The sequence below is a fragment of the Eptesicus fuscus genome, chromosome 6 (assembly GCF_027574615.1).
Source record: "Eptesicus fuscus isolate TK198812 chromosome 6, DD_ASM_mEF_20220401, whole genome shotgun sequence".
In the NCBI taxonomy this organism is placed as follows: domain Eukaryota; kingdom Metazoa; phylum Chordata; class Mammalia; order Chiroptera; family Vespertilionidae; genus Eptesicus; species Eptesicus fuscus.
The window spans coordinates 55,587,439-55,866,739 of record NC_072478.1 but is presented as its reverse complement, the minus strand read 5'-3'; the positions used below and the strand labels follow the sequence as shown (position 1 = coordinate 55,866,739).

Genomic DNA, 279,301 nt, shown 5'->3' with positions numbered 1-279,301 from the left:
CAGTAGCTCCGTTGGTTAAGCAGTTGTTGGCGCCAATCCCATGCCAGCCACTATGCAAGGTGCTAAGAGTGAGGAATCCTCAGACCCGCCCTCAAGGAGCCTGCGCTCTAATGAGACTAGCCCAGTGATGGCGAACCTATGACACGCGTGTCAGCACTGACACGCGTAGCCATTTCTGATGACACGCGGCCGCATGCCGAGGATGAAACATTTGCTGCTCCTGAGGAGGAAACATTTGCGACCAGAGTCGTGGAGTTAGTTTTTTCCTCAAAGTGACACGCTACCCGAGTTATGCTCAGTTTTTTGGCGAAGTTTGACACACCAAGCTCAAAAGGTTGCCCATCACTGGACTAGACAGTGACACACTGCTGTGTCCGCAAGGGCACAGAAGGGACCACAAACTGGACCCGAAGAGGAAGGGGAGACTTTTCAGGGCTAAGTGTTAGTGTGCTAACTAGGAATCTTACAGGCAAGGGACGGGAAGGGGAAGGTGTGTGCCAGGCAGAATGTGGGAGAGCCTGGCACCTTTGGGAACAGTCACATCATCTACCTGGAGTGTTGGGCAACTAATGATAACGGTAAACGAAAGAACGGACAGGTGGGGCCAGGGCATTAAAGATCTTGTGTATGTTATTCTAAGGAATGGGTTTTCTTTTCCCCTCTAGGGTTTTGGGTCCTAAAGCTCTGAACCTAGAAATGGTTGAGGTCACCTGGGGATCAAACAGTGCAGGGTCCAGGAGAGAATAGACGGTGAGGCACACATCCTATATAATAAAAGGCTAATATGCAAATAGACCAAACAGCCCAACAACTGGTGGCTATGACGTGTGCTGACCACCAGGGGGCAACACCGAACACGGCAGGCGTCAGCAGCAGGCAGCAGAGTGCGGAACATGGCGGGTGTCAACCGTGGTGGGATGGTGGAGCAGGTGAGCAGGGGCACGAGACCAAGGCAGGGTGCCAGTTGCTGTCATGGGGCGGCGGCGGGGGGGGGGGGGGGGGGGGAGAGCCTCTGGTAGTTACTGAAAATTCTTTGCTCTCGCGTGCCATGGTCCTGCCCAGCGCTCGCAGCTGCTGCCGGTGCCGGTCCCGCTTGCACCCGCAGCTAGTGCTGGAGTTGCCGCTTGAACCTGCTGCCAGCGCCCAGCACCAGTCCCGATCACTCAGCGCTGTCAGCGGGTGTTAGCGGGGGCACGGAGGATGGGCTGAGACCCACACCTATGCCCACTGCAGCCTCGTGGCCCACAGTTCCTTTCAAGGTGCACAAATTGGTGCACTGGGCCCCTAGTATAATATAAGGAGCAAAGAGCAGCTAACATCGTAGGAAGGAATCATAGATGTTAAGGGGAGGGTTTCAACAAGGGTTAACGAACAAGATGAGCAGTATGGGATTAAAAAGGATGAGAATTTAGGAAAGGTTTACACTTGGTCATTAGAAAGTCTTGGTGAGGAAGAAATAGAGAGCATGGATTGTGGAGAGAGAAGTGGACGTGAAGGAAGGTGGTGTCAGAACAAAGATGAAGTGTGCTTCCGGGGTGAGGTCATCCACTAAAAGGGGACTGAGGCTGGGCTGGGACGATGGAAAAGTCAAAGCCATTGCTGGGAAGAAAAGAGCCAACTAGCAATAAGCTGGAGAATTGTGGAGAGCATCAATAACACGGCTAAGGTTGGGTGACATGGCCTCCAAATAGGCCCAAATCTATATGGTTTTGTAGTGGCTCTGGGGTCAGGATCAGAGAAAAAGAATGTAACATTTCTAGAGTTGAGGATTAACAACACTGTCCTGGGGAAATCCTAGGGGACTAATGACCATCATTGGAATGAAGGTCTATGTGGTTGAGACTAAGATGTGAACTAAGGACAAGAAGCCAAACAGGAGTTGCAGGGAAGCTGAGATGAGAGCAAAGAGCACATTCAGTGTGAATGACCCCAGCCTTCTTTCTTTACTTCACTCAGAGAAATTTCAAATTCTCAAAGACAATAAGTCCTGAGCAAAGACCCTCCATGAAGGGTGCTGATAGGGTGTAGAGGTGTGAAGGTCATTCATTGGAGGAGAGAAAAATCAAGGAACCAAGAAGTAGGCTAAGAGGAGTTGTGGTTTTGCTCATCATTACATCACCAGATAGTACTTAACCCATGGTAGGCACTCCATACATAATGAATGAATGAATGAATGAATGAATGAATGAATGGCATAGTGGCATGAACATTGAAGTCATTTAGGATGATGCAGAAGACACTGAAAAGTTACAGTGGAATTAGGGCAACAGAGAAGTAGAGGCACAGTGGGGAAAGGAACAAACCATCAAGAATCCAGAACTGAGCATGGCTCTGAAAAGGAAGACCCCCTGGAAAAGAAAGCCAGAGAGAAGCGGGAACATCTATCTATCCGTCTGGGAGTCAGGAAAGGAGCAATGTGAAAGGTGAAAAGCTTCCTTCTCCCAGCGCTTGGCAGAGGCTGGTATTGTACCAGAGCTCCGTACTTTTCAGATTTAATCTTATGTCATCTGTGTCTTGCAAAGATTCTCTATGGCCGGGGTTTTGGAAGGATTTCTGAAGACTTTCCAGCTCAGTACGTAGTCTTTGTGCTACAGTAAAATAGAGGAGGAAGCCAGGAAAGAGGACACGGGCGCGGGGAGAAGAGGAGGAGGCTGGTGAAGCGCACTGGACGGAAAGCCGAGGCTCCTGAGAGTTTTCTTTCTCGTATTTCAGGTTACGGATGAGTTGCTTTCCCAGATCCTGCCACGTCAGTAATAATGTCCATACTGACAATTACAAAATAGTCACAGGAATATAAAGTACAGCATAGAGAATATACTCAGAAATATTATGACTATGTATGGTACCAGGTGGGTAGTAGACTTAAAGGGGCATCAGTTTGTAAATTATATAAATGTCTAATTACTATGCTGTACACCTGAAACTGATATAATATTGAATGTCAACTGTAATTGAAAAATAAAATTTGGGGGAAAAAAAGTCTAAACTAAGGTCATACTCAGCAAGCAGAATGAGTGGCAGGCAGTGAGGCGGTCCCAGAGAGACTAGCAGGGCAAGAATATGACCATCCTCGCTGCGGTAGGATGTGGGGCAGGCTCCCCCTCTGCCAGAGCGCACGGGACCCCCAGAGCTGGAGAAGAGCATGTCTCTGCCAGCTCTAGGGACTTTTGGGGTATTTTCTGGGCTGATACAATACCAGCTGAGTCATTGAGAACAGTCGGCATTTCTTAACAGAAAATGTTTCATTTATTGCCTGCATTGGGTCTATAGCATTTTCTTACACGAGCAGGACTTACTAATAAGTAATTTGCCAAGTGCTTTGCAAATTATTGCACTAGACTCACTTTTTATTCCTATGAGGTTTCCCCCCAACGTAGAAGAAGGACTGTTGGCCACAATGTTAATTGGTTTCTTTGCTACAAATGCATTTCTTGTTTGGGGAGAATTGGGGATGGTACAAATTACAGGCAGTTTACTGAAAAGTCTATATTTATTGGGTCTGGTGACTGTGTAGCAGGTACAGTTTTAGAACTGTCACGTGGTTCTTAGGGCAGTTGTCCCCTCAGAGGGTGCTGCTGGGAAACCCCAGGCCTGCCGTTTCCAAGCACTGGAACCGAGAACCTTGGGTGGACCTAAAAGCTCAGTGCCAGCGACTGGGAGGCCCCAATCCATTTGGGTCTGAATGTAGCACGATAAGTAAAAGTCAGGGTCCTATTATAGTCAAAGGCTTGGGAGTGACTTCTCTAAGAAATCCTTTGTAAAAATCGGACAATTTGTAAATTCCTCCCCTTGATCCAAAAAGAAATAGAATAACACAGCTCCCATTATCCCTCAACTTAGAGTAAGTTTTAAAAGGGAAAAATAAAGAAAAGAAAAAATTGAGCCACTGTGACCCTTCACGTCTAGACACAGCTGTGGGAACAGGAGAGAGAATTTTCTTCTTTCCTTTGGCTGTGGGTCAGGTGGAGACCAGAATGGAGTCGCCTCCACTGCATTTTCATGCCATGCAGATGTGATAGTTAAGAGTCTGGGTACACGTTATCCAGACTTGTTTTTTATGTTGGCTCATCACTTTTTAGGTGTGTCATCTGAGGCAAGTGAATTAATGTGTGAGCTTTAGTCTCATTATCTGTAAAGTGAGAAAATACAATCACGCTCTCCTAGGTGTGTGATGGTGTGCTGCATACGAAATCCTTGCCACGGAGCCAAGCACTTAATAGTGGCTTGGTTGCAATGATGATTACTGAGAGGGCTTAAAAAATACAGGTCTAGTGACCTTTCAATGAATGGAGGTGGAAGGATCCTCAGTAACGTTGGATAGATATGGTAGATGATTCAAAACCCAGTAAGAATGTTTTAAATCCCCACAGCAATGATAGTCAATACAGTAAAGAAAAATGCAGTGAGTCTGGCAAAAACAAACACACACACACACACAACACACACACACACAAACAAACAAAAAACAAACAAGCAGTGCTCAGGGTGCAGCATAGCAAATGGTAATAAAGCATAAGCCTTGTCCGTTTCCCCAGATGCTTCCAACGAGAGTCCCATCTGCAGCTCCTAGACTGAAGAATCTTGGTTGGATTGTATTACAAGTTTTATCCTTGTACTTGTGCTTTTAGGGGAACTTACAAATATAGAATTTTTTTTTCCAGTTACTCCTTAAGCCACCTCTAATTTATAGACTAGCTGCTCTTACCCTTGTGATTTCCGGTATTAAAATAATTTATTCCTGGTTCCATCATGGGTTACTCTACCTTGGATCTCTGCCACACCTGGTCCCAGACCCGGACCAACTCCCAACACCAGTCTTAGAGTGCTATTAACCCCAAAGGATTCCAGCTATTTTTCAGTTCTTCCTTTCACACACATTTGACTTCATCTGGGGAAAGGACACCCCACTGGAAATTCTCACCCAGGGTATGCCTTCGCCACAATGTTAGCTGTTGTCTTTCTGTGTAAGTCCACATTCCAAATTCTTGGTTATCCCTTTGCAGGTGAGGATTCACTGGGGAGTGTAATTTTCTCTCCTCTGGTCAGGACACGGACATACTAGTATATGATGTCTAACTGGGTGACCTGGCAGCCACTCTGCCCTGGGCGTCTGCCTAAATACACAGCAGATTCTACCATCACAAGTCATCACATATCAATCACTCATTTGTATCTAGTAAAAGCCATTAACTCACATCCCTACCAATTTTCCTACTCCACCCCTGCATTTGCCTAAATATATTTAGGAACTTTAATTAGCATAGGTTCTTTTGAGAGGAAGGAGACAAGAAAAGCCCATTTAATCTTTATAGGATATGTAATTCTGCTTAAACATAAGGCATTAAATGTAACACCACTAAGAAATATTTCTGAGCTAATCCCCATAGGACAGTAAAATGCCTTAAAATTTGAACCATAGGGATGCCAATCCCTACACGGCCATAAAAGAAGGTGGACCTAGAGGGTATTATAGTAAGTGGGGGGAAAAAAAATCAGTCATAGAAAGACAAATACCACATGATTTCACTTATAGGAGGAATTTAAAGAACAATATAAATGGACAAACGAAACAGAAACATACTTATAGATACAGAGAACAGACTGATGGTTGCCAGATGGGAGGTAGGATTGGGAGACTGGGTGAGAAAGGTGAAGGGGTTGAGAAGTACAAATTGGTAGTTACAGAATAGTCACAGAGATGTAAAGTACAGCATGGGGAATACAGTCAATAATGCTGTAATAACTCTGTATGTTGCCAGGTGAGTACTGGAAACATCAGGGGGATCACTTTGTAAAGTATATGACTGTCTAACAAGTAAGCCTGACACCTGAAACTAATACAAAATAATATTGAATGTCAACTGTAATTGAAAAAAAAATAAAATTTAAAAACCCCAATCCCAATGGGTTGTGACATTGCTCTATCTTGAAAATGGGGGGAGGGTTTTTATATACATTCCAGACACTAGCTTCTGTCTTTCCGGAGACTGGGAGCCAGGTGAAGAAAGGAAGACAGGAAGGCTTGGAGTCAGAGACCTGCGTCCATATTCTAGTCCCTGAACTCCCTCCCAGGTGATCTCTGTGACGTTCTCCAGATCCCGTGAGGCCGGATTTTCTCACTGTAAAATGGGAGACATCGTCTTCAGGAATGATGTGAAGATGAGGAACCATTACGTAAAGTGCTAGCTGTCACCTGAGTTGATGCCCAATAAATAGTAGTTGCCATTATTATGTTTGGTTAAGCTGGCAGGGTGATTTATTTTTTAATTGACGTATGTTTATTTGAAAATTCATCATAACTGCCTTCAAATTGAAAAACATTAAAGGTGCATGGTGTGAAAGTTATATCTCAATAAAACTGAATTTTATTTTTAAGTTAGAAAATGGAATCTATCAAATTCCCTTAGAAATATATAAAAGTGATTTTTAAACTGAAAAGCCTCCGTGCCTATTCTGAAGGTGACCAATAAATACTGATTAATGGACTTCATCTGTGGTTTTTCATGAGAACACTATGTGGCCTGTCCTTAATCCAAACATTAATTACTACTCTTGTATCATTGTTATGATAATCATACGCCCTGGGAAATAGTTTGAAATCCATGAAGAAGTACATCCTCATGTTTTGACAAATGAGTACAATTTGTTCCAAAAATTGGGTTCATAAGCCAAAACCAATGCCATCATCAATCATTAAGTAGCCCCATTCAAATGGATGTGAAACGTCAGTGCTCCTCTGACTGGAGTAAGTACTGGCGCGCCTCAGCTACGGGTGTGGGGAGCCCCGGCTCTCCTGCTGCCCTTTCTCTTCCAGCCTCCCACCCCCCAAGGCGACCGCCTCCATTCTCCAATCCAGGGAAAGAAAGAATGAGTACGGTGAGGCCAGGCAAAGCATCTTGGTGCTAATATGTAAATGACATTCATAATTCGAGAACATGTAAAACTGTAAAGTGTTGCATTATGAAATCAAATGTTTGATATTTGAACCAATATGGGTGGCATGAGTGGCACCCATAAGTCACCATTTCAGAGACTGCAGATTAGTGCTGACCGAAAGTAACATTCACAATATTTGACAAGCTCTTCTTTTCCAATTAGGTGTGGTATTTCTTAGTTAGAATCTATTTGTTGGCATTTGGGGTGGCGGTTAACAGCTCAAATTGGGGTTAAAAAGAAACATCATAATGAAAGGTCAGATGACTCCCAGCAAACATTGGTTACTAAAAAACCAATTATCTCCATCAAAAATTGGCATATTAAACCCAGCCAGTGTGGCTCAATGGTTGAGCATTCACCCATGAACCAGGAGGTCAGAGTTCAATTCCCGGTCAGGGCACATGCCCAGGTTGCAGGCTTGATCCCCAGTAGGAGGCATGCAGGAGGCAGCCGATCAATGGTTTTCTCTTATCATTGACTAGAGGCTCAGTGCACAAAATTCATGCATGGTTAGGGTCCCTAGGCCTGGCAAGCGATCAGGGCCCATCAGGTTCCCCTCCCCCACCCCTGGCCTCCCCGCCTCCTCCTTCCCTCGCTCCCTCAGCACCCCGCAACCACTGCCTCTGGTAGCCCGCCATGTTCCGCACTGCCCTCTGGTGGCCAGCGCAGGTCATAGCGAGTGATCAAACTCCCGGTTGAACTCCTGAGGTGACACTTTGCATATTAGCCTTTTACATAAGTAGATGTTTCTATCTCTTTCTCCCTCTCCCTCTCTCTGAAGTCAATTAAAAAAAACTAAAAAAAAAAATGGCATATAAGCATAGAGCTTAGGTGAGTAAAACTTTTATCTAGAGAGTATATACAAAGAGAGATGTGTAAAGAGAGTTAATTAACCTGCCTCCCCCCTCCATCTCCTCTAATGCATCCTACACCCTCTTTCTAAAATACCATCCTATTTCTCAACCCTGATGAAAATCCCTTGGTAAGTCCTTATCAGCATATGTGACATGGGTGTCCGTCTCCTAGTGTGTCCCTGCACAGGCCCCAACCTCCAGTCACACTGGAAAACATGCCGTCCTTACCCACAGCAACCGCTCGCCCTCACACAGCCTTCTTCTGAGAGGCCCTTCCACTGCGGCCTAGAAAATTCTAACTCATCATAAAAAGTGTTTGCGGCATCACCTGTTCTGGGTAGCCTCCTGATGTCTGTCTCAGGTGGCTCTGGGTGTCCCCTTCATTCTGCTTCCACAGCACTCGCGACATATCCCCATGGTAAGCCATAACCACTTCTAGTCTAATTTTTCTCCTTCTTTGCCTCCACTCAAGCAGCAGCTGTTTCTTACAGGACTGAAACTCATTTATCTTAGGATCCGCAGTATACCCGCGGGCTTGCAATGGAATAGGCACTCAGTAAAATGCTGGTCTGAATGAAAGAAGGAATGACTCTAAAGCTTCATAACTCTTCTTGCTGGAGTAAACTGATATCCCAGAAACTGCAATTTTAAATATCATTTTTATTGTTTTAGAGCTGGACACAATTCACTTTTTCCATAGAGGAGGCTCACTCTGAGCCGGAATGTGAGATCTGGACTTTCTTTCCTTGGATTCGTAGGTTCCACCTCGTCAAAATATTGCTCAGTAAAAACACAGGTGATGCGTGATGGCAGGTGAATATTTACGTACGTTAAATTCAACAAGGTTTATCCAGGGCATTTGGGACCATAACGCTACAATGGGGTTTCCCAGAGGGGAGGATGTGGCGGAGCAGACAGCTGTGGAGGAGAGAGCTGGAGGGACCAGGGAGAGCACGTCGCCCACAGGTCCTCTGATGGTCCATGCATGGGCTTTAAGGGTGGGGGGCTGAGCCCCTGAAATTGCACATAACATGTTTTGTCTAAGCATTGAGGTGTGTTTTCCCTGGGGGTGGATGGGCCCATAGCTTTCATTAAAGCCTGAAAACCATCTGAGACCAATAAAAGGTTAAGATGTAGCCCAGGATCAACCCTTCCTTTTATGAAGGAAACTGAGGCCTGGGCAGTTGGGTGGCCTGTGTCTAGCACCCAATTCCCAGGGATCTTTCCCCGGCGTGGCCCAGTTGCCACCCCATCAGAGAAGCCTGATGCTTCTGGCAGTTTCCTCAGAAAGGCTTCTTAAACTGATGGCAGTGTTCCATATGTCCTAAATTAAATATCATATCAAAGGGTACCCCTTCAGAACCGGGGTAAGTAATACGCGTATTGCATTTGATCTCCGTTTTACACCAGATTACGTAACTGCTACGATTAAGTGCTATTTGATACTTTTCATTTTTTGCTCCACACACACTCCAAGACACCTTTGAATTTAGTTTAAATTTGTACTGCAGGTCAGAATGCACGTTTCATAATAAAATTACTGAGCTGTGATGGAGCTTTTAAAATTGCAGTTTTGTAGGTTCTTCATTTCTAAAATGGTCATCACTTGCTTTATTTATACATTAGAGGCCCAGTGCACGAAATTCATTCACGGGGGTGGGGGTTGTGGGGAGAGGTGTCCCTCTGCCCAGCCTGCACCCTCTCACAATCCAGGACCTCTGGTTCCTAACTATTTGCCTGCCTGCCTGCCTGCCTGATCAATTGCCCCTAACCACTCTGCCTGCCTGCCTGATTGCCCCTAACCACTCTGCCTGCCTGCCTGATGCCCCTAACTGCTCGCATGCCTGCCTGATTACCCCTAACTGCCTCTGCCTGCCTGCCTGATCGCCCCTAACCACTCTGCCTGCATGCCTGATGCCCCTAACTGCTCGCATGCCTGCCTGATCGCCCCTAACCCCTCTGCCTGCCTGCCTGATCACCCCTAACTGCTCACTTGCCTGCCTGATTACCCCTAACGGCCTCTGCCTGCCTGCCAGATCGCCCCTAACCACCTCTGCCTCGGCCCCTGCTGCTGCGGCTTTGTCCGGAAGGACATCTGGAATGACGTTTGGAAGGTTGTTCGGCTGTCTGGTCTAATTAGCATATTACACTTTTATTATTATACATCAGCCAAGTTATTGAACTCCTTTAAAGGGACTATGTAATTTGTAACTTTGTTTTCTCTGTTGGAAATGACTGAGTTCCTTGGAAAATTCTTGTTTCGACTCCATTTTTATGCTTCTCAGGCCATTTGGTTTGGAAGAGTGAGAAAGAGGGGCTGTTTCTGTTTCTGTTTCTTGTGGAACTCGTCCCTCTTCGGTTCATGCCTTCATGCAATTGCTGACAAACGGGACAGGAACGGTCTATCATCCAGGATTGTTTTCTTGGTTCTTAAATAATACTGAAGGAGAGCAGGAGGTTCTTCCCAGGCCGCACAACTGCCTATGGTGATGGTGATTCTACTTAGAGCTTGGGATTGTTGCTGAAAAAGTCTCATCTGGAGTGTTCAATGGTGGGGGTGAGGGAAGGAAGCTCCCAATTGCAAAAGAGCTCAATAACATGTATCACTATCATTATGAGACTGCTGAGTTGGAGGTGGGGGGGTGGGTAGTGGGTGGGGAGTTGAGACCTGTTCCTCTCTAGGATTTCTTAAAAAAGACTGGCTCGTACAGAGGAAGAAAGGCCAGAAGGAAAATGCTAGGCACATGGTGTGAATACGGAGAAATAAAGCACTGGCATTGTGTACAAGCAGGGACAAATGCATGTACATGGTCAATGCAGAATAGAACCCAGGGGAGCAGGAGAGGGCATGAAGGAGGCATGAAAGCCCAGATCAAGGGCAAAGCAACACAGGGCAGAGGAGGAGCAGGAGGGTTCAGAGCTGATGACAAAAGAGGACCAGGAAGAGTGGGAGGGGCAGCCAGCTTTCTGCTGTCTGCCCTCCACTCCCCACTCTCTCACTGGACACTCCTCAGCCCTTCCTGCACCTGCAAAGATACCCAAGCTACCCACTTGCTGCCCTGCCCCTCCAAGCTCCCCTTGGAAGTGTATTCCTCTAGCTTCCAATCATTCATTCATGTATGTGAGCATTTATTCAGCTAACATTTATTGAGAATGGCTTCTGGCAAGAGTCATGACTTCATCTATCTAGCCTTGGAGCAGGGCTGCCAGGAAATGGTGATGAGAAAGTGAAACCTGGGACCATTCCAAGAGCCTTAATCACCTGCAGTGTGCGGTTACATCCTAATAGAATTGGGGTCACTGGCCAAATGGCCCCCTTTCCCCAGGCTCCTTCACATGGTTGTCGAGTCGCTGTTTCATCTGAACAGACTAGACTGTATGTGTGAATGGACAATTGGATGCCAAGCAATTGGAGAAATGCCCTGTGATATTGATTAGGAGTTAGTTGTTAAGTTATTACATTATTCTTGACCCATTTTCCACTGTTTTTCCCCAATCTCCAAGCCAGCTTGTGTGCTACCACGCTGAAGTTGGCCCACAAACCCCAACCTTGGGGGCTTCATTGAGGACACAGGCAGAAGACTGGGTGGTAATCCTGCATTCTCACTGGAAATAACATGATTCTTACAGTGCTCTCTTTTGTCTAACTTTCATCTTTTACATATCTCACAGGGTCCTTAGTTTTTAAGATTTTTGCTTGCAAATACAATTGTTTAACTTTTTTACAAAGGCAACATGCACATGATTAATTAACAGTGAAAGAATAGAGAAAATCATAAAATTACAAAGCAAAAATCCTGGACTCTGCTCTTCCCTTTCTTAATTTTGCTGCCCTGAGGCAACCATTGTTCCATCTGTTGTTATTGGGTTTGTTTTGGTTGCCATCTCCACAGCTCTAAATAACAAGCTTCTACTTCTGTTTCTTGATTTATCTATTTTAGGCCTCATATTGTTGATTCCCTCCTGTGACATCCCCTTCACGCCTCTACCCAGGGATTCCTGCTTCCATCAGTTTGCCCTCAACTTCTCCCAACCTTGTGGCCTGAACCTCTGTTTGTATAATGTTGAAGTTTCTGGCATTTACACTGTATTTCATAGTCAAGTCTCCTGTGATGGGCCCACAGGTTGATTCTAAATAGTCTAAGTCAATATACACCATTTATATGATCATAAATATGCATTTACATTGATATCTATCTAGAGCCAGGTGGTGAGCTCGGATCATCGAGCCTCCTCTGTGGTTCACGATCACAGCTGTGTCCTTCAATGGAAGATGATTCGAGAGTAAAGTTTAAATGGATTCTCCTGTTGTGGGTTCTACCATGTCATCAAAATTACATTTAATTTTAGTTTCCTTTTTATTTGGACCCCAACGTCCTGGCAATGGGATTTTTTTTTTTTTCTTGTAGTTTCCGATTCCTCTTCTTTTGTCTGCATGCAGTGAGATTTTTGATATGTCAACTTGCTAGGAGAGAGTCCTGTTCCTAAACTCTAGTGTTGCTGTAAGGGGATTTTGAAGATTTAGTTCAAGTTCCTAATCAGCTGATTCTAAGTAAGGCTGATTAAACTGGGTGGGCTGAAGGTTTCCTCAAAGAAAAAGGAGAAATTCCTCCTGTATATTACAGCTTGAGCCTGTGCCTGGGGGGGTCTAGCGTGCCAACGCCTTCCCTTTCTGATAACCTCGCCTACGGATCTCGGACTTGCAGAGTCAGCCCCCATAGTCATGTGAGCAATTCCTTGTAACAAAGCAATCATCCTATCTATCTATCTATCTATCTATCTATCTATCTATCTATCTATCTATCATCTATCTACATACCTATCTTCTATCATCTCTAACTGGTCCTGATTTTCTCCTTCAACCCTTCTGTCCCTTTATTACATTTTCAACTTTTACCAATGTCTTCATCATACTATTTAGTCTACCAAATCCCCCCCCCCCTTTTTTTTTTTTCTGGAGCCCTCCCTCATGGAGCTGTTCCCCTTCCCCTCCAATCTACAGAAGTCACTCTCTAGGCCTGAACAGGCACTCTCCTAGGACTTTACCTTCACTGCTCTCATAGAGCGAACTTATGTTTCCTGGATTCTATATCATCCTCTTTGTTGGTTTAGGTCCTCATTTTGTCGGACTGCAGCTAAAAGTTACTTCCTTTAAAAAAAAAAAAAGGTTAGTCCTAGCTGGTTTGGCTCAGTAGATAGAGCATCGGCCCAAGGCTCCCAGGTTCGATTCTGGTCAAGGGAGTGTACCTTGGTTGCAGGCTTGATGCCCAGGGCTGTTTGGAGCACATGTGGGAGACAACTAATTGATGTGTCTCTCTCACATTGATGTTTCTCTCTCTCTGCTTCTCCCCCTCCCTTCCACTCTCTCTGAAAAACCAATGGAAAAATATCCTCAGATGAGAATTAACAAAAAATATATAAATAAATTAAAAAATGAAGGTTAGCCTGGCTGGTGTGGCTCAGTGGTTGAGCATCAACCTATGAACCAGGAAGTGGTGGTTCATTTCCAGTCAGGGCACATGCTGGGGTTGTGGGATCCCCAGTAGGGGGCATGAGGAGGCAACCAATCAATGATTCTCTCTCATCACTGATGTTTCTATCTCTCCCTCTCCCTTCCTCTCTGAAATCAATAAAAATATATTATAAAAAAACGAAGGTTAACTTTGAAAAAATGTTTTACATTTTGTTATCTCCCTTGAAGGATAGTTTGGGTACAGAATTCCAGGTTGAATATAATTTGTGTCAAAAACTTGGAAGGCACTGATAAGAGTTATATTTTGCTATGTAGGATTGCTGGTGAAAAACTGATGCCAACCTATTAGTTTTTTATGACCTGTTGTTGTTGTTTTTCCACAGAAAGCTTTTGGGATCTTTTCTTTGTCAGGAAGACCCATTTTGGACTTCTGACCTCCAGAACTGTTAAGACAATATTTGTGTTGCTTTAAGACACTAAATTTGTGATAACTTGTTACAGTGGCAATAGGAAACCAATACAGATTTTTTTTTTTTTGGTGAGATGTATTCATCTTTATCATCCATTCCTTTAGTTGAATGCTTTATTTTAGATAGCATGCTTCAATTTCCAAGAACTATTGTTTCTTGACTGTATCTCTTTATAGGATTCTATTCTTATTTTATGGCTATACTATCTTCTTTTAGCTAGTATATCTCAGACTGTATAGTTTATTTATTTTTAACAAAGCCCTCTTTTGGAAAAACACAAGGTCTGTTTTCTAAGTCCACATAAATATCCTTAGAAATGGCCTGGGTGATTTGACAAATTGAAAGGGGAACCATATACATGATCACTAAACCAACATAGGTGTAAGAATTTTGCCAGCTCTTTTTCTCAAAGTGTCTCATCTTCGGTCATTTGTTTTCCAGCTTGTGATTATTCTTGTACTTGATTAGAAATGGGTTTGGTTTGGAAACAGTCATACCTCTAAGTGAATCAATTGCCTATATATTTAAAAAAATAAAAATATACACATCCATCTTTTATTTTAGTTTAATTTCATAAGTATCCTTGATTATAGTCATACTTTTAATTCCTCCTTTGAAATAAACTCTCCAGCCTTCAGGAGCTTTGCACCAGTGACCCACTGGGTCCTCAAATTTAAGGGAGTTTGTTATTTCACTAGAGGAGCAGTCCCTCTCATCATGGACAGGGTGAGAACTCAGGTGTTGTGTAGCTAAACTCACAGGAAATGCTGCTCTACTTTGGATGAGACTGAGGCAGTAAGGAGACATGACCATTAGGCTGGTGGGGAGCCTCACTGGGGTGAGGGAGAAAGGCTCAAGGAGAAATGTCTCCCTTTCACCGACACGTTCTTTCCTCCCCGAGGAACAGTGGTTCTGCCAGCAGAATGCAGCCCTCAACCCCTTTTGATCTCCAAGGGCCTTTGATATAGGAACCTCATTACAAATAGGGTTGTGGGAGGCACATGGAAATACTTAGGTCGCATCATCTGTGGAAAAGAGTGGTGTTCTCTACAGATTTCAATTAAAAGCCAAATTCCTTTCTTGGAAGAAGTTGTGTGCCTTCCCCATTTTCTATATTGAACTTTGCATTTCAGTTGGCAACAACACCATTTATAGTCCAGAGCACACAATGAGATGACAGTCAATGAATAAATAAACACACGTGAGTGTCTACCAGGTGTCTAGAAATTATAGTAGTTTTTCAGGATTCGACTAGGAACTATATGTATTACAGGCAAATATGTTAACGACACACATAGCCTTGATCAGCTGTGGCTACATCTAAAGATTCAAAATGCAGCTGTGGAGGGATTAGGAAAGGCTGACCAAATCCTTTTTGAAAATTACATTAAAGTGCAACATAGAAGAGATAAAATGAATGAAGACATTGATGTATTTCCTGAACCTGCAAAGTCTATGCCAATAATTCAGGACTGCGTTTTAATATTATACATGCATATTTACAAATATGGAATTTTTAGCTATTAAAAATTACACTGTGAATGAATACTTATTGGCATGGGAAGAAGTTTGTGGTAGACAACTTAAAATTAGATTTAAAACAATGTGTACTGAATGGTCTCTTTGTAGTAAATAAATGTGTATAATTTATAATAAGAAAAGAGCAGCCCAGACGGCATGGCTCAGTGCTTGAGCGTTGACCTATGAACCTGGAGGTCATGGCTTGATTCCTGGTCAGGGCACATGCCCGGGTTGTGGTTTCGATCCCCAGTGTGGGGCGTGCAAGAGGCAGCTGATCAATGATTCTCTCTCATCATTGATGTTTCTCTCCCTCTCCCTTTCTAAAAATCAATAAAAATATATTTTTAAAAAAAGGGAGCTAAATTGATATCTAGAAGTTATTAACAGTGATTACCCTAGACAGTAGGATCATGGGTGTTTTGTTTTACTCTTTTAGCTGACTGTATTTTCTAATAAGAAAAATAATAAATGTTACTTTAATGTAACAAAAAGTGTTAAGGTCACTTGGCAGCAACTGAGCCACTGCTAACCTTCACTGATCACATAAAACATGAGTAAGAAGAAAAAAATAATAATATAAAGGGTTCCTTTCATTCTGATACCAGTTCCAATGTGTAGGGTTTCTCCCACCACTGAGCAATTCTCGGATACCAGCTGGCTGTCCTATAATTTAATTGCATTCTGATACTACCTGGAGAAGGAGTCAGATCCACAGGTTAAGAGCTCAGTCCCTCAAGACTGTACCCTACCCTCACCTCTCTGGTAAATTCTATTTTACTCTCTGTCTCTATGAAGTTGAATATTCTAGGTAATTCATATAAGTGGAATCATACAATATTTGTCCTTTTGTGTCAGGCTTATTTCACCTAGCATAATGTTTTCCAGGTTCATCCAAAACAAAATAGTTTTCAATTAATAATAATTATTAATATGTCATATCTGTGAAAGGGATGGTGCTGTTTGTAATCTTTCACCAAGGTTTCTATAACCCCAAGAGATAGACAGCTTGAGGCATGGGTTAGAGCCCATGTCACATCTGGTCAGTTTCTTCTCTTGATTTCTACTGAAACAGAAAGTCCCAATCATGATCATTGGTCATCAGGATTGGCAAAGTTGTTTAGGACTATGATTAATAATTCTAAATATATGGCTCAAACGTGTACCCAGTTCTCTCTCCACACTAAGTCAGGCACTAGGTTAAAAAATATGTACATATCACAATACGTGGAATGTTTCAACCTCAGAGATGATGTAAATGGGGTCCTACTCCATTTTGATTTAATTGGCTTTGGAAAGTGCTTCTCCAGTTTTGGGGACAGCATTTGTATTTATCTCTTCTATCTTTTGAGGCGGGGGGGGGGAGGGGGGGACATGACATAGAAGTATGTTCCATAATGTCTTGGGTTTCTACAATGAATGAAAAAAATCAAGTGTTAAAATCAAATTTGTTGATTAATATATTTAAACCATAGTTTGGTCTTAAGAAATCCTAATAGCCACAATATTTAAAATAATAAAATTTATACTTTGACGTGATAGACAGAGGCTACTAAAATATAGAATATATCATTGAAATATGCTATTTGAAAAAACAACTTTTTTTTACAAATTTGGCTTTGCTAGTGTCATGAAGAAATGCTTTTATCTCATCCCTAATTTTCAAAGCTTGTTAAACACTTTCACCTCGATAAACAGTTTACTTCTGTGTGGACTAGAAGGCTTGTTCTTACTGCCAGTTTCTTCACAAAGCATGCTTCAAAGATAAACACTCGATTGTTGACCACAGTTTGAACGTATAAACTACTTTTACCAACAATGTTCTGGGGATGATGAAACCATGGGAGAAGGGACAAAGATTTTTTCCAAATATGTAAATACTCCCTCATTGCATGCATTACTGCTGCTGTCAGTCTTTGCAGCCTATATCGTGGCTCAGAAAAGAATTGCTAACTACGGGGGAAATCTCCTTTAGCGTGGGGGTGGAGCCACAAACTAACCAATAAGTCACTGAGCATTTCCCTATTGTATATTCCTGCACATGTCTGCCAAGTGTGGACTGATACTGTGCACATCTGTGATTCTTTCCAAATGTAAGCCAAATATCTCCTAGCATGCACTCATGATAGACATTGCCCTTCTGTGCTATATGCCATTAATATTATATGATGAACAACAGTCCACATTGATTATGAAACTCCTAGTGGCTAAAGTTTCTTCCTGAGCATGGTAATTATTCATTAACCTTATAGCTGGATTTATAAACTTTTAGCAATAGTGTGACTTCTATTTTGTGTGTGCGTGTCTGTGTGTGTGTGTGTGTGTGTGTGCGCAACTTTGACTAGTGTTTCTTTAGTTTTGGTCTCTTCTCCACCTTTAAATGACAACATTTATCAATTTCACATTAGGAAGCATTATTTTTTGCTTGTTCAGGAAAAACTCAATTGGCTTATCAGAAAGGTCACGGTCCTTTGAAAGCAATGCAAAAGCTCCGGTGGCTTCCTGCCATTCTTTAACAAAGTTTTGTAAGAGACAATGCAATAGAAACTAGAAGCAAATTGATTGCTGGTCTGATAAAATCCAATTTTCACATATTCATCAGGATTCACTGGGTCTAGCACACAGCTTCACATTCAATATCTACACTGGACTCCTGTTCACGGTTTACATTTACAGTGTTGATCTATGATAGTCACATGACCATTTTACACTTTATTTAACTACCTGTAAGCACCTGATTTATTTCTCTGAGTTGGCTAGCCTAACACACAGTAAAAAATGTAATATTAACAGATGTAAATAGCATTTCTATATATAAAATTCAATAGTCAAGGCCAAGTGAACCATTAACTGAATGTTTGCTGAGATAAACAACTTCTAGGAACATAGTGATTATTAAATATGCAACTAGATTTCTATAAAATACAATGAATTAATCTTAACTTTCAAATTTAAAAATGAACATGAACTTAACCTGTTTTCTTGCTCCTTCCTGCTACAGATAGCCTGGGGAACACCGATGATCCCTGGTTTGCCTGTGAGCAGCAAGCCCCATTGGGTGTGATTTTGGGGTGTCGGGATGACAGTTGCCTGCTGTCCAATATAACTCATCATCCAACTAGCCTGATATCCAAAGTCCCCATATCATTAGTTATTCCTTCTATGACTTCAAGGTAGCTCTGGCTCATAAATTTCAAGGTGAATTTCATTAAATATCATAAAGCTCACAGCATACAGGTAGGCTGTAGGTATTGTCTGTATATAAAATAGACACAGCTGCCCCTTGGAGCTCAGAATTCAGACCTTAAATAAATAAACTGCAAATTACCAGCTGTGAAAATGCTGAAGGAAAACAAAGATGAGAGGAATAATAAAGTGGTGGGTGGGGGTGGGGACATCTAATTTAAATTGGTGGGTCAAAGGCCAGGGCTTTGTGAACAACTTCCTTTGATATCCACAAAAAGGGGAATAATTCATGGGTTCTTAGCATATGTTCTTTTTTCTAATAACATTTGTGTAGTGTAGGAAGACCTTGAGACAACATCCATTTTTTCTTTCATTCTATTATTGTTAGTGCTTACTATGTTACAGGCACCGTTCTAGGCTCTGGGTACCGTTGTGAATGAGACAGATAAGATTTCTGTTCTCAAGCAGCTATTGTTTAGCTGATGTTCCTCCAACTATGAGAAGAGAAAAATATAGATAAACCCTGGAGTAAACTATTTAAAAAGCTTATGCAGCATAATTTCATCAGTGATGCAAGAGCAACATGAGGATAAGAAATACATCCTTGCCCAACAATACTTGACTGTAATCTGATTGAATGTTTTATCCTATGTGAAAAAACAACTGGTATCAATCACAACTGGTAATCAGCAATGTAGAAGATATAAAAGCCTAAAATGGAGCTGGTGTATCAGGTATTATAGATTGATGACACCAGCCATTAGTATCATCTTCTCTTCTGATTGAAATTTGGCCTTAAGTGGAAATTTACCTACAGAGGAAATTATTGATAAGTATATGTTATATTTTTGTTTATAAAAATATAACATATACTTATCAATAATAAATTGGTATCTGGTCACACATATTAGTCTCCAAGAGTGTGTTTAACATGAGTCTTTACCTGAGAGGTTATAAATCAAGCCTGCGTAGCCGAAGGCTGGCTCTGGATGGAGCAATCAGCCCCCAGGTATTGCCCCCAACACCCCTGTCAGGGTGACAGCAGGCTTTCCCCTTAAAACTACCAGCTTTAGGGTAAATTCTCTTTCTAATCAGTAATTTGCATTAATTAATAATGATGAGGTATCTGGGAGGCACTTCATCAACTATTCCTAGAAATATGACAATTTAGAATGTGAGGTAGAAAATGGTTATTTCAAGGTTTATAATAAACCATTTTCAAAAAATTCACTGATATTCCAAAGAGCTGTCAAAATAGACTGGAAAATGTAGGAGCAATTGAACTCACAACTTCTGAATCTATCAGTGGGGACACAGGCTAACACAGTCAATGAAGTTCTTCCACTTAAATTAACAAACATTTCTCATTCATCCTAAGAAGTAGAAATAGTGTGTAAGATCAAAGAAGCATCATTCAACTGTTCGGTCTTGTCTCCCTTTCTTATGAAGCTGAAAAGAAACAAACATATTTGAATTTGATGTAAAAAGGACTAAGAATATTTATCATAAACAGTTGAATATTGGTCATCTGAGCCCAAAGCTACTTTTTCCAAATTCAGTAGAAATACAGAATTTGATGAATATTGAATTATGCTTCAAGGCAACTGCTCATACTTTAATATCTGCTTTTTCCCCTAAAATTTCTTTCTTTCTATCCTATATAATAAAGAGGTAATATGCAAATTGACCACCATGCCATTGCACAGGATGGCCACCCTCATGTGGTCACAAGATGGCCACCCCCATGTGGTCACAAGATGGCCGCACCCACGTTACCACAAGATGGCCGCCACAAGGTGGCCGGCAGGGGAGGGCAGTTGGGGGCAAAGAGGCCAGCAGGGGAGGGCAGTTAGGGGCGACCAGGCTGGCAGGGGAGGGCAGTTGGGGGCGACCAGGCTGGCAGGGGAGCAGTTAGGCATAAATCAGGCTGGCAGGGGAGTGGTTAGGGGGTGATCAGGCTGGCAGGCAGAAGTGGTTAGGGGCAATCAGGCAGGCAGGCAGGCAGGCGAGCGGTTGGGAGCCAGCAGTCCTAGATCGTGAGAGGGATGTCCGAAACCAGCAGTCAGACATCCCCCGAGGTGTCCCAGATTGAAGAGGGTGCAGGCTGGGTTGAGGGACACCCCCCTCCCCCATGCCGCAGTGCATGTATTTCGTGCACCGGGCCTCTAGTTTTGAAATAAAAGTCCATCACCAAATACAATCTAAGAAAATACGTTGCATTGCTTTTCATTTCAGTTTAGGAAACAGCTTTTGCTTGCTTTTATGCCATCATCCTTAGCAATTTTTCTCTTGAATGAGAGGAAAGAAAGCATAACATTTCTGAAGAAATATAGCAAAACACAGGGTACCTCTAAAATATGGTCATGTCAGATATATTGCACATATTACTGTCAAGGTAAGACAATGTGTTTAGAGACATCAAATTAGATTATGGTAATTATTTTGGAAATTAAATTTTTCATTTTATGGAGCTCTGTATAAACTGGAGAATATTTAAATACCTGAAAATATTGATTTTTTTTCCTCTAAACTTTAACCTCACATTTCAATCACTGGTTGGGACAGTGGTGGACAGTAGAGAGAATAGGGGAGGGTCAATTTAAAAAATATTGATGCCTTGCCCTAGCCGGTTTGGCTCAGTGGATGGAGCATCAGCCTGCGGACTGAAGGGTCCCAGGTTCGATTCCAGCCAAGGGCACATGCCTGGGTTGCGGGCTCAATCCCCAGTGGGGGGGCGTGCAGGAGACAGCCAATCAGTAATTCTCTCTCATCATTGATGTTTCTATCTCTCTCTCCTTCTCCCTACCTCTCTAAAATCAATAAAAATATATTTAAAAAAATATTGATGCCTGGTACCCACCTGAGATTCTAGCTCCCTAGTTGATTATAATCTGCCATCAAAGTTAAGAACTACTGCCCTAAAAACGAATTATGGTAATGTAACCATCAAAATCCTAGACATTCCAATGTAAATTGTTTGGTTAGGTTGGCAGACAAAACAGTGGCTACTTAAATTTGAGTTTCATATAAACAAATACATTTTTTTATAGGAGTAAAGTAGCTCCTCATGGAAAATTTGAAAACACATCTGCATTATAAAGAAACTAGAGGCCTGGTGCATGAAATTCATGCAGGGGGGGTGGCTGTTGCTCAGCCCAGCCTGCACCCTCTCCAATGTGGGACTCCTCGAGGGATGTCTGACTGCCTGTTTAGACCCGATCCCACACCGAGGACCTGCCTGATTGCCCCTAACCACTTTTGCCTGCCAGCCTGATCACCCCCTAACCACTCCCCTGCCAGCCTGATGCCTAACTGTTCCCCTGCTGGCCTGATTGCCCCTAACTGCCCTCCCCTGCTGGCCTGATTGCCCCCAACTGCCCTCCCCTGCAGGCCTGATCACCCACAACTGCCCTCCCCTGCCAGCCATCTTGTGGTGGCCATCTTGTGTCCACATGGGGGCGGCCATCTTTGACCACATGGGGCGGCCATCTTGTGTTGGAGTGATGGTCAATTTGCATATTACCTCTTTATTTTATAGGATAGGAAAAAAGGTTGCTCTAATTTCATCATTCCAAGGCAATTGCTGTTAACTAGTTTTGCTTGTTTCCTTCTATTTTTTTCTAGAATTTTGTTTCTGAAAAATGATGCTTCTTCCTTTTATAGTAATTTATGCCTTTGCTATTGCAGGGAAAAGAAACAGTAATGCTTGTCCTGGTTTGAAAGGAAGCAACGATGTCTACTAAAATGTTCTATACAATCTTTTAGTCACTGGCTTGTGCTAACCCATTTGTACTTACTGGGGAATCTTACTGAAATACTTACCCTGATATCCATTTGACCCTGGAACTACATCACTACACAGCTGGTCTCGCTTTCTCTCTCTTGCTCTTTTTTTTTGATACATCACCTGCTCTCATTTAATTCATTTCCTTTGGTGCTTTCCTTCCTGTGGGAAGTCTCTGACATCTGTCCCACATACTTCTTTATGAATACAAAGGCTCATCTTTTATCTTTTTATTTTTAACTTTTATTAGTCAATTAATCCTCCTCTTTTTGTAGTTGTGATCTTTTCATTCTATATGTTTTTAAAGAAAGACCCTCTAGATTGTAATTCTTTATGGCTGCTTTAAAATAATACACATTTTATTTTTTAACACTTCTAATTACATTCTGTTGACATTTATATTTAGGTTTGAGGCCAATGTCAAATACTAGAAGCACAGGGCTTCTCACCTCATTGGCACCATCATGTGGTGAAATTGTGTATCACATTGGAAAATGGCTGCATATTTAAGGCAGGCTGCCATGATATCACATTTTATACTATAGAGATTAAAAATGAAATTGGAGCAGTCATACAAAGTTGGGGAATCTGAAATAATCTGGTTACTTTAGTAACTGCACAGCGAAATGGGGGCTAGTAAACACCAGTGATTAAATATGTGGACACTGATATTTATTTACATGAATGAACTCAAACCATGGTTCTCCCACTTATTTATATAACTTGGGCACATTGGTTAATATCCTTGAGCCCAGTTTCCTCATAAATACAAGGATACCAGGAACATCTATCTCACAGGCATGTTGAGAGGGACGATTAATTGTATGATCATAGCACAATGGCTATCGAATAGTTCCATAATATCAGCTATGATTAACTGTTAACAAACCATCATATTTGGTTTTCCCTTTATGTTCAAACCCAGAGTAGAAAGACTATCAGAGCAGATATCCCATGTGGTTTTATAAAATTATACCAAAATGATAAATTATTTTCAGAATGATCAGAAGCAGCATGTAGCTAAAAAAAACACCCCAAAACCCAAAAAACAAAACAAACAAAAAACTGCCAACAGTAGACTTTGAAAAAACACTTAAAATGCTGCTTCTTCTTCTTTTTTTTTTAAAAAGGAAGGAAACTTCTGGAAAGAATGGTCTTCTAAACTACTTACAAAATGAAATTTGAAAATCTCTGGCTAAATTAACCACAATTGACAGTCAAATAAGTAATTATGGGAGATAGTAATTTATAATCCTTTTTGAGGGTGGAACAAATTTTTAATATTAAAAATGTTGATAGTGCCAAATCCTTTCACAGGTCTATTAAAGAGCAAAGTATACTTTTAGAAATCCTTGAAAGAGCTGTAGTTTGGACAAATCTGGATGTTAGAAATTTTTCTATTTGAAAATGAATTTTAATGATTTTCTTAAGAGAAATCGAATGAAAAGGTACTTAAAATCAGTGAGAATAAAGCATATGGGGTTATTTACCCCCTCTAAATTCATGCATCTTCATTAGATGGAATGGGTAATCTTGCCAGAACCAGAATCTTACAGTTTCCAAACTGTATTTCCTCAGACAGTTAGCATCGTTCAATGAATTTTTTGTTATGCCATTATGCAAATGTAGTCTATGCTCATTATCTTTCTACTTATTAAATTCATCAAAAGCTGTCCAGGAACAGATTTTCTGTTTTGTCAACTACACCCACAGTCTTGTTCCCAGATTTTTTCATCAGTATTTTCAGAATGTGATGGGGAAAAAGGAGCGGGGGCGGGGGGATGATTTAATGAATTTCAAATATGCTGTAACTGTTTCGGTTCAATACTCAACTACGTAACAGCCATCTGTGGTTGCTCGCAGCATACCCCAATCTTGGGCAATGCCAGGTTAGTGCAGTTGGTTAGAATGTGGCATTAACATGTCCATAATCAATTCCTATGTGATTCAACTGGCTCTGCAGAGAGAAAAATGTCTTTGGTGTCAACCTGAACTTCTCAGGCCAGGAGTCTAAACAATCTATGCCCTTAATTATTGATATTTGGGGATTTTCCAGACATCCCTTATGGATTTCTATTTTTATTCCATTGTGGTCAGAGAATATATTTTGTATAGAGACTTGTTTTCTAGCCCAGTGTGGTCTTTCTTGGTACATGTTCTATGTACATGAATGTGGTATATCTCTCCATTTACTTAATCTTTCATTTAAGCAATGCTTTGGAGTTTTCAATATAGCTCCTGCATCTCTTTCATTAAATTTATTCCTAAATATTTATAATACTATTATATATTTTAAAATTTCATTTCCTAATTGCTGCTTGCTAATACATAAAATATTGATTTTTATATACTGATCTTTCATCCTATGAGCTCACTAATTTCAAGGATTAATTCTAGTAGATTTTAAAAATTTTCTACACGGACAATCTATTCATCTAAAGGCAATTAAAACTTTTTAAAAAGACTTTGTATATAGACAACTGTGAACAGACAGCTTACTCTTCCTTTCCAATATTTACACCTTACTTTAATTTTTGTCTACTGCACTATCTACAACCCCTGATGCAAAGTTAAATAGAAGAATAGGCATTCTCACTTTCTTCCTAATCCTAGGATTGAATATTTCACCACAAAGTAGCTATAGGTCTTTTGTAGATGTTCTTTATAAAATGAAGTTTGTTTGTTTTTATTTCTAGTTTTGTGGTTATTTTAATTATGAACTGGCAATAAGTGTGTCAAATGCTTTTTCTGAATTTATTGAAATGTGACTTTTTATCCTTTAATAATGTGGTAAATTACATTGATTTATTAAATGTTGGACAAAACTTGCATTTTTGGGAAAAACCCCAATTGGCTACTGTATTTTATTCTTTTTCTATATTGCTGTGTTCAATTTGCTAGTATTTTGCATAGGATTTTTTCTTCTATATTCATAAGTGATATTCGTTTGTGATTTTTCCCCCCTAATGTCTTTGTCAGGTTTCCTAGTAGGGCTATCCTATATAATATCCTATATAATAAAGAGATAATATGCTAATTAGACCAGACATGGAAAGACCTTCCAGAACGACCAGAAGACTTCTAGAACGGTGGGGCTGCAGGGCCATGGGGCTGCAAGGCAGCAGGGGCTGTGACAGCCAAGGCACCCGGGGCTGTGAGGGCCGAATTTCGTGCATCGGGCCTCTAGTGCTGTTACAAAACTAGTTGTGTAATACTCTCTCCTCCTCTGTTTTCTCAGTTTCTATAAAATTGACATTATATGTTCTTTAAATGTTGATAGAAGTCACTAGTGAAGTCCTGGACTTTTCTTTGTAAAATGTTTTTTTAATTATAAATTCAAATTCTGTAATATATGTACAACAACTCAGATTTTCTATTTCTTCTTTAGTCAATTTTAGTAGGCTTTGTTTTTCAAAGAATTTGTTTATTTCTTCAAAGTTATCAAATCTTATTGACCTAAATTTAACATTTTCTTTTTATGGTTTTAATTAGAATCTTTCAACCTCAGAAAACTGCTGAGGGGGACTGTGTGCACTGTAGAATAGCAGCATCCTGGCCTCTTCCCACTAGATGCTGATAGCAGCCTCCCCAATCTTGACGACTAAATCTTTAGACATTGCCAAATGTTCCTTGGGGACATAACGCCTCTGGTTGAGAACCACTGTTTTAATGTCTGTGGAATCTTTAGTGATCTCTCATTCCAGATACTGGTACTTTGTCTCTTTATTTTTAAACTAGTTTTGTTAAGAGCTTTGCAGGGTAAACAAAAGCAGGCTATGCCCCAGATGTGGCCCGTGGATCATTTGCTGACTTTGACTGAGATCATTGATTAACTATTCTTTTCTTTAAAAAAAATATTTTTATTGATTTCAGAGAGGAAGGAAGAGGCAGAGAGAGATAGAAACATCAATGATGAGAGAGAATCATTGATTGGCTGCCTCCTGTACGCCCCACACTGGGGATTGAGCTCACAACCCAGGCATGTGCCCTGACCAGGAATTGAACCATGACCTCCAGGTTCTTAGGTCTATGCTCAACCACTGAGCCACACCAGCCTGGCAACTCTTCTTTTCTAATAAAGGAATGAAAAAGCTATAAATTCTCCTCTAAGAATACTTTATCTGTATCCCATAAATTTTGAAATGCTGTGTGTTAATGGATATTAACCAATGAATGGCTATAAAGAGTATTGTTTATCTATGGAGATAACAAATGAGCATTTTTTTCTTAACCAACAGAATTGCTTACAAATGGAGTTTTGGTTCTGTGAGAGGCAAGCAACGAAGAACAATATTAATAAAACTATGTAATAAAATTTAGTCACATAAATTAAATACACTCTCCCAACTAGTTGGTAAGTTGATATACTTTCCTACAATCTGGCAGCAGTATTCTTTTTGCTCTTCTAGCTAAGAAAAGTCACAATCTATAAGCTGCAGAACATTTACCAGGACACAAAAATTACAAGTTCACTGCACCTTATGGAGTATTCGTTTGCTGCCACCTGCTGGGAGGCAGAAATGGGTTTCTAGCCTCCTTAAAGGGCAAGAATGATGACCTTAGAAGTTGTAAAACTTTGCCCATCCCATGAAACAAAACATAATATAGGTACCTTTGGGCCTGGAAGAAATCAATATTAAATATGTGTTAACTGATTGTTTATGTTACCAGTGAGGCTTCTGCTCAACAGTGGGCTATTAGTAGTTAGGTTTTGCGGGAGTCAAAAGTTACACTGGGGTTTTTGACTGTGCAGGGGCCTTGTTCAAAAGTCAACTGTATTATTCACGCAGAACCACAATTAAAATAGCACCATATTTTCTCTCTACATACACACTTCTTTTTTGACTATCTGAAAGCAGTCTGCAAGTATCATGACTTCACCCCTGAACACTTGAGCATACATCTCCTAAGAACGAAAACATTCTTCTAATAACCACAATATCATTATCATATCTGAGAAATGTAAGTCATCAATATATCTATTATGCTTTTATGTTCAAATTTTCCCAATTGTCCACAGATTATCCTGCAAAATTCATAATCCTATACAGTTCACAGTTGCCTTAATGGAGATGAGTCCTATCTTTTTTTGTTGTCTTCCATGATATTGACATTATTGAAAAGTCCAAACAAATCACATTCTAAGTTTATCTGAGTGCCCTGGCCTCATTTGGTTGGGTGTGGTCCCCCACACCCAAAAGGTTGCTGGTTTGATTCCCAGTCAAGGCACATGACCAGGTTGCGGGCTTGATCCCCAGTGGGGGATGTGCAAGCTGATAAATGTTTTGCTCCACACTGTTTTTCTCTTTCCTTTCCTCTCTTTCTAAACTCAATTTTAAAAATCTTAAAAAAAATTTATCTGAGTGTTTCCTTACAGATTCAGACTCAATGTTTTTGGCAAGAATGCTAGCTACATAGGTGTACTTCCAATAAACTCACAGCAACAGGTTTGTGTTTTTCCCATTATTGATGCTAGAAAATTTTCCCATGAAACACTTATTAACATTTTTCAAAGGACTACTGTTCTGTGGAACATAGTTAAGGGAACACCTGTACAAGAAAAAAAAAAAGGTAAATGCACTGAAGTGTTTAAGAGTTTGTAGACTATAAAGCAACTAATGATTAAAAATCAAACTGAGCTTCTACAAAATTTAACTTAAACACACAGGCACAAACCAACAACAACCCAATTGTACAGATAAGCAATCCCAACTTAAGGAAATTAACTAACTTCTCCCAAATTCTATGCTTTTTATATTTCCTGTGTTCAGGAGCTGAGATTTGAAATCAGGTCTGATTGCTTCCATGTTCTTTCCACTAGACCCTCTGCTTCATTTGGACTTGTTTAATTTTTTACAATTGACTATTTTTTAAATGTTTTTATTGATTTTTAAAGAGAGGAAGGGAGAGGGATAGAGAGAGAAATATCAATGAGGCTGCCTCCTGCACGCCCCCACTGGGGAGGGGCCCACAACTGGGCATGTGGCCTGACGGGAATCCAACCAGTGACCTCTTAGCTCATGGGTCCACACCCAACCACTGAGCCACACCAGGGCACAATGGACTATTCTTGGCTCTACAGTTACTCTGGGGTAAAGGTGGTGGTCTTTTCATCTAAATAACAATGAAGACACTAAGAAATCGTCTTATTGTTCTATATTCAATAAGAATCAACCTGTATCAAGTAGTTAACGAAGGCCTAACTCCTCACAAATGTATGCAACTATGCAAATCATATGCGAAGACTGGGGTCTTGGTTCCCCCACTTATGACCTTTTCTATTGGCCATAACTTGATCCTTGCTATTGCCCATCGATGCTGTCATGGTTACATTACACCAAGCATTCTGGAGACATCAGTTTTTCTTAAAAATCCCAGAACTCAGATAAAACTCAGGTTTTACTACTTACTACGTAATCTAATAGGTTTTCAAAATATTAGTTACCATTCTGCCCTGCCGGGAGGTAGCAAATATTTAAGTATGGTCGTTTTCATCTCCATTTCAGGCGAGAGCCTTTCCCCTCAGATGACTATCCGAAGGAAGTGAGCGCGGGTCCTTGCTTTTGGTGTAAGTTAAGAAATTTAATCTATACGAATGGGTGACTTTTAAAAGAAAAAACGGAGGCTTTCAACCATTAAAGACCACGCCAGGGTTAAGAAAAATCTGAGTTATATTTCGGCGGCACGTTGAGTATTTTTTTCCAACAGGCTGGAAATTGCTTTGCGGAGTCTAAGTCTTCTTAAGCTCATCAGCTGGTCCAACGTCCCATGTCTCTCCCTCGACCCCAAACTTGAAGAGTCTCGGGAGCAAAAGGAGGAGGTCTGCGTATGCGGAGCCCGGGCTGGACTCCGGCTCGGTCTCCCCGGCACCGCGCAGCGCCAAGGCCGGGAGGGGATGACCGTGCCCCCGCAGCCCTGCAGGAGACAGATCCAATCTGCACTTGCAGAGAAGCAAAAGCCCCCGGAAAGGCCGTCAGCCGCCTCCCCCGCTCCACTTAGCGACAACTTCCCGGCGCCCCGCCACAGTCCCGCGGGCCGTCACGTTGCACGTCCCCGCCACACGCCGGAACCCCGCGGCCACGTCCGCCGGGACCCTGGCCACGCCCCGAGCTGCCACTTGGCTCCCCGGCGCCCGGCAGTGGGCGCTGCGCCTGCGCGCCGCGGAGAGCGCGGGGCGGGGCGGGGCGAACCCGGTCGGCGGAAGAGGCGGGGCCGGGGCGGGGCTGCACTTCCGCGGCCTTGGTGGGTGAGTATGGGGCGGGGGTTGTGCGCGGCCGGAGCCGGCCCGCCGGGGGTGCCCAGTCGACTTCGGGGGCGCCCCCTGGAGGATCTGGGGTGGGGGAAGGAAGAGAAGAATATTGGATGGGGTGATGTGGGTGTGCGGGATGGGTGGACGGGCAGGCGTCGGCAAAATGGGCTCAAAGGGAAGGTTCCCTGTTTGTTGCTCCTTAAGAAGGACACGCTCTGAAAACAGTGTGCAAGTTGTCATCACTTGGGGCGGGTTTGTGAGCTTACCGTGGTGCCACCGTGAGGCCGCTCGCCCCTTGCCGCTGCCAAACCCGGCGAGGGGTTAACCATAGCATGGGTCCAGGAAAAGCACGATAGTCCAGTGTAGCTACTGCCAGAGGTAAAATTAAAACTCATCTTGTATGAAGTGAAATCCAGGATATAACAGGGTTTAAACAGTGCCTGGGTCTGTCAGATACCGTGCCCGGGCACGGGCTAAGTCTCTTCCAGCAAGCATACTGTATTCAGATAATTTGCATTTCTCATTAGAAATTGAAAGACAACCTGTGCCAAATGGTATTTCTTTAAAAACTTAAGAGTTGTACCCTAGTACACATACTTTTAAGAAAACAAAATTACACATGCTTTTAGATTTCATCTTAAGAGTTGTACCCTAGTACACATACTTTTAAGAAAACAAAATTAAAGAAAGGCTATATCTTTTCCAAGTTGATAGAAAACCAAACGTTTCCTGAAGGTCTGTGCAGGTTCTAAATCATTTTGGGGTCGTCCAGGATGCCCAGAATATTCTTCTATGTGGTAAGCACGTCACATCATTTTTTTGTTTAACGCAGTAAGAATGAAAAAGAAAAACAGAAACAGTCCAGTTCTTTGAAGGCTTGTATTCTATTAGAGACAAAAATAAACATGTGAAAAGTTACATGACCATAAGAAAAGGGAGTCATGGTTTGAGATATTCAAAGTTGCCTAAAGAAAACCTGTGCTTGCCTTGGAAAGTGGAGGTGAGTGCTTGAAACATTTGCCTCTCAGCTGATTGTTGCCATGTGGGAACAATCCCAAACACAGGCTGAAAGTACATATTTCTATTTAATTAAAAATTTTTTTTAAATGTTATTGGCAATCAATTTACTCACACTCCCTCTATGAGTCAGGAACAGGCAATTTGTGACTTCTGTAGATTATCACCAGAGTATCCTATCTAATAATAGAGTAACATGTAAATTACCATCAATCCCCTACGCCCAATCGTGGGGGGCGGGACTCGGGGTGGCCTATCCTGCCATTGAGAGGCACAGATCTGCTGCCACTGAGGGGAGCTACCCTGCTGTTGAGAGTCCCGCCCCCTGTGCCTCTCAACGGCCAGAGCTGAGGCCGCTGAGGGGGCCTGCCGTGGTGGAGCTGGGTGCCTGTCTGCACCAGCGGACAGGCACCCAGCTCCACCACGAAAAGCGAAAGCGTGTAGGGGACCCTACACGTGCATGACTCAATCATGCACTGGGCCTCTAGTTCAGAAATAATTGGTATTGAACGAGGAAAAAATTCCTCGAAACGGATGATCAGGTAAGGATTTAAGAAAACAGTGGGATTTAAGCTGGGTCAGACAGGAGAGATGTCTTAGAGGGGAGAGGACATAAAAGGTGAGTAAAATCTCAGTTGGGAAAGTAAGTAGAGATAATGAGTAAACTTCCCTTGGAATAGGTCTGAGAAAGCAAGTACAGTAACTGGAAGAAAACTGGTTTGGGAAACTCTACAGTGCCAGACTGGACTTTATTCTAGGTCAGTGGTTCTCACATTTAAACATACATCAGAATCATCTGGAAGGCTTATGAAAAGAGATTGCTGGCCCCCACCTGGAGAATTTCTGATTGAGAAGGGCTAGGGTGGGGCCTGAGAATTTCCCTTTCTTATCAGTTCTCAGTTGATGCAGATGCCGCTGGTCTGGGACCACACTTGGAGAACCACTGTCCCAGGGTGTGGGGAACCGTTGGAGGAATTTGATGTGGATAATAAGATCGATCACATTCATGGTTCAATATGAATCTTACTGTGAAGTCCAACACAGGAGACTGGAGATTGAGAGAGAGAGAGAGAGAAGGTTCCTTACAGTTAATTAGCACCTGTTGGTGCCAGGCTCTCTCATGCACACTATTTCATGTGATACTCACTCTGACCTTGATGTGTTGATCTTGATATTTTCATATGGAGAGTGGTAGAGGTTGCCCAGGTTGCCTAGGCTAATCTAGGAGCTCCCTAAAACTAGTTCAGTTTTGGACTAAGGTAGTAGCAGCAGAAACGAAAACATTTAATGGTGATGGGATTTAGAAAAACGGAGACCTCCCAAGTAGATTGAAACCTAAAAGTAAAAATTGGGAAAAGTGATAAAGGTAAAATGGACAGGGAACTTGAGAATGTTCCCTGCATGAATTCAGTGTGTATTCTGTGTTACTCTTATTATATAACAATGACCTATTTAAAAGTTGCTTATTTAAAAAGGCATCCTGCTCTACCAAAATTTCCTGAAATTATATGAAAAGGAGAAAGTAAAGCCTTCTTTGAGCCTTCTTTGGAGGTGGTGGGAGATGCTGAATAGATTAATGGCATCTGGCAGCTTATCTTCAGATCAAAAGTGATTAGCATTGAGAAATGGAAACACATGGTATAACACTGCATTGACTGTATGAACTGTGCTGTGCCTCGGACACTGACCTAATGTATTGATTTTGGAAATCCTGTATGCTTTTACTTGCCAGAGTAGTTATTGAAATTGAAAATATTCATTGGATCAATTTCAAGACAAATATCCCAAGTCAGACTGGCTGCTGCTGAGCAAATTTTTAATGAAGGAAAATATCCATATATTGAAACCAGACTTTCAAAAGAAAGTTCTTAGAATAAATATATATTTACTTTAAAGTCTAGAAAAAAAAAATGTATGTATTCAAACATCGATTGACTGAATAATTAACGTAATGGAATTATTGACCCGTACAAAATTATAGCATACATTCATTCATTTATTCAGTGAGCAGCTAGGCAAGACTGATTTTAAAAAAATGATCACAAAACAGTGTGAGCATTGCTATAATAGAGGGATGTGACCGGTACGTGGTGACAGGAGACAGGAGTGACATCTGAAGGGGCGTAAAAAGGAGTCCAGGGAACTGTCGTAGATAAGTGCTAGTATGGAAGGTGAGTTAATAATGGCCGTAGAGATGGCTATAGTAGGTTGGGGTTTTTCATTAAGGTTGTGCCCATTGGTAGGTTGCAGTCTACATTTAAAAAGTAGAGTAGAAAAAAGACAAGGTGTGTCACATGTAATGGGGGTATGTGAAGTTTTGTGAAACTTGTTTCAGTTATATGACTCTGTTGACTGATGTGAGTGTATTTCTCGCTATGGACTGTGGTCAGAGTTTAAAAGCCATTGTAGAGAAATGTGGGAATGAGGTTGGAGAGAAGGGAATGGATATAAAACATATTTTAGGGGAGAACAAATGTGAATCTTAAAACGCTGCTGTCCATGAGAGCCCTCTTGTAGGGGAAGAGGATGCACTTACCAGCCCATTTCATTATTTTTGCCCACTTGACGCTTTCTATTGTGTATTAATACATTGACTTCTGGTTTATTAGGAATGGCAGAGCTTTGAGGTGTCTTACTGAATGTTGTAAATGCTACAAAATTTCTCTTGTATTTTGGTAGTGCTCAGCTTAAAATCATAGGTAGGATGAAACTATATTCCCAGGAATCCTGGAAATTCATTGAAACAGATTGATTTGATTATTGGCCAAATTCTTTGATTTGTTCCCATAAGGAAGTAGGAATAGATGCTTAGTTACACAAGCAAGTGGGAAGTCCTTCTCCCTACCTCTATGATTTTGCCACTCCAGTAGACTCTGTTGTGCCTGTGACGTATATATAAGGCTAGAAAATTGCTCATACAGGCTGAGCTATATTGGCTTTTAAAAAATTTATCGACTCCTTCAAAGTCTGATTGGTTAAGTCAATTGGTTCAAATATGTTATGCTCTTAGTTATCAGGTGGGAATTATTCTTCGTGGAACAAAAAACACTAAACATTTTTAAAAAAATATATATTTTATTGATTTTTTTCCAGAGAGGAAGAGAGAGGGATAGAGAGTTAGAAACATCAATGATAGAGAAACATCGATCAGCTGCCTCCTGCACACCCCCTACTGGGGATATGCCCGCAACCAAGGTACATGCCCTTGACCGGAATTGAACCTGGGACCTTTCAGTCCGCAGGCCGACGCTCTATCCACTGAGCCAAACCGGTTTCAGCACTAAACATTTTTTTATAAACTTGGTCTGTTCTGTCATCTAATGTATTATTGAGATCTCCTTCTGATAAGGTTTACACAGAAAACGTAAACAGCCTGCCATCATCATTCCATATTCAAAGGGAAAGGCTTATTTGGTGTTCCTTTGATGTGACGTGACACTACTCCTCTTTTTATACAATAATCTAGAGTTGAAACCCATAGTTTTTCCCAAGTTCTGCCACTAGTTGAGAGGCCTTGGTCAGTGAGTGTGACCTTCCTGAGCCTCCTGGGTAAAACAGAATCTCATCTGTGTAGTGAGGCTTAGCTGAGGAAATGCATGCACAATGTCTCACACATAATAAACATTCAATAAAAGGCATCAGCTGCTGCTCTGCCATTCAGATGGTCCACAGATTTTGGGGCACCAAAAAAATCAGTCCCCAGGGAGAGATTTGAAGGTATAAAAAACCTAGAACTATGTACATCTGGATAGCTTTTTGGTTTGGGCAAAAGAATGGAGTAAAATGGTATCATCCTCAGAAAAGATTAGCATAGCCACTGCGCATGACATGCAAATAGATGAAGCATTCCATATTTTTAGGACTGTAATATTAAACTTTTTTTTTTTTAAAATGGTATCATCCTTTTCCTGTCTCTTTTCACTTAAAGACCTTTTAAGATTTGTGTTGGCATCAAAGGGTAGAGAACTTTATAATCCCAACCTATGATAAACTCTTCAGTATAAACCATAAACTTGCCAGATGGCTGACATAGATTTTTCTGAGAAAGATTGCAATTAAATTGTAAGAAATCACTATTTTAAATGTTAGAACAACCTATATACTATTCATTAGATGATTTTTATTTGCCTCATTTACTTAGGGAATGTTACTAGCTTGCATTATCATAAGTGGGCATATTTTCACCTAGTAAAGCTTTTGTTGTTGGGCTTTATTCCTTATAAACTTGTCTTTCTGTTTTGGAAAATTAATGTAAAAGATACCTTGATTCAAAACAGGGAATTTAGACAGTAGAATATTTTTGGTTAAGATTCTCAGGTTAAGATTATTACTCAAATTTTTCTTTGTAGTACAGTAGATCAACATAAAGTAGATAGAGTATCCATTCACGAACCTTTAACAAAAATTATTAACCAGTTACCATGTGCCAAGCATTGTGCTAGATCCTGAGGAAATCAAGAAGAAGATCTTGTCCTTTCTCTGGGAAGGATTATCAGCTGGGATGAGGGATGAGATTTGGTGAGAGAGATCTATAAATAGATAAATTAGAACACAAGAAGACAGATACTCTACCTGAGATGTGAGTAAAGGCTTTGGAGCATTGATGGCCTAGGTAAGGTGGGGGAAGAGTATTTTAGGAGGTGATATTTGAACTAAGTAGGAATTTGGCAGGCAAGAAAGTAGAAGATATGCATTCCCAAACATCTATTTTTGTTGTAGCATATAGGTGGTTTTTTTTTTAAAAAAACTACCATGGTTTAAAATGGTTACTAGCCATTAAGATGATGATTCTGATAGGACCTCTGTGCACAGAAACATAGCTAAAACATGATTATCACTTTTTTCACTTTGCACGTAGTTCTTTTTACTAGGTGTTTGAGTATATAGGCTAATTTAGATCTAATTTAGAAAATGTTATATAAATATATATTGATTGTAATACTGATGGTCACAATAACTGGTTAAATTAGGGACTCATCAAGTTTGATTTTCGTATAATGAAGAAATCTAAATGCAGAATGAAGAAAGTTATAAGTGATGGCAAAGATAAAAATTGAGTCATGAATAGTTATTAAATATTTCTCATTAAAATTATAAAAATTCTAAATTTTATCTTAAAGAGAGTTTTATTAAACATAGCAACTGTATTTTGTTTTAAATGTCCTTTTGAGTGTTTGTGTCAAGGGTAGTAATGAATGTTTTAAAATTGTTTTTTAGAAACATTTTTACACATTTTTAATACATTATCCCTTTAGAGTAAGACTAATTTTGTACAAACAGACGACATTATTTTTTCTCCTACCCAAACAGAAAAATGATGAGTTTTTGTTCTAATAAACAAACGTAAAACATTTATTTCTTTTCCCAATAGAATGTTATTTAGCTAAAATTATTTTTGTGTTGATTGGCTTTGAAATACAATTTAGAGGTACTTTGGAGTAATAAAGTAATTTATTTCATTGTGCCATGAGGTACTTAAAAACCAAAATTTTCAAATAATCATAAACCCAAACTTGGTAGGCAATATGTAAGTTTTTGTTTGCCACTGCAAACTTGGTCTTTGGCCTAATTTTTTACTCAAGTTTTGTAAATTGGTATAATAATAATAAAAGCTAACATTTATTGAGCTCTTACCGTGTGCTAGGCACTGTTCCAAGCTTTTTACATGAACTCATTCCATCCTCACAGCCATCCTGTTCTCTTACCTCTTCTCTTACGAGAAAGTTGAGGCACAGAGTGGTTCATTAAGATGCCCAAGGTCATAATAGCGTAAGTGGCAGAGACTCAGAGTTACTGAGGTTCATAACTTCTGTGTTTTCCTGACTCTCAGCATGCTGAGCTTTCATTGTCTAATACAGTTTGAAGTGGAGAAGGTCAGTAAATTTAAGGATCCTCAACTAATCCCATAGTGGTTCAAACTTTAATGTGCTTTCGTAAAGAGATTCTGATTCGTGGGGCTGAGAACGTGCATTTTAAATAAGCACCGAGGAGGTTCTGACTGCACTTTGAGATACACTGATCTGGTTGGAATACAGCCCTCACAGCTCATTTCACATGAAGGCTTGTTATTTGTGTGTGTATGTTAGGCCATCCTTTGCAAATATCTGTGTTACAGAGTGAGTCTATTAAATACATACTCTATCGGAATTTATACCTCAAGTGCCTGCACTACTAGTCACATATATTGTGTTGAGACTAGCTCTCATCAGAGGGATTTTTTTAAAGAAAACATTTTGGCCCTGGCTGGTGTGGCTTGGCTCAGCATTGTCCCAAGCTTCAAAGTCACCACTTAGATTCCATGTCAGGACACATGCCCACGTTGCAAGTTCCATCCCACTCAGGGATGTTTCTTTCTCACATCGATGTTTCTCTCTTTCTTTCTCTAAAAAGAAAACCAAACAAAAAAATTAAAAATATATATATTTTAAATGAGCTTCAGAACAGGGTTTGATCTGAGGAAATTGTTAAGGTGAATATAAGATCTGTAGTCAGAAGAAAATAAGCATGATGTAAAATTTCTGTCCTAATGTTGTTTTTTTTGTGTGTGAATTTGTTTTCTGTTTAAAAGAAAATATGTATGTACATTGCCCTTCACCATATAGCAGTAGTTCCATGATTTGGGTTATTCAGAATATTCACTGTGGGCAAGGAGGGGTCTTCTTTCTCAAGATTGGTAAGAAACTTTCACCCATTGGTACTACCAAGAACCCTGACCTTGTGTGTTTTAGAATATAGCAAAAACACTAAACGTTATAATTTTACTACTTGAGCATCTTAATTGTATGTTGAACTGGCAGAAATATGTTGTTGTTGTTTTTAGGGTGTTACAAATCACATTGAGCCAAAAAAGTCCAGTGTTTTCTTCAGCTACAAGCAAAATGAATATCCCAGTGCTGCTACATCCTCACCAGTGCTTCCTGAAAGGCCTTTTGCGAACACCTTTCCGACGTTACCACTTCATCTTGCACTCAAGAACTCATCTCGGATTAGGAGGCCCATGTGCTCGGCCTTCTGATTCTCTTGGACTTCCTTGTACAAAGTGGATGCTGCTGTCAAATGGTTTAAAGAGACAGTTATGTGTACAGACAACCTTAAAGGAACACACAGAAGGACTTTCTGATAAAGAACAAAGACTTGTGGATAAACTTTATACAGGTCTAATCCAAGGGCAAAGGGCCTGCTTAGCAGAGGCCATAACTCTTATAGAATCAACTCACCACAGGAAAAAAGAGCTGGCCCAGGTGCTTCTTCAGAAAGTATTGGCCTACCACAAAGAACAAGAACAATTAAATAAAGGAAAACCACGGGCATTTCGAGTGGGTCAGTCTTTTCTTTTTCTTAATCTGTCCAGGAAATATTTTTCCAAGTTTTATATTTAAAAAAAAAAAGTCTAAATAATTTGCGTTCTAATGGGGATTTTTCTTTTCAGAATTTTGTTAGGAATTTTTTTTTTAAATTATTGTCTAAAGTTTTACATATGTCTCCTTTTCCCCCGCTTGACACCCCTCCTTCCCTTTACCCTCAGCCATTCCCACCCTGGGCAAGCCCCCACCACCCCATTGTCTGTGTCCATTGGTTATGCTAATATGCAAGCAACAACTTTGGTTGCTCTCTAACCCCCCCACCTCTCCTGCCATTTGTCTCTGCATCTATTATTGTTCATCAAATTATGTTGATCATTATATCCCACATATGAATGAGATCATGTGATATTTATCTTTCTCCGACTGGCTTATTTCACTTAGCATAATGCTCTCCAGGTTCATCCGTGCTGTTGCAAATGGTAAAAGTTCCTTGTTTTTTATAGCGGCGTAGTATTCCATTGTGTACATGTACCACAGTTTTTTAATCCACTCATCTGCTGATGGGAACTTAGGCTGTTTCCAAATCTTAGCTATTATAAATTGTGATGCTATGAACATAGGGGTGCATATTTCCTTTCTGATGGGTGTTTCTGGTTTCTTGGGATATAGTCCTAGAAGTGGGATTACTGGATTAAATGGGAGTTCCATTTTTAACTTTTTGAGGAAACTCCATACTGTTCTCCATAGTGGCTGCACCAGTCTGCATTCCCTCCAGCAGTGCACGAGGGTTCCTTTTTCTCTGCATCCTCACCAACACTTGTCATTTGTTGATTTGTTGATGATAGCCATTCTGACAGGTGTGAGATGGTATCTCATTGTTGTTTTGATGTTAGGAATTTTAAATGTTGTTTCACTGTAAATATTAGTCTTGGTATATTGAAAAAAGATTTCTGGCCATTTGAACCAGGCTCTGTATTTTAAAAGAATAACATAAGGCCCTGGCCAGGTGGCTCAGTTGTTTGGAGCATCATCCCATACACCGAAAGGTCGTGGGTTCGATTTCCAGTCAGGGCACATACCCAGGTTGCAGGTTTGATCCCCAGACAGGGTGAGTAGGGGAGGCAACCAATCAATGTCTCTCTCACATCGGTGTTTCTCTTTCTCTCTTAAAAAAAAAAGAATAATATAAATTTTCTATTAGCAAGAATTGTGTTATGTCTCCCAGACAGAAATATGAATAGGAAGAACTATTAACTAGTTTATTTCTTGTCTTGGTAGTCCTTCAGCTTACTGGTCTAGAGTGAATTCCCAATTTTTGTGGTTATATTAATTATAATCATCCTTGTCACATTTTAAAATTCTACTTCTTGGATGTTTCATTAGTCTTTCTATAGGAAAGTCTCACTTCTCTCAGGTACTTTTGTTAGAGTTTCTGGGAGTGATTTGGCTCCAAGCACAACCATCTCATTACCAAAATGTATTTTAAAGGGGAAACCATATTTATTTGCTGTCTAAAAATATTAAATGTTCACTTGATTTCTTGAATAGTTGACTTGTTTCTGTAATTGCACAATAAGCTTGTTGTATTTTTGAAATTATGCATTTTAAAAACAATTTAGATATGTTTAGCCATCAGGATTTAAGCAAGTCAGTTTTGGGTGGCATGAGAGCTGTTCATGATGGCAAACTAGGTGATTCCAACCAACCCTCTCACTAAAAATAATTTACAGTGGTGGGCAAAGTGCAGAGATTTTGTGAGGAATGAGTTAAGTATACTTAAAAATTGACTGATATTACATTACACTTTTATGTTTTAGTTTATTGGCGATATGGGGACTAAAACCTTTTAATTTTTAGGGTAACAGGGCATAAATGCTTTAAAGATAATTTTAAAAAGAGTGTTACTTTTCACACATCTTACATCTTATTCTTCTGCCCTCACTGAGGGAGCTCGCTCTTTGAGAATACTACACAGGGTGTTAATAATCTTTATGCAGACAAACTTGCAAACTCCCAAAGAAATTTTAGTGATGACAAAGTATTTATCTCTTAGGCTTTGAAGAGTCTTCGAAGAAAAACTGTCCCAGAAATATCTGGTGTTAACCAGTAACTCACACGTGACTGGCAGCCTGCCATTTCTCAGTGCCTTTTGGGTTCTTCCATTTTGCTCTTATGAGGCCGGATAAACCTGTGTCTTTGTTGCAGTTACTTTATTCCCATTATAAATAAAAGCAACAAATGTTTATTGAGCACCCATAGAGAGGTTTAAGACAGAGACCTGCCCTGAACCAAGCATGCTATATATGCCATACATACTTTTGAATATAGTTACAATTAAATGCTTATGTTTTATATACTTTATTGAACATCCACTTATATATCTTTTACTTTATGCCACGAGCTGTTTTAAACATATTGTCAATATTAACATCTAATCCTTATAACAACCTGAAGAGATAGGTGCTATTGTATCCATTTTATTGCAGCACATCCTTAGGTACAGAAGGGTTAAGTAACTTACCCAAGATTACATAGCTCATCAAAGGCAGAACCAGAAAGAGAACTGGCCCAGTGGCTCCTGAGTTTGTGCTCTTACCTGCCATGCTTTACTAACTCTGCAAGTAGGGGAATTTCCTCCCTCCCTCCCTCCCTCCTCCCTTTCCTCCCTCCCTTCCTCTCTCTCCCTCCCTCCTTCCCTCTCTTCCTTTTATTCAGTAAATATATATTTTTATTTAAGTGTAGTTGGTTTACAATCTTATAGTAGTTATAATAGTTTCAAGTAGTTATATTAGTTTCAATGTAGTGATTCAATAATTTTATACCTTACAGTGTGATCACCCCACTAATTCTAGTAATCATCTGTCATCGTGTAAACTTACCACAATATTAATGACTGTATTCCCCTTTCCCTTTTCACTCATTCCCCCATCCTCTCCCCTCTGACAACCAACCATCCCTTTGGTCTCTGTTTCTATGAGTCTGTTTTTTGTTTTTGTTTTTTTAGTTTTGTGTGTGTTTTTTGTTGTTGTACTTTTATTTTTAAAGATTCCACATATAAATGAAACCATATGGTGTTTGTCTTTTTCTGCCTGACTTATTTAACTTAGCATAATACCCTCTGCCTTTCTTAAGACAAATTATTATTTTCAGGATTCAGTTTATATTATGCTAGAGGCCTGGTGCACGAAATTTGTGCACTCAATGGGAGGTCCCTTAGTCCGGCCTGCACCCTCTCGCAGTCAGGGAGCCCTCAGGGGATGTCCGACTGATGGCTTAGGCCCGCTCCCCACTGGCAGTCAAACATCCATAGCACTGCTGCGGAGGCGGGAGAGCTCCCGCCACTGCCGCTGCACTTGCCAGCTGTGAGCCCAGCTTCTGGTACACTAACCACCAGGGGGCAGCTCCTGCACTGAGCGTCTGCCCCCTGGTGGTCAGTGCGCATCATAGTGACTGGTCGTTCCTCTGTTCGGTCGATTTGCATATTGGCCTTTTATATAGGATTCTTTGAATTATGGGTGAAATGGGAAAAATTGGTAAGTAGAAAATTATTTTCTCAATCACTAGCAATTCCTAGAGTAATGAGTTATTTTTTTCCAATAGGAAGATAAAGTGTACAGAATATGGGTAGGTGGAGTAACTACTGATCATGATGAGAGGTAGGCAGATGTTGTAGAAGTTCAGCACATGAATAACATAGGTGATGAAGTCTGTCCCAAAGATCTACATTATAGTAAAAAGGAGATCACATTTTGTAATTTTAAAAAGCGAATTTGGTGAACATAGGGAACTCAGAATGGTTTCCTTCCCATATCTCTATTACTTAGGAGCTAGATAGATAAATGGATTTTTGTTTACTGCTTTCAGAAATGTTAACATACAATAATGGTTTTAATAAATTAGGAGAAGCAGAAGGACGTTAACATTTCAATAGAAATCATCATTTATTTTATTAAATCAGAAGATCTCTTTCTCTGTAGGATTGTCTGGGCCCCCTGGTGCCGGAAAATCAACCTTTATAGAGTATTTTGGGAAGATGCTTACTGAGAGAGGGCACAGATTGTCTGTGCTGGCTGTGGATCCTTCTTCCTGTACCAGTGGTGGTGAGTATTGCCGACTCTTCTTCAATTGCAGCACAGGGGCCGGGGGGCGGGAGGGGGGGCTCCCTGTTACAAGTTAGTGGGAATTGGCACAGTCAGGTGACTTCTGCCCTCTAGCTGAGTTTGGCCTCACTGAAGGAAGGGGGTTCTGGGGGTGAGGTGGAGGCTGAAGGAGGTACTGGGCTCTACAGACCAGGTTAGGCCAGGAGTGGCCTGGGTACTTAGAGAACTAATAAAAGCAATTTTCATCCCTTTGTTGATCACGCCTGAGGCTAGGCCCCTCTTCCCTCCTGTTTTTCCTGGCTACATCAGTTTCTACACAATTCAGAAAATGGGTCCTTCCTCATTCGTTATTTTCCTCTTATTGTTGTAACATCTCTTAAGCTTAAAAAAAACAAAAACAAAAAACACACACACCTTATAGCTTTATAACTTGTCACCTGTTTACATGACATGTTCAGTTGAACAGAAAGCTCTTAGAGGGCCCATGTGCTATCCCGCTGTCCCGCTACACCACTTGGCATAGTACACTGCACGGGTGCTCGCTCAGCAGTTACTTACTGATTCGAGGTCATGCAGTCACTCAGTTTAATTTGCAGCACATCAGAGATAAATGAATAAAGGTAGTTCTGCAAAGGATCATTTAAGGAAAACATAAAGTGTTCCATACAAATAGGAAAGGTTTTTCTTCTCTTACTCCCTTGATGATTTAAGCTTCTCACATTACAGTTACCCACGGAACAAATATTTCAGTGCCTGCTATAGGTGAGGCATTGTGCAAGGAAGTACTGTATCGTCTAACAGTGAATAAGACACAGTCTTCCTGGCCTTATGGGGCTTTATTTCTTATGAGAGAAACACAGGCCATTACAAAGTAGTATGTGTTGTGAATGAGGAAGTACCATGTGCTTTGTGTGGAATTGTTTGCTTTGTATTCTGTGGGTTTAAGGCTAAAAAGTAAAGAGAATATAGTCATATTTCTGGGGCTTTTTATTAATAGAGAGGTTGACAACAATTCATGTTACCACCCATTGAGAAATTTGGCTGAGAACATTCACAGTTTTTTATTCACTATAATAAAAGGTTAATTATAAAATAAAATTTATGTTTACGAGGTTAAGATAAAATTCATATCAATGTAGTGTCTTCTTTACAGTCTAAGAACTGTGTTAAAGGTATATACCTGAATGAAGAATTTTTTAGAGTGGCCCTCATTTCCATATAGGTGAGAAGGCTACCCTCCCTTTCCCACCCCCCATAATACTCTAGAATACTTGCAATAGCAAAAGAAAATAATAGCTTGGGGCAATACTAGCAGAAATGGTGACATAAAATAGTCTGATCCAAGTTGCATAGCTCTGTGGCTTCTGACCTTTCTCAAACCCAAAATGAGGGTTCCTTTCCCAGGTAAAACAAAATATAGACGTTGAAAGAAAAAAAAAAAATAAACAGAGATACACAGCATACTATAAGTACAGATTTCTACCTCATTACTACAACAGTATATACATTTGAAAAATAGCATTACATTAAGGTTTGAGAAGCAAACCTTGTGCTTTGCATTCACGTACCTCCTGCAGTAGCTTTGAGACCTTCCTAAGGGCCTGCACCCAACAGTTTTGGATTCACTGGCAAAGACAATTACATGGGAGAGTAATTTCATAATGTGGAGTTCAGTGTGTTAGGATCTATAGGATAGAGATTTCAGGTATAGCTTTGGCAGATTGTTGACTTACAGAGAGGATTTCATGCAGAAAATTACTTTAGAAAGAAGTTTCATGTGCAGTAAATAAGGTAGTTGAGACATGTGGTGAGTCTATGCTCCAGAATTAGAACCTATGAGAACTCTACACTGGGACCATAAGGGAAAAGATCGTGTTTTTAAGCAAGTTCTCAATGTTTAGCATCAACTTTATGTGGGAAAGTTAGCTCTTAGGCAGAGTGAAAATTAAAATTCAGGTTAGAACAGCACTGCATTCTCAGATGTTAATATGTGGCTAAAAGAAAGATATTCAAGGTCATTTCCGTAGTTCCAGGGCTTTCCGTCCTGCAGAATTTACAAATATTGATGTTTGCCAAAATACTGCAGCAAATCACCGTAGGAATTAAATTAATTGCCTACTGCGAACAAGCATTCAGCATACAAAATGTGTAAGACACGCTCCTGTGGGCGGGGAGCTGACGCTACAGCCGGGCTGCTCCACCTTGGCACTGACATTCCTGGTGTCAGCAGCTGTCCTGCGTTGCAGGATGCTTAGCAATATCCTGGTCTCTACCCACCCGGTGCCACCAGCACCCTAACCCCCAGTTGTGACAAGTGAAAATATCTTTAGGTATTGCCAGATTTCCTCTGGGGCAAAATCACCCCCAGTTGAGAACCATAAACATAATGTTAAGATGACAGTAAAGAAACCACCCTGGCTGGAATGCAAGATTGGTTTGGGGCCTAGTGGAAGCTGAAATTGGACAGGCCGTGTCAGGCTGAAGAACCTGGATTTGAACCTCTAATCCAGGGGTAGGGAATGTCCGGCTTGCATACGGCCCACGAAATCATTTGGTCTGGTCCTGTCAAGGCATTAAGGGTGGGTTAATTAAATGTTTGATCAAATACAACTTAACTAATTTTTAAGTTGAGAATTTTGTATGGCCCTTGAATGATGTTATAAATATCCAAATGGCCCTGGGCAGAAAAAGGTTCCCCACCCCTGCTCTAGTCAGTGGGAAGTCATTATAGGTTTTGAGGGGCTAGAAATGCTAAAAAAGAAAGTTACTTGGGGAGCATTGTATACACTATGTGGGGGAAAAGCTCAATGATATGAAATACAATTTGAAGTTTTGGGAGAAATGTCATAAAACATTTGGCTCATTGATCACTGGCCCTTATAGGTGTTCCATGATTGTAACTGTGTTTTAGGATCACTCTTGGGGGATAAAACCCGAATGACTGAATTATCAAGAGATATGAATGCATACATCAGACCGTCTCCTACTAGAGGAACTTTGGGAGGTGTGACAAGGACTACTAATGAAGCTATTCTGTTGTGTGAAGGAGGGGGTTATGACATCATTCTTATTGAAACTGTAGGTGAGTGTGATTTTCTGCTTCCTAACAAAATTCTGTTCCAATGAACTCTGTATAAAGATGGGTGACAACTAAGTTCATTGGTTATTCAGCAGATATTTACTAAAAGCATAATTAAATTCAAGATATCTCAGACTGTATAGAGATATGAATATATAGGCTATAATCCTGCCCTTAGAGAGAAGAAAAATAAGCCATGTATCTGGATAACTGTTGCACAGGTGATGGGTTATGAGTGTCAGAGAAGACCTGTAAGTGCCAGGATGACCTACGGAAACAGTACTTTAACATGACACCTATTTTGTTTAAGCACACTTCAGATGTCTGCAATGTCCACTAACAAAATTATTATAGTAGGGTGCCTGTTGAATACAGGGCGATGGTTATTTCATTTTTATACCCCTATTGCATAATTTTATGTGATGAAAATACTGAAATAGAAACCCAAGGAATTAACATTCTTATGGAGAGACCATCTATTATGTTACTGTATGGTAAATGTTTGTGACACAACCTGATTCAGATTTGGGGTATCAAGGAAGACTTCCAAGAGGAGGTGACAGTTGAACTCAGTCTTGAAGGAAGGATTGGAGTTACATAAAATATGGGCTAAAGGGCATTTGCAAAGATAGAGGAGCCAGGGAATGTGGCCCATTCAGAGGACGGAAGTGTGCTCAGGATGCTTAGAGCAGCGTGCATGAAGACTGGATGTGAATAGAGATGGGGCTGTAGGCTAGGAACTCTACCATCTGAGGCTGGATGGAGGGAAAGTTGCCCTAGTGGTAACAGGAGAATCCAGAGAGAAGAGGACCCTAAAATGCCCGGTCGGTGTGGCTCAGTAGTTGAGTATCGGACCATGAACCAGGAGGTCACGGTTCAATTCCCAGTCAGGGCACATGCCTGGGTTGTAGGCTCGATCCCCCGTGGGGGGCATGCAGGGGTGGACCAATCATTATTTCTCTCACATCAATATCTCTATCTACCTCTCTCCCTTTCTCTCTCTAAAATAAATAAAAATATATTAAAAAAAACCCAAACCTCGAAGTTGCATTTGGCTGCTTGTCCTAGAGACTCAAAAAAACTGTGATTCAAATGAGAAAGAGGTGTGTTTCTTTTGCAAATAAAAGAAGCGTGGAGGCGGTGTCCTGAGCTGATGTGGGGGCTCTGCTGTGCCCTCAATGCCCCATTCTTAGCACTTCGTTCCCAAGGTTGCTCACGGTTCAGAGATGGCTGATGAAGCACTACCTGTCACATCCATGTTCCGAGTAGAAGGAAGGAGAAGGGGGAGAAGGGAGGGAGAAGGCAGGCAGAAGAGTGTACACCTTCCTGGAAACCCCATCTAATGACTTGCTTCCGTGCGTTCATCACCTGTAGCTGAAAGGGGGTCTGGAGAGGGAATATGGTCTCTCACCAGGTCCATGGTCTCCTAGTAACACTGGGGCCAGGAAGTAGGGAAGAATAAATGCTGAATGGGCAACTGCAAGTCTCTGCCACACTGAGGAAGGAGAGAGTTTTGAGAGGAGTTTAGTGGAGCAGGGGATGTGGAAGTCCCATATAATTGAGATTAATGTGAAGTAGTCAGATGAAGACAATGTATTGCTTTATTCATTTATTTATTTTTCTCCTAGAAATTTAGCTCGATAGAGAAGGTGGGAAATCTGGTGATGATTGGAGGAGAGAGATTTGGTCTGTTTTGTTTTGTTTTGTTTTGTTTTATTTGGTTTGGTTTTCAGATGAGAAAGACTTGAGTACAGTTTACATGATGTGCTGAGGGACAAGCGCCTGTAGACACAGGCAAGGTTAGAGACAAAGCAGAGTGGCCCCAGAGGAGGGCAGAAAAGAGGGTCATATCGGCCAGTGCTTGTAATGCTGGGAATGGAGAGGGAGCAGGAGGCAGAGCTTGTTTCGCATATGCTTATTTGTGGAGGGTGAGAGGGAGAAGCTGGAGGAGGGAGGAAAAAGCTGGAGGGGGAGAGGCAGAAGCTGGAGGGGAAGTTTGAGAAGCTGGAGGGAGAGAGGGAGAAGCTGGAGGGGGAGAGGCAGAAGCTGGAGGGGAAGTTTGAGAAGCTGGAGGGAGAGAGGGAGAAGCTGGAGGGGGAGAGGCAGAAGCTGGAGGGGAAGTTTGAGAAGCTGGAGGGGGGAGGGAGAAGCTGAGGAAGTTCTTGCTGTCATTTCACTGTGCATTAGGTGCCAGGGTTGTCATGTGGAGAGATTATGGGACACTGACTGTTTGTATGGCCACTGTGAGAAATGGGAAGGAGCTGAGTGTTTTTAGGAGCGTTGCTTTTACAGGGTCGTGAGGAATTTGCAGGAGACATTGGAACCCATGAACTTATAGTAGTGCTTTAGATCCTCACTTGAGCAGTTTCTCCAGTGTGCCTATAGAGGCCAGATAACCGCACTGACCCATGGGTGGAGGTTTGCAAGGGTGGTGTAGAAAGATGAGAAGGCAAGAAAACGTATTGGCAGGCATAGTGTAGGTTAGAATCACAGTGCTCAAGCTGCTCACTGATGAAGGGAAGCCAGGAGAGAGCCACAGGAGTGAGGAGGGAGTGGAGGCCTCGGGTTCCCCATTCTTTTAGAGACTGAGACTAATGGGAAGGACAGGAGAGACAGGAAGGACGACAGGTGTACTGTAGGGTGAGACATGTTATAAGTCCTGTAGAGGTGGGTGTTTAAGGGGGTTCGGGTTTAGAGGCTGATTGAATGAGTGAATGAAGTGGAATGGAAATGATGGTCAGTGTAGTTGAAAAAGTCAAATTACTGTGAACATTTTAGTGTATGGTTGTGATTTAAAATTTCAGGTGTGGGTCAATCGGAATTTGCCGTTGCTGATATGGTTGACATGTTTGTTTTACTGCTGCCACCAGCAGGAGGGGATGAATTGCAGGTAATTGTTTTGACTTTTTCCTCTCCAAAACACAAAGCATACCTCTCTGAAAGTGCAAGTTTCAAATGTGGATTTTGTTTTTGTTTTTGTTTTTTTTTTGTAAATTAAGTTGATACTAGTGTGGGGAAAGAAACAGCAGCATCCACATTGGCTGAAATACTTGTCAAAGGCAGATTCTGTATATTCTTCCCAACGGTAGTAATAGAATTTATGACCTTGAGCTAATGATACAACTTGGATGTTTTCACATGGAACGTGGGAGTGATGTAGTATATGGGCAGCCCCGACAGGAAGGGACCACTGACACATGGTGTTTGTAGTACAGTTGGCTCAGAAGTTCCTCATGAGACACCACTTTGATTTTATCGGGATCCCACTACCATGGTTTATGGATGTAAAATAGGATTCTTGCTTTCCTGCTGCAATGCAATCCGGCACTGACCACCTGGGGCTGGCAGCCTTCCCAGGTGGAGGGCACTGTCCTCCAGAAGATGCCCTCACACCAGACACCAGCAGCAGGCTTGGGGGTTCCCAGCCCACCCACGGCTCTGACCAACTGGCCACAAATGGGGGGGCGGGTTCCCCACAGGTTTGATGATTAACTAGCATGACTCAGAGAACTCAGGGAAGCACTGTATTACAGTCACAGTTTTATGATGATACAAATCAGGAGCAGCCAAACGAAGAGACACAGAGAGAGGTCTGGAAGGGTCCCAAACTTGAAGCTTCTGTCCTCAGGACACATTCCCTCCTGGCACATTGATGTGTATCTCCTTCCAGGGAGTTCACCTGTGCACCAGTGTCTGGAGTGCTTATCAGGGTTTCTTTATATAGTCGCATGCCACTCACCGAGTCGTTGTCCACATGACTGATCTCAGTCCCCAGGCCCTCCCCCACCCCCATCCTTCCCCAGAGGTCAGGCCCAAGAGCCCAACCCTCTCATCACAAGGTTGCCCTTTCCGGTGTGGGCAGCTCCCATTCTGAACTCAGGAATAGTCCAGGCACCCGTGGAATAACACAGACACGCCTGTCACTCAGGAAATTCCCAGGGTTTAGAGGTTACTTCCCAGGAACCTTGGACAAAGAACAGATAAATTCTTTATTATACAGTACCTCCTTCCCAATTGTATAATTTTAAAAAACAGTGACAGCAGACTATGGATGCTGCAATCTAGAAACATTAACTTAGATTTAATAATTAAAAATTACGTTTAAAAATATTTGAAAAGAAATACGGATCTTAGATAGAAAAATCTACATTTTCCAAATAAGGTTTGGCCTTAGATTTCCAGTGTTTTTATGCAATGTAATTTAAATCAAGAGATTGAGGCATTTTTAGCCATCAGGTTATTTTTCCTCAACAGCAAATTAGGAAAAACAACAACGCTGTGTACATTTAAGGAAAACTTCACAGACTTTGTTTCCAGAAACAGATGTGGTGACAGGTGTTTTCTGTTCAAGCACCTCAATGATGGGTGCTTTTGCATCTTGCATTGTTAGCACATGAGAAGAATCCTTCACGAGACAATGTGCCTGTCTCCTGCCATGTGTCTTGATGACATATCTACTCTAAGTCTGAATGCATTTCAGCAGGTTAGGCTCTAAACTGAAAAGAGGCATTACAGATGACTTTCATATCCCAAGAGGTGATGCTTTTGAGTAATTTCTGTCAGTAATTGTGATTCCTGGTACCCAGGGCTTGGGAAGATGCACAGAAGACATTAGTTAATGAAGTGTACGACTTTCAAAACCTTAGTACCCATAGGTGTCCCATTTGTTTGCTGCGAGTAAATTAAATATTTCTGATAAATCACTTTCTCCTCCTTTCCTCTTTAGGGTATCAAAAGAGGTATAATTGAGATGGCAGATCTGGTAGCTATCACCAAGTCTGACGGAGACTTGGTTGTGCCAGCTCGGAGGATACAAGCAGAGTATGTGAGTGCGCTGAAATTACTCCGCAAGCGTTCCGAAGTCTGGAGACCAAAGGTGAGCTTACGCTCCATTCTGCATTTTTCACGCTGAGTACACTGAGCATGTTAGAGGATGGGAGTCCCCAGCTAGACATATAATAAATCTTTGCTTGTATGTAAAATTATGAGTATGTAGTCATGATTTTAAATATAATTCTTTAACCACTAGATGCCAACAACTAGATGTGAGGTGATAGATTAGATTGCTTAATGCTTGACCTGAGCCATTTGGAAGTGATAACAGATCCATTCCGAAAGGAACCGTCCTTAAGATTATGGAGTAATTAATGATTTGATGATCTATAATAGAGTTTGAGTAAGACAGAAAAGGCTTTTGAAGTGATAACTTACCATTATGCTTGGTGGGTGCTGTTTTCAATAAGGGAAAAGAAAAAGGAAAATCCTGTAGTAAGTGATGCAATAATGTTACGTGGGCAGCTTTATCTGCAGGAGGACTCTGTTATTAAAGACTAAACTAGCCCTCGCCAAGTGGCTCAGTTGGTTGGAGCAAAGTCCAGCACACCAAAAGGTTTCGGGATTGATCTCCAGTCAGGGTACATAGGGGAGACAATCCATCAGTGTTTCTCTCTCTCTCCCTAAAAATCGATAAAAACATATCCTCAGGTGAGGATTGAAAAAAAGACTAAGCTGTAATCACTGTAGTGAGAACAGTGATGACATAGCTACCTTTAGCTCCCAGCCTCCCCCAGTCACGTGTGTGTTGGTCCAGAGCAGTCAGGTGCTGGATGTTCTGCTCTTAACATTTGCTGAATCAGGCAACTTGGACAGAGTTGCTCAACTGGGTTTCATTTTCTGGCACTCAGGCCTCAAAGAAACCTACCTAGCAAGGCCCTTCTCATCCTTGCGACCCTCTCACAGTTTCCCAGGATGCCTCTGAAGACCATCTGAACAATCCTAAATCCAAATAAATCTCTGGGCTAGAAAACTTGACCTTGAATCAGTAATTCATTTCTGCTGTGCACTTAGGAATCCTAGTAAGTTACCTCGGTGTATTTCCCAGTGTATTAACTTTGACACATCAATAAAATGTCTCCTCCTTGCCATTGCCTAGGTCCTTAGACTGTAAGAATGAATAGGCAAGTGTCGGAGTCCCATGAAAGTGTGGTCTATCATTTTAAGTAACACAGTTCCGGTTTTTCCCTTTTCAATAGGTAGTTCGTATTTCTTCCAGAACTGGAGAGGGGATCGCTGAGATGTGGGATAAAATGAGAGAATTCCAGGACCTGATGCTTGCCAGCGGTGAGCTGACATCCAGACGACAGAAGCAGCAGAAAATCTGGATGTGGAACCTCATTCAGGAGAGTGTGCTAGAACATTTCAGGACCCACCCCACCGTGCGGGGCCAGATTCCCCTCCTGGAAAGGAAGGTGCTCAGCGGGGCCCTCTCCCCAGGGCTAGCGGCAGACTTGTTGCTGAAAGCTTTTAAAGCAGAGACTAATGAGCTGTAGGCTACACGGTAATTGTACATACCGTTCCATAAAGTATTTTAATATTAAAAGTGATTCTTCTGTGGTGCCCTCGGCCTCCCTGTTTGTGAGCCGTGCTTGAAAACTGAAGAATGTTAGATGTGGATGGCCAAGGTCAGGTGGTCGGACAGTGTTCGTAAGGTGCCTGTTGTACGTTACTGATTTCCATTTTTTTCTGTTCCCTTCTATTCTTGTACCCGGCACGGTGGCCTGTAGAATAGTTTCTTCTCATCAGTCAGGAGCAGAGAGAGCTCCTGTGGTAGATCGTGTACCTTAAAGTACCTCCTTTGATTCTGTGTTCTCTGGGAATTTCAAGAGAACCTGGAAGCAAAGAGTCACCACATTTCTGAGGCCAGAATGATGCACAGAGGGTTTCTAAGAGCCGAAAATCATGAGTGACTGCTCCAAGAATTTCTGAAATGGCCATGTACATGCATGACAAAGCAGTCGGAATGTGCTGTGATGTGAGCACAACGTTCAGGTTTCCTTATCTGAAAATGAGGGTAAGAAAAGCTACTTTACAGGGTTGTTGGAATAACTAAAGGAGAAATTGTAAAATGGCTAGCACTCAATAACTGGTAGGTGTTGCTAGAAATATTACACTTGGACACCCCTGCCAGGTCTCTGTTCTATAATACAGACTGGCATCATTTAATTTTAGTTTGGGCAAACTGCTTAATTTCCCGGTGTCTCACTTCCCTCGTTAGTAAATGGGGTTGACCACAGTGTCCACCCACCCAGAGTTGTTGAAAAGACTATTTTATTTAACATACATAGTGCCTGGACATAGTAAGTGCTAAATAAATATTTACCAATAGTCCCTACCTCTTAGGGTGGTGGTGAGGATTAAATGAATTAGTCCCCCTCCAGCTTAGAAGGATAATTCTTTTCTAAAGAAAACCTCATAGGTTGACTTCGCCTTTGTCAAAAGCATAATTACCACTAATTTATGTAGGTAGGCAGAAATATGCTATGTTCCAAACTGAGCTCCAAAATTGGCAGGCATGTTGCTAAAACCATACCAAATTTCATTAAAGTGACTACTGTTCCTTGTACAGTTACAGCTGCAGGGAACATTAGCGATCACCATACAGCCTAGCAAGGAACTTTCTCTTCGTCATCGCTCTAGGCATGGCTGCTCACCTCCTCGCCTGAGCTCTGTAGCCATTGCCCGGGCTACACTGAAGACAAAAGCTGGGGAACGCGTGGTGGCTGGCTCTCACTCAGTGTTAGCATTGTCATGCAAGGAAAATGAAAAACGATGAACAACTTGAAATTTTTCTGAAAAAGGAACAATCTGAAAGAAATTTTAGCCTATTTGTCTTTCTTTGCTTCCACAATAGTATTTTGGTTAATTGGTTACTAAATTTATGAACTTTTTAAAAACCCATTTGACATAAATGCTTGGTGATAATCCTGTCCCATGAGGTATATATAAGTTTACTTTTTTGTCACTAGTGGTAAGTTTGACAAAATATTAGAGTCAGTACTAAATATTAGAGTCAGTTCTAAAATATTGGCTTTTTCTCCCCAGAAAAAAGTGAACTTTGTACTATAAAATGTAGATGATGCTGTTGTGAGTCAAAGTATGTTAATACGTACCTGAAACTTTGGTACATAAAGGTAATCTTGGGGTATTTTATTTTGCTTAGTGACCTCAGCATCTTGATGGAATGAGGTAAGCCAGTAAACTATTCTACTCTCAGCAAGTCTAAATTCTTAAATAATGTTACTTTTAACTAACACAGAGGACATCATGTGACTGCATTCTCAGAGCTCTGGCCCATCTTAGAATTCTATAGAGAGATAACTTATGATGGATGACAGGACAGCTATTTATTAGGCTCATACTCAGGTACCAAATCCTGTTACATATGGAACCCAATGATCAACACGTTTGCCTTAAGAATAAAGTCACATTAGCTTTTATACCCACATTTTGGGATTCCCTCACATTACAAAGGATCCCAGTCCCCTGGAAAGTCCTCTCCCAAGTATTTTTGGAAGTTCCAGAGGTTCTTCACTGATTCACAAGTAAGCTCACACTCTTGGGTGCAGCTCACTCCTGCCAGGCTCGTGCTGGGCCTCCACTGTTTCCGCTGCCACTGCCCCTGTAGGGCATGCGGCCCTGCTTAGGCGTTCCCAAACTGTTCCCAGGGCACAGGGTCCTCACGTCTCTTCGGGCTGGGGTAGCTCTCCTGCCTGTGCCCCCAGGACCTAATAAACACATAATCTCTGCAGAAGACTAGGTCCCCCAAAAGCCCCCTTTCAAAATGCCTTTCAACTCCAAAAGATGCCCGGATAGTTAGCATTCTCTCCTTTTCTGACATATCATCCGTAGGTGGAGTCGTGTTCTCCCAGCTTCACGTATGCCGGGGTGGGCCAAAGTGGGTTTACAGTGTAATACAAATAATACAATAACTGATAAATATTAATACAAGAACAAACTCTGTTTTGCGTACTTGCAACTGTAAACCTACTTTGCCCTGTATGTTACTGCTGATTCTGTGAGCCTCCCCTCAAGAGAGGCATTGCTACTCCCACTTTACACAAAGGGAAATTGAGCAAGAGGAAGACTGAGAAATTATTTAAATTCACCATTCCTAAATATGATGCATTTATACAATAGATTTAAAAAATATTATTTTCCACGTTGCTCAGATCACTTCATGACCTTCATCTCATGCTTTCTATGAGATAGTACAGTGACAGGCATTCCCTTCATTATAGATGCCTCTGTGGTGTAGTGTGGATAAGGGATTGTGCGTAATCCATAAGTTTCTGTGCAGTAGTTTATCTTTAGTGCCTTTCTCCGGTAACCACTATCTTAGATTTTGCTCTTTTGGAAAATGGTGCCTCAAGGTAGTTTTCCCAGTAGACTTTTCTGCTTAAGTTTGAAGATACTATTTTAGACATTAAAAAAAACAAAACGAAAGAAAACTTAATGTCAGCTTCTATAGTAGCCAGGACTCTTGGCTAGAAATGACAGAAACCCACTAGCTTAGGCAGAAAGGGAATTATTGGCTCATCTACTCATACAGGGAGAAGGGGAGGGGTGCAGCAAGCCTTAGGAACACACATGATGTGAGGATTCTCCGTGTCCTCATCTCTTCCTGTGTGTTGACTTCATGCTCCTGGCTTCCTCCACACATAGATGGAGGTGTGGCAGCCAGCAGCCCCTAGGTCCCGAGGAAGGACTTCCTGTCTCCACAGATTTCCTAGTAATCCTGAAAGTCCTGGGGAAGCACTCGATTGGCCTGCCTGAAAGGTCACAGGCCCGTCTCCATGGCCAGTGTGTGGGGTACTGTGATTGACAGGAAACACTTGGAGTTGGGGAAGGACCCGGTCTTCAAAATAAGTGGGGTGTCAGTCACAGAATAAAGTAGGATGCCAGGCAGGCAAAACAAACGTCTACTGCAACTTTAATCTCCAAATACTTGAAATCAGGTAAGGTAGAAATAAATAGGTGTTATTGATGTGTTATACCAGTGATTTTCAACCTTTTTCAGCTCATTGCACACGTAAACTAATTACCAAAATTCTGTGGCACACCAAAAAATACGTTTTTTGCTGATCTGACAAAGATAATAGGTATAAGTTTGATTTATTCACACCGGATGGCTATTGTTGTGTTGGCTGTTGTCATTTTTTTATTTGCCAACCTAAGGGAAAAGAGGTCAGTGCCCCTGACTAAGTAGTCAGGGATTGCATTCTTGCAGCACACCAGTTAAAAATCACTGTCATACTAAAAAACGTGAACTTCAGGGAAAGGGTTGGCTAATTATTAACCTAATTGTTGATAATATGCTACCAAAACACACAAGTCATGAGGGCCTTTCTAGCTCCAATTTTGTCTCATATTTTACAACTCTAGTTTCCACTTTAATACTTCATAGTTTCTTGGTTCCCAGTTTCAAATTCCTGACAGAAATAGGATGGGTCTGTTTATCTTTGGGAGGCAACAGAAGTCACTGAGGGAGATCTGTGGTGGGTCGTTTCAGGGAGTGAATAAAGTATAAATACAGTTCCTTCCTATTCTGCAGGAGCAGTTTGTAGGGCCCAGTTTCTTCAGGTTCCTGGGTGGGGCAGGCATGATGTATATTTCCACCACAGAACAAATTATTGGGTGGGTAAGTGGGTTTCAGAGGGGTGAAGTGATTTGCTTAAGCAGCCAGTGTGACTTGGACTCAAGCCTACTTCTCCTAACTCTTTGCTCAGTGATCTATTACATGGATTAGAAACCAGCTCTTAAAGAAAATGTATTGCCTGATGACCATAATCTTTTATATGATTCCTGCTCTTCCTTTGAAGGTTATCAGTCTGTTTAACTCTAGAAATGTCATTGTTTATTGGAGATGTGCTATACACACTGCATCTTTATTTAGGACTAGAGGCCCGGTGCACAGATTCGTGCACATTGTAAGTAAATTAATTAGAAGGTGGCTGGCAGGGTAAGACAGGCTGGACACGCCCTAGAGCCAACCTCTCATGTTCCCTCCCCTAGCCGGCCACACCTGGGGCAGCACTGGGGCTCGAAGGGCATCTGTGGAGTGAGTGGGGTCCCTCTGGCCTGTGGGGATGGAGTTGAAACCAGCAGTCTAACATCCCCTGAGGGGTCCCAGAGTGCAAGAGGGCACTCTGCAAAGTTGCTATTGCTCAGCAGCTCCTGAGCCGAGCGTCTGCCCCCTGGTGGTCAGTGCCTGTCATAGCTACCGGCCTGTTGTCCGGTTGTCCGGTTGGCCGGTTGTTTAGGCTTTTATATATATAGACTATAGGCCTGGTGCACAAATTCGTGCACAGGGGGGGTCTGGTAGGCCCACCCCAATGGGGGCCAATTGGGGTGGGGCTGATGAGGGGAAGGGGCCACAGGTGGTTGGCCAGCCAGCCCCACCCCAATCGAGGTGTGGGGGGCCGATTGGGGCTGATTGGGACCCCGATCAGGCCTGTTGGTCGCCACAGTGCTCGTCATAGCAACTGGTCATTCCGGTCGTTCTGTCATTCCTGTTGCTTGGCTTTTATATGTATAGATAAGAACTTGAGAAATCACACCACCTCTGGATAAAACCAGTGATGTTGCTGGTCCCAGCAACGTTCTTCTCACCAGCTCCAGTCACTTGGGGCTCTTGGAATAAGAGCTGACACAGACCATTTTACTCAGTGAATTGTAGAGCAGCAGCATCATTGTTACGGTCTGAATTAGATACACTGAGGTCCTAATCCCCAGTATCTCAGAATGGGACCTTACTTGGCAATAAGGTTGTTGCAGATATGATTAGCTAGGCTGAGGTCATGCTGGAGTCCGATGGGCCCCGATCCAATGTGACTGATGTCCTCATAAGAACACAGTCATGTGAAGACAAAAGACAGAGGGAGAACTCTGTGATGATGAAGACAGAGACTGGAGTGATGCAGCTTCAAGCCAAAGAGTGCCGAAGATGACTGGAAAACCACTGGCACCTGGGAAGAGGCGAGGACGGATTCTCGCACGTTCCAGAGGGGCCTGGGCCCTCCTGACACCTGGATTGCGGATGTCTAGACTCCAGAACGGCACCGCAGTCCATCTCTGTGTTTGAAGCCACCCAGTCTGTGGTACTTGGTTACAGAAGCCCTAGGACACTAGTGTCAACCTCCGTCTGAGTCGAACTCAAAGAGGGACATTCGACAAAGATTTAATATGCTCCTCCCCACCCCAAATAAGAATGCATTTTTGACCTCCCAATTCCGCCTTTCCCTCAGGACCTTGAAAACCCATGAAACCAAAAGGAACACAAAAGATTCCTCATGCTTCTTTGGACAAGGTACCCTGCTTCTGTTGATATTCAGTACTGGGCATTGACTATCCCAAAAGGCCTACATTTTATAAGTCTGGGAGGTTGGGTTTCTTTAGGGAGGGATTCAGGACATCACAGAGACAATGAAAGGCTATTAGGTATGAGCAACAGAGAAACCACCATGACCCATCTGGCCACTGCAGGCTTTTTTGCCCGAGGCGATAATGCCTGATACCCACTAGGGAGTGGGGAAAGGATGGAGCATATAAAACGTGTTCTGCCCTTATAAAACTAACTCTGGTTTATTAAACAAAATTGGGATAACAGTGTTTGAAATCAGTTTCAATTTTCAAATAGTAAAAATAACCAAACAATTTCTAAAAAGAAAAGAAAACTATCCTTCCTTGTAGGCATCTCCTCATTAATTTTATCAATTTCCTTTTCCTGTTCCTTTGCATGTTTACCCTCTTTTATTTTCTATCTAGTCCTTTTGCAACTGGTTCCTTGGTTCCTATATCCTTTAGACCATGGGCCACACAGTGTTCGATAAGTGACTAAAAATTTCCAAATGACACAGTTGGTAAGCATGAGGAAATTATTCCAAGATCAAGGACTGAGAATTAATATTATTATAATGGACAGACACAAACAGTTATGGACTGTAACACATTCTATATACTCATTCAGCTGTTGGCCACACTTACCCAAATATCAGAATTTGGCACCTTATGGAGGAGACAGATTCTTGCTGAGGTGGAAGCGTCAGCTTTATGTGGGATATTCTCAAGGGAGTTCTGCTTTTCCTGGCCTTTGTTTTCTTCCTAGGTTTTACCTTGGAATGGCATCGGGAAGTTTCTGCCTCCACAGCTTACAGCCTGAACTGTCCGGTCTGTGGTGATAGAAATTGAAATAGTGGTTGGGTGTGTGTGTGTGTGTGTGTGTGTGTACATGCTGTTTTGACTGGAAAAGAACCAGAATGATACATCTGGGTAGTAGTTACATGGATGTACACACATGTAATCAGTGTACTTGTGTACTTTACTGTTTGATGTTACATCTCAGTTAAAAAAAAAAAAAAAGAATACTGCTTGATCCAACCTCTTGCCAGGCTGTCAGTGGTTGGGGCTGGAGATCTGGTCAAGATCTAGTAAATTCCATAGACGACACACTAGCCCTTTCCTAGTGGTAGAAACCTCTAGCCTTTTCAGTTCATGGACTGTTCCATAGAACAGCGATACCCCAATATGCTCCCCACCCCACAAAAGGGGTGTGTGGTCCAGTAAGTTTAGGAAATGCTGCACTTTTTAGGCCCCTTCAAAAGACTGACCGTGAACATTGAAATAGTAAAGGCTGTAAGTCCTACAGCAAAGAAACATGTGTATCCCAACTGTCTGAAACGTAACCCTGACACTCTTTTAATTAGTATCTGTTAACACTTTATTAGAATAATTGCCTTGTGTTTTAGACAGAAGCCTGGTCAAGGCCCGCCCCTCCTCCCAATCAGGTGATATGTACGCCACCTGCTGGTTTTATTGGGTATGAGGTCACTCACTGAAAGCTTCTATTTTCACTAAATGTACTCAATACAGAGTTAGTTCATTGTCAAAGTGCTCTTTATTAGATTTTTTTCACATTTAACATACCAGGGACTGAGCAACATAACTTTCCATATTCAGTTACAAAAGGAAGTTTTTAGGGCAAACTCTCAACCTGGAAGTCAGACCATATGAATCAGCGCTGAATACCAGTGTCCAAGACAAGGAAGTGAAGCATTTGATCAAATGAGAGCCAAGAATGAGTGCAAAGGCCTTCAGAATTCTTGGATGTTCTAGAGTAAATATCTATAATATACTTACAAAGGCCTTTAGAATTCTAGGACATTCTGCAGTAAATACCTATGAAAATAAATTTAATTAGTCTGTTCTATTTATTCTCTAATTTGAAGCCTAAGTTATTTTAACAGACTTATTCAATATCTAATAGACTGACGAGCTAAGCTATAATTCCATCCACACCCAATATTAGACATTGTCACTTAAATTGTTACATTTTACTACTCTTGATTCTTGAGGTTATAATTGTAAAAAGGATATTGTAATTGATTTGGGGAGAAGAAATAAAAATAATATAAAGGACCAGAAATGTGGTAAGTTATGGTAAAGTACAATTATTTGTTTTGTAAAGAGCTTATTACACTACATATTCTTATAGACTACCTCACAATATAAGAAGAAAGTTTTAAAATATTTTCTACAAATAATCTTACATAATGTGTTCTATTTATTTTCCTGTCTCAAAACAATATATATCACTAGCAGAGATTTCTTTAAAACCACCATTTTTGCCCGAATGGCTAAAGGTTTAAGCACACAAGCAGTTGCTACCTAACACTGGGTTGGCCAAAAAGAGAGGTCAGCCCATTTTGCCCCTCTTTCACTCTTCATCTTCATCTTCTTCTCGTCACATCTAGATTCCTCCAAGAGATCTCTAAAGAAATCCCTGCCTTCAACTCCACGAGCAAACGCAGCTGGGTGTGCCAACACCTATCTAATCCTACTAGGGCAAAGGTGCCATGGTCCAAACTTTAAAGTTAAGGAAATAAATTCCTATTTTTAAAAAAATTTTTACATAAAGTGCACCCATTTTATTTTATTTTTTAAAATTATATTTTTATTGATTTCAGAGAGGAAGGGAGAGGGAGAGAGAGATAGAAACATCAATGATGAGAGAATCATTGGTCAGCTGCCTCCTGCAGGCCCCACACTGGGGATCAAGCCCACAACCCCAGTGTGCCCTTGACCGGAATCAAACCCCGGACCCTTCAGTCTGGAGGCTGATGCTCTATCCACTGAGCCAAACCGGCTAGTGCCCTAATTCCTAATTTTAAATACTAGCAATTATTTGCAAATAATGCTATTTGCCCTATGGTGTGTCAGCCTCGCTGTGAAAGGCTGTTTAGATTCAGCTCCTGGAGCAGTATTCCTAGTATTCAGAGATCAGTTGCATCAGAACGTGTAACAATATAAATACGCTGGTTTTGGGGCTTTTCCTCCGACCTGTGGTTTGTGAAAGTAGGGCTCGGTCCTCAAAATGTGTAACGTGCCCCATAGGTGCTGATCCAACCCCTGTGGAGATTCTTTGTTCTTAGTGCTGATGATGGATCCGCTCAGAGTGGCTGATCAAGGCGAGGCACAACATCTGTATTTATAAGAATTCCACAGGTTACGTGAATAAGTACAAGGGATGAGAACTGTTCCAAGGGATGGTTAAAGAAGGGAGGAACTATTTGCCAGTGGATTGTTTGTGAATGTGGAGAAAGATAGGCAAACAGATTAACCAAATTTAGAGTAATTATTCATGACGGATACAGGAAATCATGTGAATAAAAAAAGATTGAATGCCATGACCTATCAACCTAAGAAAGGTTCACAGTGACATTTCAATGACCTGAATTCTTAACCCTGGCTGCTCTTTAGAATCCTCCAGGAGTGAGCTTTTAAAAAATACCAATGCCTGGGTCCTACTCCAGACCAATTAGATCAGAATCTTCAGGGGTGGGAAGAGGTGAGGCCTGAGCTGCTGCTTAATAGCTCCTGGGTGGACCTTGTGTGCAGCCAGCCTAAGCACCATCGCTCTGTGACATGAACAGTTTGAGTCACCTGCTATTGTTACATCACAAGCAGCTCATGTTTGCTTCCAGACCCGTTCGAAGAAATGAATGCTTGGCACTGCCCTCTGATCTCTTGTTCCCACCTCTTAAACCACCATCTTTAAGATTTACTGTTCTATTTATAAAAGCGGCTGCCACCTGCTTTCTTGCCATACTTTGCAGCAATATATACTGCTTGGAAGAACAAAGGCCAGAAAGTTAAATAACTTACAAATTTGCTAGTTAAAATTGGGGGGCATGAGGGCAGGAGTGTCTGTGGAATCTGTTGCTTGGCAACTTTTGACGAGCCCAGTCAATTACTTCTTGCCACTAAAAGGAAATTAACTCCTCATTATGCAGAGGGCTTGAAAAGTCACCCAGAGCAGGCCGTCCATAGCCATGTCGCACTTTCTCTACTTGACTCCACAAATTCTCCTGCCCTTTAGCCCTCTTACTTCTCAGGAGTTTGATCTGATCAGACGCAAGGCTGGAGCATCTTGGCAGAATGAAAGGAGATGGTCAGATTCTTCTCTGACAACCTACAAGGGCAGTTACCGGAGGAAAGAACTGGATAAATCTACAAGCGGCCAATTTTGTTTGGAAGCAGGAAAGCAGAGGCCTGAGTGTCGCCAGTAAGATTTCTTTGTAATTTGCACCTGAATATGTCACTATAATAGACAAGAATGCTATTAGAGAAAGAGGGTTTTGTAAACCCGGGAGAAACTTCTGTGTATTTTCCTGCTGAAAATGTCAGTGGGAAGAAGAGCCTAAATGTCAGTTATCAGCTGAAATGATGATTGTCTTCAGCTTAGTGCTTGTAAAATTAGAACTGTGTACTCTTGAAAACATAAAAATATAAGTATTTTATTAAACTGTAGGTATTTGGTGCTCTCTGCTCAGCAAAGCGGTGCTTAGTTTTACCACTTTTAAGCTGAAAAATTCCCCCAGAGCAGGAAGAACGTTGACTAATCCTCCTTTGCTCTCCACTTGCTAATGTCTGCCAATAATTGCAGTGTTGAGGGCCCAAAACACTGTTTTCAAATGTTTGCTATAAGTCAAGCCCTATGTTAAGGCCCACCAAAAAAAAAAAAAAAAAAAAAGTATTTTCAGTTTAATATGGTAACTGAAACCACAGAGATAAGTAACCAGCACATGGGAGGGAGATGCTATCAGTGAGGGGCTGTTGGGAGAAAGATCTCAGTGAAGCAGGTTTCCGCTGAGCTGGTCTGGAAATTGGGGAAACCACCCTGCTGGAGGGAGGGTGCGCAGAGGAAAAGGAGTGTTTAATCCCCAGTGTAATCAGAGCTGCAGGAAACGTACATGGAGATGTGGGAAAACACGAGGACTCATGATGAAAGATGTCCCTCTGTGTGTTAATTGTCAACTATCTTGTCCAAATTCTGGAAATCTATTTGAAAAATCAGTTGGGTTATTGGCTCTGACTTGAGATGTGAGGACTCACTCAAATAATCCCCTAATAAATATTAGTTATATTGCCATCCAGGGCTCTTCAAATGATCAAAACAATGCTTAAAGCTCAGATGTCTCAGAAATGCTTTCTGATTGGGGTCCTTGTCTGGTTTATTCCACAATCTCTGCATCTCTAATAGCTCTCAAGTATGTTGATACTTCAATTAATTTGGGAAGCACCTTGACTAATTCTATGAATTTCAAGGCATCTCTTGGCCAGATCGGGGAATCTTTCTAGTACTGCTGGGGTCCTCTCTGAAAATAGTTTGAAAGCTGGTATCCACGTAGATGGTTTGAAAGCTGCTATCAGAGTAGGAAAGAAATAGTTAATAAATAGAAAAAATGCAGAAGTAGCTGGTGAAAATGTCCAGAACTTGGAACTTCTTTCTTATTGAGAGTGTGATCATTATGTGAATCATTCCAACCAAGGTGCCCTGTGACATTGCAAACCACAAAGGACACAAGCTCACGAGGTTTACTTGTTTTTTGGAACCTCAGAAATGTAAATATATCCTTTGCAGAATGGCTGCTTATTCTGTTACAGGCTAAGCCACGGCAAGGGTTATGAATGAAGATGGAGGGCAGATTCAGCTCATTTGGAAAGTGCTGGCTATAGTTTAAATTTGCGCTTTTTTTTTTTTTAAATCTTTCTCTTGGTTAATTTTAGACCCGAAGACAAATGTCTTAAGTTAGAAGCAAAAGCTGTTTGATTAAAATTTGGGAAGGCCGTGAAGAGACATTTTTACACTGCTATAAAATCAAATGGTCCGAGGGGGATTACTGAATAAAATATGAAGTGACTGATCACTTAAAATGTCAGGTCAGGAATATATTAAAGTATACAAAACATAATACTTTTTTTTTTTTTTCATCACATACATTGAATACCCATATTGTGCAAGAGGAGGAAAGGTGGTCATTTGGTTCTGAACCAGTTTTAACAGCAAATATGTAAAATTCATAACCATGCAGGAAAAAAAGCTCCTGCTTTTTGGGAGCGTGGAGGTGAGTGTGGTATAAAACTTACGCTACTATGGAATACTGGTATCAATTCCGAGGTTAAAATAAGGGAAAAGTTGCATTTTGGAATTCCTAAGACAAAAGTATGGCACAAGGATCAATTTTTAGGCCTTGATGCTCTGTTTATTTATTAAATTATTCATTTATTCATTCATTAATCAAATATTCTTTAAGATCCTACTTTTGTGTAAGGCCTTTTAGGCTAGATGCTGGGGCTGGGGCTGGGGCTGTGATGAAAACATCCATGGCCCTTGTCTTCATGGAGTTTACAGTCTGGTGAGGGAGCACCCACCAGGTTAACAAGCCGTGTGTGCTTTGAAGGAAAGGAATGGGGATGTTGGTTAAAAAAAGAAGAGGGGTGGCGATTTCTCACAAACTAAGCACAGTCGCACTATAAGATCTGGCAGTCATGCTCCTAAGTATTTACTTCACTGATTTGTAAATTTCTGTCTGCACAAAACCCTACACATGCATGTTTGTAGAACCTTAAGAACATGATGCTAACTGAAAGAACCAGACACAGAAGACAAATATCGTATGACTCTACTTGTAGGAGGCACCTAGAGGAGGCAAATGCATACAGACAGAAAGTAGAATACAGGTCACCGGGGGCTGCTGGGAAGGAGGGAACAGGAAATTATCATTCAAGGGGCACAGAGTTTCTGTTGAGGATGATGAAAAAGTTCTGGAGATGGTAGTAGTAATGGTTGCACAACACTGTGAATGTGCTTAATGCCACTAAATTGTACCTTTAAAGGTGGCTAAAATGGTAAATTTTATGTTATGTTCATTTTATAATAATAATAATAATAACTTGTGAAGGACAGGACTTCCAGAACGTAATCCTCCATAAAAGCAGAAAAAACTCTGGGGAAAAAAATTGTCAAAAATCATCTCTTTCAAAATTAACCAAAGGTGTGCAACAATCTGAGGAGTGTTTTCAAGGAAATCTGCAAAACTTTGGTAAAAACAGCAGGGTTTTTGGCATAGAAACTTGACCACTCTCATCCCCTTGATAGTTCTTGAGAATAATGGTTCCTACACATGTTTGATCGTGATAATGACCCATTTTGTTGAAAATGATGATTTTCAAGCCACTCCCTTTAGAAATTCTGATTATGAGGCACCAGTGAACCTGTGTAACAAAAGTCAGACTGGGGTTGACCTAAGGGGTGTGCAGGATTATGGTTGGGAGTGTGGAAAGGGGATGAGAGGAAGCAAAAGTTTCAGAAATTAAATGAAAAGATGAGTGGAAATCCCTCTTCAGTCCATAGGCTGTGACTTAAAAATCCATAGACTTACAACTTGTTTCTTCTATTTGCTTTCTTCAGGATGTCATCGCCAAAGGCCTCTGCCTACGGCCCCGCACTCTGCAGGGCTGATCCCCAAGACACTGCAGGTGGTAAAGGTAGGTGCAGCCCATCAGTCTGAGCAGACCCTTGGGCAGGGCTGCTGTCACTGTAACGTCTAGGTTCTTGATTTGAGTCCATGTGGTTTCCATTTGCCGACGACAGACAAGGTGTCTTCAGAAGGAAAACGAATGTATTCTACTCTGGGTCTGTCACTCTTAAAAATGACAGTTACTTTAGGGAAACCTTTTCCTCCTCCAATTAGTCCCCAAATGTAACTGTGCCAGAGCACGGAGCTCTAGGTAATGTAATCCAAGCTTTCCTGGGTGCATCCAAGAACGGAAAAGAGAAACCAAAGCTATAAACCACCAGCTAGTAAATGATATTTGTTCATCTATAACCACCTCCACCCTGTTTTAGTTAAATTAGGGTAACACTGGCTGCTATGATAAGGTAAACCTCCGAATTCCAGTGACTAAAACAAGAAAAGATATTCTTTTCTTTATTTAAAGGCAAATGTGGGGGTTTTGCAGGCAGATCTTCCACATGGTGATTTAAGGGTACAGACTTCATTCATCTTGGGGTTCCTCCATCCCCTGAGACCCCAGAGTCCTTTGTCTCTAGTTGGCAGGTGGAAGTGGCATGCATCTCTCACACTCACATTCCAATGGGAGAAGGAGTCTCCGGGCTCCACCTAGATGCCAAGGAGTTCAGAAATGGATTCCTCCCTGGGCAGCACCTCCTGGCACCAGCTACACACACCGCAAAGAACAGCTGGCCATCCTGCTACACACTGATTCTGAGGAAGAAACAATAGGCTTTTCTCATATAACTTCCATCTCTCAGGGTTAAATCTTTGAAGGTTTAATAAGACTAATGTCATTTCAAATGAGGACTGTGTAGCACTTTAGGAAATTTGCTGGAAATACTTTTTCGCTGTAGTATTTAAAGCTTGAAGAGGTATGTGTGTGTTGGGAGAGGTGTGAGAGTGAAAGAGCTACCCTGCAGCCCTATGGGGTTTTCTCAAGTAATGGAGATAAAGGTTTATAACGGCTGCCTGGGATGATCATTGTTCTGCTGGCTTTCCTAATGAAATTGGACTTTATGGGACTAGCATGTTTGAGATGGGTTTTATGCATTCCTCTGTGGTTTGTTGAGGCAAAAGAAAAAAAAAAAAAAGGACAGGACAGCTAACCATTTGTGCAGTTGTTAAAATCAGGAAAGACTTACTTTCTCCCCTTAGCAGTAATGAACATAAAATTGAAACACACTACATCGTTGAGAGACAAGACTGAGCTGGGGTCCAGGAAATTAAACAGCCCGGTCACATCATTCATTGTAAGCTGAGGTGACAGCGCATCTGATCTGAGTAGCGCCAAGTACAATCCTATTACATTTATATTCTATTTGTGCCCTTCAGAATTCTGATTAACCCGCTGATCACCTGAGCCCTGGGGGAACTGAGAGCCAGCAGTCCCACAGTCAGATGGGGGGAGGGGGGAGTATTTCAAGGGTAGTAACACGAGCAGCAAAAGCAATAATTTACCACTATATGACAGGTATGACTTTGTTTTCCTCTCCTCTCCCGTTTTTATGGTGAAGTGTTGGTAGGAGGAAATGACATAAGTGTATATATTCATAATGATGACTTCTTAATAGATTTCTCCCGTACCACTTTTTTCACTCTCTTCAAATGGTCATTTTAATTTAAATGATAGCTATAGCAGGTCCTGAAATAATGTTTCGGTCAATGTCGTTTCCTTATAACGTTGATGAGATGCTGTAGGAACTTACTCTTGCTTATATGAATCAGCCTTCAGCAAAATTGGTTTTGTGATACATCATTTCACTTAAAGGTTCAGAACCTATATCCACAGAGTTAAGTGATGACTTACTGTACTCATTTCATTAAGAGGTGACCGTGTATCAAGGCAGAATTATGTCATTTGGCCACAAGATAATTTCTTGTGCTTCTTTTGTTTGTTTTCTTTCTTTTTAAAAAAAACATTTTTATTGATTTCAGAGAAGAAGGGAAAGGGAGAGAGAGATAGAAACATCAATGATGAGAGAGAATCATTGATTGGTTGCCTCCTGCACGCCGACTACTGAGGGCTGAGCCTACAACCCAGGCATGTGCCCTGACCAGGAACCTAACCATGACCTCCTGGTTCATAGGTCAATGCTCAACCACTGAGCCACACTGGCTGGGCTCCTTGTCCTTCTTTTCAATTTTCATTGTTTAATGTTTGGGTGATCAACTTGAATCTAATGAAAGGAGTTAAAGCATGAAGCCAAGGGTCAAATTATCAATACAGGCCAACTTTATAAATCTGCTAACCACTGGTGGAAAGTGGTCTGTTGATGATCCCTTTGTAGAAATGTATCTATTCATATAGATATGCAAATCAGATGGGCAGGGCTTATGTTTGATTCTCGAGGTTATCATAGCAACAAGTTCTCAAATTCCTTCTCCCAACTGCCTTCCAGACAATTAGTAGTATTTGTTCTGCCTACATGAAGGTGGCTTTCCTTTTGCATTCCACCAATTTCTTTCCAATTCTTTAATTTGTTTGTGGCTTCCCCCTCCTATGGCCCCAGCATATGCTCATCTCTTATATTCAGAGAAGAATGAAGCAATAGCTAATAACTATAAAAGCCAAGTGTCGTAAAACTGTAGTACAACAAACAGAAATTGATAAACCATTCAACTTTCCATTTACACTCTGCAAAAATGGATTCTAGCAAGTTGTGTTCACTTCCAAAGCTTCTCTCCAGCAGAAGCAATTTATGAAGAGCGTGGCTCAATGCAGGCTGTGGCGGAGCTGGGGCAGCACTCACTGGCCGTCCCTGTCTCTTCTCTTGTTCTTAGCACTATCCCTGTGTCCCACGCCTGCACCCCTCTAAGACGAGCCCAGTTTTCCCTTGCAAAAGGCTACACAAGCCTCTTTTATTCTTGCTGGTCCAGGAGATGTATTATGTGCCAGGGAAGAGGTTTTAAATCGTATGACAATATGTGTAAGATCTCCTTGGGAGAGTCCCTGACTACAGGGAACACATTCCAAGGGTCTGAAGCAGCTCCCTGGAACTGTTTTCTTGGCATATACCCTTTTACAAGGATGACAGTGATAGGAGAATATGGACGAGAACCAAATAAGATTCTAGGAGGCAGCATCGATATGGTTTGTCATGTTACTTCAAGAGCGTTTGTGTCCATTTCTAACATCCCTTTTCTTCCCTCCCTTTATCCCCACTTATTTCTCTGTGGAGCCTTCTCCAAACCTCGAAAGACTTCTCAAAGCAAGAAGAGCTCACCTGACCACCCCAGAAATTATGCCTTCACACAGGGGAATCTTAAAGCCTGAACAAGTTGATGTGGCTTCTGTTTCCTGTTGCACTTGCCATCAACCCTTATTCCTCAGCAAGGCCTTTCAGACCTTTCAGGAATGTGACCTGCCTGTCTTCCCAGGCTCGTGTTGTGCCTTTCCTTCCTTTTGCTCACTCTGTTCCAGTTTCAGTGGCTTCTTTTAATAACTTGAAAATGAGGCCTAAAAGTGGGGCCACCAGGGAAGACTCACCTCCCCCACAGAGACCAGGGGAGACCCGGAATGGACGCTTCCCCCCAAACAGAAACCTAGCTGTCATCCATCTGTGTGTGTGTGTGTGTGTGTGTGTGTGTGTGTGTGTGTGTGAGAGAGAGAGAGAGAGAGAGAGAGAGAGAGAGAGAGAGAGACTCCACACAGTCCTGCCTCTGTCCGCTGAGTTGTTTCTCCCCTGAGGCTCCACACTTCCCACGCCCACCACATGCCCGGGGACAGGGACGTTCTTGCCCTTTCTCTGCCACCTCCCACACCTGTTGCCTGCTGGGCACTGACTGTACCACCTCCCTCTGGTCCAGGCCTTCCCAGTCCACTCTGGTGAGGGCAGAGAGAACTCTTCGGGCTTCGGCATGTGTGTCTTCACTGTCTGTTCCCAGGGCCACACTGGTTTGCCTTCCACGGCTCACCGAGGAAAGCTGCCCCTGTGGGATGGTTGTGGACGAGGAAGGCCCGATGGGCCGGTGCCCTCACCGGAACGTGTCCTCATCCCTCCCCCTCCCACCCCTCCCTCCTACTGACAAGCGTGGTGGCCGGCCAGGGCATGCAGCGAGGGAACAAGGTGACTTAGAACAAGCCCCACTCGCCCTGGGGTTCCCACACTCACTGCTGGTGTGGGGGCTGTCACAGCAGAGGGACCTGCGGGTGCTTTCTTTAGTTTGTTTTCTGACTAATTTGCCTGCCTTGCTGTGGGAAGTGCATATATTTCTTTTAAACTACAGAAAAAATAAAAGCTCCCATTGGCCACCAGTAAATCTAGAAAGCCTGATAAGCAGTTAGCCTGGGACTGAGGTCCTCACCCCGTTAAAATGACAGATATGCTGGGTGACTGCCAGCAGGCTCCAGAGAATTCCAGAATCGACCCCCCTCCCCACTCCCCTGACCCAGGAATAACAACCTCCCTCTCAGGGGTTGGGAACTTGGTTTTGCAATCTCTATTTTGAATTAGGAAACCATCTAATAAATGGTTAAATGTGTTTGCCAGAAAATATTCAAGTCTAAGGCAACCGTTTCCAAATCCCCTGCAGAGATTGGACACAAGGGGACACTGGCAGCCGCCTCTGTTGTTAAGAAGGTCACCAGATGCCATCTGTTACCGGGTGCGCTTTACTGTTCAAGCATCGCTTCCACTAGGAGGTGGCTGCGTGTGCTTTGCATGTGAACTTTCTCCTTTTTAAAAAATAATTTAGTTTTGCCATATCTTTTATAATCGAAGATGAGCATCTTTTAAAAAAAATTCTTATTGTAGAAAGTATTACATATGCCCCCTTGCCCGGGAACTTAGAGGGAGCGCTGCAGTGGACAGCACAGTGACTTCAGTGGGCTTGTGTGAACAAGCCCCGTGTCTGCCTACAGGGTGGGCTGGGGTTAGGTGGGGAGAAGAGGAAGAGAAGGCAAAGCATTGTTTTAGGTCTGTCCTTGGTTATGGCTCCCATGTAATTGGGATGTTGCTGGCCGGTCTTCCTAACCTTTTCCTGCCTTGCTTTAGCCATCTATAGAATATAATAGCACCCCTTCTTTACCTGTCATTGTGAAATTAAGGCCGATGAATGGATGTCTTACTCTTTTACTCACAACTTAAAATGTTTTTTTTAACCCATAGGGAAGTTGAAGGAGTCGTACAAACAGTATTCACCTACTCTCACCTAGATTTACCAGTTGTGAGCATTTTGCCACATTTGTTTATATGGAGTTTTATCTCAGTCTCTCTCTATTGATGCTTGTATAGACTTCTTTGCTGAACTATTGGGAGTAAATTACAGACATCAAAACAGTATGTCCTTCAATACTCCAGCGTGTGCCTCCTAAGAGTAAGAATGTTCTCTTACAGAACAATAATACTGTTATCACCCTTAAGAAACTCCACTCCATATTGACAGAAAACTTTTAAAAAACCCTAATACACAGATCATTAAATGCCTTATTCTTTGAAATCTATCCGAGAGGATTTTCTGTGTCATCTATCCCAGTGGTTAGCAGCTCTCTGTCTAAGGCACCTCCTGGTTTTAAGGCAGTTTAAAAAATTGGATCAAAGCTTTGGGCCCTTACCTTCAGAAAATACCTGTAAGGACACTGTGCAAGCCAACAAAGCACACACCTTGGATCCCTCTGGGTGACCATGGACTCTAGGTTAAGTGTTGTTAATCTTTGATCTAAAGTCTCCTCTTTTGTGTACGTACAATGTAAGACCACATACTCAGAAAGAAAAGAATAGTTTGTCTTCGCTTTCCAGCATTATGTTCTGTGTTCATGAGGCTCCATTTCAAGAAACTCAAAATTTCAAGGAACTCAGATATGGGTAGGTAGGAGGTCGTATTATCCCCAATCTGTGAAACAGAAACAGAATCTCAAATACAGCTAAGAGCTGTACTGTGACAGACACCCAGTAGGTGGACTGACTGGTTAGAAAATCTAGAAGAATACTTCCAGACTTGAGCTTCTGCGATTCTGGAAGAGCCATGGTCACCAAACCACACTTGCTTTCCTGATAACTTTCTTTAAAAAACCAAATACATGTAGCATCCCATCAGGGCCTAATGTATTGAAGGGCCTAGTACATAAAGGTGGACTATGTGGGCAGTTACTTAACACTCTTGTTTTTATCCACAAAATCGCCCAGTTTGGTTACAGTTTTAAGACGAGGAAGTGGAAGCAGGGAGGTGGATACACACTAGCAAACTGGGATAACATTAAATGTCCTTATTGAAAAGGTTAGCTGGAACTGCCAAGGTCAAGTTGCACTGTGGACTCTGTTTTGTCAACTGTGCACTCACAAGGGAAAAAAAAAATCATTAGCTAACCATACTTCAACATATGTGAGCTTGCTGGTGTTCCTTCCTCTTCATAAACAGACAGAGAAAATGAGAGACATTTCTAGCTCAGTTAGAAAAATGACTGTGTTTGGCCAAAAGATGGACATAAATGTGTAAATCCCACATGCAAAGGTTTAGCAAAAAATCTAATGCCTCTCTCTCCTCCATAATCTACCAAATGCCTCAATATTACTCTCTGTAAAGCTCTAATATTATATTGTAATTTCATTTACTAACTAATGATTATCTCACATAATTTTTTAACAGAAGGTGACAAAGTTAAAGCCTCTGGCAGGATGATAGGATTTATAAAGGTTAACAGAGCTTTGAAAGGCTAAGGATTCATGACCAATGGGATAATCAGAGCTAATTGTGCAATATAAACTTCTTGACCACCTGCTTTCACTATAGGTGGGTCTTTCTTGAATTTAGCTAAATAATTGTTGGGCTCTTTATTTGACTTTAGCTGAAGGTATCTTGTTTTAAAAAGCATCAGTGTAAAATAGCACAAATCACAATGAGTATTTGACAAGTGCTAGTCCGTTCCCTTGACCCAACCCTAATGACCAGGCCCCATCATATTATGCCAACAACCCCCCCCACACACACACTTTTTTTTATCAGTGTTTATTTGTTTTAATCAAATTAGAATTTTGAGAGAACTCAACATGATTAGTCATTAGGGAAATGCAAATTAAAACTGCAATGAGATACCTCTTCACATCCATAAGAATGATTCTTATCACAAAGACACTAACAAGTGTTGATGAGGCTATGGAGAAACTGGAACCTTCATTCATTAGGCTGTGGGGATGTAAAATAGTACAGCCATTTTGGGAAACACACTGACATTTTCTTTAAAAGTGAAACAAATTTACCATAGGATCCAACATTTCCACACCTAGGTATTTACTTTCTTTTATCCAAGAAAAAGGAAAAGATCTGTCTATACAAAGACTTACCACATGAATGTTCATTGCAGCATGATCCATAATAGTCCAAATTGGAAATAACCCTTATGTCCATCAACTTGATAAGTGGGTAACAAAATAGGGTGTATTCATACAATGGAATACCACTCATCAATAAAAAGGAATAACATGCTAAAAAGCTGCAATGTGGATGGGCCTCAAAAACATGATGAGTAAAAGAAGCCAGACATGAAAGACCACATGATGTATGATCCCATTGATATGAAGTGTCCAATAAAGGCAAATCTATACAGAAAGAAAGTAGGTGAGTGGTTTCCTGGGACTGGAGAGAGTAAAGGAGATTAGGCCATAAGGGGGTATGAGGGATCTTATTGGGATAATGAAAATGTTCTACTACTAGTTTATGGTATTATGGTGATAGTTGCATAACTTGACATATTTACTAAAAATCATTGAACCGTACACTTACAATGGGTGTATTTTATGGTATATAAGTCATATACACCAACTAGGAACTTAATCTGCCAGGGTTAAAATATACACCAGAGCTGCCTTAGACCTTGAGAAAAATTGATAGCCCTAGAATTTCAGCATGGTCTTGGTTCCCTCTGATTCTAAGAGTTTAAGCTGCATATCATAGAAGAATGTTCTGGGCAGAGAAATCTTTACCCCAACCTGTGGTCCTGCATGTAAGGAGCTTGGAAATCATCGCTCCATCCTGATAACAAGTACCAAGCTGAGCAGAGTGAAAAATTAGCAACTCTTCTCAGACCTTTAAGAGAAGGGTGGACCCTGGGCAAACCACTGTGTCCAAAATTGGAGAGACAGACAGGAGCCACAGGAGACTCACCAGCTACCAGCCAGGGCGGGAATGTCAGAACTGTAATTGACAAACTGCTGGAGGCTCAATGTGGACAAGCCTGGGAGTTAAAAACTCCAGGGGGACCCAGGCAGAGGGGAGTCCCTATAGTATTGTAAGATTTACTTCCAGGCACTTGACTGGGATCCTAGAGTAAACATCAGAGAAAAATTGCCTTTGTGTTTCCAGCAGAGGGAGGGGAAAAGAAGTCATTTTGAAATATTTCAGACACTGTTCTTAATGAGGTCTTCCCTTAGGAGAAACTAGGCAGCCAGAACTTAATCTGCAGGGTACTATCCCAGCATAACTGACCCAGGGAAGGGGAATACCCACCTCCAGCCCACTCTATCCGGTTCCACCTAAGAGGGGAGAGAAAAACAAACACTAGTTCTCAGTCCAGAGGCACAGATCACTTAAGACCGAGACCTAATCATAGGATCCCATCAGGAAAACATCATAGAGAAAGCCAAAGGGCATGTAAAACGGAATTATTCTGATAACATTTTTTATTATAATCTCATAATTTCAACGTCTCCTTAGCTGTTATCAGTATCACTTTCATCCCATCTAATAAAGAGGGGATATGCAAATTGACCATCACGCCATCATGCCATCACAAATATGGCGGCACCCATAGCCACAAGACTGGAGCGTCCAGTCCCCTCAGCCCCACTGGAATCCTCCAGTCCTTTCAGCCCTGCAGGGGGCGGAGAATGTGGCGGCAGGCACACAGTGTGGCCGGGCTTGCCCTCAGCCCCCCAGCCACCCAGGGCTGGTCCAAGGTGCAGGCAAGCCTCAGATGGCGGCTGCCTAGCCGCCCAGGGCCACCCGAGGCTCAGGTAACCAGGGCCGTCCAAGGCTTGCACTGCCGGCAGTGGCAGAAGCAGAGGTGTGATGGGGGCGTTGCCTTCCCCTGATCACCGGGTTGCCTCCTGCCCCTGTGGGCTCCTGGACTGTGAGAGAGGGCAGGCCAGGCTGAGAGACCCCCCCCTCCAGTGCATGAATTTTCATGCACCAGGCCTCTAGTTTTAAAATAAAACTGAAATGTGTACCATACCACCCTGGCTGAGTAGCTCAGTTGGTTGGAGCATTATCACAATAACATCAAGGTTGTGGGTTTGATCCAGGTCAGGGCACATATAAGAATCAACCAGTGGCCAAAACCGGTTTGGCTCAGTGGATAGAGCATCGGTCTGCGGACTGAAAGGTCCCAGGTTCGATTCCGGTCAAGGGCATGTACATTGGTTGCGGGCACATCCCCAGTGGGGGATGTGCAGGAGGCAGCTGGTCGATGTTTCTCTCTCATCGACGTTTCTAACTCTCTATCCCTCTCCCTTCCTCTCTGTAAAAAATCAATAAAAATATATTAAAAAAAAAAAAAAGAATCAACCAGTGAATGCATGAATAAGTGGAACAACAAATCTCTCTCTCTCTTGCTCTCTCTCTCTCTCTGTCACACAAATACAATAAATAAATTTAAAAATTAAAAGAAATGTGTATTATTCAAAAATGTTTTACACCCCTCCCACCAAAAGCTCCAGAATGTTTACTATGAATTAACTCTTAGTCACAATTTCATCTTACCCGACTCTTACTTTTCTGTTGGTCAGATTCTAAAAGGAAATAAGTGATGTGTGTACAACTTGTTGGTATAGCCCACTTGGGAGTGTAGGAAATTTTATGTTCGAACACTGGGTTTAAGCCTGGTTTTTCCTCTTTGTTTGCATGCAGGACTATTCCCTCATATAACCAGTTCCTTTAAAAATCCACCTGATGTCAAGCACAGAGTGGTAAGTCCAACATTCCTCAATGATGGTTTACTTGTAGAGAGCTTAACTGATGGCACACCATTGCTCCTAGGGGAAATGCAGGGTCAGGTTCCCATGAGCCTCTGCTCACAACATTTTCATTAACTGAGCAATACGTAAATTTGTTTTATGTGTGTTTCTGTGCAAAGACACCTTATTGAATATATATTGTTGATTCATTGACAAACTTACAGCCAACAGGACTATAATTCATGCCTAAGTGAAGATTATATAACACGTATTTTCTCTGTAAGGCACATCACAGCCGCCTTGTGCTGAGGACACTAGACAGCACTGAGTGGGGGGCAGTTTAAACAAATAAATCAAGAACAAAAAGCATAAAAATTTAGAAAATAGGGCACTAAATAGATCCCAACAAGAACACTTGCTCACAGCATGAGAGCTGCAGCAAGAGGGGAACTTGTGTCCTGTTGTCCGACCTTGACTGAGAAGGTGCGTGTCAAGTGACTCAAATTGTTTGCCCCTCTGTGCATGTCCTTGAAAGACCTCAAAAGTGCTGGAGTATTAACTTGGGGTTACAAATACATTTTAATGAGCAGGCAAACTCGCAAATATGAAATCCATGAATAGTAAGCATTGATGGTATTCATTTCCTTTGCCCATTTTCCTATTAGGATGTTTAGCTCTTCTTATATTGATTTGTATAAGCTATTTGCATATTGGGATAGGACTCCTCTGCCAATCCTATTTTATAAATAATTTCCCCAATTTTGTCTTTCCCTTTTACTGTTAGTGTCTGTTGTTATAATGGCTTTTGGCAATAGTACCAAAGGGCCTTTTGAATGGGGAGGACAATGGAAAAGGACTTTTGTTACATTTCTATGGTTGGGAAAGTGATTGCTAATTTATTTTCATCTCTCTTCTCCACAGGCACACCAGATTCTGTTTCGTGATCTTTCTCCAGTGCTTCCAAATTATGAAAAATCATGTAAGTCCTACCCTAAACCATCACATTATAGCCATGTCCCACCTTTATTTTATTATTTTTTAAATATACTTTCATGTACATTTTGCCAAGATTCACCAATTCTTTTTTTAAAATTCTTTATTTTTTTAAAAAAAATGTTTTTTATTGATTTCAGAGAGGAAAGAAGAGGGAGAGTTAGAAACATCAATGATGAGAGAGAATCATTGATCGGCTGCCTCCTGCACACCCCACACTGGGATCAAGCCCACAACTTGGGCAACGTATCCTGACCAGGAATCAAACTGTGACCTCCTGGTTCGTAGGTTGATGCTCAATCACTGAGCCATGCTGGCCAGGCTGCCTTTATTTTAATTATGATCTTCATCTGATATTTTTTCATCCCTTTCTGAGTCTGAGGCTGCTTAAGGTCTTTTGCATTTCTGCCTCCTCCCTCCTGTCACCACGTGTAACTGCATTGTCCCTCTCCTGTCAATAAGAGGATGCAGAAATGGAGGGAGAACTCCCAGAGACGTGCCAGCACAGCTCTGGAAAAGAGCAAACATGAGAAGGTGGTGGTGGTGGAAGAGGTGGGGGTGTGGTAGAATGTAGGGAAGGATTTGGAACAATTGATTTAAAAAGGTTCAGAAGGGGAGGGGAGAGCAAAAAAAAAAAAAAGGTTCAGAAAAGTCAGTAACCTTCATTTGTTCATACCCTTGGAGCTTCTGTTTGCCACAAGCACTTACCCCCTGGCTGTCTGTGTCTCCACGCTAGATGTGAGAACGAAAAAACCAGCACCCGAGAACCTGGTGAAGGCCAATCAACGAAGGACAGACTTCCTGCTGAGATGTGTAAGAATCTTTTTACCTCTCACCCAACAGTGGATCCCCAGGGGAGTGCCAGTGGGTGTGCCTGTTGGAGTGTCGGTGCAGGTGTTAGTGTGTGTGTGTGTTTAGCATTGGAGTGAAGGTAATCCCTAATTTACATTCAAATGACACAGGCATGAGACTGTTCTGAGAAGTGGTCTGCCTTAAAGCACTGTGAACATTTCTCGTCTCCAGCTCTCCAGTGGGAAGCAAGCTGCAAAGGGGATTGGAGTTTCTCTTGTACTGTCCATATTTCCACCTGTGATTGGCTGGGTCCTGCCTCTTGCGAACAAGGCATTAAGTTCTCAGACTGTCCTCCCCTCTGGGGACCCACCTGGGTGCCTAGCGTCCTGGGCACACTCTCTTCACGTGGCTGCTCTGGCTCCGGCATCTACTGTCCCCACGCCCCCTGACATGGCCCTCCAGAGCAGGGGCTGCTCCGTCTTGCCTGATCAGACTTCCTCAAAGCCCAGTAATTTTTTAAATTTAAATTTAATTTAAATACTTTATCGTTTAAAGTTTTACTTAAGTCTCCTTTTTCTCCCATTGACCTCTCCCCGGCCGCCCCCTCCCCCCAGCATGTGCCCTTACCGCTCCCCATCTGTGTCTATTGGTTATGCTCAATATTGGTATGCATGCATACAAGTCCTTTGGTTGATCTCTTTCCCCCTCAACCTCCGCCTTCCCTCATAGTTGGACAGTCTGTTCGATGCTTCTATGACTCTGGATCTGTTTTTGTTTCATCCATTTATGTTGTTCATTATATTCCACAAATGAGTGAGATCATGTGATATTTATCTTTCTTTGACTGGCTTATTTCACTTAGCATAATGCTCTCCAGGTCCATCCATGCTGTTGCAAATGGTAAGAGTTCCTTCTTTTTTACAGCAGCGTAATATTCCATTGTGTAGATGTACCACAATTTTCTAATCCACTCATCTGCTGATGGGCACTTAGGCTGTTTCCAAATCTTAGCTATTATAAATTGTGCTGCTATGAACATAGGGGTGTATATATCCTTTCTGATTGGTATTTCTGTTTCCTTGGGATATATTCCTAGAAGTGGGATCACTGGCTCAAATGGGAGTTCCATTTTTAGTTTTCTGAGGAAACACCATACTGTTTTCCACAGTGGCTTCACCAGTCTGCATTCCCACCAGCAGTGCAAGAGGATTCCTTTTTCTCCGCATCCTCGCCAGCACTTGTCAGTTGTTGATTTGTTGATGGTAGCCATTCTGACAGGTGTGAGATGGTATTGCATTGTCGTTTTGATTTGCACCTTTCGGATAATTAGTGACTTTGAGCATGTTTTCATATGTCTCTCGGCCTTCTGTATGTCTTCTTTCGAAAAGGGTCTATTTAGGTCTTTTGCCCATTTTTTGATTGGATTGCTTATCTTTCTTTTGTTAAGTTGTATGCATTCCCTATAAATTTTGGAGATTAAACCCTTATCGGAGATAACATTGGCAAATACTAGTATGTTCTCCAATGCAGTGGGCTTTCTTGTTTTGTTTATGACTTCTTTCGCTGTGCAAAAGCTTTTTATGTTGATGTAGTCCCATTTGTTTATTTTCTCCTTAGTTTCCATTGACCTAGGAGCTGTATCGGTAAAGACATTGCTACGACAAATGTCTGCTATTTTGCTGCCTATGGCTTCTTCTAGGATTTTTATCCAGTAATTTTTAACAGTATGTTAAAAATGGAACTCTTCTTATGTCTTAGAGTTCTGGCAGAACCTCTTAGAGAATGAGTTGAAAGAATAAAAACTGTTTTCTGCAAGTACCCTACTGACTTCACCTCATTTAATATAAACATTATAACTGCTTTTGCTATCCTATTGCTTTTGGCTATTAAGATTTCTCTAAATTAACTTAAAACAACAACAACTCATCCTTATTCTAAGTAATTATACAGGATGGGGCAAAAGTAGATTGATAGGTGTTCATATGGAAAATAATACAGTAATTCCTATCTAATAAAGAGGGAATATGCTAATTGACTGCCCCACCCTCAAAGATGGCAGTGCCCACAGCCAATAAGGAGGGAATATGCTAATTTACTGCCCCGCCCTCAAAAATGGCAGTGCCCACGCCCCAAGATGGCAGCGCCCAGTCCCCTTAGCCCCACCAGGGTGGCAGGTGTGCATTAAGGCCAGGCACGGCCCCAGGCGGGCTCTGTACACCTTCCTTCAGAATCCCCCAGTCCCCTTAGTCCCCCAGCCACCCAGGGCCAGCCCAAGGCGCAGGCAAGCCTCAGATGGCAGCTGCCCAGACGCCCAGGGCTGGCCCAAGGCGCAGGCAAGCCTCAGATGGCAGCTGCCCAGCTGCCCAGGGCCACCCAAGGCTCAGGTAACCAGGGCCAGCTGAGGCTTGTGCTGCTGGCAGTGGCAGCAGCAGAGGTGTGATGGGGCGCCGCCCTCCCCTGATCGCTGGGTCACCTCCCGCCCCTGAGGGCTCCTGCATTGTAAGAGGGGGCAGGCCAGGCTGAGGGACCACCCCCCCTCCAGTGCATGAATTTTGATGCACTGGGCCTCTAGTTAATAAATAATACTATAAGAATAAACTGTGTTTTGCATACTCATAACTGTAAACCTACTTTTGTTCCATCCTGTAGTCGCAATACTCTGGGTTTGGTATGCTAGTTATGTGAATTAGAAAAGAGAAAACCTAACCATTAAAATAAAAAGTGTTATTCAAGAACCACCAGTTCTTTTTTTAAAATATATTTTATTGATTTTTTACAGAGAGGAAGGAAGAGGGATAGAGAGCTAGAAACATCGATGAGAGAGAAACATCGACCAGCTGCCTCCTGTACACCCCCTACCAGGGATGTGCCCCCAACCAATGTGCATGCCCTTGACCGGAATCGAACCCGGGACCTTTCAGTCCGCAGACCGACGCTCTATTCACTGAGCCAAACCAGTTTTGGCAAGAACCACCAGTTCTATAGAGATATCACTTTGGAAAGTGCTATCTATGGGCACCAACTTGCTAATCTGATGAATTTAGATAATGGGACAGGGGGTGGATGGCCCTCCTCGGTTCCCAGGCTTATTAATGGTGGTCTTCCAGATATAATGCATTTTTCTTGATTTTTCTGCAGTTGGCCCTGGTAACTTTCCTCTGGAGCATTTCAAGCATGGGAAGGCAGCAAGGTGGCCAGCTGTGGAAGGAGTTATTTGGGGGCATTTAACGCTGGGCAGTCCACTGAACATTACAGTGTATGGCAGTCAGGGACCGCCCTTTGCTGTAGCGTTGGTACATGCCTCGAGGAAGGGTAGATGATTTCCTGAAAGTATAGTTACTGCTCGCTGGCCCCCTGGGAGTTGCTTGGGAGAATCATTAACTATTGTTAAATAAGTAAATCCCTCTTGCTGCATGGAGTTGTACCCGGGCCAAGCAATTCCACTGCCAGCGCCCGCAGCTGCTCTGGGCAACAGTTGCCTTCTCTTTGAGTTGCTTCCCCGACCCCCTCCCCTAAAGCGAATTCTCTATATCACAGTAGCCTCTTCAAAATCCACAATTCCTGACAAATTAGTGACATTACATCCTGCTCTTGTTTTTACGGTGCAACAGCAAACTAAAAGCACACACACACACACACACACACACACACACACACACACCACAATTCATATGAGGGACTTCTTCGGGAAACATTGGGCCTATAGTTTTTTTTCCAAATTTTATTGATTTTATTTTATTTTTTTTAAGAGAGAGAGGAAGGGAGAGGGAGAAAGAGAGAAACACTGATCAGCGGCTCCTGCACACCCTGCACTAGGGATCAGGGATGGAGCCCAAAACCCAGGACATGTGCCCCAACCAGGAATCCAACCAGCAACCCCTCAGTGCATGGGGTGACATCTAACCAACTGAGCCCCACTGGCCAGTGACTGCCTACAGTTCTGGCCAAAAAATAAATCAGGACTTCTTACTTACTAGATAAGGGAAAATTATGATTTTTAAATAGATGCTGTGTTTTGGGGGAGGAAAACAGCTTTGAGATATAAAATGTACATATTCTTGCATCAGCTACAAATAGGGACTGAATGAAATTTTCAACCATCTTTAACAGCATTCTCATTTTAAAAAGTATTTGCTTGGTGTCTAATGCCTTTGATAGGCAACTTCTAAATATTTCCATTTCTGGGCCCAATCTTCAAGAAGTTCATGATGTAAAAGTGAAAGCAGAGAAACTCATCCCACCCAGCAATGTCCAGACCAGAGGATGGAGGGAAGACGGGCAAGAATCTTGCCGCTGCAGGATGGTTAAGGGGCGGTAGGGAGCAGTGGGCGGTTGGGCTGAGTGGTTCCAGGACTTCTTGCCTGGTTTTCTTTCCTCTTTTCCTCTTATTGAACTGGCCTCACTGACAGAGACCAGAGACGGGACAGATGACCTGGGAAGGTTACAGGAGCTGGAAGAAAGAGCAGGAACAGCCCCAAACTCCCACTCCTGAAGGATGTCTGGCCATTTCACTCCCAATTCTGTGCAGAAAAGTAACCTTTGCGGTTGGGCGCGTGCTGACAACCGGGCCATTTTTCAACAGCCACGGCAACCGCGCACTTCGTCCAGCAAGCCCGAATCGTCTGAGGACTCGGATGCTGATCAATACTACGTTTACAGCCTGGGAGGACCGTTGTGGTAATTCCGCGGAGTCGGAAAACAAAGCCACAAAGCCACACGCCCGGGAGTTTGCCGAATTACAGGCTGGGAGGTAGGAGCGGGCCTTGCACCACCTGGACCTTGGCGGGCTGCCTGTCTTGCACCCTTCCCTGGGCTTCCAACGCCTTCATCCCTCATTTTTCCCCCTTCTCTTTATCGGAAGAGGGGACAAATGTTATCGTTACCGTTATTATTAAAGTTTCCTTTAATATAAATGCTGGCACCCCGCGTCTCTGCAAGCATCACAGAAATAGTGTTGGGGCCCCTACCCCGTAGACTCCGGCGTCCAAGAGCCCACCCTGCCATCGGGGCGCCCGGGCGGGCACAGGGGCGTGAGAAAGGCGCGTTTGTATTCAGAGCGGTGGCCCCACGCCCCGCAGCCTTCCGCGGGCGCATTGTCCTCTGAGCCAGGCGCCGCCAGAAGCAAATTGGCTCCGGCCGTCGCCGGGCAGGCGGGGGCGACCCGAGTCCAGGCGGGAGCGGGAGCTTCGGGTCCGGGAGAGTAGGGGGGGCCCTTTCACGCCCCGGCTCTCTCTGCAGGGGCCCTGCTCCCCTAAAGCCCAGCCCACGGCCCGCCCCATCCACGGCTCCGCCCCTCGCCTGGGTCTTCCTCTCCACCCTCCTCCCCTGGGTTCGCCTCTCCACTTCCCAGTAGGTCCTCCTCCTCCTCCTCCCTCCACGATTCTCCTCCTCCCCCTACAGCCCTTCTTCCCCTGGAAGCCCCCCAAGATCCGATCCGCGCTCAGTGCGCTGGAGGGGGGCGGGGGGGGGGGCTGGCTCGGAGACTCGGAGACCCTGTGCGCGCGCAGGGAGACCCCGCTGCTGTCCGGGCAGCACGGCCCCAGATGCTGCTGCCCTGGGAGGAGAGGCGGAACCACGCGTGATCAGGAAAGCAGCCCCCTCCGGCCCCTTCTGCCTCCCCGCCCCAGCCGCTCTCTGCTGCTGCTTCCCTTACTCCCGGTTACCAAGATGGTCCTGTCCTTCTCATTAGGACTGATGTTGAATTGAAACGACAATTAAGTCACACCATCACCCCCCCCCCCACACTACACACACACACACACACACACACACACACACAAAACAAAACAAAACAACAACAACAACAACAAAACCTGCTAGTGGTTACTTTTGTTCTTTAGGCCAGGTTAGGCAAAATACATTCCTGGCCAGCCATCTGGCCTCATTCCCGAGTCCCTTCGTATGGTTTCCATTAAGCTCGCCAAACCCTGCTTTGAAAATGCAGCCCTTGGAGCCACTCAGAACCTCCAGGATTTGTGCCCTGGCAGCGGGGTCAGAGGCTCTCAGGCCTCTGTTTCAGTCCTGTCCCTAGTGATCCCGGTCTTACCTGTAATTAATATGCTTTACTACTCCAAGAAAATTAGTTCTCCGTGTTCATGGTTATTATTCATTCATTCAGTATTTTTTAATTGTATGCAAGGCATCGCTTATTAGAATTCTGTGTAAATTCTAAAAATCCATGTTAACATCTTTGCAGATGATTTTACTAGATAACCTGGCCACAGAAATTCATTTTGAGCAGTAACATTTGTATGGCTGGGGCAACCCTGCTGTCCCCATTTACTTATACCCTCACCCCCCCAAAGATAAAAAACACACACCAATGTTAGCTTGTGGGAAAATATTCCTTTACACTTGATTTGGGTCTTGTGGTCCAAGAAAAAAAGGGAACAGGCAGGTTCATAGAACGATAGAGTGTTGTAACTGGAAAGTTCCTTAAAATTTACCAAAATGAGTCTGCTCATTTATTGAGGAGACTCTGAAATTGTGGGGCTTAGGGGAGGTCCCATAGCTTATGAGTGAAGTACTCACTCAGAACTGCAGCCTAATTTGGGAAGGCGACCTAGACATCAGTGTTTCATCAAATGCAGCCAAAAGGATTTTGATCACACTCAGTTCAACTGCAGCTCATCCTCTCTCTCTCTCTCTCTCTCTCTCTCTCTCTCTCTCTCTCCCTTCACCCTGTAGTTCCCTCCCTGTCCTGCTCTGGGTCTTGCCTGTTTGGGGAGTTACAGCCTTTTCTTCCTTCCCCTCCTCACCTGGGCTTTCCTCCCTTCTCGCCCTTTCTTTCCTTCCTATCCCCCCACCCCACTGGAGCCCTGACCATGAGATTTTATTTGGGATTTTAAAATGAAACCAGGTGCTGCATAAAACAAAAGCAGAGTAATAACAAGGGAAGACTATCCAACGCCTAAGGAATGTGCTGAGTTTTATGACTCAGGCTGCCCTGGCAAAGAACTCTGACTTACACGGAGAGGTGGGTGGCACGGAGCACAGACCATACATGGTAGCCTGGCCTCCCCAGATAGGTTGGTCGGGGCAGCCTGTGACTCATTTCGCAAAACCAGAGACTCTGTTCCTTGTGGAACAAGACTTCCCGGAGGCTAGAGCCAAAGGATCATCACCGTTTCCCGACGGGGCCAGTTCCGCCTGACATAGCAGGGGCCACCCTGAGGTTTGGAGGGGAAGGGAGCCTGGGCAGAAGGCCATCCCTGGGAAAGAAACAGGCCTGATGGACTTGGGCAAGGGTTTTTGGTGCATTTAAGAGATGATGAATCACATGTGAGCTGCAAAGGGACATGAAAGGCAGCCTGTATTGCTGTGGAGACAATGGCTTGCGAGCTCCAGGTGGCAGGATTGTCACAGTGCCTTGGAGGAGGGGAGTGTGGCGGTGCTGCTGAGGTCCCCGAGGTGTTTGCTCTTTGCAGGGGTGCGTGGTGAGGAGTGCAGGAAAAGTGGGTCGGGCTCTGGCGGGGATTCTGAAGGTGCCATCGCTAATGCAATCAGGAGGGGTAAGTAGGAACAGGAGTGGTGGACTTTACATAAACATCCAGGCACACTTCCTCACATTCTGAGAATTCTTTTCAAATGAGCAGAGTAATGGGGTGAGGTGCACATTTTTTTCTGTTACCAAGAGACGGGCTGAGAGAGCTGGGAGCGCTAAGGAGACCGTCTCTGCCCGGCAGAGGTGGTGGGAGGGGTCTGCACTTGGGGGACAAGGATCTGTTTGTGCCTCTTCATTACACAGGCCTGGGCTGACTGGGCCTCTGGCTTCTGCCACCCCAGAGAAGGCTGTCACTTTCTGAATGAGAATGAACCTTGACTGGTGCAAATGAGATCTCCAGCAGCAGCCTCACAGACACAAGGCCTTATTTCTTTTCTTCTTTCCCTCTTTTCCTTCCCCGGGACTTGCCCATTGAAAAGCTACAGTGACTATTCCGTAATTGCAGGAAGAGCTCTGCTCACTTTTTCATTAAAGTCTACTTACCTGGAAAAATAAAGTCTTTTAAGGACCATGACTTCATAAATATTTATAGTGCAAACAGGCGTCACTCCGGTTCTGCAGGAGAATGGGCTCATTCAGTTTTATTTATGCTGGGACACTCGGGTGAGTGACACCCGTCATCTGGGCTGGCCCTACACTCTGTCCCACTGAAGCATGTTTATGGAGTGATTATGCCTGCAAATAGTTGCTATATTTAGTCTTCTCCTTCCCTAACCCCCTCTTAGCCCTCTTAACTCCCCAAACCAGCAAAAAGCCAAGCTTACGGTCTGGGGAGGATTTGAACCCTAATGACAAGGCGCAGGAGCTTGAACAAGCACTGCCCGAGCGGTGGACGAGTTTGGAGGCAATTAGACTGGGAATGGTGGCTGTTATTATAGCATTTATACACTAAGGTGGTTTTGTTGGGCCTGTGTGTCGCAGGTGAGGCCACTCAGCTGGGCATGAGGGGTTTTGACAGGTGATGGGCACAGCCCCGAGTGACGAGTGCAGATGGGCATTTATGAAACTTTGCTTTTGGGGAGCTTTCTCTGGACAGGATCTCAGATCTGTCACCGTGCACCCCAGAGCTCTGGGGCAGAGGATGGTGGGAGCTCTGTTTTCTCCGCTGGGTCAAGGTTTCTGGTGTAACCAAAGGCTGTCCACCTCTCAGCCACACCTGGGCCCTGGCTGGGGGACAGCAGCTGCCTTCCACCAGCCGTGAGGCGGGAGGGCCACCTCTGGCCTTTTGCATTACAGCTGCACATGCCCTGGCCTGGGCACTCCAGGCTGGACTAGGCCTGCATCAGGGCTCAGGGCTCGCCTCTGATCAGCTTGGCCACCTATTGTTTATTCTGGGAAGGGCCAGGTCTTGGCACAGGGGCCTGAAGGGTTGCCAGCACTTTATTTTTAGAGACAGGAAAATGCTTGCTTTTTGGCAGCTGCTCCTTTTTTGACACATACTGGGATGGCGTCAAAAAGTTCAAGTGAAAGATTCCAAGCCCTAAGTCCATGGCGAATGTCATGGGCCATAGTACCATGAGCCTCTCACCAGAAGCCTTTGTGGCGCCTAAGAGCTTTCATGAGCAGGCCTGCGCAGAGCGGGTCCCTCCCGCTGCACACCTGGCAGCAAGGCCTCTAAGTCCACAGACCTCATGGCCGGGGCAGCTGAGTCCTTTTCCAGTGAGTCAGCTGGTCTGAAGTTCTATGGTTCTTACCTCCATTCATCTCCTTCTCTACCAGTTGGTAACCTAGTCCCACTGGGGAAGCAGAGTAAGAAAAAGTCATTCTGCTAAATCAGAAGTTCACCACCCCAACCACTGTCACTGTCATCGTGATGACTGGTGCAAGGCAGCCAGCTTCCATGGCAGGGGGCGCATTATTACACTTGGGAATGCATTTCCAAGTTTTATTGGGATGATTGTTGGTCCCCACTATGGTCCCTCTTAAAACATATGTTTGCAGGTCCAGTGATTTTGGCTACTGACAATTTATCTAGAAGCATTTTGTAAATTGTAATGACATTATGCTATGGAAATAAAAGTAAAGAATTAAATTGTTTCCTACTTTCCTTTCTCCCCAACCCTCTCAAAAATTACTATTTAATTATCAAAATAAAACACATATAAATTCTCCTTTGCCTTTTGATTACATTTTGGATTCCTTTTTCTTCTTGCTGGAGTACATCCTCTGGTAGGTTTTCTTTTCTCCCTCCTCTCTCCTCCAGAGAGTGTCTGTGGATCATACATTTTTCTGAGAGCTTCTGCGTCTGAGAATTTACTTAGATCTCTCTCTCTCTCTTTTTTAGATAAAGTAGACTTTATTTTTTCAAATTGTGTATTTAAAACATTTTTTTTACAACATACAAAATAAATCTATTACCAGATAGTAGATACAAAATAATTAGCAATTTACATGCAATAAACATTAATATTTCAAGAAAAACTTTTAAATATAATAATGTTACATGCAATAAACATTAATATTTCAAGAAAAAAGATTTTAAATATAATAATATTACCAAAACTGTACTAACATAGTATAGTATCACAAAAGTTGTAGGAAATATTAAAAATCTGCAAATAACAGGTTTACTTCTATTATATTCTAAACTATTTTTTCTCTGACTCTATTTTTGTTCATGAGTTTATGTTGTTCATTATATTCCCCAAATGAGTGAGATCATGTGATACTTATCTTTCTCTGACTGGCTTATTTCACTTAGCATAATGTTCTCCAGGTCCGTCCATGCTGTTGCAAATGGTAAGAGTTCCTTCTTTTTTACAGCAGCGTAGTATTCCATTGTGTAGATGTACCACAATTTTCTAATCCACTCATCTGCTGATGGGCACTTAGGCTGTTTCCAAATCTTAGCTATTGTAAATTGTGCTACTATGAACATAGGGGTGCATATTTCCTTTCTGATTGGTATTTCTGTTTTCTTGGGATATATTCTTACAAGTGGGATTACTGGGTCGAATAGGAGTTCCATTTTTAGTTTTTTGAGGAAACTCCATACTGTTTTTCATTGTGGCTTCACCAGTCTGCATTCCCACCAGCAGTGCAAGAGGGTTCCTTTTTCTCTGCATCCTCGCCAGCACTTGTCAGTTGTTGATTTGTTGATGATAGCCATTCTGACAGGTGTGAGATGGTACCTCATTATCATTTTGATTTGCACTTAGATCTCTCTCTTGAGTGTTTTTTTGGCTTGTTACAGAACCCTAAGTTTGAATTAATTTTTCCTAAGCATTTCTAAGCTACTGTTCCATTATTTTCTTGCAACTGCGGTGGTTGATGTGACTCTCACTCCTTTGTATGTCATCTCTCTGGGTCCTATTGGCCTTTCAGGACTGCCTTTTTTACCTTGGTGTTCTGGAGTGTTATTATGCTATCTCCACGTGTGATTTTATTTTTAAAGTTTGTCTTGCTGGGCACTGATAGGCTCCTTCACTCTGTGAGCCCAGGTCCCTCTTTAGTTCTAGAAAGTGGGGTGGCGAGTAAAAACCGAGAAAGATTAAATAGATCTATATAATAAAGTGCTAAGGAGAAGGGAAAGGGGCTGTGGCCTGAGTGTTGGGAAGAATTTTAAGGGGTTCTAGAGAGACGGAGAAGAGTGAGGTTGGGAGGACTTCATTGCCAGTAGGTAAGGAAAATGCCCTCAGAAGATTTCTAACATCCTTGGATGTACATCAAGAATGTACTCCCTGTTTGGTGTTTTATGGAGAGGCTCTGACTTGAGTGGCTGTTAATTACATTTTGTGATTGGGACTGTTTTTTTCTGTGATTTGATGCTGAGACAAACACAAGACTGCCTGGGGTTAATAGGAGTTATAGAAACAATTATTATTTAATTATTAAGCAAATATCTTTCTGTCTCTCTCTCCTCTTTTACTTTCCCCCACCCTTTCCAGGCCTTAGTTTCTTCTTTTTTCTTTTTTTTTTGTTAATCCTCACCCGAGGATATATTCCCATTGATTTTTAGAGAGAGTGGGAAGGAGGGGGAGAGACAGAGAGAAAGAGAGAGAAATATTGATGTGAGAGAGATACATCGATTGATTGTCTCCCACACACGCCCCGACCAGGGCCGGGGATCGAGCCTGCAACCGAGGTATGTGTCCTGGACCAGAATCAAACCCAGGACCCTTCAGTCCATGGGCCGACGCTCTATCCACTGAGCCAAACCAGCCAGGGCTGGTTTCTTCTTTTATGAGTAAATATAATTAGATGCTCTGAAGTCCTGCCATTTCTCTATACCTCTCATTCTCTCACTCTTACTCATCTTTCACTGCCTACCTAAATGTTCTTTTTTATGGCTAGTAGCTTACAAGAAGAATAGACAAATAGTTTGTCCACTCATTTCTGTAATTTGTCACCGTCTGAGCTGTCATGAATAGATTACAGATTTGGACAGAGAAGACAGCGCAGTGACCAAGCTTAGAGCAGGTCAGGACTCTTGGCTTCAGGGGTGGTGTATGAAGCTCTGCTGGCCTCCCCAGAAGCTCACTCCTCTATGCCGAGGAATCCTTCCAGAGATTCTCTCAGTCCACTCACTGGAGTTGACGTGTGGCCCAGGGCGGAGAGATTTGGGAAAGCTCAACCCACAGTAGTGTCTCTGAGCAAGTAAAGTCAGAAGATGCAAACAAAATGAAGTTATTCATCTTGAAACATAATCATTGAATTTGTTTTTATTTTATCATGTGCATGTGCTGCCTTTTAAAAAGAACAAAAATAGTTATTAAACTTTCAAAAGTATGAGGAATATACGAGTAGCCACTGAGGGTCCCAATTCTCCTAGGTCCTAGGAGATTTGGATCACACAAGAACTGGCTATTTCTTCCACTTGTAATATATACCTTAAAGTATTTGATATGAGAGACGGCAAACATGTGTAGCCTGTATAATTTAAATTACTCTCCTAACTAGACAGTAATTACGGCTTGAGCAGCTGCAGCCCCACCACCCCTGACAAGCACGGAGCTCCTAGTTGGTAGTTGCTGCTATTCTCACTAGAATTTGAGACATCCCAAGCAAGTAGTGTGTCCTACTAATGCCATTTTAATGTGTAACATGGCCCGTTATAGATGACTCATGCATAGTGACTGAACCTGGGCAGGTGGATGCCTGACGGTCTTGAAGGGAATGAACTGTCACATACTTGAAAGCTGTCAAGGTCAAGCTCTGCTGACCTCCCCTTGTCTAGACTGTGGAATTTGTTCCATAGATTCTCTACATCCACTCATTGGAGTTGACATGTGACATAAAGGAGAGAGATTTGGGATAGGGTCAAATGCAGAACCCATATTCAACCCACAGTTGCATCTTCAAGCAAACAGAGGGAGAGATACAAACAAACTTAAGTCCAGGAATCCTCTGAAAATGTAGGGTGGCCAGGTGAGCACAGTTTGCCTGGCTTCTCAAGGAAACTGGACATTTCTTCCAGCTGTGTCAGCATTTCTTCTCTTCTGGATGCAAGGTTTCCTCTACCTTGTGTGTCACTGGTGCTCGATCCATCCCTGGAGAGGGTGATGTGCTTTCCAAATGATATATTTACATCCCCTCCTTCTGCAAAAGATGTGACAGTGTGAGGTTTTTAAAACTGCATTTTTATATTAGAAAAACAACAACAAACCAACCATACATATACTCTATTTAAAAAATATTTTTATTGATTTCAGAGAGGAAGGGAGAGGGAGAGATAGATAGAAACATCAATGATGAGAATCATTGATCGGCTGCCTCCTGCACGCCCCCCCACTGGGGATCGAGCCTGCAACCCAGACATGTGCCCTTGACTGGAATTGAACCTGGGACCCTTCAGTCTTCAGGTTGACGCCATATCCACTGAGCCAAACCAGCCAGGGCCCATGCATATACTTTGAAGTTGCTGTTTTTTCAATTTTGGGTTAGTCTAGAATGGATGGTGGCTCCCAATTATTTAGATTTCCTACATTCTCCTTCCTCTTCCCTCCAATCCATACATTAAACAATGAATGCTCCAGAAGATTGTCCATAAACACCCTTCTGGAATTCGGTGCCCAAGCAAGAGGTTCTGAAATAATAACCACCCCTTGTTTTGAAGTTTTCGGTTTTTATATAACAGCATTTGTAAAAGCAGGCCCACCTCTAGAGAAACACGTAACAAGTATCTAGCAGATGTCATTACTGCAAAGTGCTCCCCTCAAAACCCTTACATTTTCACTGCGTCTGGATCTGCCGCGTCCATGGACGGGCCGGCGTGGTGACACATTCCCTCTGCTTCTCAAAGTGTGGTCTGCGCGGCTCTGCCAGATGGCCTCCTTCAGAACGAGTGCTTGCAATATGATAATATTTACATTTGTGCTTCTGGCATGAATTAATAACTTTCTCATGCTATTTAATAAAAAACAGATTATTTCATCTCTAACTCATAAAACCCAGTAGCTTTCTTTCTGTTCTGTCTGATGAGGGTCATTTTTCCCTGTCGATGAGGTGGCAGCGAGCGTGGCTTTTCCCCAGCGGCAGTGGTGTGCCCCTTAGAAGGGTTGGAAAGCCTTGCTTTCAGTGCAGCATGGGCCCAGCCCTCCAACAGAAGCCACTTCTTTTAAGCTTCCCGGTTTACCCCAGGTCTCATCTTCAGGAATTTTGGTGGCGAAGTCAGTGTTCTCTGGCCATGTCCATCATGTTTTTAAAAGAGACGTGTCATATTCCCTTCTAATCCTTTATCTTTCCACACTGCAATCTTAAATATATACACTGAATGGCCAGATTATTATGATCTCTGAATGCATAATAATCTGGCCACTCAGTGTATATCCTATATAATAAAAGGCTAATATGCAAATTGTCCCCTCAACCAGGAGTTCAACCAGCAAGCAGGCCAGCCAACCGCCCATGTCCCCTCCCCCTGGCCAGGCTGGCCATACTCCACCCATGCACGAATTCATGCACCAGGCCTCTAATATATGTATGTGTGTGTGTGTGTGTGTGTGTGTGTGTATTGAGTGGCCAGATTATTATGCGTTCATAGATCATAATAATCTGGCCACTCAGTGTATATATTGATTTCAGAGAGAAACGGAAAGGGAGAAAGAGATAGAAGCATCAATGATGAGAGAGAATCACTGATCAGCTGTCTCCTACATGCCCCACACTGGGGATCAAGCTTGCAACCCAGGCATGTGCCCTGACCAGGAATTGAACCATGACCTCCTGGTTCACAGGTTGAGGCTCAACCACTGAGTTGCTGGCCAGGCCACACTGCAACCTTTATTTTATAATTCTGGCCACAGTACAAGGATAGTGGGGTGACTCTATCCCTGGGCTTTTTTTTGCACGTCTCTAGACTCTTATATTTGGGAGAAGTGCTATTGAATCTTATCTCTGCAGCCCATTTCTTGCAGATTTCTTTGGCTGAAGAAACTGGACCAAGCAGATAGCAATAGCAAGGATGGTGTGAAGATAGACTGAGCCACTTCAAAGGATGAGTTATACGGAAGGGAATGTGAAAAATTGGTCAGAGTGTGGCTGGGGATTGTAACGTGGGCAGCTTTCGCTTCTCTGAAGGCATGTGAAGTAGGAATGGGAAGGGTTAGCTTTCCCTGAGAGGGAAGGATATATTTGGCATCTCTTGGCAAGCACTAGATCGGCATGATTGTTTTTTCTCGCAGTACCAAACTTAATACAAGAGCTGACTTTCTTCTTGTTCCCAGCTCCTCACCATCAATCCGTTCTTTAATCTATTGCAATTAGGTTTTTACCCCAACCTGTCACTGGAACTGGATCCTTAAAAATCACCAAGGACAATCAAATTGATAGAAAGTCTCTAGATTCAACCTCACCCACTCATCCTCTGTACAAGTTCATATCAAAACCTCTCTAGCCTTAGCTTCTCCTAACAATGTTGTGCTTGGCTACAGCTTCTCTGATTATTTCTTCTCAGTCTCTTGGGTTGCTTCCTCCTCTTCTCCATTAAAGTTGACATCTCCTATGGTGCTGTCTTTGGGGCTTTTGTTGTTGTTGTCATTGTTGCTATTGCTACCGTGGTGTTATCACCCTCTCTGCTGGCTCTGAATAACATCTCTGTGTCTACAGGTCCGATCATGAACACCCTTGTGAGCCTTGGAATTAATTTTTTCACAGTCTTTTCTACACAGGAATGTCCTATTCATACAGGAAACTATTGCTAGACACTGGCAAGGATGCTGAGGACCTGCACCAGGATGTTCTGAATCTATCTTGATTCATAAAGTACATTGTAGGTAAAATAAACAGGACTCCAATGGGTTAGCTGTCCAAGGGAAGGGGCAGGGGGTGAAGTGAAAGTAGGAGGAGAAATAGAAGGGGGCAAAGTTGACGCCCAGTTTTGTAGCTTGGGTAACTTTGAGGAAGGGTGTGCCTTTATTGGGCTAAGGAATACATGATTAAGAGGCAGATCAGAAGAAGAAGATGATGGTTTCAGTTTAGGACATGTTTGAACCTACCTCATCTCTGCTTTTCTTTTCTTTTCTTTTCTTTTCTTTTCTTTTCTTTTCTTTTCTTTTCTTTTCTTTTCTTTTCTTTTCTTTTCTTTTCTTTTGAGCCTTGCTTTTGTAGTGCTGCTAGAATTATCTTCTTAAAACACAGGTCACATGATGCCATTCTCCTCCACAAACTTTTTTCTTAGTTCTTATTAACTAGAGAGTAGTTTAGATGTTTGGTCCCTTTAACAAGGATTCTGAAGCCCTACACAAGATGGCTTTGTTTGGTTTCATTATGATCTTCTAGCTCAACAGAGCCTCATCATGCAATTTCTCACCGTCTTGTCTTTTCCCAAGCTGTTCTCGCAATCTGGAAAGCCTTCCCACTTTTCCTGCCCATGACAACCTCACCCACCCTTTAGATTGCTATTTGCATGCTACATTCCCCCTCCTCCCCAAAGTCTCCTCTCACCTTGTTGGAATTAGGAGCTCTTTATTCAATAGTTCCACAGCAATTTGTGTGTGTTTTTCCTGGTATTATAATGAATTTATTCAACATGTTTCTTCTATTGGTTGGTAAACTTCTTAAACCTAGGAAATGTGTCTTGTTTATCTCCATTTCTTATCAGCTACTAGCATATGACTTTCCACATACTTGTTGCTCATTAAATAATGAATGAAGAGCAGAGAGAAATTGGTCAAGGTTAGAGTGGCAGAGGAGCACCAGCAGGGGGTAGGGTGGGGGTGGGGAGAGAAGGGATTGGTAGAGAGCTTTTACCTGCTTTTCATTGGCTTGGACTTGCTTTAGAATATGGCCTAGGGAATGACCATATCTTTGGGTTGTGAGGAATAAGTGTAGAGAATAATAATGAGAGAGGCATTGGATTATGGGTAATGTGAGGGACACATATTTGAAGACAGGATGCTGTGACACAAAATCATGCATGTAGCCTTATTCACAGGCAGATAAGCCAAATTGTCAAGTCCTTCATCAGCAGGAAATTTAATTATCCGCCCATCTGAGAAGATACATGGCCTCTTAGTGTAATCAAGACTCCCGCATATTCAGCTATCACTGCTGGTGTGTTTATTGTCTGATGCCATAAAGAGATGGGAGCCTGACTGATAGTATGGCGATGACCCATGGCTGTGCCCATTTATTTAATTGTAGGAAAGATGGGCAAGGGGGTATTGATTAATGAGATTTCTTTGACCCTTAATTATTCTTTTCATATTCTTTTACTCCTTTATCAACCTGTATTTATTTTCATCAGTGCAAAGGAAAAATGAAAAATATTATCTTTTAATATTGTGACTCCCAGTATAATAAAATTCATGAATCTCCTTCTGGATGTCCTCACCCAAATACATATATATTATGTTGATATCTATATTATGTATGTCCTCTATGCAATATACATATATATTTTTACTAATGGAAGATTGGGCTAAGCATGGACTGATATATATATCAGTCCATGCTTAGCCCAATCTTCCATTAGTAAAAAGGCTGCTGGTTGTGTTAGAGATGGAAAGAAACAGAGATCACCTACATTCTGAATATTTTGATTTTCAATCAGCTGTTTTCCATGAGGACAGATACTGCCTTGTTCAGCCCAGGTTCCTGAGGGATATATATGTACAAAGAAAATGCCAGGCAAATGTAGCTTTTTTATTCCTAGCTGAGGTCTGGCTGCCAACCGCAGGGTTGTATACCCATTCATAGTAGGTTGGGACCTTGGAGAGCCCCAGAATGCCTTTTGCTTGGGCTTGAGCTGGCCTCAGTGCCTGGGGGATGGCCCCTTTCTTCCAGCCTCATTTGGGCTCTCCTAGGGCTCTCTGAGGTGGGAGGCAGCCCATGTCCCTGTCAAGTGACTTCCTTTTACTGGTTTCCTAGGAGAGCTCAATCGCAATAGAGAAATCAAAAAGCAAACCTCCAGGAAGGGAGCACTCTAATGAGACTTTCACAGCGATGAGAGAGCCTTTACCTGCTTCTCATATGCCACCTCTTCCATTCCTGAGCACCATGACCCAGCACTGTCCTTGGGGGAAAGAAGTGTTGAGCTAACCTGATAGGTTGGATGTGCAGCCAACACTGGTTTAGAGGCTAAAATGATGCCAACATTCTTGCCAAATATGATCATTTTGTTGGAAACCTGTTGTTCCTCATCTTACAAACTTACCTTCTCAACCCAGGCTTTGCTGTAACAACCAGCTACAGTCGGGTGTGATCGACAGCACTTCACCTCAGCGTCCCCAAGCATCTCTTGCCATCAGCACCGCTGGCTCCTTTGCCACCTCCGTGCCTGCCTCTGGAAAGGACTCAGCCACTCTCAGTGATGGGCAAACCTGGAGGTGCAAAGGAGTCAGCACTCGCGGGGGCTCCGTGAGCCCCTTCTTCCTCCTGTCCCTGGGCTGTGGGTTCTGAGGTGCACAGCTCCTCCCGAGGGAGCCCAGAGGGGCTGCCGCCCAGCTGCTCACGGCAGTGACGAGCTGGCCGGTGCTCTTACTTGCCTCACTTTTTCTAGTTCCCCGCTTCTGTTTCTGGGATTGCTTTCCAAAACAAGCTGTGGTGAACCAGGCAGCACATTCTCTCTTGCTGCTTTACTTTTTTTTTATCAACATTCACAGGTTCATGGGGAAGGTCTTTAACGATAGCGCTTTCAAAGGGGTTTTAAAAAATGTTTTCACAGTGCGCTTTATTTATTTATTTATTTACTTATTTATTTATCTATTTATTTATTGCTTCCATTTCTTTCTCTGGTACCTTCCTTTGAATGAACTATTACTTGCATTTGGATAGATTATTATTTGTTTCTTAATAACTATTAAAATAAATGATAATTCAGGGCTCTGCGTTTTAGGGGAACCCAGAAAATAGACAGATAGATGATAGATAGATAGACTGAGACTGCCAATGCTGATCAAACCCAATGCACAGAGAATGTTCTAACGTACTCTGTTTGAACTGGGACCTAAGGGGAGCAGGGCTTGGTGTCCTTTACAAAGCACACTGAGAAGTCTGTGGACGACCCATAGGAACCGCAGTTAAAAAAAGCTAAGAGAACACTGAAGCCAAGCGATGGCTTCTCCTCCCTCGGAATCTTTCGGACTGGAAAGACACAGCATCCTGGGCTGGTTTGGGGGGAAGCCACATTCGGGCCAGAGGGTGGCTAGATCAACTTCCCCGGTCCTCGCCCAGTGCATGCTCTCTGGGCCTTACTCGCCTGATGCCGGGGACAGATCAGTTACTTCGCCGTGTCTCTGTAAACACGTGGCGTCTTTCCACTCAGTTCGAGTGCCTGGGAGCTTCCATGGGCTTAGAGTTCTTGGGCTGAGAGTCTTTTTAAACAGGTAGCAGAATAAGAATGTTTAGTATTTTCTTTCATTATATTAAAACTATCATGTCTTTCATTACCTGTTAAAATAAACCATTTGTTCTTCTATGGAAAACACTGGAAGTGTGGTCAGCAGATTTCTCAGTGGTCACAATTGCACACGTCACCTGGAGGAGGTTGGAAACAGTCGTGTGGTGGGAAAAGGAGGGGCGAGAGGAAGAGATAGGGAGCTGGGCAGGGCAAAACCTTGCCATCCCCATCCTAACTCATCCCAGCAGATTTGGTACTGCCATTTGATAAAATAGGTTGAACCAGCCTCAAGATGACTGCAGGCAATCCAAGCCTGATGAATTAGTGTTTAATCAGAAGAGAAACATTTTAGACCTCCCAAACTCTGAAGTGGGCAGAAAAATATTTTTAGCCATTTTTCCCCCCCTTCAGTCTGCTGTGGCTTGAAAATGTCAAGGTGCCATTTTTGCTATAACTGCCTTGCAAAGATTCCGCTCTGTGACCACTTTTGCTTGTTTAGGAAGAGTCATAGTCCTAGCACAGCAAGTCCTCAAACAGCGTACTTTCGTCCACTGAGCGTTTATTGTAACGTTGGTGAGACGATGTAGGAACCGAACTCTTGTTTCAGTTACCCAGGGGTAAAACTGTTTCTACAGGTTACTCTGCTTAAAGTCGAAGAACCTCTGATGATATTAAGTGAGGACTGACTGTATATTGTAGGTTATCTGTTAGGTGGGTATAAATAGGTCTTGGAGATCATCTAGTTCAACCTTTTTTAAAAGATGCTTCCAGCGGGGCTGGCATGGCTCAGTGGTTGAGTGTCAACCTATGAACCAGGAGGTCATGGTTCGATTCCCGGTCAGGGCACATGCCCAGGTTGCAGGCTCGATCCCCAGTGTGGGGTGTGCAGGAGGCAACTGATTGATGATTCTCTTTCATCACTGATGTTTCTCTCTCTCTCCCTCTCCCTTCCTCCCTCTGAAGTAAATAAAAATATATATTTTAAAAAAGATGCTTACAAGCCAGGCTTTGAACTAAGGTGATCTGACTCCACGGTTATGACCCTGTAATCCAGACATTCTCACTCCATTGGGTGGAAAGTCACCCACAGGACTGGGGTCTAGGAAATCATTCTGAAGTATGAATTGAGGTAGATTTTCTGCTCTAGGTCTATAATTCTATCAAAAACTAAGGTGTGATTAACACTCTATCAAAAAGGAATTCCAGCATGGCCTGTGTGGCTCAGTGGTTGAGCACCGACCTATGAACCAGGAGGTCAGGGTTCGATTCCCTGTCACAGCACATGCCCAGGTTGCGGGCTTGAAACCTAGTAGGGGTGTGCAGGAGGCAGCCAATCAATGATTCTCTCTCATCATTGATGTTTCTACCTCTCCCTTCCTCTCTGAAATCAATAAAAATATATTTTAAGAAAAAAGAAATTCCACGGGGATAGAACAATGGATTTCCTTTCCCCTGTGACGCTCCTACCAATGCGAGGATTTGCATTTCGTGTTCCAGACCCAGCTGACAGGACAGTTATGAATGGGGGGTCGGCTGCCTCGCAAAGAAGAGGTCCCCATTGCTAACCTGAGGCCATTCAGACCCTGGGGGGGTCGAAAGAGCGGTCCCCATAGTCACTGCACTTTACCTACCCCAGAGTCTGCTTGATGGGCACTAGCTGTAGTTATTTGCAAAATAAACCTCATTTTAGTGGGACTGTTCCGCTTTGAGAGAGTGATAGTAGTAAGAATGTTGGCTGAGGTCTCTTGAATAGACCCTGTGAGCAAAATCGCAGGATAAAAACGGACACTGGGTGGGACTCCATTCTGAGGAGGCATCAACCACAGAGTCTCCTGTGGTTTTGCTCACAGGGTCTAAGGCCACGTGGGGAAGGATTCCAGTTTTCCATTCTCTGTCTTCTGGAAGCCGGGATGAAATCGCTCAGCTGCTCTCTCTCCCCTTCCTTCCCTCCTGGCCCGTTCGGTGCACTGAGCAACTCTTGGTTCTCCTTCTCCACGATCAGAAGCACGTGACTTGATTTCTGTGTTTTGGCAACTAACCAGATGTGCCTTTCCCTTCAGCTTTTCCCGAGCTCCCCGGGCCTGCTGGCAGGAAGTGGCCCAAGGTGAGGCTTCTGACTCTGGGGAAGGAGCTGCCCGTGTCCGCCAGGCCTCAATGTGTGACCCTGTTCCTGTGACCAGAACTGTGGCTGTGAAAGGGCCATGCGCAGTTTTCGGGGGCCCCCGAATGGAGCCAATCAGACGCAGACACATTACAGAAAACATAATATAGAAAACATTAGAGTCTCAGCTTAAGATAGATTGAACATGACAGGAGGGAAAGTTTAAGTATGATCTTGGATTGAATTCAAACAGGAGCTGCATTGCTGGCTTGGGGAGGCCCCACCCACGTGCGGTCTCTGTAGGTACCTGGGGATTGGAGGGGGTGTGGTCTGCTCCAACGTGGCCGCCGGGGATGGCTCCCACCCAGCCACTCCTCAGTCCCCACTACAGGGGGAACAATGACCAAACTGAGGATTATTTTCTTGACATTCTGGCTTTTCTCAATCACAGGGGAAAATAGGTGACGTAGGTATGTGGAATCGAAGGAAAACATCTCTGTATGCAAAAGGAGAAGCCAGTCCTGCCTCTAGCGTTAGCAAAAAGCAAAGAAGCCTGACTTATTTTAATGTTTTCAATAAACACCAGCCACCCCAGAGCAACACTGGAATTTGAATCACGTGGGAGAACTTGATTCAATCACCTACGGAATGGCTATTGGATGAAAAAATGGAGGGGAAAACTGTCTGATGAGTGGTTTCTCCTCCATTGCCTCATTTTACAGAAAGTACATTTGATCTTTCTGAATGTTACGTGAAGCAATTCGGAATTTCTTGCGGTGAGCCGATGACGTCACATTTATAAACGTGCCAGTCGTGAACCAGGCAAAACATTCTCTTCTGCTGCTTTACCGTTTTTATCAACCATCACAGGTTCATGGGGGAAGGTGGCCAATGGTAGCACTTTAAGATGGGTTTTTAAAAAAATTATTGTTTTAACAGTGTGCTTTCTATCTTTTCTTTCTCTGGCACCTTTCTTTGAATGAACTATTACTTGCATTTGAATAGATTATTATTTAGCTTTCAAACATACCATTCCCACCTCTCCTCATTAAAATCTCATAGTTGTCAAACTTCATTAAGATAAATGGGATTATTCATCTGTCCCCCTGCCCCCCAACCCCACCCCTTGGGCTATGGGTCAATAAAATGATGTTAAGCAGGAGAGGGTAAGGCTGGTGAAGACTTTTAAATGTCACAAAGTAATTTCAGGAAGGAGCTGGCCTGCAGTTGTACTGAATGATGGTTATACTCTCAACCTAATGGCTGCTAATGATTTAACATAATAAGTGTGCATTATTAGCATGGCTGTTCAAAACTTGCGTTTTGTAGTTGTTATACCCAATAGTGGGCATTTCCTAAACTCATTTAACATACACTTGAAAAGTAAAAATCAGAACAATGCAAGACAAACCAAACCCTGAAACTAACACGTAGTCAAGGATGGCAACCAAGAAAGAAAAAGAAACAAGAGTATAGCCAACCTTTTTTTTTTTTTAATTAGAGTATATTATACTTCCAAACTGGATACACTAGAAATTGGCAATGCAACATAAGATGCAAAGGAATATACCAGTTACTGTCAAAATGACCCTGTACAGCCTTGTAATGCAAAAAGCTTTATACAATACAAATTTTCAGTAATGTACACAAACCTTGATGGTATGATCATCTGAACATAATATGAGGGGTTAAAAAAATGATAGAAGGAAAGTGCTGAGAACACTAACTGCATTGCTATAGGGGAAAATAAGCTAGCTTTTATCGAAGGATGCATAGTGAAAACAACTGAAGTTAGTTGGCAGGTGAATTTCTCAAAGACGTTAGTGTTTTACACGGAAAGGATATCTATGGAAATACATCCTTCCCTGAGTATCAAACTGCAAACCAAATTCAGGGGTACATATTACCTCAGTGGAGTCTGAAAAATGCTGTAAATTTTTTTCTTTATTAATAACAATAATAATAATATAAAAAGTCAAACAAACTCCAAACACACCTTTTCTCACTCAGAAAACTTTTTATAATTTACCAGAAAGATTGATGACTCTTTCCAAAGTGCTAAAAAAGTTGCCCAATTACATTAAGCATAACGAAGTAATTCAAATACAAGTTCAGTGGCAAGCAGGGAAATACATGGCATTCGAACGGTAAACGTCTCCTTCCTTCCAACGCCTCTCTCGGTCTTGCAGGTTTCAGCCTAGGCCCTCATATTGCACAAGTGGCATGCTGTAAGAGCTGTCGTCCTGATAGTCAGGGCCACCCTGCCAGGTTTTTAACCTGCTGGTGCACATGTGAGTCACCTTTCCTGCCAGCCTCTGTGGGATCCCGTGGCCCTCTTTCCCGTCATCACTGAACTTGTAATTTTGAAAGCACATTATTAGCCAAGTGGCACATTCTCCATTATATGGGGATAAAGACATAACTTAAAAAAAAACACACAAAAAAAACCCACCAAAAACCAACCCACCCATTAGCCCGGTATTCTTGGAGTGTATTATACTTGTCTGTAGTGTCTTTAACTGAGACAGTGACATGGTGAGGTTGGTTGGTGGTTCACACATGGCCAAGAACAGATGTCTGCTGGAGGATGATAGAAGGTGCAGAGCTTCCCGCCCTAGCCGGCTCAGCCTCCCTGTCCCCGGGCATCTCCGTAGTGTAAACAGGCTTGCCAGGGCCCGTGACTGGCAAAGGGAAGTGGAGTAGACCTGCTAGGTCTGGGGGAAGAAGGGTGTGTGTGTGTGTGTGTGTGTGTGTGTGTGTGTGTGTGTGTGTGTGGTGGGGGAACCATGGTGTGGACAGATGGTATCGCCTTCTGGCTTCCCGCACAGCTGTACCAATTTCAAGGGGGCTCTCAGTGAAGCAAGCTGACTAGAGGAAGAACAGGGATGCTTTTACTTTCCCCTGGTGAAACGGATGAAAAAAATAAAATTCCCAACTCTAGGATCACACCTGATGGAAAACAGCAATGCAGTAAGAAGCATTCCTCCTGTACACAGTTCTTCAATAGATAAATAATATATAAACTTTTATATCCCAAGCTTCCCATCATCATACAAAGCACATTTCTTCCTGCTCTTTTAGCCTGTTTCATACAGGAAATGCTGTTGTCTTAAAAAATACAAGCACTTAACGTATTCAGCCAAAGATTCTTTTCCTCTTCTCCTTTTTAAATCACCCATTACTTTGAAAGATTAGCAAAGGGCTATGCTACCAATCACATCTGCTTCTTGCTGCAATAAAGTGCTGCACATAAGTTGCCATTTTAATGACCACAAAATAAGAGCTTTAAATAAGTATAAAGTTAGCCTCCTAGCAGATTACATCTACCAGGCGTTAACAAAATGGAATACAGAATTATTACCAACATGGAGAATACCTCTAGAGCCAGACGGCCGGCAAACACAATGGACACGTCTCAGGGGCATAAACGGAACCGCAGGACTGAACAGCACCTTGTTTTTGGGTGGTTATATGTCAACGAGCTTGGGACAAAAATTTTTAAATATACAGTTTACTCGTTCCATATAAAAGGTACATTTTCTTTCACTTTCATTTTTCTTTATTTTTATTTTTTTGCAGATGAGAAACAAAAACTAGTGCAAGACCAAAGCACTGTGCAAAACTGCCGTTTCTTTTTTTTTTTTTTTTTTTTTTTAGTCTGAGCATTTATACCCAGAATTGATCCAAACCCCTTTTAATCTCCTTGGCTGGATTTATCAACCATAAAATTTTCCACTCATACTATTTTTTTTTTCCTGCAAACAAATGGTAACCACTGAATACATCATATATATATATATATATATATATATATATATATATATATATAATCTGCCCTTAAAAAATGATTCACTGCGTGTGTCCCACACGCATTGTGTATGTATGGACACACACACACAACACACTTAAGTTTTGTGATGTTGGCCTCAGTGCTGCGGGACATTTCTTCCAGACGGGACTCTTGCTGCCTCGCGTCTTCATAACCAGAGGAGATTCTGCACGAGGTCGCCAGCTCTGTGGGAAATCTCCAGCAGCACCGTGGGTGTCTACCATTCCTTCATGGACCGCGCACCAGGCCCCACCACTCGGCAGCCGTGAAACGGGTGGTGAAGAAGGGGCTCGGGGAAGGACAGCAGTGGATGAACAACCCAGGAGGGAAAATCATGTTCATCGTGGTGAAAGAAGCCAGCACAGAGAATGTGCAATAGAAATCTCATGGCACATGACACACGGCTTTCTCTTTCAGAATCCACAAACGCCCACACACCCCATTCACCCAACAGAAAACAAAAAATGCACCAGTAGATAAGCTGACAAGTGCTGATTGCTATTAAGGACACTCTCTTTAGGGCTGAGCAAGACAAAATTCCTTTCAGGGAAAGGTTGGGAGCAGGGCTGAGAGTGGGCGCGGGGGCCGGGGAGGCATGCCTCTGAAGGTAGATGTACGCAGTAGGTCACCTCTCTGGAGATCGGATAAAGCAGCTTTCAGGTCAATGCAATAGGTATACACACAGAGCCAATTCTCTAGTCCTTCCTAAAGATATACAGTACACGTGGTTCAGACCCACGGGGGTCTGCGGGTTTTGCAGCAACATACACCTGCTGGGGTCGGGTGTAAGTTTTGCGGGTTTATTTTGTTTTTGTCTCTGTCACTTTGTTTTTGGTACGGAACATGCTGCCCTCAGACAGTCTCTGCTCTTTCTCTCAGTCCGAGATAGGCGAGGAAGGAGTGTTTGGGGGACGGGATGCTGGGAGGCGCAGTCTGAGGTCGGGGAGGGTGGAATGTGAGATCCAAGTGGTTCTTGGGGTATAACATTGTCAAGGGAATGAGATGGGCAAAATCCGAGTTCCGGTACTTGTCAAAGCGCAAAGGGGAGCCGTTGAAGGCCAGAGCCTTGAGTGCCAGGTTGGGCTCTGAGCTGCTGCCGTGGACAGCTGACAGGGCCACGGTCTGCAGAGCCTGGGAGGCGGACATGACCGACAGGGGAGACAAGAGATTCCGAGAGCTCCCGACGATGAGGAGCGGGGCCCCGGGGCCGGCTGGTTTCTTGGGGGCCGGACACAGGCCCTTCTTGTCCTCCTCGGGGCAGTCCCCACTCTGGTGCTTCTTGACGTGGCGGCTGAAGACGAAAGGGTGTGTGGTCTTGAACAGGCACTCTTCGCAGCTGAAGGTCTGGCGAGGGGCGTGCTTCAGCTTCTTGTGCAGGTTGAGATTGTCCTTGCGTTTGCAGCTGTAGCTGCACTGGTCACAGTGGAAGGGCCGCTCCCCGGTGTGGACGCGCACGTGCTCGATGAGCTTGTTGGCGGTCTTGGACAGGTAGCCGCACTGGTCGCACTTGTAGTGGTTGCCGAGGCGATGCTCCCGGGTGTGCGTCTCCAGCTCCAGCTGGTTGGCCTTCACCATCTGGCAGATCCGGCACTTGTACTCCATCTTGTAGTGGGTCTTGAGGTGGCACTCCATGGCGGCGGGGCGGTTGGTGGAATAAATGCAGAATGGGCACCTGCCGGGGGGAAGCAAGGGAAGGGAGGGTCAGCCAGGCAGGTCCCGCCGCGGCCCTGCTTCTCCCCTCCTCACGGGCCACCCTGCAAACCCCGAGGCCTGGCTGCCCCTGCCCAGCCCAGCCCTGCTGCCTCTCAGAGCTGAAGAGGACCCTCTTGGGCTCTCTGTGCCGACAGAGCCGTCCCCCCCGGGGGAGGAGCTAGCTCTGAGGAGGTGCGCTCAGCCTACTCTGGGTCTCCTGGCGGGAGCAGCGAACACCAACCCTCAGGAAGGGGAGCAGAGAAAGGGTGAGAGTTACGTTAGCTGTGGCTCCCCTCCATCCTCCCGCCCCCTCGGAGCCCTCCCCACCCCCCACGGACACAGCGGAGGTCTAACCCTCACGACCTCCCCTCGAGATGGGAGCAACACAAAGAATCGACGTTTCATGCACCACACCAAGCACACGCAGAAAGGCTAAGAGTTTTAAAGAACAGCTTACAGGGGAAAGCTACCTCCAGCAAACAGAAAGTCGTAGGCTCAGAATCGTGCTTATGAAAGGTTAGGACGAGAAGGCCTGTGTGTGTGCGTGCATGCGTGTGTGTGTGTGTGTGTGTATGTGTGTGTGTGTGTCAGTGTGTGTACATAGGTCTGTACTCTAGGCCTGTCTCCTGCAGCTGTTTCCCCACCAGGGAAGGAAGGTGAGGACCAGGACAGGGGCATGGGAGAAGGACGCCCACCCCCCAGCTGTCGACTAGGGAGGGATAAGGAGGGAGAGTGGTGCCTGCTCTCTGGAGCTTGAAGACAGTATTCATACATTATGACATCATCATGCTCAGGGGGCGGGACCTCAGCTAACATTTCCTCTGCATTCTGCCCAGGGCTTGGTAAGTGCTCAGGGTAGGCACTGCGTTATTATTGGACTGGTCTCTACACAGAATTTAGGCAGATTCTGGCCCCAGCTCTGCCACCTAACTGGGCTCTAGCTGGATCCGCCCTGGGCCAAAGCCTGGGCCTCTCCGTGGCTCGGTTTCTCCACCCTCCGCAATGAGGCTACGCTCCCCGCCCAGCCGCCTGGCTGTCCAGAGGGGCCAGGAGGAGCCGTGAAGGCATGTTTACAAATTCTGCTCTTGGAGAAGCTGCCGGGCTCGAGTCAGTGGCTGATATGATAGCGGTAGCGTGTTTGCTCTCTTTACAAACAGAATGCAAATGCAAAAGTGGCTGCCTGAGCTCTGGCTGGGCCCCCGCAGGGCAGGCCCAGGAGCGAGGTGTGCTCTGAGGGTTTGAGAAGTGTTCAGCAGAGCCCAACACAACCAGGTGCACCGTGCACTGCTCCTCAGCGCCAAGCTCGCCGTTAGCCTTGGACCCTCAGCTCACAGAAGAGTGCACACGAGAGAAATAAAAGCCCATTCCCAGGTCAGGTGCACACACAACCCCTACGCCAAGCTGGGCCTTACCTAGAGGAGTCTGAAACTCACCACTGTCCTGAGCTACGGCAAAAGAAAAATAATAGTATAATCTTATTCGATCTGCATTATGAACAGGATATAGAGTACAAGCAGTTCCATCACAGAAAAGCAATTTAGACATCGGCAGTCTGTTTCACTTTAAGGACATTTCTGTGACCCACAGCTCAATCTTCCTTGCGCTGCTCAGGGGAAGTGCTAAGGGTGTAGCAGGGGCCCGTTATTTATCGTCACGGCACTCTCTCAGGCAAATTAATGCTCCGATATGGCAAAGGGAAAACAAAACAAAACAAAAACAAAAACAAAGACTCACTGTATAGCCAGAAGGCTTTATCAATTTTTTCAAAGTATTCTTCTACTTGGTCATCCTAGAACATAAACTATTACACAGGGGACCGTTAGCACCGCACGGGAAGTGTCTGTACCGCAAAAGCATCAGGGTCACTGTGCATTCTCCCCAGTGGCTCAGAGCCTGGGACCCCTCGGGTCCCCGAGGAAAGGCTGACTGGCAGGGCCACGACTGGCCAGGCCGCAGTGCATGGCTGTGACTGGGCAATCGGGGAGGGCAGTGAGCATAGTCCAACCACAGAAGTATATGGCTTTTCTTTATCAATAGGAGTGCACAAATGTTTAGAAAGGGACAGTGGGAACAAACCAAATCAAATTCCCATTTACTGGTTGTCTTGAGTTATAACTGCCCCTCCCCCATCCCTCAAGACCTCCCCTCCCCCCTCCCCCCTAAGCACCCCCAAGACTGAAACAAAATGGAAATCCACAGTAGGTGTTGCTCCCTGACTCTGCTGTTCGGGCAGGGTTTTGAGGAGTGTCCCGCTGACCAGGTAGGTGTGGGGTGGGGGGAAGACAGGCCTGTGCTGCCCCCCCAACACTCGACTCCCAGGGTCCTGGGTCTCTCCATCCCACGCCCAATCGGGAGAGTCATGCCCCCCCCCCCCCCCCCCCCCCGCCCCGGCCCGGCAAGTTGTGAGTTTCAAAGGCCAAAATGTTTTAAGACAAGGTTTTTTCCCCCTTGTAATTAAGTAAAATGTAATTTTTCATTCATTGAAATTACACGATCATTTCAGCTAAACATGAACAATTCCTGCCTCGAAAGCAGTGTGTCTTTCTGTGCCCAATGGCATAAGCTTCTTTCTCTTTCCTAGACCATAAGTGCCTCGTGAACAGGGACCCTGATTACCGACTCTCGGGAAGATTAAATTCTGGTCATGGTAGGACATACACTTCCTGAGGGTGGAAATTAGGTTTTATTCCTTATTTGCCCTCTAGCACCTAATCAAGCCAGACGCACCGTACACTGGATAATGACTGATTAGTCTCGCTTCAGACCGAGGGCTTCCTGCAAATATTGGCTGATGATGATGCTAACTGCCTAGGTCTCTGCGGGGAGGAATCTGTGAATACGTGACAGAAAACATCAGCTCTCAGGCAGGGAATCCCAATTCCAGGTCCCGGGAAGGCATAAGGCACGTCTGCAGGGACCTGAGAGGCTCATGGGCCTTGCGTGGAAAACGCTGCCTCCTGCCTGTTCAAACTGGCAAGGTTCCATTACTTGGGGCGGGGTGTGGATGAAGTGGTTGCGATACTTATTTAAAAGATACCTGGCAAGTCGCCTAAAAAAAAACAGAGATGGTGAAGTGCAGTGACAGTGTAATGATTTACACTTGGGGACACTAACCCAAGTCCATTACCATCAAGTCTGAACAAAACCCAGGCAGTGTGGGATGAGTCTACCCCTGCGTGCTCAGACGCTCCAACATGCCTTCCTGCTTGCTCCGAATCCCGGGCTATTTGTACAATGGATTCTCCTGCTGATGTCTGCTGACCCCCTTGGGGACAGGTCTGATTCACACCCAGCTAAAGGCAGCAGAGGTGCCTGCCTAACTCCCCTCATGCCAAGCTCTCCCTCTCGGTGACCCCAAAATCTTCAGGGGAGGGGCCGGGGTGAGGGTGGGGGAAGGGTGTTTAATAACAACACAGTAAAAGGTTCTGTACTTGCTTTCCTTACTTGAGCCCACCGGTGGGGACAGTGTGGCATTTCTTATGCTCCAGCAGCTGTTCGGGGGTCTTCATGAACTTGTGGCACACGTCACACTCAAACATCCGGGTGATGAGGTGTATCTGCAGATGGCGCTCAAACATGTTCTTCGTCTTGCAGACAAAGTTGCAAAAAACGCATTCGAACCCTGGAAGGACCGAAGCTGGGTGTACAGGTGCGTGGGGTAGAGGGACAGGAGGGCGGGAGCAGGGCCGAGACCCCCTTTCTTCACCCCTCCCCCCAGTTTTTTATACCCTTCCAGACGCTGTTCCCTGCATCTCTGTGCTAAAAGAAGTTAACAGCTTTGGAGTCAGTGTCACACTCCCCATCCTTCCACCCCATATTGGGTGCAAATCAAGCCAAAAGGAACGTTCTGGGACCCAATATCTGCTTCCAACACCCCTCCTGACAAGGGGGTCATGCCTCCGGAGTGGGGAGGGCTGAGCAGGCCACGCCACCTCCTCCCTTACCTTTCTCGGGCTTCTCCTCACTATTCAGTGAGGGTTGGCTCCCGGGCACAACAGAGATGACCAGCAGGCTGTTCCCGCTCTTGTTTTTCTGGGAGCTGTCTGAGTCATCTTTGCTGTTGGCTGAATCACTCAGAGCGGAGAGGGAGGATGATGAGGGGCTGTTTGATTCACTTGGGGTCTTCCTGTCTTCCACTAAAAAAGAAAAAAAAAACCAAGTCTGTTATTTAGGAGATGGACACCCTGGGATAAACAGAAGTCGGGGGGGTGTGGGGCTGTGTCTCATGGCTACACCATCATTCAGGGGGCATAAGCTGCGGTCTCCAGCTCCTCTAGGGCACCTGCTGGGGTCCCAGGTCGCGGTCACCTCTGGTGATGACACTCACGGTACTTGGGGCCAAGAGCAGGCCCTCATTCATTTGATGAGGGTTTATGGATAGCTTACTATAATTAAAATAAATGACAGTAGTAGCTAAGATGTACTGAAAGTGTTGCCAAGTTCCAGAATCTCGGTCATGCTTTAAATGCCTTGTCTCATTTTATTCTAAAAAAAAAACACAAAACTGCTAAGGCACAACTATTATCACCCCCATTTTACAGATGAGGATGGGGAGGCACAATGAGGTGAGTCAGTTGGTCTGACTCTAGCATCCATGTTCTTCATCAGCGCCCTGAATTCTCCCTCAAAGCCAGCAGTAAACAGTCAATAGACCATTAAAACCTAGTGTCAGTAGACTTCTGCTTCCATTCAAGAGACGGAATTTATCATCGCTACTGAAACAACTAACAAAAAGACAGTCAAAACATATCAAACAATAGTTTTCACAATACTGGACACCAGGCAATGAAGAAGAATGACCCCTGAGAGGCAGGAAAGACCTTCCAGACTGCAGTGTAGGGAGGGGTATGGAGGTGGAACCCAGTTGACCTGCTGATTTGAGGAGACAAGACTGGTGGTCTGGGAGATCAACATGGCGGGACCTTGAAGGACAGAGTACTAGAGGGGAAGAACTCAGAGACCTGCAGAGGATCTCCCGGTGTATTCAGCAGAGTATGGATTGGAGCATGTATTGGAGGGAAAATAAGCCATCTGAAAGGCTTAGAGAACAGTGCCTGTTTCCACCAGCCAGATTGGAAAAAACTTGTAATTCCTAAGGCAGTGGGTAGAAAACAGGAAGTTCTTTTAGTAGTGGGAGATAATTAGCCCTAGATGGGGCACTGCTCCAGACCCATCTGACAAGTCATAAAAGCAAGACCCAAGAGGATCAAAGTTTCAAGAATATTTATAGGAATATAAAGTATCTGGCACCTAATAAGGTAAAAACCACAATGTCTGACATTCAAAGATTCTCAAGCATGCAGAGAAACAAAACACAACCCAAAGGGGAGAATATCAACCAATGAAAACTGACCCAGTTGTTGGAATTTGCAGACAAGGACATGAGAACAGTAATATAATTGTATTCCATATGTTAAAAAAGTTAAGTAGAGAGATGGAAGATACAAAAAAAATACCCAAATCAAATTTCTAGAGATGAAAATTACAATGTCTGAGATGAACAATACACTGGATGGGACCGCTAACAATTTAGACACAGTAAAGAAAAGATTCGTGAACCTGAAGATAATAGCAATAGAAATTATCTGAAACAGAAAGAGAAAAGAATCACAAAAATAAAAAGAGCACCCAGTGAACTGTGGGATGCCTTCAGGCAGCTTAGTATAAGCTTAATTGGAGTCCCTGATTGGGCAGGGAAGGCAGGAAAATATACTTGAAATAGTCAAAAACTTTCCAAATTTGAGGAACACCATACAACCATTGATCCAAGCAGTGCAATGAGTCCCAAGCATAAGAAAGATGATGAAATCTCTACAAGGGACATTATAATCAAATTGCTCAAAACCAGTGATAAATAAAAAAGTCCTAAAAGCAGCCAGACGAAAAAGGACACATTATGTGCAGAGGAACAAAAAAAGGATGACAGCAGATTTTTCACTGTACACAATGCAAGTGTGAAGGAGTGGAACAACATCTTTAAAGTATGAAAACATATTTCACAAGCAAAGGCAAAAGAAAAAGGATATATAAAAGCTGAAAGAATTAATTACCTGTAGACCTGAATTACAAAGAAATGTTAAAACAAGTTCTTCAGGCAGAAGGGAAATTATACTAATGTAAAAATGGATCTACATAAAAGAATGGAGAGCACCAGAAATGACAACTATATGGGTAAATATGTGAGTTTTTCTTATTTAAAGCTCTTTAAAAAGTAATAAAACTAATTTTGTTTAAAAAAACCATTAATAATGTAATATTTATAGCACATACACATATGAGAACAATAACATAACAGCTGGTGGGGAAGAAATGGAAGTATGCTATTGTGAGGTCTTCTACTACATGTGAAGTGGTATGGTACCCTGCGATAAAGATGTACTTATAAATCCAAATAACTGGAAGCATATACTATTCATGGTTCAGGAGACTCAACATTAAGATGTCAGCTCTCCCCAAACTAATTCAGTGCAACCCCATAGTTTTACATTAAGGTGAAAAAATATAGGGAAACTGTACTGCAGATCCAAGGAGGGGACTTATCCTGCTCTACTTACATATTTCCTTAAAATTAAATTTTAAGTTAAAAATTAATATTTTGCTGGTTGATTTTTTTCCCCCTACAGATAAATTCCCAGAAGTGGGATTACTGGGTCACAGAGCATTACATTTTCAAGCCTCTTAGTATATATATTACCTAAATAGTTTCCCTCAGTTCTGCTCCTCTGCAGGCCATAGGCACAAGAGTACCAGCAGCGCCCGGCGACAGTGGGCGACACTGTAGCATGTGCTCCTAACGTAGCAGGGCAAGACAAGCCGCCCTTGAGCTTCGCCTTGACTGCTCAGTGAGGTTGAGCATTTTTTCTTAGGTTAAGCAATTAGCTTTTACTTTTTTTTTTTTTTTTACCGTGAATTGGCTGTTCATGTTCTTTCCAAATTCTTAGAGACCCAAAGTGTTTCTTACCCATTTATATGAACGTTCTAATTAAATACATGAGCTTTTTGTCATTTTTACAAACACATTTTCAGAATGTGGGGTTTTACTTGGTTTCCCTTCTCTTCTTTCTTTCTTTCGCAAAAAAAAAAGAAGTTTTTATGTGTCCAATCTCTTGATTCTTTTCCTTTGTGATTTCTTGTTATCCATTAAGCATTTACAAATCTTCCTCGCTGTGTTTGATGAATATTCTATTCTATTTTCCTCAAGCCTTTCTAGGACAGATAGTAAACAAGGATTGTGTAGGTTATTTTGGTGTCAGTGTGAGGTAAGTATTGATGGCTGTATTTTCCAAACAGCTATTCAAATTCCTCACCACCGTTATCACAACTTTTAAAAATTGCAGCAAAACTTGCATTGAGGATGTCCCAGCACCAGAAAGAATATGTTCCCCTTGCTGATGTTCTCCGCAGCGACAGGAGCCCGGAGAGGGAGAAAGGGAGTAAGGAGGGGTCACTGCAGAAACACCCCATTCCCAAGCGTACCTTGGCTAAGAGCAGCCAGTAAGGAAGTGTGAGAAAGCACGTGGGTTCTGTGGGTGACCAGTTATAAATTTTGTGTTGATTAAAGCTCACCACAAGTTCATTCAGGTAACCAGATGGCATTGCAGATCCCCTAGGGCCTAGGGCACTAGAAGAAAAGGTGCCTGTTCCTGTGACAGGTAAATCCAATTAGAGAACAGGACTCGCAAAATTAGAGATTGGAAGTCCAACTCCCTTCCAGCCATTGTGGTTTCTATGGTCTTCTTGAGGTGGGGTGGGGGGCGGGGGAGGGAGGTTCTGGGCCGGGTTTAGGCATACTTTGGGGCGGAGAAGGCTAGGAGAATGGGAGAATAACAGAAAAGAGAGTATCTGAAGAGCCCGTGGAAACGGGAGAGAGGCTGGCTTTCCCTCCAGCAGCCACTCCAGAAATGCTGGATTTAATTGGTCTTCGACGTGGGTTTCCCAGCTCACCTGCTGCCCACGGTGCTAATGTGGTTATGGTCAGACAACCGACTGTAAAAATGGCACCTTCTCACTCAGCAGAACAGCTCTCTGCAGACCTCCAAGTCAGAGCTGCTCAACTTACTGACAAAAACAAGCTTTTATTGCTGTTGGCACCACGGAGCCAGAGCGGCCAGGAAAGCACAGAGAGATCCTTCTTGACCACGCACATCGTCAGCACAAATGTCAGGGAAATTTCCCTTCCTGAATCCTTCAAGTGCCAGTGATGTGAGGGGCCGCTCCAGCACCCAGGCCTGCAGTCAGCAACCCCAGCTTGTGATTTGTAGCAAAGGCAGGGAGCTCTTCCTCATTCTCACATAAGGACTCCTCGTCAGTGTCATTTGTAACCATCACTTGCGAGAGGATAATTGCATGGCAAAGTCAAAATGTTAACTTCATTAAATAGAAGAAATTAACCAGAATGGCAAGAGTCGGAAATGAAAGGGAGCCCTGGCAAAGGCGTGGCTGCGGCCCGGGGAGAGACTGGGTCGATTCAGGAGCATCTGGTCTTCCTTGCCCCTGAACAGACGGGCCACGCAGCATCACGGAGCGTGTCAGGGCTGCGGAGTCACGCAAGGAGCAGAGCCCGCAGCGGTAGGTGCGTGGTGCCTGGCCCAGCAAAACAGAGGTCCAGCCTTTGCCAAGGTTTGGGTGGGGCTGCCAGAATGTCAGCGGCTCAGAAAGAAGGTTCTAGAATGATGACTGTTCTGGTCTGAGTTTCTGGAGTCATATCCTAAGGTTGACCTTGGACAGAATACCTCCCCTCTGTGAAGCCTCAGCTCTCAGCCTCTGTAGTATGATAACAGTAGTATGGGCCTCAGGGGTCGTTAGGAGGCTTATATGGGACCCGGCGTGCAAAGGTGCAAGCCTGGGGCGTCGGGAAAGCAATGGCTGTTACTAGAGGATGATGGCAAGCAGACAGCTCAGCCCCTCTCAACCGTCCCAACCTGTGAGTGTTTCAGATCAGCCGGTGCACAAGCCGTGCCCGGCCATGGCACTGTGGCCACAGGGAAGTGTGGCTCTGCTACCCCCGGGGACGTTCTTCCTTCTGAGGAAGGAGATGTCAGTGTCACATGGCGATGAGGCTGCTTCTGCCAGGTGGACAGGCAGTCTGGGGTGGCAGGGAATGGAGGCGAGAAGGACCGATGGGAATGGTCACCTGTGTGCTTGGTGCCAATGTGAGCCTTTATCTCTGCCTCCTCCATGGTGACGAAGTCGCAGGCAGTGCAGCAGATGGAGAACATCCACTGCTCCTTGTCCACGTGGAGGGACATGTGGCTGACAAACTGGACGTTGAGCTCGGTCTCAAATCCACACACATGGCAGCTACATGAGAGGACGAAGGAAAGAGGGGGAGAGAGGAGCGATATTCTAAATGCAGGCGACCCACTCACGCCCAGTACACTCAGAAAACGGGCTTGTACACACTGTCCTCCCCATTAGGAAATTCTGCTTTCTCAGATGCCTCTGAAGTGGTCGCTGGGCTACATGGATTTAGTGCCCGAATATGTAACAATCCCATCCACGCTATAACGATGTTAAATAATCAGAGAGTTAATTAAAGATTCCAGATTCCAGATGCTGCATGCCTTCTCACGATTCCTTGGGGCAAAGGGATGCAGCACAGCCTTGCCAAGACATGAGTGCGGCTGGTACACGGAGCAGCGTGGCGCGCCCTGCACTCCCTCGAGCCTCCCACTGCCTCCCACTGCCTCCCACTGCCTCCCCTGCCTCCCACCGCCTCCCACCGCCTCCCACTGCCTCCCACTGCCTCCCCTGCCTCCCACCGCCTCCCCTGCCTCCCAGCCTCCCACTGCCTCCCACTGCCTCCCACTGCCTCCCCTGCCTCCCACCGCCTCCCCTGCCTCCCACTGCCTCCCAGCCTCCCCTGCCTCCCACCGCCTCCCCTGCCTCCCCTGCCTCCCACTGCCTCCCCTGCCTCCCCTGCCTCCCACTGCCTCCCACTGCCTCCCCTGCCTCCCACTGCCTCCCCTGCCTCCCACTGCCTCCCCTGCCTCCCCTACCTCCCACTGCCTCCTCTACCTCCCACTGCCTCCCCAGCCTCCCCTGCCTCCCACTGCCTCCCCTGCCTCCCACTGCCTCCCCTGCCTCCCACTGCCTCCCCTGCCTCCCCTACCTCCCCTGCCTTTCCTGCCTCCCCCTGCCTCCCACTGCCTCCCACTGCCTCCCCTGCCTCCCCTGCCTCCCACTGCCTCCCACTGCCTCCCCTGCCTCTGGAAACCTCCTGGGTAGCAGTGAGAGCACACAGGTCGTTGGATGGCACTCCTGCCTGTGACAATTCCCGATAGAAGCCACCCATCCATGGAGACATTTCATGCAAATGCAAGTTTCTACCAATCCCTACAGCCTCTCTCGTGGGTAAGATTTGGGGTTTTATGGCACCCAAACCAAATACTGATTTATGGCCAGAATGGGAAAAAACCATAAAATTCCAGCCACTAAAGGACAAAACGCGACTCGAGGAGAAGCAGCTATGCCTTCACGGCTACTTCCTCAGGGTTCTTGGGTTTATGTTTCCTCGTCTCCTTTCCTGCGGACACTCTCAGGAAGCAGCAAAGGGCTCAGTTACTAGGGCAGGAGCTCGCCAGCTGCCCAGCCCTGGAAGCTAATAATCCCAGAGCCCTGCCGCTCTCTGGAGCTCCCCGCCCCCACCCAGGGGCGAGAGCCACCTCTCAGACCGTTTCCCTTTCAATTCATTCCACCAGGCACCATGCCAGGGGGAGTCATTGCAACTGTAGGGTCTCATCTAAGCAAAGCAACTATGACAATGCAGGCCAGTGCGTCTGTTGAGCAGAGGTGTCTGTCAGGTCTGCCTCGCAGACGGCAGGGAGGGTGGGAAGGCTGGACTAGGGTTCCAGCCCCAGCTCACCTGTAATAATAAGGGTGCTTCCTCCCGTCACTGCCTTCAGAGGTGACGGCGCTGACAATGTCCTCAGTGTCCGTACTCACCAGCTTCACCGAGTGGACGGTCAGGTGCTGGTTCAGGTTCGCGCGGCACTTAGCAGCGTAGGGGCACAAGTGGCATTTGTATTTTCTTTCCTCTGGAGGAGAAAGAGCAGAAAACCCCCAGCTGATCTGAGAAATGAAATCCCAACACCTTGCAAGAGACCACTTAAGGGTATCAAGGAAGAGTGGGGGGCGGTATTCAAGTCTCATTTCAAGTGGGGACAAAGGGAACACCTTGGAATTGTAAGTCTCTAAAAAGTCTTTACCCGGCAGGTCACTCCTGTATTAACATTTCCAAAGATAAAATAAAGTCCCCAGGCAATTGGATCATCTACTTTTTCCTGGACACCCACAGGCTAAGGCGAGCTAAAAGCATATTAGTGCATGTGTGTGTGCGTGCGCACGCACGCGCGTGTGTGTGGATGAGAGAATGCTGTGAGTGTGTGTGTGTGTGAGTGTGCATGAGAGTGTGCTGTGAGTGTGTGAGTGTGCATGAGAGTGTGCTGTGAGTGTGTGTGTGAGAGTGTGCTGTGAGTGTGTGTGTGCGCATGAGAGTGTGCTGTGAGTGTGTGTGTGAGTGTGCTGTGAGTGTGTGAGTGTGCATGAGAGTGTGCTGTGAGTGTGTGTGTGCACATGAGAGTGTGCTGTGAGTGTGTGTGAGTGTGTGTGTGTGTGCTGTGAGTGTGTGAGTGTGTATGAGAGTGTGCGGTGAGTGTGTGTGTGAGTGTGCGTGTGTGCTGTGAGTGTGTGAGCACACGCCTCCCCACGTGTCAGGTGTGGGTGGGTGCTAAGCCAGGGAAGGAGGAGTGAAACTGTTCGCAGGACTGGTGAGTAAAAGAAGCTCCATCATGTTCCCTAAGCTCCAGGCCTGGGTCAGCCAAGAAATAAAAAACTAATGAAATTAAAGGAATAAAAAATGACTCATGTGAAATAATTGAATTGGAAATTTACATTTTACATAAAATAAAATTTCTCAATTACTTTCTTAATGGGCACTCTCTCCTAGCACTGACAGTGTTTCAGGACTCCTCCAGAGTGGCCGTCGGAATACATTTGGTGAGTCAAGCAAATTAAAGTGAAGGAGCAGCCCCGGCTTTCACTGTGCAGATCAAGGCCGCGGAGGGCAGCGGAAGACAGGAGCTACCTCGTTTTCTGTCCTTCTGCTCTTCCCCTGCAGACCGAGCTGGCCTTCGAAAAGAAAAATACCTGTCTTGTCTGCTTCACGGGGAAGGACACAGACAGGTTTTTCCACAACAACATGCAAGGCATGGCTGTAATTACAGGTGGCCCCCAACATCTGAGGGGCTGCTGGCCTGGGCTCAGCAGGGCTAGGGAAAGGGGCCCTGAGGTGCAGATAAGAGAGAGTCCTCTCTGGAATTTTTGCATTTGTATTAATAAGCAAGGTTGTTAATTTTGGTATTAACGTGAATTGCTGAACTTTCTTTTTCTATCATTTGGAAAGGTTTATAATACTGGACTTTCCTACTCTTAAAAGGTTACAAAGAACCCATCTGGACCTGATACCTTTATCAATAATATTATCTCCTTCATCGTCTTTCCAAATTTCCCTTTGGTAACTGATTTGCTTAAGTTTTTTTTCCTCCCCTGGGGTCAATTTTGGAAATTTTGCTTAAATTAGCTATGTCATCTAAGTTTTTAGCAGTTCTTTTCTTTTTGTCATAGAGTTGCCCTTATTCTCCAAAAATTCTTTAATAGCATTAATGATTAGGCTTCCTTTTCCATTCCTAATTTTGAATAGTTTTGCTTCCTTTTCCTTTCTTAATCAGGATTAAAGAAATTAATCTTTTTTGTGGTCTTTTTCTTCCTAGATTTTGTTTTTCTTTTACCAGTTCTTTTTTTTTTTTTTTTTAATCCCCATCCGAGGATATTTTTCCACTGATTTTTAGAGATTGGAAGAGAGAGGGAAAGATGGAGAGAAATATTGATTGGTTGGTTCTTGCACACATCCTGACCAGGGCCTGGGCCAGGTAGGAGCCTGCAACCAAGGTATGTGCCCTTGACCGGAATCGAACCTGGGACCCTTCAGTCCGCAGGCCGATGCTCTATCCACTGAGCCAAACTGGCTAGGGTTCTTTACTAGTTCTTTAAGATGCGTGCTAAGTTCCTTTCTGTGTTTCTTCTCTTCTAATTAAAACATTTAAGCCTATGAATTGTCCTCTGACCAGAGCTGAAGCTGTTTTTGTTCCAGGCCTAGGAATGAAGTGTTCCCCTTTTCATTTCTTCTAGATGTCTATAATTTGAGTTTTTATTTTCTTCCTGTTCTTTGACCTGGTTAGCTAGGGCATTTTATTGGCCTTTGGTTATTTTAAATTTCATCTGAGTATGAGCAGAGCATGTGACCTATAAAACTCCACTTTTCTGAACATATTAAAGTTTTCTTTGGGCTTAAGAATATGACTAAATTTTGTCTAGTGATTTTATACATATGAAAAGTAATCTTGTTATATTAATACTGCCTACCCTGCCTTCTTTATGATTTCATGTGATATGGGAAATCTCTACTTATTTTCTTTGTCATTTCCTATAAATAAGATACATCTGAACTTTTAGAAAGTCTGACCTTGGGTGTAAATATGGAAAACTTCATTTTATTATTTCTATCTTGCTTTATGTTTACAATCGATTCTACTGTATTTCTTTTGTCTTCCCTTATTTTTGCTGCATTAAGTTAATCTGTATTCCTCCTTTCCTCCTGAACTTGGTTGCTTTCCCTTTCCCAGCACACAGAATCAACCGTATTTCTTTACTATCATATATAAACAAGGACAGTGCCTGTTCCTCCACCAAGGTGTCCCTACTGCTGCCACCTACAATAAGATGAGCCCAATCAGATGGGATACAGCTCCATCCCCTGTGCCAACAAGATCAATAAATTCCTTGGAGTTGAGAAATTTTACCCAACTATGCTTAAATGTGCATCTTTTCTCATCAATCCTACTTGAACTCTATGAGTCCTTTCAATACAAATAAGAAACTCTATCCAGGGCCTTATTTGAACACGCCCGGTTAAATGGCCTGAGGAGGCCATGATAAAACACTCCCATCACTTCCTGTAATAATTCTCTTAGAGCAACTCAGCTTCTTGGTAATGGAGGCGCTGGTGATCCAGACCCGGGAAGGCACAGCAGTGAGGCTGACCGACTCACCTGTGTGCAGCGAGAGGTGTCGGGACAAGGTCTGCTGTCGGCCAAAGACTTTCCCACACACATCGCAGGGGAAAAGCTGGTCATTGAATTTCCAGGATGGCAATCCGTTGCCTGCCTCTAGCACAAGCTTTTCTGTCTCTGCACCAAAAGAACATGAACGAATTTCAGTTTAGTCAACATTCAGGAGTTAAGCAGAGGCTTCCTTCGACGAATGCGGCTGGTAACTACAAAGAAGTCCCAGTAACCTCTGGTCTTCATGCTCATTTGCTGTCTCTGAGAAGGCTATACTTGAACGTTGCGGTGGCAAATGAATCCCAATTTTAGTCAAGTCTCCGGTGTTTTCTCACTCTCATCACTAAAGGCCAGCAGACCCAACCTTCTAGTAGATGGGTAGCATGGTTTAGAACTGTGTCCACCGTACAGTCAGTACTCAATAAAAAAAACAACACATGTGGTACGAGTCAATGGTTGAGTTGCATGTTAAAATTCCAGAAATGACTTTTGCTACAAGGTAGTAAGTAAATCAAGAATGCTGAATCTCAGATTCTGATGCGAAAACCAATGGTTCGATCCCTTGAAAGGAAATACACTTTCACTGCCCTTTATGGGGAAAAGTTTTGTCCTATGTTCAGAAGGGTTACACAAAGTCTTTAATGAGGAACTTATGCTACAGAGAATCAGTGACGACAACTGCAAGCTGCTTGCTGTGGTCTGAATGTTTGTGCCCCTCCCCCACATTCATATATTGAAATCCTAATCCTTAAAGTGATGGTATCCGGAGGTGGGCTTCCGGGAGGTGCTTAGGTCATGAGGGTGGATTAGTGCTCTTACAAAAGAAGCCCCAGAGTTCCCTCACTCTTCCCACCCTGTGAGGACACAGTAAAAATATCTGCGATCCAGAAGAGGTCACATGCCCACACTGGCACCCTGACCTTAGGCGTCCAGCCTCCAGAGCTGTGAGAAATACATCTAGGTTGTTTATAAGCCGCCCAGTCAGTGGTATTTTGTTATAGCAGCATGAACACACTAAAACACTCTTCCACATAAAAACTTCCTAATGCAAGATTGCACAACCTGAATTTATGCCAAGGTTTCATTACGTTTGGAAAACGGTGAGCACCACAAGTTATCTGTACATAATTCACAGCCATAAATGAAATAAGTGGACGTTAATATGTTCTCTATCAACTAAAAAAAAATATTTTCTCATCATCATCCATAGCATTACCTTGAATTTTCTCAAACTTATTTCTTCTCACTGAACTCCAACAGATTATCCTATATGATAAAAGGCTAATATGCAAATCAACCAAATGGTGGAATGACTGGTTGATATGATGTGCACTGTCCACCAGGGGGCAGACACTCAACACAGGAGCTGCCCCCTAATGGTCAGTGCACTCCCACAGGGGGAGTGCCGCTCAGCCAGAAGCTGGGCTCACAGCTGGCAAGTGCAGCTGCAGTGGCAGGAGCCTCTCCTGCCTCCATAGCAGCACTAAGGATGGCCTAAGTCGTCAGTCGGACATCCCCCAAGGGCTTTTGAACTGCGAGAGGGCGCAAGCTGGGCTGAGGGAGCTCCTCCCCCCCCCCCCCCACTGCCCCCAAGTACATGAATCTCATGCATCGGGCCTCTAGTCCTTTTATAATAATGCTAGAGGCCTGGTGTACGGATTCGTGCACCAGTGGGGTGCCTCAGCCTGACCTGTGGGGATCAGCTGAAACCAGCAATCCTATGTCCCCTGAGGGTTGTAGTAGTGCATGAAGAGGCAGGTGGCTAGGGAAGAGCCTGAGCCTGGGCAAGTGCCATGCCGCTCCTGCTCATCCCGGCCCCGCTGCGCCTGTCGCCGTCACCGCTCAGTAGGCTCGCTGCTGCCCCGCTGCCGTCTCCGTGCGCCTGTCCCAGGACAATACCGGCGCACCCATGACCAAGAAGCGGCAGTGGGCTTGCGCCCAGTCAGTCCCGCTGCCGTCCCGATCCTGGTCCCGGTCTGGATGGGGGAGGGGCGCGCAGGGGGAGTGTCTGTGGGAGAGACTTGTGCTACCACCGCAGCTGTGCTCACCAGCCATGAGCCCGGCATCTGGCGCCCATTGGTCAGCTGAGTGGCGCTTCCATTGTGCGCACTGACCACCAGGGGGCGGCTCCTGCGTTGAGTGTCTGCCCCCTGGTGGTCAGTGTGCATTATAGCTACTGGTAGAGTGGTCGAGCGGTCAAATGGTCACTTAGGCTTTTATATACAGGCAGTCCTCAGGTTACGTCAGGCTCGATGTATGTCATTTTGTGGTTACATCACCATCTCAAATTTATTTATAAAAAAAAAAGTTCCATCATTTCGACATATGTACATATATGCTTTATGTTTTTTATTATTTATTTACCACAAATAAAGGTCAGGAATTGTTATCTTTCTTTTAATTTTTGTTTACTGTTTCACTTCATTACTGCTGTGTATGTGCTCCATGTGAGTGATGTAGGTGCTTATGTAGGTGGGTTCCGACTTACGGTGAAAATCGTGTTACGTTGTGCCATAGGAACGGATCTCGAACGTAACCCGAGGACCTACTGTATATAGATAAGAAGACAGGTGACAGAGAAAGTACCAAAAAGACGGAAGAGGACGCTCCCATGAGGACAGCTGCCTGCTCACTAAAAGGCCTTTAGGCCTTACTTTGAAGAAGACAAATAATTTACTGGGTTATTATCTTGCCCTTTACCTCAGTAAATTACTGTGAATCTTCTTAAAGCACAGTGCTGCTTTATAAAGCCGGGCACCACGTGGTGATAATTACACAGTGGAAAGACTTCTCATAAGATCCAAGCAGATGAAATTCTCAGGCCACCAGTCAGAGACAAATTCGGAACAAAGAACTTCATTTCATGCAATTTAGTTAAAACTGTGACTGGATCAGTTTTTATTTGAATGCAGACTTGCCAGATAGTATAATCTAAGGAAAGGAGAAACAAATCCAGTGTGTGTTTGGAAAGGGAGGGGTGGGGGGAGTGATGGAATGACAGTGAGGTTGCAATAATGTTTGCTGTGAGGCACTTGCCAGCAAGGCCAACGACGATAAGGTCCATTGACTGAGCTGTGTTTTGTTAAAACACTGCTCTTTGGAACTCAGAAACAAGAGCTAGTCTTATTAAAGTTGGAATATGTGAATGAAAACTTCTAAAAGGGAAGGGGCAGGATTGCGGGGGAGGGGGAGAAGGAAGGTGGAAAGAGGGGCCGTTGACCTGCTGGGGACAAGAACCACTCTGAGATGACTGTCCTGGAGTCCAAGCGGTGGGCATTTCAGCCACGTAGTGATGAGAGGGTGTTTTAGAAGTTCCTTTAAAGTGTGTAATCAAAACAGTGCTTCAAAGCAGGATGATAGTCTTAATTACAAGGAGAGGTCAAGAGGGTACAGGGTCTTCCAATACATTCACAACAAGAATGAATTAATTGAGCCTCATACCAAACAAGTAGATGCAATTCAAAATAAAGAAGTCTCTTAATTCTTTCAAGTATTAGTCATGCACTTGAGAAGTTGAAGCATCATGAAAAGTCCAATCCCTTACACTGTCCTTAAAAAAACTATTAAAACTATGAAGGCTGTGCTTCAGCGAAGCAGAAAGAACAGCCTGCAGCAGTGGTGAGCAGGCCAGAGCCACCACGAGGGCATCCGTGGCCGATCGGCCACCTCCCTGTGCCTGGACCCCAAGCCTGGTCCAAGGAACAGCTCTCTCCCCGCTTGCTGTCTGCATTCACTACAGACACCTGTTTTCACTTCACAGGCACAAGGCAACCACAGCCATTGGGATCCTTATCCCAGAACATGAATTTGAAATCACAGCTGGATGAAGCTGTGGGAAGAGTATTACGGAGACAAAACAAGTACTGAAGTAAAAGGCCCATTCCTCTTTTCCCGGAGCAGGAATGCAGCTCAGCAGATGCCGCATTCTCCCACATTTCCTGGGAATGGCACCACCCAAATGCCACATGAGAAACTTCAGTCACTTTTTTGATTCCTCCCGCTCAGTCTTTTAACCCATCCAATCATTCACCAGAGGCTGTCGATCTTACCTCGGAATCTTTTTTTGATTCCTTCCTCTCTGTCTTTCAGTACGTCCAACCAGCCACCCAAGCTGTCTGTCTATTTCTAGGGTGAGACCTGTGATGTGCACGCAGCAAGGTCAAGCTTCTGAACGTCCATGGTCTGCCTTTTTGAAACAGGACTGGCCCCATTGTCACCGAGAGGAGCCAGCTGTAACCGCGGGTCCTCCAGCTGGCTGCTCTCGCATGGAGGAGGCATTCCAGAAAAGAGGGGCATGTTTTGTCCCCAGGTCTTGATGATCAAAAGTTATCAAAACTGTTTTCAAATATTTAAACTAGAACCTATTGATGAAGACATATTTATAAAAGCTGATATTCAGGCCTGTTCTAATCTCTGTGCATAAGCCATATTGATGGTAACCCTACAGTAAAGAGACCACTGTGGGACAGTGGCAAGTGTCCTGTGGCTGCACATTTTTTCAAAAAAGGTAAGTTTTTATTGATTGCAGAAAGAGGAAGAGAGAGAGAGAGAGAGAGAGAGAGAGAGAGAGAGAGAGAGAGAGGGAAACATCCATGATGAAAAAGAATCATTGAACAGTTGCCTCCTGCATGTCCCTACTGGGGATCAAGCCCACAACCTAGGCATGTGCCCTGATGGGGGAGTCAAACCGCAACCTCCTGGTCCACGGGCCAACACTCAACCACAGAGTCACACCAGCCTGGCTGGTTGCACACTTTAAAGCTCACAGACACCATGCTCCACCCCCATCACAGTGCACTGGATAAACCAGCCTGGCTACCCCTGGGGTCACTGGGGTCACGCGCTGCAGGTTTAACAAAAAGATATCATCCCTCAATTGTGTGTGTGTGTGTGGACAGCAATGTGGAAGCTAAAATTGACATATTTTTATGTAAAGTTTTTCTATTCTTTGATTTTCAATAAATTTTGGAAACCAGGAAAAAATAAAATAAAAAAGGAGCCCTAGTGCCTTCATTGAGTCATCATCTCTCACCAGGATATTTGCAAAATCCTCCCAAACAGCTTCTCTGCTCCCAGCCTCCCTCCATTCCAGAAGCCCCTTCTCACAGGTTCCAGCACGACCTGTCTGAGGCGCAAATCTGACCAGGTCCTGTCCTGTATGCCAATGGCTCCCCAAGGCCCAACTCCTTCACCTGGCTTCTGAGGCCCCTCACCACCTGGCTGCAACCACCACCTTCAGCATCCCACATCACCTCCCACCAGCGAAGGCTCAGCAGAGCGAGCTACTAGCCCCTTTGGGAACACACTCGTCCCTTTGAAGCCATCAGTGCTTGTGAGTCAGCTATGCCTGCACCAGGAGCTAGTCCCCAGCCCAGCAAAGTCTGGCTCATTTTCAAGCCCTATCTCCGATTTCATCGCCTTGGTAAAGCCTTCCCAATTCCCGGGGCAGAATGAGTCATTTCCCCTACTCTGTCCCAAAGCACTTTTATAAATACTTCTGTTGCACCACTCTACCTATTATATTACTTGTTTGCATAGCATATATATCATATATACATCTTTTTAATATAAAGCTCCCACCATAGTCCAACACGCAGCAGTGTTCAATAAATATGCCCCTGGCCTCCCTTTCCCATTAGAATGGGAGTCACCAGGGAAGGGTTCTCTTATTTATTTGTGTGTCTTCAGCATTAACATGGTGCCTGATACATAGTAGGTGTGTAGTATATAGTTGTTGAATAAATGAATGATTGAATGAAAGGATTCAAGTGAGGCCTGGAATAAACATTATTCTTATTTTATGGTCGGGAAGACTGAGGCCTGGAAATAGCACTAGTTAAGGTTTATGGCCAATTCTGGGTGAAAAATAGGGCTATTTGCCTTCTGAATAGGTGTTTTAACTCAACACAAGAACCGTGATTTAATGACTTTATTAGAGGAAATGTTTGCAATCATGAGCCTTACCCCCAAGGTTCCATATCTTACTTCTTCCTAATAATAGGCCACAAGATTATTCTCTTCAACACAAACTCTCTGGCAGACACTTTATTGGTTAACCCAACAAATATTCACAACTTGCCTTTTTCTCTGCTCATTCCCACTAGAGAGGCAAGATTTCCTTCTTTTTTTATGGTGGAATAATATTCCATTATATATATATATATATATAATTTCTTCATTCATTCATTGATGGACACTTAGGTTGCTTCCACATCTTGGCTACTGTAAATAATGCTGCAATTAACATGGGGGTGCATGTCTTTTCAAGTTAGTGTTTTCATTTTCTTTGGATAAATACACAGATGTGTAATTGCTATATCATATGGTAGTTCTATTTTTAATGTTTTAAGGAAGCTCCATATTGTTTTCTATAGTGGCTGCACCAATTTCTATACCAACCAACAGTGTACAAGGGTTCTATTTTCTTCACATTCTCACAAACACTTGTTATTTCTTGTCTTTTTTATAATAGCCATTCTGACAGATCTGAAGTGATATCTCATTGTGGATTTGATTTGTATTTCTCTGATGATTAGTGATGTTGAGCATCTTTTCATATGCCAGTTGGCATTTTGTATGTCTTCTCTGATAAAATGTCTATTCAGATTTTCTGCCCATTTTTTAACTGGATTGTTTTTCCCTCCCTCTCTTGAATTGTTTAAGTTCCTTAGATATTGTGGATATTAGCTCCTTACCAGATATACAATTTGCAAATATTTTCTCTCATTCAATAGGCTGGTTTTTCATTTTGTTGGTGGTTTTCTTGCTGTGCATTTTTCATTGCTTTTACTAGAATAACAATACTTTTCTAAAGCCAATACAGATGTAGGCAAAGTAGGTTTATAGTTGTGAGTACATGAAACACAGAGCTTATTCTTGTATTATTTGTTAATGACTAGAGGTCCAGTGCATGAAAATTGTGCACTCAGCAGGGGGTGGTCCCTCAGCCTGGATTGCGAGAGGGCACAGGCCAGGCTGAGGGACCCCACCGATGCACAACTGGGGAGGGACCGCAGGAGGGCTCCAGGGTGTGTCTGGCCCATCTCGCTCAGTCCCCAGGAGCTGGACCCCAACAGCAAGGTAACCTACTGGTCTGAGTGTCTGCCCCCTGGTGGTCAGTGCACGTCTTAGTGAGAGGTTGAGCGGCCTTAGCACATATCATTAGCATATTACACTTTGATTGGTTGAATGGCCGACTGGATGACCAGACACTTAGCATATTAGGCTTTTATTATATAGGATTGTGTTTTCATATGAACTATAAACCTACTTTTCCCCCCACCCCTGTATATTATTTTATACAGAGTTTCAGAGGATTTGTCTCCTACAAGCATTTTATTTCTCTTCATAGTCTTATACTCTGATTCCTGGGATATCCATAAATTCCTATTTGGTATTATCTGAACAGGTTGTCTGTCTCTCTATTTTCCACCTATGGTTTTTGCTTTGAATGTCATTTAGGGATTTTCTTCTTCCTTAGGCAGGTTTTTGTTTCACATGAAGTCAGTGTGTTCACAGGGGCAAGCACTTTGTCCCCATTGTGCAGTTGGGGAACCAGGAACAGAGCATAAGGAGAGTCACCCAACACAGGTGTATTAGCAGTCCCAACATAGCGCTTCCCCTTTATAGTGAACCGAGGGCCCTCATTCACAATGAGGAGGCTTAATAACCAAGAGAGGGTAGTCCAAACTCTGCCTGTTATGACATCGCGACCCAAGGGGACAAGTGTCATTTCATGTACAGAACCTGGGAAGATGAAACCCATCAAGCATTTCTCCAAAAATTTCCATGAAATAAACCATCTGGTAGAATCTGGGAGGGAGCTTGACAGACTTGAGAGAACATTAGATCAAGTATTCTTGGAATCCAGCTCCTTCATTTCTGTGAGGATGAAACCAAGGCATGAAATTCCAGGACTCTCCCACCCCAGGGCACCCCACAACTTGTAGAGGGTTGACTAACAGAATCAGGGTTTCCACAGTAACTAAGTCACTATCCTGCCCCAAACCTTAGTTCAGGGAGGAACCTTCAGGATCATCTTGTTCAATGTTCCCTTCTTACACATAAGGAAACGGAGGCCCAGAGAGCTTAAGTGACTGCCTCAGGGAACCAGGCTAGCGATTCTGGGAGAGCAGAGGCTAGACCCACAGTCTCACTGAAACTCCTCCAAGGCCCACGGAATCAACGCCAAAGTCTACAACAAACCAGGAAGGGGTTTTTCTTCTCCTCCTGTTCTTTGGCTCTGCGTTGAATATTCTTGGTTACAAGTGGACATGTGCAGATTTAGCAACAGTTCACAGACACTAGGATTTCTTTCCGTCTCTCTTCTCAAAAGTGCCAGCCTAGGATATTTCCAGCCACAGAGAAGTTAGAAACTGCAATGCGGCAAAAATACAAGGAGCAAGAGGAAGATCACATGGGAGAATCCTAAAAGCAAATCCCCTCTGAAATAAACTAGTTATTACTGAAGAAAGATACCTTGGACCTTACATTGACATTTGGGGAGTTTTGTTGGTAAAAAAAAAGAAAAAAAAAAACACACAAAACAAACAAAAACAGCCCCTCCCCCACAACAATAGCAAACCAAACAAAAAAGGCAATGGGGGCAAAGGTAAGGACTGTAGTTTGCTTTTTCAATTTTTAACATCACTTAGCCCCTGACTGGTGTATCATTTGGCTTTGTTGCTGCGTTTTGCTGTGTGAGAAGATCCCTGTATCTCCTGCCAAGGCAATCCTCACAAAGAACCATCTCTCAACCTGACTTTGGCAAGGGAAGCGCAGAGAGGGAAGGCTTTATTTGGTTAGAGCCGTAAGCAGAAGATGGGCCAAACTGTGACCTCAGCGCACAAATAAGGGTCCAGATTGACTAAATCCGCATCGGCTGCTCATTGAGGAAGAGGTTTGGGGGCCGCTTGGGTTTTCCATTGTGACAGATGGTATTTTGATCATTTCTTTCTTTCATTAGCAAGCCTGGAGAGTTTCAAGACACACTGTAACTGAAATCCTGAAATCCACTGCAAGGTTAAAACCTATCAGGCCAGTTCTGGGCAGAGCATGAGATTTGCTGGCTAGACCCTGTCGCTACCGGCTTTATCTTCTGGTTTCACGGGCTTTGCGGGGCCTCTGCTGGGAATAAGCCGCTGCCTTCTGAGCGCTGCTTGTGAGTGCAGGAGTAGCTGTGATTAAGGACTTTTGAGGGGTTTTCTATATGCTTAAAAATTTCCCCCTTCTTTTTAAGGGTCACTTTAATTTAGGATAACTTGGTGGGTCCTAACAGATCTATTATTAGGTTCCTCATGACCACCTTTCTGCAGGTCTTGGTGTAACCAGATACCTATGAAAGACCATTCCAAACACTCTTCCAAAGTATGGGATTTTCTGCCGGTCAAGATGCCAATTCAAAGGACAGCCGAGATCGCAGAATTCAGCAATCGTTTTTGTGAATCTGCGCCCAATTACAAACACGGGGTGGAGATTCTTAGACATAAAAGAGTTCACAGCCTTGATCTTCTTTGGGCTCATTTCAAACTTTAATGCTTAACAAACTTAGCAAAATCCATGCATAGGTCCTGGGAAGATGAAACCCATCAAGCATTTCTCCAAGAATTTTCATAAAATGAACCCATCTGGTAGAATCTGGGAGGGAGCTCTCTGGAATTTTACTTGACAGAACATTAGATCAAGCAGAGGACTCAGATTTCTTAGAATTCAACTCCTTTATCTCCGTGAGGATGGAATCGAGGCATGAAAGTCCAGAGCCGCTCACACCGCACAACTTACAAGGCTGACTAGCAGAATCAAGGTTTCCACAGCAACTGAGTCTTCTTTCTGTTCCGAACCTTAGTAGATCCGGCAGGAACCTTAAGGATCCTCTTGCTAAATGTTCTCTTCTTAAAAATAAGAAAACCAAGGCCCAGAGAACTTAAGTACTTGTCCCACTGTCTCATTCAAGCTCCTCTCAGACATGAGAAATCAATGCCAAAGTCTACAACCAAACCGGTTTGTGGAATTGGTTCTTAGCAAACATCCTGAGATTAACCCAGAATAGTTGGACGACATGTTTTGCTTAGTGCAGGGCAACAGTTAGCTTCAACGAATCATTGCTGATTGGCTTTTAACCCGTTAAACTGGTAAAGACCCAGGAAAGTTTTCCACATCTGATTTTACACACAGGCCACTTAAAATCAATGGAAGAAAACCTTCCATTCTCTAGAAAATGGCTAAGACTTGGTACTCTGAAGTGCAGCGAGGCTGATGATAGAGAACTTGAGAATTCCAGGGAACTGCTCTAAGCATCCAAACATGGGGCATCACTGCCAGAATCTAGGCCAACTGATGTCTGTTACCTCTAACTTAACCCTTAAAAATATCCACTGGGATTTCGGATGTTGCTTCTACATTTTCCTTTTACTTGTGTTTCTAAGATCAGTGGATCCCCAACAAATGTTTACTGAATAAATGAGACAGTCACATCACCAAGATCATGATTGTTGAACTACATGGCAACCTAATTTTACATTGAAACACGGAAGTAAACTCGAAATAGTGATTCAGGAGTCACACCGAAAGGGCTTTGGTAATTATCTTGTCAGTTACGTAGATCAATGATGATCGTAGGACTTAAAATCTTAGCAAATGCCCTCAGAATGTCCCAGTGTTGAGGACATTTATAAATCTTTGCTAGAAAACCAACAGGCTTGGGAGCTGGGTATTTCTTGTGGCTTTGTGGCAGATTCAGCTGGTGGTTTATTCAATATTCAACAAAGCTACAACTATTTTTTTTAGGGTGGCAGTGAGCCCAGTTTAAAACATGACTGTGTCTTCCCAGCTTCCACTGTTGTTAAAGGCCAGCAATGAAACACAGTTCTGGCCAATGAGGTATATAGATGGGCGTTCCTAGGGATAGAGGCTCTGACACTCCCCACTTCCTGAAAAAAAGACAGTTTTGAATAAAGGCCTTTCACCCTGGGCTCTTCTTTCTCAGATGTCAGGTGGTGGAGCAGCCCTCTTCACCCATGGAGATGAGAGCCATCTGATAAGGGTGGTAGAGCAGAAAATTAGGAGGCGGCTGGGACCTCATGCTGCTGCACCAGCCCTATACTGCCTACTTCTGAATTCCTTATTATGTGAAAACACACACACACACAAAACCCAAAAAAACAGAGCCCCGTTTGGTTAAGTCATTGTGGTTAAGTTGAATATAATTCTAACAGATACAGGCTTAAAGTATATAGCTAGTTTCACCCCATTTTCACAGTTTATCTCCATTATGCAAAATAATATCAGTTTGTTAAGAGTATATTAAGGGGATAATGCATAATTAAAACAATAGCTTATGTTTATGAGGATTTACCATTGTACTAGGCACTGTACTATGCAGTTTCCAAATATTATATTTAACCTTCTAACAGCACTATATGTTAGATACTATTATTAACATTCCCATTTTACAAAAAAAAAAAAAAAAAAAAAAAAGAGTATCAGGGTCAAGGAGGTTGAACAATGAATTGAAGTTTCATCCAGCTGGTAAGCGACAGTCTACCCCAAACCCAAATCTGTCTGACTCCAAAGCCTTAACTCTTCGTTACGTTTTCTATTACTAGAGGCCCAGTGCATGAAAATTCATGCACTAGACGGGGGGGGGGGGGGGGGGGAGGGGGGTGGTCCCTCAGCCCGGCCTGCCCCTTCTCACGGTCCAGGAGCCCTCAGTGGTGGGAGGCAACCCAGCAATCAGGGGAAGGTGACGCCCCCATCACACCTCTGCTGCTGCCACTGCCAGCAGCGCAAGCCTCAGCTGGCCCTGGTTACCTGCGCCTCGGGCCCGCCCTGGGCGGCTGGGGGGCTGAGGGGATGGGGGGACTCTGGAGGCAGGCACGCGGAGCTGTGGGGACTGGGTGCCGCCATCTTGTGGCTGTGGGCGCCGCCATCTTTGTGAGGGCATGATGGTCAATTAGCATATCCCCGCTTTATTAGATAGGATACTAGAAAATCAAAGAAGAAACTCTAAGAGTTCTGACTTATTTCACCAGAGACAAATCTATCTGCTGCAATCTTCATTTGTTCTACTCCCGATTTCCCTGTAGTCAACAGGCATAAAGAAGAATGTCTATGATCACATACATTTAAAGTGGGCTTCACCAGATCCTGGGTCTGGGTGAGGCCGTGCGCCCCTGGATCCATCCGGGTGAGGCTGGGTCCCAGGCCCGGGTGAGACCACGCGCCCCTTGGGTATGGGTGAGGCCACGTGCCCCTTAGTCCAGGTGACGCCGTGCCCCTGGGTTCGGCCGAGACCAAACCAGAGGGAGTCGGACCTCCATTACCACCATTTGTCCACCATCCAGAGCTGAGGGGTCAGTGCTGACATGTACACATAAGGAACTACTGGACATCGAAATTGGGTCTCAAAAGAACTGTTGGTCCAGGGGGAAGCTCGCTACAGATTGATTCATTTGCCTGTCAGCATAAATATTATTGCTCGTCTCACATTCAGTTCTTATTAGTATATATCTAGTGACATTTGAACTCGTTCATCTAGAGGAAATGATGAACAACATAGACTGAGGAGCAAGAACAGAACCAGAAGCAAGGAGGCATCGATCGGACTATCGGGCCTCAGAGGGAGGATATTGGAGGGTAGGGGGAGGGTGGGGGGAGGGAGAGAGTTCAACCAAAGGACCTGTATGCATGCATATAAGCCTATCCAACGGTTAAGTTCAACAGGGGATTGGGGCATGCGTGGGGAGAGGGGTGGGATGGGAATGGGGGGATGAGGACAAATATGTGACACCTTAATCAATAAAGAAATTAAAAAAAAAAAAAATAAAAAAAAAAATAAAGTGGGCTTCATTGGGGCAACCCAAATGCTTTCAGGACCTAGATGGGGAGAGAACCGTGGAACTTGGAGCCTCCACCTCACTTCTGTTGCCCAGTTCCTCTTGTCTTCTTCCTAGGTTTTGACACTGGTGGGTTTCTGCATATCAAAAGCCTGAGCACCAACTATGTCCATTTTAATTACAAAACTGCTTTCAGATTAGCTTTCACTTGCTCCAGAGTCAGATCCTCTAATGGCTGTTCTTTCAACTTTTCTCAGGAAAGAAAAAGAACCGGCATTCGAGTGTGGAGCTATCTGACGGCTGTATTAAGTGATGGGAGAGCTCTAAATTCAAAAGTTTCCTTCTACAGATTATTATAAAGTATGGGCACATATGAGAACTTCTTGAGAGAAGACGTTACCACTATCTGGACAAACAAGAGAATTACTTCTCTTCCCCAGGTTTATTGCTGAACTAGGTTCTCAATAAAAATTTATGAAATAAATGAGGAAATGAATAAGCTAAATGAAAACAGAAAATCACCCTTGTTAGAGAATTTAACCTTTCCAAACATACTCTAAAATAGGAAAATTCAGACTGTCTAAAATACTAAAATTTTAATGTGCATTACTCCTAAAATTATATTATTTGCTATGTATGTTTCTAATATTATTCAAGTAAGCCCTTAGGGCTTCTGCCCTTTCTTCACTAAGATCAAAATCCACTGGTATTCTCAATTATTCTAGTCCTCTTTTCTTATGGACAATCCTTGATCATATCATCCATCCTTTTAAAGATTTCTAAATTTCCTTAAAGCCCTTATCAGCTCCCAGACACTGCAATATTCTTGTGTGACTACATCCAGTTTCAAAATTTCAGTCTTCTTCCTTTCTCTGCTCCTAATCTATTGAATTCTGCACTAACAGACACTTTAACTCTTCTGTTTTGACTTTCTCTTGACCTTGGGTGTTAGCACAATATAAAATGTATGTTAGTTGATGGCAGATTTAACATTTTAAGGTAACATTGATCAAAAGTATTTTTTCTCCTTGTCTTGACCAGTAAATGCTATCTATTTGATTAAGCAGAGTTATATGTTTTCATATGCTGGAGATTTCTCTTTGTTAGCTTATTTAATTACTTTTCCACAGGCAGGGATCGAAGATATAAGATTGGAAAATATCATGTTAGCGCTTAGAGGAGGGAAAGGATTGTTAGTATTTTCCTATGAAAGCACATCAGAATAATCGCGCTTGGGTTATTTGCCACCAGTAATAATAAGTAACCCAGTTGGCAAACATTTTATTTTTAAATAAACAAAATAGGCTACCTCCATAATCATGTCATTGTCAATAATTTGAATATCCATGTACTCCATATATGTGTGTGTGTGTGTGTGTGTGTGTGTGTGTGTGTGTGTGTATAATTGATTTCAGAGAGGAAGGGAGAGGGAGGGAGAGAAACATCATTGATGAGAGAGAATTACTGATTGGCTGCCTCCTGCATGCCCTCTACTGGGGATCGAGCCTGCAACCTGGGTATGTACCCTTGACCGGAATCAAACCCGGGACCCTTCAATCCACAGACCAACGCTCTATCCGCTGAGCCAAACCGGCTGGGGCTCCATGTACTCTTTTTTAATGGGGGATAAATCTGATGTAGCTGAAAGAGGAACTACACGTATGAGTAACTAAGAAGGACTTAGCACTTATTTTGTTCTAGGCACTGTTTGAAGGCTAAACCCTTTATATTACTAGAGGCCTGATGCACGAAGATTTGTGCAAGAATAGGCCTTCCTTCCCCTGGCTGCCAGCACTGCCTTTGCTCTGCCTCTAGTCTTGTCGCATCAATTTGCATATTCCCTCCTTATTGGCTGTGGGCGCCACCATCTTTGTTGTGGAGTTATGGTCATTTTGCATATTCTGTCTTTATTAGATAGGATTTCATTTAATCCTCACAATAACATGCTAAGGTCGGTCTCATTTTTATCCTTGTTTGTAGATGAGGGAGGAAATCAGAGCTCAGAGTAATGAAGGAATTAACCTGGTCTCACACAGCTGGTAAGAGTTCGAGCTGATCTGGACCCAGGATATGCAACCTGGCAGAGTGTGCACTCCATGGTCCCTTACACTGAACTTAGCTCTTGGTGTGTCCACAGGCTGTTACCTCTCTGTATGAAGGACCATTAATCTCTGTGTCACAGTAGAAAAAGGCGGATAGCTGGTGGCTTTGGGGTTTTTATAGGTTGATGACCTTCCTTTGGACTGGGTTCTAAAGAGGCCACGATCAGGTGTTAAGTTTTCTCTTTCTTGGTTGCAAGTGCCACTGCATTTTATGGCCTCATGAAAATGCAGGGCAGGGCAAACATAGGGTTATAGTTGTGAGTACAGAAAACAGAGTTTATTCTAGTATTATTTGTTAATTCTTGTATTATTTTCCACATGAACAACTGTAAACCTACTTTTGCCCCGCCCCGTACAACCTTATCAGTTGCCTTGGACAAAAATGTCCTTGTTGAAGAATAGAATGGAGTTAACAGTATGGAAGGTTTAATGTAAATTTAATACTGCTCCAAACACATATCCCATCAAGAAGGGTTCTGAGAAACTGAACTTGTATATAAAAGTTAGGGCATTTCCATTATCAATATAACCACATGAAAAATAGAAACCACTTCTATTTAATCATTTAAGGACTGAAAGAGTCAGAAATGGATTTTTTGGTTCACAAATCAGAAATGTAAATAACCGATAGCCTAAAGATATGTTAAGAAACAGATAAAACAGCGAAACAACTCCAGAGTAACTGAGCAAAAGGAGAAATAAAAAGAAAAAAGTATCTTCCTTCTACTTCAAATTGAAAAAAGAAATCAAATAAATTAAATACAAAAATAGTCATGCAATATTTTGGTTACAAATCAACCTCTAGAAAAATAACAGAATCAGATATATGGAGGCACTATCTTACTCCACAGTGGAAATGCAATATATTCTACTTACCTGTCCTGTATTACTTACTGTAGGTTATATGTATGTGTTTTTCTCATACATTCTGATTTGATCATCTTTGAAAGCATCTCTTCCTAAACTCTCTCTTTACATTGATCTTAAACATAATAGGCAATAAATATTTGTTGGTTTGATTAAATTTCACTATGCAAAGGAGAGAAAACATGCACTGATATATGCTACAGGTCAATTAATGCAAATCACATGCAAGTAGACAAGGCCTATTAGTCCTAGCCTATCCCTGTTGCACCACTTCCTACCCCTTAACAGAAAGTCACTATCTCTAACTTTGATGATGGAGGTGCAGCATTCTTTGGAGACTTCATCTCAGCATAATCTGTGACTCACCTTCTATGAACTAGGGAGAAGGCACATTATTGTTTCTAATTTATAGGAAACCTGAGATGTGGGTCAGCTAAGTGCTTGCCTAAAATCACACAATCAAACCCAGACTGGGAGTGACCCAGTCTTCCCTCAGCGCCCTCTTCACCTCAACCCCACACACACCCTGCCCCCACCCCATCCGGAAGTTCAGGTTCTTAATCACACTACATACCAAAGGCTTTGCATAACTAATCAGTCTTCAAACTGTACACTGTATTATAGAACATGTACTGTACTGGAGAACAGATGTCACCATGAGAATCGTATTTTCTGCTATTTCCCAATTTGGCATGTGAACATTTGTAACCTTAATGATGCATGAACCAAGATCCTTGCGTTTAATATTAATATGGGAACTCACAAATGCTCCTCGATTTGGAATGCTGCCACATTCTGATTTCAACAGCGGATGGCTGGCTGCCTTTCCCGTGTACACATGCACCTCAAGGTCCTGTTGGTGTCTTCTGAGCTGGAAATGTGGTCACATTCTAGTCTTACAGACAGGAGATGCTGTCAGGTGAAACTCCCAGCGGTAACGGTACTTCTCACTTAAAAAGCAGACACATACCCAACACGGGTAAAGGCCAAGGGGAAAGCTCTTTACTTGTCTATACCCAATTCACAGAGTTTTTCCTACTGTTAAGTAGACCAGTGTCATCCATAGCAGGACAGCGCACTGAGTAAAACCAGACACCAAACCCTGGTCTGGCAGGGGGCCGTGAGTAGGAAGAGAGTTTCTGAAGGCAGGGCTTTCAAATGGACTGGCACACCCATTTCTTCTTCCCAAGTGCAGGTTTAATCAAAATGGTGAACTATGAAACCTGGCCGAGGTCTGTTAACCACATGTGCCTGCCAAATGATGTCAGAAACAGTGTCAGCTTCTTACAGGGAGTGTCTGTGCCTGCGTCTTCCCTCACTGCACTAGGTATACATCATATTGCCACATGACTCAGGCACCATGGAAATCACAAGTATGCCCGTGTAACCCAATCACTTTTGCCGTAAGTGACAATGGGGCTGGGCTGAGTCATGATTTGATGAGGTTCACGTATGGGGGGCAAAGGGCATGTTTGAAAGAAGGGAAGTGGAAACAGCTGTGATTTTCCTGAAATTCTTTGCTGTAGCTGCTCAGCTCAATAGGGTGTCTTGACCAATGGCTCCTCAACTGAGGCTTCTAATTCCCTTTCAATTTACTTTGGCACCAGTCAGCTAATAAATCGTATAAAAATATGTAAAAGGGAATTGGTGTTGATTCTGGGCACCCATACGTTCGGCCCACACAGTTCAACAATCATGGAGATAAATGGCTTACTGAGTGCAGTAATAAGCTCCACTGTGACTCCACTGAACCACTGCTTTGGGCTTCAGTGTCTACCCTATCAAAAGGATGCAAATGTCCTTCATCTATATCATTTTAAATCGGAAAGGATGTAACCATATGACTCCACAGCATAGATAAATTTGCCATTTGCCACTATGGAGGGAAGAGACTCTTCATTTCACCATTTCAATTATCAGTTTGAAAGGAGGTCCTTTATTCTTTCAAGTAGAGAACTGATTAAGAATAAATGTTCCAAAACTATTGACACACGCAGATATTTTTCTCACTTGTCTGTGCATATGGTATCTCTGGAAGGATGCCCATGAAACAGGTACCACTGGTTGAGTGGAGGAGAAGAGGGAGGGGGTGAGAGTGGCAAGAGCAGGGAGCAGTGGGGGGGAGAAGGGTGGGAGGGACACCCAATTTCATCACTTAGCAAATAAAATTTCTAACCAACTCTGAAAATTTGGTATCATTTCCCCATTTATCTTCTTAATACCCATGCAGGAAATATGGCAACAGCACCAATAATAAAATTCATTGAGCTAACGACGCACGAGGGTCTGTAATATACCTGACATAACTTATATCATTTGCTCCTCCTAACTACCTATGTGGTAGGTGCTGGCCCCTTTTCAAAGACACTGAGCAGAACCACACACACGGACCAGAGGTGCACATCCTGGGGGTCATGCAAAGTCAGGGACAAGGTCAAAGGCACTGTTATGTTTTGTAAAGAAATTCTGGCTCTTAGGACCAGGGACCCAGAGGAGTCACACGATTCTGGGACTCCATTTGCAACAATTATTAATCAATGGAATCCTAGTTGAATATCCCAAAACAACAATTGGAGGTCTTGAAGAGTATCCCACAAACAAATCCTACCTCAATGTCAAGTGAGGACATTTCAAGTCAGAGTCTGAGTTTCTCTATGTTGCATAAGAGATGCTATAAAACAAAGTGCAGATCTTGCTCTTAAAGGTAAACTCTTTATTTTAGGAAGCTTCACACTGACCTTTACCGACACTCCCTCTACGGCTCTTATATAATAATAGCCAGAGGATTATCTTCCTATCAAGTTACAACCGTTCACCTGGTCTCTCACATGAGTCTTATGCGTTGCTCAAGCTGGCCAAGGAGAGGTTTGTGAAGTCCTTGAACTTTGAGAGATTACTGATAGCACCCCTCCCCCCAGCCCCCGCTGCCTTCCAGGAAAAGGACTTTGCCCCTTTTTCTTTGGGGCCTGTTCACCAGTGTAAGCCTACCAGTCCCCAGGCTCATCTGCTCTTTCTATGCCTTTCTGTTTCCTGCATCCACTTATTTTTAAAAAGAAAAAGAGTGCAATCCCTCTTTTCTGTTTGGAGGAACTAACATCAAAAGCCTTTTTCTTCAACTCCTGAATAAATTTAAAGCATTATATTGTAATATGTTGAGTTTTAAGAGATTGAATCTTCTGTGGTAGAAATGAAAATTTATTCTGGAAATTCTCATTTTATTGTTGTTAAACCCACACACCCTCTAAGTGCTTAAAATTTTAGCCAGCCTAAATATTTTGACACAGGCCAGTCTAAATAATTTTCATATGATTGTATGAAATTGTTTTCTTTACCATTTTCTGTTGATAAAAGTAAGAATTACTATAATGGATCAGCATCATTCCCCCTCACTGAATTTAAGATTAAGTGGACAGAGAATCATGCTTAAAATTTCAGCCAGCCTAGTAAATATTTTGACACAGGCCAGTCTAAATAATTTTCATTTCCATATGATTGCGTGAAATTGTTTTCTTTATCATTTTCTGTTGGCAAAATAAGAATTACTATAATGGATCAGCATCATTCTCCCTCACTGAATTTAAGATTAAGTGGGTGTAGAATCATCCTATTAAGTTTTATGTTGTGAGGACCAAAGGGAATTTGAGAAGAAAATCAAGACTGAGATTTGAATACTGCAGTTCGGCTGTCCTCACTAACTTCACATTCACAGCAGAGTATTTATAGCCTATAGAAAATCCTGCTTCCCACTCAACAATGTACGTGGTTTGCATTTCAATCACTTCATATAGAGGAAAAGCATTGACCAGCTTTCAGAATTTACACCAGTAAAAGTATAAAATGACTTAACAATTCATGTATGTTTTAGTGGACAAAATTTTCTCTAATACACACATGCAGATGCTGTAAAGATGTTCTAACCTTATTTTTAGTCATTTGCTTATTAGAACTGATGAGGCAGAACATCAGGAAAGAATGGGCATCTGCTGCAAGATGTTGAAATCCTATATAATAAAAGGCTAATATGCTAAGTGTCCAGTCGTCTATTCAACCAATCAAAGCATAATATGCTAATGATAGGCTAAGGCCACTCAACCTCTCACTATGATGTGCACTGACCACCAGGGGGCAGATGCTCCAACTGGTAAGTTAGCTTGCTGCTGGGGTACGGCCCGATTGGGACTGAGCGAGATGGGCCAGACACGCCCTGGAGCCCTCCTGCAGTCCCTTCCCAGCTGGCCAACCTCCCCACGTCTCTCCCCAGCCCCGATCATACACTGATGGGGTCCCTAGGCCTGGCCTGCACCCTCTCGCAATCCAGGATCCATCGGGGGATGTCGGAGAGCTGATTTCGGCCTGATCCCACAGGCCAGGCTGAGGGACCCCACTGGTGCACGAATTCGTGCACTGGGCCTCTTGTCTGAAATATTAGAATCAGTAAGACAACTAATGCCATTTGTAGGTCTGAGTGGCAATGTTTTCACTATGAGTTCTTCAATTATTTGAGTTTAATGAACCTTGTTGAATCAAACCAGAAATCTGTGATATCAATTGAGAAATCAACAAATGTGACAATGCCGGGGCATCAGGTATCTACACTGAATTTCTAGCTTGTCCACCAATGTGGCTCAGATCTAAGATGCTGCCAATCCACTGATTCATGAATTGGCCCAGGTTCACATCAACCCTAATTTTGGACTGCAAATCCTAACTGCCAATCCCAATTGTGAATAAAATTCCTCATTCTGATACTTTATTGGTGGTAGGGGTGGGGAGCTACACCTCAAAATTAGATCAATGCAACACTATATTATTGAGATTTTAAAACTACATGAAATGAACACACATCTTCCCATAATACATTAAGCTCAAATTAGCAGACATCAAATCAGCTGGTCAGGTGCAATAATAACAGCATTTAGAGCTTTTAGCAGTGTTCACTATGTGAGACACTGTTCTGAGTGTTTGACATGAATTACTTCACTAATCTTCCCCACAAGCCTATGAGTTAGGTACTATCATCATCATCAATTTACAAAGGAGAAAATCCAGACATGGAGAGCTGAAGTGAACTTGCTAAAATCAACTCAGCTAAGTGGCAGAGCTAAGGTTTGAACCCTGGTGGTTTAGCATCTGAACTACTGCTGCCTCTCATGTGATTTAGGATTAATGTAACAGAGTGAAATAACAGGCCATTGTAGACACAGTCACAGCTTGTGACCTCTATCCTGACCAAAGGTCATCTGGAATTATTAAGCAGCCTTTGGGCCCCTGACCTTGAATTAACCTAAGATAAGATATCCAAGGCAAAGACTGCTAGCTGTCCTACAGCATCCCAGCTCTGTTTCCTTTAATAAAGGAGCCCTGAAGGGGTAGTTGGGCACATGGCTGCCCAGCAAAATACTCTGTCAATCTTCTTAACAGCTAGGTGTGGCCACGTGACTAAGTTCTAGACCACACTTGAAAAGCAATTCATGTGAACAGAAGTGGTGTGCTCAAGTTCCAGGTTATGCCCTTAAAAGGAGGGCCATGCCCTCGACTTCCTTCTTGCCTTGCTGCTGTTTAGGAAGTGGATGTGATGGCGAGAGTTGGAGCAGGCGCATTGGGCCATGAAATGGAAGCCACATGCCAAGATTGGCAGAACAATGAGCTAGAAGGAGCCTGGGCACTTTGGAGTCACTGCTGTGGCTGCTATATGAGAGAGAAGCCAACTTCTACCTCACTTAAGCCACCACTATTTTGGCCTTTTTTTTTTTTTAACAGCCGTCCAGCCATAGAAGCTATATCTTAATACATGTAAAAATTTTTTTTAATTTTTATCATTTAAAGTATGCACACCCTGGCCTGCTAGCTCAGTTGATTAGAGTGTCATCCCGATATGCCAGGGTTAAGGGTTCAATCCCTGGTCAGGGCACATATAAAAATCAATCAATGAATGCATAGCTAAGTGGAACAAATTCATGTTTCTTTCTCTCCCTCTCTCTCCCTTCCTCCCTCTCTCCTCCCTTCCTCTCTCTCTAAAATTAATAAAAAAATTAAAAAGTAAAGTGTGCTCAGTTAGTTTACAGGGAGTAGACCCCCCCCCCCCTATAATGTATATTCTCCATTGCCTGAGATTGTAATAATTCATGAGCAAGATTCTGTCCTGTTCAATGTTTGTTTTTCAGGCCACTGTTATACTTAAACAGTGTCACATTTGCCCAGTATTTATTATGAATCAAGTACAAGTGTTAACAGAGCTATTAACTGACCAAACTGTAACCTAAAAACTTGAAAAATTTCCAGAAGTACATGTTTACACACAGTTGAAGCAATGCCATTTAATTTGTGTATCTGGTCCTGAGGCAGGTTTCTCAGCATCAGCACTACTGACCTGTGCAATGCCGGATGTTTAATAGCATCTCTGGCTCCTACTTATTGGGTACCAATACCTGTACCCCAGTCATGATGATTGACAAGATCACCAGACACTGCTAAATGCCCCCTGGAGGCAACCCCCCCACACGCTCCCCACCTCCTCCTTGAGAATCATTCACCTCTCATGTCCTAGTTTGAAGATTCTGAGAAAGCAGAGGCTATATCATTTAAATTCTAGCAGAATACAGACAGGTAGGCCCTTCATACACATTCTAGGACAGTGGTGCCCTGGTGATTACCAGGGGCAAGGAGCATGAGCTGATTCGTATTTTTTTAATTAAGGAGTTCACTGAGCTTTCAATAAGAAAATTCACGGGGTAGTAAAAAAGTCACCAGCATAATTCCAAGCACATTTAACTATTAGTCCAACTTCCTCTAGCCGAGGTTCAGATGGAAATAATTGCCTATGTGAAGTTAAAAAAAAATTCCTCCATGTATGAATAGGATTCTTTTATAGAAACGCTAATGATAGAAGAAAATTTGACCCTTCCAGAATCGAGAGGAACTTCCAGTTCCTTTAGCCTTTTTATGTTGCTAGCACCATATTTTCAGACATTTAGATATTATATATGTATAAGTGCGAATTATTTGCAGGCATTTTCAAACATGTAAGCTTTTTTAGCCCCACCTGTCAAGGTGTCCTACCTTGGTATCCCCCATAATCCTTAGCATAAGATCTATTTTGACGATGAAGATAAGATCTATTTTGACGATTCCTTTGTTCCACGGAATCAGCTCACTCAAAACAAATCATATCTTCAAAATCTCTTTCCTATTAGAAAGAGTGGGGCAGACGTGCACTGGAAAGATACGTCAGGCCCGTCACCTGTCCTGAGGTGTGACCCAGGGTGAGGAAATGCTGTCACCTTGCGTTTCTTTCCAATCCCTGCACGCAATGGGAAGGTCCCCAGCACCTTTGGCATAATTAATGGTTGTCAGGATACGGGAAGCCAATCAATTTGATGTTCACTTTCATCAACATAGCAGATGATGGGGTGGGGTGGGAATTACATTAGATTTTGCTTGAGAGAATTCTCTCTTTGCTGATTTCTGGAGTGGGTGGACACGAAGACATCTCTTCTTTCCCCTTTTAATAGACACGCTTTTAAAAGCTTAGCTGATTATTGCAATCCATCATTGCCAACAACCAAAACACTCCATTATTTAAATCTGTCCATTTTACCATTCATAGGGGAGCATGAGATGGGAAAGGGGGACAGCAGCAAAGATGATCTTCTATTCTTAGGAAGAGATGATTTTCAAAAATAAAAATTAGCCCTAGCTGGTTTGGCTCAGTGGATAAAGTGGACTGAGGAGTCCCAGGTTTGATTCTAGCCAAGGGCACGTATCTCGGTTGCAGGCTTGATCCCAGTCCTTGTTGGGGCATGTGAAAAAAGCAACCAATCAATGTGTCTCTTTCACATCCATATTTCTCTCTCTCTCTGTCTCTCCTCTTCCCTTCTCCTCCTCTCTCTAAAAATCAATGGAAAAATACCCTCAGGTGAGGATTACAATGAATGAATGAATGAATAAAAATTAAAGGCAACTTATTGGGGAGAGGAGGCCACTTATCTTTATCTAACACACTGAAAAAGAACCAGTCATAGTTACCTGTATCCAAGAAATTGCAAGACCAAAGATGAATTTCAGATACTAAGAACCTCAAGCGTTCACTTAATGTCTAAATGCAGAACTTAAAAAATCTCTTCTTTTTCTTCCCACTTAATTTCACTTTGCCATTACTTTAATAAGATTTTTGAGAAACAATTCAGAGATATTTGATCTTCAGTGAGATTCACTTAAATGTAAAGACATCATTACTTTCTCTTTCCTACTGAGATACAGAGCCGAATATTCCCAGCCTACACAGGGAAAGGGTTTGGTTCCATTTGTTTTCTTTGTTTTTAGTGTTGTGGGCACAGCTTCAAAGGTCTGGTTGTGGAGTGATCTGATCATCTCAATAAGAATGGAAATTTGGATCCACAGAGTGTTTGGCACAAACCAGCTTGTTGAGTCAAAACCAAAGCTGCTGGCACCAAGGTGGTAGTCTGTATCTGCCCAAAGGTAACTGAAAGGTGGGAGAGGACTCTGGGCATCCTTATCCCTTAGCCGAGTGATGCTCACATTTCTGGTTGTGATCCACTGGGCACATCATGAGATAAACTTAGTGTGTTTCAACCAGCATTAAGAAAAAAAAGGGTGAAATAAAATAGGATAGATTGGAAAATATCAGATATGATACATGTTAAAGATTGTTTCATTGACCTCAATCTCTATCTGTCTGTCTATTTACCTACCTACCCATTTATTAACAAATCTATATGTATTTTACATTGTCATTTAACATATATGCACCCCTACATAAACACCTGAAACTTACTCTGGGTTTTTGGCAAAAAGTTTAAAAGCCACTAACTTGGTGCATCATTTCATCTACTTTGTTATGATAAAGTACCTTAAGAGTCCAAGTCTATTAGAACCAATACCTAAAGTAAGAAATATCCTTTTACAGATTTAAAATTCCTCCTTTTAGAAACCTCTCTAATCTCACCCAAACTCAGCAATTTGAACAAAATGAGCCCAAGCTGGTTACCACCTTACGAAGGGAAAGAAAATTATCTCTTTACTAGCACACTGTATCAGGGTCACTCCTAGTTCTTCAATTGTACAAATAAAGGCAGCCATGCTGGAATTCAGCTGTTTGCAACGGGATTTAGAAAGTGTCATGGATAGAGTTTAAGAGCAGTTAATATCATCATCTTGAGAATGTCAATCACACGATCTGACCCATAACACGTATTCTCTGCCTCTGTTCTGAGCAGCGTGAAGCTTTTCCAGCTCATCAAAGGATTCCTTATAAATCAGTTTATCAGTTTATAGGATTCCCCAAGATTCTAAGAACATCAGAGTCAGCTATATAATTTAGCTTGAGCCAGTAAGATTTCCCAAAGGTCTAACTGCAGGTTTATGCCCAGTTCCCCAAGAAAATAAAAAATGACATAAATGTATTCAGTGGACTAAGCACCCAGGGTTATCTATGCATTAAAAAAAAAAATCTAGTTTCTTAAGATGGATGCAGTTTTCCTTAAATTCATTTCTTTTTGTTATAACTTTTTCTAATATATGGTGTGCTACCTTGAAAATAAGCCACCACTGCTAGGGAACTATTAATTAGTTAACTAAAAACATTTTTTTAAAAACTATAAAAGGTCTGAAGGGGCAATTTCTATTTCAAATAGCAAAACCCTTTTTAGAGATTTTGACCAGTTTGCTCGCACATGCCAAAGGAGATGAACACACACACACACACACACACACACACACACACGTGAAAATGGATGTAAGGTTTCTCTTCTCTCCAGCTCACCCTTTACCCCAGTGAATTTTGAAGCTTGCATCACCCTGGAGGAAACTGTAATTCAGACTCACTCTCTAGCTCTGTATTAAGCAGTCAACCTCACAGCTTGCCAGCAAGGAGTGGACTTCTTATTTTATCACTGAAACATATTATCTCACTCCTATCTCAGCCAACTGCCTCTGAACAGCTTGTCTAAAGAATGGTACTATAACAGGTCTAGACTAGATAATCAACTACTCTCTTCTGGTGGCTAAAAATCACTTGAAAATGTAGCCGAACAATGTATTTATATAATTCAAGTCTTGGAAACTCTATGAAGAATCTACAGTTCCTCAGATATTATGGATAACAAGATATTTTTTTATTTTTTAAATCTTTATTGTTCAGATTATTTGAGTTGTTCCTCTCCCCCCCGACCATAGCTCCCCTCTATCCAGTTCCCACCCCACCCCACCCCGAGCCCTTACCCCTCCACTGTCCTCATCCATAGGTGTATTTTTGTCCAGTCTCTTCCCGCACCCCCCACACCCCTTTCCCCCCGAGAATTGTCAGTCCACTCCCTTTCCATGCCCCTGATTCTATTATATTCACTCGATTATTCTGTTCATCAGATTTTTTATTCACTTGATTTTTAGATTCTCTTGTTGATAGATATGTATTTGTTGTTCATAATTTTTATCTTTACCTTTTTCTTTTTCTTCCTCTTCTTAAAGAATACCTTTCAGCATTTCATATAATACTGGTTTGGCAGTGATGAACTCCTTTAGCTTTTTCTTATCTGTGAAGCGCTTTATTTGACCTTCAATTCTGAATGATAGCTTTGCTGGGTAGAGTAATCTTGGTTGTAGGTTCTTGCTATTTATCACTTTGAATATTTCTTGCCACTCCTGTCTGGCCTGCATAGTTTCTGTTGAGAAATCAGCTGACAGTCATATGGGTACTCCCTTGTAGGTAACTGTTTTTCTCTTGCTGCTTTTAAGATTCTCTCTTTGTCTTTTGCTCTTAGCATTTTAATTATGATGTGTCGTGGTGTGGTCCTCTTTGGATTCCTTTTGTTTGGGGTTCTCTGCACTTCTTGGACTTGTAAGTCTATTTCTTTCACCAGGTGGGGGAAGTTTTCAGTCATTATTTCTTCAAATAGGTTTTCAGTATCTTGCTCTCTCTCTTCTTCTGGCACCCCCATAATTCGGATGTTGGTATGCTTGAAGTTGTCCCAGAGGCTCCTTACACTATCTTCATATTTTTTGATTCTTTTTTCTTTTTGCTTTTCTGGTTGGGTGTTTTCTGCTTCTTTGTATTTCAAATCTTTGACTTGATTCTTGCGATCCTCTAGTCTACTGTTAGATCTCTGTATAATATTTTTTATTTCAGTCAGTGTATGCTTAATTTCTAGTGGGTCCTTTTTCATATCCTCGAGGGTCTCACTAAATTTATCGGCCTTTTTCTAGAAAATTCTTGAAAAACCTTATAACCATGGTTTTGAACTCTATATCCAGTCGTTTGCTTTCCTCCATTTCTTTCATTTTTGACCTGTTTCTTTGTCTATGCATTTTGGCTGCTTCCTTGAGTTTATAGAGTGGCTTTGTGTGCTAGGTGTCCTATAGGGCCCAGTGGCTCAGCCTCCCCAGTCACCTGAGGTGGACACTCTTGGTGCACCCATTTGTGGGCTGTGTGCACAGTCTTGTTGTAGTTAAAGCCTTGATTGTTGTTGGTATCACTGGGAGGAATTGACCTCCAGGCCAACTGGCTGTGAGGATCAGCCAGCTATGTCTACGATGAGAGAACTTCTGTGCTGGAGACACCCTTATGAGGCAAGACTTGCTTCAGTGGGGCTTTGGTGCTCCCTGAGTCTGCTCCCTGAATGTGTCCCTTATGGATCTGAGGGGTTGTAATCTGTATGTTCCTACTCTGACCCCTGGGTACACTGGCTCTTGGATCTCCAAGGAGGTACTAATTTAGCCTCTGCCTGAGGCCACCCAGCAGGAGCTACAGAGAGATCTGCAGATTCATCTTCTTTGTTTGGGGTTTGGAGGTGCCTAGATGAGGCCCAGCTGTGAAGCAATGCAAGCTGCTGTGGGAACTTGGGCCTTCTTTTGGATGTTCTGTGTCTCTCTGACTTAGCTGCAGTTTGAGAGGTAATTTTAGATTTCAAAGGACCAGGCCATTCATATGCAAAAGCCTCTGCACACAGCTTGGATGGGGCGGAGTCTCAGGGCAGAGCAAACAGCAATGGCTTCCCATCAGCCCTGCCTTAAGAGGCCCCCTGGGTCTCAGTGTCCTGTGGTAATCACTGCAAGCACCTCTGAGAGAAAGCTGCCCTCGAGTTCCGCCTGCTGCCAGACAGTCCAGTTTCTCCCTGTATGAGTCTGGGTCCCCAGAGTCTCGCCCAGAACTGGAGTTCAGAGCAGTCGGGAGCTTGTGTCTCCCTCCGGCTTGAAAAAGCCAGCCACATACTCAGTTGCCAGCCCTCTCCGCGCACACGCCTCCGTACCTCTGCCTTTACTTTCGCAGCTCCTCTGAGTCTCAGTGTGCTTTTCTCTTTCCTTCTAGTTATAGAATTTCCACTCAGCCAGTCTTCTTGTGGTTAGTTGTAGTTTTGAAGTTGTGCGAGGCGGCAAGTTCAGGTGTTTACCTATGCCGCCATCTTGGTTACTCCAACAAGATATTTTTAAAAGGTTATTTCAACAGCTGAGGATTATTGGAGATAAATTGGAAGTGATATATATAGCCAAAAGGTGGTCTTGAACCTGAGCCTTTCATTGGTGGTGATCACCTTACTTAGTAACTGGGTAGTGTTTTTAAGTATGAGTGGCAAAGAAATCCCTTATTAAGTACCCACGAATGGCACAAAGGCATACCCCTCACTCCAAAAGATTCATGATATGTACTAGCAAGCATGAACTTTTTAAATTGTCAGTAATGCATGTATGTAACAGATATTTAGGAATTCTGTTGTAAATAACTGGATGTTACTGTCTTATACAATATAATTTGGTAGAACATTTGTAAAATGTCATCATTAGTGGTTTTAGGATTGTCAGTTACCTCTTCAATGACAATACTGGCTAAACACATATACACAGTAGCCTCTAGGATGGCTTTGAAAGCACCAATTAATTTGCAGTTTTACTGATGATTCATAGCTCCTGACACAGCACCTTGTAAGTGATGCTGGAGCACTCCTGTGAAGCCGAACCCACATTTCTCACGAAGATACTCTCTTTCCTTCAATGAATCCTAAAGAATGAATTTGTCTTTTCGTTATTTGTAAAATTTTGATTTTAAGTTCTATGACTTTCTGAGTCATTTTGTTATTGAGATGAACTTTGGAGACTCCCCCTCCCCAAATATTCAGCTAAATATCTAGATAGTCATTTTTAACTGGTTAAAAACAAACAAACCACCCACACTTTTGGTTAAGCATAATAAAGTAAAAATATAACTCCTCTTTTATAATTTAATAGGAAGAAAAGTTAAATGAGGTAAATATTGGGCAACACTCACCATCAATAATTAATTATAGCACTGATTCTATCCACTATAAAAATAATACCCAACAAATTAAATTAACTTTCTTTGCTTCTCTTATCTTTATGCAGGGCCTTTCTGTTTCCATTAAGCCTTTCAGGGAACTTTATTAGGGCTTTAAATATTAAAAAAGAAAGAGTCAGATTAACTTTTTAAATGGAAGTGAGATCATGTCACTTCTCCACTCAACACATTCCAATGGTTTCTGGCATACTTGCAATAAAAGCCCAAGTGTCCTGGGCTCTATAAGCCATTCTCCCTCCCTCCCCTCCAGCTCACCTCCTTTCCTGCAGCCACTTTCCCAAGAAGCCACACCCATCCTCACCTCAGGGCCTGGCAGTTACTGCTCCCTTTGCCCAGAACACTCTAACCCACACATCATGATATCACTTGCTTCCTACTTGCTATAGGTGTCTGCTTAAATTATACCTTTTTAGGAGAACTTTCTTTGACCACCCTACCTTAGTTGGCCCCTTCCTAATCCTTCTGTTTACCTTGCTTAGTTTTTTTCCAAGATGTTTTATTTTATATATATATATATATATATATATATATATATATATATACACAAAGTTACATATTATACATGAATATGTATTATATATATATCTCTTATAATGTTATGAGGTTATATATATATATATATATAATAGTATATTATATGCACACTGTATAATTATTTATTTATTGTCTGCCTCTCTCCCTAGATGTAAACCCCATTAGGACAGGGACTTTGCTTTGTTCATTGCTGTTCCCCAGGATCTAAAAAGTACCTGGCATATAGTAGCTGCTCAATAAGTAATTGTTGAATGAAGGAACGAACTTCCTTTTCACCCCAGTGGTACCTGCACCTCACAATATAGCTTTCCACACTGCTCATCCAATACTTAATGGCATTCAGATCCTTTTATGTTTAATTTTCACTTCATAACGTCTCAGTATCCTCTGACACTGCTGGAGAAGATGGAAGATCATCTGAGGAGGAAGTCAATGAACCTCTCTCTAGCCACTGAGACCATTTTTCTAACTGTCCCCTCCCATGAGGAAACTAAACAGATGCCACAGAAATGTGAACACTCAGTATATTTCTTGATAAAACTATTGAAAATATCCTCAATCAGCAATGATTATTTTATTAATTATACCCAAGTACATGATATGAGACCAAAGAGCAATGCAACAGTGCAGTGGACTATTCTATTAAACACTATTTTCAACAATCACATTAAATAAGAAGGGGTGAAGTTACTTTCTAACAGCTGGCGCCCTAATACAAATTTAATTAATTAATCTCCCTTGTAAGGTTAAGAATAAGTCATTATCCTCAAGTGAGCTTAGTAAGTACCCAAATTGAAATTCATATTTAAACGACGGTGGTCATATTTTCCATATGAGGATTTCATAGCTCTTTGTTAATAACTTACAGGATATGTAACCTACATTTTTTGAAACAACTCTGCCAATATTTTTTTCATTGTGTTTAGGAACCTTGGAAGAAGGCCTATTCTGTGTGTGAGTACAATAATTATTATAGTATAACTAAAAGTGTCATGGATCTTATCTTTATTCCTTAACACCTTATGCCTTCTAATAAATTTGACATTTTCTTTATAAAAGTGTCCCATGCTCATTATAGAAAACTAGAATGTAGAAAAGTGGGGGTACAAACCCCAAAACCACAACCACAGTTCCCATCAACTGCCTTGAGCATTTTGGTGGACTTCCATTTTATTCCTTTTTCACATCCAAATGCTTTTTAAAAAATTAATTACTATGAAAGGCTTGCAGTCCAAGACAAGTCTTAGTATGACACCAGTGATGATATTTTTAAAATACCACATTTTCGAGTGATAAAAGTAACAGTTGGGAGATAGACCAGAGTGCTTTAAAAATTAACATTTTTCATAAAAATGAAAAACAATTTGGCCGAAAATAGTGTCAAAAATAACTTTCACATACCAAAAGCATGCCTACATGTTAAAAGCATTTGCAAGAGTACACTTTTTCTTTTCCCTAAGTAAAATTTTCCTTTGCTTTTCTCTTGGCAAGTACCTAGCAATGCATTAAAAATTAGTGAGAAAAAAAAAATTTGTATGAGTCATGTTGCCTTTAAGACAAAATAGTTGTTATCTAAAACACATATAATGAAATAATTCCTGCCTCTATGCTCTATCGAAGACTGACAGCCAGAATTTGGACCTAATCTTTTTTTTGTAAATTATTCTACTTCTGGGCTATTGAACTTCCAAATTATTCTGCTTCCTTGAATATAGCTGATTTCCCTGAAAACCTCACCATTGCCTTTTCTGGGATCCACCCATTCATAAATCTTTCAATTGAACATTCTCGAGCTTAATTCCATTCAAGTTAAAAGAGAAGCAACTGATCTGAGTGACTCATTCCTGGATACATACAGCAGGGAACTAGATTTTGCAGATGGATGAGTCATTTTGACTGGATGGGAAAAAGGTACCTAAGGGTACATGTAACAGAAGATAGAGAAATCGTGATGGTCATGGGTGCCAATAAACACAAGACATTAAAAAGGAACCTCTTAGTCTGAAGTACTTTGATATCTTAAGATAGATTCTACTTTGCTAACACCCCTTACAAGTTTTTTCCCTCCAACATTTTCATCTCTTCCAGCTGAAAATATCTTCATTCATTTTTGATGATTCTAGATCTACCTTTTGTTTTTTTTCTGGGATCACATTTAAATGTGGTTTTGTTGAAGCTGATCTCCTTGTCCAAAAGCTCCACACATATCCTTACGATAGAAACTTCCAGAGAGATTTGGTGTTGAGCGTTCAGTACCAGAATTTACAGGACAGTTTCTCCTTTGTTCAAAATGAAAGGAGTATAGTGATGATTTCTGATTATAAAAATAATAAAGGCTTATTTAAAAAATGGAAGTGCTTACAAGTAGAAATCATTTGAAATCCTATTTAAACTGACAAAACAGTTAACATTTCTCCATCTACCCTTCCTGATTTGTTTCATGGATATACATATTTTTACAAACCATGGGATCACAGCATTCATGTGGGTTTGTAACCACTTTATATTCTCATGAATTGTATGAAAAACTCATTTAACTCTGACATCTAGCTGGAGGAGTTCATTGTAGGAAGATGGCTAAGAATCATTGCTTTATCTATATTTTTACTTATTTATTTATATTTTTTAATAGGTTTTCATTGATTTCAGAGAGGAAGGGAGAAGGGGAGAAAGATAGAAACACCAATGATGATAGATAATCATGGGTAGGCTGCCTCCTTACATGCCCCCTACTGGGGATTGAGCCTGCAACCTGGACATATACCCTGAGCGGGAATTGAACCGTGACCTCCTGGTTCATGGGTTGATGCTCAACCACTGAACCACACCAACCGGGCTTTATCTTTATTTTTAGTAGTTCACTTAATTTAGAGATTATTTATTAAGGGTCCAAGTCATCATATATATAAACGACAGATTCTAAAAAAACTGTCATTTGAATACATATGTATCCCACTTTACTTTCTTAAAACTTTTAAAACATTATAAAAGTAATGTAAATTAATGGTAAAAAAAAATAGTACAAAGGACATAAACTAAAAAAATGAAAGAATAACTCTCATTTACTATCCCTCTCTTGCCCATCCGAGTCCCTTTCACACCTCAGTGGTAGTCACTGTTAACAGTTTATCTGTTGAGAAATTATCTTGGCACATGCAAGCCCATTATGGGCACATAAAATGTACCACACCTCTGTTTTTTTTGTGTGTGTTTTTTAAACATAAATGGGGTCATGTCACACATGTTGTCAGCAGTCAGCTTTTTGTTTATTTTTAAAATCTAACAATATATCTGGAACATCTTTTCAAATACATTTAAAAAATTAACTTCCTTAATAGCTGTGAAATTTTCCATCCTATGTCCCATGGCTCATTTCACCAGCTCCCTACCTAGTTTGTTTTCAGATCTTTTTGCCACAAAACACATCTTTGTCCATATACCTTAATTTTGTCCACATACTTTAGTGTGACTTGCTCAAGTCTATTTGTATTCAATTCCTAGAATGGGACATCGGGGTCCAAGTTCACAAAACCACATGGAACATTGTATTTCTCTGTAACTTAGAGAACTCATTTCTTATTTACATGCTTAACAGTATTTAATAGAAGTCTTGCCTCATGTAAGCTCTACAATGGCTCATAATAGAAGGAGGGAAGGAAAAGATTGGGATGAGACAGAATGCAAAAACATTTGGGAGTACATATAGGAGACTGAGAGCAGACGTGGCTGTGTGGGGGCATCTCCGAGGCCATTAGGGCCTGGCCCTGCTGTGTCCTGTACAGGTGGGGGTCGGGGGGAGGTGCAAGACTAGAGAGGTGAGCAGCCTGAGAGCTGTGGAAACTGTTTCTCCATGTGTAAGAAACAACTGAGGAAGTAGCAGAAAATTTGTGGGACTTGTTTCCCAGGCAAGAGGAAAAGGCCATGTACAACTTTTAAATAATTTGAAAGAAAAAGAACTATTTCCATTTCGTGGACTTCCCGAATTTCAGACACAGTCAGATCTGAATTCAAATCTGCCCCACACACAGTTTCCCATGAGTGCTTACGAGACACTCCTATGTGAACTTCTGCCCTATTGGGATCAAAATATAACACTGTCCCTCAATAAAATAATTTACTTTAAAAGAGAAGCTCATTTGATGGAGTGATTGGCTCACAGATGGAAAAAAGTTCTTTTTGAAATAATTCCAAGGTTTTTGATATAAGATTAATGTGAGATTTTGTGCTTGGGAAGTCTATTATTACATGTGAAAAATCAGGATTGGACTTTCACATCAAATCATCTAAAGGCTTCTTATACCTCCATCTCCTCCTATCTGCCCTCAGAAAAGCTGCCCTAGACTTTCTCTGGCGGTTGTCAGGTCTGTGTTTAAGGTGGAAACCACAAGCACACTAGCTCTGTGATCTTTCTCCTGTCAAGATAAACCATTTAATTCTAAAAAGAGAGCTTCAGCATGGTAGTGAGACCAGCTATACTTGGAAAGGGCTTTACTGCACACCTTGTATTTATAGACAGATCCATTTTAATCTGTATTTAAAAACCATCTTTTTTACTATGTTTTGTAATCAAAGTCTCATCAGATCTCTCTTTTAAAACGTTTAGCATTAGTTCCACAAACAGCATAGCTGTTTTGGGGGAACCCAGACAAAAGGTGTCCAACTTCATGGTCTGTCATGGGGGGTGCCGGTGATGATGCTATCCACCAAGATAGGAAAAAACAGGATGGAGAGGAGGATTTAATTAGTGAATTTTGGAGGGAAGGTATGGGGACAGTTGGGAGGTGGAGGACATGATCCATTTAGCTCGGGACCTGTTGAATTTAAAGAGCTCGAGGGACCTCTGTGTGGGATCTCAATAGACCACCAGTGGCTGATGTGGTGAACCTGATATCGTTAAGCAAATGCAAAGACTACCCTTCCTTCAGCGTTTCTAGTTAACATCTTTCTTTTCTGGATGATAAATGGAAAACATAAATGATAAGTACTTTGCTAAAGGAAACACACCATAGGGCCAAAATTGCAGCTCCTGACTGTCACTCCAGTAGCTACATCAAGGGAGGGCTGTGGTGTGATGTGGGGGTGCCTTTCTTACCTTGGAGAGGCACCCGTTGGGCCTATGTATGGGAATATAGGATGGGTTTATCTGAATGAAAATAGATGGTCTAGTTTGCAAGTGGAATGGCTTTTTCCCCCTCCCCTGGTTGCCAGAGGGCAGTTGCTGCCCTGAGAAAGAATAAACATAAAGAAGAAATCGCATGCAACTCATAGCCAAGGAATGGGAGAACATATTGTGTATACAGGGAAAGGGCCTTGCAGATTGAAGGAGCCAGTCCCAAACTGAGGCCAGGCTCATTGCATTGTGGTTTTCAAACACTCTCCACCATCCATTACGCATACTTGAGAGCTTGGTCTATTACAGTACTAGTCATTCTCAAGGCATCGATCTCAACAGTCTGCAAAAGTAACGACACAACCACAGGCCCTTCTGAGGCCATGTAAATGCTGTGCAAAATATTTTATGTGAGCACACGCAACTCATCCCTGGTCCCAGGAAGTTCCCAGGCGTTTCCCCCCTCCCCCTTCCCCTCCCCCAGTTGACCACAGCCTCAGTGGGTAACGTGTATCTGAGAAACAAAGTCCTCACGCTGGGTTTTAAAAAGGCCTTTGGATGTTTCCCACAAAGCACAAACATGAAAGTGTTGATGATTATCTTCAACACGATGACTCTACCCCTGTGCTATCTGGGTGGAGATAAAGAGGCTTGGCCAACACCATAGTTTTCCTCTCAGTCTTTGTGGTTTTCTATAGATAGCTCAGGTGATGCAGCTAAACTGGATAGAAATGTCTCCATGGGATAGGTCACTGCCCTTACCAAAACATGTGCCTTACCCCTGCAACTGTTGGTCTGCAGACACCCAGTTAGTTACATTTTTGACAAGAACTAAACTGGACCCAGAGCTGGCACCGCTTAATGTGAGACCTTTCTCTACAGAGTTAATGGCATCAGTAGCGCTCCTTGGGAACTCACCTACACTAAGACCAGACCGGGCTAGTTGTGAGCCCACCATTTTCAGTCTGAAATAACATTATCTGGACCGTGAAAACTTCTCCTTCTGGTAAACAGCTGACAGACTAGAGCTCACCTACTGCAGGCATATCAACAAAACACCATACACAGGGCAGAATCCTGCCTCAATTTGAAGCACAACAGGAATCAGCTACATCAACCTACATGCCATTTGGTTCAGGGCAGTGAGTTCGTGCTACCGAAGGAAATGGTCCTGCAAACGGGAAATTGTATAATTGAAAGACCGCTGTCATCATTAGTACAGTCGTGGTCTCTGAAGTGAATGCGCACTGGCTATCGATGGCCTGGAGGCGAATGCTTGGCATCCCGACCCACCTATTTGTGAATGAGCCAATCAGCCCTACCAAATGCAGAAATACCATCATCAGCACACAGCTTGGTGAATTTGCATGTAATCAGCAGCCAGATAAAGAAACAGAATGTCCATCACCCCCTTCCTGGTCCCACCCTCAACTCCGAGTACCTTGTCTTTCAAGCATCACTTATGGTGCCTTGTTCCTTCCCCAAGTCTTGGTGGGGGTGGTAGAAATTCAGGGGGGACGCACCGAGACTCCACTCGGATCTCCCCCTGTACTAGCATATAGTTTTGGCTGAACAAAGAAAATAAAAGAACCTGGGCAGAAGTCACAGAAGTGTCACGGATGGCAGAGCTTTTGAAGGAGGGGATGTGGAAGAAGGTCAGAGATCTCCCATTCTCTTTCTACTGGAAACCCGGCCAGGACTACCCCTGGGTTCTCCTGATTCCTGGTGAAGAACTTTTTCCTCTGAGCCGCTGCTGACCAGATCACCACTCACTTCAGCGAGACAAGTTTTATTTAACCAGGAGGTTTCTAGACAGTTTCATGAAGCTATTTCTATGGCCCAAATGATCCATTAAAGATTACTGAAAAGAAACATGAACAGTTTCTTTAACTTTCATAACTGAAAGAAACATCCCAAGTGACTATGATCACCAGACAGCAAAGTATTAAAGGAAGAAAAATAGAAATGGAAGAGAACAGAATTAGAATGTTATTAATAAATAGTACAAACCCTGGCTGGGTAGTTCAGTTGGTTAGAGCATCGTCCTGACACACCAAGGTTGCGGGTTTGAGCTCCGGTCAGGGCACATACAAGAATAAACCAATGAATGCATAAATAAGTGGAACAACAGACTGATCTCTCTCTAAAAATATAGAGGCAATAAATAAATAAATAAATAAATAATACATTCTTATCTTGTAAATTCTTTGAAATGCCTTAAAGGACTACTTTTGATTCCTATCTAAAAGAAGGCATTCCCCTATGTTCCCAATTCCTATGTATAGAGGCATAAGTTGGACAGTGAAGAAGGCTGATAGGGGAAAAAAGGGTTCATTTAAAATATGGTGTTGGAGGATTGCTCTATGGATATCCCGAACCACCAGAAAGACGAACAAGTGGGTCCTACAGCAAATTAACCCTGAAACATCGCTGGAGGCAAAACTGAAGCTGTTCCATTTACGGAACATCATGAGAAGGCAGGGTTCTTTGGGAAAGACAATAATGCTGGGAAAAACAGAAGGCAGCAGGACAAGAGATGACCAAATATGAGATGGATTGACTCCATAAACGAAGGTGTAGGCATGAGTCTGCAGGAGCTGAGCAGGGCTGTTGAGGACACGACATCGGGGACATCACTCATCATAGGGTCACCAGGAGTCAGAGCGGACTCAGTGGCACACAACACACACACTGAAGGCAATCCATCAGTAATAGTTCAAATGCCAAATGTGGGTACGTGTGGGCAAACACTGGGGAGATGTGGTCACCGCTGGTGACGCATTCTCTGACTTAGTGGGCACCGTGACAGGGCAGAAAGAGAGAAGATGTACTGTGCAGTTCTGCGTTTGAATTCCTGTGCTGCCACTCACCCACATTGCGACTTTGAACAAGCTGTTAAATCTCTCTGCAAAAGGTACAAACTTCTGGTCATAAGATAAATAAGTCCTGGGACTCTGATGTGCAGCATGGTGACTAAAGTTCACAATACTGTAATGTATGTTTGAAAGTTGCTAAGAGAGCCCTGCCCACGTGGCTCAGTTGGTTGGAGCATCAGCTAGTGCACCAGAAGGTTGCCGGTTCAATTCCTGGTCAGGGCACATAACCGGGTTGTGGGCTCGATCCCCAGTAGGGGGCATGCAGAAGGCAGCCTCTCACCGGTGTTTCTATTTTCCTCTCCCTTCCTCTCTCTCTAAAATCAATAAAAATATTTCTTTAAAAAAGAAAGTTGCTAAGAGAGTAGATCTTAAAAGTTCTCATCACAAGAATAAATTTATAACTATGTTAGGTGATGAATGTAAACTAAACTTGTTGTAATCATTTTGCAATATAAGCATCAAATTATACTATGTACCTTGAACTAATACAATGTTATATGTCAATTACATATCAATAAACTAGAAAAGGTTATTAAATCTCTCTGAACCTCTATTTAGTCATCTGTAAATTGAGCATAACTTCTGTCAGAATGAGTTGTTTACAGAATTAAATGAGATGGCATAGGTCCTGTGCCTGACAATTTAGAAGGTCCTTGATAAGTATTAGCTTCCCTTTCTGTACAGAATAAATTAGTTTAATCAAAAAGGAGCTTAAGCTACAAAATGATACATGCCAACAATACCCGATGTTCTATTGTTTATCCGTGACTTAGACTGAATGTAAAAAGAACCTGGTATGTTTGAAAAAGGATTGAAGAAAATGCCTTGCTGTAATCCAGGGCAGCTTTGTATGTGTCTCCCTTGAGGGATGAGTTGGGAAGTCTTAATATAAAGAAGTGACGGGCACATTTTTTTAAGCCACTGTCTGAAAGAGGTCATTCATATCTGGCCAGTAGCATGGCAGGCTGGGTTAGTTGCGGGTGGCACTCTAATTCAAGGCATCATTTATTTAGATTTCAGAAAAGTGTATGACAGGGTACCACTCCTATTAGATTGATGGGCGAATAGAGAGAGGACAATGGATCAAGAATTGGCCTGGGGACAAGGCAGACCATTCCAAAGCAGCTTTTTCATTTGACATCAGATCCTGCTTGGCATCTCAGGTCCTAAAAGGAACTAAATTTTCCCCATGTTCCTTGCTCCCTGCTTGTATATTATAAACAACAACAATGGAAAGGGGGTTTTTAAAAAGAAGTTAGCAAATAATGGGAGTCGGGATTTACACCTATAATTGCTGATATGCTCTACACTAACTCTGAGCCCCATCTGAAATAACAAACAGAAGCACCAGTGACTCCGAATGCTGTGCAAGAATTCCACGGAGACCCACATTTCCCCTCACACCCGCACGGGTTGTGTTATTGTGTTTTGGCTTAAAACAGAGCAAACAGTCTGTGACTTCAAACGTCACAGTGTTTGAAAGCCGTGCTGAGACAGACACTCTTCCCTTCGCAGCAGACACAGGCAGCTACAGGTGCAGGGGTCTGCTCCCCACTCAGAAGCACCGCCCTCCGTGCCCTGACGAGCACCCGAACTCAGAACCTTTCTTCACTCACATAGTTCGTCCACAGAGCGAGACAGCTGTGCATTAGACCAAGTGCACGAAACCACACACGACCTGTGATTCTCTCTGCCCCAGAACAGGAGAGTTCTTCTCTTTCTTTTGCAAAATCACCACCAGCAGCACCACCACCCAGGGTGCACTCAGCATCTGTTCACAGCTTGAAGGGTTATTCCGTCCCCACGCCGCTCCGGCAGGTGACAGCAGCTTCTAAATCATCGTGTTATTAAGGACTCTGGTGCTACCTCTAAGACATTCACGGCAAGTAAAGACCTTAGGTCTGGGCTCTCCAGCATTCTTTGGTTCGCAGGAAAGTCATTCTAGAAAATAGTGGCAACACCAGAGGCCAAGGCACCGTGCAGCTCTGTGTTCATGCTGTTTCTCTGGCATGGTGGCAGCTGTGTGTCTCAGATACCATCTGCCGAAGGCACATGCCTAGTTAACTGTGCTATTCTCGATGTCTCCACAGCCCACACTCCTCCCCACCCTCCCCACTTAGCTATCCCCCACCGCTTCATTCTCCACGCACTGGCCTTAAGTGAGCCTCCTGTGAGGGACAGCGCCCCTGCCCCATGGTCTCACTCCAAAGTGTTTGGAAAGAATTTCATCCCATGGATAGAAGGGATATAAACATATACCAGTCTATACTGTTGAATGAATGCTATGGGTTCTCAGCATTTGCAAGGGATTTCTTAGATTGGAACTAGGCCCATGTAATCTCATTAATTACAGTCTCTACTAATTGGGAACCTGAGATAATTCTCCGGACTGACATTTATCTTTGCACTAGAGGCCTGATGCACAAAATTCATGCAAGAGTAGGCCTTCCTTCCCCCAGCTGCCGGCACCAGCTTCCCTCTGGCACCCGAGACCCGGGCTTCCCTCTCAGCCCCGGTTTTGCCCGGAAGGTCCTCCGGAAGGACATCCAGTCTAATCAGCATATTACACTTTTGTTATTATAGAATATCTGTGGAAAGAAGTTTGCAAGGTACATAAAGAATAGAAGTAATATTTTAATGGCAAGGCTGGAAGCACCCAACAGAAGATTTCTAAGGACTCTGGGGCTTTTGTTGCTATGCTAACCACAAATTATTTTCTGCTTAGTCACTAAAGCCAGCTGTCTCCTTCCTGGCCTCCTCATTTCTGCACAGTCACTGTCATTCCTTAACTCAACCTGCTCATGGCACAGCTAGCCAGCCTCCCAGCCCAGTCAACCACCCCTGCCTCTCCCCGCCCTTCCCCTCTCACCCAGGCCCTCATTACTAAGGCTGCCCCAGCGCCACGACGTCCCCACTGAACTCTGCTCTCTTGTCATGTCTTCTCCAGCGATTCAGCAATGTGCTGCCCACTTGGTCTTTCAAAATTTTCTGTATGAATTCGTGACTCTTATACCGCAGAACTTAAGATCCTCAACTATAGCTTCAAATCTCCTTGTCCCCAGCATAGCATTTCAGCAGAGTACTAGAGTAAATGTAGGCCCAGCATATCCCAGACCCCTGGGGCCTGATGTACTTTGGGATTCATACTTTTTCTGATTTTAAGAGGATAATATGGTGCACAATGCATATTTTCTGCAACACTCCAGTGGGCCTTTATAATCAAGAACTGTATGTTGATATTTCTGCAACAAAATGCATGAATTCTACCCTTGGTCTATTACGTAAAGACTGTAAATAGGCCCCCATTCATTTGTATCACTGAGTAATTTATTTTAAAAATAGTGGTTGGGAGAGTTTTTGGGTTTCCGAATTGAGGATAAGGGAGTGGGGAGGCTTTATTTAGTAGGGGTATCATGTCCAGTCATCTCTGCCCGAACTCGAAAGAAATGTTTACTTGGAAGTCTCCATACTTCAATAATTTGTTAACTCAGATTGGTCTTCTCCACAATTAGGTCAAATTACTGAGGCTTTCCTTACAAAACATGTCTTCAGCTTACAGGAACTTCGTGCTCACAGGTTGTCCTTATCATTTTTAACTTTTCTCATTTTAACGCCACTTGCCAAGCATGGCCACCTTGCTTATTTGTAAAAAGCCCCCGTTCACTTGTGGGTTTTAGTAAAATGTAAACATCACTTGGCTTATCCTCTGCCTGAAGAGAGGCTTTCTGAAGGACAGAGGTTGGCTCTCCCTCAGAATGGTGCATTTACGTTTCTAAAATCCCCGCTATGCTGACTTTCCCCTCAAAATAAGTTAACTTTTTTAAGTGTGAATTTATCTCATTTGTAATAGAAATCTTCCAAGCAAATCACATAAACTCCGCCTGTACACAGTGAGACATGTGCTGATACCGCTCTTTGAGGTCGAGTTGTAACGTGACCGTAAACCCTTCTTAAAATACAGCCAAGACCAACACTGAGGCCGCAATGCAGGGTCGGCGCATCCATCATGGGCGCGGGCTGGATGGGTAACAGCACTCCGACTAGCAATTCCTAGGCAGTTATTTTGACATTAGAAAGTCACAATCCATCAACTTAACAGCAGGGCGATAATTTGGGGACCAGGGAGATGGCTATTCAAAAGGACACTGCGGGAAGTAAACAATAGTTCAAAAAGCCCTGTTTGAGAATGAAGACATCAACTAAGCGGAATTTCCTTCCGCCCCTGGCACCGGGTGTCAGGTAATGTGTTTTTGTGGACGTGTGTTATTTATGGTGATTGGACTGAAAAGTCCTGTGGAGCTAAACAGCATGCCGGTCCCTGGACTCTTTGGAGATGAGAAGAAATGGATCTGCCATCACAAGACTGAAGGACAACAAAGCTGCCCTTTCCCAACTGTTTGTCAGACACCCCTTCCGACGACTTGCGAGGCCCAAGCCAACGTTTCTAAGATGCTACTTAGCTCTTTCCGAATTGCACACTGCTCAGATCTCCAGCTGTCTGCTACCCGGCTCCTCGGCTGTGTGGAGGACACCTGGACTTATTTTTGCAGGGGTTCCCAGCCAACACCCCTGCTGCTAGACCCTCCTGCACACGCACTGAGCCATGGGCTCCCACCGCTCTCCTGGACAAAGGAGGCCACCGAGAGCTTCTGAAGTTCTCCCTGTGGCTGGGAAGGAAGGTAACCACAGCAGGTGTTGGGGTCAGTGGGGTGGGGGTGGGGTGAGTAAGGAGTACCGGCTGCAGGACAGGGGTTCTCAAATGTCCTCATTTCCTAATAACGCTGAGGACACCCACGAGCCCTGAGGACGGTCATGCTGTTGATAAGGGGACTGCAAACACATCTTTCTTTTTACTCTGGAAAGGAAAGAGGAAGAGCAGGTAAGAACTTACGTACCGATGCTCAAATGGCAAAAAGGAGCGATAGATGGATATACGCAGACAGTCTAAGAAGAGTGAAATCTGGGGGCAAGACTGTCTCCACGGAAACTGACGCGGTCTTTGCAGTGGCCCACGCCCCACGGGGTCCTGACCTGTCCCGCCTGGGCCACCACCCTCCCCTACCTTCCTGGCTGTCTCCCTGAAATACTGACAACGTGAAAAGCAAATGATTTTCAGGTCACACTTCGCTATTTCAAAGATTAAGAACGTCACTACACGAATGAAACATCAGCAGGTAAACAACAATGAGCTGCTGAAGCAGACGAAGAGCTTTCTCACGGTCTGCATTTCCTTTTAATGAACTTTTGTGGCTGCTGAAATTGAGTTCCTCCCTCTTTTTAAAAACCTGGCTTCTTCATATGAATAACGTCAACACATTCGCTGAAAGCCTCTGAAAATTCACACATTTCAGAAAAGTAATTTTTAAGCGATCAATAGGAGAAGCAAAGCCAACAGTGTTTCCATACCTGGCGCTGGTATTCTCCCGTGGATCGCAGAGTCGCTGGGCAGCAGGTCTTTTGAATTGGAGGAGAATGGTGATTGTCTAAATGTATCTTCTGAAAAGAAAGGGCTGGGGGTCGGGGAGGAGGAGTGAAGTTTAGTAAATTAAAGTTATTTAAGGTACCCAGAGCATCAGCCCCACACACACACACACACACACACACACACACACACACACACAAATGCTGGGTAATGTATTTTTTAAAATGGTGTTTAGAGACCATAAGAAGATTGTGCTTAAAACAGAGAAAGTATATTACACCAGACAAGTCCCATACGCACATTCTGCTGCTAGTTTTACACGTCAGGTGAATACATGACATATTGTATTTGAGAGACGGTTAAGCCCGCAGTCAGGACAGCTGAGCACTGAATTTTACTGCTGCGTTATATGTTCTGCGAGTGTGTTAAGCCCAAATGAAGACCAAGCATCTGGGTCAGAATCAGAAAGGCCTGTCCGAGGTTCTTCCCAGAGTGGCGATAGGCTTGCCCTGGATCACCACATGCTGGCACCTGATCCCTTGGGGACCAACAGTGTGCCTTAGCAGGGCAGATGGCTGGAGTCAAGGGCCGTTTCACCGAAGGAGACACCTCGATGGTCCCCGCAGATCCGGAGATGCGTCTTAGAATTGTCTTGGTTCGGAAGGAGTTAAAGCCAGCTAATGGGGCTGCCGGAAGGATACCGGGAGCACCTTCATTTTCCATGAAACTGAGGCCCTGACTTGAGTGATTCTCAGTACGGGGGCTGGAACCAGGGACACAAACACCCAGCCAGGGTTTCCACTGATACCACAACCACAGTGAGCACAAAGCCTTTGGATGCTTTTAATCAGAGGGTTCTAACCCAATCACACCATCCATCTTCCATGCCTCAAACATAAACTGTAAAGAAGTATTGTGATCACACGTGAGAATGCTGGAGTATCCAGCAGCGTCTAAGAACTGGCAATACCTACTTATAACAGGAAAAATTTCATCGAGGGAACTGGGTACACAGGTGGTGGACAATGCATAGGGAGCAGTAAAGCAAGCCAGAGAGAGGAAAAGCTGGCGGCCACCACCTCCCTGAGGCGATAGGGACAAAAGGACATAAGTGGGAGCTGGGGCCACAGGGAAGAGGCAGCTGCTTGCAGAAGAGGGAAGGAGGTAGAAATACCCTAGCTCTTCCTTAAGCCCCACCCCCATCTCCCATCAGGGCTTCTGATTGGCTGAACCATCCCAGAAGCCAAACACAGCCCGCAGGGATCAGGCCCCCTGCAAACCCACAGATCACAGGAAAGAAAAGATCTGAGGGCACACAAGCCTAGGACGCCCATGATAGGTGCTGGTTTCTAAAAACGCTGCAAGGCTATGGTTACTATTATTAAATGTTATAAAGGAAACAGTAAGATAAAATGAAAGACATATAAATATGTTCAAAAAGTAAAACATACATTAATAAACGTATTGTTTTACAGGACAGTTAGGCTAGGTTTAATGCAACGTTGTGTTGCATACATTTTTTTTCTTTGTTATTTTTATCTTTTTTTCCCTTTCTTTATTGATTAAGGTATTACATATGTGTCCTTATCCCCCCTATTTCCCCCCTCCTGCTCATGCCCTCACCCCCCTGGTGTCTGTGTCCATTGGTTATGCTTATATGCATGCATACAAGTCCTTTGGTTGATCTCCCCCGCAACCTCCACCCTCCCCTTCCTTCCCTCTGAGGTTTGAGCATCTGATCGATGCTTCTTTTTAGTTATATCTTACACAAAGACAATTTAATAGGCTTAACAATGAACTGGCTGTAGGCTAGCAGGCACTGGGGAATGGGGAGACACGCCATTTTATGCAGAACATCTCGTAACCTGTAAACGGTACAAACACTGAAAGAAAAAGGCCGTGCAGCATGGAGTCCAAGAGCATGCGCTTGAGAGGAAGCAGTTCTGGGTTCGAATTCCAGCTCCCCCACTGAGGGCTGTGTGACCCTGCACACATATTAAACTCTCGGAGCCTTCACTTCTTGCTTCTAAAATGGCCTGATAACAGTAACCACAGCTCGCAGAGGAGCTGTGAGGACCGATCAAGATCCTCCATGGAACATGCTTTTCACTGTGCCCGGCAAACAGTAAGTGCTCCATAAATGTGAGCTGTTTTTAATTTGCATCTGTCTACCTGAAGAAGTGCATAAATGATACGTTCCTCACAGGATGGCAAGACGTGCCGTTTCCTTGAATAAAATAAATGAAGGAAAGGTTACTCTGATTTGGAAGGGCCAGCTGACTGCTGGAGGGACTAGGTTAAGCTTCACTATTTCCATGAAGAAAGCTGTTCAGAGTCAGGGCACTTTTACTGGTGAAGATGTAGAGACGTTGGAGGACTGTTGGTCAAACCCAGAGCATAAGATTTCTCAGTCCCCACCTCCCTAGTTCTGAAGCTTCCACAGGAGGCGACAGTGACATCCACGTGTGGACCGTTCACATGGAAACACCACAGGCTGGCTCTGGGCACAGGGTGAAGAGCGGGCACTGGGCCTGCCTGGTACTGTCACGCCGGCTGTAGCAGTTACCTTGACATCGGGGAGTCCAGGGGAGCCCATGGAACTGTTTGGTCTGAAATGTGGAGTCTTCCATGAGTCACAAGAGGGTCCCCCTAAAGGGTATCAAGACTATCACCCTTCCTGCCACAGAGAAACACGTACACTGCCCTCATTCCCTCGGGTTCACAGTAACTGTGAGGACCTACACTATGCCAGGCCTGGGAACAGATCTCAGGGAGCGCAGAGGCCTGTGTGCACAGGCGAAATGGAACCGTCACGTGACTAGTGCTGAGGACGGGAGGGGTGCAGAGCTACCTTGGGGGCTGGCCTGGCCAGGACAACCGGAAGGCTTTGCTGCAGAAGCCACGGCTGCAATGCTCCGAGTTCATGTCCATTCAGGCCAGGAGGTGGGCGTGCAGTGGGTTACACAGAGTTTGGAGTTGGAAGGATCTGAGGCTGAATGCCATACTGGCCACTTAGAGTCAAGTGACCTTTTTCAAATCAATATCCTCTCTAGCCTCAGTTTCATCATTGGAAAGAGGTTTAAAAATACCATCTCTATAAGGGTGCTATCCGGGTTAAATAAGACATTTCATGTTCAAGTTCTTAGTACATGTACAGTAAAACAGGAACACGTGTATTGCTTACTAAGTATCTGGCACTATTCTAAGGTGCTCTGTGTGTATTAACTTCACTTAATCCTCACAAGGACCCTATGGTGTAGCTACCACTATTATTATCTATGTTTTGTACAGATGGAGAAACTCAGGCACAGAGAAGTTAGATAGCTGTCCGTGCCATGCGCGGAGCCAGCATTTGAATCCAGGCAGGTTGGCGTCCAGTGTGCACTCTCACCCGCTAAGCTGCCTTTGTGTGGTCTCTTAGCATCTAGGCAACTCATGGACAACACAGAATCATGATGCCTGGAACGGACAAAACAAAGGGAAGGGAGGGGGCAGGAGGGATGAGGGAGGATGGGAGCAGCCACTTCAGTAAGCAGGATCCTGGGACACTGAAGGAAGACTGTATCAATTGAGAAGTTGATCAAGTGAAAATAATTTTGGTCTTTACTTCTCTCTAGAAGTTAAGAGATGCTCCACTTTTCGCCTACTTCCACAACACCGGGGATGGGGCAATTTGCAATCCTAACCCTTCTCCACTGCCTGGACCCACTGTTCCTGGGGGCAAGCTCCTCACTATTATGAAGCCCAAATGAAAAGGGAAGGGTAATGAGGCCATGAGGTGTTGGCCAACCTCTAACTCAACACAAATATGAAGCTCATGGTGGCACTACGGCCACCTAGATTGGCATCCATGCCTCTGGAAGAGAAGGAGGGGAGACCAAACTCGGAGCATGCCCCATGGAGAATGGGCTTGCTCAATGGTTTTAGATCCCCAATAACACTGGTCATCTTTAACTGTGCCCATGCTCTGAGGGCAGATGACCACCCTGCAGCTTCGTGCCGAGGGATGTAATGTTTAGTGTTGGGATGGTGTCCCCTAAGCTCCTTTTCTTTTTCTGTGCAGGTCACCCATTCTCAGCAGTTGCCCAGCTTTGCGGTGGATGAAGCCGGCACCCTGTTCGGGCTGCAGTGACTGAGGGGTGGGAGAGGGTGGTGGGGAGGGAAGGCCCAGGAGGAGGAGCCCCACACAGGGTGAGCCGAGTCTGAATCTTCCCAGGGAGAAAAATACATGAAACACAGCTTCACAATGTGGTCGTCTCTGACACACGTCTGTACAGTCCTCAGTTACCACCTCTTCCACAAAAGGAGCCCGTTTGCGCATGTTGCATCCTCTCACTTCCTAACTCTCCAGAACTTGAGTCATTTTACTACGAAAAAGCCTCTCCATTAAAAAGTGAGCCAAGGAAGTGGAAAAGGGCAAACACTGTTAAAAATTGATCAATGATCAATATATTTGGTTAAAAAGTTGGTAAAGGAGCAGGTTGAAACTAACAGTTAATGGGGGGGGGGATGTCTGTCACTTAGGGAACAAATCACCATCTACCACAACATACTCCTGTAGGCCCTGCACAATAACAGGTTACCTGGACGACGTAGCTGATTCGTGTAAACATTCAGTACACATTCAGAAGTAGCATCTAGAAGCTGTTGGTGTGGAGTTAGGACTGCCCAACACGCCATTACTTTTCCTGCTTTGTATTACTTAAAAAAAGGCAAAACTTTTATCTATTAGATGTTCTTTTCTGGGTAAACATGAAATGGAGATTAAATGTGTATTTCTGTAGAAAATCTACAGGTTAAAATACGTGACTGGGCAACTCCAAGCATTAGACGGCCTGGGCTGTAGGGTCAACAGCACGGGGCTTCAGAACAAAAAGATTTACAGTTAATAATAAAACAGTCCATAAAAGATTATGACTCTGAGTAGTGATACGTTTTGCTAAGTGCGGCTGTGGCACAGGGATCCCCACCTTTAACATCTGAGGGCCAACAGGGAGCTCGCTGCCCACGGAACAGCCGGTTTGCCACCCCTCCCCTAGGGCCACCGTGAAAACCAAAGCACCAGGCGATTCTCAGTGAGGTGGCCATAGCAACACAGAACTGAAAGGAAAAGAAGAAGGTGGACACAATATGTAAGGGAAAGGTAAGAAGAAAAAATTTGTTTAGTAATGACACAGTAATTTTTAAGGAACGACAGAAGAAGTAATTTTTTTTTCCCTTCTAGAAGACAATGATAATAACTCCTAGGACTGAATTTGGAGATGGCAAATTGAAAAGAAAGATTAAACACAGGGGGAAAAAAAAAAAGATCTTGCTCCATAATGATTTTTTACTCAGAACACATAAGGATCTACGTATTTTAGGGTGGAATGAAATTCTATTAAATGTAAGGGTTTCTGGTACATCATCCTGAGTGATATTCTGACTTCAATCCCCATATAGACAGAATTTTCTTTAATGAATAAAAAAGATGGGGTATGTTCAAGTGAAAGTACTTGAGTCTCCATCCAGCTTCCATATTTTTTCCTAAGAGCTGGGTAAAATATGTCTAAAAGAATTTGGACTACTTTTTAATATTTTTAAAATTGATTTCAGAGAGGAAGGGAGAGAAAGAGAAATAGAAACATCAATGATGAGAGAGAATCCCTGATTGGCTGCCTCCTGCCCTCCCCACACTGGGGATGGAGCCGGCAACCAGGCATGTGCCCTGACCGGGAATTGAACCGTGACCTCCTGGTTCATAGGTCGATGCTCAACCACTGAGTCACGCCAGCTGGGCTGGGTTAATTTTTATATTGCTTTGTTTTATTTTAAGGAAATGTCAAGAACAAATGATCTGACTCAGATATTTCCGAGAAGCCACATACTGTGAAAGGAGAGCCAGAAGCCCCATTCTGGGCTGGAGAAGGGCCGTGGGAGCCAACGTTACCTTTCTCTGGCTGCTCCCTGGCAGGCCGCAGTGTGGGCCACCTCACCACAGGCTGCTACCCCCTGTTAACGGGGCCTTTCTGAGTCTTCACTTAGCCCCAGCCATGTACTCAGTGCACGGAAATACTCGTTCTCTGTATTGGTATATCATGTTATTTTTAAAGAACTGAGATTCCATGTACAGGTGTTCCCCCCCACCCCACCCCCAAAAAAATGTACACACGCTTTAACAGCTGGTAGCTCAGTTTTGAAAATGAAATGTATTTTAATAAACACTGCCTTTACAATTATTCAAAGTGTGTATACACTTTTTTTGGGCCACCCTATATTTATCTAAAACCATTGTGCTGGCATTTTTAAAACTCTGACCTCTGAACCACTCAGACCTTGAGACGTCCCCAGGAGTGACACACTGCGTGACATGCTGAAGTGCACAGGAAGCACTAGTTGAAAACAATCCTTCAAGCCTCCAAAAGCCTCAAGAAGACACGGCGATAGACCAGTTATTCCAAGAGTAAATCTCTCTCGAGTTCAAAGACTTTCTGGATGTGTGGAATAGGAGGCGGAAATGGATACAGTAACTTCCATTTGGAATCTCCGTGTGTATATATAATGAAAGTAAAGGAAATGACAACAAACCGGAAATGTTTTCTTTGAACAAAACCCAGACCTTGCTAACAATAACAGAATACAGTCCTTGCCAAAAACCAGAACAGGTTTTTTGTTGTTTTTTTTTTCCTAAAGCTTTTGCAACACATCAATGAAAAAAGATGGGATTATTTAAAGATAAGGAAGAGGGGGAAATATTTGGATTTGTTGTAACTACCTTCTCAACATTTCCTTAAGGACTTTAAGGTCAGAAGAAACTTTCTAAGAAGCAGGAGCAGCCTGCATGAAAATATACTCACAATCAACAACAAAAACATTGCCACTTTTAAAAAAGATATTCATTGTTTTAAAAAGATGAAATAAGATGATTTCATTTTCACCTTAATTATCACAATGAATGCAGCTTTCTTCACTTTTAGATGGTGCTTATTTTTTCTCAAATATGACCATCCTTGATTCATTTATTTGCTAATAATTTAAAATAGAATAATAGATGCTTAATACTTTTAATATTTTTATATGTCTATATGTTGTAACATATTTATAAATGATTATATTTGAAATATACAAAATGCTTAGGTCCACAGATTTTTAAAGAATTTTGAGGAGAAACCAAGATTGTGGCATAGGTAATCACCTATACTTGCTGTCTCTCACAACCACATCAAAACCACAACTAAACGGCAGAACAACTACCACCCAGAACCGCAGGAAAGCTGGCTGAGTGGAAGTTCCACAACTAGAGAGGTGAAGAAAGCTCACTGAGACCGGTAAGCGGTGCGGAAAGTGCTGCACCTGGATGTGCTGCTTTTTAAACCGGGAGGGAGATACAAGCTCCCGCTTGCTCTGAGCTCCAGTTCCAGGCGAGACTCTGGGGGACCCAGGCACATACGGGGAGAAACTGGACTGTCTGGCATCGGGACAGGAACGCCAGGACGGCTTACTCTTAGAGGTGCTCGCAGCAATCATTGCTCCTGCACGGGGGCGGGTGTGTGTGTGTGTGTGTGTGTGTGGTGTGTGTGTGTGGGTGACCCGGGGACTTCTCCAGTTCAGGGCAGTCATTGCTGTTTGCTTCACCTTGGTGATTCCCAGAGACCCCGCCCCACCCAATTTACAACCCCACCCAAGCTGTCCGCATTGGCTTTTGCATATGAATGGCCTGTTCTTTCGCCTAAAACAAACTGCATCTGGGTCAGAGAGCCCCAGAGATTTTAAAAGAAGGCCCACTACCGAGAAGCAGCAGCGGCCTTGCTTCACAGCTGGGCCTCATCTGGGCACTTCCAAACCCCATACAAAGAGGAGGAACCTGCAGATGTCTCTGTAGCTCCTGCTAGGCGGCCCCAGACAGTGGCTGACCTTGCACCTCCTGGGAGATCCAAGAGCCAGTGTATCCAGTGGTCAGTGTGGGACCATCTAGATTACAACTCCTCAGATCCATAAGGGAGACACTCAGGGGGCAGACTCAGGGAGCACCAAAGCCCCACTGAAGCAAGTCTTGCCCCATAAGGGTGTCTCCAGCACAGAAGTTCTCTCATCGTAGACACAGCTGATCCTCACAGCCAGTTGGCCTGGAGGTCAATTCCTCCCAGTGATACCAACAGCAATCAAGGGTTAACTACAACAAGACTGTGCACACAGCCCACAAAGGGGTGCACCAAGAGCGTCCACCTCAGGTGATTGGGGAGGCTGAGCCACTGGGCCCTATAGGACACCAACCACACAAGGCCGCTCTATCAACTCAAGGAGACTTAGCAGCTACCCAGTACATAGAAACAAACACAGGGAAGCAGCCAAAATGCAGAGACAAAGAAACAAGTCACAAATGAAAGAAATGAATGAAAGCAAAATACTGGATATTGAGTTCAAAACCATGGTTATAAGGTTACTCAAGAATCTTCTAGAAACCTCTGAGAAATTTAGTGAGACCCTCAAGGATATGGAAAAGGACCAATCAGAAATTAAGCATACACTGACTGAAATATAGAATAATATACAAAGATCTAACAGCAGACTAGAGGATCCCAAGAATCAAGTCAAAGATTTGAAATATGAAGATGCAAAAAAACACCCAACTGGAAAAGCAAAAAGAAAAAAGGATCTAAAAGTATGAAGATAGTGTAAGGAGCCTCTGGGACAACTTTAAGCATACCAACATCCGAATTATGGGGGTGCCAGAAGAAGAGAGAGAGCAAGATATTGAAAACATATTTGAAGAAATAATGACGGAAAACTTCCCCTACTTGGTGAAAGAAATAGAATTACAAGTTCAGGAAGCACAGAGAACCCCAAACAAAAGGAATCCAAAGAGGACCACACCAAGACACATCATAATTAAAATGCCAAGGGCAAAAGACAAAGAGAGAATCTTAAAAGCAGCAAGAGAAAAACAGTTAGTTACCTTCAAGGGAGTACCCATACAACTGTCAGCTGATTTCTCAACAGAAACTATGCAGGCCAGAAGGCAGTGGCAAGAAATATACAGAGTGATGAATAGCAAGAACCTACAACCAAGATTACTCTACCAAGCAAAGTTATCATTCAGAATTGAAGGTCAGATAAAGAGCTTCACAGACAAGAAAAAACTACAGGAGTTCATCACCACCAAACCAGTGTTATATGAAATGCTGAAGGGTATTCTCTAAGAAGAGGAAGAAAAAGGTAAAGATAAAAATTATGAACAACAAAGTAACAATAAATACATTATCTATCAACAAGTGAATCTAAAAATCAAGTGAATAAAATCTGAAGAACAGAATAAACTGGTGAATATAATAGAATCAGGGACATAGAAAGGGAGTGGACTGACAATTCTCGGGGGGAAGGGGGTGTGAGGGGGGTGGGAAGAGACTGGACAAAAATCTTTCACCTATGGACAAGGACAATGGTGGGGGGTAAGGGCATGGGGTGGGGTGGGAACTGGGTGGAGGGGAGCTATGGGGGGGAAAAAGAGGAACAACTATAATAATCTGAACAATAAAGATTTATTTTTTAAAAAAAGAATTTTGAACCCTTCAACACCCAGTGAGATCCTTTTGCTTGGGTACAGCAATTGCTAAATGCTACCCTGGACTGTACGTGGTCCTCCTATCTCCCACCTTGGGCCCTCAGTTTCATTTCAGATGAGAGATTGTGTAGCTTCATTTCTTGTGAAGCGGACCCAGATATTAACTGTTTAGGTAGAAAAGTCAGTTCCCATTTTCATATGGACATTCCTGTCATCAGTTAAAAAAGTAATCTATCATGAAAGAAAACACAGTTTTAATGGTGCTCATGACAGAGTCCTTCCCTCCTCAATCCCAGAAACGAGGGCCCCTATTTCTGAATGGTTTTATTTATTTACTTACTTACTTTAATAAAAGTACCCAGGATGCAGATCAGTGGACATGGGGTGGAGAAGAGTGCTCAAGTTTAACAATGACTGGGCCCTGGCTGGTGCTGCTCAGTGGTTAGAGCATGGGCCCAAGCACCGAAGGGTCTTGGGTTCAATTCCCAGTCAAGTGCATGTACCTGGGTTGTTGGTTGTCTCCCCACCCCCTGTCAGGGCACATGTGAGAGGCATCCAGTCGATGTGTGTGTCTCTCACATTGATGTTTCTCTCTCTCTGTCTCTCACCCCCTCCATGCCTCCCTTCCACTCTCTCTGAAAAGCAATGGAAAAAATATCCTCTGGTGAGGATTTAAAAAAAAAAAGAAAAAAAATGGCTGGGGTGATAGTGTTTCTGACCTAATGACAACCCCGACCATCCAAATAGTAAATCCCTTATTCAAGCTTAAAATGGACACAACAGAGAAGACCTCCTGTGACCCCAGTGGGCCGGGCCTGGAAGCCCGGTCATTGATTAAGTTGGGTGGACACATTTTCAAAGAAAGAACTGTAGTGAATAAACGTGAATTAATGGCCATGCATTGGCAGGCTTCGGCGGGGGCATGTATCTACACACTGAGGCTGGCATTGCAGATTTAGTGGGTTCTAAATGGCGCTTGTGGGCAGATGGAGAACCAAGGTCACTCAGTCATTCGACTACCCCTATGAGCACCAGATTTTCTTCTTTAATTTTTGAGGTGAGGAGAAAGCTAAGATGTGTTTCTTTCTCCTCCTAGCCCATTGACATGGCTGTGCACTTGGCTGGTGCCTATCAATAGAACCTTCTCAGCGAAGATAAAACCAATCAACTATATTGTGAATTCTGTAAGGTGTACAATGGTATTGTAGAAAATATCCTTACTTTTTAGAGATGTATATCAAAGGATCTGAGAGTGAGTGTTATGATGTCTGGGATGTCATGAAAACATAGGGGGAAAGATTGGTGAAGTAAGCATGGCAAATGTTTGTTTAATCTGGGTGGTGGGATATGGTGATGCATTACATTATTCCTTCTACTTCTTTTAAAATTCTCATCATTAAAAAAATCAACAGCAACAATCAAACAAAAAGTTCAGTCCACACAAACCACCAAATGAAATAATAAACGACAATAAAAGAAAATGCACAAAAGGACAAATACAAATGCCTCCCCCTGAACAAAATGCTTGATTACACTAGGAATCGATAAATAAAATGGTTATAACTAGAAGATATAATTTTTAACCTCCCAATTGGTAAAAAAAAATTTTTTTTTAATGATAAAGCGCAGAGATCCTTGAAATATTCTCTCTCTCTCTTTCATTAGCTTATGGTAGAATCATAGATTCAACCTTTCTGAAAGTCAATTAGACAATTCACAGCAAAAGCCTGAAAACTGTGAATGCTTTTGTCAGTCAATTTATTCCAGTACCGTTTATATTACCAACAACTTGGGAAAACAAAACCAAACACAACCCTTCATACCCATTAACAGGAGGCTGATTAAGTCTGTTATGACATGCAAACACTGAATACTAGGCAAACACGAAAAGAACAATATTGAGTTATGTTTATTGACATGAAAAGAATATATTGCTAGTGAAAAAGAGATTACAAAACTGTATATATATAGTTGTAGCTGATTTTTATAGGAAAATATATGCATATAAATAGGAAGAAATTCAGCCAGGATATGCAGCACCATCTTAGCAGTGGTTGTCTGGGTAGCAGGACTGATTACTCATGATTATCTTTTAGTCTTTATGTTCTCCTGGAAAGAAATGTTATTTTTAAAATTTAAACAAGCTGCTGTATGCCTGAAACTAATATAATATTGAGTGTCAACTGTCATTGGGAAAAAAAATGAAAAATAATGTGTTAAGTTTTATGGCTTGGGATCCTTTATTTCTATTTTAAAAGAGACTCTGAGTTTTTTAGAAAGTAATCCAAGGGATGACATCGAAGGCGGTTGTAAAAGACATAGGCTGGGACTACTCCACCTAAGTTATGACCCCACCAGGATCAGTCAAGTTCAGTTGCAGAAGGCCGAAAGGTATCGAAGGAAGAGGCTGTTTCAAATATCAGAACAATAGAGCACCTTAGGAAGAAAAAAAAAATATTGGCGATTTAAAAAATTTATTTTCTTCTCTGAAAAGTACAAACACCTCCTATTTAGAGTTGTCTTAGAGGCGGGCCAACCCGTACAACCTAACACCACATTTTCAAGGAACAATTCCTGTCGCAGCGGCTGGAGCATTCATCCGCTGTGCAGCCGGGAAACTTCTCAGCACAGGGAGCACAATGCCAGGCCTTGTGAGGGCCACTGCGCCGGGGGCCGGGCCCCGAGAGCCCGAGCCAACCGCAGGCCACGGAAGTGAACCTGCATGTCCAGCTCGGCTCGGGGAAATGTCAGCCAGCGAGGGCCCTGGCTCCCCCGCAGGAGTCTGCCTTTCTGCATAAGCAAGGGCGGCGGGCCCTCGCCGGGGGAGCAGAGGACGGTGACCTCAGCCTCCCTGCAGGGACTCGGTACTTTGTCCTGTGGAAGCTCCAGGGAACACCAGTGAAATGTGGGTGCCCTCAGGCCCTGGCATCATCCCTGAGGGCTTTTCAGCCCTCCACAGAGGTCAACCCTTGAATATTTGATATCTTTCTAGTAACAACCGTGGAGACAGTCTTGAGAGCAAATCCCAGGCAAGAGGAACAAAAGTGAGGCCGGCACCTCAGCCGCACAGCCCTTTGGGTCGTGTCACCTCTGCATCACCTGTCAAAGGTGACTGGGAGAGACTCTAGGTTCCGGGTGTCTACTGACAGGGCCCTACAGAGTTACACTTTGTTCCTGACCGTCCTGAGTTATGCAAACAAGATGGGGCACTGTTGCAGGCCGGGAGGAATAGAGGCGGGAGAGCCCATGCAACACGAAGAGGAGAAAGGCACAGCCTTCGTGCGATCTTGACGAGGAGATTTGAACTGGCCTCTTCACAGTCACACAACACGAAACGGTCCTGGCAGTGTAGTCCCAACGACAACAGCTCAATACAGATGTCACAGGGGCACGAGAAAATGGCAGAGGGCGTCCCTAAGGACAAAGGGGTAGAGGGACAGACCAAAGTACTGAGAAAGGTTTGGTGAAGTAAGAAAAAGGAACCTTCAAATGGCAGCAATCCACAATGTTGTTTCAGACTTTTTATTTTAAGAAGTGATTCATTGTGTTCCGAGATTAGTTTTAATTTCTTTGAAAACTGAAAACGCAGAGGTCAGTTGAAGGGTGTGTGGCCAATGAAAAGACTCTCAAGTCAACACCCGTGTCGGGGCAGCTGCGACCGTGGCGCAGGCTGTGCCCTGCACACCAGCACCGCATTAGGGGCACAGAGACATCGCAGACATCAGAGGGTTACATATTTCCTAGGACAGTCTTCCAGTAGGTGGCAGTGTCCAGAGCGATGGTTCCCAACATGGGGCGCATGCCCCACAGGGGGGCAATTTGATTTTTAAGGGGGGCAATTCAAGCATGAGTTATCAACAGTGAATTTTTTGCATTTCTTATGGTTCTAGGGGCCTCATATACAGTATATAAATATATAGTGCGACATATTTATGCATTTCAGTTCTCTATGATATGTTTTGAAACCTTATTTCCTATTTTTTTCATATCACTTCATATTATTATTATTATTATTTTTTAACAATTTCTTCCTCAGTACCTCAACTGTCCTTTCGTTCTTTTATTTTTCTCTTTGATGGATGCCATGTTCTTTGGAAGTTTGTTTAGACCAAGGTAATGGCCTTTTAGGCTTCCTCCACATGAATAAGAATATGTCACAGGGGAGAGGGACATCAGGATTTTAGAGATGCTTAGGTGGGGCATGGCCAAAAAAGGTTGGGAACCACTGGTCTAGAGGAAGGGAACTTTATTTATCACCTGAGGATATTTTCCCATTGATCTTTTAGAGGGTGGAAGAGAGAGGGAAAGGCAGAGAGAAACATCAATGTGAGAGAAACACATCTATTGGTTGCCTCCTGCACGCACCCCGACCAGGGCCCAGGCCAGGGAGGAGCCTGCAACCAATGTACATGCCCTTGACCGGAATCAAACCCGGGACCCTTTGGTCCACAGGCTAGAGGAAGGGCACTTTTTAAAAAGTTGCAATGGCCCACCAACAGCCTTGACCTCACTAAAAAAGCATTGAATATCCTAACCAAAGGGACGCCATGAAATTAGCAGTAATTTCCATTTTTTAGAAACAGAATTCTCAGCGTATTTAATCTTAAAGCCTTAAACTGTAAAGGGTTAAGAGAACCTAAGGAGAGCAACTCAAAAACCACCAATTTCATTTGCTCCCTTTCCTGTTTTCCTAATCGCCTCCGTCTAATCCAGAGTTCTCCGTGTGCCATCTTTTACTTTTTAAGGTAATGGAGCATTGTTCTCTTGTGCCTTTCAAAAAACGTAAAGGGAAAATTGCACAAATTGAGGCAGCACATTATACTTTTACAAATTTGTGCAATTTCTATTACTGAATCATAAATATTTAAGGACATTTCATCCAAACCCTCACACGGGGAAATTCTATATTGAACACTTCCAAATGCATATGTTTCTCCGTAAACACTGTAAGTGCCATTATCTAAATCACAGAAAAATAGCCTGCATTTCCAATTTTGAAAATTGTGCAAATTAAATGTTGGTCGGCACAGCATGATATAAATCTCCCTTTCTTGGATTTTCCCCACTTCTGCTTTTTTTTTTTTTTGTCTAGCGAGGGAGAAAAGGACAATTCAGGTAAACACTTCCTTGCTTTTGGAATAGTGTGTGCCAGGTGTGAGAAGTTTTTCTTATAGGCCTGCAATCTTATATCCCCAGGGACACTGAATTATTAATGGGGAAAGGAGAACAAATAACCAAGAGAGGGTTCTTGGCAGCCATTGTTTGAAGTCCATGGTGTTACACAACATTGAGCATGTCCAATTCACCTGCCAGGAGCTATCTGACTCTGACTCTAGGGTTCCATTTTCCTATTTCGATCTTATCCTGCACCTGGCTGGGTGATGGTCCATGTCAGAAGACGGAGATCTTCTTTTTATTCCATTAAACTTTGGGATCTGGTTATGATATCATGCCTCATGTATTTTCATCGACAAACGATCATAGTAGCTGGTTATCTGGTCCCTGTGGAACCCAGGCTTGTGCGGGGGAAGCAAATAGGAAAATCAGGATTTGGTTAGTCTCTTAAGGGCTCAAGCCTTCTGTTCTCATGGGTCTGGCTGGCCCGCCTTCCCATCTCCTTTGTCAGGTCGGATGGCGTTAAGAACACTCCGTCCACACACTATCTCAAAGGAGACACACGGGCTTCTTTACACTTGGATTGAATTTTCTAGACTCTGAGGTTAAACAGGCAAAGGAATGACTGTTTTAGCATTTCCAGTGATGTCTCAACCAAGGGACTGATGCGATGGAGGTGCCAGAGGAGGGCATGCACGAGGGAAGAGGGGTGAGGTCAAGGCACTGGTGAGCAGGACCCACATGAGTCAATCATTCTGGCTGCTAAGTAGGTTGATTTTTTTCTGCCTGGCTACATGGTGCACTTCAGGTAATTGTTTTTTCTCTTTTACTTTTGGGAAGATGATCCCAATTTAAGCAGTTGCGTCTAAGTTTTTAGAATTTTTTAAAAAAGGAATTCTTAAACCAGTTCTTAAAATGTCTGGGATTTGTTTCAAAATAATCCAGGGGGAGAGAAGGGAACCAAAAGGAGAGGATGGATGAAATTATATGGGTTATGATAATTGTTCAAGCTGAAGGATGAGTACATTCTGTAGTTTTGAAATTTTCTATTGTAAAAGTTAAAAACAAATGAACGAACAAAAAACACGAGGCAGAGAACCAATGATCCAGAACTTGCTAGTTATTAGTTTCAACCTTTAGCTTCACCTAAGCCTCTTTTTAAACACTGCTAACAAGGAATGCTGTCTAACATCATTTTCTCTTTCCATATCTCCCCACCTTATAACAGAGGTATTAACAAACAGCGGGATTGCCAATGGACAGTTGGGACCAGGGAGGGTTTGATGAGGAGGGAGGTGTAATCACGGCCCATGTGGGATGGAGAGTTCCCTGTAAACACATCCACCGGCTTCATGTTCTCTTGGTGCCCGGGCAGGGAAATCAGCACCCCCAAGTCTCACTGGTCAGCACATATTGAAATGCCAACCTACAGAGGGTGGCTACACTTTTCCTTAGTTCTTGCGGTTAGAATGAGAGTCAAGATCAATAATGATAAACAATTGTGGGGGAAGCCATGGGTTTATAAAGGACGGGGAGAGAGTCAGCTCCTTTCTTCAGTGCGGCCTGTCTCGTCTCTCCCCTCGTCTCCTCCCCGCCCCGGGTGTCAGACCCCATGAGCAGGAGGTGTCACGGAAGCGAGGAGCTCATGCATCCATTGGTGTTTGAAGGAGCTTGATCAGAATACTTCCCTGGGAGCAGCACCCCAGGGCTTCCCTTCCCATTATCCTTCACTGTTAAATTATGCTCCGTCTTAAATGTGCCTGGCAACTCGAAAACACGGTAGACTCTGAACTTGATTCCAATCATGAGCCATTGTTCTGTACAGTCAGAGGCTTCTAGGAAATCAAACATGAGAAATCTGATAACTAACCAAACATCCCACTAAGTACTTACAAATCTGGAGATATGAGAATGTGGAGATGATGCAGATCTTTCTGAAAAGTATCCCAAATATTACCTAAAACATAACCCATAAGTTGACCTTGTGCATGTGAAATAAACCAGGACTCAAAAAAGGAGAGAGTTGGCACTCCCCCCACCCCCCTGCATCCCTGCTATCAGTTAACTCAGATTAAAGAGGATTTCTTGGCACAAAGCAGCTTGATTCTATTTCACCTGAAGTAATGAGGTGAGAAGGTAAAAAAAAGAGGCCAATTTGAGGAGAGGCTAACTGAGTAAGTTGACAACTCAAAGGAAAAATTAAAACACACTGAGGATTTTGTAGGAAAACAATAAACCAAAAATTCTGTAATACTGATTTCTGAACACTATTTCATGGGGTAGGGTGGGGGAGGGGTTTATAGGCAGCGCCTCTTCTTTTACTTTGGGCAAAAGATCTGATTTCTTCTTGCTCCCATCAAGAGGAGGGTTTAAGGATTGCTTCATTTTTGCCCAATGGCTAAAAAACATTCTCTTCTATCCTGTAATTATGCTCTAGCTCCAGCCAAAGCAATTAAGGCTACGAGGCTAGTTCAAACCTCCTCTTCCCTCTTCCCAGAGAACACCTGAAAAGCATAAAATAACATGGTTTTGCCGCATACCTTTCTGTGATATAAATATTACAATGCAAGCTTAAAGAGCAGCAGAGGACCTCCATGGGAGGTGCTGCTGAGGTCCTGCTCAGGCCTCCCCCTCCCCCGCACCCCGTGCACTCTCCGAATTGCTGGGAGTGTGGGCTGCTCACTGTCCTCACCATCCGCGCCCCCTCCCGGGGAGGTCACAATTGCCATCGAAGTCAGGAGGGGAACAATTGAGAGCTGTTCCTGCTGAAGTCAGTGAATACTACGGGCTGCAAGGAGCTGCCCCCTTGCCTCAAGGCAGAACTTACTCTGGTGCAGTTCACCTACCAGAATTCACTGTAGGACAGAGAAGAAGCTCGAATCCAGCTACAACCACATGCTTGCTCAGTGACCTCGCCTTCCTCTCCTGCCCCGTCACTTCCCCGCAGGCTCCCGAGAGTACACTCCTCGATAAAGCCCTCCACAGCCACACTCCTCTCGGGCTCTGCTGCCAGGGAACTTGGCCCAGGACACTCCGAGAAGCCCATGGAAGCCAATGAAAAGGAACACTTACTATGTGTAGCCCGCCACCTTTCGACGTGTACCAATCTGGCCCATTTCATGTGTTTAACCCATAGACACAAGCACATACACTGAATAGCCTTCAGATTGCAGGCAGAAGGTAGGCTGCGATCTACAGTAGCCCACGTGTCCTATCTGAGCACCCCACTTCACAGAGGAAATAGACTTTCCACCGGCCAGACCCATTTCCCAGTGCAATGCACAGACCAGACCGCAAGACTCATTTCCCAGCCGTGCCCTTATCGGCGGAGACCAGGCTAACACCCCTCTCCTGTTCTGTTAGCGGGAGGTTCCTTCCCTAACACTCTGTCACCTCTGTGTGAGGCAGGCTGGCTCTGTGCTCATTATTACCGTATGGTGTGCGCTGTTCTTCAATTCCAATTCATTGAATGAAAAAGAAAACACCCCTCAGGTGAGGTTTGACTGAGCCCCTTCCACGTGCCTGATGATGCCGAGGTCAGTCCAGACCACATCAAAGAGAAAAACATCGTTTGTCTCTTGTTGCAAGAATTAAAGGCACAGAACGAATCAACGCTCCCATTAGGGAGCACCCAAGTTTGTTGAGGGAAGCCAAGTTCCTTGACTTAAAGCCTTCGCATCTCCCGGAGCAGCTCTTCCGCAGCAGCAGGGCCTGGCTTGCTGGCGCTCACCTCAGCAGCTCAGCGTCCGATGGCCAGCCGCACTGGCTGGTCCTTTCTATTTGGCAGCCTGATGGGACGCCCACTCTGGCCGACCTCCTCAAACTGCCTGAAGCCAATGGCAAGCTTCCTTACCCACAGTTGTTAGCGATATCGGCTTTCCTGAAAGTTTGGTTTTTTGTTTTTTTTAAAGCATTGTCTTTCTTCTGCTTTGTACCCTTTCTGCCCTCCTACTAATACCGTGAGATAAAACGCTGGGATTTCCTTGGTGACGGATTATCAGCCCACGGCCACAGACCTCCGTAGGAGCAGCTGCAGTGAGCACTGGTCTCCACCCGAGCAGGGCTGTCCTGAGATGCAGACCCAGCTCCCAGCCTCTGCTGGGCCACCCATTACACTCTCAGGTCCAGAAACTTCTGCCAAGAGGAAAACAATACCTGCCTCCCAAAGTGACTGTCAGGAGTAGAACACAGAAGCATAAGGGGACTCCCCAGCAAAGGACCCCTCTAGGATGTATGATCAATACGAATGCCCCCCCCCCCCCGCTCCCCTTAGTGTCCTCGCTTGCTGTATTGTTTCCACCAACCAAAGTTCTCACACAATATGGTGGTCAAGGGCATGACTCCTTCGAACCCAGTGAGGGAACATGGTTTGGGGAACAATGTTCGACGTGGGTGTTCTGAGGGCCCCCACATAAAGCACCTACCTGGTGGTCGTGCGGATGGTGTTTTCTTTTGTGTGATTGTGCTCTTTGCTCACTTTTTCTGGAAGGAGAAAGAATGAAACACATCTCTTAGGAGTGGTCAGCAAACTCATTAGTCAACAGAGCCAAATATCAACAGTACAACGATTGAAATTTCTTTTGAGAGCCAAATTTTTTAAACTTGAACTTCTTCTAACGCCACTTCTTCAAAATAGACTCGCCCAGGCCGTGGTATTTTGTGGAAGAGCCACACTCAAGGGGCCAAAGAGCCGCATGTGGCTCGTGAGCTGCAGTTTGCCGACCGCGGTCTTAGGTCACTCACACGCAACTTGTGTCTTTACGGCTTCAGCCGAAAGAGCATCACCGTTTCTCTCTTGTGGTTTTCTGTTTGTTTTCTCTTTTAAACAGCCGAACCCCCCTGTCTCATTGGTAAAGACCATCATCAGAAGCATGTAGATAGCATCCACAAAAATGTGATTAAAAACAAATCAAAGGGAACAGTTACCAACAACATTCAAGCGTGTTGTCTGCTTTTAATCAGGCCTGAGGAAGTACATGTACACACACACACACACACACACACACACACACACACACACACTTGTGCACAGAGATAGTTATTTCTACTGGATCTTTCCCCAGCTGAAAATTTCTGCTTCCCTCTGATTCAGCAGGAAAACTGCCGTTGTTGCAACTGTTCCGCTCCTGACTTCGATGGCAACCTCTGTGCGTTCTGTACTGTCGGCCCCTTTGTGAGTGGGGATATAAAAACAGCCGTAAGACCTCTGGGTGCTGCAGCCACCGAGCGCGGGCGCTGATAAATGTCACACGGGACGCAAACTATCATTAGACAAGGAGAGGTAGACCCTCCCTGCCTCTGTCTGGAGGTCCGTCCCTACCAGCTGTCAGGAATTATTTAATTAGCTTTCAAGAACACAAAAGCTGAACTCTGGCCTCCCCCACGCAGTTCAAATGTGAAGATTCTGCCCCGACTGTCACAGCTCTCAATGGCTTCTTTTAAGTGTCCAGAGAAAACCCGGCCAACTCTACAAGGGTTTCAGGTTTCAACGGCAGGGCAACTAAAAAAAAACCAACCACCTAATCTTAACGGATTTGGGGAAAAATTTCAACAAAGACGTACCACATCTGTCCCATGCTCTGTAACAAGAGTCTGGAGCTGCTGCACGCCAGTTTGCCGGGACAATTCCTTTCTGTCCACTCGCCAGTGACAATGAGGGTGAGTTTAGATTCCCAGGCAGTGTTCTTTTAGAAAGCAGGAAATCGGGGCTAAATGACTTGCCTGAGGTCACCCGGGCAGTTGTGGCAGCGCCAGGGTGAGAACTCTCAGACACAAAGTTTCGAGCTGATAGCAGACTGTGATAATGGACTCTCAGAGACGAGACTCTGAAAAGAACCTCACAAGCCCCACTTTTGCCAATTGTAACTGCTAAATCATCTTCCAGGTTATACTGTTTTTAGAGATTTTTAAGCCTATAAGAAAAAAAGCACCTTGCACGTTTTGGAGCTTGCAAAGATCTGTGTCCTATTAAGCGGACAGAATGAACTATTTCTACCACGGCAGAACTCTGCACAAAGACAGTCCTTGATTGAGAACCCGGAGGCTTCCATTTTCGGCACCAACTATAGTGTCACAGGTGTGGGGGGTGTGACTGGGCCGATGGAAGGTGGACTATCATGGTGGCACACGGATTCTAGCTTCTTTTCTCTTTCCTGGTATTTTCCTTAGCGGGGAAAACAAGTGAATACTTAAATAATGAGGCAGTTAATGGGTGCTTTAAATTTGTTATCTGTCACAAAGAGCTCATCCAACATTAGTAACAAACCTTACTGATGCAGGGACTTCAATATATAGACTTGACTGTGGACAAGGGAGGTACCTCTATATAAATCTAAATCTAATACGTGTTCGTATCATCAGTCTCAATCATGTTCAGACAATCTGTTAAGGATAGAAGTATGCAGTTTGAAAGAGTTAACAAAGGGAAAAATGTAGGTGCTAGAACTCTCAGCTATTCTATCTAGACCCTTAGCCGAGCTGGTAATTACTGCACTTTTGAATTCCAAGTATTTGAAGTAGATACAGTTGGTTTCTAGAAAACCTTCTACTAGGCTAGAGCCAGAAAGAATCCCCACTCTTCAACTTATGCTTTTTCCTTTCCTTGATATGTATTTTTTTTTTGCGAGATACAGCACAATCTCATTAATTCAGACCACACTAATTTGGAATTCATGGTAATTCAGTCACTGTTGGAGTAAACTGAAGTTTATCTTTTGCACATTAGAAGAAAAAAAAAAGGCTGTTAATCAGATCAACTGCCTAAACAAAATTAGAGGTGAGACGTGTAGCCTAGTCAACAGGGATCGTTTGCACAGGATTGAATAGAGTTCTAATTTCAAACGATTCTTAACTATTTATTAAAGGAAGTTTGGCAGGAGTTCAACTTGGCAACCTTTTATTAGCTGAGTTTGAGTTGCGGTAGGCATGTCCAAGGAACGAAATTGATTTCTGTCTAAAAACAAATCCTATCACGTGGGTCTTTTTACTTTGAGCGGCTTTCCTCACAATTATTCCCAATTACTGACATTTTCCTGCACGCAAACATACCTGACAGTTGAAACAGGAGCTCGGAAGCCATCTTCACAGAGATGTCCTGACTGAAGAGGTTCCGCTCTGGGGGCACCCTGCCCTCTGGCATCTTCTGTAAGGGTTCGGTTTTCTCTCGCCCGATTAAAGTGCTATAGCCAACATTCCGGCTGGGTGATATGGAGACATGCGAGTCCTGGATGTCAACCTCCATCGGTTCCTCTTTAATCTTCACAGCCTGGCTTTCCTTGTAGCTTTCCGCTGCAAGCAGGTGCATGAAGAGAAACAAAAACACCAGCGTTTCTTAATTTGGAACCAAAACCAGTTTTCTGATCTTGGAGAGAACAATGAGGCTGGAGTTAAGCAGCAGTTTAGAAGAGGATGCCGTGGCACACTGGACGGTAGTTGGGAAAACTATTAGTTTAGTCCATTGGGTTTCCCGAAAAAGTAGGCAACTGAAGCCTGAAAAACTAAGTGACTTGCCCAAGGCCACACAAATAGCAGCAGAGCCAGGCCTACGTCTCCTGATCTAGAACTCAGGGTCCCTTCCTCTTGGCCATGCTGTTTCCAGAACATACAGAGAGGATGGTGTCTATCTGTCTTCGCTTTAAAACTTAATTTCCATGCATAAAATTAGAGCTGGCATATTAATATAATGACTCCCCCTATTTTTAAAGTTCTGATTATTTTTTTTTTCTTTCTCTTCTAGGGCACCCAAATTAATAAAGGATAAATTCAGTTGATTCAACTGAAACGTTTACACCTTGCTGGGAGGTAGTAATCCCCAAGACCACCTAGGAAGTTAATAGCAGCCCAAGGATTAACACTTAGAAAAACAGCACTCTTACAGGTTATAATAACGATTCAATTTACGGACTGCGCTTACTTTCGTGTGACTGTTAGATGTGTGGTCTCTAGTCTGAAACACACATTCCCTTTGCAAGGCTGGAGTGCCTTTGTGTCCAGGTGTCCCTTCGAGCTAATGGCAGAATATCTTTGAAACAAGGTGAGGCAATTAGCCCAGCCATTAATATGGGTCACTTTAAAATAAGGCCGCCACAAATAAGTTTCAAATCAATCAGCATTTATCAGTAACGACTGTGTACTCAGCATTCCAGAAAACAAAAAACAAAAAGAACTCAGACAGACAGATAGACAGAGTAGTGAATTGCATGGTGACCTCCCCAAAAGATATATCTATGTCCTAACCCCAGGAACCTGTGAATGTAACCTTATTATGAAAAAAGGTATTTGCAGGCGTGATTAAGTTAAGGATCTCAAGATGAGATGATCCTGGATTATCCGGTAGGCCCTAAATCCAATGGCAAGTGTCCTCATAACAGACAGAAGAGGACAAGACACACACACAGTGGAAAGGCCATGTGAAGGCAGACACAGTGCCCCGCCCAGATGCACATGTTGAAACCTCACCCCCAGTGAGATGGTATTTAAAGGCGGGGCCTGTGGCGGCGTTTCGGTCATGAGGGTGAAGCCCTCACGAGTGGGATTAGTGCGCTTACAAAGGAGACCCCAGAGAGCTCCCTCGCCACTTCCACCGTGTGAGGACAGAGTGAAAAGTCACCTGTCTAGGGCTCAGTGGACAGAGCGTCGGCCTGCGGACTCAAGGGTCCCTCCCAGGTTCGATTCCGGTCAAGGGCATGTACCTGGGTTGCGGGCACATCCCCAGTAGGGGGTGTGCAGGAGGCAGCTGAGCGATGTTTCTCTATCATCGATGTTTCTAACTCTCTATCCCTCTCCCTTCCTCTCTGTAAAAAATCAATAAAATATATTAAAAAAAAAGTCACCTGTCTATGAACCAGGAAGCTGGTCCTCGCAGACACCAACTAGGACTCTTTGATCTTGGGCTTCCCAGCCTCCCAAACGAGGAGAAATAAATCTCTGTCGTTTACAAGCCACCTGGTCCGTGGTGTTCTATGAAAGCAGCACCGAGACCCTGAGACAGAGCCTGAAGTTATGCAGCCACAAGCCAAGGATTGCCTGGGGCCCCTAGACCCAGGAAGAGGGAAGGAAAGATTCTCCCCTAGAGCTTTCAGATTCAAACTTCTGGCCCCTAGGCCATGAGGGAATACATTTCTGTTGTTTCAAGCTACCAAGTTTGTGGTGTTTGGTGATGGATGGATGAATGGATAGATAGATAGACAGAGCAATAGGAAAAATATAAAGCAGATGTTGATCTATGGGACAGCCAGGGGATCTGAAGGGGGAAATCTCATTGCTGTACACTGAGTGGTCAGAGAAAACTATGCTTTCCTTGCTAAGTATGAGACAAGTGTAAGTCAGGGACATGTAGAGTTTATTGATTTGCAGTAAAGAAGATAGAGGAGCATTTTTAATTAAATGATTAAAATTCATATGGTGCTATCAATAAGCTCTTATGTAAGAAGGGTGCTAATTGTTCTTTTTTTCCCCCCCTTTTGACAGATTACACATGCTTCTCAGGGAAAACGACTTGTTTTTTGTCAGCAACTAAACTGCAGGCAACTGTTATACTTAATTTAGATCCCCTCCTCTTCCCCCTAACTCTGCCAAGCTGTTTTATCTCTGTCTGTCTGCGAAGCCACATTTCCTGATTCAATCACGCTTTAAAAAAAGAATACAAAGCTTTGCAAGTTACATGCTTAGCTCCCATGCCTGTACTTCCAGTCCACCTAATTCTCCCTCGAGTACCGACCACACCCCCCGCCCTCTTGGGTTCTGGTGACCTGACAGGCATCCCGACTTCCAGCTGGGTCACCCACCGCTGCACCACAACACGCGTTTCCCTCTTTGTCTTCCCTCGAAGTGCTTTTATTTTTAATGCGGAAAATAAACAGTGGGGTCAGTGTCACAGGTACATCATGATGTCTCTGAACCCTGCAAGTCACTCCCAAGCCCGAAGACAAACACAAGGGAATACTACAAAGAGATTCATTTAGTAAAAAAGTAAATAAATCTCAACAGCATACAGAGCAAAGCTAGAAAGCTCCATTATTCTTTCCCTCCCCACCCCCCCTCCACCCCCACCCCCACCCCCACCATACACACACACACATGCACACACTCACACCTTTCCCCAGCTTTGCTCCTGGATTAAAAACCACTTGGCTATTTGCACCACTGAATTTAATGAAATCGTTTTTAAAAGCTACTTGGGATAATTTCAAGTATAATTTCCATGAAGTACATTCTGCCCTTTCTTATGACAATCCTTGACCTTTCAAAAATGCATAAAACACTGGCCACTGATAACATCCTTTAGCGTTCTTAATCTACCGACGGACTCGAAACTCACGGAGAAGAGCTTTCAAACTGACATCTCCATGGGCAAGTGAGAAGCAATGCAAGAAATATTTTTATAGTCCTTGCTCTTCTAGGCATTGCTGCCAAGTGTTTTCTCGCCTTCTTGTTTTAAGCAGGGTTTCTCCACCTCAGTGCTGCTGACATTGGGGGGCCAGGTACTTCTTTGCTGTGGGAGGTGTGCGATGCACTGTAGGATGTTTATGGACAACCCTGGTCTCCACCCACTAGATGCCAGTGTCACTGTCCCCCTACTTGTGACCCCCACAAATAACTCCAGACGTTGCCAGTGTTCTCTGGGGGAGCAAAATCACCCCAACTGAAGACAACTGCTGTAAAGTTTTTTCCACACTCTAGTTTTCAAACCCCTCCTCCCAAATTCAATCAACACCCAGGGCTTTAAGGAAGGAAGAAAAAGCTCCTCAAGAGTTGTAGTTTGTTGTTTTTGTTTCTCATTGAATTTATTGGGGTGACAATGGTTAATAAAATTATATAAGTTTCAGGTGTACAATTCTATAATACATCTTCTGTATATTGTGTTGTGTGTTCACCACCCTAAGTCAAGTCTCCTTTCATCACCATATCCCCCTTATAACCTTTCCCCGCTCTCCCCGCTCTCCCACTCCCCTTTCTCTAAAGTTGTAGCTTTGGCTCCCCGTGTATTCAGCACCATCACAGCCAGGTGTGGGGCAGACTGGCCTAGGATGCAGGAGGCAGGCTGACTTAGGAGCAGGTTGTTTGCTATAGATCCCACTTGGTCCCCAGGCCAGCTCTCCCTCTTTAGCCGGGGGTGTTGGAACATAACAATGGTTGAATGAATCATTTCACTGACTTAGCTCTGATTCCCACTCTCAGGGACAGGTCTACACATCCAGGGTTTTATTCTTTTCCATCCTCCTCCTTCTCCATGCACATGATAAATTTGTTTTTAGAATCTCTTCCTAAAATAACAGGACAGATATTAATTTTACCCCAAGTGACCTATCCTGTTATTCCAAGAAAGAAATTGGCACACGGAAAAAGATGAGAAACCGTGTTAACAGTAGTTTATGCCTGCGAGGTGGTTTGCAGGTGACTGTTTATTGCAATGCTTACTTGTATTCTGTAATTTTTCAATTAAAAATATGAACATTTTGTCATTTATCTAAATTTAAAAAAACACGAAAAAAATTATATACGCCCATAAAAAAGCTGATAAGTCCTCTTTAGATGTGTTTAGAACACTGTGTGTGTAGGCAGCATCGGAAAAGTTGGTCTGTGAATCAGATACACCCTCTTCAAACGCTGCTTGGCAATGGGGGGAAAAGGGGGCAATGAGAATGCAGTAATTCTGTCTTTTCTAGCTTCATAAGCATAATGCATACCAGCCATCAAACGGTATTATTTCACTCACTAGTCATTTGGTCATTCTATAATCTTTTTCAAATGTCTACGTGTGCTAAATACTATGATATATGATGCGTGGGACACAGAGGTAAACAAGACATAGTTCTTTCCCTCAAGCAGTTTAAAACTAAATGAAAGATCAGACAAGTACGAACAGCCCTCTAATGCAAGAAGTAACATTGAAAAATATAGTGTGGGAAGAGGAGTCAAGGAAGACCATGAACCAAAGCACAGAGGTGGAATTGCACTCCTCCTGGGGTGTTCGGGGAATATTGTTGTCTGGTTTGGCTGGCGGGCCCATACTGAGAGGTGGGACTGGCACCCTGAATAAGCAGGACTCATAGGGTGTAAACATAACAGCAACTCTTACGTTTTGTCATTCATTGTCTCTTTAACCTTTTGCACTCGGATGTTGAGTGTGACTCCACATGGTTAGCATTAGAATAAAGGAATCAAGAAAAAAGCAAGTGAGTGCAAAGGGTTAAACCTGCCTGGTAGGAAGAGTTCCTCCCCTCTCCCTGGGGGAAAGCTCAGGCAGGCCCATACCTGATACTTCTTAGATGATACAAAGCCTTAAAACCCCTTTAAACAGCAAAACAGTCTTAATTCAGAATCCAGAAGACCCAATCCCACGTGATAATTCACACTTCAACTTTCCTTTGAGGATGGTCCTTCCCGCTGTCTGGAGGAGTCTACTGGTTACCTGTTTCATGGGGAGGGGAGAGTGTGGTGGGCCTCCCCCTCCTAGAGCCTTCTACCCAACATACCAGCTGCCCTTGCAGACCCCAGAGAAGGGCTAGAAGCCTAGGGGGAGGGAGGAGAAGCAGTGAGCGATGAGAAAGGCCTTACTTCACTCCCTGCTCTAGAATGTGCATGGGGTCCTGGAGATCTTCAGTCTCTCCCCTGCACTTCCCTTCACCTGACTGAACTCCCTTTTGCCGGGGTCACTCATGTCTTCCACTGACCCTAGGAACACGCCTGTTCACTCCCATCTCCTGTTGGGTTGAAGGACCATCAATTCTCTCGGCAGCCCCACTGGACAGCATTTAAATCAATGCCCACAATGCCAGCCCTCTTGTGGGAACCTAGTCTCTGTTGGGGACCCAGGAAACAGTGCCTTTTATTTGACCAGACAAAGAGGGCAAGCTCAGGCCCCAGGCAGCACACTCGGCCACCAAAGCGGCTGGCCACCCCGTGTCTCACCGTCTAGATTTCCCAGGCAGGCGTTGGGCACCAATCCACCAGGCTCCCCAACTGAGGACAGCACAAGGCAGACTGCTTAGATGTGTCCTTTAAGCCACGCTCTCTAGATTTGGGGTGAGCGGCTGGTTCCCTGCATCCATCCCCTCTCTTCTGCAGTGGGGGAATTGCAGCACAGTTCTCTCCACAACCCCCTTGCCCCAAACTTCAATAACCTCTTGCTTTTATATTCTCTCAACTTGGACAAGAGGTTCAAGAGTTTGTGTGGGGGGTGGGGTGGGGGATAAAAGATACATAACATGAAATCTGTCATTTTAAATAGTTTTAATTTTAAAAATATATATTTTTATTGATTTCAGAGAGGAAGGGAGAAGGATAGAGAGATAAAAGCATTAATAATGAGAAAGAATAATTGATCAGTTGCTTCCTGCACCGTCCTACTGGGGATCGAGCCCGAAACCTAGGCTTGTGCCCTGACTAGGAATTGAACTGTGACCTCCTGGTTTATAGGTCTATGCTCAACCACTGAGCCACGCTGGCTGGGATAACCATTTCTAAGTGTGCATTCCATGGCATTAAGCAGATCCCATTGTTGTGCAGGCATCACCACCATCCACCTCCAGAAAGTTTCGTCGTCCCCAAATGAAATTCTACCCATTAAACACTGTTTCCCATTTCCCTTTCTACCAACCGCTGCACCCATCATCTATTTTCTAACTCTGGCGAGTTCTTTTAAAAAATATTCTTCTGCTGTAATCTTGATGCTGAAGCCAAGTCTTCCATTTGACATACTGTTTAACTAAGAGTGTCAGATTATATTCCACAGAAATAAAATTGGAGAGGTAGGTAGGGGCAGATGTGGGCTCTTAGGGCCTGGGCCCAGCAGCCTGCCCTGATCGGGGAGGTGTGCACAGGGGGGGGTGTGTGTGTGTGTGTGTGTGTGTGTGTGTGTGTGTGTGTGTGTGTGACATGGTCAGGGTGCATTTCAGAAGGAATGGAGGGAGCACATTGTCTCATCCAAGCATGGAGATGATGAGGGCCTGACCAATGGTCGTGAGGACTGAAAAATGCACGAGACAGGCCAGAGGTTGAATGGGGAGGAATTGGTGGCGGAGAATCTGAAGCGAGAATGAAGGGACCAATGTGGGAGAAATTATGAAGAAACTTTGTACACGGCCTGCATAGAGGGTAGTGGGATGGAAAAAAATAATTCTATGACTTTGAAGCCTTGAGATTTGGAAGATGGTACTAATAGGAGTAGGAATACAAAAAGTTGGGTTGGGGGAAAAGACAAAGGGAAATTTTCAGTTCTGTTTTGGTGAAGTGTTTATGATTCCTGCAGGAAGTGGGCTTCCTGATGGCTCGTGGGCAGCAGGAGACTCCGCAGCGACACACCGAGCAGGGGTCATCTGAATCCGGGGTCTGGGTGGGGTCAGCCAGTGAAGAGCACGTGGGCAGGTGGAAGTGTTACCTTTACTCTTAGAGTGGAGGAGGAAGAAAAGGAGCGAGAAAAAGAGGTGGAGAAAAGAGGTCCATCATGGTGTGTGCCATGGCACCCCAGAGAAAAGGGGAGAGGTTTACAGGCACCCCCACAGGAGCCTCCTGCTTCCCGCCTTCCCTGACCCCCAGCACCGCTCCATTCCCGCCCTTGGGTTGCGGTCCCCTTACCATATGCCTCCCCTTAGTTTCTGTCCCACAGCAGCCCAGCCCCAGGGTGTCCCTGCGCTGCTCTCAGCACTCTTCCACGTGCCTTCACGCTCCCCCAGGCCTGAAAATTCCCACTTGCCTGGATGTGCCATGCGGTTGCTCACCTTTTCCCCTTCTTAAATATTCTATTCAGATTCCAAAACTCTTTCCATGTCCCTCTGTGAGCAGCATTCCTTTATCTCTCCTGACTGGCGCTCTCCCTGCTCTCTAACCTCCACATTGTACTGACCTTGCATACTGTGGTCACCGCAATGATCATTTATGGGTTTGTTTCCCTCTGGACGGAGCTCTCCGGGAGAGCTAGATGCGTATTCATCTTTCATCCCCAACACTGTACAGGGCCTGGCACATGCAATATGCTTAGTGCACGTTAGTCACCTGAAGCATTGCTGGCAGCAGGCGTGCAATGCTATGCTCCCTCTCCTGGTCCCCAGTCCGCCACAGACACTCACACATGCTACAGGACAAAGCACCAGCAATGCCACTGAGATAAACAGTAATAAGTGGCCTCTCTCTCTGGACTGCTCACTGTCACAGTCCTGAACTAGACGTGTTTTACCAAAATGAGATGCTTCAAACAGCCTCTAGAACAGTGGTTCTCAACCTTTCTAATGCCACGACCCTTTAATACAGTTCCTCATGTTGTGGTGACCCCCAACCATACAATTATTTTCGTTGCTACTTCACAACTGTAATTTTTCTACTGTTAATGAATCGTAATGTAAATATCTGTGTTTTTCGATGGTCTTAGGCGACCCTGCTAGCGGTTCTCAACCTGTGGATCACAACCCACAGGTTGAGAACTGCTGCTGTAGAGCCTAAGACCATCAGAAAACACAGATATTTACATTACGACTCATTAACAGTAGCAAAATTACAGTTATGAAGTAGCAACGAAAATAATTTTATGGTTGGGGGTCACCACAACATGAGGAACTGTATTAAAGGGTCGCGGCATTAGAAAGGTTGAGAACCACTACTCTAAAAGCAATGGCAACTATGCCGTGTGGGGACAGCTCACTTTCTAGAGGGATATTCCTGTCAATCAAAAAAGTTAAAAATCTTTCCTCTCCAACCTGCCGTCCTCAAAGACACAAAGTTCTTGGTTGGGCATACAAACATTGTCCAGGTATAAAACAATCCCTGTAGGCGCCGGGGTCATACCTTAACACCCTGTGAGCAACCGTGCAGGCTGAAGGGAAGCGAAGTGAAACAAAGGACCAGGAACAAGAAGTGAGATCACACCGCAGCATCCTATCGCAGGGCCTGCCATCTGGTAAAGGTGCGCGGCCTTCTCCCTTCGTTTTCTCTTACTTGATTCTGCCTTTGCCCAAATCGAAATGGAATGAAGAGTTGGGCTGGGTTTCCTTGGTGGCACAGGGAGAGGCAAGGATGCAGGCCGAGCTGGCAATGCTACTCCACAGAAGCTGTGCATCAGAGCTGGTCTCAGGTGGGAGCGAAGCAGCCTGGGCCGCAGCCTTCCCTCACCCTACGGGGGGGCTGTGTCCCTCACTCTACATGCTATCACAGAACAGCAGCACATGCAAACCGAGACACATTTCATGCTCTTTAAAGGACTGGATTGTTGTGTGCTTCCCCACGGGGGTTATGCAGGAAATTTCATTCTCCTGTACGGTGTGGCCCTTGGTTCATCTACGCTGTGCTCAGAGCCCAGCGGTCCCCAGTGGGGAGAGGCTCCCAGTCCCGCTCTGAGGAATGAAATCCGAAGCTGAGCCTTTCCCACGGGGGCTGCCACACTGCAGAGGAAGCACAGGCTCTGGTCAGTTGCCCACTTGCCCTAGTAGACATATTGGTCATCTGTTCCTGGGGAGAAAGTGAGGAAACTTTCTCCATGGGAGGAACCAGTGGTGAGGCAGACTTTTCTCTGGTTCTTCTAATATCCGAGAACCTTCAAGAACAGCATTTTCCAGCCCCCTCTTCTTGGGACAATGGAGTGGGAGATTGATTCCCTGGAGTGGACAAAACACATGGTCTGCAGGATAACAGGCACAGTGGGCAGGGGTGCTAATGGTGTGGGATAGGGAACTGAACTTTCTTCCTCCCTGAATTAAAAAGAAAAAAATAGTATTCTTCAACAGAAGAGCCCACGAATGACCTCCAATGCACAACACACACACACACACACACACACACGTGTGCGCGCGCGCACACACACACACACACACCCCATTTACCCAGAACTGAGCAAACCACGAGACCAATTCAATGTCTAAAAGAAAGACAAACACAAATTTGCACAAAATTAAATAATGCATTAAACAATCATTTAATTACTGGTAAATTAAATCATCTTTCCAGGTAGTAAAACCAGTCTTCACAGTAATCTAAACATTAGGAGGATTCTGTTAAAATGATGAGGCTAGGTTTTTTGTATGCCCCTCACACACACACACACACACACACACACACACACACACACACACACACACATCACCTTTCTGATTCCTGAAACAATTATAAGATACTTTATCAGACTTGACCTTTTGAATTGGATCACCAAAATTATTAATTAACCAGCGTTTGCCTTCTATTATCAGTATACTACCTGGTGACTTAAGAAGGAGAAATAACAAACATTGAAGAATCAGCTATGCATGCTAGAATCCACAATCAGACAGAAGTAAGCAGGGGGTCAACTTAGAATCAAGTTCTTAAAAGCACACAATGAGCAGCCCCAGGTGTTCCATTTCACTAATTGTTCTGAATTTGCAAAGAACAAATATGCCCTAAAAATGGAACTTGAACTTTAAAGGCAATAAAGAGTTAGTGAGATCTGGAAGTTCTCTTTCAGGGGTCCGAGGGACATATTTTCCATCAGCGTGAAGTACTAGATGCTTTCTTCATCTGTCGGTTTTTATGTCAGTCTTCATTCGCATCCCCTATTCCAGCAAGCAATGCCCCGGGTCCTTGGCTGAGACACCCGGGCCTTTGCTAATGTTTTCAGACTGGCCACAAAACCGGCCCAAGGTTGCAGCACAGGTTTTGGACTTGATTCTGGGTAAGATACTGCCTAGCGTGAAGCTACGTGGGAGGTTCCTGTGACACAAAGGAAGGTCTCTCAAATAATCACAAGTCAGAATATCTCCATTACATTTCACTGTTGTCCCTTTCACTTCTTTCCAAACGACAATCAAGAGTATTGGGGGTCCTGGGAGATCAGCTTCTGCAACCAGCCGTCATGTGGAGGGGCTCAGGCATTAGCCGTTGAACTCTGGGTCTCGGTGTTAATGTCAAACCTCTCCCAATCATCTTGTTTTCTTTTCATTTGATGATTTCACTGGAAATTAGCTAAAGAGGTGCATTTAAACTGTATGTCTGCCATTTGGTAACATTCCAAATGATCTCATTTTTTAAAAATTAACCTATTTTCCATCTAATGTCCAGAATATACTTTTCTTGTCTCACATTTTTAAAAAAAGAAATAGGGTCAATTGAAGTATCTGATCTAACCTTAAAGCTATTTAACATCATTATCCTTTGCCATTTAATAAACCTAAGCCCTGTTCACCTCATTTGTTATGATTAATAAGCCTTCCTCTATCTTTCCATGAACTTGAATGCTAAGGAGGGGTGCGCATGTCGGTTTTAAACAAAATTCCTGAAAGATTCAATAGAATTCCTGCTGACATAAAAAAACTACCAAAAAGCAGGGTCCATCTCTTGTCAAGTGCCTTTTGCACAAAGAGGGGAGAGAAGTGCAGAGGGGGTCCTTAATGCCTAAAGAGAAGAAGGAGCAAGGAAAGAGTTTTATTTCATTATTGAGAGGTTTACAAAACGTTTAAAGTATTTTCCACTAACAGGTGGTTAAAGGGCTTTAGTATATGCAGACAAGTTTAAAGTACTTTTCTTAGGTGGTGCTAAATCTTACTGAGTCATGTCACAAGGGTATGTATCTCTGTTGAGACATCCTGACGACATAGCCTCCATTGGTCGATGTTCCTAGCAGGCAGGGAAGGGCCGTAAGCATGGGGCAGAGAGCAGAACATGCCTGAACAACAGAGACTAGGACCCAGGCACTCACAAGAGGGAGAAGGGGGTTCTAATAGATGGGATGGGAGGAGAGTGCAGGCTCCATGCAGCAAAGGGCACGGTGCTGTTTGCCTTCGTATCCCTGGTGCTCAAAACGGGGCTTGGAAAACAATAGGAGCTCTATAAACATTTGTTGAATGAATGCGTAAGCGAAAAAAACAAAACCGAAGCAAAAAAAAAAAAATGAAGATCATAGAAAATAAATGGAAAGATAGAAAGAGAAGTAAAGGAAAGTTAAAGTATAGGGTTCACTTAAACCTCAACAAATCTTTGCACACTTTTGCCAGAAATCAAGGCAAAAGTATGATAGCCTAATAGCCCATGATGAATGAGCCTTTGCCTGTGATAGGGCCCCATCCCTAGTACCATGCCTGTGGGAACCCCTGGACTGAGGGTGGGACCATCCGATGGTGGAAAATGATCTCTCTGGCTCTTGATTTCACCTCATGATTCTTGGAGACATGGAGTACATGAAGTCTTCACAGAGTATTTTGGCTGGGTTTCAGCCTTCTTTTCCAAACTTTTTTTTTTTTTTTTTTTTTTACAATCAAAGCTACTTACAAGTATGGTAAGTGACTCATTTTAATTCCCCTTCCTCTCTCTGTTCCTGTGTCCTGTCTAGAGCAGGTGGTAAAGAGCAAAAAAACAGAGGGAGAGGTCACCAGCCCTCACCCGAGAAGCAGGCCCTCACACTTGCACACTCGCTGTCACACAGGATGACTACTGGAGGCTGTGGGAGTCTCCAAGAAAGCGAGACACAGTCAGACAAAAAGAGCTTTCTAATGTGAACAATGTTTCAGGAGAAAACGTTCTCAACAGTGCTTGCATGGGACAAACAAGGGGCAAAAGGTTTTCTTTAGCACAAGTAATGGAAAGAAGATAACCATCTGTCTTGGTTAAACTATCCTCCTAGTCCCCAGTTTTCTTCTTCAGTCCCTACAGCTCTTTTTAAAAAAGGTAGAAGAAAGACAAGTATTGTCTACATACTACCAATAAGTTGGTTAAATAAGCATTGATGAATTCCAAGCAAAGGTTCCCATCAATATTCGAAGACACAGCGAGGGGTGATGATTCCACTTTCAGAGTTAGTCCCCCCAAATCACTGTCATTTCACAGTTGGTCCTCATGAACCCTTCAGCTCTGCTGACGGTCTCTCTCCTTCTCTACTACAGGGCATTAAGTGTACATTGGGCGACATGTATGTGGACCCCAGGAAGCCTGCAGGAAGCCTGTCCACATGAATGTCCCGGCTCCAAAACAGAATTTCTGGGTGTGACAATAGGGAAGTGTATGCATATATTTAACCCTTTGCACTCGCTTGCTTTTTTCTCGATTCCTGCTATCGATGCTAACCGTGTCGAGTCACATTCGACATCAGAGTGCAAAAGGTTAAGTGTTTATGGGGATAAGGATGGTGGTAGCAGGAAGTAAGCAAACATGTTTGTAATTTGTTCTTTACACCGGTGTCCTCATCACCTAATTTCAGACCTAAGATAAAACGTGGCGGGGCCATGTAGGGCCAATCACCTCCCCTATTTCTCCAGTGGAGGATGTAAATGATACAAGCATGTGGCAAACCATGGAAAACCAGGGAACGTTGTGAATCCAGCTGCTATCCCATACTTAGGAAATGGTAAGTCAATCAACTCCCAGCACAAACTCAGGATGGTTTAAACATGGGGAAGCTATATGTGGGTGGAGAAGACAGAAGAATTATTAGGAGGGAAGACCAAGGTCCCTTCAGAAAGAATGCCACAGGTCCTGCCGCTCTGATAAAGAAGAAATACCACTTTCCAATCCTGTGTCTTCCTGTAAGAACAACAGAAGCCATAGGGAGAAATAGTTCCTTTTCTGAAAGTGTGCCATTTTTGGACACTCCCCTGCCCAACGAAAACGAACGGCCCTGTCATCCCCAGGTGCGCACACTCTCTGAGGGGACGTGGCCACAGCAAACGGGCTACCTGGCCGTGGGAGAGGAGTCCCCTCTCCAGAGGTAGGTCTGCGATACCAGCCGGTACCCAGGTGGGCACAGGATCCATGGGGGTTAATTATACATGCAAATGTTCCCCTTCTTTGACATGAGTAAGTGAAAGGTGAAAGGTTAATTAAGAAGAAAAAAACACTATGGAATGAAAATGTTTTAGATCTCTCGCTGAGAAATAGAATAGTTGTGCGCTCCCCTGCAAGGCCATAACTGTGGTAACATTATGGCCGAAAAGGCTAGAGTGGTGAAGACGATTTGAATGCATGGATAAGGTACACAGCTTCTACCAGGCAGGGAAATTTATCCTCTGAGTGAAGAATGGAATAGGATGTCTGACTGGTTACTCAAATTTTTGCATCCACACTGCAATTGGATCCCTCAGAAAATAAAGCTTCTTCTTTGCGTTTTAACCATCCAATAGTATTTACGAATGGCCTCTCTGCTAGTGCCACAGTTTATCTTGTAAATAAGATAACACCTGCCGTCATGTACACCAGAAAACAGAAAGCCACGCAGAAATAACCGGAGGGGGGCACACCATCCCCACTGCAAACACATTTCCTAGATGTCATTCCTCTTGTGCTCAATATTCTAAAGAAGGATCTGCAACTCCCCCCGCCCCACCACACCCTACTCCACCCCTCACCCCCTACCCTACTGCCCTACCCTCAACCTTACAACTGTGCTCAATCCCCTCCCTCCCTGGTCCAGCCAAACAGAAAAGGGATCTCTAATGAAGGTGGCGTGTCCCCGGGAACACAAGCCAGTACAGATGTTCGTGGCTGTATTAACATACGCAGCTATGCAACAGGGAGATGATAAAAAAAACAAGAGCCCTTTGAGTCTAGCCTTTCTGAGTCCCAGCCTCCGTGTGGGAGGCGGAGGAAGCTGGGTCAGGAAAGCAAAAGGGTGGCCTGAGGGTAGAGGGCTCTGAGGGGTGAAGCATGCAGGGTCACTGGCCCTAGGGTGTGCTGGCCAGCCCAGCTCCCACAAGAAGAGGGGAAGCAACCACCGCCCCTCAGGTGTGTGGGTTTGAGGACCGGCAAGCTGTGTGTGAGGTTACAAAGCAAAGAGAGGGTGCTTGCTTCCTAGTCAAAGGGTGAGGGTAGCTCATTTGTGGGGGGAAAGGAGAGCCTGTGAGAGCAAGTACCCTCCTCTTTCTGGGAAAAGAACGGCCCTTCAGAGCTGCATCGGCTATTTCGGACTCCAGCTGCCGAAACGGGCAGGTGAATAACACGCTGTGTATCCTCTGAGCTTAACGGGGTCTAGACCTTCAAGAAAAGAATTCTCTGGATACATAAACGTCACATTTTTATCTTGTTAAAGTGACTGATTCCTTGTTTGTATAAGGTACAGTTTTTACACCCCAAACATCTTCCGTTCTCGCTGAGTTTTTAAGTGCTAAAAAAAGAGTCTAATTCCTTACTGAGATTGAACTTTCCCACATATCCTGGGAGCTGCTGAGGATACACATGGCAATGAGGAAAGTCATCCGGCCAATTAGTTGTAAGCCCATTGCTGGTCACATTCATCATAAGTCATTTGAGAAAACTGGCATGCAAACATTCTCTGCCATCAGCTGAAGCACAGAACGTTGCAGCAAATTTATATATCAAAGGGTTAACTCTACTAGGGAGCTACTCATTCAATAAATTAGGCTTCGTAGTGTTTATATATGAAAATTAAATACTTGCTAATAGAAGTAAAGACGGGCTTTTAGTTTAATATTAAACAAGTCTCCGTTTTTACCTAATTTTTGGAATTATGGAAAATGCAATGATTCCATAATTATCACAAGCAACAAAATAAAAGATAGATAAACTGAATTATATCAAAATTGCAATGTTTGTATGTTTTTTTTGTTTGTTTATTTTTGCTGCAAATAGTGCCACCAAACAAGTGAAAAGAAAATCAGCAGGATGGGAAAAAATTGCAATGTTTGTGTGTTTTTGTTTGTTTGTTTTTTGCTGCAAATAGTGCCATCAAACAAGTGAAAAGAAAATCAGCAGAACGGAAAAAAATTGCAAGTCATATATCTGATAAGGAACTGATATCTGGAATACATAAGGAATTTTTACAACTCAAGAATAAAAAGACAACTCCATAAAAAAGTGGGAAAAGGACTTGAATAAACATTTCTCCAAAGAAGATATACAAATGGCCAGTGAGCACATGCAAATATGCTCCACATCACTAATCATCAGGCAAACGCAATCTAAACCACAAAGAAATACCAGTTCACACCCAGTATGATGGCTATAATAAAAAAGACAGACAATAACAAGTTTTGGCAAGAATATGAAAAAAACACTGGAACTCTTACATGGTTGGTGGGGATATAAAATGGTGCAGCTGCTTTGGGAAACAGCTTGGCAGTTCCTCAAAATGTTAAACATAGAATTACCATTTGACCCAGCAATTCCACTCTTAGCTATCTACCCAAGAAAAATGAAACATATGTCCACAAAAATACTTGACAAATGTTCACAGTAGCAAAAGTTGGGCAACAGCCCAAATTTTGTTCATCAACGAATGAATCAATGAAAAAAATGTGTTAAATCCATTTGATACCATGTATAAAATTAATATTATATATATATATATATTCTTGTTGTAGCCATTGCTATAATATCCAATAGAATAATATCCAGCCATATAAAGGAATGAAGTATTGATACATGTTACAACATAGATGAATCTTGAAAACATTATGCTAAGTGAAAGAAGCCAGCTACAAAAGACCACATATTATATGATTTAGCTTCTATGAAATGTGCAGAATAGACAAATCTACTGAGATAGAGAGTAGATTAGTGGTTGCCTAGGCCTGGTGGTGGGGAGGTGGATAAGAAATGACTGCTAACGGGTATGGAGTTTCTTCCTGGGGTGATGAAAATATTCTGTAATAAGATGTGGTGATGGTTGCACAACTCTGTGAATATACTAAAAACCATTTAATTGTATATTTTAAATGAATAAATTTGTGATGCGAATTATATCTCAATAAAGATGTTTTTTTAAAATGAGAAGGTGCTTGTGCTTAACAATCAGTCTAGAAGTTCCCTCTAAAGCATAACAATCTAAAATATATACATTCTTAGAAAAGTAGAGTACTGGGTTCAATAAATTTCTGCTCAAAAAAAATTTAAATAAAAAGAAGTATTTTTCAATTTCAGACTGATTAGACCAGTGGTCGGCAAACTGCGGCTCACGAGCCACATGCGACTCTTTGGCCCCTTGAGTGTGGCTCTTCCACAAAATACCACGTGCGAGCGCACACGTACAGTGTGATTGAAACTTCGTGGCCCATGCGCAGAAGTCGGTTTTCGGCTCTCAAAAGAAATTTCAATCGTTGTACTGTTGATATTTGGCTCTGCTGACTAATGAGTCTGCCGACCACTGGATTAGACTATGCCATGTTGACAGTCTTAAACTCTCAACTGCTTCAGTACCGTGTACTTGACAGTGTGATAAATAGACAATATTAATAAAACAAATAAACTAAATACTTTTCTACTGATGGTTCTAAATTGCTCTTTAACTCTTTCACATAGCTTTGCTAATACGTCACCTGCTCATTTTAGGAGTGAGCTTTGCTTTCAGCTGTACATAAGGAGGCAGAATCACAAGGAACTAGATACAGCTAGGCCTCCTGTGTTCATTTCACATAATTAAATGACATGAGTTTGAAGTAGGCAAAGGTGAGATGACATTAATATAAAACTGAAACAGCTATTTTCCATCCTTATAGATTATTATTGAAGTCCTACTGCTTATAAAGTTTGATAGATTACAAATTTCCAAAGGAGACATACCAAATGGAACAGTGGAATAATGTTTGCCCTGAGAAATCATTTAGTTAAAATCTCTAATTTCTCTTGAGGAATTCTTTAGAATAGAAGTGTCCCCGACATGGTCTTTGATTTGTCAGGGGTGGGGGGAAGCTTCTTCCTCCTAAAAGAATGCCAGCCTTGCCCAGGAATAACCATGTAACTTAACAGCAAAAAACCCACTGAAAACAGTAATATTATCTGAGGCTCATAATCAACACTCTCCTAACTTATTAGGTACATGTGCCCTTCTAAGAAAGGTTCCCAGGTACCATTATTTCATAATAAATTAAGAAAGATCTCCACTCAAGAGAAATGGTTCTTTTTAAAAAGTAAAACGTACATTCAATAGAGATTTGCTCTCCGTCAGCTTCAACCTAAGGCATTCTTTGCAGATGGACAAACTTATTTCTCTAGTTAACCACTGCCTCAGCTCAGTGCTTCTGGAGACTTCGCTGTCAGAATCACTGGTAGGGCTTGTAAAAACCACAGGGGGTCAGCCAGGTGCAGAGTAGGGCCCAGGAATGTGCATTTCTAACACTTGGCTGTGCTTCCCAACCTGTGCCGATGCTGCTGGTCTGTGGACTGTCCGTGGAGAAGCACCGCCTCAGACACACAGAGCTGGGGCTGGCTGGGCAGGTCTTCTCTGAGATTCGACCAGAAAGGAAACATCACCCAAAGGCCAAGACACATTTACATTTAACATTTAAATACCAGCAATCACCATAATCTGCTCCTCAACGTCTGTGGTTCATACTCATTGGCTATCATCCTGGTCTCACACCACCCTCACTCTTGCCCACCCAGGATGTTTCGATCCTATATAATAGCACCCATGTCTGCCCAACATGCCCTTATCCCTAGATACAGGAGTGTCCACTGGTGGGCCCCGATCAGAGTGAGGCAATCTGCTGGAATTTGGAATTGGGACTAAGAAATGCATGCCGAGTTGCTCTTAAATATATATATATATTTTAAATATATATATATATATATATATATAAATATATATATATATATATTGATTTCAGAGAGGAAAGGAGAGGGAGAGAGAGATAGAAACATCAAGAATGTGAAAGAATCATTGATCAGCTGCCTCCTGCACGCCCCTCACTGGGGATTGAGCCTGCAACCTGGGCATATGCCCTGACCGGGAATTAAACCTTTTAACTCCTGGTTCATACACAGGTTGACACTCAATCACTGAACCACACAGGTCTGGCTAGTTGTTCTTTTGAACTCAGAAGCTGTTGGCATCACCACTTTCTACCATGTGGTTGGGTAACAGAAAAAGTCCATCTGTATGTGCAGAGAGAAGGAGAAATGATGTGGAGGGTGAGGCCTCCTGGGTTCCATACAGTCCTCGGGCCCCTGGCTTCAGCGGACAACGGAGTCCCTGCCCTTGGGTTCGCTCCATAAATAACCCCAAACCTCCGTCTTCTATTAAGTTCCCTTCTTGCCTAAACTGGCTGAAGAGGATTACTTATTTACAACCAAAAGAGCCCTAATGAAAACTGTTAATCTTCAGGTACTTCTCTGCTTCAGTTCACTCAGAGATTATATTTACCTGAAAACTTCATCCTGCCCAAGTTCAACTGCTTCAACATCCCTCATAGCTGAAAGCCCGCGCTTATTTAGCTGATTCCCTGAACTCCGCATCACTATGTATTTCAAATCCAGGGTCCACTCGGATTCTTCTACTAGAGGCAATTATCATTTCTATTCCTCTCAACACTAGGCTGGGATAAATGAATATAAATCAGAAATGAATATAAGTCCATTTGGTGTCCTTTTTTTGCACACAGAAATAAGAAAACCAATAGACAGATTTCAAATTAAGGTCTGGATATGCAGTTTTACTTACCATGTTGGATAAATTTAAATGTTTGGTTTTTTTCAATAATGTTTCTGAATAACTCTGGCTTTCCAGCTACTTATTTTTGTGGAATTACATTTTTAAATCACTGTTACCCGCTACTTCCAGGTACAATCACATACGTGGTACATTTTATATACAGATCCCCATGTAAGCCCGTGGCTCCCAAAAGGGAGAAGAGAGCCTGACTTGATCTCTTCAAGTATAACAGAGACAACGCAGATGGGGTTTGGCGTCCTTTTCGGCGTTAAGTCCTATCTGTGGTAACACATCTGTTCCGTAAGTTGGCAAGGTCACTAGACCCTGCAAACCCGGAGTTTAATAGTGTGACTTGATTCCCTTAGTCTGTCGAATGTCATCTATCCTCTGTATTGAACTTCGGCATGTTGGCCTCCTTAAGTCAAGACTTCTGGGAATTATCTTTGGCAACTATACGCTTAGCAGAAAAGTGTGATCGTTTTTGGCTGCCTCGTGTCAGATAACAACAGGTAGTCGCACGCGCCCAGTGGTTTCCCCGGGAGTGGCTTGCTTTCTTTACGGTAATCAATGTATCTGGCCCAGCTGTCAGGCACTTGACTTCCCAATTAACAGCTGACATAGAACTCGAGCCACAGGAAGGAAGAAAACTCAGATGTCCCCAAACACGCAGCTAATGAAAAATGTAGTCTAGTCTCTAAGCATCTGTGTTTTCCCCCATGAAATGTAAATGTCCATTTGGAAAACAATATAACTACAGAGGTTTCTCCACATAAGGGAAGTTTCACATGATATTTGACTGGGCCACGGGCCCAACATCCATTAAGGCTTTATCATAAATTAAAATGGGAATTGAAGCAGCCAAAATTATTGACTAAGTCCCTCTTAGTAATTCCATGAAAAGACTGAAAGGGCCTAAACTACCACAGATCACAGCTTCCATCTCCAGGAAAAATCCTTTCATTCTACATTGTAGCTGTTCCTTGGGTCCAAACTGAAAGAAGGAAAAATATGTATGACAATGACCGCCCTTTTCTCCCCCGACTCCTCCTGACCAGAAGGGTTTTCCCCCGCCTGACAGGATGCCAGCAGTAAGGCCTGGGGTCTCATGGGAGGTGCACCCGGAGCGGCCCTGACTCCCCTGCATAGATGCTTTGGGACTGAATGACTACCCTTGTCCATAGAGGGACAGGACATGCCATGGAAAAGGGGGTCTGAAGACACTGACAAGTCCTGTATTTGGATGTCTTTTAAGGAACGAACATTGAAATTGTTAAAGTTACAACCTGAGGAAAGTCAGAGCAGCAGGTTTTTCCTAACACCTTCCTCCTTCTGAGAGCGCTAATCTATCCATGCTAAGAAACGCCCATGTCCACCTTAAACCTAGTCAAGGGTGAGTCTCCTTTGCCTTGCGGCTTCGGAATGATGGCCTTTGTGTTTAAGTCACACGCCCATATTGAGGACCAGCTTGGACCTTCCTTTGCAGGGCACTGGGGAGCAGAAGCACGGAGCTCCAGGTGCCAGTCACTCACTGGAAGCATTCCCCTGCCCTGGCTTTCTCCTGACCAGACAGACATAAGCATCTGGAGCGTAGGGACCAGGGTGCATATTTTTGTTTGAACCAGATCTCTTGCACTTAGAATGCTGGGAAATTTTTTCAGGGGAAAAAATAGTTATCTTCGTCTTCAAACACATTTCCACTTCCACACCACAAGGTAGGGCAGATGCCCTTTGGAAAGGCAATCATATCATCCACTCAATGATTGTTTAACCCACAGCACGTGGACTCAATAAAACTCAACATAAACATTTAGAAAGGCCACTTCTGTCCACAGATGTCATCAAATGTGCGTGGCTGCATGGCCATATTCCATTTGAGGGACCTCATTAACTAGGAAATGATTTCCTACTTCATGACTCAACGCTCATCATCTGAAAGGATTAAGATAAAATGCTTTTCCTGAAAAAACATCTTCCTTGAAATCTCATTTTTGTATATTCTCTTTCAGTGCCATCCCAGCTTTCTCTGCTCACAATACTGGCTGCACAGCAACAGAAATATTATACACTAGAATACTGAAACAGAAATATTATACACTAGACTCTTACCATCAGGAGGGGGAATAGTCACTGGTAGAAGAGTTGAAGTCCCTGCAATGTGAAAGCCTATGATATGGGAAGGACTCCGAGAGCCGGGTGGCCTCTCTGAATTGACTGAAAAAACAACAAACAGATTCCTCTCTGTCACCAGGTATTTGACACTGAAGGGAGGGTACAACTGTATGGAAATATGTTTGCTTGAATATCATGTTTTTAAACATTCAGCTTTCACCAATCAGCACAGTCTTGCTAAACCTCCCATTTATAGGGGAAGCTACCATATCATTGCCAAGTTTAGAAAAATGAAGCTACAGTAGGATGTAATGGTGGTATTATACTTTATCTATAATAAAGCACGCTCCCCTGAAGTCCCAACTGGCAAATACAGGAATTTCAACTGTTCTGATACAATGACTCGAAGTAAATCACTATTAGGTTCTTAACTTCCAACCTACTGGTCAACCAGAAACACAGTCAGATTCGCTTGGGAAATTACACAGGGAAGGACCCCTACTGTACAGCCTGCTTTCATCCTCCCACCACAGCAAGATACAAACTGAAAACAACTTTTGATTCATATTAGCATTTTGAATATTGTTTCTGAAAATTATCTTTAAGCAGTTGTGAACTAAGAATGTGGTATGACTGGGTAAGTATTATTATTGATATAACCTTTCTTTCCATGTTCTGAAAGTCACACCTTTGAATCTAAAAGACACTAAATGTTTACCTGGTCCGAAGGGGATGGGGCAGAGAAGAGGTTGGGTACATAAATTTCAAGTTACTAGTATAATCTGTTTTGCCAATATTTGATAGGCTGGGATTACATTTAGATACTAATTTAAAAAGTCATTCATCTTAAGGACTGAGATTAATTATTGCAATATCCCATTATGAAATGTTCTATTTCTAACATCTCACGGCTACTCTATGGATAATTACTTCAAGTGTCATCTCAACTACTTATCAGGTTAAGAAAAATATTTTCAATGGTTCTTAAAGAATATAAAGTATAAATACACAAAAAAAATGCAGGGTCCTTGGAAAAGAAGTAGATAATCTGATCAATTAGCAGAAGTGCTTTGACTGTCACTAGAATCCATTTAAAACTATGACCTACAGCATCTTAGAAAGCAGCAGTGTTTTCCAACAACGTGCAGTCATATTTAGGTCACATTTAATAGGGCAGATATACAGTGAACATCCGAAAACAAACTCATACATACAACACAGGAATTTAAGGCAAGTGATCCATCACCCCTGAATTCACCGAAATAACAGTGACAGTGCTGCCATTAGGCTAATTATGAGCCATGCAGGAAGCCGCCCGGTTGGCTCCCAAATGAAATGAACAGACGTGAACATTTTAGAATAAAGCAAGTACCTGATAGTTTCATGAGAAGTTCAGAAGCTGCTTTGACTGACATGTCCCGCCTTAGCCCACTCCCCTTCCCTTCCTGGGCCTTCAGCGTGTCCTCAGAGATGCTTGGGGCTGACACTTCAGATTCCGGACTGAACACATAGCTGGACCGAGGCAAGGAGGCGCTGAGGGTCTCCTCTTCCTGGGGCTCCTCTTTCACTTGAAAGTTAAGATTCATGGGCTCCTTCTGATTTGCAGCTGTCAAAAGAAGAAAGGGATTATATATATACACAGATATAAAAGGCCACTCCCCTCTTAGCTGCCCCCAACTTAATGAAGTATGGATGCACGATCACACTGTGCTAACAGCAGGAGGGACCACAACCTAACCAAAATCAGCTGCGCCCTGGGCACAAAAATACAATACACTCCGTGAGCGAGTGGGCTTCTGAATCCTTCAAACCTATGGTATGTGAAAACGAGCCTTTCTCTTTGGTTTCCCTCAAGGTCTTCTTTCCTGTCTATGTGGCTGCCTCCCTGGCCTATTTGCCCCCTCCCCACCTAATCCCATTAGAGAATAATGTCTTCAGGCAGTTATTCTGCCATAAAATATTGAATATAAACACGAGTCAGAGGCAACACCCACAGCGAAAACCTGGGGTGGAGTGTAAGGTGAGGATGGAGAATTTGCCAGAAAGAAAAGCTCAGACTAGAGAAATACTGCTTTTATTTTGTTATAAGCCGACACCACTGACCCACAAACAGTGGGACGTGCACTTGGCATTGTTTTTTGGGTCCACGTCTGTAGCCCAAGTCATCTCTGAGTCCACAATGGGTATTTCTTTAGAGAAAACTTATTTTGGAATAATTTCAGATTTGCAGAGAAGTTGTAAAGATGGTAGGAAGAGTTCCCACATAATCCTTCACCCAGCATTCCCGATGTTAACATCTGACCTAACCACGATGCATTTGTCAGAACTGAGAAATTCACATTGCTATGATCTAAACTCCAGATTTTATTTAGATTTCACCAGTGTTTCCACTTATGTCCTTTTTCCATGGTTCCTTTTTAGCATGGTTGGTTGGTGTGGGGTGTGCGGTCAGGGCAGAGCTAACTGGCCTATTATGGGATGGATTCTGTGGCTTGGTTACAGCATACCACTAAGCTACATACCACTCAGGAAAGACCAAGAAGGAAGGCAAGCATCCTCTACTACCACTTGCAACGTTCACAGGCATCCTGCTTCCCGTTAAAAGGCCATGTGGTGGGACTTTTAGGTTGGTTATATTGGGTGTGTCTGTCTTTTGAGAAAGAAGATCTCATCCTGATATAGACTTCTTAGTAACACCTAACAGAATGAGCCTTAAGCCCGTTCCTGCTAAATAAATAAAAGGAAGAAAAAAAATACATCCCCAAAGCAAATACCTATTACCCCTTGCCCACCATCTGCCCCAGTCAATACACAGACACAAAAAAAGTATTTCTTTCTACCCATGCCCCTCTAAGAATATATATTCTGGAATCACAAGTTCATACTAGCATATTTGGAAACTGGAGCCCAGAGGCCCAACATGACATTTGGAAGTTTTGCTACCAGAAAGAGGAAGAGCTAGGACTGAAACCTAGTCCATGGGATGCCCATCTGGCGTCCCTGACCAACCTCCATCACACCACTCCTCCACCTCTGGTCCCTGTGTTATAACAACACTAATGTAACCTGACCTCCAGGTCTTGGATAAAATACTACCTTCTCAATGAAGTCTACCCTGTTCAAAATTGCAACCCCTCCCCAGTACTCCCAGTCTCTCTTACTCTACTTTAATCTTCCTTTTCTCCCTAAAATATAGGGTGTCCCCAAAATACATGCACACACTCTGAATAATTATAAAGGCAGTGTTTATTAAAATACATTTCATTTTCAAAATTGAGCTATCAGCTGTTAAGGTGTGTATACATTTTTGGGGACACTCTGTATTTATCATCTCATAACATACTATTTAAGATTGAATTGTGTCCCCCTCCCCCAAATCCATATGTTAAAACCCTAAACCCCATTGTGACTGAATTTGGAGATAGGGAGGTACTTAAAGTTAAATGAGGCCATTAGGGTATCATAATCCAATATGACTGGTGCCCTTATAAGAAGAGAGACAAATGTGAGGACAAAATGAGAAGGTGGCCAACTTCAAGCCAAAGAGAGAGAGAGGCCTCAGAAGGAACCAAACTGGCCAGCACCTTGATCTTGGACCTTCAGCCTTCAGAACTGTGAAACATAAATTTCTACCGTTTCCATCACTCAGTGGTATTTTGCTATGGTAGCACAAACAGACTGATCACATAAAATATAGTTTTCTTATTTATTATGTTACTCTTTTGTGGTTTGTTCTTCATGAAGGCAATGATCTTTGTTTTAACGCTGATGGATCTTGAGTGCCTAGAACAGTGCCTGGAATGTAGTAGGTGCTCATTATAAATATTTGTTGAATGAGTAAAATACACTGGCCACAAATTAGTGACATCAGATGGCACTCCACTATTCCTTGTGGTAAACAAAAGTTAAGAATCTCAAAATATTCTACCAAAGGCAATTAGAGGTGCTTTCCCGGAACTGATCATTCTTTTGGGCATAAAGCCTTGGTTATAAAGTAAAAGCTTTGCTGCCTACACCACGGCACTTACTGAGGTGTCTTTGAGTGATCACTTATACTCTGGCTTTACTAAGAGGGGAGTCCAGACATCAAGGAAAGTGCCTAAAATGTAGCCATTTGGGGACAATGCCATCAGAATCTGAACCAAAGGGAACAAAGTCCGGTCTCTAGAGCAATCTGCAACAAGTATGTATTCCCAACCTCAACCAGGAAGGCAGCTCCTATGAAGACTGTTTATTTAGCGCATTTCTCCCTTTCAACCACTGCCTGGGGGTTTCGCTAACCACCTCCTAAAGCTTCTCTTGCCCTAAGCCTTTCTTCCATAAAATCCTTTCCCAAGAGCATGCCAGTTAGTCACGACAGAGCAATTAAACAGTGTATGGTCTATTAAGTCTGTGACTTTGATTCTCTGGGAAGGAATAATATAAAGTGAATGGTTAGGTATTTTTAAAAGTGCTTCAATGCTATATCTTTTATTTTAAAACTTTTTAAAATTCTAAGGTGAAGCTAGGGAAGATAAGAAACTACTGAGGTCCTGGAAGTAAATCCCAGTTCTAGAGAGGACACAGCCATCATGCTGAGGCTCTGAAGGTATAAGGAGCTTCTACATGCTACGTAACACTTGAGGGGGAGAACGATATTCAGCACTTCTAGTACAACCCAGATTTAACAGAACTGCAAGGACACTTAAAACAACAACAGGCAAGCAGGATGTTGCTGATTATAAATTTGCAAGTCTTTCTACCTGGTCTTCATTCTAACAAGACTAGCTTAAAACTAGTAAAGTGCTGGGGAAATGGAAATAAAGTTAATGACATGTCATAAAAGCATGTGGGAGACACTCATTTGCTCAAGTTTTCATTTCCCAAATATTTGGGCCTAAATAAAAGGTGTAAAACTAGAAATATGAAAGTTATCCTGCTTTCTTTCAATTACCAGAAATATTTACACTGAGAGTAGTATATAAAGCCTGTATTTTAAAATTAATACGGCTAAATAATTACCATTGTGGTTTTTTAAATTATTATTATTATCCTCAGTTGAAAAAAAAACAACCCATTCTCTTTCTACAGAGAAAGTTAAAATTAAGGGTATTTTCTTTGGGACGTAGGGGGGATTGCTAAGGGGAAAGCAATCCTATCTGACTCACTACATAGTCTTGACTTCATTCTTTTTTTTTTTTTTAATATATTTTATTGATTTTTTTTACAGAGAGGAAGAGAGAGGGATAGAGAGTTAGAAACATCGATGAGAGAAACATCGATCAGCTGCCTCTTGCACACCCCCTACTGGGGATGTGCCCGCAACCAAGGTACATGCCCTTGACCGGAATCGAACCTGGGACCCTTCAGTCCAACGCTCTATCCACTGAGCCAAACCAGTCTCGGCAGTCTTGACTTCATTCTTACTAACAGAGATTTGTGCACAATGACCTCAGTTTGCAAAGGACTTTCCCAGCACCTGTCTTGACTTCTGCGTGCATATCCTAAAGCTTCCAGATACTCAACTGTTTTTAAGATGATACCATAATATTTTCGTTTTTTCATTTTATTTTTGTCATATTATTTTAGGAATTATTTATTGTTTTGAGAAAGTTATCAGAATCCATCAGTAACTCAATGCAAGAGAAAAATTCAGAAGGTAAAGAGCTATTAATGATGCTGTTGTAATAACCTGGTTATTATTTAACAGGAAAGGAGGAAAGGGAAGGTCAGACAGACGCATGCCAAGCAAGGTCTGAGCGATGTGGGAAGGTGCTCGTCTGTCAATCACAGCTAAAAGCAAGTGAGTGGCTAGGATGGGTGTGACCACTGCAAGAGAGCAAAACCGGAATATTCAAAACTTCCAAACAAAGGAAGTTCCTTCCTTCTCTCTCTCCTGTCTCTCACGCCCTGGGTTCCTGGCTCTCCTGTGGCAGGGGGATGCCTCCCCTGTGCCCACATGGTGCATGGCCATGGTGGGCTCCACACATGGGCTAATGGACTTTAATGAGCTTGGATGCTGAACCACACCCGGCTGCAACATGGGATGGAAACTCCGGACACTGGCCTTGTGTCTGGCTCTGCTAGAACCCCAGCTGCACCTTTTCCAGGACTGGCTCAAGGGGTGGGGGGCTTTAGAACCTGAGAAATTTAACCTCATCCAAACAAAGTCTTCTCCTACATCCCATTCTCATCCCAGCGACGCCACAAAAACCTCCACCTCACTCTGAGTGACAGAGGAGCTTGATTCTCGAGTAACATTAGAACCTAATCTGTTATCTCCTTTTTTCTCTTTTTTCATGTTTAAATTTTGAATTTTTTTCTTCAGATACTCTGCTTTGAACACACTGAAGAAGCCCCACTGATCAAGAGGCCCCTTCTCTCACTGTTCAAACATTTTAGGAGCTGAGCCTAAATGATGCTATCTTACGTTTACACATCTAATGGAGGTGGACTGCCATTGAGAAAAAACAAGCTAGCTTTTTTAGGATTTATAGAGGATTCAAGATAAAGGCTAATATGGGGAAAGAGTGGAAGCCACTGGGATAAAATGACTCCAAGTTGCTAATTCTAATAGGCAGGCGTTGATAAGTTGTAAAAGAAACGCTTCTTTAAAGTAAGGTGTCATCAATTCTCCTAAAGATTTCTCCCATGACCCTCCCCCCGACCTTGAGGAAAATTCTATATAACTTCCATAAAGGCCATAATTTGTTTTAATAATGCATATAACTAGCATTTGAATAGTTACTCAGGAATTGATCCATCAATCACAGAAGATAGGGATCATTATTATCTTCATTTTAGAGGTGAGGAAACTAAGGTCATAAGAGGTTAACAGACTGACCCTGCAACCCCCCCCCCCAAAAAAAAAAAAAAATCACAGAACCTCTAGACTCCAGGGCTTCTGACTGAAAATGCACCCAAGCTCTCCTCCTTTCTCTCCAAGAAAACCAAGCTTCTTGATGAAAGATGCTAACCTAAGAGGTTGGACTGTGGGCCTTAGAAAATAAGTGATATGGAGTGAACTAAACATCGTACATGAGAAAGGGGAGGGTGTGGTGCAACCTGAAGGTGAGGGACGTTTTCTGAAAGGAGAGAATTTTGTGAACATTTGCCTAAGAGGGTGGAAGAGGAGAAACCAACTGCAACATGGCAGCTTCTGTTCTGTCCTGCCGGTTCCCTCTGGTGAAGGAAAACATTTTCCTTGAGTTTAATAAGACGGAGCTCTCTTTCAGTTCAGAGTCTAGCAATTTTGCAAATTCTGAGCGTTACATGAAACAGCTAGACCAATGAGAATTTTATTTACTAACTCACCCTAAAGCAGAGCCAAAGACTCTCAGACTTAGAAGGGACCACAGATCAGTGGTTTTCAAACAGCGCTCCAAGGAACCCTAGGGTATACTTCAGGGGTTCCAAAAGTTTGCTTCAAATGGAAGATTATTTTAAAATTGGTTTTCCATTTGGTTTGAAAATTAATATAAAATTTAATTTTAAAGTGTGCACCCCAGCTGCATTATCCAAGATGTCAATTAGAGACCACTAATATGTTAACTTGTGTTGATAAGTTCATCTGGAGATCACTAAAATGTTAACTTGCAATGATAATTTATAGTAATTGAGTTTTATGTATGACTTGTAATGCAGTTTTTGCTGCTCTCATGAAAGTGTTAGAGTTCTAATAATCAATCATGAATAAGGAAATGGTTGGCCATCTTTCAAGAAATTCACACCTGGGCATGTGTATCCATGTAAAACTACACTCTCAGCGTACACCTAGAGTCTATGGGCATACCTTAAATCAGGCTTTCTCAACCTTGGCACCACTGACATTCTGGGCTGGATAATTTGCTATGAGACTGTCTTGCACATTATAGAATATTTAGCAGCATCCCTGGCCTCTCTACCCCAAGATGCCAATAGCACTTTCCAGTTGTGACAGCAAAAAATTTCTCCAGACATTGCCAACTGTTCCCTGGGCACACTCCTGGTTGAGAACCACTGCCTTAAACTCAATGCCAGGCCAGGTCTAAGTGTACCTGCTTTGGTGAAGCTTCTGATGGTGGCTGACAGGCTTATGTAGATACAGAGAGACAGCTGGCTCTGTCATTTACAGAGAGTACACTAGGTGTTTACTTGCTTAATATCTCTGATCAATCCTCACAACAACCCTTTGAAGTAGGTACTACTGTTGTCTCCATTTAGCAGATGAGAAGCTGGGACTAGAGATGAAATAAATTTCCAAATAACAGTTCACTGACTAATAACCAAGTAGTTAATACAGAATGATAGACGGCTTTAGTGTGTATTGAACTTTGCAGATGTTTCCTATCTGCCCTTTATTATGATGAGGAATGAGGGCAGTTGCTAAATATTGTCAACTTTGAAACAAAATTTTATTATTATTATATTCTTCTTTCAAGTATCTGAATACATTCCAGTAAAGGGATTCTGAGATTACAAGGTGAATTCCTTGAAATCTGCCCTCATTTACCACATTTCCCTGTGTAAATGGTGTTTCTCGAATCTGCAATAAGCAAAATAAACTTAGAAATACACCAGGTGCTTCACCTAGTAGGCTCAAGACTTTACCTGATCATAATGCTAATTTCACGTTTTGTTACCCAATAGCAACTGTTTTCTTAATTATGTGACTTTTTAAGTAAATAATTGTAATAAATGTGAACTTAAAAAATAAAGTTATATTTAAAAATATATGTTCTATGTATTTTATATGTTGAGTCTGCTCTTAAGACTTTTTTTTTTGGGGGGGGGAAATGGGTTTACTGTTTAAAATACAAGCCAACAAAATAAACATCATTACTGTTTTCCACCCCCTTATTTTACAATAAGAAAACCAAGGCTCGGAGGACGATTTGGCCTTTTTAAAACCACACAGCTTGTTAGCGACAGAGCCAGAATCAGAGCCCACCTCTCCAGATCACAAACCAAAGCTGTTCCCTTGTAAGTGTATGAAAGTACGTATGACCAGGCTGGGAAGCTGGGCTTTGTTGACAATTTGAGGTGTTTTAAGTGAGAGAAAAAAATAAATAAATAAACTGCCTTCTAAAATCATAAGGAAAGGCAAGATTTGATTAAATAATAACAACAGTGCAGTATTACTTTTAGATGTTAAGCATATTATATCTAAATAGAATGTTCAAAACATTAACTAAATATTTTTAAGCCTTGCTCTCCAATAAGGTAAACTACTTAATTTGCCTTAAGTAGTTTTGTAATTGGTGTCTAGTGACGTTTTAAGCATCTCATATTTTTCATTAATGCCCACCTGAGCTAATACTTGGCCACACTTCAGGATCTATGTCCCAAACCCAAGACTACACAGGTCATCAACGAGGGCCACTGCAGTTACAGTCACGGTGACAAAGGAAACAAAACAGCCCCTGGAGCGGGGTCAAGGGGAGTGACAATGAGCGGGCCTCAAGAACGTTAGCATAAATAAATAAGGTTTTTCTCTCTGTACTTAACTACTAAACCCAACACATAGGAGCAAAAGTAGCTATTTGCAGTAATCCACTTAACAGACAGGATATCTCCCTTGTCAAAAGCAGGAAGGACAAGTCCTGGAAAACCCATCAAGCCGGGAGTGAATGTGAAAGAAAGCTGTACGTTAAATTCATACCATTCAACCCAAAGAATGAAATGCATGAACAACAAGAAATGATTGGAGATCAGAGAAAAGGAAGGCTAAAGATTGGATAATATATTTCCAACACTTTTCAGGAAAGTTGGTGACCATCTGCCCCAAATGACATCTCCTCTTGATTGCTACGCTTGTCATTTTCCATTATTATGCCGACATTCTGGTTTGTTCCATCCGTTTTTTAAGCGATGTTTGTTACTACAGAACACCCGGAGAACCTGCAGAACTCTGGGCTGAGGTAGACCGTGAAGTGTCCGTAATGATTTCCCTCCCTGACAGCCCTCCCTTTGCAGTGAGACTCTGCAGCTCCTCCCATGAAGAGGTGGAGTCGGTGTTTCCACTCTTTGAATCTGGGCTGGACTTGGGACTTGCTTGGGTCAACAGAAGGTGATGGAAGTGACCTTGGGCCAGTTCTGAGTCGAGCCTCCAGAAATCTTGTGCACTTCGGCCCGCTCCTTGGAACCCGGCCCAGCTGCGTGTGAGTGAGCCTGGGCTAGCCCACTGACGGACAAGGGACCCTGGGAGCAGAGAGCAGCCATCCCAGGTGAGGTCACCCTAGCCCAGCCAGCCCCCAGCCACGCGGGCCATGGACTGCAGATGGGGAAGTCAGCCCAGGGGAGACCGGGAGCAGCATCCCATTGAGCCATGCCCAGATTGCCAATCCATAAAATCATAAAGGAAGAAAATGGTTATTGTTTTGAGCTGATAAGCTCTGGAAAAGTGTGTTCCTTAACTAACTGTGTGATGGACTCCAGTTCCTAGACCTGGCGCTACAAGCTGAGGTCCAGGAACATAAGACATGAGAACCCCAAGGTACTCACACCCTGTGGGGCTCCCTTTACATGACCTGCTTACTTTCTATAGACCACACTCTACTCCATCTCCTTTCTTACAGCATATGGAGGTGGCTGTGAATCTGCAAATCTTTTTCAAGTGAAGTAATATCACAACCTCTGAAAACCTGACTTCCAGAATATGAGTAATGGAATATTTTTCTTATAACCCATTATGGAATGCTCTGTGGATGATACAAAGATAAAGATGTTATAAAAGAAACATTCCCCCCACCTCCCACCTCCCACCCAGCAACTTGAAATAGTTGAAAAGCAAGACTAATATACAGCAATAGAAAGAACTAGTCATAATACAAGCACCAATCAGGGTGATAAAGACTCGAAGTATCACTGGAATTCACAATGGGGGAGAGCACTGAAGACCAGAATAATAGGAAAGGGTTTCACTCAAGAAGTGGGAGCTATTTTTGGAAGGATGACCAGCGTCTGCAAGGGCCAGGCAGTAGGGGGAGAGTATCACAGGGATGGGGCCCGAGGTTGCTAGAACTGCTCTACAAAGATACAGGAAGAACCACTGTGGGTCAGAAGTGCATTAAAATAGTTATTTTAGCTTAAATCACATTATTACTTACTTTTATAAAAGTCCCCCCTTCCCATTTTATCGAACAGGAGGAAGACACAGGGGACTCCACAGTTCAAATGACCGGACCCCTGAGCCACAAAGGTAAAGGCAGAGAAATGGAAATGAGAGGGCTGGGTCTGTGAGCTGGTGCAGGCTGTAGACATTTTTCTAGAGAAGGGGGGAGAGGGTTACTCAGTAGACAGGAGCAGGTGGGGGCATAACCTGATGCAAGAAGCGTTAGAAGAAGGGTCCTCCAGAATGCCTTGGAGGGCCTGGAGGTGGGGGGCAGCTAGGGTGGAGAAGGCGTCAGGGAGGGAGCTGGAGTGGCAAGCTGTCTAGGTTTGAGGTGACAGCCAGGAAGGGTTGCACCTGTAACGGTGGATTGTAGGTCTATTTTGAAGACACAAAAAAGTTTACTCAGATTAGCAACTGAATTAGCATGTAGAAATGATGCCATGGTTTGAAGCCAAGGAAAATAAACAGTGAAGCAGACGGAGGTCAAAAGACAGTTTGCTCAACTGAGGAAAAAAAAAAAAGGTAATAGCGAATAAAGTGGTCATTTGCCAAGACCTCGCAATTAGGATCTTTGTTCTGTCCCGTGGAGCTGAAGCCTTTAAGCCTCAGCTTCCTCATCTACAAAATAGGTTAATATCATTGACCCCACAGGGCTGTTGGGAGGATTAAATGAGAAACTACATGAGGCTGTGGGCACAGTGCCTGGCTCACTGTAAACACAATTGATTAGTAATAATGCTTATAATAATAGTAGATTAGTAACAACAGCAGGAAGCAGAAGAAAGTGTACTTCTCAGGGAAGAAAAGAATGAACTGGATTCCGTTTTGCAGAAACGTAGACTTTGATAAGTTTTCCCAGGGGTCTATCAAGATAAAAAAAATATATATATTCTGTGGGCAATTCTAGAAAATGGAGTACTCTGTCTACCACGGTGAGGAAAGATCTGGATTCCAGTCTTGACCCATTTACAGGATGTACACCAAGTCCTAGTGTCCTCATATACATGCTTGTTACTAGACAATGTATTTGGAAATACAATAGAAAGCTCTACAGAAATATAAATTGGCCTTATTGTTACTAATCTATTTGCATGAAACAATTAAATAATACCTAAAAGTATTAATGCCGCTTCCAATGACACCAAGCATACCACACGCATGCTGGGGACCCTGGCTAACTACAACCAAGGACAGAGGACAGAGCCAGGTTCCGGTGTCGCCGCTTCCTCAGTGATTTGGGGTGTAGGCAGCCTGAGGGAGGGAACGCTGAAGCCAGGCCCCCTGAATTAGAATCCCAGCTCCACCACATGTTAGCTGTGTAAACCTGGGGAAGTCTCTTAATCTCTCTGTTTCTTCGTTTTCATCTGTAAAATGGGAATGCTGTCTTGCTGCAGGGTTGCTATGAAATTCACATGTGTTATGGAATAAAGTAAACACTATATAAATGATTGTTAAGGGGAGGAAAAAAGAAACAATGAGTAAATGCCACAAAATCCCCATCTATGGTTGGGGACCCATCCAAGCTTTCTTGTCATGCTACCTGCTCCTTTCCGTGACCCAGATCAGCCCTGGTCTCATCGAGTAGCAAGTTACTGGAAACCAGGAGGGCATCCTACTCTCCCTCTCACAGGACTCACCACCAGGTTCAGCAGTAAAATCCAGGATTTCAAAAGGGCATCGGGCTGCCTGCGTGTAGATAGCCCCTACACGCAGCTGTGACACCGGGAATTTTAGGCACATGCTCAGTGAGCGCCCAGCATGAGAAAAGCGAGGCGGGGTTAAAAAGAAGGGCCAAACTGAAGATGCAAAGGAAGGTTGTCCGAGATAAACCCACTGGGGAAGATACCTAGGCGTGGGCGTGGGAGAGCCACTGGCACTGAAGTCAGAGGGCACAAATGGCCCAAGGATGGCATTTACTTGAAAGAAGGCTCCTTTGTTCAGATGTTTCACAGAAAGCCAATCAGAGCCACCAGGCAATAAGGATGGCCGGGTTTACTGGGCATCCCCATTCCTCCTCCAGCAGCACAAACCAATGTATCGCAGCACAGGGGAGCAGCCAGTCATAGACTAACCATATTGTAACTACAGGCGCATAAAACTGTACAAAATAGATGGAGGCGGCAGAACAAAGGTCTATGGGACGCAAATACATTCACCAGTTCCCACTCATTTATACAAGAAAACCTTTGCTGTTTATGGCTGCGCTCCTAATACATTAAAAATTCGGCTTGTGCCTATATGTAAGTCCTGGTTAAAATTACTTCAGCCTTAATTTTATGAAATTAATAGAATGTGGGAGGTTGTATAAAAAATTATTTTTGCCCGCTTCCAAATTAAAAATAGTTGAAATGACTTGTATCTTTTATTTTCGAAAGCCAGAGACAAAAAGCTGTTCCCAGCCAACAACGGAGGTGCCAAGTTTCTGTCAGCTCCTCGGTTATAATTTGGAGAGCTAGAATTCAATTATGTATCTTGAAGAGTGTAGTTTTCAGAGAGAGACATGATGTAAGGCCAGAGCAGGCAACTGTTACTCAGGCTTCAAGTAACGACACTCCCAGCCCCTCGCTGTTCCAGGAGTCTTGAGACTTTCTAGTTCTAACTAGAGAACATTGAGATGCTTCTTCTAATTCTGGCATGGGGCCCCACGAGGAGAAACACGGGGTTTCATGACCATGACTCACCCAGGCCTCTCATGCACGTCAACCTTGACCTACGGTGAATGCCTCAGACCCAGCGCACACCACGCCCCTTTCAGGTCTGGGATACAGAGGAGGGAAGAGAGCTGCACCAGGTAGCAGGTTCCTATTCCACATCAGTGGTCCTCAGGCTTGGTCACATGTTAGAGTCATTTGAGAATTTTAAAGAGAATACCAATGATTAGCCCCTATTCTAGACCAATTAAATCATAATTTCTGGGAGTGGGGCTAGGCCCTGGTATTAAAAAACAACAACATTGTCCTAGCTGGTTTGGCTCAGTGGATAGAGCGTCAGTCTGTGGACTGCAGGGTCCCAGGTTCGATTCTGGTCAAGGGCACATGCCCGTGTTGCAGGCTCCATCCCCCGTAGGGGGCATGCAGGAGGAAGCCTATCAATGCTTCTCTCTCATCATTGATGTTTCTATCTCTCTCTCCCTATCCCTTCCTCTCTGAAATCAATCAAAATATATTAAAAAACTAACAACAACAACAACATAAAAACTCTAGAGTTCGAACTGCTGCTGGATGCTGGATCATGGGGAGGAGGCCCAGAAGAGCAGGAGCCTGCTCTGAGGTCAGGTGAGCGCCTCTCCCCTGTGCATCCCAGGTCACGAGAGCCCTGGATCCCCGCCCTGACATGCAGGGGCCTGCATGTGCCTTCTGGCTCCCAAGAAAGATCTATGCAAACACCCAGGGCCGCAGCCTCCAAGACCTGCCTTCCAGGCCGAAACCCTGCGCAAAGCTGACAAAATTATTTTTTCTCTGAGCCCGGAAAGCCAGGGGCAGGGGCTGCCCCGTTCTCTTCCCTGAATCAATTATGGTGCTGAGCCTGGACAGCTTCGGTCCCAGGGAGCAACATTAATCTTGCAGACCGAGGAATGTTAAGTGTGGGCTCGGGCAGAAGAAGAGTTAGTTGATGATCCGGAGAAAGGATTTGATTTCACAATCACATACGCTGGGAAACGTCAAAATCAGGGCGGGGGTGGGAGGAGGATTTAGAGTCCGTTTAAAAGAGCATTCCACCCTTGTTCTTTAATCCCACTGGGTTCCCTTAAGTCATCTTTATGCTCCGTTTTAGTGGAAGGAGCAAGAAAGACTCCCCTTAATAACCAAGCAAGAAAGAATCAAGTGTTTTCCCTCTCTCCTTTGGAAACAAGTAGGTGTGTCCACGCTTGAATTTGTCACTGTGCTCCATTTCTGCAGACAGTGATGTGGCTGGCACCGGGACTCGCAAACTCCGTGCCCACAAACAGCTGCACCCGCCGGTCCCAGCAGGTGCACGCGCAGAGCCCAGCTAACACTCATTGCAAGAACAATGGAGCCCTTATGACGCCGAGGGACAAGGCCCGATGTTCACCACGGCTGCACTACATTAGACGAGGGAAAGAGCTAGAAACTCAGCCTCCGTTCTCTGGGGTTGGGCCTTTTGGTCCCAGGATCAGAGCCTCAGACACAGCCAGGCCCAGCAGCTATCAGTGATAGGGCTCGGCCCAACGAAGAGTTAGTGGTATTAAAAAGCAACAACAGCACACAAAATCCCTCCAGAAAATGTATCCCCTTCCTTTTAACACATCTTCTCCTCCGGGGGGCTGCATTGCCACAGTCACCAAGTTTACATTCACATCCAAATATGCACACACACAAAAAATTACCGATGCATCTCACTCCCCGGTGACTTTGTAACAGGTTGCTAGGTAACAGTGCACACAAGTCAGGTTTCAGGACCTTTAGTAAGCCACCATAAAATCGCTGCATGGGCCTTTTGCATAAACAGTGTGCATTTGTTATCTGTTTTCTCCTGCCGATTGATCGGTCGGCAAATACTTCGACTGCCAAACCGTAAACAAGTCCCCATCAATAGCTAGCTGAGAAAACAGATCACAGCATGAGGCTTTGGTGCACATTTTTACCCCAGCCTACCAACTGGCTTCTGTGCTGGGGAAGCTCCTGTTTGCAATTCTGGTTCCCAGCAGCCCCGGACCTTACTTTACCCTCCCTGAGACTGGGCTGGAGCTAGTTAGAGCCGGATGTGGGGCACCCGGGGCTGAGATGAGCAGGAGTGGTGTATCGTACCCCAAGTATTTTACCCAATCCTCCCTTCATCCCTTCCTGCAGCTCTGAAAAACGTCCTGGGGCGGTGGAGTAAAGGGAATAACCCCTTCCTAAGAGTTACTCACCCCACTTAGTTTTCCCGTTAGTAAGGAGATGTCCGCCCCCCTATCTAAGCTAGGCTAAGTGAAGATGCCATTTGCACTAGAAGAACCCAGAAAAGGGGCCCCTTGTGCTGTACTGTCGGCGGGAGAGACCACCAAGAAAGGACCAAGGATGCTCCGGAGGGGAAAACTGAAGTGTCAGCAGCAAAAGGGGCACTGGAAGCTGCACTCCCCTCCGCCCCCCTCCCCCCCCCCCCGCCCCGTTTTAAAAAATGTTTCAATATAAAACCCAAAGTCCCTAAAAGCTCAGTTTCCCCTAGATGAGCTGGAAGAGAAGGGGGGAGTAGAGAGCCCCCTGTCCGTCTGTGCCGCAGTCAGACACACCGTAATCCCTGGGACTTGATTGTGCCCGACATAGGACTGCCTCCCTCCCCTGGCTCGCACGGCAGGTCTGGGTGACCCACGGAACACTCTCTGCTCTCTTTTCCTCCGCAGCTCATTTCTGTGACGCCTCATTTCCATCCCCTACCTTTTCTCATTTCTTCCAACTAGTGTCGCGCGCTCCTGAGGGGCAGAGATCTGGGGTGACGGGGACAATCCGAAAGACCTGACTGCGGTGTCCCTGAGCACGGGGTCTTCAGAGTGACGCTGAACCTCTAATGCACCTGGCAATGACATTTAGTGAAACGCGACTCACAGTCCATTTAAAGGAAGACGGTGACCAATTATTCTCCATTTAAAAGGCTATTGTCAATCTCCAAAGAGCTGAAATGGCATTTGGAAATCATCCTGGGGACTGCAAGACAGAACCAATGCTCAGCCGACCTTTCCCCACCCTCCACGTCGCCTTTAAAATTTAAAATCATACTTTAAAAAAAATGGAATGAGAAGCAGCGCAATCCCAGGACACGTTTTTCTCATTCCAAAAGGGAGTCGGGAAAAATAGCCTTCCTCAACGTTGCACCCCGTTCTACTACACAACTTAAAGAAATTGAAAACAAAAACAACAAAAAAATAAAAGAAATATCACATATAATTTGACGGTCAAAGTAGTATTAATCAATAAGGATAATTTTTTTTTACAACTTTTACTCCATATTCTTTTCAAATGGCATTGGGGCAGTTGGAAAATAATTTTTAAAAAATTCTAATTCCACTTTATTTGAGGTACCTAGAGTAGTCAAATTGACAGAGACAGGAAGTGGAAGAGTGGTTACCAGGAGCTGGGTGGCGGGAGGAATGGGGAGTTATTGTGTAATGGGAAGGTGAAAGTGTTCTGGAGATGGATGGTGGTGATGGTTATACAACAATGTGAATGCACTTCATGCAAAAGAACTATACATAAAAAGGGCCGATTTCATGTTGGGTATGTTTTACCATAATAAAATGTTTTCCGCTGGAAAAACATCTTAAGATAATCTTTATCATTTAATCAAATTTTCAAAGTCTCTACTTCCTAATAGTCTCTGTACCTATGTCCTTAAAAAATCGTTTAAATTAAAAACAAACAAAAAACTTGAATAATGCAAAATGAGACGTACCACACAAGCATAGTAAAGAACCCAACGCAGAGACAGGTTACATAGAGGCCAAGGTCACACAAAGAACTGCCACCAACCTGGCTCACCATTGACCCTTCCCCCACAACGAGAGCCCATAAAGGAGAAAAACCAGAAGGACATCGGCAATCGCTGCTGCTTCTAGACCCCAAACCACAGCAATGCCTACACCCAAAGGACTGGGGAAAAAGTCAAGAACATGTATGAAGGTGCTGACCATTAGAATTTAAAGGGACCTCAAAATCACCTAGTCCTACTAGTTGATTTTACAGATGAGAGCACTGGTAGAGAAGGAGAGAGAGAGAGAGAGAGAATGAATACAACCCTATTCAAGTACCTGACAGCTTCATGAGAAAATCAGACGCCATCTTAACAGAGATGTCCTGGCTGAACAATGCTGACGCACTGTTGGCCACATACTCGGAGGGGTCTTTCAGCTTTGTGTGGTTGGCCGGCCTGTCGGCAGCATTCAGGGGAAAGGAGGCTGGCAGGCCGTTATCTTCCTTGGGCTCCTCCTTCACCAGCAAAGGCGAGACGCCAGCCCCACCCTGGCTAGTCCTCTCTGGAGTGCTGGCCGGCATCATGGTCCCCACTAGCTCTGTCCCTCCTGCTTCCCTGTGCTGCCCCAGGCAGGCACTGTCACTGAGGTGGGGCGATCCCTTGACATCTGGGTCTGGGATCTCCTCCTTCACCTTGGCTTCTGTCCTCAGGAAGTGCTGGTGGCAGCGCATGTGGAGCTTCAGGCTGAAGTGGCGCGAGGAAGTGAAAGGGCACAGCTGGCACTGAAAGGTCTCTCCCCGGTCCTGGTGCTGATGAACCTGGCGGAGAAGCAAGAACAGTGAGCCGTCCACCGCGTGCTTACGGGAAACGCCTGGCTGTGGGTGCACCCTCGTCATCAACTAGTCTCCGCACCGGACAAAGGGCTGGCCCCGGGGAAAATAACCAGAGGGGAGCATCTCATGACAGCGCTCCGAGTGATGAGGTCACCCAGAAAGATAAAGTGGGTCCATGTCGGGGAAGAGTCCGCTAATAGAGCCAGGCTCACGATGGAGGTGCTGTCGCCCGTGGAGGCCGTCCAGGGTAGAATCCTCTTAAGGGTCTAGTCATCTGATCTCACTCAATGTCTTCAGAGAAAATATTATAAATCCAGCAGAATGCACACTTACCTAATTACTAGTTGGGGGTCAAAAGAGGTCACCTGTTACATAATTCCTCTCAATGATAACGCTTTGCGTGTTCCCAATGATTGTCGCCCAGAGAATGAGTGATGTTTTGCAAAAATAATTTCAATTTTTCAAAATGCTTCTCTAGGTAATTAAGAATGTGGAAAATAATGGCTCCAGGGTATTCCCATTTCATAGACAGTGAAATTGAGACCTGGGATTGAGTGGCTTGAATAAAATGACAAGTGAAGAAAGTCAAGTGGGGTGTGGGGAGAACCATGGTCTGGTCCCCACCAAGGATTCTCAGCGAGACGAAGCCAGTGTTTCCCACCTTGGTGACCCTGTGCTCAGATCCTGAGATTTGCAGTGAAAGAGTGCCCGGCCGGCGTGGCTCAGTGGTTGAGCATAGACCTATGAACCAGGAGGTCATGGTTCGATTCCTGGTCAGGGCACATGTCCAGATTGTGGGCTTGATCCCCAGTAGGGGGTGTGCAGGAGGCAGCCAATCAATGATTCTTTCTCATCATTGATGTTTCTCTCTCTCTCTTCTCTCTCTCTCTCTCTCTCTCTCTCGTCTCCCTTCTTCTCTGAAATCAATCCTATCCTATATAATAAAACCCTAATATGCAAATTGACTGACCGGCGGAATGACCAGTTGCTATGACGCGCACTTACCACCAGGGGGGCAGACGCTAAACTCAGGAGCTGCCTCCTAGTGGTCAGTGCGCTCCCACGGGGGGAGTGCCGCTCAGCCAGAAAGCCAGAAGCCGGGCTCACAGCTGGCAAGCGCATCAGGCAGTAAAGAGCGAGGAATCCTGGACTGCGAGAGGGCGCAGGCTGGCCTGAGGGACCCCCAACCCTCCCCAGGGCATGAATTTCGTGCACCAGGCCTCAAGTAAAAATATATTTAAAAAAAGAAAAAGAATGCAGGCTTTGAAATCTAGTTCGTCTTGCTTGCACGTCACCTGTAAAAACTGAGAGGAGCTTTTTTTCCTTCCTGTCACTCCCAAATTTAGAGCTTGAAAAAGCAAGGAAATCATCGCATGGGCCCGAGCCAGGCTCCGTCCGAGCTGGCCGGTGCTCACAAGCTTGTTAACTCCCCCTTTCATCTCTGCCAATGCCTCAGCGCTGACCTGCTGCACCCTGCTATTTCAGGACCGGCCCTCCCTGCGTCAAAACTGCCAATGGTGTAGATTTGGGCCAAATGATTTGGGGAGTTGCGTGCCCCGGACAAACAAGTCAGGGGTTGGAATTCAAAACCAAAACCAAACTGACACCCCATCTGTCAGGGGTGACCCGAGTGGGATTTGAACCCAGGTCTCCTGAAGGTTAAAAGCCAGTTCGTTAATCCACTGCACCACCTGGCCCCTCGGCGGAGGCTGCCTTTCCAAGAAGGCAAGTTTTACTACAGCTGTTTATGCATTCTGAATGCAATCCAAAAGTATTATTCACCAGCCAAAACATACTTTTAAATAATGTTAAGTGACCAACAAAAGCAAAGAAATGAAACGTTAATGGTGAGATCCTGTCGCCACAGCACCCCACTGTGGCTTTTTGAAAAAAACAACAGAAGAGATTCTGGGTCCCCCAAAGCATGACTTTCTCAACAGAAATCACCACATTAACTTAACTTCAGTGGCAGCAAAGCCTTGCTCACGAAAGCCTTTCCCTACCAGGTCTGGGGGTGGGGGCGCTGGGCTGGGATGCCACACTGTCAACACTGTCACACCATCCCTGGCGGCGAACACCATCACCCCTCTCTGCTCTTTTTCAACAAAGGGACTTCACTCTGGAGCTGATGGGTTCATTTGTCTTCTCACTGAATCGTATGATTTCCCTGCCACCTCTCCACTCAATTCACGCAGAAGCAGGCACCCGGGGTCAGGTCACCGCCCCAGGAGACCCTGGCAGGTGCTGCCCACAGCCTGCCCTGCAACCAGGTGGGAAAGGTCACAAGGCAGAAAGCTCGGGGCGTCCCCGGGAGAATTCCATTTCCGAAGTGTCCTTACATCTACTGACCCGGGAGAGGACGGGAGCAAACCCAAGAACAGAAGCCCCCGAAGCAGCTTCTGGGAGAAGGAAAGGCACCGGGAGTGAGCACAGGTTCTGGAGCCGAAGGGGAGCCCGGCTGGAAAAGAGTCCGCATGCCAAGTGTTTTACCAGGCGGCCTTCCCACCTGGTCCTGGCCTTGCTGCATTTAGTTGTGGGGAAATGTTAGTGACCGTTTTCAGGAAAAGCAGTGGATGTGGACTTGACTTTCTCACTCACAATTCTATTTGAGCTACACCCTCCCAAAGGGGCTAGGGGCCACATTTGACCTTTTAGCTCCAACCTCTCCAGACCAAAAAGCGCATTCTGTTACCATTTTTATTCTCTTTAGCTTAACACGGACTTCAAAACACACTTGTCTGAAGCATGTCATTCTTTCCAGGCCACATGGTGGTGTCCTTACTGACTGGTCATTTTGCACGAAAAGCACATCCCCGCCCTAAGGGGTGGGACGTGAAGGTGCTGTTATATCATTCGGTCCATCTTCTCAGTCGGATGAATAGGAGGAAACCTTGGGAAACATCTACTCCACTTGGGGGACCTGGCCGGCCGGCAAGGGCTTACCCACGCGTCCCAACTCCTTAGAAGGCAGGCCCGGGACCAGCAGAGCTAGGTGCCCTGACTCTTGTCCACTCTCTTGCCACTCCTTCCCCCATGTTCTTTATCTTAGCAGTCCTCCTCACCTTTTTCTGTCCAATTTCAGCTTATGAATGTCCTATTTAATCCCTGTATGCTCACTCATCCAGGAAAGTTGTAAAAGACTTAATGGAAATCTAAGATAACCCCGAGGAAGCTGGAGGCATTTACATCTCCTTCCGCCGCTGCTCATAAAAACACTTGCCCGGTATACTGAAGGGGAAAGGCAGGCTTAGGAAAACACACAGTGCCCCGCACCCAGAACAGGCTAACACTATATGTGTTGAACAAACAAAGTGGAAACCCTTTTTTTTCCCCCTTAAATAAATCCATATAATGAATATAGAAAAAGATGCATTAGAATTTCACTAAGGGTTAATTCTATGTGTGATGAGATTATGGGTCAATATTATATGCTTTTCATTTATTGGTTTTTCCTAATTCTCAACATTAAAGATATATCATAAAAAGAGAAAAGCAATGAAATTCATTTTAGAGAAATGTTTTAGTCCATGTCACTAATTTATTTCTAAATGTAAATGTTAATATATATTCTGATGGCTTTCAGGCAATAATTACTATATTAGCTACATTTACCTAGTGTTTCTCCACCCTGGGCTCTGTGTTAAGTGGCTCATGTCCATTATCTCGTTTAACTATTGTAACAACTCCATGAGACAGACCGCATGATTAGTATCTCCATGGCCAGAAATGAAAGCTTGAGAGGTTAAATGATTTGCCCAGAGTCGCACAGCTACCAAAAGTCGTGGAACTGAGATTCTAACTAAGGTTCTTATGACCACATGAGATCTTAATCTATAGGCTATGCTGCCCCCACTTCTTCGGCAGAAATTGTTTTAGAAAATCTCTCCATCTTTGTAATCTCTGGTCAAGGCAGCTGAGGCTCTCTCCTCCTAAAACCATAGCCGTCCTGTTTCCCTGTGGACTCTATTTTCAAAATGTAGCCAAATTCAAGTACGTCCAATAAATAAAACCATGAATTGAATGAAGAATTAAAAAAAAGAAGAGAGAGGCCCATGAGTGAGGTGTAGAGCAGAGAAAAGAAACACTACACCGTTTGATAAAATTAAACTTGTATGAGCCCTTCTCACACTTCCCTTATCAAAAGCTCAGTTGGAGCTCAACAGGTTAGGACACAATGAGTGTGAATAAAGTAGTAATTTCGCACACAGCTTTATTGTACTGGTTATTGATTTGTTCTGAAAGCCTTCTAAGACCCCACGACCCGCAAAGCCCTCGCCACTCTCATCAGTAACACTGTCATGGCCGACTGTCTGTATCATCAAGGCACCCAACTCATCTCCCTGTAGTTTCAGGGTCAGTAGTTCCTGCTCTCGAAAACCCAGCTTTTTTTTCCACGGGTTTATAAATAGGTTGTTTTAAGTGACCCTGAGCTGAAACCAAGCTTACAAGGTGTCAGGCAAGATGCAAGTTTTCTGCTCACTGAAGCTTTAAATTTGTCAGACCTGACTTCTGAACGCAGCGTAGGGCACAGTCACGAAAACAAATTTTAGTTTTAAAGACGTTTCTTTTGAAGTCTCATCCCGCTAACGAAATCCACTTTGCAGGTGTAAAATATAAGATTTTACTTTGGGAAGAGGTGATGGAGGATGAGGAGGGTTAAAGTAAAAACTAAGCAGGCTCACTAAAATTCAACCAACCAGAACGCCTGGTTAAATGGATTCTGAAGATGAAGGGCATGCCACTCCCAGGAGAAATAAAAAGGCAAATGATAGAAAACAAATTACACCATGGATTTAATTTTTTTTAATCTTCTGAGCTATTGCCTAAAGTCAATAGAGGTTCTGTCTGATCATACTTTGTCAGAGCTACAATTCTTAACAGTGATTACTAACAAGATTTAAAATAAAGCAAATTCTTAATTATGTACATACACTATACTTCTTATGGCAGGGAAGTAAGAACTTTATAAACAACGTCAACAGTCAAACCATATTGAAAATATCAATAAAAATGACTTGTTATTATTAAGGTATTAGATGATAGTTGTTGAAATTACATACCTATTAAAGAATATTCCTGTGTCAGATACTTTACTAATATTATCTCCTTAAATACTAATAACAGCTCTTCTCAACATTATTGTTCCCATTTAACAGATGGGAAAATTAAGTCTAAGGGCTCATTTGCTCAAGGCCACTTAGCTAGATAATTGCACAATAAGATTTAAATGTGGGCCTATCAAATTCAAAAGCACACGCTCTTTTGATCTCATGAGTTTCTTCCTTGAATTTCAGACAAAACCCTTAGTATTGATGGAGTTTGCTAAATCTTAGACGACTAAGTTTTCCCCCATCTCACTTGAGTGACACGTAGACTCTATTTAATGTCTATTACAGGTGCAAGCCAAACTGTTTTCAATAGGACATTGAAAACAAAATCCTTGCATGTTGGGTAAGTGTGTTCTTGGGAATTATGACAGCTTAAACCCTGACAGCCTTGGGCAGGACTCAGTCTTGTCAGGAATAGCCCTGAGCCCTCCACAGGGCTAGCTGAAGCCCAGGTGTTCTTTAGTGTCCTCCCACCTCCTATAAGGTGTTTCTGGGTGTTCCTCTGGGTTTGTAAGCAGAAGAGGGCAGTCTCGCCAGGAAGGGGAGCCGGTCCAAGCACCCTCTCTTTGGGCACAGGTCCAGTAGCCCTTCCTGTACTCTCTCTGCCCCTCCAAGCACCCCAGAAATGCATCACCATGCAAGGCCAGGTTAGGCTGCTGCTCTCCAAAGAGGGGTGGCTCTCCACCACATATGTTATTTGGATATTGAAGCTTCTCTCTGTTCCTGGTTGTAAACTGGAAACGAAGACCTTCACAGGAAGACTCTTTGCAAGGTGCTTCATTTCCCTTGCATTCTACCTTGTAACCTTGAGCACTGTCATCCACAAAAAGCCCCTCTCATGCTTGGAGGTACCTGCCTCATCGGAAGGGCTGTCTGCGGCTGGCTTACCTTCATGTGGGATTTGAGATTGTCCTTGCGAGCACACCGGAATGGGCAGAGCGGGCATTGATGACTTTTTAAACCTGTGTGAATCACCATGTGCCGCTTCCAGTAGCTCTTCCTTTTTATAACCAAACCACATATTGGACACTGGAAAGGCTTTCCGCTTTCCTCTTCTGAGGCTTGGAAGAAAGAGAAAGGAAAATTAAGGAAAACGAAAAGGCACACTGCATCCAGCACTAATTCACATGCATTGCTATATAAAGAACACTAAAAATGACTTGATTTTTTTCCCCCTGGCAATCTCAAGACTTTATCCAGGAGGTTTTCTTGCTGCTTTTCTTCAGGAACAAGCCCACATTCATCTCATGACTTCCATCTGGGTTCCATTTTTCAAAATCTGACTGCCCTGCCTTGTGAAAGTGTAACTTCCGAAGGTCATCCCACACTTAGGAAGACATCTGCAAAGGGACGTCGCTAGGCCTGTCCCTTGCTCAGCCCAGAGTAGCCTCAATTCAGGGACTTTGTTTTCTGAAGGAAGCTGCCAGACTCAAGTCCATCTATGGATTCCTGAACTTGGAAAATGGCAAGAAATAAAGACAAATCAAACGGGACAGAGAAGAATGCACTGTAGCACAGCAGAAACCTAATGGCCATCGTCAACCTCACACACCGACTCCGTGGAGGCAGATGTTAGGATCCCTACTGCTGACTCATTTAGTTATGGCCTGAGCATCTGCTGCTGCCAATTTAGCCATCGGGGGGTCTTAAGGTCAGGGTTTTACCCTCTTATTTCTGCCCCTCTGGCTGCCACTAACAAGATGCACTGCCTTCCCTGCACTGCCATGGGGCCCCACTGCCCACTTCAGGAAAAGCTACCAACCAGGCAGTCACACCTGCTTCAATTTTTCAGAAAAGCAAACCAACCAACTGGTTCCTCCAAGGAAAGCTAAGCTCACTCTCTCCTCCAACATCTCCACAGGGAAGGGGTCTGCTGAGCCACTGAGTTGCTACCTGTCTGGTCTACCAATTGATATTGGTCAGGGCCACACCAGCCTTGGCTTTGGGAAATACAAACCATCAAAGCAGGTAGAGTTCAGGCCTCAAACTTTCCTTTCTAAATCATGAAGGGTCAGAAATATTTGCAAAAGGTTACATAAATTATAATATGCTCATAAAATATGATCTGTGAAGCTATATTTTAAAAATGAGATATGTCTATAGAAGCTAATATAGAAACATGCCCAAGACATTAAAGAGTTAGTGGATAAAGCAAGACATAAAACTATGTCTAGGGTGTTTCTATTTTTGTTTTCTAGAAAATGGGAATCAATTGCTGTTTAAACCATGAGGTGAAAGGTTGACAGGGAACTTTACAGAGGATGGATCAAGCTGACAACACATACAACCACTGATTAATCTTAACATCACTAAAAAGGAAACAGACATTGTGCGCCTTCTGATAAGCCATCTATGAAATATTCTGACAAAAATTTAATCAGGCCTCTATCTAACTAGCAGCTCACTGGAAATACAGGTGATTAAAACAGCCACATGTTAAACACACAAAGGGGACGGAGTCAGCCAAACTCGCAGTGTGGGAAAGTCTGCAGGACAAATGACACAGTCTCTTCAACAAGGAAATGACATTTTAAAAGAGCAGAGGTTACGGATGAAAAGACACTTAAGACACTTATAAAAAATGCAAGGTGTGAAGCTTATTTGGATCCTGGCTATAGAATGATAAAATAACACTTTTGAGATAAATTGAGGAAATACTGATTATAGCCTGGGTGTTCCATAATATCATGAAGCAATTGTTGATCCTGTTAGATGTGATCATAGTCACTATGGCTATTTTTTAAAGTCCTTATCTGTTGGAAATACATATGGAAATATTTACAGGCAAATGGATATGATGTCTATGATTTGCTTTAAAATACTTGAGCAAAAAAAAAAGAGGGTGAGTAGGAAGAATGGGTTGAATAAATGAAACAAACAAAAAAAGGACACCCTTTCATGTGTATGAAAATTGTCTGGAAGCATACCCACGAAACCATTAAACAGTTAAACTCTGAAAGACTGGGGATTAAAAGACAGGAGGTGAGGGAAGGAAGCTTTCACTTTCATTTTATAGTCCTCTATACTATTTGAATTTGCTTAATGCACTTGCTACTTGTATCATTTTAAAGGGAAATATTCCCAAGTGTGAGCTTTAAAATAATTTTATATTTTTCATTTAGTCAACTGAGTCCCCACACGCAAAGAGCCACTTAAAATAGATGGAACCAGAAGGGTTCTGGAATAAAGCTAGGTCATTCCAAAATGCTGTTTTACTAATACACTAATCATAGGCCATATTGCTTAGCTTAACCACGTAACTTGAAAAAGACTCCTCTGTCTAAAAATATACCCTTCAAGCCTGGAAACTACTTGTGACATGTTCCATCACGAGTATTTCCTCTTCCGACTGTGGGACGGGCGGGAATGAGGGTTCCTTCCACTCCAGGAAAAGCACGCCTCGTGAGCACCTGTTTTTGTGAACCCACCAGGGCTCTCCTGCTGTCTGTTCCTGTTGACTGCTTCTGCTGACCTGGAGTCCTACCCCTAACTGGGCCTCTCGTTTTCTGTCCTTCACTGTCATTTCCTTCACTCTGGTGTCTTGATGGCAAAAACCACGTGTTGAACAACAGATTGGAGAGGAAAGACTGAATCAGGCTTCTGGTGAGATTATTGTCATAAGCAGGAGGAGAAGGGACCGATAATGATGTGTACTTGGGTTATAAGAGAATATCAAAGTAGTGAGAAAGAGGCACACAAACAGGCTGCCACCAACCCCATCTTCAGTAAGTACTTCCCACGGCATAAACCCTGAACTGCCTAATTTTACAGAGTTGTCTGGGAGAGGAGAGAAAAACTGAGCTGTCCTCCACTGACCTGAGGTTTCATGGCACATCACAGGAAGGCAATAAAAAGGCATGAAGTGACAAAAGGAACGCAGCTGGTTTCCCTGGACACCTTGCCTTGCCTGACGTGACCACCCCCAGCCCCCATCCTCACCAACTACTCTATTTTGCAAATGCAGCTCAGAGTACACTGCATAAACCCTGCATATTAATATTTCACGTAAATCTATTTTATTTTGGAGCTATGCTTCCTAAGTTTTAACGAATACCAAAACACATACGAATCATGTACCAATTAGGGTATCCTTGGACTGACGGGGGAAAAAATTAGAACAGCCCCAATGGAAAGAAACTAACCCCAAGTCATGTGGTCAAACAGCTATGCTACTACAACTGTTTGAAATTTTTAACTGGTCAGGGCAAGAAAGGAAGAAAACAATCCAAATGGTAAAAGTAACTAGAAAACAATGATCCATCTTCAAAGTTGGCCAGTAATCTCCCCTGATAAGATCTGCATTTTTATTTATTCAAGAAAAAGGATTTCATGGTTCAGTAGGATGTCCTGCATGTGCATATGATGGGAACTACTTGGAGAAGGGAGGAAGTGAGGATGTATTCTATTTCGTGTGCCAAACTATTTTCAAGGAGCTGACAGCTGTTTCACCCAAATGTACAGCCTAAGGAAATGTGACCACTTCCTCAGAATAAGCCACACATTCTTGAGGCAGTCGGATTGAAATGTTCAGGAATTTACCTCGTTTACAACTGTCTGATAAACAATTTCCCCCCAATATATCTCTAGCTAATTATTATCACAGCAAACAAAACTAAATCCCATCAGATGCTAATCGACCCAGTGGAATGGATAGCTGCTAATTTGTTACTTTGAAGAAAACATGCTCTCTTTATAGGCAATAATATTATTGGAATAAAGGAGATAATAAATGTGTGTGAAATGCCCGTCACGCAGTAAATGGAAGCTATTGGGAGCAGCTGTAATAGTAATAGTAGTGACAATAAACTCTGGTCATGCCCTCCAAAGCAGAAAACTCACCATTAGAGCAGACGTAAATTTAAACAACTGGCATCACATAATAAATACGTAGCTCAGGGCATGGCCCGACATGGTAGTTTATCCCTGGAGCCCAGAGGAAATACAAGAGCAAGGGTCCGTTGTGGTGCTCAGGTAGGGTCTGGCTCAGCCCAGACAGAATTCTGAGGGCCAAATTCAGCTTGGCAGGAAACCAGAGAGATGGAGAAGACAGGAGGAGAGAAGAGGCTGGAGGGGGGAGCTGGCTGGGGCAAGGCTGGAAGTCCTCATCTTTGTGTCTCCAGCATCCAAAACAGTGCCGGGACAACATACAATTCCGTAACTGTGTGTCAGGCTGTTAATGAGATTAAGTGGAAAGGGCTGGGTCAAGAATATGGAAAGAGAAATGAGCACTGGGCATGAAAGTAAAAGATACAGGAAGCTGCCAGTAAGTCCCAGGGCAAGTGGGGTTAGCCCAAGAGTGCTTGCCTTTCACACAGGAGCCAATACACCTCGTGAATGGACGGTGTATAAAGAGGGGCCTGGATCTTTGTGTACTTACACCTCGACCCATTTCCAAAGTGAACCTGGAGCAGCTTATATGAAAAATGCACAGTGTGATGACATTGTTAATAAAGTACAATGATACATGTTTAAACTATCTGCAATGGACCAGATCTGCCCAAGACAGAAATGATCTTGTAGGAGGTTTGAGTGTGAATTTTAAGAAGGAATATATTTAATAAAATTTTTTTGTTGAATTGTTTTTGTTTTATTTTTTAGTTGATGGAATTAAAAATAAACAGAAAGTAAAACAAAGGAATTTTTCAGCAGGAAGGAGTCCTGAGGATAATTCCCAACCAGCTCAGTTTAGAGATGAAGAAACTGAAGTGACTACAGAGTGGGGGGGGGGGGGGGGGCGCAGAGGGGGGCACTAGAGCCAATCTTTTCACTTCTGTTTGGTGCTCTACCCTGTTGTCTGTCTGTCTGTCTATGAACGCACAAAGCAACACCACCAATACTTCATTGGTCTAAAAAGGAAAAAAAAAACCATAGTAACTGACTTGCTTTAATTTAAGGAAGGTATTTTTTAAAAAAATAAATGTGATTATTCTGTAGGCTTTGCAATTAAACTTTCTCTTGTTAGATCCTATGTAACAATTTGCAGAAAATCAAGGTACTTTGCAGGTGGGTAGTTTTTGCATACAAACCTTACCACACGCATAGAAGGAGGACAAGACGCCAGCTGATCCCAGGTGTGCATAATCCAGGCATCATCACCATCTTCACTCTGGGCCTGCCAACCCACCAGTGCACACCTGTGTAAGGGGACCCATTCCCCCTTCCTAACGGCAATATACACACGGATTTAATATCTTTTCATAGAATTTTGTGGGCATGTCTCTCAAATGCTATTTTAGGGAAGTAAAAAAAACTATGTTAGCGATGGATACCACTGTGTTTATCTGCTGTTTATGGGCATTGATAATATCAGTGCATATTTTAATAACTGGTAAGTATTCGATAAAACTCAGAAGTCAGTATCTAGAGGCAGTCTCCATTTGAGTCACTGCAGAAATATAATTGAGATCAGCGACAGATCTGAATCTTGATTAAAAGTGAATTTTCTAAGCAAGGTCCTGCATGCAAGCATTCCCAGATTATAGCCAGAATAACCATGAACCTGAGAGGAGTATCAGAAGAGGTTCCCTCACTGTTAGGGGTCTCCATGCTTTTGCAACAATGTTAATAACATCATGTAAATATGACAGAAAACAGCAGCCAAACACCCCCTGTCTACTGACCCAAGAAGTAGTCTGAGCCTTCAGATGTATGAGACCAGCTTGCTTCTAAGCATGTTTAGATTTTAGGCAGAAAATTAAGATGTTTTTGGAGACCCTGTCTCTGAAAGTCTCCTTGTTATTAAACTAGGAGCCTGGCATTCTGAGAATCTTGTTGGTCTTCCACAAAAAAACAAACAAAACAAAAAAAAACTGTCTTTAAAATAAAAACCATTTATTTTTTTTCTGAGCTGCAACAGAACTGTAGCTTCAAAGAGAATGGAGTCAATGTGTGACATTTATCTTTAGAGCAAACGGACATAATCTTCCTTCCATCGTGTCCCCTTTCAGAGGAGCAGTGTAGCATGTGCCGGGGCACAGGGGCACATGAAAGAAACCTCCTCCTCCAGTGTCACGTCTGTCTTGCAGAGGGAACGGCTGCTGAGGAGTGGATTCTTTAAGGAATTAAATACACCATGACCTGGCAACAACCGAATCCTATTCAAAAAAGAGGAATAAGGCCGGACCTAAAAGACACTTATTTTTTTTCCATGGTTTGGACTTCCCTTGACCTGAAGAAGGGCAAAGAAATGCCTGAGTCTAAATTACTCAATACACTGGCTTTTCTAGCACATACCTCTTTGTAACTCTAGAATTAACTTGATATGCCCTTTTTGCAACATTTTGAGAAATAGCTTGGAAATGGAAGCCCTGCTTGAAGTCAGGATGGTGTGTAGTTTATTTTTGTGGATTTGTTTTGTTTATTTAAGTGATTAAGCAACAGAATCAGAATTTTCTTCTTGCTGTGAGAAATCAATCCCACCTATCTCTTTTGCATTAAACTAAGATTTCTTTCTAAGGTAAAGGGGAAAAAAAATAGAATGTGAAATGTTTAGAAACATCTCACCACATCCCCACAAATGCTTTTTAGGTAAAGCCAAGTGACATCCGAATCCAGCCCCCAGGTTGCCCTGAAACCAGCAGAATAGTGTATAAAGGGGAGGCGGGGGGGGGGGGGGTGAGGCAGGTAGCAAAGACACACTTTCCCTTCTAGTCCTCAGATTAAAAAATCAGTGAGCCAAGTACCACTAACCAAATCATCTCTCCATGATATAAAGATAAGCAACAAAGTTAGATGTTTTAGCAACGCCTTCTCAGCCCATAATCTGGTTAGGATGCTGGGAAGGGATGGCATTCGCTTCAAATGAAACGTGCACGGAGATTCAGGATGCGTCCATGTGGATGCACGGGGCATTTTTCGAATGACCATTTCCAGAGCCCTTGTGTTTTCCTCTGCAGTGATCTCTCCTCTCGCGTGAGTTTGGCAAAACGAATGGTTTTTTAATGCTATGACTCCATCAGTGGAGCGGCTTCACCAAGCCTTGGATTGTGAACAGAGGCCTGAAAACCGGGACCCAGGCAACAATCAACAGCCGAGCCCCAGTCCAAGCGGTTCCTGCCTCTCCTCCTTCAATGTGAACATTTTAAACATTCATTGATTAAAATATTAAGTGTTTCAGCAATAGAATAAATTCAGTAAGAAGAAAAGAAAAAATATATATTTCTTATAGATCTCCATATTGAATCCTGCTGAGAGAAGCTCATTCAGATGCTGGCATGAACTCAGTGCATTTAACCCCACGGGGAGCTCATGGCCTCTTCCTTATCTTTATATGCATCTAGTCACTGGAATGAAAAAAGTCATACCTCACAACTATTGCTGATTATTCCCAAGACATTATAAAATGACAAAGCCACTAGTTTTTCAGGAGGCACAGTTTTATGCTACCTTTTTTCCAATGCTTCAGTCAAATGAAGTCTATTATTCATTTTATATAAGCTTTTCCAAGTAACTAATGTCCAGGAGGATTTACAGTGCGAGCACCATTAGGCCGTGTATTCGATCACCAGCTGCAGAGAATATTTATAAAATTACGTATGACGTAGAGCCATGCCTCTCTTTCTGCTTCTACCCTAAAGAAAATGTCCATAAACCAGGAGTGACTGATTCCATGGCAAGACTGCCCAGCTCCCCCTGCTCTTCTCCTTGTTTCCAAATATTAGCCATTTCTCTCCTTATTTCACCAGATGGCAGGTGAGAAGTGAGGAGAAATGATGCTCAGAACTGATAAACACTTCAGGATTTTATCGACACTTTGGAAACTCTGGCGTGAACCACTTGGATGGCTTGGAGTCATAAAAGTTCCAGAGATCCATTTTCCTCGTTGTATTCTGCTGTTTACACAAGTTTTAAAGTAATTATAATTAGTGTGTATAGCTCACTCAGCAATTTAAATGGAAATCTGTCATAAATGCGCCAGACTGATGTTAGCTGGGATCGTTCAGTCAATTATTTGCCATTCTCAACACTCTTCATCAATGCGGCTGCAATAATCAAAGCCAGCTAGACACACAACGGCAGTGTTTACACTGCTGAGGACACACAGAGCCTGCTTCCTGTTCTTGTCTGGCAGGATATCCTCGGGAGACCTCGGAAACCCCATACGTCCATCTCCACGACCTTATACTTACCGTGCGCACAGCTGAACAACAAACCAGTCCAAGAAATGATGTTTCCACTGTGAGGACGCAAGTGACTAAATGCCTCCCTCAGATGAATAACTCCCTCTATACGATAGCAACTTCTCCTTTGGAAAAGCTGTCCCCACGAGAAACGCTCATGATTCAGATTTTCCACATGCACATTCCTTCAGACTCTGATTGGGTTGGAAGAACATACAGCACTGGCAGGAAATGCTTTGATTATGTCTGAATGACAATACTCTTCAGAGTTTCGTGGATGACAAGAAATTATACCAGGGCAGGATCAGTGAAAAGCGCTTAAATTCCACAAAAAGGTAATAAGAATGCTAACATAAAAGTATGCAGTGTGATAAATTAGGGCAGAGGAGTTACTGACTGTACAAAAGCCCATTTGTGATGGAGGCGGCGGGAAGGATGGGCTTGTCCAAGGTTTCAAAAGCGGTTCCCCCCCACCCATGTTCAGTGATGCCACGCAATTCATGACAAAGATGCTTTGATCTCCCCCATTAAATATGTCTCGTGCGGACCTAGCCTGAACTTGGTAATGAAAAAAAAAAAATCACTTCTATGAAAGGGAGGAGAGTACTGTATCTCGCTAAGATTATTCATTACCTTTCAAAAATGGAGCCATTTGTGAAGTCTTTGTGTCACGCATGCGGGAAAACCACTACCCTGCTCAGTTACAGCACTTTGTTGTGCGCCTGCTTTTTCATTCCCGCCACAGATCAGATGAGAAACCCAACCGAATAAGGCAAAAAAAATAAATAAATAAAATAAAATAAAATAAAATAAAATAAAACATGTTTTCAATGAAATAAGAAGACTTAGCAATCGACAGCCAGGAAGACGAACACGGTGACTGAAAGAAAAGATTCCATACCTGAGTTGGAGGGCTTAGAAACTCTTCCCTTGGGAACCGGGAGTAACAATAATTCCAAGGATTGTGGCTGCGGCGGCGGCGGCGGCGGTGGAGGCGGCGGCGGGGTCACCTTCTCTTGCATCTTCTCTGAAGGCGGTGGCGGTAGGGGGTCCTCGGGCACCAGGGACGACTTCTCAGCCAGCAGACTCCCCGCAGCCCTGGCTGCGACCTCCTTGAGCAGGGCGGCCGAGGAGGTCATGGAAGCCAGGGAGAGGAAAGGGCTGGCCGGAGGGGGGTGCTCCTGGCCGGGAGTCAAGCTTCTCTCGCTGACCTTCTTGGACAGGGCGGCCAGGGTGGAGCTGGCCGACTGGGAGCTGAAAGGGGAGGAGAAGGACTCGAACCGCAGGGTCTCCTCGGCCCTGGCGAGAGACTTGTCCTGCAGGACGGCGTTGGCGGCAGCTTTCAGCTTGAGGATGGCCGAGTCCGGGGACAAGCCGCAGGTGGTGGTTGGGCTGGGCAACCACTTACCTTGGTTCCATAGGAAACGGTTGCCCGGAGTGTATTGGTCATTCTGTTCCTGCTTCTCGGCCAGCTTCCTGGCCAGGACACTGAGCTGCTGGGCGTGGTGGGACGGCGGGGAAAAGGAGAGGCTGGGGCCCACGGCCACCGGGGACTCCACCCTGCCATTGGCCGTGGTGGTGGTGGGGGTGGGGGGGGGCGGTGGTGTCGAGTTGGAGGGACCCGGCCTCCAGCAGCCGCCTCAGGTTGCTGCTCAGAGGTTTCGTGGAGCCCGGGGAGTCGTCGTCGCACAGAGAGGACAGGCCGGGGGACAGGTGGTCCTGGCACGGCAGGGAGTCTCGCAGGACGTCGCCGTCGAGGGCCACCAGCTCCAGCGTGTGACTGCTGGGCGTGGCGCTTCCCAAGGAGGTGTCCGGGGAGGTGGACTGCTCCTGCATCCGGTCCTCCAGAGACAGCTTATAGTTCTCCTGGACCTCGCCATAGGATGCTTCGGACGGAGTCTCGGAGGAGTTTCCATACCAGGGCTCTCCTTCACTGAGTTCGCCCTCCGCCTCGTCCTGCCTACTACCATCTGGGGGAATGAAGAAGACCGGGTTTACTCCCCCAGTGAGCAACAGGCAAGGCGCTGCCTCTTCCCTTCCACCCCAAGAACCGCACGAAAGCCCGCAGCGGCCTGGGCCAGAGCGGCAGGTGCCGAGTCAGACAGCCTTGGCCTAAGGAAGAAGGTAAAATGCTGCACGGGCAGAGGGAGAAACACACCCACGTCCGACACGCGTTACCCTTTCTGAAAAGGATGCCCGATCCGTGGAGAGGGAAGAGGAGGAAAGAGGAAAAGGGATCTTGGTACAGAAGCAACTGCTATTTTCAGTGACACGGGGAAACGGGAAGGAGCTTGTACCCTTGTGAGAAAACCAGCGGGATATCTTTAGTCTCGAGTCAGAACGAGAGAGGCAGCTGGCAGAGTGGGGAAACGCTGGCTGTGAGACAGACAGTGCCATAAGCCGCTTCCCCACTTCCTAACTCCGCCACCTCAGGCAAGGCACTTAGCTGGGTTGCTGTAAGATGCAATTCTTTTTTTTTTTTTTTAAGTTTATTAAAAATGTATGTATTTTAACAACTTCACCCAGTTCTTATGAAGCTTGAATCAAAATAAACATGTGACCACGTTTTGAAAATGGTCGAGTGCTATATAAAAATCAAATCTCTCTGGCAAACACTATTCACATGACTGATTTCTTAAAATGACCGTATCTGCCACATTACCCATGCTACTTGGTTGAGAGTCCTTGATTCCCCTCACCGACATGTTGCCACCTTATCCCAGGCAGAGATTAGTAATTCGGCCCCTCACTCCACTAAGAGTCCCCTTTAATTATTTTCTATCCATTAATTTATCCACCCACTTACTCCCACTCTCAGTATCCACACCCACCCACCCACCCACCCCTGCCCCAAGCACCTGTCAGCTGGGACTCCTTGCCATTTCAGGAGCACTCATGTGGTCTGTCACTTTTCTACTTTTGCTCAAAATATTCCTTCTATCTGGAATGCCTTTCCCCAGAAAACCTGAATGTCCAATTCTGCTCATCCTTCAACACTCAGCTCAAAGGTTTCTTCCTCATGATTCTCCCCAGAACTCTCAGTCAGAATCAATCTCTCCTTCTCATTCATTCACTCACGTATTCAACTAATAGTTATGGACTACCTGCTGCATGCCAGGCATTGTTCTCGATTCTTCTAGATTGAACAACATTGAGCAAAACAAAGATCCTGCCTTCTTGGATCTTACATTTCAGTGGAAGGAGACAGCTGTTACACAAAGTTAATAAATTATAAGTCATAGAGTAAGCCAGAGAGTGACAAGTGCTTTGGAAAACATAGAGAGCAGGCCAAGGAGGGTGGTGGGTCACGGACAAGAGGTGAGGTGCAGTTTTAAATAGGGGGTCAGGGTGAGGCTTCACTGAGGTGGCGACCTCGGAGCAAAGACTGGAAAGACTTAGTGAGGAGTGGTTCATGCAGATCTCTAGGAGAGTCCCACGCAGGGGGCGTCACTGTGGCAAGATGCGTGGCATGTCCATGGAACAGCAAGCAAGACCGTGTGGGTAGGGTGGGGTGAGTGGGATTCAGAGCAGTGGGGGAAGAAATCAGAGAAAGAGGAAGAGAGAATTGTGAAGGAGGCTGTGCATGTCAGTGGGACTCTGTCAACTACTGAAAAGGTCGTGGGCATCTGGTGAAATCAGGAACCACTGGAGGGTTTGGGGCAGGGAGTCTAATGACGCGACTTACATTTTCAAAGGATTGTTTTGGTGCCATGTGGAAATTCAGGCATGAGGGTGGGGGCGGGGGGGCAGCTCAAGGTGGTACAGGAGGTGACAAGCAGCTGATTCTGTGCCTATTTTGAATGCAGGGCCAACATTCCTGTGCTTTGTTTATTTTGCTTTTACATCACTCTTCATTATCTGTCTGCTATTGGTTTATCTTCTGAAAGGTAAGTAGTGGTGTTCCTTGAAGGCAGGGATTTATTATCTACATATCCCACTCTGTGCCCAATGCAACGCCTGGTTCCTAGCACAGTTCAATGAATGTTTAGGGATTGAGCCAGAACCCCTCACTGTGCCAAGTTTTGTTATATAACATGCTGTCTTTTCTGTATAGAAATAGCTAGAACTGGGAATGCATGAACTACAAGCTAATACATTGATCTTCCCGTGCTATCTGGAGAAGCAATGTCACAAATGACAAATTCTCTTTCACTAAAGTTTTACAACTCTTTCCTGAGAGTCTTTATTAAGTTATCAAGAAAACGTAAAATATCAAATGAAATTTGCTGGGGAAAAGCAGATAAAATTGAATTTTCTCTTTTAAAAACAGCCTGGTTCCTTGTGATTTGCCACATTTCCTTCTTCCCACTGGATTTCAGCATTCTTCATCAGTCCTGAATCCAGCGGGACCCTGAATAACTCCTCTCCCCAGTGGAGGTGCCTTTTACCGAACACCAAGCAGCCCACTCCATTTCAACAATCGGGCTAATTTTTCGTTCCTCTGGCAAACCACCTTTCTTGATTTCAGATCAAACATCTCATCCTTCAGGAGAATCGATGGGACTATGATTTAAAAATCACTACAGTGAGAATTAGCTGAATATCTCCTTGAAGAATCTCTTCTTCAATCTTTATCAATATTCGCTAAATGAACTAACATAAGAAAACAGAGAGATTCAAAAGTAAATACTGTCAGATTATATTTTTGTCCAACTAGAGTAGCTCCGGATAGGCAAGACTGGTCTGGAAACTTTGCTATAAGGCAAAGTTATATGTAAGATCAGGGCTTTGAGAACCACAAAGAATGACAGTCACATGTACAGACCTGTGATTTTACTGAGACTTTAAATATTACCAAAGTTACCCAGTTGGATCAAAGATACACAGCTATTTAGTGCTACTGCCCAAACCAAGAACCCAAATCTCTCAACATGGGGCTCAGCGTTCTCTACCAGACGCACTCTGAATAGCAGCTTCTTGTGAGCTCTGTCTGCGCAGCTCCACTTGTCCATCCTTCCACCCTCTTGAAACAGAAATCAGCAAGAGAAATCTCTTAGATAAGGACAGCGTTCACTCTATCTTGAGATAAACATTTAAGAGGTAAATGCCCATTATTTCTTATACCCTTATCTCTCCATCCCCTCTCTGCCTCTTCCTTAGTTGCAGTTGGTCAAATATTGATTCAAATGCCTAGAGAATTCAGCAACATCTATTGGCAAAGCCCCAAAGGCAAAGCCTCATTCCGACCTCCTCCGTGTACACCCTCAGCGTGCAAGAATATTCCCCCTTCAACGTGTTGAAACGGATAAGTGTGTCAAAAACTAAAGAAGTTGTCAACTCCCTCTAATCCTATCCAACAGTGATAAGGAGATCCGAACATTCTTGAATGATACAAACATCTGATATCTACATTTAAAGCAACTTTCCCAACCTTGCCAAAACACAAGCCCCAAACAAGCAAACAAAGCATTCCTTAAACAGACCAGTTTGTCTCTAAAATACCGGGATAGAACCTCAACCACCCATTCTTCTGTTCCTTTCAATCTCGAACACGGAGATACCACTCTCCTCTGGACAAGAAAACTCGGATATGTAAAGAATATTTGAAAACTCATAATACTCTATTAATCGCTTTTCCGAAGATGCCGCTATTGAAATTGAGGTTATTCGAGTAATAAGCCACCAAATAATTGTAATGCATGGCCTAGAAAGAGCCAGGCCAGAAACCTGCAGAGAAACAGATCTGAAATTATTCTGGCATCACCTGAGGTCAAGCGAAAGGTGGGGGAAGCTTTCAGAGAAATGAATGCAGGAGACACAGGGACGTGCAGAGGTGAGAGAAAAATCGTAGGAGGTTCAAACAAATATGCTTGCAGTTCACGAAACAGCAGCAACAAGGATTTTCTCCCACAAATATTCATTTTCCCCCCTGCTGGGCTGCGCTCTGTTTTCCCGTTCAGTTCCATCAAGCAGGTGGAAGTCTGCATTGGTCCAGTTGCGGGAGCTCCCCTACAGCAGGGTCTGCAGGGCCCTCCAGCACCTTGGGTTCTCTCCGCTGGGAGCTCAGAACAAAGCATTCCTGCAATCTAGGAGGTTAATTTGTTGGCCACCACAAACTTTAGAATAAGCCAGGCTTGACTTGAGTTTCCTGCACAACCTGAGAAGCCCCTGGGCAGCACACAGCTCCCTCTCCTGTCACCAGCATGGCCCGGTGGCGCGCAATCACAGAGCGCTGGGAATGCTCCCTGCGCACACCCACCCACCGTGGATCTCACAGCTTTCCCAACTGAGGCTCCCTCCCGGGGAAGCCTCTCAACAGCTAATGTAAATAGCTTCCTTCTAAATACATTATTTTTAACCTCCAGATAGGAAGCGATTTCCGTGGCTAATTTTGCAACAACCTCTGCGTCTCGCAGCCAGGTTCACACTCGTTCCTGTCAGCTTTACACAACGGTCTGTTTTTGTGTTTTTCACTTTGAATCAGAAACTCAAAGAATTAAGAATAGAAATGGTGCAATTACAGAATGAAAATACGCTGAATAAATTTTGTTTCCATGCAGCAGCAATTTCTCCTTTGGGGGAAACACAACAAAATTCTGCTACCTAACACATTTATTTATAATTCCGTTCCCAAGTAGAAACTCAGTAACTCAATATCCACAACTCTTGCTGCATTTTTTTTTTTCCAACTCACTTCCTTTTCGGTGTGAGAGTTATAATCAGATGCATTTATTTGGACCAATACTAATCTAAGATCCTCATTCAGAAAGATCGGACAGAAGGAAAAAACATAAGAAAGAGATTTCTATTCGTTTTCGTGCCTTTTGGCTGAGGTTAAAGCAAGTAGAAATGGGAGGCTAAAACCCCCACTTCTGTGTCTACCCATAAACCACTCCCACCAGCCGGTGCACAGGAATCTACCAGCAGGTTTGGAAGAGAGCAGGCTCAACCAAAATTTCCATGCAGTTTTAAACAGCATTTATTGGTTTGTAAAGTTTAAGGAGCTGTGCATGAAAGTCATTAGCAAAACCAATGCTAATAATTGTTTTCATGCAACAAACATTTACTGAGCATTTACTATGTTCAAGAAACAGTCCTCTGCAACAAGGACACTCGGAGGTACAGCAGTCTCTGGCCCAACAGGTTATAATCCACAGGAGTGCGAGGCTTGCCCAATCCTAGGACGCACAAAGCAACAGGGCAAGGGTTGTGTGTGCACAGAAGAGGGTGCGATTAATCCCAGTGATGCAGGTGGCTATGAAAACAGACCTCGAAGGATGGAGATCTCAACAGATGATATTGGAATTCACTAAGAAGTGGGCTTGCTCCTTGCAAACCATCAAACCGGAAATAGTCCAGCCATTGAGAAAGCTAATATCTAGGTGATAATTGTTGGATAAATCAATGTAAAGAAAAAGTTTTTCTATTCCTAATTCTTTGCGTTTTAAAAAGACACCGTCCATTGATTTGCTAAGGGCAGATTTTATCAATCATCTTACTATGCTTACTAGTTGGGAAACCATTGGCTTACAAAGACCAGAGGCAGGACCAAGAGTTAGTCATTTTGCACTCCTGCTCAATGCCCTGCCCATAGCAGGGATAGTATTAGGGCTCCTGTGGTTGTAACGGCTACCAGGAAGGCAGGAAGCCATGGCTGATGTCCTCAGTCTCTTATCAAACAGAGAGGGGCACAAAGAGTTACTAGCAGCAGGAGGATGTCAAAGCACCCTCAAGGCACTCTCTCATTTGCCAGTAGTCTCTTCCCTCAGAGCTTAGCCTCATCCTCTCCTTTCCTTTCCTAGGAGGCTGACAACCTGGCTACACAGGTTCTGGACTTTCACTCTCAGTGACTTACCAATGGAGAAAGGTCCTTCCCCTCTGATTGGCCTGTGAGAGGTCATGTTCCGCTCCCTGGTCCTATCACTGAAGCCAGGGGGTGGGTTCTACAATTGGCTTAATGTGGGTCACAGAAGAAAGGAGAAGGAAAGAGGCACCAGGAAGACAAAAGCAGTGACCTCTGTAATGTTTAATAAAGGTTGAGTATGCTGCATGTCAGGCTGTTCAGAACCAATTTTATAATTTTAAGCATAAAACATATCCTCACTTAGGCTGGTTTTACCTGCCAAGTTTTAAATTGTCCCTTTGTAGCTTGAGAGCTTTAGCACATTTCCCACCGCCCCCACGCCCCTACACATCAGTTCTGCCCGAACCTAAGAGACCTCTCAGGGGTCGGGGCTCCAAGCCCACAGTCTGAGTTAAACGCACTAATCGCTCCACAGGACAAAGCCTCAGAGATCACAGTTATTGAAACATCGATGCCCAGGGCACCCAACAGCTTTCTGTGTGGCCAGGAAGAAAATTTAAGAACTGCTAGTTATTTAAAACTGCCAGGGTGGAGAAGACAGCCAGATTCCTGTCCCCAGTCCAGCTGGGGAAAAGGTGCCATGAGGGCATGGGGCAGTGGCAGGGAGTCTGGGGAGGACGAGTGCCCGCAGCTGAGAGCGCAGGGAGGGCTCCTGGGTCCTGATGAGCATTTTGCACACAGCAATGTTTTCAAATTGTTGTTTTAAAATGTCCACGAGTAAAAGAGAGGTAACAAAAATGAACACATCACTACTTGTCTTCAACGTGAGTTGCAAACAGTATCTGAGCCAGTTTTAATATTCTCATATAAAGCTACTTATTAGTCAGATCTTCCAGTGGCCAAGGAACTACTCAGACTCCTCCATCAAACTGCCCATCTCAACATCAAAGGCAACTCCTCCATACTTACTATTGCTTAGGCCCAAATCCCTGCAGTCAGCCTTTACTCTTCTCTCACTGTTACACTCCACATCTAATTCCTTTGCAAATCTGGTTGATTCTACTTTCAATACACATTCCAAATCTTGTCGTTTTTCACCATTTCTACCACTGCAACCCTGATATATAGCACTACCATCTTCACTTGGACTGTGGCAGTAACCTTCCAACTGGACCCCTTACTCACGATTCTTGGCCAGCAGCCATAAGCTTTCAAAAATATGTCAACCCAGCTGGCGTGTCTCAAGCGTGTCTCAGTGGTTGAGCATCGACCTATGAACCAGGTCACAGTTCGATTCCCAGTCAGGGCACATGTCTGGGTTGTGGGCTCAGGCTCGGTCCCCAGTGTGGGGTATGCAGGAGGCAGCTGATCAGTGATTCTCTCTCATCATTGATGTTTCTTTCTCTCTCTCTCTCTCTTTCTCTCTCTTCCTCCCTCTCCTTCTCCCTCCCTCTCTCCCTCCCTTTCTGAAATAAGTAAAAATATATTGTTTAAAAAGTCAGGTTCCACTACTGTCATCAGTGGTTTCCATGTCTCTCAGAAAAACATCCAATGCCTTTACCTTGACCTCAAGGCTCTATATAATCTATATCCCTCTGAGCTCATCTCCTATATAAAGCAGGCTCCTGCTTCAGGACCTTTGCACTTGCTGTTTCCTTTGCCTGAAATCCTTTTTACCACCCCCCCCCCCCCCCAAAGTAGCCACATGGTTGATTCCCTTATTTCTTGAAGTCTCCCCTCAAACATCACTGTGTATTAAAATAAAAGCTCCATGAGAGAGAGGGTTTTGTAGTTTGCTGCTATTTCCTTAGCACTTAGAATTGTACCAAACAGAGAGCAGATGCTCAATTATTATTTAAATGTATGAATAAACAAGAAGAATGGGCTTAATCAACAGAAAGGTAGCACTTAGTACTGGAAATGAGAACTATTTTCAAAATTACAAATGATAATTCTATTTTTCTCATGTGAGTCAAACACGGAAAAGGAAAAGAGAGTCTGTTTTGCAAACTTTCCTACCAAAGGCTACCTAGTGGCCAAGAACAGTGAATTGCACCCCAGGGGAAGACAGGACTGAAGCTGATGCCCCCTCCAGGGAACCCCAAATTTCTTTTGAGTTTTAGTTTAACATTTGAAGGTACTTCTGCATTCTATACCATAGCTATGCTTGTCCTTACTTAATAATATGGGGGTGTTTCTCACAAACCAGGTGGGGAGATTTATTCTCAGGGACGGGGCACCATGTTTCTCTGGATGCCCACCTGCCTTGGAGAAACATGTACCCTATTTGGAGAAGCAAGAATGCATGAAAAGTACTTGGCACAATGTCAAAGCTCAATAAAGGATGGCTGTCATTGTTACTATGAGAAGACAGATAGTCCTAGTGCTATTACCCCCATTTCAGAGAGGAAAGTTGAAGCACAGAGGATAACTTCCCAGGCTGCACAAATGATCTGCAGGATATCAAGAACTGTAGTCCTATCTGTTGTGTTTGTTATGTGAATCATTTTACAGACAGAAATGCCTTGGAGATCTAGACCATATGGCTCATCTCTAAGCAGAGGCTGAGAAAGGGCCAGCGATTTGACCAAGTCCCATTAGCTGATGTACAGGCACAAGTCAGGACTGCAGCTCAGATGCCCCAATCCAAAGGCCAGTGCTTCCACTACTAACTCAGGATGTAATCATCATTAAGTGGATGAATGGATTCTAGAACAAGGCTGGAACATAATGGGCTCCCAATGAACATTTGTCGAATAGATGAACAATTCTGCATAAAGCACTGAAAATATAGCTTCTATACGCAGGTATATTTTAACATGCATAAGCAAAGTTGATCCTCACAATAATTTTATATGGCAGACCATCTCTCCTCATTTTACAGACCAGGAAACCAAGGTACCAAAAGGTTAATAGCCTACCTAACATAAACATTTACTGAGTGACAAAGCCAGGTTCAAACCCAAATCTTCAGAACGTCTAAGAGAACATGAGTAGCTTGACAAAAAGAGTAATTTTTCAAATAACCAAAAAATACCAAAGTGCCATCAACATTTTAAAATTTCATTTTGATGGGCTTTAAAAATGCAGACACACCCAACCATGATGTGTTAAACATGATTATTATGTTTATAATACACAGATGTGTCTTGGAGGCTCCTGGGACTTTTCAGCAGCTTGCCCCCATATTAAGTGGCCCCAAGCTCCTGTGTTTTAAGTTACTGTTCCTACTTTAATAGTCCTTTTGCCCTCTTTTTCTCTATTATGCCCTATGCAGAGCCCCTTCCTTCTACATGTACGGCTTTCTGTCTGCCACAGCTGAGATAACCATCACCAGGCTTACTAACACTGTGTGCAAACTAAGGATGAAAACCTAGTGTCATGAGTTGAACTGTGTCCCTCCAAAAGAGGGTGAAGACCAAACCCAGGAACCTGTGAATCTGACCTTATTTGGAAATAGGGTCTTTGCAGATGAGGTCATTAGGGTGAGCCTGCATCCAGTAGGACTGTTGTCCTCATAAAGGGGACATTTAGACACAGAGTCAGACAGACACACGGGGACAACGTGAAGATTGGAGTTATGCTGTCACAAGCCCAGGAGCTGCCAGCGGCAGGGACAGTGGCCTGCAGCAGGTCGCTCCTCAGGATCTTCAGAAGGAGCTCGCCCTGCTGACACCTTCATCTTGGATTTCTGGCCTCCAGGACAGAGAGACAATAAACTTCTGTCGAGTAGTTTAGAATCTGTTTGAAGTCCCCCAGTCTGTGGTGCTTTGTTATAGCAGCCCCAGAAAACAAATATGCTTAAGTTTAAATAAAGGCCTAAGGCTTTTTTTCTGGGTTTATTCGCCTCTGGATTCTAAACTGTAGTTTTTGTTTAAGTTGATTATTATTGTATAAAACTGGCCACACTGCTGCTTGGAGTGAAGTCCTCCGTGGCTGGAAGGATGATGAGCTGACGAATAGGCTATTTTTGCCCATCTCTAAACTTTAGCCAACTTTCTTTCAAATAAAAGACTTTGAAAAAGATGTTAAGCAAGATAGTCTTTTATTAGAGCTACTTAAAAATCTCCAAACAATATATATATATTCATCACCACATATGTTGTAGCAAATTAATAAGAAAGGGGCAGTTCAATATATAGCACGAACACACTGGCCTAAATCTAGAGACCAAATACTGGTTAATCCACGGATTGAGCACTTGCTCCCTCACCCTTTCATGCACCTCCATGTAACAAAAAGCATATAGAATCTGTCCCCTCAAGCAATCAGAAGTAAATTTACCATGGCCACCATGGCGTTATCAGAAAAATAGTCTGCTAAGGCTGATAAATCGGTCGATTATCTGCTTCCTTGACTTTTATTTCCTCTTGTATAAATGTTTTCATCCCACCATTACCAATACCTGTTATAAGATGAACAATAAATTACTAAGCTACTGAAGTCACCAGGAAATGCTTAATAGATCAAAAAAGAACTTAACAACAACAACAAAAAGCCCTAATAACATAATAATGCATTCTGTAGTCTAAGAACAGCATGCTATCGGGAGAAAAATGGCTACTTATTGAAAGCGTAGAGTATGCATACAATGAGACATTCCTTCCTGGGCACAATTACCAACCACTGACATCATGCACCTTGTCATGAAACACTTCGTGGTCATCATCATTCACCTGCCAATGGAAAATTTCACACAGTGAGTCCTTTATTTACTAAAAATACGTGTATATCCAAAAAGCAAAGTGCCCTGGGGGATAAGAGATTTAGCAAGGGAGAGGAGGTGAAATTGCCTTTTATTTAGTGATTAAATACATAGAAAACAAAAGCTGCAGAAGAAAGGGGACGAGCTCCCCACCCCCCACATATTCGGAGAAGGATATTGGTGCTTTGGAACTGTGAACGTTTTTTTTTGGTTATGTACAAGAATCTGTGACACCAAAGGAGACTGATTACGAGGACAACCCTAATTCAAAGTTAACTTCCAACAGTGATTTAGGCCAACAATGTTAACCTTCACTCTGACCAGGCTTTGCGCCAGGGCTGCTATCAAGTGGTCCAATGTATTCTGATTGGTTGTCTCCTTCCAAGGGCCGGGGTACCCTGAAATCTGGCTCTGTTTTCTAGTGGTCTGTCTTCAAGAGCGATGCTCCGGAGAAGCAGCCATTCCACTGTCCAAGAAAGCTCCATGTTTCTGGAAGCACACGGAGTGGTCAGGAGGGTAATCGCTCTACTGCTGCTTCAGATGAAAGCTCAACCCCAAGGTAAATGCTCAAAAAGATAAATAAAAAGTCCCTCTGGCATTGCATATGCATGCCCCAAAGTGACCATTTCTTGGGAGTGACCTCTTATATCATTGGGACATCCGTTCCTCTTCCTAACTTTCGGGGTCTAGCAAATGCCCTGATGCTGTACTTGAACACACCACTTCCTTTCCATCTTACAGAACTGTCTGCAGTTCTCCGCAGCCACGTCTGCCACACAGTGTAAGAACTTAGCTGGCTAGCCTATCCTCCACCAAAAACGTGTACTGGAAAAGGAGGATGCAAACGTATTGGGCAATTTAAAGAAGTTCATTTGAGAATACAAGTTTGAAAAGCCTTTTGATATAAATGTGCTCAATTTCTCAGGTTTGGTTGTAAACCTACATGTTTTGAAATTCTTTAGAGAAAGTAAAATTCTTTGAGTGTTTCATGGTGCTATCAGCAGAGGTGTGCCCTGTAAAGCAGGGTCAGCAGTCTTTTTCTATGAAAGGCCAGATAGTAAATATTTTAGGCTTTGTGGGGCACATACAGTCTCTGTCCCATATTCTTTGTTCTTTGGTTGTTGTTTTTGTTGCTTTTTTTAAAAAAAAAATAACACACAACAACCTTTGGAAAATGTTAAAACCATTCTAAGCTCAAGGGGCTACACAAAAACAGGCCATAGTTTGCTGACCCCCGCTCTAAAGAATAGGTGCTTTTCTTTGTAATAAAAGCAGAATGGTGCTTTAAAACAGTATTGGAAATTCAGATACATGGCAACAAGTTTCATCATCACCTTCTTAGTGCAGCCACTTGTGTGAGTCACTAAGCACCTTGGTGCCTCTGTTTCGTGACCTACACGATGAAGTGTTAGAACAGATCGGTGATTTACAAAACAAACCTCAAGGAGCCCTCATGGCTCTATAGATCCATCCCTACTTCCCACCTTCGCGCACACCTCATCAGCCCAGAGGCTTGGATCTCGTCTACATATTGGAGCTCTCCATAAAGGCAAGGCTTCCACTATTTATTTTAGTTTAGTTTAAATTTTGAAAAACACTCTATTGGATGACTGCAGAAATTCTTCTGGTGCTAACCCTCTGCGAATCCAGTATTAGATTATTGATGTCTTTGCAATCACTTTATTGGGACATGTCAAGGAAATAGAAAATGATGTAAAATCTTATATTGAAATATTTAAGGAAAGAGAAACAAAAGCAAGAAATATGTTTTTCTAGAGGCCATTTAGATGTGTAGAAATCTACCAGATAAGCATATCAGAGTTCCCAAGCCCCACCTCTGTTATGACAGAGAGTTCATTCTTGCCCCTCTCGGGTAAGAGCTGTGGGGAAAGCAGGATGGTTTCACAGTGGAAGAAGCCCTGCACTGAGACTCGAAGACCTGGGTTCTAGTCTGAATTTAGAACTTACCAACTACAGAAGTCCTGATGTTTATTTAACAAAAACCGGAGAGCCTACTAAATACTAACCCACAGAATGGGAGTTAGGAGGACAGCAATGAACCAGACAGATGTGGAACACTCTGCCCCCATTACTCGGATCCCTCATCCATAAAGTACGGTCAGGTCATAGCACCTGCTCCTTCTCCCATCCACAGGTGGTCCTGCAGAGATGGCAAAACAACTGTAAACTACAAAGCACAGGCCACATAAACCAGAAAAAGTACAGATTCTTCTCCTTTTAAGTACATGCAATATATGCAACTTCAAGCACTTCCCAATTTGATAAAATAAGATCACAGAAGTTTCAGCACCAGACACTCCCACTCAAACCCTACTCTTCCTCCCCACAGACCCACCTGACATCTCAAAGCCTTTCTCTTCTTTATAGAATAGGATGCTGATACCTGCAATTTCACAGGGTAATTGTGAAGGCAAAATCAGAATTATGTATGCAAAGCACCTCACACAGAGTTAGCACTTAGTAAATAGTTTCCCCTTTCCCTCCCTCCCAGGCACGTAGAAATCTCAGATGAAAGAATACTTTAAGTAGTAGGGCTTACCTCAAAATTGCTGCTATTGCTACCCAGCTCTATATCATAATCACCTCAACCAAAGAGGACAGGAAACTTCTAGCTGTTATGACCATGGAATCCAGATGTGGAATATGCCCAGTCATCAGGAAAATCTTACAGTCTTGGCACAGTTTGAGGACAGAGAGAGAGCAACAGCCAATAGCTGAGGGGAAGCTCTGCAGTCTGGAATGTGCCACAGACTTCCAACCACAGAAGTTCTCTCGCACTGAGACTGTGGTATCCCCCTGTGGTGGAGGCCATGGCCTCTGCTCTTCTCGGCAAGTCTCCCCCAGGAGCACATGACTTTCTCCAGTCATCTCTAGGCCACATCCAAGTGAATGTCTGTGGCACCATTCATCACCCCTATCCAGCCCAGTTGTACAAATTAGGCAAACCGTGTTCTCATTTCTGACAGAGGTAGACAGCAGGAGATGTTCTCCAAAGTCTTTTCTACCCCTAAAACTTTCTAATTCTGTGACCCATTTTTAACTTCAACCATTCATTCATTCATTCAACAGTGTTTAGGGACTACCTCCTATCTCTTTGATTCTGTGATCCGTTCTTAATTTCTCCTTCCATTTATTTAACAATATTTACTGGCCATCTCTTATACACCAGGTACTGTTATGTGCAAGGATATACAAAAATAAGTAAGAAATAGTCCACACCCTTAAGAAGTTCACAGTCAATGAGGACACAGATGAATGAGTTATTTTTAATGCAGTATGGGAGGTGTTATGAGCAACCTATGGGAACCAGAGGAGGGGATGGCTACTAGTAAGTGGTACAATGATAGGTGAGGAGGGGAAGCAAGAAGGCTTCTCAGAGAACTGAGTGTTGAAGGATAAGTAGAAGGTTATCAGGCAAATCAGATGGGTTAAAGGCATCCCAGAAATAGAGAAAAGAATATAGGCATGGTGGTTTGCAAAACAGATAATTCAATATGAATGAAATACAGAATGTACAGAAGGGCGGAAGAAAGGGGGCTCAGATGATGAAGTATCTGTCTACATTTTACTAAGAATAGCACACTTGATCCTTTTAAGACATGTCTAAAAGATCCTAAATAAGTATTATCTGGATTACATGAGTGTTTTAGAAAGACTACTGTGAAGACTGGATCACAGAGGCCCAGTGGGAGGCGAAGGGGAGGGAGGTGAGACTGAGGCAAAAAAAAATCTCAATTTTTATGGGAGAAAATAATAGCAAAAACTGAAGCAGTGTTAGGGAGTGGGCACAGTGAATTCTAGAGATATTCTGGAAGTAGAATCACTCAGACTTGGTGATCAATTTGATGCGGGAGGAAAGGAAGAGGACGGCATCTAGGATTGTGCCCAGGTTTCTGTCTTGGGTGAGGGGGTTAATGGCTGATGAGAATAGCAAGCAACCCAGCAAGAGAACACAGAGGACCAGGAATATTCTTGGCTTGCCAGGCCTGAAAACTGTAACCATCTCGTATATGCAACTATGCACCCTCCAAGATAAATCCTGCTGGACACGTGGTGTCCACTGGAGGTCTCCTCTAACCAGGGTACTGGGAGGTCATAGGATAAACATGGCGCATCTTTACAGACCAACAGTGTCACACACGTTTGTGGAGAAGAAAAGTAACTTAACTGATGAGTTTATTTGAAAACATGACTTGTATTTTAAAACAGATATAGAGTAAAATGCACATTTTTCATCCTAATTTACAGACAGAAAAGGACTTCTTCAAAGAAACCTCACGGAAGCGGAAAACCCTGGTGAGGCTAAGGGGTTCCTGTCTTCAGAGTTCTCTCCTCCTTTTCCGTTCTTCAGTGAAAATATTCACGATGTGGTGTATTATAATATTATCAAGTAAAACTGAAGAAATACAAACATAGAGACTTGACATTTCCATTCCTATGTAGACAGGTTAGTTGTTTCTCTAAGTGTGGTCTGTGGACCCCTATGGTCCACAGGAAGCCACAAGATCAAAACGTATTAACATCAAGATGTTATTTGTCCTTTTCACTCTGTTGACATTTACACTGATGATGCTAAAGCAATGGTGGGTAAAATGCTGACACCTTAGCTCGAATTAAGGTGGTTGCACCAAATCATACTAGTCATCGTTGTGTTCGCCACCACCACATACTCACAGTAAACACACACAGAGAAAACAAAATAACCTGACCAGTTTGACTTACCAATGTCTTTGAGGAAGCAGCAGTAAAAATTACTAATTTTATTAAAGACTGACTCTTGAGTGAGCATCCTTTCCATATTATACGATGTAATGAAATGTATGCATAAAGCACTTCTGCCATTACTGAAGCCTGGTGGTAATGAGAGTTGAGTTGGGAGCTGACCTTGCCACTTTTTTTCACGAGGTATCACTTTTAATTGAAAGAATAACTGACAAACTATGGTCATTCAAATTTGGGTATTTGGCAGACTATTTCTTGGAAATGAATAAAGTAAGGCTGAAACTTGAAGGAAAAATTGACAGTACTTGCAGCCAATGACAAAATTCAATCTCTCTAGCATGAATTAAATTTTGGAAAACCCATATCCTGCACTGTGAACTTGACAGCTTCCCTATACAGACTTTTCAAGTAAGATCAGTGTTGATGTTAATAAATTTTTTTACTATTGTGTAATGAAATATGTCAACATTTGGTAGGTCTACATAACTCAATGAACCAATATATTTCAAATGACCAATGTATGATGATCCATTCGAAGTCAAGATAGACCAGTAGATTTTAATGTAATGGAATACAAAAAGTTCACTGAAATTGTTTCATATTTCACATTACAACTAAGTTTATAAAGCTACCTCTTTTTTGAGTCTTGGCACAGTGGCAAAGGATCAAAGAATAGCCATAATTATCTGAAAAGGCTATTACATAGCTATGTGAAGCCGGATTTTCTTCATATACCCCATCCAAAACAACAAGTCACAATTGACTGAATGCCGCGGCAGAGATGAGAATCTAGTTGTCTTCTATTAAGCCAGACATCCAAGAAATTTGCAAAAATATAAAATAATGCCACTCTTCTCACTAAATATTTTTTGGAAAAATGAAATTTTTAAATAAAAATATGCTATTTATAGTTAACATTAAATGGTTTATAATAATTATTTTAATAATAAAAATATTTAATTTCTTAGTTATAACCTCTAATTTGTTATATAGGTACAATGCATATACAAAAAAGCTCTTTGCAGTCCTCACTAACTTTTAGAAGGCCCTAAGATCAAGATGTCTGAGAACTAGTGTCAGAGAAATTTACCCTCAGGCCAAAGTGATATATATGTGCATGTTCATAGCAACACTGTTCCTCACAGCAAAAAAAGGGAAATAAACCACACATCCAATGTGGTAGATTTGAACAGTACAATACTAGAGAGCAGTGGAAATGAATGCATCATAGCCACATGCATCAACATGGACAAATCTCACAAAGATAAGTCAAATGAAAAACCAAGGTGCAGAGTGCATGCTGTATGCTACCAATTTTATAAATTTCAAAGACAAGCCAAACTAAAATAACAAAGCTATTGAGAAAAAAACAATGGAAACAATAAACAGAACATTTAAGAAAATGGGAACAGGTAGCAGAAGAGTACAGGACAAGTTGGATTGTGTTGGAATTTTTAGATTGGGTGATAACATTCACAGATGTTACTTTAACCATTATGTTTCATTATATATGTATGCATGTCAGCTACATTATTGTTTGTGAATAACACATACTTTACAACCTTCTAAGGGAGCTTCCCTTGCCAAAGGAACCCAAAGAGGTAAGGAAGGGCCAAAGAGGGGTAGGGCAAGCTCTGGCAGAGGGTCTGCAGCACTGGCCTCAGAGAAGTCCATCACTCGGGCAGGTCTCTTCCACGGACACCGAGGGAGGTTGTATCCACTGCCATCCATCTGGTTTGGTTTTTCAACAGCCCTCCCTACTTAAAAATGCCATTTCTCCCTTCATCCTCTATTTTATATTTTTATCACAAGGAAAGAAACTACCACATTTCACAGATAATTTTGTGTTGTATCCAAACCACTAAATTTAGCCATCATAATCTCTTATCACCAGAGCCAGCTCCTACTATATTTTTCCTACCTTCTATCCTTACATCACCAGTATGACTCCCCTGGTTCCATAAAGTTTCTCTCTTAGTGTCTCCTGCATACTTTTGATCTATTTCAATCTCTTCTGGCTAAAGCCATTTCTTCTGTTTGGAATCTTCTCCCTCTCTTCTCGGGATCTAAATCCATAATTTCCTCGGGGATGCTTTAAGTATCACTCCTCTCCAAAAACCTATTACCCATCACTCTTAATCCGAGTTGCCTCGAATATTTACACAGCTGATTCCTATTATATTGTTTCATACTTGTTGGCATATTGATTTGTACTTATCCTCTGTGATTGTTTTGTGTCAACATTTGAAAGAACAGTCAGCAGAGATTGCATCCTCAAAACTTTTTCGTAATGAATGAGCACCAAGTAAAGCTACAACTCTCAGCCAATCAAATCCTCACTGCTCTAACGGTGACAACACGAGGGTTGACATACACCCTTATTCTCAAAAGGCTTTCAATTCATTTTATTGAGGTAAGTTTTCTCCTGCTGTAGGAAAAGATTTCCCACTTTATAATAAAACCCAAGAAAAGCAGCATTTGCTTTATTGAATTCTTTTTCATAATTTTAAACAACTTTAGAATTCAACATTTCTCCTCCCTATCCCACCAGTCATTACTTGAAGTCCTTAGAAAATCATCCTTGGCAGGTGGTTGAGCCAGCTTCTTAGTGAACACAAGATCTTCTGTTTCATTTGGGAGCAGTTTTACTTATTAGACAGGCCTTGACTTAAGAAAGCAAAGTTATCTTCTCTATAACTTCTACTGTACTGGTCCTAATCTCTGTTTTCTGTTCAGCATTTGTAAATCTATGAAAATGCTTTTGAAGCTGAATTTTAATTGTTTGTTTCCATCTCTTTTTCCACACACTTGTCTCTGAGCTCCTTGAGAGCAAGGACTCATTTGCTCACTTCAGCTCTACAGACCCCTAGGCCCTGGCACAGAAGCACTCAGTTACTCCTGCATGAATGAATCAATGAATCAGTCAAGTACCAGTTATTGGATACAAGCTGAGAATTTAGATTGAACAATTCAGAGTAAGTTTCTCCCCTTTTTCACTTGATAGAACTTCATATATTTAAGTGTAGTTGCCATGCATGGTTTTTCTCCACTCTAATGCTTATCTTCAAATTTAGCACTCCCAATTGCCTCAATAATTGATTCCTCATATGATGATTTCAAGAGCTCACACATTCTAGTTGCCTTCCTTCTGATGAGTACTTTATCAATTTCCCCCCTTTTAATCAGGACACCCAATCTGGGCTTCAATATTACACATGTGATCTAATCAGTTTACAAGACTTGGTTTTGAATTTAGTACTTAAGTTAACTCATCCAACTCTGCTAAAATACATCCATTCTTCAAATAAAAGTTGAATTTTAAATGTTGCTTGATGATGCATAGTGATTATCTCTGGGATATTTCCCATTTTAATTTAAACATTCCTACATAGCTTTCATTATTTATACTAAGCAGGTACTGCTTTTTTTTTTTTTCATTAAAAAGCCAATACAGATTTTTTAAAAATAAACTGGTAAACCAAATTAATACCTGTGATTTGTATGGTTTCAGCCTTATGGAGTACACTTAACTCGTATTTTAAATACTTGTACTTATTTATTTTCATTTACATACATTTCCTCACCTATCAACAAGTATTCAAGTAGCCACTGGTATACAGAACTTGAAACTATCTAGATTATGAAATTTCTCTCTTCCTATAAATGTCAGAAAGAAGCTCACTATAATTTGATTTCCCTCTTTCTTAAGGTCAGATTAAAACCCAGTCAGTTATTATTTGAGGTCTGCTTTCCCCTCGAAGGGAGAAATCAGAATGCACGTTTCAGGAATATCTCCTAAAGCAGAAGGTGTCTCCCACTTCGCTCCCTCCCAAGTACAGCTGTGTTTCACGGTCTAGAGGGCTGTTGGGTTAATTAACAAATAGGGCCAAACAAGCACAGATCAGAAAACAACTCATAATTCTAGGCCATTACACAAGGCAGTGGTCTCCGTACGGAGCACGTAATTCAGACCCCGGACAGTGCCATTGCATGTGACTCTAGTCTATTGCCCTCTGCTCAGTCTGAAGTCAAAATCCGTCTCTGAGGAAGAAATGTCATTGCTGTCACAAGTTTTCGTGAATCAGAGCAGTGTGCTCCACCAGCACCTAAGGGGTCCTCCTGTACAGTGGAGGGTCTCCAAGAGGAGGTGCAGCTGGGGAAGGCCTGTCCCTCAGGTTGTGGGACCCCATGAAGATTTCACAGACCTCAGAGATGCAATGGGCCTCAAGAGACGGTCCCTCCAGTCCTTGCCAGCGCTGACCCTGGTGCCACGGGCTCAATTTTTACTTCTGTCCAATTGGTTAGAGGAGCCCTTCCCTGTCTGCCTCATAGACAAATAACATTGGTGAAAATGCTTTGTGAGCAATGAAGCATAATATAAATACAGAATGCGGATAATGTACTATTATCCATTTTACAACATGGCACTACATCAGCACAGAGAGGTGAAGTGACTTGCCCAAGGTCACAAAGCTAGTGAGAAACTCTAATGTTTGTGGTGGGAGAGGGGGACAGACCAGACTGGAGGCTGTGTCTCATGACGAGTGCTAGTCCTTCCCTAAGCCTCTGGTTTCCAATCGGGAATCCATTATTCAGGTCCATGAGCTATTTTTAGGATTTTAAGAGTCTAACAAATTATTGTTAATAAGCGGCCCAGGCTCAACCTTACGTCTTTCTTTTTGGCTGAAATGGCATTAACCCAGGGTGGGTAATCTGGGAGTCCTCCGACGTGTGTTCAGGAGTCCTCAACCCTGACTATCCATTAGGATCACCCGGGGAGCTTTAAAAGAATGCCCATACCCAGGCTCCACTTTGGGCTAATGAAATTTAAATCTCTGGGGGTGTTTGCATTTTTTTTTAAATCTCCCAGTTGATTCTAATGTGCAGTCAGGGTTGAGAACCACTGGGTTGGGCTGATGTGATCAGAAACTGATAGGAAGCAATAATTGTCTGTGATTAATCACACAGTGCCATTAAAGCAATCCTAGTGAGGACCTTAGTCGAAATGAATTCACACCTCGTGTGTATCAATGTGGCTGGCATTTATTGCACACACATTTTGTGCCAGGCACGAGTATAATATAAATATCTATATGTATGAACTCACTTAGTTGCGATACAACCTACAATGCTTCCCCATTTTACAGATGAGAAGCAGGCAGCGAACTGCAGTAACTTGCCAAGGTCACGGCTACAAGGTGGTGCAGCCAGGATGTAACTCATGCATCTGGTACCAGGATCTTAATCCCATATACTTACTGCTTCTTGGTACAGACACAGAATGTGGTTTACAATGCCTTAGCCTTGGTGATGAATTAAAATACAGAATATTGGGGAATGTAAGACAGTTTCTAATCCAAATGCCTGCAGAGGCCAGAAGGTAAGACACACAAGGGAGACGGGCAGGTGTACGTGCAGATGGGGACAGGCGGCAGAGGGGTAGGAACTGTGGCAGACTGACGAACACATGCCCGGGGAAGGGAGACAGCCGCCACCGGCTGCAGCAGATTGCTGCCATGTGGGGAGGTGGGCCCACTGCTGCTGGCTCTTCCAAGTTTTCAAAAGAAGCTAAAATTTTTATTTTTATGTGAAACTGCCCATTTCCAAATGCTTTCTCAAGCTTTTCAACATACATCCACAGGCCACTAGCTAGTGACCGCTGATATGATCTATCTCACACACACAGCACACACACAAACACACACATACACACACCTCTCAATCCTTCATCTTGGATTGGTTTTCTACAGTTAGAAACAGCACACCATGCCTTTTTTCCTTCATGCAAAATTTCAACTGTTATCTACACAACACATGGAAAAACCAATATAAATCCCCCCCCCCCCCCGGTAATTTTAATCAGTGGACTAACTGTTGAATAACTAAATAAATAAACATTTATTAAATACCTAGTCTCTCATTTGAATCTCACTGTAAGACTGTGAACATGGATTTACTACCCTCACTTTACAGGACAACCCAGTCATAATTCGCATGATTACTATACAATTTAGGTACAAATCATATACACAGGAACACGTTCTGATAGTAAAAGTCTAATGTAATACTGCTGGCCTATGAAACAAGTATTAGTCAAGCCCTATTATAACAGCCTTATAAAAGAAGTTTACCATGCCATATTATTCCTCATCACCCCAATTAGATATATGGAAAATGAAAAAAATAAAAAACCCAGAAGTCATCAAAAAGGTCTGGGTCAGAAATGACTGTAGTTTAATCACAATCTAAGCCAATAGAAACCTATTTCATATACTTAATAATAGCTCCTTCTTCTTGAACTCCTGCAGTGCAGCAGGAACCAATTAGGCATGGTTTGTATGTGTACATAATATTGATATTTATATAAGTATTCGATCAATCCTTGCAATAACCCCATGATATAGGAACTATTGCCACTATTGAAAGATGAGGAAAACAGAGGACAGGGAAGCTAAGCAATTTGCCCAAAGTCACCCCGTTAGTTAGTGGCAGAGCTGGGATCTGAACAGCCTGGCTCCAGAGTCTGTCCACTGGACCACCACACCATGCATTTAAAAAGCATGTGAGTCTCTGGTTTTACTAAGTGGGACCATATACAGTAGACACAGTGAAAAGAGGGTGAAGTCACATTATATTTTCTCTCTCCCGCTGCAAAACAGAAGCTTTCTAAAATCCACCACCAGACAACCTAGGACCCTAGCACTATATAATGTTAGAAAAATCTATCCCCTACACAAGTACAGTAGCTTGTTTTGAAAGCCCAGAGAAGCAGAGCGCAGCTGATCATGTAAAAGTCCATTCCCCTGGCCCTCTCTGGTCCCTCCAGAAGGCCAGCTTCTCCAGAGCACGCAAAATAGTTCACCCTGAGATCCCACCTCTCTCTCACTCCTTGCCTTTTTTCCTTCACTGCACACTTCTAAGGGGTTCTAACCATTTTTCTGAACCATGTAGAAATTGCCGCAAAGAGAGATAGGTATCATTTTAGGGTCAGCTTTTTCAGGCCCAAGCCTTGGAGAAGGCCCATGCATTTCTTCCTTGCTGGTACAGAGCACTGGGCTGAATTGGGACTTTCTTTAGAAACAGAAGCAAAGAGTACCTACGCCTTAGTCATTTCAGAACTCTAGAAACAGAACTTGAGTGGTGGAGGGTGTTTTTTCATAAGAAGGGAATGGCCGGCTGGAAACAATATCCTTTTTAGGCGCACGGAATCTGCTGCATTGAACAGAACCCTGGGTCAGCCTGTGAAAAGCAGAGTTGCTACAGGCCACATGCTGATCTCACACGGTGGGCGTGTATCACTGCACACTTTATAAAATTAGCCACAGTGCAGCCTCTGTGTGTGTCTGTGTGTGTACGCAGTGAAGCTGACTTTGAGCAAATAAACAGCAATCTGCACCCATGCAGCTAAAGTCTGATTTCAATTTATGAAACCACCTTGCAGCTACAGCAATTCTGTCCCAAGGTAGGTCCCTGGGGAATGAGAAGAGTCATCTGAGAGGCCCTTGCTTCAGCACCTAGTCATACTCTATTCTCGCATATCATAAAAATGCCATTTACAGACAGAGGATAGAAATGCAAAACTTGCTCCTAAACAGAAGGGGAAGGCAGCTAGAAACTTCAGCCCACCAAATCTTCTTAGCAATTTCTAAGGTCTGTGCTTTGTACATTAGTTTCTTATGAAACATGACAAAAGAAATTTCAGCTACGACGAACCATAAAGTATTTGTACACTTGGTCCTATGAGTTACTGAGCTACACCTAGCAAAGGAAGAAACAGAAAAGAATGCATCAAAACAGGACCCAGTACCTTCATTTACATCTATATCTCTAAAATGTGACTCTAGAGCACCTTAATTAAGCCAGAATAGTAATGAAATCTGATGGGGGATGGGGGGGGAACCAGCCACATGTCCTTACCATAACTAGGCCTGATCTGGATTTATTTCCGATAAGAGAAAACTCAAAATCTATTCTTTCACCACAAAGCCCATGGTCTTGTAAAACCTTACGCTAGAAAGCCTTTAACGCCCCCAAAAGTCCTATTTTGTAGGTCACACTCTCATTATCTTGTTCTGGGATCAGTCTGATGAAATTATAGAGAATGACTAATGCATCACTCGGAATGGAGAGATCAGCTCCAGCTTGGTGTCTGTGTTTCTGTCCTCCTCTCCTAATGCACCCAGCAGTGATTTTTAAAGAACAGAGAGGCAGGATGAGGCAACTTCAGCAAGAAAAGCTGCGATGCACTGAATTAACTTACCCTCAGGAAGATGCTGCCCTTTCTTTAGCTTCCACGGATGCATTACGGACCAGTCACAGAAACCAAGGGAGCTTTGTACACCTTGGCAATTTGGGCTCCACCACCATTTCCTTCACACCTTGGCACCTTTTGAGTCCAAAGACACCACTTTGCATATAAATGACCAGAGTCAGTGATACTCGATGTGGTTTTTCTCTTTGGTGAAACTAAACTCATTCGGACAGGACCTGAACCCAAACTACTGGGATTAGCAAATAAGCTAGTTTAGCAACCCAGCCGGGCGCCATACATTTCGAATCCAATCTTTCCTACGAGGACATTTTGACATTAATAGGACTCCTTGTATTTTAAACCAACTTTTGACCCCAGGAGAAGCCTGCCTGGTTACTCCAACACAACACCATCCCTTGGGTATTTCCACGGCCTTTGTCCATCTAGTTTTATAAGCCTCGAAAGACAGCGATTTTCCACACCTCTCTTGGAACTCTCCTAATAGAGGCCATTCAAAGACTCTAAAACTCCAAATGCACAACGAGCTCTAACCCTGGCCGAAAGCTGTCCAGTTCCTATTTCTCCAGCATGATTTATTAACACTTTGTGCGGGAGGCTTGTCAACGCACAGCAGCCGTGTCATCCCCAGGGCGAGATGGCAGCACGTAGATAAATTAAAAATCAATTTTTTTATTAGAAACTATTTTGAAGCATTAGAAGGAATGTGATTTTGAGCTATCTTTCTTATTTTAACAGGAAAGCTCAATGGACCCTACTTACTGTATTAGGAATATATGGATTTCTTTTTAGGAGAACAAATAGCCATTATTGCCCAGTATCAACTCAGCCTGCTACGAGGCACCTCAGAATCATTAGCTCTGGCTGACAGGAGCAGTGAAATACTTTACTACTTCAGATTTGACAATTTTCCCTGTGGTTCCTGTTATAGTTATAAGGTATGGCCTCAACACTGAAAAAAATTAATAAGTAGAAAAAAGAGTTAGTTTTTCTACCTTTCTCTTCCATCAGACATATAAAGACTCCTAAAAATATAAAAACAAGGGATCCGGTTGCTTGCCAGTCATTTTGCTTCCCAATTTTACTAGATTCCCAATTTTACTAGAAAGCAAGGGAGAATTTTAAAAGTTTTGTTAATGAAGAGCACAATAACCTGTTCTGGTCTTAACCCACAACAGAGTAAACAATGAAAATACTAGACTAACAAAACAACCGTTTTATTAACTTTTCCTTTGTGCGTCCCCTTGAGCACGGCATCAGGCTGATTTCCACTGGTAAACAGAATAGGATGTAAACTCATACACATTTCTGGTAAGTTGAAGCCAATGAGGAAAACTTGAAAGTGCAGATGGCATCAACGGAAAAAGGATTTACAGATGCAACCAACACAGGAGAAAGCCCTTCCTTACCCTTTCCCTCAGTTTGTGATCCCCAATGTAATGCACTGAGCCCCAGCCTGGCCAAAAGTCACAGACAGTATCAGTTTCTCTCTGTTCCTCTTTCTTAGGCTGACATTTTTAAGCTATGCAGTTCGGGATTCTGCGAAAGATAAGCACATGGTATAGCTCCAAGGACCTCTAGGATAGTTTTTGGACATAGTATTGGACCTTGTAAATGGAAAGAACTTTTATAAAAGAGCCATCAACAGCAGCAGCAGAGTCACAGTTAAATCCCAAAATGATAATGACCACTCTAGGCCAAGAAATAAAGGCTTTTTAAAGCCACTTCTCCAAAATAATTTAGGTTTAACAACCTTTGTTGGGGGTCACCTCCAAAAGCTAGGTTATAACTTCTTTTTCATTTTTAGCCGGTAGGATCACCATTCAACTCTATAGAACAGGACTTTTTGTTTTTCTGCATATGTAAGAGGCTCATATAACTTCTCTCTCTCTCTCTCTCTCTCTCTCTCTCTTCAGAGGCCCAGGAGGAAATGACTGTGTAGAATTTTAAATCAGAAACCTAACGCTTAGGTTAGTAGTGTCAGGTTAAAGGCTCGCCCATCCCCAAAGCTAATTCAGTTCTGAACAGTCCCATGGGTGTTCAGTTGAACAGAAGGAGCTAGGAAACCTTAGCAGGCCGAAGCCCAGCCTGGGGAATTGCTGGGACTCGGTGCCAGGGGCCGAGGCTCACCCCAGACTTGGTATCAGATAATACCAAGTGCTAGTCTGGACTTCCAGGACTAATCTACTCGAGGGTGGAACTTCCAGGTTCCCTGGTGTCTGTGCTGTGGAGTAGGACAGTGGCCTTTGTACAGCCACACTGCGCCTGGCTGGTGTAGATTTAGTAACAGGAAAATAGATTCAACACAGAGAAAGAGTCTATTCGCAGCAATTACGTATGGGAGGTGCAGAGACAAGGCAGGGGTCCTCGGATAAAGTGGAAAGTATTCCAAATTTTCTAGAGATTCCGATTTCACAAGTTTCTTTTTCTTCTTCTTCTTCTTCTTCTTTTTTTTTTTTGTATTCTAACTTGAACTTCTTAAATGTGTGTTTATAGGTTCTCTAGATTCTTAAAACCTTATATCAACAGTGGCTGTTCACCACTTTTGTATTTCCTCAGAAGGGCTCTTGGGTTTCAAAAGCAATTTTCCCTACCTAATTTCCCCTCCAAACCTCCCCCACCCTCCAAATTACACACACATCAGTCCTTCTAGGGTCAAATTTTAAATCTGCCCTTAGATAACTCCTTAAAACCTTGGGATGACTTCTTTGATCCCCAGACTAACTAAATTTTAACTTTGAAACAAAACAGTTCTCCAGGGAAAGAAAAATCCTTCTTCCACACACATAAGCAAACAATAAAGAATTTAGCCTTAGAACCAGGATTTTAGGACTACAATTATTTTCTACATTAAATACCAATTAACACTATCTACCAAAGTCAATATTTGTTACTTCTCCACAAACTGCAAGTTTCTTCAAGACTCATCGGCACTTAGCAAGCCTTGGGTTACTGAATTGCAAAATACACCATTTGCCCAGAAATGTGTCTTAGTCCCAATGCAAATTGCTTATAAAACATGTGTAAAGCATGCTTTAAACAAGCAGCACACACCCACAGAAATCCATTCAATGCAAAGGTAAGTGAAAAAGCTTCTCAAATTAGGCTCCCCTTTACAAACTGGAGGGACATTTACAGTATCTCCGAAGCTAATTGCTTCTTACTTCAGTAAAAGTGGCTTTATGTGACTAGAAGAGAGAGTTGATTTTTTTTTTTTTTTTTAGTGCATAACAGTATTCAATTAGAGAACAGGGTGGGAGAGCCCACTCTTAAAATATAACTTAATCACCAGGCACCAGCGCGCAGAAGAGGTCCAAGCACACGAGCTAAAATGGAGCCTGAATTTCCTCTCAGACTGAAAGGGTAGTTGCAGGAGGTCAGGGTCAAGGTCACCAGCAGGGCAGGCTGCAGCTGCCCGACCGCGCTGCACACAACAGAGAGAAGGCGGTCCATCTCCGTCACTGCCTAAACAGATAAATCCCTTCTCCTCTCCTACCCTGCCTCTAACCTCGCCAACATTTTTTTTTTTTTTTTTTTTAAGCAGGAGGAGACGAGAAGAAAGGAAAATGACCAAATAACCTCACCGCCCTGGTCTTTCGCACACAAACTCATCAGCTCCCAAAGTTGCCATCTAAGGGCAAGTTCGCAGAGAGCACTGAAGCCCATTTTGTCCGGGCAGGGCAAGCCTCCCCCCCCCCGACCCCGCGGGGAGTCCTGCCTCCTCTCCTTCCCTCCGCACACCCCTGCCCCCGGCCCCCCGCAAAAGAGCTGGGAACTGGGGCCGGCCGGCCATGTGCACGCACACACTCTGCCACCAACTGCTGCGAGTTTTTCTGTGAATCGCAGCGCAGAGCCTCCCAACTCGCCCTCCCCGACTCCGCCGCCTTCTCTTTCCTCGCACGAAATTCCCCTACACACGCAGCCGCTTGCGAGCGATTTTATGTGCATATATATTACATATGTGATATTATCCTCAGAACCTCTAGCGGGCAGGCGAAGAAAGGACTGCACAGGGGCATTTTTTTTTTTTTTAAAGGAAGGGGGGGGGGGGGGGAAAGCACAACCCAAGCTCTGTGCGCCGACTCCAGCGCGCCGGGAAGGGGAAAGAAAAGAGGAATGTTTGCGGAGAGGGCTGCCCGCAAGTGCCCTTGCCCGCCACTTGGGCCGCGGCCCGGGTGACACGGAGCCGCGGGGGCGCCCGGCCCGAGCCACACGCGCCCCCTGCCCGTCCCCGGGGCCAGCACCGCCGCGGCTATTTCGCGAGGGGGAGATCGATCGCGCTGCCTGTCTGCAGCGGAAACGCACACGCTCACACACAGCCGGAGCCCGAGACACCATAACCTTAACCCTTCCCCCACCCTCCGTGAACTTCAGGTGACCGACCACGTCGGCCTGACACCCGGGCCGCCGGGCGCTCCGACTCCGCTCCCGCCCCCGGCCCGGGTTTTGCAGGCTCGGACTCCGAGCAGCGCCAAACCGCCGAGAGAGGGGAGCAGCGCGGGAGGGGGGGAGAGAAGAGAAATTGACCCTCCGTCTCCCCGACCCCTCCCTCTGGCGCCTCCGGCGTCCCCTCCTCCCCGTCACCCCGCCCCACGCTGCTCCCCTGCCCCCTCCTCCCTGCATTCAAGGAGCCGGGCGGCCCCGGGGGATATTTTTAGTCGCTTCTTTCTCCTTCACTTTTAGCTTTAGCAGCATCTCCGAACACTCAGAGCGGAGAAAGATCGGGGGGTGGGGGCTGGAGAGGGAGTGGGGGAAAAGTTAGGAGTCTCGCAAAGAAAAGCCGGAGAGAGGGCGGAGAGGGGCCGGGGTGCGGGTGGAGGGGGGGAAGGGGACCGGGCCGTGCCGGCGGGTGTGCGCCTCCAGTTGCTGTGTGTGGCTGCAGCCGGGGAGGGCTGGGATGCACTTTAGTCCTGGACTCTGCACAGCTCGCGGGGAAGCGGGGGGGTCTGAGCGCCCGAGTCTCGCCCGGCTCCGTCTGCTCCGACTGACCCCGCATTTTATTGCGGCCAGGAGCCCTGCTCCTCCCCTCCCCTCCGCTCTGCAGGGACCTCGCGCGCCGCGAGCCGCCCTGCCTCCTGCCTCCGCCTCGGCGCAGCTCCCGCACCCCACATCCGCCCGCCGCTGCCCGGCCTCGCCCCCCGCCCCGCGCCCCGGCTCGCCCCTTCGCCTCGGCGCCGCGGGACCGGCCGCCCCGCGGCGCGTGTGGACTGTGTGTTTGTGTGCGGTGCCCCCACACCCTCCCCAGCCGCTCCCGCCTCGCCCGCCCGCCCCCGACTCCCCTCCTCCGCCGCCGCCTCCTCCACCTCCGCCTCCTCCGGCTCCTGCCCCAGCCGCCGCCGCCGCCGGCTCCGGGGCCGACCCACCCCGGCGCAACCTTTAGCCGGAGACGGACCTCTCCCCGGATCCCGTACCCGCGGGCGGCCGCGCGCCCTCGCCCCGACACCCTCCAAACGCCATGTCACGGCCCCCCGGCCCTCCGCGCACCCCGACCCCCGCACCCTCAGGCACTGGGATCCACCGGGAATTTTTTTTTTTTTTAAAGATTCCAACCTCTCCCACCTCCCCTCCACCCCCCGATTAACACACACACACACGCACACACACACACACACACACACACACACAAAACCCGGCATCCACACTACTCCCCTCCTCCTCCTCCGGCCCCCTCCCCCCAGCAACCCGGAGTGAGGAGGGGGAGGGGAGGGAAAGGGGGGAAAAGCTCGATCTCAAGGAAAAAAAAAAAAAAAGAGGGGGGCTGAGAGAAAGAAAGAAAAAGAGAGAGAGAGAATAGAAAGGGCACGGGGCTGATCATCACCAACATGGCTGCCTCGGCAGAGACCTAAACGAGGAGTAACCCGGGCTGTGTCTTTGTCAGTTTCACCTCTGTAACCCTAAACTAACGCCGAAAACAACGGAGGAGGCTGCGGAGGGGAAAGGGGAGAGGCAGGGCGAGAAAATGGCACGAGAGGAGGTGGAGAAGGGATGACTTACGTGAGGGAAGGCGCTTGGGCTGCTCCTGCTTCCTCCTGGGCATTTTCCCCCTTTTCTCACATTCTCCTCCTTGGTTAATGGGAGATCAAATAAACCCCCGTGGGGGCCGAGAGGCAGACACGGGCAGGAGCGGGGAGGTGGCTGGGGGGCGGGCGGGCGGGCAGGGGGAAACCCCTTCTCTCCGGTGTGTACAATGGGTTGAAGCTTGTTTCCTGGAGCCAGAAGAGGGGTTTTCTTCTTTTCTTTCCTTTCTCTCTCTCTCTCTCTCTCTTTTTTTTTTTTAATTTTTTTGGTCGTGCACCTGGCTTGTCCCCCGAGCGTAATATTCTTCAATGGAAACGGATCTGATAGGTGTGAGTGTGTGTGGGTCCCGGGCTCGCGCGTGTGATGGGAGGCACGAATAAATGAGCGCCGGTGCGGCGGTGTCTATGGCCGCGCGCTGTGTCTCCGAGCCCCTAACACTAATGTCGGGATCAAAGGGCAGCGGCGGCGGCAGCACAGCTCACAGCTCGCTCTCGCTCTCTCTCTCTCTCTCTCTCCCTCGCTCTCTCTCTCTCCTCTCGCGCGCTCTCTCTCTCTCTCTCTTTCTCTGTCACACACACACTCACACACACGGAGGCACAGACTGAGGGAAAGAGCGAGAGAGCTAGACACACACACACACACACACACACACACACACACACACACACACACGCAGCAAAGAGGAAGGTGCCCTAAGGCTCCCAGGGCGGACTCAGCCAGGGATTTGCAGCCGCTCAGTGTGGAAAGAATGGGGGACGCGCGCGCGGGGGTGGGATGGAGTTCTTCGAATTTATCCCGCTAAGTCGCCAGATCGAGGGAGGGAGGGCGGGGGGAGGAAAGTTTTTCCCCACTCTTGAAACGATTGCTGCATTATCCTTACTGGTTTTTAAAAAGGGAAATAGATTTGCCTCTTAACTTTCTTTTGTTTATTAAACTGCATGCTCTTCTGCACAGAATTCTTCAGGGTGTTGTCCCTTCAAAGAATGGCTCTCTTGCCCCATCCCCTTAAGCCTCTGGAGGTGACAGTCTCCCATATACTCTTAAAAACATTCTAATAAAAATAATGTTTTTTTAAAAAAAAAAACTAAAAAGATAACATATGGTGAGATCAATAAGTCGGTTGATGGAATAAGTGCCCCGTTGTGGAGTGTCCAGTGGAGTTGAAACTGGAAAATGCTGCCTAAATGACAATTACAGCTTCTTGACAAAGGGTGGGGGGGAGGGGGGCGGGGGATAAGATTAGGTCACCCCTGATGGTTGGCTTAACTGCTACATGATACTCCTACAGTGCACACAGCAATTTTGACTTCTGAAATTTACCTTTTTCCCTATTATAATTCAGGTATATGAAGCTTACACTGAAGCAATTCCAGTTTGCATTATGAGCCCAGCATAGCCGTTTTCATTAACTGATACATATTTTCATTACTTTACAAATCACACATCTTTCTTCAAAGAGAGACATGAAGGGGAAAATAGAATAGGATGGGTCTCACTCTAGCACAAAAGGTACTTGGTGAAAGAGGACTGTTCTCTTTGTGACTTGGAGTCGTTTGGATAAAAGTTCACTCAGAGGTTGTTAATTATTTAAACTCCAAAACCTGCTACTATAATTGAAGTAAAAATGGTCTGAAGAAGAGTTGTTTCATAAAACTCTCTTTGTAAGAGGAAACTTTGAACTTAAGCAGAATACATTATATGTCATGAGTCAGATGCAGCTACAAAAAAAATAAAAAGGTGCATTATTTAAGTACGTCTTCCCTTTTTAGCTTTTTAAAAACTCTGACTCATCATCTCATTATGTTAAATATTTTCTTACCAATTTTAAAATAGACTTTTTTTTTTATCAAAGAAGTTGGAGGCACGGGGAATGTACAAAACATTAAAATGACACTTATAAGCTTACATGGATAGCTAACGTCTCTTTGAAGTTCTGACTTAATTCTCACAACTCAAGTGGTGTTAAAGACAGCCACGCGGCTTAAAGCCCTATTGTACCCCTTCAAAAATAACAGCAAGGCTTTATATTGCACACTTTTATTAGAGAAGCTTAAAAGTGTTGTATCTCCCCAAAGATGTTTTTTTCATTAATAATGAAAATCTCAGGATGACACCCTCCCTGACCACTCCCTAGAAAGATCCAGCTTCCCAAAGACAAGCAATGCCATCTGAAGCAGGTATTGAAACACCTGCTTGAGTTCAATCTAAAACCAATGCAGAAAAACAGTCAAGTTTAAAGTGAAGCATCATCCTTGAACCAACCCTTCCTTGAATGTTGGCTTAAGTAAACCGGTCGTTAAGTCTCCCCATGTTTCACCTTGAAAATTGTGACTATGTTCCAACTCAGATCAAACTCAAGTTGCCATGACTTTGACTATTGTCACTAGTGTTGGACTTGAAATTAACATATGGATGACAAATCCAAGCCCATCCATTCCAAGTAGACTGGCCGCCCTGAGCGTGTAGGATCTTGAAACCCAACACCGAGTAAGCGGAATGCTCGCGACACCCCACCATTCTCCCTCGGAACCTTTGGCTAGGAGATGGAGGACTATTACTCCGCGTAGACACACCACCTTTTCCTGAATTGCTATGACTCTTTACAAAGCTTAGTACACTGTAATTGAAAACACACTTCAGGCCTTTCCTCAAAGTAGAGTACATTTCCTGCGACCTTTTAAAGGCAGGCAGGCAAACGCTGTCAACTTTTAATTATATAGGTGTTCTAACAACAGCCAAAAGCATTATTAAATTGAGTTTATTCATACCTCTACCTCTTTCCAAAAAAATCATTTGAAATAGTACACAACAATAGAAAATGGAAATAAGGACAGAACAATTTCTGTTTAAATCTCAGCTTGGTATCTCTCCGCTACAAAGCACGCTTCAAGGGCACCGGTGCCTCACCCTCAATTGCTATATGTTCAGGGAACACAAACTAATTTTAATGTTCGACTAACCTAAAATATTAGGGAGATAAATAGCTGGCAGCTGCTACAATGGATTTCAAAACTGAATGAATAAATAATTTGGGGAACGTGTGCCTTTTGGATGCATGCATCCATGAGCCATTATCTTAGATTATTGTTGACTGTAGTCATCACATTGGAATATTCTATTTGATTCACCCCCACACCCAAGCTTTTAAAAGGAAATTTTATCTTAATAATTATAGTGCTCTTCACCCCTATCTTCATCACCTCTCAAATGTGAGATTAAAATAGAGTTTCTCAAAATGTCTAAGATGTTTCATACATGCTCATTCGCACACAAGTGAATTCCATCCTAGCCCAAGTAATGCTCGAGTTAGGTAGACACTTCTTCTAGAATGGTATGTGGTCCGGGGAAGGTCCTTGAGGTCAAAGGTATTTGCATAATAGCATTAAGATGTCATTTGCCCTTTTATCTGTGTTGACATTGACACTGATGATACAAAAGCAATGGGAATAAAATGCTGTACCTTAGCTCTAATCAAGGCAGGGGCAAAAAAAAAACACACGTATTAATAGTCACTCTCTTCTTTACCACCATGCATTGAGAGAGAGAGAGAGAGGAGAGAGAGGGAGAGAGAGGGAGAGAGAGAGAGAGAGAGAGAGAGAAGGAAGGTTTATTTAAAAGTATCCTTGCCCTGGCCGGGTGGTTCACTTGGCTGGAGTGATGTCTTATACACCAAAAGGTGGTGGGCTCAATTCCCCATCAGAGCACATACCTAGGTTGTGGGTTTGATCCCTGGTCATAGTGCGACTGGGAGGCAACTGATCCATGTTTCTCTCTCCCATCAATGTTTCTCTCTCTCTCTCTCTCTCTCTCAAAAAAAAAAAATCAATAAAACATATCCTCTGGTAAGGATTGGCGGGGGGGGGGGGGGGGGGGAGAATGTCCTTGATGGAACAGTAGAAATTAATAACTTTATTAAATCTTGACCCTTGAGTGCAAGACTTTGAAACGTTATTTGTAACAAAATGGTAGGAACATATAAAGTATTCCTGCTGCGTACTGAAGTCCATTAGTTGTCTCAAGGAAAATCTCTTCTGAGATCGTTTCAGATAGCTGCTTTTTTTAAGGGAATATTATCTTTACTTGCAAGATTGACTGACAGATAAACTGTGGTTCCTTGCACTTGGGTATTTCTCAAAAAAAAAATGCATGAAGTGAGTCTGTAACTTCAAGAGAAACAATTTTTGGCAATGATAATGTCTGCAGTTACAAATGAAAACTAGAATTTTAGATAACTGGTATCCATCACTATGAGCTTAACAGCTTCCTAAGACTTCTCTGATGAGATTCATGTTGATGTTAATGAATGTGATTTTCTGATACTTTATCAACATTTTTGAAGAACTGCATAACTGAGGGAACCATTTTTTTCCAAATGACCAGAGCTTGATGTTACAAAAGCCATGCTGTAGGAAAAGATCCATTCAAAGTACAAGGCCAACTAATGGATTTTAATGTAAGAATATTAAAAGTTCATAGATATAATTTCAGATTCCACTTGTCAGTAACTTTTAAGAAACTCCCACTCATCAAATTGTGGTGTAGTGTCAAAGAAGAGTATCCACAATTATTTGAAAAGGTTTTAAAATACTTCTCCCTTCCTTCAACAACATATCTATGTGTGGCTTAATTTTTTTTTCATGTAAGCCTTTAACCAAAGCAACATATCACAACAAATTGAATGCAGAAGCAGACATGAGAATATCTGTCTCCTAGTAACCCAAGCATTATAGAGATTTGCAGAAATGTAAAATAAGGCTACTTTTCTTTCAAAAAATATAATTGTTTTTCATAAGAGTGTATTAACTTGTGTTTATTATTATTATTTACATATGAATTGATAAGTAAATATTTTTAAAAGCCCACAGCTGTAACATAGAATATAGGACATATCAGACATAGCCCACATATATGAAAGTTCTTTGGGGCCCTCAATAACTTTTAAGTGTATAAAGGTGTCCTGATTCAAAAGGTTTGAGAACCACTGCCCTAGAAATTATTGAGATGCAGTGAAAAAGAAAAAAAAGAACATCTATGGATGTTTTACTAGAAGTCTTGAAATCCAATTGTAAATATGATTACACTTCTAAAATAAAGCCGCCTTCGCTCTGAGAACTGAGAGCTGGTTTCCTGTGCCCAAGTTTGGCTTCCCTTATGAGACACAGAGAGGATGTATTAGTCAGGGTTCTCCAGCGGTGATATATTCTCCAGAACCAATAAAACTGTTATTAATTAGTTACAGGGATTTGTTCACGAAGTTATGGAGGCCACGAATTCTCATGATCTGCCATCTGCAAGACAGAGAACCAGGAGAGCAGTGGTGTGTAATTCAGTCCAAATCTGAAGACCTGAGAATCGGAGGGTTGATGGTGTAAGACCTGGTCTGAGACCAAAAGCCTGAGAACCAGGAACTCCAATGCCTAAGGACAGGAGAAGATGAATATCTCATCTCAATCAGGGTGAATTTGCCCTTCCTCTGCCTTTTTTGTTCTAGTCAGACCTTCAATGGATTGGGCGATGTCCACCGCATTGGTGAAGGTGACCTTTACTCAGCCTATGGAGCCAAATGCGAACCTCTTTTGGAAACACCCTCACAAGCACATCCAGAAGTAAGATGTTGCTGGCCATCCAGGCGTCCCTTAGCACAGCCCAGATGACCAAAAATGGAACCATCACAGAGGAGACGTAGGTGGTCAGCATGTCCTGTTGGTACAGGTTGCCCAGCCATGCAGAGAGGCTGGCTAGTCTGTACAGAAGGCCCACGCCTCTTCCAGCCTCGGACCCTTTAGGAGAATAAAACCAGTGAGGGTCTCTCTCTTTCCCAGGGCCTGAGCTACTGCCTCAAGAGTTAAGACAGGGACACCCTTTCCCCCAAAGCGCTCCAAGTCTGACATTTTAAATAATGAGTGCCTGTCCCAAAGTAGAGATATGGGTCTGGCGTCTCTCCTGGCCTGGACCTCACGTGCTGTAAATCAGTATCTGGTGACGATGACCAGCCATCATTTACAGAGGGGGAGGCTTTTGCTGTAATCTGTACTTGTGTTCTTAGAGGCCAGGGCCTGGCTGGGATCAGCAAGTTTTGTTACAATTTGGATAAATCATGCCTTCAAAAGTAGTGGATGTACCAGCACGTGACCAGACAGAGAACCTGGCAAAGGAAACACTTCTGGCATTTTGGGTTTCTTTCACCCAAATTCATGTGCTTGGGTTCTAACATCCTCCTACTAGTTCTTCAACTCTATAACATCTCAGAATCCAAGTTGCATTTAGATGGTAAGTTCCCCATCACTGTGGTCCTTCTTTTCCTCGCCTGGTCCTTCCTGTCAGCTCTAATGATGGCATCATCCAGTCCTTCCTTATTTATTCTAAGACCTAGACGAAATTCTTGTCTCCCAAGCCTCATTTGCTAGAATTCTTAGCATCTCTATCAATTTAGATTCCCTGCGTCATTTTTTGTTGTTGTTGTTGTTGTTTTTTAATCTGCATGGATGAAAACTCCCCTGAGCAGCTGCTCCCCACTTAAGGCATTTTTTCCAACTGATTTGTCTGGTCTCTTCATGTACTTCTTTGCTGCCTGACCCAGTCACCCTCTGACCTACCTCAAATCATACTGCAGTTTCCTCACGAGTCCCCTGTGCATTGTGGCTTCTCTCACAGCCCCTCTCTCGAGCTGCAACCACTCTGATTGAGTTTCGTGACAGTGTCTATCTTTCCCTTTGTCAAATCTGCTCCTCATCCCCTTCACCCCCCTTTGAGGCACCCACCCAGGGCATCTGGGCAAGGTTGTTTACTCAACTCACATGCTAAGCAACTCTTCCTTAGATTGCAGCATTGTGTGGCCTAATTTAAGAATAACAAAGCACAAAATCATCACACACCAAGAATCATGATTTTTGTTGATCAGCAAATAAAATGGGGGCAAAAGCCAATCAAAAAGCTTCCTGTGGGTTTTTCTTAAACTCTTAGCTCCGTGATTCCTATCTTTGCCATCTGGAGTCACGCCAGTCTGCCTCCCTCCATTTTTGCCAGATCTGATGTACTTGAATATCGCATGGGAGGTAAAACCAAGTTACCTTGAGCTCCAACTGTGTCTTTTTGGTTCTTGAGGGGTTGGCTATGCCTTTTTATTGGATTAAAAGTCCTTTTATATAAAATAGCAAATGATAACGCCTTGAGTTAACTAGTCTATGTTCCCTCTTTTCCATCATTTAATCTCATACTTTAATAATTCTAATAAGAAAGGAAAACAGAGCTTCAAGTGAGAATCATGGAACTTTATGACCAGAAGGTGCTGGCAGATCACTTAGGTTAGCCCTGGTATTTCACTGATGGGGAATTGAAGGTCCTGAAACCGTGGTCCTCGCTGAGCTCTGACGAGTGAGGCTGCTATTCCAGAAAATTAGAGCTGAAACCTAAGATGATGTAAAGACATACCTGTGCATCCTAATGGATTTAAACAAACCAATTTTGCAAACCAGAACTTAGAAGCATTTGATATAGCAACATACAAAATTAGGGAATTGAAGGCTTTCAAATATTGTACACGGAAAATTCAGCATAGATTTGATATTATTTTACTAGCTTCTGGAAGGTTTTTTTAGATGGGAATAAAGGGTAGCTATGGAGCTAGAGAAAAACCTTTAAAAATTTTTAAAATCACAAACCACAGAGATAAACTCTATGCTACGTATATAGATACTATTGCTTCAACATTGGAACCTCTTAACAGAAAGTAGGAGAGGGGAGGTGTTGCATCTCCTGAGCAGAAACCTTAAAGACATTTCAAAATAAAATGTTTACATCCACCTGCATGAAAAGAGCGCTTCTGCAGCCAACGTCAGCTCCATTCCAGTGTGAGGCGGCGGCACACTTAGCCCTGGCCAGCCGTCTGACAAAAGTCTGTCAGTGGGGTTTGTAGTTACCTTGGAAGGATGTCAGTGTATCAGTGCACATCTATTACCTTTAAAGCACCAACCCAGTTCCCGACAGCAGGTCAACAGGGTCATTTTCACAAGGGAAGGATGGGCGCTCTTACAGCAGCAGCTTCTGAGACCTCACCTTCCTCTGCGCTGCACTCAGGAGTCGCTGTCAGAGGGAACAATGGGGAAAATAGAACTTCATGAACTGTTCAGGACAAAAAAAAAAATGATACCCACTAATGGTTCAAAACAACAGGAAGGAACAGAATGGGTAAACTACAATACACATACTTGTCCTGGGATCTGAACACAACTGGTCCAGCGAGTGTCTCTCAGTAAATAGCCCCTGGTGAACGGATTAACAGTCAGTCTGGAGACGCTCTCCTGGAAGGGCTGCCCTGCAGACACGGTGTTGTGTGAGGGCCTCACAGACCAAGGCTTTTTTGGCACCCATCTTCCTCCCAGAGAGCACAGAAGCCTGCCTGCCACGGGCTTCCTTCTGAAGATGTCCTCAAAACGGGCAACCAGCATCGCAGGAATGACACTTTCTAAAGGTCATGCCTCTAGAAATGTGCACCCCGGGAGGTGCAAGCTCTATTTGTGCCAGGCTGGCTGTTGTTTTAGAGAAAGGTTAGGTGGCTGACTGCCTTTTTTTTTTTTTTTTTTTTTTACATAATCCAACCCCTCGGAGGGTTTGCTGCTGTGTAGGGTGTCCACAGGAAGCTTTGCTGTAACTTTTGTATAATGTAAGTGTTTTTGTTTAGCACTGTTTCTGTCTGGTGTCCACACAGTTACATACGGAAGCGGGGAGAACATACTGTCTCCGCCAAGGTTAACTCATACAAACCACATCTCTCTTCACTTTATGGCTGGGGAAAGCGAGGCAGGGCCCAGGCACGGAATTGCTCAGGGTGGTGTGGCATGAGACCACTTTCACTTGGGGCTGTAGACGTGTTCGTTCTATGAGTGGTGTTCTCCTTCAGCCCTGGTGACCTCCCTGCGCCCATCAGACACAAGCCACAAGGAGCAGTAGGGCCATGTATCATGCCCCAGAGGCCGAGAGACTCCAGCTTTGTCTCACAGGGAAGGAGTAAACCCAGATGCTGTGAACTCTCCCCAGGAAATTTTACTTCCAGTTCCCCAAAAGGACAAAAGATGAGCTCCCACGTAGATATCAATTGTTACGTTATTAAGGAGAGCCAAGTAATCTCTAAAAGTAACCAGCACAGAGACAAGCAGACCCCGAGGCTGAGTTTCCTGGGCTCTGTTGGCGTTGCACCGTGCAGGTTCTTCAGCCTTCGCCTCCCCCAGGTCCCCTCCCTCTTCTGTGCCCCGGGAGCTAACCGCCAGTGACCACATCACCCAAGCTCCCTGGCTGGCTTGACACACAGATGGGTTCAGCCAACAGGAACTACTGTAGGAGGGAAAAGAGATATTTCTTCTTTCCTCCCTCCTGCTTGGAGGCCTTGTGTCTGGCTATAGCTCTGTCCCTCCATGAATTCTTGGCCTCAGGACACACGACTTCCTCCTCTTGTTCCGTCAGCCCTAGAGGTGGTAATGGCCTGCCACCCTTGTGAGTGTCTGGGTGCCTCATCAGCCCCCGTTTGTTCCCAGAACCTTACCCACACTCTGTAAGTAGTTCCTTCCTTAAAGGCTCTGCCTGCGGATCATCTGAGAAGAATTCTGTTCACTACCTGGACCTACACTGATCCAAGCTCTTTTCACTCATTCACCAAATATTTAATGAGTGTTGTTCTGTACTGCACAAGCCACTGGGGATGCCATAGTTGAGCAAATAGAGATCTTATCCCTGAGCCTGTAGCGTTTGCAGAACTCCAGGGCTTATTTTAGTTAACCCTTCTTTGTCATTTCCCACAAAACTAAAATGGTTGGGTTTGTGGGTTTGTTTGTTTTTTTAACCTTTAAAGTACAGAAATTCTCCAGGCCAGCTGAGAACTCTGAGAACAGAGAATGAGGCTACGCGAGAAGTAATAATAGGCCCCCGCCCAATTATAGACACGTAATTAGTAAATCCTCCCCCACCCTACTCCCACTTTTCCCATGGACTGAATTGTGTCTGCTGAAATTTCATATATTGGAGCCTTCCCTTCCCCCCAACGTGATGGTATTTGGACGTGGGGCCTTTGGGAGGGAATCAGGTTTGCATGAGGCCATGAGGGCGGTGCCTTCATGATGGGAAAACATGCACACACGTGCACACACACTCCTAGATGGTACAGCCTACTACTCACCTAGGCTATACGGTGTACCACTGTCATATTTGCAATATGCAGTCTGTCGGTGACTGAAATGTTATGCAATGCATTCCTGCATATGTACCTATATATATCTGAGAAAGGATCATGTGAGGACTCAGGGAGACACAGCCATCTGCAAGCCAGGAAGCGAACCCTCCCCAAAACCCGACCGTGCTGGCATCCTCATCTCAGATGCATAGCCTCCAAAACGGAGAGAAAATTAATTTCTGTTCTTTAAGCCACTCGGTTTATGTTATTTTGTTATGGTCGATCCAATTAACTAATATAGTAGGTGATTTCAAAAACCAAAACCAAGAGAATCATTTGCCCAAAGGAAAGTCTTGTTCCCCCAGGATCTAGGACGGTTCCATGCTCCGAACAGCATAAGCAAAACTGCCCAGGCGGCCAGTGTTTTTCTCCAGAACCAGACTCTTCTGTCTCCACTGTCCTTTCTCCTGACCCCATTGCAGTGTGTTAGGTGCCTGTGTGCACTCTCAGCAGCACCCAGAAATAGCCACTGTGCTGCCCACCAAACCTACCCTTTCCTGATCAGTGCGGACCATAGTCCTTCTTCATTCAAAATATAACTGCTCCTCCCCCCACCCTACTCCCACTTTTCCCATGACCACCTCATGCTTTTATCCCTCCCAAATCATAGCCAATGGAACAATAAGAACTATTTCTTTCCCCACTTTTATTGTCCATATTATTAGACTATATTGCTATTTTTTATTTAAAAATTTAAAAACAATAAATTTATTAGTTACTACATGCCCATGTCTTCAGCAGTACAGGTAGCTTGTTCTGTGTGTTTTTTTCTATATGGATATATATAAAGTTGCGAGAAAGTACAGCATGGCCGTCTTTCTGGAATGCTCCTTTCATACAAATGTATTTTGGGGGAAAGTTAAGCAATTTAACTTTCAAATAATCTAAAACACATACTTTTAGGGAGCTAGGTTTGGATGTACCATGCACCTTGGTTTTTCTCCTGGAAAATGGGGGTAATGGTAGCACTGTTCGTACCCTGTAAGGTGGGCCTGCGATTTCAATGGTTCTTGTGTGTCAAGCCCTGAGCACAGCAACTGCTCCTGATGGCATGAACTGTGCCCTGAGGGCCAAACTCTGCGTGCATTTTAAGTAAAAATGCAAGGTTTCAGAGAAATTTTGCCCGGAAACCTTTTCTGGCTCCATCCCTAGATTCCCAGAGGAGGAGTTTTCATTTTCTTTGGCTACTAGAGGAAAAGTTTGAATATATTACCTCTGTTTTCTGGATTCCCCATACTTTACCCCAGAGCAGTGACTTTAATAGCAGAAACTTTAGGCATTGTGGCATTCATTCAGTTATAAATTTCACTTATAAAACATTTATTGAGGTTTTCATGATTTGATTTGTTTTAAACCAACCTATTCTCCCTCCTCCACCCCCACTATTGTGCCTGAAACAAAATAAATGACCCAGTATTATTTGGCATTCATCTGACATAAATCATAACCCACATTGGATTACTTTCAAGTCTACATTATGGTCCTACAGAAAAGTATAGTTCTGAACAAGGACTACTCATTCCCTTTTAACA

General features: G+C 43.6%; 3 protein-coding genes and 1 non-coding gene across 7 annotated transcripts; 3 read left to right on the top strand and 1 right to left on the bottom strand.

Annotated features, from left to right (window-relative positions):
- Nucleotides 1–29,454: 29,454 nt before the first annotated feature.
- Nucleotides 29,455–51,419, top strand: MMAA (metabolism of cobalamin associated A). 4 transcript variants are annotated; one of them, XM_028151303.2, is made up of 7 exons: nt 29,455–29,467; nt 37,308–37,807; nt 41,769–41,891; nt 44,803–44,973; nt 47,775–47,860; nt 49,697–49,846; nt 51,003–51,419. In XM_028151303.2, exons 2-7 carry the CDS (start codon nt 37,366–37,368, stop codon nt 51,297–51,299), a joined length of 1,269 nt encoding a protein of 422 aa, XP_028007104.2. In that variant the 5' UTR covers nt 29,455–29,467; nt 37,308–37,365; the 3' UTR covers nt 51,300–51,419. The 4 variants fall into 4 exon arrangements, with proteins under 4 accessions (XP_028007104.2, XP_054572945.1, XP_054572947.1 ...); XM_054716970.1 differs by lacking the exon at nt 29,455–29,467 and adding an exon at nt 29,599–30,267; XM_054716971.1 differs by lacking the exon at nt 29,455–29,467 and adding an exon at nt 30,458–30,470.
- Nucleotides 34,240–34,345, top strand: LOC114233516 (U6 spliceosomal RNA). The gene has a single exon (XR_003619659.1). It is a non-coding gene; the product is annotated as a U6 spliceosomal RNA (small nuclear RNA).
- A 9,375-nt stretch (nt 51,420–60,794) lies between the features above and the next one.
- Nucleotides 60,795–81,249, top strand: C6H4orf51 (chromosome 6 C4orf51 homolog). Its single transcript, XM_028151325.2, has 6 exons — nt 60,795–61,369; nt 64,559–64,635; nt 74,505–74,563; nt 75,473–75,530; nt 76,281–76,357; nt 80,919–81,249. The coding sequence occupies exons 1-6, from the start codon at nt 61,137–61,139 to the stop codon at nt 81,015–81,017; spliced, it is 603 nt and encodes a 200-aa protein (XP_028007126.2). The 5' UTR covers nt 60,795–61,136; the 3' UTR covers nt 81,018–81,249.
- A 21,086-nt stretch (nt 81,250–102,335) lies between these two features.
- On the bottom strand, nt 102,336–268,060 carry ZNF827 (zinc finger protein 827). The gene is given in 15 exon segments (XM_054717698.1): nt 102,336–103,221; nt 106,686–106,863; nt 107,186–107,377; nt 112,375–112,541; nt 114,106–114,277; nt 117,350–117,487; nt 160,414–160,517; nt 179,510–179,567; nt 182,133–182,372; nt 204,902–205,135; nt 221,346–221,826; nt 227,838–228,010; nt 236,970–237,663; nt 237,665–238,038; nt 267,524–268,060. Coding segments are annotated over 15 exon segments (4,068 nt in total). The 5' UTR covers nt 267,567–268,060; the 3' UTR covers nt 102,336–102,401.
- Between the last annotated feature and the right edge of the window lie 11,241 nt (nt 268,061–279,301).

Coding starts and splice junctions, on each gene's coding strand:
- MMAA (XM_054716970.1), top strand. Junction 41,892..44,802: donor TTCTTCCTGTACCAGTGGTG/GTGAGTATTGCC, acceptor ACTGTGTTTTAG/GATCACTCTTGGGGGATAAA. Junction 44,974..47,774: donor CATTCTTATTGAAACTGTAG/GTGAGTGTGATT, acceptor TTAAAATTTCAG/GTGTGGGTCAATCGGAATTT.
- C6H4orf51 (XM_028151325.2), top strand. CDS start 61,137: ATGTCGCACTTTCTCTACTTGACTCCACAAATTCTCCTGCCCTTTAGC. Junction 74,564..75,472: donor CTGATGTCAAGCACAGAGTG/GTAAGTCCAACA, acceptor TCTTCTCCACAG/GCACACCAGATTCTGTTTCG. Junction 76,358..80,918: donor CAGACTTCCTGCTGAGATGT/GTAAGAATCTTT, acceptor ATTTTTCAACAG/CCACGGCAACCGCGCACTTC.